General features: G+C 53.6%; 25 protein-coding genes, 1 long non-coding RNA gene and 4 other non-coding genes across 54 annotated transcripts; 15 read left to right on the top strand and 15 right to left on the bottom strand.

Annotated features, from left to right (window-relative positions):
- Positions 1 to 11,428: 11,428 nt before the first annotated feature.
- LOC117648640 (gamma-secretase subunit Aph-1) lies at positions 11,429 to 13,455 on the bottom strand. The gene is made up of 3 exons (XM_034391288.1): positions 13,278 to 13,455; positions 13,003 to 13,102; positions 11,429 to 12,915 (listed from the first exon to the last, which is right to left on the bottom strand). Exon 3 carries the CDS (start codon positions 12,796 to 12,798, stop codon positions 12,067 to 12,069), a length of 732 nt encoding a protein of 243 aa, XP_034247179.1. The 5' UTR covers positions 12,799 to 12,915; positions 13,003 to 13,102; positions 13,278 to 13,455; the 3' UTR covers positions 11,429 to 12,066.
- Positions 13,456 to 13,688: 233 nt separating this feature from the next.
- Positions 13,689 to 20,432, top strand: LOC117648627 (F-box/LRR-repeat protein 20). 4 transcript variants are annotated; one of them, XM_034391248.1, is made up of 11 exons: positions 13,689 to 14,071; positions 14,856 to 14,954; positions 15,555 to 15,622; positions 15,705 to 15,834; positions 15,929 to 16,092; positions 16,183 to 16,340; positions 16,422 to 16,561; positions 16,669 to 16,860; positions 16,940 to 17,041; positions 17,126 to 17,338; positions 17,412 to 20,432. In XM_034391248.1, exons 1-11 carry the CDS (start codon positions 14,021 to 14,023, stop codon positions 17,517 to 17,519), a joined length of 1,425 nt encoding a protein of 474 aa, XP_034247139.1. In that variant the 5' UTR covers positions 13,689 to 14,020; the 3' UTR covers positions 17,520 to 20,432. The 4 variants fall into 4 exon arrangements, with proteins under 4 accessions (XP_034247139.1, XP_034247148.1, XP_034247159.1 ...); XM_034391268.1 differs by lacking the exon at positions 13,689 to 14,071 and adding an exon at positions 14,172 to 14,287; XM_034391276.1 differs by lacking the exon at positions 13,689 to 14,071 and adding an exon at positions 14,310 to 14,433.
- A 97-nt stretch (positions 20,433 to 20,529) lies between these two features.
- Positions 20,530 to 23,188, bottom strand: LOC117648649. 2 transcript variants are annotated; one of them, XM_034391307.1, is made up of 5 exons: positions 22,694 to 23,188; positions 22,469 to 22,624; positions 21,266 to 21,448; positions 21,082 to 21,197; positions 20,530 to 20,976 (listed from the first exon to the last, which is right to left on the bottom strand). In XM_034391307.1, exons 2-5 carry the CDS (start codon positions 22,530 to 22,532, stop codon positions 20,704 to 20,706), a joined length of 636 nt encoding a protein of 211 aa, XP_034247198.1. In that variant the 5' UTR covers positions 22,533 to 22,624; positions 22,694 to 23,188; the 3' UTR covers positions 20,530 to 20,703. The 2 variants fall into 2 exon arrangements, with proteins under 2 accessions (XP_034247198.1, XP_034247191.1); XM_034391300.1 differs by having other exon boundaries at positions 22,469 to 22,569; positions 22,694 to 23,186.
- Positions 23,189 to 23,523: 335 nt separating this feature from the next.
- On the top strand, positions 23,524 to 23,596 carry Trnak-uuu. Its single transcript has one exon. It is a non-coding gene; the product is annotated as a tRNA-Lys (tRNA).
- A 1,866-nt stretch (positions 23,597 to 25,462) lies between these two features.
- LOC117649392 (helix-loop-helix protein 11) lies at positions 25,463 to 52,630 on the bottom strand. 2 transcript variants are annotated; one of them, XM_034392091.1, is made up of 8 exons: positions 52,231 to 52,630; positions 41,433 to 41,598; positions 28,712 to 28,862; positions 28,351 to 28,625; positions 28,168 to 28,263; positions 27,712 to 28,064; positions 27,334 to 27,622; positions 25,463 to 27,240 (listed from the first exon to the last, which is right to left on the bottom strand). In XM_034392091.1, the coding sequence occupies exons 1-8, from the start codon at positions 52,314 to 52,316 to the stop codon at positions 27,169 to 27,171; spliced, it is 1,488 nt and encodes a 495-aa protein (XP_034247982.1). In that variant the 5' UTR covers positions 52,317 to 52,630; the 3' UTR covers positions 25,463 to 27,168. The 2 variants fall into 2 exon arrangements, with proteins under 2 accessions (XP_034247982.1, XP_034247993.1); XM_034392102.1 differs by lacking the exon at positions 52,231 to 52,630 and adding an exon at positions 49,016 to 49,202.
- A 915-nt stretch (positions 52,631 to 53,545) lies between these two features.
- Positions 53,546 to 61,037, bottom strand: LOC117652046 (polycomb protein Sfmbt-like). Of its 3 annotated transcripts, none has more exons than XM_034396682.1 (13): positions 60,842 to 61,037; positions 60,011 to 60,153; positions 59,724 to 59,931; positions 58,751 to 59,628; positions 58,535 to 58,664; positions 58,322 to 58,456; positions 57,705 to 58,240; positions 57,377 to 57,610; positions 57,028 to 57,292; positions 56,624 to 56,785; positions 56,241 to 56,332; positions 56,008 to 56,163; positions 53,546 to 55,922 (listed from the first exon to the last, which is right to left on the bottom strand). In XM_034396682.1, the coding sequence occupies exons 1-13, from the start codon at positions 60,858 to 60,860 to the stop codon at positions 55,755 to 55,757; spliced, it is 3,126 nt and encodes a 1,041-aa protein (XP_034252573.1). In that variant the 5' UTR covers positions 60,861 to 61,037; the 3' UTR covers positions 53,546 to 55,754. The 3 variants fall into 3 exon arrangements, with proteins under 3 accessions (XP_034252573.1, XP_034252580.1, XP_034252586.1); XM_034396689.1 differs by lacking the exon at positions 60,842 to 61,037 and adding an exon at positions 60,405 to 60,784; XM_034396695.1 differs by lacking the exon at positions 56,624 to 56,785 and having other exon boundaries at positions 60,842 to 60,860.
- Positions 61,038 to 61,258: 221 nt separating this feature from the next.
- Positions 61,259 to 66,409, top strand: LOC117654182 (UDP-GalNAc:beta-1,3-N-acetylgalactosaminyltransferase 2-like). Its single transcript, XM_034400409.1, has 8 exons — positions 61,259 to 61,478; positions 61,630 to 61,839; positions 61,909 to 62,388; positions 62,493 to 62,667; positions 62,757 to 63,031; positions 63,116 to 63,345; positions 63,687 to 63,809; positions 66,154 to 66,409. Exons 1-6 carry the CDS (start codon positions 61,394 to 61,396, stop codon positions 63,328 to 63,330), a joined length of 1,440 nt encoding a protein of 479 aa, XP_034256300.1. The 5' UTR covers positions 61,259 to 61,393; the 3' UTR covers positions 63,331 to 63,345; positions 63,687 to 63,809; positions 66,154 to 66,409.
- On the bottom strand, positions 63,458 to 84,127 carry LOC117654180 (sodium-dependent neutral amino acid transporter B(0)AT3). 5 transcript variants are annotated; one of them, XR_004588289.1, is made up of 13 exons: positions 84,108 to 84,127; positions 83,398 to 83,683; positions 80,331 to 80,730; positions 70,780 to 71,012; positions 70,342 to 70,674; positions 70,025 to 70,266; positions 69,488 to 69,834; positions 69,167 to 69,326; positions 68,930 to 69,092; positions 68,646 to 68,846; positions 67,774 to 67,803; positions 66,929 to 67,034; positions 66,266 to 66,308 (listed from the first exon to the last, which is right to left on the bottom strand). XR_004588289.1 is itself a non-coding variant. In XM_034400406.1 (12 exons), exons 3-12 carry the CDS (start codon positions 80,650 to 80,652, stop codon positions 66,150 to 66,152), a joined length of 2,190 nt encoding a protein of 729 aa, XP_034256297.1. In that variant the 5' UTR covers positions 80,653 to 80,730; positions 83,398 to 83,683; positions 84,108 to 84,127; the 3' UTR covers positions 63,458 to 66,149. The 5 variants fall into 5 exon arrangements, 2 of the variants coding, with proteins under 2 accessions (XP_034256297.1, XP_034256298.1); XM_034400406.1 differs by lacking the exon at positions 66,929 to 67,034 and having other exon boundaries at positions 63,458 to 66,308; XR_004588290.1 differs by lacking the exon at positions 67,774 to 67,803 and having other exon boundaries at positions 66,170 to 66,308; positions 66,929 to 67,028.
- Positions 84,128 to 85,465: 1,338 nt separating this feature from the next.
- Positions 85,466 to 89,479, top strand: LOC117654179 (ATPase family protein 2 homolog). Its single transcript, XM_034400404.1, has 9 exons — positions 85,466 to 85,612; positions 85,791 to 85,978; positions 86,066 to 86,260; positions 86,358 to 87,543; positions 87,622 to 87,919; positions 88,004 to 88,213; positions 88,302 to 88,568; positions 88,665 to 88,829; positions 88,907 to 89,479. Exons 2-9 carry the CDS (start codon positions 85,792 to 85,794, stop codon positions 89,063 to 89,065), a joined length of 2,667 nt encoding a protein of 888 aa, XP_034256295.1. The 5' UTR covers positions 85,466 to 85,612; position 85,791; the 3' UTR covers positions 89,066 to 89,479.
- LOC117654181 (probable protein S-acyltransferase 23) lies at positions 89,236 to 92,205 on the bottom strand. Its single transcript, XM_034400408.1, has 10 exons — positions 92,051 to 92,205; positions 91,727 to 91,967; positions 91,481 to 91,646; positions 91,260 to 91,393; positions 91,039 to 91,184; positions 90,864 to 90,960; positions 90,466 to 90,618; positions 90,204 to 90,376; positions 89,956 to 90,121; positions 89,236 to 89,874 (listed from the first exon to the last, which is right to left on the bottom strand). Exons 1-10 carry the CDS (start codon positions 92,203 to 92,205, stop codon positions 89,677 to 89,679), a joined length of 1,629 nt encoding a protein of 542 aa, XP_034256299.1. The 3' UTR covers positions 89,236 to 89,676.
- A 269-nt stretch (positions 92,206 to 92,474) lies between these two features.
- Positions 92,475 to 93,929, top strand: LOC117654183 (WASH complex subunit 3). Its single transcript, XM_034400410.1, has 5 exons — positions 92,475 to 92,679; positions 93,072 to 93,236; positions 93,324 to 93,443; positions 93,523 to 93,689; positions 93,762 to 93,929. Exons 1-5 carry the CDS (start codon positions 92,629 to 92,631, stop codon positions 93,838 to 93,840), a joined length of 582 nt encoding a protein of 193 aa, XP_034256301.1. The 5' UTR covers positions 92,475 to 92,628; the 3' UTR covers positions 93,841 to 93,929.
- A 98-nt stretch (positions 93,930 to 94,027) lies between these two features.
- LOC117654185 (60S ribosomal protein L44) lies at positions 94,028 to 95,264 on the bottom strand. 2 transcript variants are annotated; one of them, XM_034400413.1, is made up of 4 exons: positions 95,129 to 95,264; positions 94,426 to 94,599; positions 94,225 to 94,341; positions 94,028 to 94,086 (listed from the first exon to the last, which is right to left on the bottom strand). In XM_034400413.1, the coding sequence occupies exons 1-4, from the start codon at positions 95,129 to 95,131 to the stop codon at positions 94,066 to 94,068; spliced, it is 315 nt and encodes a 104-aa protein (XP_034256304.1). In that variant the 5' UTR covers positions 95,132 to 95,264; the 3' UTR covers positions 94,028 to 94,065. The 2 variants fall into 2 exon arrangements, with proteins under 2 accessions (XP_034256304.1, XP_034256305.1); XM_034400414.1 differs by having other exon boundaries at positions 95,037 to 95,134.
- LOC117654186 lies at positions 95,171 to 96,321 on the top strand. 2 transcript variants are annotated; one of them, XM_034400416.1, is made up of 3 exons: positions 95,171 to 95,301; positions 95,965 to 96,075; positions 96,180 to 96,321. In XM_034400416.1, the coding sequence occupies exons 1-3, from the start codon at positions 95,226 to 95,228 to the stop codon at positions 96,263 to 96,265; spliced, it is 273 nt and encodes a 90-aa protein (XP_034256307.1). In that variant the 5' UTR covers positions 95,171 to 95,225; the 3' UTR covers positions 96,266 to 96,321. The 2 variants fall into 2 exon arrangements, with proteins under 2 accessions (XP_034256307.1, XP_034256306.1); XM_034400415.1 differs by having other exon boundaries at positions 95,965 to 96,082.
- LOC117654184 (acidic leucine-rich nuclear phosphoprotein 32 family member B-like) lies at positions 96,223 to 100,857 on the top strand. Its single transcript, XM_034400411.1, has 3 exons — positions 96,223 to 96,436; positions 99,460 to 99,607; positions 99,694 to 100,857. The coding sequence occupies exons 1-3, from the start codon at positions 96,323 to 96,325 to the stop codon at positions 99,756 to 99,758; spliced, it is 327 nt and encodes a 108-aa protein (XP_034256302.1). The 5' UTR covers positions 96,223 to 96,322; the 3' UTR covers positions 99,759 to 100,857.
- A 7,778-nt stretch (positions 100,858 to 108,635) lies between these two features.
- Positions 108,636 to 121,092, bottom strand: LOC117647666 (embryonic polarity protein dorsal-like). Of its 4 annotated transcripts, XM_034389573.1 has the most exons (13): positions 120,805 to 121,088; positions 119,951 to 120,020; positions 119,251 to 119,325; positions 118,912 to 119,132; positions 118,558 to 118,804; positions 118,304 to 118,447; positions 118,128 to 118,226; positions 117,909 to 118,042; positions 117,737 to 117,830; positions 114,540 to 114,611; positions 111,749 to 111,796; positions 111,300 to 111,622; positions 108,636 to 111,167 (listed from the first exon to the last, which is right to left on the bottom strand). In XM_034389573.1, the coding sequence occupies exons 2-13, from the start codon at positions 119,961 to 119,963 to the stop codon at positions 110,778 to 110,780; spliced, it is 1,860 nt and encodes a 619-aa protein (XP_034245464.1). In that variant the 5' UTR covers positions 119,964 to 120,020; positions 120,805 to 121,088; the 3' UTR covers positions 108,636 to 110,777. The 4 variants fall into 4 exon arrangements, with proteins under 4 accessions (XP_034245464.1, XP_034245441.1, XP_034245450.1 ...); XM_034389550.1 differs by lacking the exons at positions 108,636 to 111,167; positions 111,300 to 111,622 and having other exon boundaries at positions 114,540 to 117,830; positions 120,805 to 121,092; XM_034389559.1 differs by lacking the exons at positions 108,636 to 111,167; positions 111,300 to 111,622; positions 119,951 to 120,020 and having other exon boundaries at positions 114,540 to 117,830; positions 120,805 to 121,092.
- A 678-nt stretch (positions 121,093 to 121,770) lies between these two features.
- LOC117645657 lies at positions 121,771 to 134,788 on the top strand. The gene is made up of 5 exons (XM_034385944.1): positions 121,771 to 122,093; positions 122,159 to 122,381; positions 122,937 to 123,059; positions 123,370 to 123,561; positions 134,714 to 134,788. The coding sequence occupies exons 1-5, from the start codon at positions 121,771 to 121,773 to the stop codon at positions 134,786 to 134,788; spliced, it is 936 nt and encodes a 311-aa protein (XP_034241835.1).
- Positions 124,386 to 126,320, bottom strand: LOC117649383. 2 transcript variants are annotated; one of them, XR_004587977.1, is made up of 5 exons: positions 125,819 to 126,320; positions 125,275 to 125,425; positions 125,019 to 125,191; positions 124,755 to 124,933; positions 124,386 to 124,669 (listed from the first exon to the last, which is right to left on the bottom strand). It is a non-coding gene; the product is annotated as an uncharacterized LOC117649383 (long non-coding RNA). The 2 variants fall into 2 exon arrangements; XR_004587976.1 differs by having other exon boundaries at positions 125,019 to 125,196; positions 125,819 to 126,318.
- Positions 134,789 to 135,895: 1,107 nt separating the features above from the next.
- LOC117638923 (apoptosis-resistant E3 ubiquitin protein ligase 1) lies at positions 135,896 to 152,062 on the bottom strand. Its single transcript, XM_034374140.1, has 15 exons — positions 151,921 to 152,062; positions 142,314 to 142,479; positions 142,013 to 142,218; positions 141,729 to 141,928; positions 141,413 to 141,650; positions 141,156 to 141,325; positions 140,872 to 141,040; positions 140,575 to 140,786; positions 140,348 to 140,492; positions 140,114 to 140,235; positions 139,656 to 140,033; positions 139,435 to 139,560; positions 139,161 to 139,349; positions 138,809 to 139,071; positions 135,896 to 138,728 (listed from the first exon to the last, which is right to left on the bottom strand). The coding sequence occupies exons 1-15, from the start codon at positions 151,952 to 151,954 to the stop codon at positions 138,626 to 138,628; spliced, it is 2,721 nt and encodes a 906-aa protein (XP_034230031.1). The 5' UTR covers positions 151,955 to 152,062; the 3' UTR covers positions 135,896 to 138,625.
- On the bottom strand, positions 142,558 to 142,630 carry Trnaf-gaa. Its single transcript has one exon. It is a non-coding gene; the product is annotated as a tRNA-Phe (tRNA).
- Trnar-acg lies at positions 142,995 to 143,067 on the bottom strand. Its single transcript has one exon. It is a non-coding gene; the product is annotated as a tRNA-Arg (tRNA).
- Positions 143,296 to 143,368, top strand: Trnaa-agc. Its single transcript has one exon. It is a non-coding gene; the product is annotated as a tRNA-Ala (tRNA).
- A 3,597-nt stretch (positions 152,063 to 155,659) lies between the features above and the next one.
- On the bottom strand, positions 155,660 to 157,187 carry LOC117645649. The gene is made up of 3 exons (XM_034385931.1): positions 156,311 to 157,187; positions 156,001 to 156,142; positions 155,660 to 155,722 (listed from the first exon to the last, which is right to left on the bottom strand). Exons 1-3 carry the CDS (start codon positions 156,355 to 156,357, stop codon positions 155,660 to 155,662), a joined length of 252 nt encoding a protein of 83 aa, XP_034241822.1. The 5' UTR covers positions 156,358 to 157,187.
- Positions 157,188 to 157,234: 47 nt separating this feature from the next.
- Positions 157,235 to 163,350, top strand: LOC117638925 (proton-coupled amino acid transporter-like protein pathetic). 6 transcript variants are annotated; one of them, XM_034374146.1, is made up of 9 exons: positions 157,279 to 157,417; positions 157,976 to 158,033; positions 159,538 to 159,635; positions 159,711 to 159,884; positions 159,962 to 160,112; positions 160,194 to 160,315; positions 160,404 to 160,488; positions 160,569 to 160,841; positions 160,930 to 161,526. In XM_034374146.1, the coding sequence occupies exons 2-9, from the start codon at positions 158,001 to 158,003 to the stop codon at positions 161,524 to 161,526; spliced, it is 1,533 nt and encodes a 510-aa protein (XP_034230037.1). In that variant the 5' UTR covers positions 157,279 to 157,417; positions 157,976 to 158,000. The 6 variants fall into 6 exon arrangements, with proteins under 6 accessions (XP_034230033.1, XP_034230037.1, XP_034230036.1 ...); XM_034374145.1 differs by having other exon boundaries at positions 157,972 to 158,033; XM_034374143.1 differs by lacking the exons at positions 157,279 to 157,417; positions 157,976 to 158,033 and adding exons at positions 158,098 to 158,600; positions 158,702 to 158,760.
- On the bottom strand, positions 163,339 to 165,740 carry LOC117638926. Of its 2 annotated transcripts, XM_034374149.1 has the most exons (6): positions 164,643 to 164,846; positions 164,348 to 164,553; positions 164,029 to 164,177; positions 163,909 to 163,950; positions 163,748 to 163,804; positions 163,339 to 163,666 (listed from the first exon to the last, which is right to left on the bottom strand). In XM_034374149.1, the coding sequence occupies exons 1-6, from the start codon at positions 164,698 to 164,700 to the stop codon at positions 163,618 to 163,620; spliced, it is 561 nt and encodes a 186-aa protein (XP_034230040.1). In that variant the 5' UTR covers positions 164,701 to 164,846; the 3' UTR covers positions 163,339 to 163,617. The 2 variants fall into 2 exon arrangements, with proteins under 2 accessions (XP_034230040.1, XP_034230039.1); XM_034374148.1 differs by lacking the exons at positions 163,339 to 163,666; positions 163,748 to 163,804; positions 163,909 to 163,950; positions 164,029 to 164,177 and adding exons at positions 164,952 to 165,063; positions 165,190 to 165,425; positions 165,538 to 165,740 and having other exon boundaries at positions 164,542 to 164,553; positions 164,643 to 164,866.
- Positions 165,741 to 165,828: 88 nt separating this feature from the next.
- On the top strand, positions 165,829 to 169,145 carry LOC117638924. The gene is made up of 5 exons (XM_034374141.1): positions 165,829 to 166,197; positions 166,289 to 166,434; positions 166,515 to 166,664; positions 166,760 to 167,191; positions 167,298 to 169,145. The coding sequence occupies exons 1-5, from the start codon at positions 165,996 to 165,998 to the stop codon at positions 168,444 to 168,446; spliced, it is 2,079 nt and encodes a 692-aa protein (XP_034230032.1). The 5' UTR covers positions 165,829 to 165,995; the 3' UTR covers positions 168,447 to 169,145.
- Positions 169,146 to 170,134: 989 nt separating this feature from the next.
- LOC117652163 (vesicular glutamate transporter 1) lies at positions 170,135 to 213,988 on the top strand. Of its 2 annotated transcripts, XM_034396869.1 has the most exons (15): positions 170,135 to 170,345; positions 171,527 to 171,644; positions 199,023 to 199,264; positions 199,337 to 199,398; positions 203,505 to 203,594; positions 203,954 to 203,974; positions 204,128 to 204,249; positions 204,332 to 204,446; positions 205,206 to 205,380; positions 205,452 to 205,741; positions 205,817 to 206,060; positions 206,879 to 207,006; positions 209,386 to 209,595; positions 210,179 to 210,256; positions 210,363 to 213,988. In XM_034396869.1, the coding sequence occupies exons 2-15, from the start codon at positions 171,586 to 171,588 to the stop codon at positions 210,504 to 210,506; spliced, it is 1,980 nt and encodes a 659-aa protein (XP_034252760.1). In that variant the 5' UTR covers positions 170,135 to 170,345; positions 171,527 to 171,585; the 3' UTR covers positions 210,507 to 213,988. The 2 variants fall into 2 exon arrangements, with proteins under 2 accessions (XP_034252760.1, XP_034252770.1); XM_034396879.1 differs by lacking the exon at positions 203,954 to 203,974.
- LOC117645643 (lipase 3-like) lies at positions 213,431 to 221,175 on the top strand. Its single transcript, XM_034385918.1, has 10 exons — positions 213,431 to 213,468; positions 214,378 to 214,522; positions 215,677 to 215,878; positions 216,276 to 216,390; positions 216,537 to 216,786; positions 217,044 to 217,169; positions 217,248 to 217,332; positions 217,404 to 217,546; positions 217,947 to 218,088; positions 221,063 to 221,175. The coding sequence occupies exons 1-10, from the start codon at positions 213,431 to 213,433 to the stop codon at positions 221,173 to 221,175; spliced, it is 1,359 nt and encodes a 452-aa protein (XP_034241809.1).
- Positions 221,176 to 222,358: 1,183 nt separating this feature from the next.
- Positions 222,359 to 224,301, top strand: LOC117652428 (metaxin-2). Its single transcript, XM_034397329.1, has 7 exons — positions 222,359 to 222,520; positions 222,904 to 223,071; positions 223,167 to 223,243; positions 223,338 to 223,430; positions 223,544 to 223,708; positions 223,797 to 223,873; positions 223,946 to 224,301. Exons 1-7 carry the CDS (start codon positions 222,469 to 222,471, stop codon positions 224,106 to 224,108), a joined length of 795 nt encoding a protein of 264 aa, XP_034253220.1. The 5' UTR covers positions 222,359 to 222,468; the 3' UTR covers positions 224,109 to 224,301.
- A 39-nt stretch (positions 224,302 to 224,340) lies between these two features.
- On the bottom strand, positions 224,341 to 225,668 carry LOC117652435 (exosome complex component RRP41). Its single transcript, XM_034397342.1, has 5 exons — positions 225,508 to 225,668; positions 225,261 to 225,428; positions 224,977 to 225,186; positions 224,697 to 224,906; positions 224,341 to 224,613 (listed from the first exon to the last, which is right to left on the bottom strand). Exons 2-5 carry the CDS (start codon positions 225,420 to 225,422, stop codon positions 224,431 to 224,433), a joined length of 765 nt encoding a protein of 254 aa, XP_034253233.1. The 5' UTR covers positions 225,423 to 225,428; positions 225,508 to 225,668; the 3' UTR covers positions 224,341 to 224,430.
- A 45-nt stretch (positions 225,669 to 225,713) lies between these two features.
- On the top strand, positions 225,714 to 229,165 carry LOC117652420 (aspartate--tRNA ligase, cytoplasmic). Its single transcript, XM_034397320.1, has 13 exons — positions 225,714 to 225,845; positions 226,323 to 226,366; positions 226,439 to 226,526; positions 226,600 to 226,795; positions 226,884 to 226,986; positions 227,073 to 227,256; positions 227,328 to 227,471; positions 227,556 to 227,727; positions 227,807 to 227,954; positions 228,038 to 228,227; positions 228,317 to 228,397; positions 228,497 to 228,608; positions 228,697 to 229,165. Exons 2-13 carry the CDS (start codon positions 226,332 to 226,334, stop codon positions 228,858 to 228,860), a joined length of 1,617 nt encoding a protein of 538 aa, XP_034253211.1. The 5' UTR covers positions 225,714 to 225,845; positions 226,323 to 226,331; the 3' UTR covers positions 228,861 to 229,165.
- Positions 229,166 to 239,542: the final 10,377 nt, after the last annotated feature.

Genomic DNA, 239,542 nt, shown 5'->3' with positions numbered 1-239,542 from the left:
CGCCGCCCCGTTTGATCCAATGCCCCCCACGCGGCGTTCCGCACGCGCTTCCCCTTTCCTCTCTCTCTCTCTCCCTCAGAATTCACTCTGCGTGCGCCATTTCCGCGCTGCGAACGGGGTGATTGGCTCCACTTCCGGCATTCTCGCGGGAAGATGGAATGTACCGGAAGAAGAAGAAGAAAAGAAGAAGAGAGGAAGAGAGAGAAGAAAAAGTGTGGGTGGGTGTGGTGTGATGATGATGATGATGATGATGATGATGATGGGTGATGATGATGATGATGATGATGATGATGATGATGATGATGATGATGATGATGATGATGATGGTGTGATGTGGATGGATGATGATGACGATGATGGTGATGGAAGAAGAAGAAGAAGAGAAGAAGAAGAAGAAGAAGAAGAAGAAGAAGAAGAAGAAGAAGAAGAAGAAGAAGAAGAAGAAGAAGAATTCCTCTTGCCTCGATTATCCCAATCAATGCACTCGGAGCAAAACAACTGGCATTGCTGCGCGTCGCTGCGCGCTGCTGCGCCTATTGCATTATCCCCTTTAGCGCTTCATTACGCTCCCCCAGCCCCCTCCCCCTTTTCCTGTGGAGTGGAGAGGGACGCCCCCTGACACCGGCACACAGTGGGCCAGAAGACCGGTGGAGGCGGCCAAAACTCCAGACGCATTTTGAGCTCCAGAAGTCGCTAAATGGGACTCGAACCGAACGTGTGACCCCACCAATGGATTGCTCTCCGAACGAGGAATCTATTGGTGGGGTCACACGTTCAGTTCGTGTTCCATCTTGCGACTCTGGAGCTCAAAACGCGTCTAGAGTTTTGGCCGCCGGCGCCGGTCTTCTGGCCCACTGTGCGGCACCCTCTCGGCGCCCCGGCCGCGTGAGGCTGCGTGAGACACAGCGCCTTCTAAGCTTATTTCGGCTTATTTCTGCTGACACACTCACGCTGCGTCACTCCAGTTCAGCCCTCGTGCCCCCCTCCCCTCTCACGTCAGTCAGGCCGCGACGCGCCCTTTTTCGACGCCTCCTCTCTTTTTTAAAAGCGTAGGGGATTATCGAAGGCAAGGAATCTAGGCTATTCCCGTCGCTTTAGCTGCTTTGGCTGCTTTGCGCCGTCGCGCGTCTGAGGAGGCCGCCTCGTTAAATGGGGCAGCAGGGAGTGGGGCTCGCTAAATTATTCGCAAAGGGATTTAACTGGCAGTCCCGGCGGGACTATGAGGCTCGCGCGCCAACAACAGGGCGGCGCGGGCTGTGGCGCAGACTGGGCGCAGCATCGGGACGACGTCCAGGTGGAGCCGAGTCCACCAAGTCAGTCAACATTCGGTGAACGCGCAGTGAAGGCCCGAATCAACCAATCGAACCAACAAGTCGACAAGTGAACATCGAGACCAAAACCAACGAAGCAAGATGAAGTCCACCAGCATCGAGGCCAAGTCAACAATCGGACGAAGTCAACGCAAGGCGGCGCATGAGGCGAGCGAAACCCAGACGAGCAAGACGAAGTCCACCAGCACGAAGTCAACAAGACGAAGTCAACGCAAGCGCGCAAGCAGTGAAGCGGCAGACGAGCAAGACGAAGTCCACCAGCATCGAGGCCAAGTCAACAATCGGACGAAGTCAACGCAAGGCGGCGCATGAGGCGAGCGAGGAAGCGGCAGACGAGCAAGACGAACAAGACGGAGCGGGGCTTTGGCGTGAAACAGCGGGCGGCAGGAACAATCGGTCACCGAGGCCGGGCCGAGGGCCGGGCACTCCTAGAAGAGGGCAAGGATTTGGGAGGAGCGGAAGACAGGCCTTGTCGGGTCTCGTTTCGGAGTGCATGCGAGATTCGAGCAAGACGATCCTAAAGTGGGCCAGAATTCCGGCGCAGGCGGCCTAAACTCCAGACGCGTTTCGAGCTCCAGAGTCGCTAATCAGGTCTCGAAGAGCACGTGTGACCCCCACCAATGGATTGTTCTTTCAGAGAGCAATCCATCGGTGGGGTCACACGTTCGGTTCGAGTCGCATTCAGCGACTCTGGAGCTCAAAACGCGTCCGGGATGTTGACCGCCTCCGCCGGTCTTTCAGCCCACCGTACGACAATTGAAACTTTGGCGGGATGTCTCGTGAGTTGGCTGCTGGCGCGTGCGAGTGTTAATAATTGGGAGCTCTACGGTGAGTTGGTTGCGAGGATTTCGGATTTAAATCTGGGGCGCCAGGGGGTGGCCCCGCGTGCCCCACCGGGGCCCACCGGGGCCCGCCGGGCCGGCCCGCTGGCGATACGATGATCCGTGGCGGAGTGTAAACTTGGTGCTCGAGCCAGCCGCAGCACTAGTTCCCGGCGCTGGAGGCAACTCTCCGGGGGAGGGGGGACATACTTTTCGGCACACCGGCCAACATTCCAACCAGCATGGCGCTCGAGGCAGACACAGCGACATTATGCTGGCTGTCTGGCGCGCTGCTTGGCTTAAGCCCACGTCAGTGCTCGCAATTATCATTTTTCGGCCTTTTTTTGCATCCTTGCTTGCGAACAGCACGGAGCGTAATTTTCACCCTGCCAATTACCAACTGGCCGTCGGGGCGCGCGCTCAGCACGCGTGGTTCATATGACTAATGAGTATTTTTACCAGAGGGAGAGAGGGGTGGGGGCTGCCCAGGAAAACAAGGGAAAATGTACAAGGGAATTAGCAGGCGTGTGTCATTAAGCCCTCCAGCCTGGCAACAGTGGCACTGTGGGCCCGAGTCGAGGGGTTACCCACTCGGCACTTGGGCGTACACACGATTCCGGATTCCCGCGATTCCTGAACAAATCTTGCATAAAAGGAGAGGTTTTTGAAGATTTTTCTTACCTTTTGAGTGTCTTGTGTCTATTACATATCCCTCTCCATTGAAACTTTTAAGATTTTCGATAAAATTTTGTGCAAATTACGAACGATTCCCGGACTGAGAGTACACACGATTCCCGGAGTGGGTAACCCCTCGGCCCGAGTTCGACTCCCGGCGAGTGCGCGCCGTTTTCGGCCGGGTTCTCCGCCTCGCTGTTTACCGGTTTCGGTTTGATTACCCGGGTTAATCCGCACTGCCTCGTTCCTGCCGGGCCCCCCTGGTCCGCTTGGGCCCATTGCCCATTCGGCTATTCAGCCCCCGGCAGCACTGTGGGCCAAGACCAGGTGGCCAAAATTCTAGACGCGTTTTGAGCTGCTGAGTCGCTAAACAGGACTCAAACCGAACGTGTGACCCCACCAATGGATTGCTCTCCGAACTAGGAAGCCATTGGTGGGGTCACACGTTCGGTTCGAGTCCCATTTTGCGACTCTAAAACACGTTTGAAATTGTGGCCGCCTGCACCGGTCTTCTGGCCTGTCCCCTGTGGGCCACTGTAAGACTCCACTTGAACTCACCTGCCGAGCCCCGCACTAATCCCCCACACAACTTGCTGGCCCCCGCAGTAGTCGCTCGGAACATCCCCGATGACGGATCAGGGCCAAATAATCTCCTTGATGTGATTCAGTATCTCGCTGCCACAGTCCGTTCGCCTTAAGCTGCCGCCTGTTCCACGGCGTCCTCGTGACCAGTCCGAGGGGCAGTCCCCCCGGCTGCTGTCTCTGTCTCTCGCCACTGGCCAGTGGTCAACAGTTGGCCAGGAACAAAAAAATACCACGTATACTTTACTCCCCTTGGTGTAGTGATTTCAACAGCCCTCGGCACAGCGATCGCCCTGGCCCCTCCGGGAGGCGAAGCGGGCGGGCCAGCCAGCAGGAGGGCAGGGAGAGGGTTCAAACCGTTCAAACCGTGGTGGGTGCACGGGCAGCCCTTCCTTCTCTGGCCTCGGAGCGGGCGGTCCAGGGCGAGCAGACAGAGCGGGCTCCTTGATGACACGCCGTCTCTCGGGCCACGTGCCACGCTGCCGGGCTGTGTTGCCCCAGTTATCGCTTCCCTCCAGGAAGGGCCTTTACTGCCTTTCCACCGCTTTCCACCGTCCGGCAGCACCTCCGATCCCAGCGTTTGCACGATCATCGCCGTAACGACGACATCGCCCCGAAGGCTGATTAAATTCCCCGCCTCTACAACCTGCGCCGACACGCACAGTAGGCCAGGAGACCGCTGGAGGCGGCCAAAACTCTAGGCGCGTTTTGATCTCCAGAGTCGTTGAACAGGACTCGAACCGAACGTGTGACCCCACCAATGGATTGCTCTCCGAACGAGGAATCCATTGGTGGGGTCACACGCTCGATTCGAGTCCTGTTCAGCTTCTCCGAAACTCAAAACGGAACAAAAAATGGAAAAGAATGTTGGGAGTTGAACCCCGGACCCGGCGTTGATTTCGTCGTTGCTGGGCTGGCTCCTCGATTCACTAGCAGCGCGGCGGCATTCCAGCGAGCAGTACACAACAAAACTGCGAGGCATGCGCTGCGCTCCGACGCCACAGCGAGCGAGGGAGAGAGAGGGTGGGGGAGGGAGTGAGAGAGACGACAAAGCTTTTCCGGCTCTCGACACCGGTATGTCACGTTTCGAAATCCCCCACTGGAAAATGGAGCCGGGAGGAATCCGCTGCACTGCCTCGGTGGGACGTACCGGGGCATTCCGGCCGAGCCTGGCGAAGCCTGGCGAAGCCGAGACTCATCGCCAAGCGCCGCGACGCGCCGCGATCAATCCGCGGACTCTGTCTCTCTCGCACTTTGCTTCCCAACGGACAAGAGAGAGACAGAGTGATGGCGATTCCCCGCGGACGTCAACGGGGACGTCATGCAGCTGCGGCGCAGCGGCGCAGCGGCTCGTGTGACAACGTCGTGGTCGCCCCTGCCAGTCGTGTCCCCTCCCCCGCGGCCGCTGGACCCGGCCGCCTCCCCGTTGACGTCAAGTTTCCCCCGGGCTTGGCGGCGGCGTGGTGGCGACGTGGTGGCGGCCTTCGCAGTGCGCCGGCGTGCCCCGGCAGTGCCCTGGCAGTGCTTCGCAGCGCGCCCGGGTGGCTGGGGACCGCAGTGTGGGCCAGAAGACCGGTGGAGACGGCCAGACGCGTTTTGAGCTCCAGAGTCGCTGAATGGGACTCGAACCGAACGTGTGACCCCACCAATGGATTGCTCTCCGAACGAGGAATCCATTGGTGGGGTCACACGTTCGGTTCGAGTCCCATTTAGCGACTCTGGAGCTGGAAGCGTGTCTGGAGCTTTATGGCCGCCTTCGCCGGTCTTTTGGCCCACTGTGGACCGGCGGGTAGCGGTTCGGCCAGGAAGTCACCCGCGTCAAACCAGATTCCCGAATCCCTCCCACCAGTCACACTTTTCCGAAGCCCAAAGCAAAGTTTGCTTTTGTCGCTTGGAGCTTCTAGAGCGACAGCCGGGGAGGAGGGCCCCTCAAAGAGGCTCCGATTTCGCTCCCTCCTCTTCGTCACCAAGTGGCGCAAGTCCGAGGCGTTAGGAGGCCGTTTTCTGTTTCGCTCGCGTCGGATGATCGCCAGACACGCAATCAGGCTGGACGCGAAAGGCGAGACGCCAGGGTGCGGTGGAAGGGGGAGGGGGAGGGGGAGGGGGCGCGTGGGGGGCGTCTTCCAATCAGCCCCAATAATTGCAGATCATAATCAACTCTCTTTTTCTTTTTTCGCCGGCAGTGCTGAGGGAGGCACCCTGCGCTCTCGGCCGCGTCTACCTACGCGCCATTCCGACAGCGAGGTTCGGAGGTGGGCGGCCCCGGTCGCGAAAAAAGACCAGCAGAGCTTAAAAGCAATTTTAAAACGTGTTCTCGATGTCCTCGGTGCGCGGACTGAAACTGAAAAATGAAATCGGCTTCACAGGGTATCGAACCACGGACCCTCGTCGCGTCGCCATTAAGCACCATTTAGCGAGCTCGGCTACGACGCGCCGCTAAGCCCCTGCACTCCTGGCGCAGCGGGGCGCAGCAACAGCGCGCGCGAAAGTCTGTCCCGGTCCGCGTGCCTCGGAGGCACGGCACGGCGCGTCGCCTGGGACGGACGAAACCGGATACCAGTCTGTGCGGGAGAAAAATCGTCGCCCCCGCCGGGAGTCGAACCCGGTCCGCTTGCTTCGCTTCCGGCCGTCTAGACGCGTGCATCCTTTGCGTGTTACGTTTCCCCGAGCGAATCAGCCTGTCTCGCGGTGACCGGGGTCGGGACAAGCAAAGAAAAGGGGGGGGGCTCGAACCCGGGCCCGCGCGGTCGTTACGCTTCAGACGCATCCTTCCGATGGCGTGTTAAGTTTCCGTGTGTCACGCTGTGCCTGTGGATTAACCCCGCTAAGCGGGTGGCAGGGGAGGGAGGGGGCCACGGTGGCTGGGGCCGCCCGGAGCCTGGAGCAGCACGGCAGGGCGGCAGCCTGAAGAAGGGTCCCTGGAGCCATGCTGGAGCAGGGACTAGCCAATAAAAGCCAGCGACCCGCGACCGGGATCGGAACCCCTCCTCGTCATCCCCTTTTCTGCACCGCCTCGCCCCAATGTTCCCCGCCGGCCCGCCGGCCCGCCGCGTCGTTCTTTCGGCTACTCTCCCGTTTATGCTAACCAGTCCGCCACAACACGTTGGCCCGGCCCGGCCACCCGGCCCGGCCACCCGGCCGCAAACTCGCTTACGGTGCACTTTAAGGGAGAGCCGTCCTGGCGGGCCGCCTTGCCGCCCGTCAAGGACCAAGCTTAAAGTTTATATCACATTAGCGACTTATTCCAAAAGCCCTGGCACTGCTGGTCGCTGCGCCGCGACTTCCCCACGCGAAACGCGACTAGTTGCCATTAAATATTAGTGGTTTCGAGTGGTTCCCACTTCTTAAAGATCTCGCACTGAGTGCCGGGAGGGCCGAATCCGGCCGAGTCCCCGAGGCGATGCAGAGAGTGATCAAGCTTGTCCCTGTTTTCCCTCTCGCCAGGCCCTGATCAATCTTTGGTTGGCGTGCCTGCACTGCGGAAACACAGAAAAGCGGGACGGCGTCGAGGAGCGCCTGCGCGGTAGGCAGTCGACGGACGTCGCGACACGACAGTGTGGCGGCAGGCCTACCCGGCCGATGACAGGCGCTCCGGCGTGGAGGTTGGACTTGCGCGCAGCGCGCTCGGAGGACGGACGGACGGACGGATAGACGGACAGACGGACAAGGAGGCAGACAGACAGACAGACAGACAGACAGACAGACAGACAGACAGACAGACAGGCAGGCAGGCCTGGCGGGGCTTCCTCCGCTCATTTCCTCCAGCATGTCGCTGCCGCTCGCTGCCGCTCGCTGCATCGTCGATTCGGAAACGAACGGCAGGGAGCAGCCAGTGCTAGCCAGCGCCACCAAGTGCTGTTTCATTGGCGGAGCCCCCCCCTCCCCCTTTTCCCCCTGGCCGTCCACATCCACTGCCGTCTCTCTCGCACTCCCTCAGGACGGCCCTCGAGTGCGAGAGAGAGAGAGGCCGCGCTCGGGCTGCTTGGAGGGAGCACTCTGGCGTGAGCGCTGAGCGCGCTGAGCGCGGCGTCGGGCCTTACTACCGAAATCATTTTTGTCCTGCAAACTTTCCGCGGGACAAGAAACAGACAGAGACAGCGCCTTGGCTTCCTTTTTTTTCGGTGCGCCCTCCTGCGGCCCCTGCGGCCCGCGCCCTCGGCTCACCTTTTTGCCTTTTTGTTTCTGCGAATGAAAAATGCTGGAAGTTTGCGCGCTGGCGGGGAAATGAGTCAACAAACGAATTTCGCGCGGCCGGCGTGGCGCGGCGTGGCGCGGCGCGGCCTCGGGGAGACGGCAGCTAGCATCAGCATCGCCAGGGTCGCGTCTATTTAGTCACTGTCGACCCCGCGGACTGGCCGTACTGGCGGGGAAGACAAGGCTTCCGGCCGGCCGGGCCTCTGGCTCTCCCTCTGTCTCTCTCGCACTCAAAGGGGCGTCCCGAAGGGGTGCGAGAGAGAGAGAGAGACAGCCCGGTGGGACCTCCCCTCGGAAACAGTCCGCTAGAGGACCAGCAGCATCCTGCAAAAGGGATGGATGGACAGCAGGGCAGTCGCTCTGTCTCTCTGCCGCAGGCCCGGCCTAGAGTGCGAGAGAGAAAGCGCCCGCGCTGCACTTTTGGCCTGCTTCTGCCAGGGTTTTACTGGTTTTGCACGGTGGCTGCCCGAGCCCCCGCACAGTGGGCCACAAGACCGGCGGCGGCGGCCAAAACTCCAGACGCTTTTTGAGCTCCACAGTCGCTAAATGGGACTCGAACCGAACGTGTGACCCCAGCAATGGATTGCTCTTCGAACGAGGAATCCATTGGTGGGGTCACACGTTCGGTTCGAGTCCCGTTTAGCGACTCTGGAGCTAGAAACGCGCCTAGAGCTTTGGCCGCCACAGTGCGGCGCGGTCCCCAGGGCGGCATCGCTGCCGGGTACGTCCCGTCCGCTTGGACGCTTGGACGCTTCGTCCGACGTCCCGCCACGCAACACGGCCACTCTTGCGGGGAGAAGTTTCCCGCCGCCAAAGTTGCAGCCGCCACCCGGACCACCCAGTCTCCCTCAAGAATTCCCGCCCAGGGGAGCGGGAAATTTCCCTCCGAACATCCGCCTTCCCGCGATAGCGGGAAATTTCCCTCAGGGGAGCAGTATCTCACCAACACTTTGCTCGACTTTTGCAGTGCAGCCACTCTTCCGCCTCCAATCCATTCCGCTTCCCTGAGGTCGCCGCCGGCGATGAGGACACCCTGACGACTTCCGGCGAGGACTTCCCCGGAGTCTATCGCTGACGTCAGAGGGAGGGCTGGCAGTCAGACGGGGCACGATCGAGTGACCACGTGGCCGAATGCGCCCTGTCTCTCTCGCACCTCGAGCCCCACGAGCGCGAGAGAGACAAAGACACTTGCCCTCGCCCTGCCGCACGAGTGGGCCAGAAGACCGGTGAAGGCGGCCAAAACTCTTGACGCGTTTTGAGCCCCGGAGTCGCTAAACAGATCTCGAACCGAGCGTGTGACCCCACCAATGAATTCCTTGTTCGGAGACCAATCCAATGGTGGGGTCACACGTTCGGTTCGAGTCCCATTTAGCGACTCTGGAGCTCAAAACGCGTCATGAGTTTCGGCCGCCTCCGCCGGTCTTCTGGCCCACTGTGTACCGCGCGTGCAGCCCTGCAGCGCCACTTTTCGGAACAGTGCCGTCCTGGCGGCGGTCGTCTCCACGGCGCCGTGCCCGGCCGTGCCGCGGGGCTTCCGAGGAGGCGGTGCACTGGGAGAGGAAGCCCCACCGGGCGGCTGGAGGCACTGGAGGCAGGCTGGAGACACCTATCTGGGGAGTACCGCGCCACGGCGCCACGGCACCACGATAGCGGCCTGGACGGCTCCAGCGGCAACGGCGGCAGCCCTCGGGCAGCCCAGCAGCAGGGCGCAAGATGAAATAATATCGTGAGGCACACGGCAGAGCCGCGCGGGCCTGGCTTCTAATACCCGCGCCACGCTGCTTTTATTTTTATTGCTTTTTTTTGTCGTGAGTGACTTGCTGGCAAATTGCGCGTCGCACCCGCTTTCGAACGCCACCTGTTTCCTATCTGCAGCTGGCTTCGGTCCCCTTTTTTTTATTTTTCTCTGTCTGTCTCTCTCGCTCTCCGAAGAGCGTGCCGCGCGTCAATGTCGGACAACGAAGTTGGACGCAAGTCCTATCAACTAGTTTTCAGCTTGGGGCCGCGCTTCGCTCACGCACAGGGCGGTCCAGCCCGCGTCCTCTGCACCACGAAGACGCACCCTGCAGGAGTCGTCTCTGTCGCACTCATGGGGCTTGGGGTGCGAGAGAGACAGAGCGACAAAGCGATCTGCCGATTCGCTCAGCTGGTGGCAGGTCGGGTAGGGCACGCTGCCCGAGGCGCGGCCTCGCTGCCCCGCGTCGACAACGACGCCCACGACCTGCGCGAGGGGCGGCGCGGGGTGAGTCAGAGAGAGAGAGAGAGCGCACGATTCCTCGGGGAAGTCCCTCCCACCGGGACACCGGATACGCACTTCCGGGAGGCTCGACCATGGGGATTTCCGGATTTCCGGTCACCGCAAACACGTTTCTTTTCGGTTTTTTTCTAAATTTCTTAGGCTGTTTACCTCTAGGGCCCGGCTGGCATTCTCCTGCTTGCGCAGCGGCAGGCGTCGTCCGGGGGCGTCGGGGTCGTCAGCGTCCTGACGAGTTGTCGTCGGCGCGCGTGGCGGCGGCGCGGGCTGGGCGACGGTGGCGTGCGCCCCTGCTCGGCTCGGCTCGGCCCGACTCGGCCGGCCTCGGCCTGGCTCGGCTCGGCTCCTCTCGGCTGAGGGTTGCACCGCACCGCGTACCGCGTCGCTACGCCTGGCTACGCCTGCCTGGCTACGCGTCGCGAACGGACCGGCGCTGGGGCACGGTCTGGTCTGCGCCGTCTGCGGGGCCTGAGCTTGGCGCGGCGGCGCTGGGGGGCTGCCTGGGCCTGCCTGGCCTGCCCCGCGACGCGGCGACGCGGCCTGCCCGAGCACGCCGACGGGGCCCGGCGCCACGCCCCCCGCCCCCCACCACCGCGACCACGTGCGCACGCCGCACGCCCCGCCGCACGCCCCGCCGCACGCCAAGCACGCCCCGCACGCGCGTGCCGCGTGCTCCCTCGCCCACCCCGGGCCCGGCCCCGGTCGGCTGAATTGCACCGCGATTCAAGCTGGACGAGGCCAAGCCTTTGCGCCGCCTGCGCTTTGAGAGTGTAGCCGCTGATGGGGCAGTCATTCAGGAATGGCTGGTAGCCGCGTGCACAGAAGCACCGCTCTGCTGATGTTCGGACCCGGGTTCGATACCCCCACCACCCTCTACCTTCGTCTTCTCCCAGTGGTGCCGGATGGGTTGCCTGCCTCGCGGGCGTCTCCCAAAAGCCTCTTCTCCCGTAAAGTCGGCATCCCCCTCCCTCGCCATAAAAATCACCCGGTCGGCCCGCTGCCCGTAGCGCCCGCACTGGGCCACGATAACTAGGAACCGCGCCCGGACTAGGCCCACGGAGTTTGCCGAGGCCGCGATGGCAGTTGCGAATCGGGCCGCCTCACCGTTTTATAACTCTCAAGTGGTTTTACGGGGTAATTGTCTTTGGAATATCATTAGCGGCTGCCAGGGAATTCCTCAGCGAGGAGAGGGGGGGGGGTTGCGACTGCGCTGCCAAGTAGTCGGACTTTTCTACATCCAATGTTCAACCCCCCCGGAATGTAATACTGTGTTCTCGCAACTTTGGCTCCGCGTCGCCCCGCGTCTAGCAAAGACGCTGGAGGGCCCCGTGGCGGCACTGCCAGCTCTACACCGCGTCGTTGTGCCCGGAGGCGACGCATTTTTGTTTCATTTTGGCAAGTAAATGTGCGAGGCGCGCGTGGCAGCTACCGGCCCGCCCTGTCGACGGGGAGGTCTTGCAGCTCTAGGTCCACTGACCCCTGAGCTGCGGTGCTGCGGTCCCCTTCGCGCCACACTCAGGGTACCAGTAACGACAGATTCATTTGGGACTTGCAAAGGAACGACACAGGAGTGACGGTTCGTGAGCTTTTTATTTAACTACTAATTTACATTTAGTACGCAGGATGACAAACATAATTTATCTGTTTGATTTAATTTTTTTTGGCAAGGAGACCAAGTATGTTAGATTGAGAATTAAAAACGGCCCTGTTAAAACTGCATAAGTTATATATTACAAGTTATACTATATGTACAAAGGACACATTTGTAAAATAGTGATTCACAGATAAGAATGATCACGTCATAGAGGTAATATATTGCACTTCAATGTAAACATTTACACTGCAGGCTAGCAGGTCTATTCAACTTTAAATATCAAATGTTACAGATGTTATGAGTATAGGACACACTCCATTCTGATTCAGATAAAAAAATTATCACAATAATCAGTACTTCTTCCTTTTTAAGACAGTGAGAAGTAGAGGTTTACATGTTTCAATAACTGAATAATTATTTTGGTTATAGGAAGCAGTCAAATACAATAATTCTAATAAAATTAATCAAAATGGAATATCACAAGAGTACTCTGAGGGGAGGTAAAAACAACTTCCAAAAGCTTTCACTTCTAATGCCGCTGAAGTGAAAACACTCAGAGTATTGGATGTCTTCTTCCACTTCTTTCGAAACTGACAATATACTCTAAATGAGACGTTAACGACTGGCTATGACAGCTTTTAAACTATTCATGCTGCCTCCTGCTGCATGGAATGCAACACAAGCTGTTAAAAGTACAAGTATGTAATTTGGTATAATGGCTAGCATAGAGTGGCCACTTGAGTTTAACAGAGTCAAAGTTGATGCTAACAGATGTGTGACAAGAACCCAAGCAATTTGAACCATATTTCGCTGATCGAGAGCTGGGAAAATGATGATGCTCCAGAAAATATGCAGAAGGACAAAGCAAAGAGTGAAGCAGGCCGAGACCAGGATGAATTTGTCAGAACCTGTCCTCAAGCCCATGGTTGCAGGACCGACCGCATCAGCCAAAACATTAATCAGTGAAAATATACCACTCATGACTCCAAAACCAATACCTGCAGCATAGGCCATCAACTTTCTGTCAATTAGATGCGTGTGTGTCTCCAACATATTTTTCAGACCATTATCAAGCAGTGTTAGAGTTTTGTACAAGAGAAAACGGAATCCCTCCTGACAGAGGACAGACAAAATTACAGATAAAGCTATTTGAACTTCCTGTGACATACCAGTAAGGCCAAACAATAGCCAAATTATTGAAGAAAATAAAGCTGACAGAAGCCAAAAGAATGCACTGGCGAACACAGTTATGACTGCGATGGGATCTTGGGCAATCGTTAGGGTCAACATTGCAATAGCAGGACCAAATGCCAAGAAAGTACATCCAAAAAATTCACACAGGGTCATGGTGAGATGAGTGCCAGCAACTTTGCTGCCGAGATCTTAAGCAGACGGTTCTCCAGCAGATGGTAGAAGCTTTTGTAACACTCTGCGACACGGTTGTGTTCAGACACACAGTCTAGTCTGTAAAAATAACAAAGGCAAGCATATAAAATTAATAAAAACAAAAGGCCAACTTTGTTTGATTTCCCAAAGATAAAATAACTGTACCTTGTTTGAAAAGTTCCTTTAATCAGTTTGTAATGAGAGGGACGGATTTTGTATCTTGTTCTCTAGCAGATGTGTCAAACCAGTAAAATCGAGAAGCCACCTGCGAAAAAAAGAGAGAGGAATAAATACCAGAAAACAAAAGTGTTCACTGTTACTTAAATTCTGTAGGAATTAATAGGTTTGAAAGTGGTCCAATGACAGATACCGCATAGGTTAGGTTGTCAGACACAAGGCCTAAAGACAGCTTGTTAAGACAATTTGAGAATTCTAAATACCTAAGATTGGAGCACTATTAATGAGTATTCGACCACCGTGGATCAGTACCCATTCCGGGAGGGTTTAGTGGAGAAAATGCAGAATTTCTAGCATATTGTTATTGTGCCGACTTGTGTTTCTCTGTCTGTCTGTCTCTCTCTACTCTACTTTGTTTTGTAGGTGCAGTAAGGTAGGGTGGTAGCTCGGCAAACATATTTCACCAACATTCGAAAATTTAAAAAGTTGAAGCTCGAGTTTGAGCTAAAGAAACTCTAATGTCAAATGAATCTGGGGAGAAAGGGCTTAAGAAAGAAGCACTTGTTAAGTTTTTCAGTCACTCATCGGAAATAAAAACGAAAGTTAGCTAAAACTGTGACATTTGTTTGTTCCGTCCTGTTGTGATCCATGCTGCTGTGTACTTCCCCCTCTACCAGGCGCCGTCACCCACCAGTGAGAAGCCTGAGTATTGCTATTATTTACCATCAGTGATCCGAGCCTCGAGATAGCATTTTTCGCCGTTTTCAAGGATCCCAAGAGCCTGGGCAGCCCGAGGATGTGCCGAAGCTGATCCCAAGAGCCGCACCATGGTCGTCGGAGCGCCCGACAAGCCACTGCACTCCAGATAGTGTACTTGTCTTTGTTCGCTGCGAATGAGAGTGCCCTGTAGCCCTGCAGCAGAAAGGCAACACGGCTCTAACGGGAACGGGGTTTTGATCCCTGCTGGCGCCTGGCGCAGCCCGAAACCCCTGGATGGTTTCACTGCATGAGGAAAACACTGCTTAGCATGATCCAGTCCAACAGGAACAAGCTGGAGGTGAGTTCGGCGAGTGGCCGTGAGGTTATATCATTTCTCGACAGGTCCGCCATTCCCGAGGCTGAGGCTTTCAGACCCCAAACAGCTGATCGCCGCGCCCGGTGCACTGGCTCTAGCTGCGCTCCCGGGCTACCGACAGGCTATCTGTCGCCTGTCGGGGCGCGAGTTCGACTCCCGGGCCGCCCGGCCTTCCCCGGGGCTGGGAGAAAACCGCGGGTCTGTGACCTTTGGCGGGATGTGGACGGTTCCCTCGAGCCTCGAGCCCGCTGGCCGGGAAGCGGCGCCCGGCCCTCCCGACCCTACTGCGCATTAGAACCAACTGGCCATTCCTTTGTTCATTGGAGTTGCTTTCCCGGATTCGAGTTTGTGCCGCGGCCTCGCTCGGCCACACAAAATCCCAATCTACATAGCGTTGAGTGGCCCCTCCTGTCCCCAGTCACCTTGTCCCTTTGTTGAGGGCACTCCTGCCAAAGCCTTCCCTAGGGGGAACTCTACCTGCCCCACTATGGATGTGATCTAAAATGCCGTTTGTCTATTCTTGTGCTTTTGGAATAATATGCATCAATGCAGAGAAGTTATCATCTGTCCCACCTGCCTTCTGTTTTACTTTTAATTAATTTTTTTTTTTCAAAATTTTTATAATAGAAATTGTAGTTTTTACAAGAGTTCCTTGTCAATGATGAGGTTTTTCATGAAGACTAAAGCAAGAGTTTAGAAGTTGAAAGAGTGGTTACTGTTAGTGTTTCAATGCTTGAGCAAATTTTGAATACTTTTGTCGCCACAGGTTTTGAAACAACCGTGGTGGATCCCTCCAATCCTTCGCAAGAAACCTCAACATAGTTTTTCTGTTTGCACAGGCTCCATGAAACAAAGCTACGTGCAGGTACACGCCTAATCTGTTTTGCCAGTGAAACCCCTATATTTGTCTAAAAAAAAAAGACTTTTTCTACATGAAACCGAAAATCTCTTATTTAAAATAGCAAAAGTGTGCTGTTAATCACATTTTGAATAATTCTTTTGAATGCTTCTCCATTTCTCTGAGAAGCAGAAGTTGGGATTTCACTGAAATTTGCATAGCTTCTGGACTACAGTTTTTTAGCATAGAGCCAACCACTTTGGAGCTGTCAAAGCTGTTATCCCACTGGAAGTAGTTCTTTGCTTAAATTAATAGCTATTAGCTTCTTAACACCCATACCTATTCCTGTACCCCTGCTGAAATCTGGCAAAATGTCTTTTCTACTGAAATGGCCCGTATCTAAATTATTTCATATCCTTCTGTGACTCCATCTCAAAGTTTTAAGCATGTTGAGATATGCTTCAACCATTTATTATTTTTATTTTCTTTATTTTTTCAATTAGTCTTCAGTAAATCTGTGCTTTACCTTTAGTGAACATCCCAAGTAGAGCAAGAGAGCTCCCCTTAAGTTTTACTTCCACAGCTCATTAATTTTCTCTAAACAATTTTTGCCTCTCTTCCTTGCAGTTGAGGCGGGTGTTCATGGAGGAAGAAGCTTTAATCAACAAGAAACTCCCCAAGGAGTTGTTACTTAGGTAAAAGTCAAGAAACAAACGATACAATAAAAGGTTTGTGCAAAAAGCAGTGTTTGTATATTCACCTTACGTTATTTTACAGGATATTTTCCTGTTTGGATGTGGTGTCACTGTGCAGATGTGCACAAGTGTCAAAGGCATGGAATGTTTTAGCCTTGGATGGAAGCAACTGGCAGCGCATTGACTTGTTTGATTTCCAAAGAGATGTTGAGGTGAGTGTTTAGTGAAACTGTCATTAAGCAGGGCTCACAATTTTGTTTGTTAGTTAGTCACCCTAATGATTAATTGGCTTTTTAAAAATTTCAGGGTCCTGTTATAGAAAACATTTCTCGAAGATGCGGGGGCTTCTTGCGAAAGCTCAGCTTAAAAGGCTGTCAATCAATTGCTGATGGGTCAATGAAGTTATTTGCACAACTATGTCACAATGTAGAAGATTTAAATCTCAATTTATGTAAAAACATAGGTGACAGGTAATCTATTTTATGGTCTGGATTTCTCGTTGCTTTCTTTCTAAATCTTCATTTTTTTGTCTGACTAACTAAATTTAACTTTTTTCCCAGCACTTGTCAAGCTCTGAGCAAACATTGCCCTAAGCTACAGCGTATAGATTTGGGGTCATGTTGTGAGATAACTGACAACTCTTTGAAGGCATTGTCAGATGGCTGCCCAGCTCTTACACATTTAAACATAGCATGGTGTGATAGCATAACACATTTTGGTAACCATCATCTTTCAATCAATTTGATGCTGTAAAAATAAAAGTTTTATGTGACCTTATGAATTTTGAAATTTTTTCCAGGTGTTGAAGCATTGGCTCATGGGTGCCCCAAATTACGTTCTTTTATGTGTAGTGGGTGTGTCCAATTGAATGATGCTGCTATTCGTGTTTTAGCAGAACACTGTCCAAATCTTGAGGTTGTCAACTTATTTGGCTGTAATGTAAGTATTCTCTTCATTCTCTTCCCTTTTGTCCCGTCTACCACGTCTACCCGTCTGTCCCGTCTCACACGTGTGATTCTTGCTATAAATTTCTTTTCTTTTTGCAGTTGGTCACAGATGAAGCAGTCCATAAGCTAGCTGAAAACTGTCATGGTTTACATTATCTTTGCCTCTCAGGATGCACCCTGCTGACTGATGCATCTCTCATTATTTTGGCTCAGCAGTGTCACTTGCTTAGCACACTGGAGGTGGCAGGGTGCTCACAATTTACTGACACAGGATTTCAGGCCTTAGCCAGAGTAAGTCATAATTTTGGGAACTTAGCTATACATAATTACATATAAATGGGTATTCTCTTAATTTTTTATGTCATTTCAGAGCTGCCGCCTTCTTGAAAAGATGGATCTTGAAGAATGTATTTTAATAACAGATACTACCCTTATGCATTTGGGAATGGGTTGCCCTAGACTTGAAAAGCTTGTGAGTTTTAAGAACAAATAGCTTTGTTATAAGCATTTTTTCATTATTGCAATGTCTAATATTTTTGAAATCTTTCTCTTACAGAGTTTGTCACATTGTGAGCTCATTACAGACGAAGGCATTCGACATTTGGGGATGTCACCTTGTGCTGCAGAAAACTTAACAGTCCTTGAATTGGACAACTGCCCTCTAATAACTGATGCCTCATTGGACAATTTAGTTTCTTGTCACAATCTTCAGCGCATTGAGTTATATGACTGTCAGCTTATCACTCACACAGGAATTCGAAGATTAAGGGTAATTATTTCTTGCTACTTTTTTGCTGCATGTGATGATTTGTAAGTCTCATTCAATTTCCTTTCTATTTCAGAGCAACCTGCCGAATATATTGGTTCATGCATATTTTGCCCCAGCAACACCCCCTCCTGCTGTTGGAGGCACTCGCCAGCGCTACTGCCGTTGTTGTGTTATATTATGAGGAAATTATACTGTCTGACAAAAAATAGACTTGAGTTTGGTGCCTTTTCAGGTCGTATGAGGCTGAAGCTTTTTGTGAGGAAGTGCGAGTGGAAGAATCTTTACATCGAGTAAAAACAAACATACTTTATGATATTTAGTCATTTACATTCTTAGTCATTATCAAAACCATATTAGGACTAAGGAGGTAGATATGCTGTAGTAGCTTCCTTGTTGTCTTGCCCTTTTAAAAAAAATCACTATTTTAGTGCAGTACCAGTACTCTCCAATTAAGTTTTAAATTTAAAAGATAATTATTTCATTCTTATGAGTTTATGACCAATTTTTATAATAACCATACATACATTCAGTCTTTCAGACTCCTATCTTCAAACTCCAATCTTACAATTATATCCATTATATGTATGTCAGTAATCTTTTTATTTGAGGCCTTATAATTTTTGTTTTTGTTGCCAACTGACCAGATAAAGCTTTTTACTTCATTGTCCCATTGTGTGCCTGTGTACTAACTGTTAGTCTTCTGGTCATACTTTTAAAGTTGCTCGTGTTCCATCTCTCTTTCTTTCTTTTTTCAAATTTTGCTTTTGTTTGTTTTCCTTAGCCCTGGGTTCATCCATTTAATTACAAAACTCAAATGGGCATTGCTTGAAAGGGCTTTTACCACATCAATGAACCCCCCCACCCCTTTCCTTTCTTTTTAAAAAAAGAACAAGTGTCCAAGTGACCAGACGACTTGAGTACCATCGTTGTTTTATGCACCTGTTGCATAGTGCCTTCATGCTTTTGTTGTTAGCGTTTCTTTGGCTGTGGTTTCTTACTCAAACTTGCAGATCCTTTTACATTTACCAGCCTGAAATTTATAATTTTGTCTAAAGTTCATGTCTAGTTGGTGCGTGAAGAATTGATTATGTTGTGTGAGTTTCATAGTTTATAATATTTTGCTTTTGATTTAGAAACGCATTGTGATTTATGTGCAATATGTTGCTTGAGCATCCAGTATCTTTTGTTTTGTTTTTGTGTTCAATTATGTAGTTACTGCACCGTTTATTTTTGTTACAATTTGTTATCTCATAGCAGATCGGTGTAATATTATCACCCGCAATGAAATCCCTAATTTCAAATGCATTTGCTTGTCCCCTGACAGCAGTCAGACATAGACTGTCGCCATATGAGCATTGGGAGGCTCCTAAATTTCTTTGTCAGAAAGTACTCTTTACTGCGATAAATTATTGTTATTATAATATTACTATCATATTATTATCAAACGTCTTGTATAAAAAGCTGTGATTGTTATGTCAGATAAAGCTTGTAGTGTGTTAAAGTAAAAATATGTGAAGCTGCATATAAGCATGTGCCTTGGATGTGAGACAAAATGCCTCTAGTTGTCATTAAATGGTAAGATTTTTGCTTTGGTTTTCCTGCGACCATTTCTAGTATGCCTGAGAGCAGTGTGGAAAAGCTACAGTTGTCTGCCATTCTGCATTTATATTACTCAAACATTACTTTACCTAGATGGTCTTTGCTGGTTCTTTATACATTTTTCCCAACTGTTTTTTTTTTCTAAACTTTGATTGATTGTAATTTATTGAAGCAAATCAAATATGCTGGTATTTGCTAGTTTTGTAGAATCAGTGATATGAAAATCGAATCTGCTTAATTAAGAGGTTTGCAGCTGTACAATGAACATTTTCTGTGTACTGCTCTGTGGATAAAGTCTGTGGCTGTGAGATATTAGTGGAGAATCGAGGACTTGTGGCAGTGAATGATTAATTTCTACCTTGACTGAAAGAGAAGTAGATTGATCTGTTTTAATTGTGTTGCTTTTGTGAGGGTTTCACACAGATTTTTTTTCTCCATACCTTTTTGAGATATCAAGCGGCTTTGGTAATTCAAATGAGATCAACTCTGTGTTTTAGCCATATTGGTTTTCCATTGTAACTAATGTAAAACCTACAACACTTGCTCAGTAGATTAGACAATGAATCACTGAACCGGGTCAGGCGTCTGAAGAGCAAAGTTGCCCAGCAGTAGTAGTGCTGGCTGCTGTGCGTCTCAACTTGTCATCAAGTATTGATCACAAAATTTATCCTATTTTCTTTTTTTCTATCAAACACTGTATTGGACAGAGTAGGGAACAGAAATGTGAAGGAAAAGCTACTGAAGTCAGTATTTGTTGTTTTTAATAAAGAGTTGTGCTCGTTACTGCTTTGAAACTTTGGAGCACAGAACTAAAATGCTGCCAATTGCACAATTTTATGTAAAATTGTGTGACTTTTTTGGTGGCTGATGAAAAATAGACACTGGCATCTGGTACCTACATTTTCTTCCTTCCTTTCTGCATCAATTGCGTCGAATCTTGATTGTAACTGTGATAAAAAGAAGGTCAATTTTTTGAAAACTGATAATGAATGCTATCATAAAATTTCATTAATCATCATGTTATGAGACTAGTGGTCTCATGATCATCATGTCATATTACATTAGTCAAACTATGTATGCGATGCCTTATATCATCGTAGTGCTGTTCCCCGTTGGCACCTTTTACTTACTTTGATCTGACCTAGCAGACTCCCAAAAAATGTTGTTGAGTTATTGTGCTTTTTCTCTTGTCAAGTACATATTATCTTCTTTGTTTATTGTCCAATTAAAGTTGTCACTGAAACTAAATTGCAGCCATAGAAATGAATGAACAAAGAAGACCAGTGGCTGTTTTTCTGTGTCCACAACGACTGCTTTGTTAAGAGGATTTTATTTGTGAACAATGTACTACATAGGTAGCCTTAACAATTATTTCTAAGTTATTTATATTTAAAACTTTCCTACTGTATTTATCGTATCTGTTCGTGGTAAGTGTCCATTGTCTCATGGTGAGATAATAAGTAACTTATTAAATAAAGATTTTTTTTTATTTTTACCATTTTAAATTTGTCTTATATCTTATCTGTGTTTGGGGGTGGCATTTGTCCATTCGGAAACAGGGGCAGTGAAATGAAACCAAGTCAAAGACACAATTTAACACTTTGAAAACTCTATATTGCCTTGTCTTTGAGTGGAAGCGATAGTTCCTGACATCCTGACCAGCAGGACGGGGAATTTCTAGATCACAGACGAATGCTTGCATGAAGGGATGGATGCTCATTTGGAATGCAAAATGGACTGAGTCAAGAGAGAGCGGACTGCTCATCTCATCGCGTGTAGACGGCCACGTAGTCCCCCGTGCTGCCGATGGGCGTGGAGGCGTCCAGCTTCCAAGGGCTGGGGATGTCCTTGGAGAAGGGGTGCGGGTGGCAGTGCGCGGTGGGAGCGGAAGGGGCTGCGTGCCCGATGTGGCTGGCGTGGACGGGCCCCGCCACCACCAGCAGCCGTCCCCGGAACGCCCGTTGGTACTCCAGGAAGGCGGCCGTGTCGTTAAAGTAGCAGAACATGAGGCAGGAGTCACTGCGTCCTCGCAGCGCTTCCTGCGGCCATGCGCCCGGGACTCAATTAGATCACCTTGTCAAAATATCCTCCATTTCCGGTGCTCGAACCCGGGTGCAGATTACACCATGGTACACACTACACACCTCCACCGCCGACTGGTCACCGTCCTCGTCCGGGAACACGAGCGGGAGGAACGTCGGCGGCGAGTAGCGACTCTCCCACCAGCCGCGGTTCACCTCCAGGCCGAGGACGTCGAGGCCTGGAAAACGTAGAGGGTCTTGACCACGCGCCGGCGCCCGGACTCGAACCCGGGCCCGGCACTCTCACCTGTGGCGCTGGCGAGTAGCCACTCGAACAGGCCCGAGCCGCAGCCCACGCTGATGACGTCCCGGACGCCGTGGCGGCGCGCCGCGTCGCCGATGAACCTCAGGATGTCCATGGTGGGCTGCAGCCACAGCAGCAGCGGGTCGTGGCGCGCCGAGCACGCCGCCAGCGCCGCCTCCCAGTCGCCTGCAAGCACGCCGCCAAGCACGCCAAGTCGAAAGGGGAAGCGGATACGAAAATCGAGAGCGATGGGCCTTAAAATTCTGAAAGGCTGACGTCAGTGGACTGATTCCGAGAGTACTTTTCGTCGCTCTGTCTCTCTCGCACCGATGCGGAACGCCCCACGAGTGCGAGAGAGACAGGGCGATGAAAACGGCTTTCGGAATAAGTCTGCAGGGAACACGAAACACGTGCCAGGGTGTTGGCAGGCTCCCAAGAGGTCCAAGAGGGAAGGCAGTGGACCATGGGGTGCCTACCTTTCCGGCACTTGCTCAGATGATTCCAGTTTTTCGCTATAAAAAGACTGTTTAGGGCCGAAATGGCCCTTGAAATAGTGCCAGGAGTTATTGGAGAGTGCTCTAAGACAACATCCTAAAATTTGGGCCGTTTTAAATTTGTGGCCCAAAACGTCAAAAAACCAATTGCCTTAGCTTTTTTTCGACAAAAATGGTCGACCACCTCCGATTTGTCTGAAATTCATATGGAACGTTGCCATGGGTCTTAGAAACAGATATCCGGTGCCCAAGGGTCTTTGGCGCATTCTTTTTGGTGTGAAAATGGCATTCCCCATGATCTTAGTTGCACTCTGGTACGGTGTGGACGATGGGTTGCCTTCCTTTCAGGCGCATATGCTCAAAGCTTTCCAGTTTTTCGCCAGGAAAACACCGTTTATGGCCGGAATGGCCAGTGAAATAGTGTCAGAAGTCTAGAGGAAGAGCTCCAGCACTACACACCCTTGGGCCATTTTAAATTCTTTGCCCTAAACGTGAAAAAACCATCGACGAAAATGGTCGACCACCTCCGATTTATGTGAAATTCATATAGAACGTTGCCATGAGCCGAAGGAACAGATATCCGGTGCCCAAGGGTCTTTGCTACATTCTATTCGGTGTGAAAATGACTTCTCCCGTGACACTAACGGAGTACATCGGAGCACCCTGATCCGGGCCGCCTGATCCGGGCCGCCTGATCCGGGCCGGGACTCACCTTGCTGCCTGAGTCTCTGCAGCTCGCCCCACCTGGCGTCCCGCTCCACGTCCACCATCGTCATTTCGACCGCCGGCCGAGATGTTCAATTTATCTCTTTGCTAGAGACCAACAGAGAAACCAGAAGCAACGCGGTCTGTTTCATGCATAAAACGCCTCGAAAAGAAAAATTTGGAAATTAAAACTTTTGGAAGGAGCAGCTTCCCTCTTTTGAAAGTGACTTACTTGCTCTGTTTGACTCTTGAGAGCCCCAACTCTTCTCGACGCCGGACGGACGGCTTCTGACGTGGGCCTCGCCCTGGCCGCCCTGGCTCTGGCCATGATCCTGCAGCCATCCTCTGTCCCCTGGCAGTCATCCCTATCTTCTATCGCCTCGAACCTTCCCCTTAGCCTAGGCGTTATCCCTACCCCCACCCCACACGCTTGGCAGGTGCGTCCGCCGGCAAGGCTGCCAGCACCTTTACCTTCAATTCCTTACGGTGTAAACCAGCCGAAGAACAAGGGGGGAAAGAGTGCCAAATGCTGCAATTAACTCACACGTTAAAAAGTTTTCGCAAGGATTGGAAAGGACTGACGCGACAGGCATGTGCTGCGACCCCCGAAACTGAAGTTTGAAGTTAGCGCCGTGAAGGCAGGCAACCCTCCAGCTATCGCATGGGTTGCCTATCTCCAGGCGTTGCAGGTCAGAGGGTTCCGAGGGCAGCTATGAGACACCACGTGCTTAGGGCTGGGGCCCCAGGCCCCAGTTGGCGCCCGCCGGGGCCCGCTGGTCATCTGCTGGGTTGCGTCATGCCTTTGCCGGCCGCCAAATGTAGGCCCTCTCTCTCTCTCTCGCTCCCGCGCACCTCTTGGCTTGCAGAGGTTAGGCGGCGGCCGAAATTCCCCACCCATGTTTCCCTGGACGGGGCTGCGTCATCCGACATGATTCATAAATGTGTTACGGCGTGGGAGATGGAGGTGGGTCTCGTCACGTGTCGACTATCGACCCGCCAAAGACGTGCTGGCGGGCAGGCAGGCCACCATCTGATTGTTCTCGGCGGCCGCGCTCTCTACGAGCCCGGTTAGCTCAGTCGGTAGAGCGTGGGACTTTTAATCCTAAGGTCGTGGGTTCGACCCCCACACCGGGCGCCTCTTTTTCGTCATAACAGTGCGTGCAGCTTAATATTGTCGTTCTGTTCGTGTTCTATTTGGCTTAACTGTACAGCAACTTTTGCTCAGTGTTCGCAGAGGTGCTTCTTATTCATTGGTACTACGAAACAAGAATAACCTATGTTCAGCAGCAGATGTTAGCAGTCGTTAGGTGTCAACTCTGTGAAGGTGATGGGCTATCAGGGAATTTCAAATAAAGAGAAGTGAAGTTTTGTTTTATAGCTTTATGAACATTTCATGTAATTACAAAAAAAAATCTTTATTACAATGCCATACAGCAGTCTAATAGTAATTTAACTAAAATGAGATGTAGAAGATGTAAAACTTTCACACCAAACAAAAACAAAAAAAAATTGAAAATAATGGTAACACAGATATTCAGTCCACTTTAATTTTGTGTGGCAATGAGGAGTCAGTTAAGGAGGTATAAGAACAAAAAACAAAACATTGGAGATTGAGCAATGCAATGCCCTGCACTAAATAATGCAGATGGATTCCAAAACAAGAAACAGTGTGCTGCGTTCCCTGGCAATGAAGGGTCCACACCTTCACGCTCCATGTAGTACCAATGAGTATTTCTTTGAACTGAGTAGTTTGGCATACTGGGGAATCCATACTTTGCATTGCCTGCACCTCATTGGTCACATGCTTAATGTCTACAGTCATACAAATAGATTATTAAATACAAATTTGTTACAGTAATACAATAAAAAATGAGCTAAAAGAATTACAATTTAATGTGGACTGATTTCTCAAAATCCCATCACTCCTTTCTTAACCATCTTCCTCCAAGCCACAATTTTTGTATTAGGCTCCTCTGAACCACATGTGAAATTTTCCTTAACAATCAGTATTTCTTTAAATGCTGCATACAGCAAATATTATAAATATTATAAAGCATCAATTTACAGTACTTAAAGAGAAATTAGGAAAAATGTAACATGGAAATGAGTGGACACTCATGCAGATACCACTCTCTAAATATTCAAATACTGCTCTTTGTTCACATGAAAAGACACTTGTATACTTGTAAAACAAATGCGTCATGATGCAAATACTACTATTCAAATCAAACAGCAATGATTTGATTACAGAAAAACTTTAAGTATGATTAACTTTATTTAAGATCATTTTCAGGGCACACTAAGATAGTGAGAAGTAATGATACCACTAATCACTACGGAGAAGAATCAATCGTCACAGCACTTTTGATTAACTAACATTCAGATATTGTATGAGCAAAATAACATAAAGGGAAGGAAACATGTCATGCCAATTCAAGCCATTCACAACAACTTTGATTTAAAGACTCAAAGAAAAACAAAGGTTTACGCTTACAGCTTATTTGCTAAACAATTTAACAAAGGCCAACTGTGGGCACTGCCAAAAAACAATTTACTAACGACATGTTTCCTTTCCAAACGAGCCAGTGCAATATGACCACAGATTGCAATCAATATCATGCTTGGCAAGTGCTGCTTGAGTTTTCTAAAATAAGAACATTTATAAGATAAAGGATTATTATAATAATAATTATTTTAAGATTTGAAGCATTTTAAGAGAAAGCCCTGCTTCTCTCGTAATGCTTCAGAATTCAAGCATTACCAAGCACGATCTCAAAGAGCAAAAGTGCAGCCTGTGCTTGGGAATTAAATCAAACACACCACATGAAAGTGAATCATTACAAATGATGCCAAGACATACAAAAAGGAACTTTCTTTATCAATTATCAGACTGAAATAATGACTGGCTTACTGTGATCAGGCTTGGGTTTAATCTAGCACACTAGTGCAAAAGAGGGAAAATAAACCCACTACAAACTTGGTCACAGAAGTTGCTCAACACTTTTTTTTTTTTTTTTTTCAAAAGTTTGTAAAGCAGATACTTAATACATAATTATCAGTACTGTTCCCGGATAGAGGGATATTCCTTTCAAGTTAACATATTTGATAATTAAATAATCATATTGTGTAACATCATGTAACATAATTTAGCAAGCACTCATGACCTTTAATACACAAATTACAAGCAGAATCACACACGTCTATACTGTTGAAATGGAGGAGTAAGATGGCGCAATAAGTGTACCAGAAAGAAACAGCTGTGAGGCATAAACATGAAAATTCAAATTTCACTCAACCATCGTATACAAGAACTCTTAGGCTTCCTCATTCACACACAAGCAAGAGCGCAAATCTACATTTTAATTAGATTAAATGCACACTCCATAACACTTTCATTCTCTTCTCACACATTCATAAATACATACATACTGCATTGGCCCAAATGCAAGACAGCACCCTTAAAAATTAGAATATAACGCTTTACACACACGTCAACTTAATACAGAATAAAATAATAGAAACTCTAAAAGTTAACAGAAAAAAATCACACAACACAAGGGAAACAGCAACAAATTACATGATTGAAGAAAACTCAATCCATGACGGTTTCTCACAAAGTAAATCACAAATTAAACGAAAATGAAAGTGTGATGTTTCAAATAATCGGTAGATCATAAGTAACTTTCATAAGCTATGTCCGATATTTCCTCCATATACTTTATGCCAACTTCAGAAAGTTGGAGAACTCAGAATTTATGGCAGGTACGGTAATTTTCATGCCACTCAAAGAAACAATGGTAACAATAATCATGACAAAGGCAGACAAAGACCAAAATCATAAACCTTAAAATCATGTAAAATAACAAAAGATGTCAAATGGAAATGACATCAATCATTGTCCAAAATATTAAGATAGTTTTACCTCAGAAACATTGTCTTCGCACTTAGGCCAATCCTGTGTGTATCAACACACAATCATTCATGCATTCATTCATCCATTAAATACTCCAAACATTGAGTGTGTAACAGATCCACACATATTCGCAAACAAAGAGTTAGAAAGAGGAAAAGAAAACAACGAGGGTTGTCCTAAAACAAGGCCAGGAATTGGCTACATACAAAATGTAACAAAACTAACAACCTATTTACAATTACTTCTCTGAGGGGTATACAAAATAAATTTATGAGAAGAATGATGGAGAAAACAAGACACATAGGGAGAGAAACATAACAGAAAATAAGTAGCGAGAATACAGCATGAAGCATGACAAGTTTGTCTTAATCACAAGACGTAACACAACAGTACAGTTACATATGCACCACTCATTTCGCTGCTTGAAAAATATTCATCCTCACAATTTAAACTTAAAGGTCTTACATTAACAATTGAATTGAATTCTGAATATACAGTCACAGGTTTTACCAAATTTCCTAAAGCAAGAAAAAATGGGAAGAAGTGTAAATAAATAATAAAATTCAACCTAAATCATGTAGGTCCTAATTAAGAGCACACAGCAACAATAATAACAACAACAACAACATTAGATCAGCTGGCTTTTAAACAACTGCCAGAAAGTCAATGCGATTACTGTTTTAAAACAATTTCATCATCAACTAATAAAAGAAGTAAAACGAAGGGGAAGATGAGAAAGAAATTGAAAGATGAGACGAAAGACAGTGAATTTTGAAAGTTTAACAGGCAATCCCTTATGTGTGTTTCACGACAATTACTCCTGGTCGATGCTGTTGTTGCTGGTAGGTAAATGAGTCCATTTTCATCTAAAAAAGAAAAAAAACAAAAAACAGACCATTAGACAAGTGACAAAACACCGTTAACAGGAATAATGGGGTTGCTTAATATGTTTTACATACCTTCAGTATTCTCTGGTCTGCGCTCTGCTGAGGTAACACTCTTGAATTTGTGGTAAGAGCAAGGGGCATTTCTTGCGCCTCATTTTCAGGACATCCCTGCAATCTCTCTTGAAGATGGTCTTGGTGAGGGACAATAACTTCTGTTGTCACTGATGTGACGACCGATTGAGGTGGAAGAACTGGAAGTCGGTGAGGGGAAGGATCGTCACTGAATAAGTGATCACCCTCCAGGTGTCTTATCGCTTCTACGATGGTTTCCAGATTCTGCCTTGAAGTATTGATAAACAGCCTGAAAAACATATGGAAAGATGTTTATAATAACAATCGATCCCTAATAACAATTAAAAGATTCACTTTCCAGAATTTTCAGAACATTACCTTGCTTGATCATCAGAGATGGAAGGGGGAGATGGAAGTCTCTCAACTTCTACTTTGGGCTCTGCTTTGATTGCTGCTTCCAAGACGCTGGGTTGTGCAGGCTCCAAAACCGGAGAGACAGGTCCCAAGATGGTTGTTTGAATGGGTGAAGGGCATGGGGATGCAACAACAGGAATTGGCAGAGATGCCATTTGAGGGCCCTCAGTATCAGCAGCGAAAATGAGTGACGGAGAAGCGACAATTGCTGAGGACTGGATAGAAGTAACACCGTCAACTTCATCTTTAAATAGTCTGCTGCCACTGTGAGAGGAGCACTGTGACTCTCTTCGAGGGGGAATCTCTCTTTCAACAACCTGAAACATTGAAAAATTAAAATTAACACAAATAACATAAATATTACATTGGTATAAGCAACAACTGTTAAAGCAAGTCACAGTGGTTTCATCTGAAACTTACCGTCTGATGAATTATTGAATGGGAGAGCTCGGCATCTTGTTTCAAATCTGGGTATAAATCTTCCTCTAGTGGGGGATCCTCAGGCCATGCTGCAACCTGCACAAATGTATGGAAATTAGAACCACTTGCCATGGATGAAACAGATAATCAACAAAAAGGCAGCAGAGGAAGTCATGCACTTACCTCATGTTGGTATTGCAGAGGAGCTCGGTCAGGGAAAAGCTGGTTTTCTAGAGACTTGACTTGATCCTCCAGAACAAGCCTGATGCGTCTCTCCCGTTCCAGGTGGACACGCAAGTCCATCATCTCTCTGCGCAACATTTCGGTGGCATTCTCTTGCTCCGGTGTAGGGACAGTGGTTCCTCCAGAGGCACCCATGCTGACGGGCTCGGGAGACATGCTTCCAATGCCTTCGTCAGAGGACTCGCTCACAGGGGCAGGGACAACCGTGACAGGTCCTGCAAATCAAAAGGATCTCTTAAGAATCGCCACTCACTTCAATGCCCGAATATTGACCTGTGTGCACGTCGCAACAAACCCTTACCCGAGTCAGTCTTCCGCTTTTTGACTGTAGTGGAGGTCTCTCCTTCATGCTGATTGATAATTCTCTTCAGCTGGCAATTCTGTGAAAGAAGTCTGGTCTTCTCCTGCTCCAAGGTGTAGATGTACTCAGCGGTCTGTTGCAGTATCGCAGCCTGGAACACACAAATGAAGAGCCACAGTGAGTCAGTCTGCCGCGACAGCTTCCAAAATCCAGTCATGGGTACTGGCACGGGCCGCGACTTCCACGCCGGCCCGTCTCGTCTCGTCACCCTGCATCCTTTGTTCTACGGAGGGAAGTTCCAGGGCCACGGCCGCCTGGCCGTAGCCCAGCCCAGGGCCGGCGCACTGGAACGCAGGCGCTGCAAGGCCAGCCTAGGCCCGCCATTGCGCACGCCGAGGTGTCCTTGCGGGGCTGGACAGCCTGGACCTGGGCCGCCTCTCAATTGAAGCAAGGAGACGGAAACGCACTTCCCTGCACTGCCCTTCGGCTTCGGTTCGGCCTTCCCGATTCCTGTCGGGCCAAGTGACGCCCAACAAAGGCGTGGACTGCACCGGGGCAGGGCGGGGGAGGAGGGGGACGCAGAGCACGTCTTGTCTTTGTCTGAGGGGGCAGGCCAGCCAGGCCGCCAGGCCAAGAGGGCATGTACAGACAAGCATAAGCCAAGCCAGAACCAAGTCGAGCAGCTGTGGCAAGAGGCAAGTCCGGCGACATGGCGTGGCGGTCTTGAGCAGCCGGCCGGCCGGCATCTACCGCTTCCCTTCCCCTCCCCTCCCCGGCCCCGCCGCTCAAGGTCTCCCCCTCCCTTCTCCTGGAGACGAACAGGCGCGGCGCGGCGCGGCGCGCGGTGCGGTTGAATCCAGCCGGCAAGCACGCCAAGCAGGGCCCAGCGCTGCTCGCTCGGCGACGCGCCCCGGCTGCCCCGGCCCGCACGCCACGCCGACGCCGTGCTCGCGGTGCACGCGGTGCCCCCCGCGAGTTCGCACCGACCGCGTGCTCTGAAACCAGCACGCGGCCTCCGTCGGCGGTGCGCCAATTTTAGCGCGGGGGCGCATCGCTCCAACCTCGTCCAGCCCGAAGCTCACGGCGAAGCCCCACAAGGCCCCCGCCGAAGCGTCCCTCCCGACGGAGGACCAAGTGCGCAGATCCTAGAGCCGGCCAACCTAGCGCAGCCCATCGCAGCCCAGCGCAGCCGGGCCACAGCGCGGCGGGACACAACAGCTGGGATTCGCGGAGTGGCGGAGCGCGGCGCAGAGCGATGCCCGCGGCCCGCGCGCGGGGGCCGGGAGGGGCCACGGGGGCCCTGGCTCATTGAGCCCCCCGAGGCCCCTCCGAGGCCCCTCCGAGGCCCCTCTCTACCCGCGAAGGCCTCCGAGGAATGCACCCCCCCCCCTCTCCGCGCCGTGGTCGAAGGTTAGCGCGGCCAACCAACTAACCAGGCAGGCAGCGGTGGCGCGACGTAGCGGCCAAGCACAGCGTAGCACAGCCAGGCGGCACGGCATGGTCCAAGAGTTATTTATATCCAGGGACCCCCACTCCACGCCACTCCGCGGTTTGAGCCGCCGCAAGTCCTGCCGCGCCTCTCTCTCTCTCTAGTCGCGCCATGTGGGACGGACGACGGGTCGGGCTGGCCGTCAAACCGCGACAAGGGAAATGGGAAATGCACGCCGGCACTCTCACAACTGGTGTCGGCGACGCCGCAGTGCAGAGACCCCGCGGAACCTTGAGCCTTAGGGATCAGGTTCACACGGCTGGGGAACGCCCCACCCCGCCCCGCCCCGCCGCGCCCCGCGCGTCAAGCATGGCGGCCAGCTGCAGTCTATCCGCGACTCCTGGGGCAGGTCAGGGAACACGCGCGATGCTCGCAATGCTACGCTACTATGCGCCGCCAAGACATAGCCAAGCCGCGCCCATTCCGCGACCAGCCTCATTCCGTCCCGCTCGCACACATGGGGCGTTGCACAGCGCCCCGCGTGGGTGCGAGAGAGACAGAGATGCGACATGCGGCGGCACGGCCAGACGATCGCCACGTGCTTTCCATCGAAACCGCCAAAACCAGAGCAGGCAACCGGCGGAAGTGAAAAACAAAACCCATTCCACGGTTTCCGAAACTCGCTTCAAAGTCTCCCGCGCCGCCTTCGGGTCGGGACTCGCGGCCTCCTCTCGTGGCCCTTCGGCTGGCTCGGCTGGGCGGCCTTTTCGAGTTCAAAAGCGGACGGGACGGGCGGCGTTTCGTGGAATGGGCCGAGAAAGGCGAAGCAAAGCGAAGCGAAGCACGGCCGAGTCGAGCCGAGCCACGATGTGGTCGGGCAAAGCGCGGGATGGAGGATGGGCGGAGCCGAGGCGGCCGACGACGGCGGCGCGCCCAGCGCCTCGGCTGGACTCGGCCCTCGCTCGGCTCCGCTCGTCTCGGCGCGGCTCGCCACGGCCCGGCCGCTGCGCGCCAGGTGAAGGAACCAACGTCCTTCGACGTGTCCTCGCAGTGCGCGGGGCTGCGGGGCCGGTCCGTGCCGGGGACGGCGGTGGGGCGGGGCGCGGCGCGGTGGTGCATTCGGGGCCAGGCTCTTTGGCCCAAGCGCCGCCGTGTATGCACCATTTTCTCCATTTTCATTTTCCCCTTTAAGTCCGCGCTAATTGCCATTAAATGCGAGATGCCGGCGGGAGGCGCCACCTGCCGCCAATTAACGCGGCCCGCCACGCTTCGCCGCCCGCCGTCTCTCTCGCACTCGCGGGGCGCCGCGCGAGTCGCGCATGGGTGCGAGAGAGACAGAGCGACCGTCGGAAACAGCGAGCACAGCCCTCGCGGGGTCCTCGCCGCGGCCCCGCGGCCGAGCCCGGTCCGCCCTAGACGGCGTAGTCCAGGGGTCCAGGGGGGCCCCGCTGGGTTGCCGGTCCCGCCTTCCATCCGTCGGGGCGCGTGTCTGCCCGCATTGATCCGACGCCCAGCCCAAGCCGCGGGTCGGGCCCAGGGCCCAGGGCCCAGGGCGCCAAGGGTTGCGCCGAGGGCCGCGTCGTTACGCCCTTCGGGCCCTACACCGTCGGGCCGCCCAACAGGTACGCGCCGCAGCAGGCCGCCCTCTAATCCCACCGCCATCGCACACCATCGCGTGCCAATCGGGGAAAACAACATCGGCCCCGCGGGGACGCGAACCCGCGCCACCGCCGCGGCGGCAGCGCCACGGCAGCGCGGCAGCACACGCCACGCCGCATTCCTAGGCAGGCAGAGCACTGGCAGAGCGGGGCCGGGTGGCGCGCTGGAATGCAGTAGTCAGAATGCAGCAATGCAAAAAGGACGAGGCAGACGTGCGGGCCCCGACAAGCATCGCGTAGCACCGCGCAGCACCGCGCCGACGTGTACAGCAGTACAGCCCGCGCCAACGCGGCCAACGCCGACCGGGACGCCGGCACGGCCTGTGGCACGGCGGCACGGCGGCGTAGTGGTAGTAAACTTGTAGTAGAGTAGTGGTGGGGCCGTGGGGCCCAAACCCGAGGTGGGGCGGAACGCGGGACGAGACGAGCATGGCTGTAGCACGGCGGGGCCATCCCAACTACGCAGCAGCAGCAGCGTAGCCGAGCAACAGACAGGACCCACCAAAATCCGCTTTGCAGTGCCAGCAAACAGTTCGCACCACAGCCAAAAAATTCCAACGGCCGAATAATTTGAATAAGTCGTCGATGAACGGTCATCGAAAAGGGTAGACTTGAGTTTTAGTCAAGGCATGCCTTGAGCTACCAGAACCTTCACCCAAAGGGCTCATGCCGTGTCGAGGAGCCGGCCGCCGCCTTCGGCTAGAACGCCATGAACATGGTAGCCAGAACATGATGAACACGGTGGGCCAGACCAGAGCAGCAAACCACAGCAACGGCGTGGCTGGGCTCCCTGCGCGGCAAGGCAAGCAACGCGCTTCAAAAATGGGGACCGGGCGCGCCGCAGCGTGGCAAGCCTGGCAGCCCTCCGTCTTGTCCGTTCCGTCCTCCGAGTCCTCCGCTCCGGCAGGTTGGCAACACCGCCAGTGGCAGCCTGGCCGGCCTGGCCCGGCAGCCTGCGCGCCGCGCGGGAAGAGCGGCGACAGGAGGGAACTGCAGCGACTGCAGCGCGCCGCGGCGTTGCAAGCGGTGCGGCCGCGCAGGCAGCTCGAGGAGTGCAGCCTGCACGGCGTGCACCAGTGCACCAGCAGCAGCGCGCCGGGCAGACCGAGCAGCCGGGCAGGCATGCGGCAGCGCGGCACCAAGCTCACCCCAGGTCCACAGCTGTTCTCCTGGGCCGCCCCTGCGCACCCCGCCAACCCCGCCGCTGTAAGGCTGACCCTCCCACAGCTGTTCCCCTCTCCTCCCCGACGTCCCCGTCCACAACAACAAAGCTGCGAGCGAGGCTGCAGCAAGCAGTGCTTGAGCTGCAAGCGCTGCAAGCATCCCCGGGGCATCCAGGGCGACCAGCGACCACGTGCAAGTGGCTGGCTGGCTCGCCGAACACGCCGTGGCCACACCACGTGGCCCAGACAGCGTCGCCCAGCACCTCTCGCTCGTACGGGGCGTTGCCGTGAGCGCGAGAGAGGCAGAGCGACGGAAAGATGAAACCAGGCCGATTCTCAGCGCGACGCGAATCGGAAAACCACGGGAAAACCCGAGAAACCCAACCGACGCGCAAAACCTCGAGTCACTGAGTTCATTGAGGTCGTGGAAAAAGCTGACAGGTGAAGGGCAGCGTACGGATTTTACGAGCCATTAAATCATCGCACAAAACTTGCGGCGCGGCCGAGGCGGGGCTCCGCGGGGCTCGTCCCGTCTCTCTCACACCCCCCGCGGAACGCCCCGCGGAACGGGCCCCCGGGCCGCGAGAGAGAGAGACGGCGCGACGGGTACGTACTGTAGTTCCGATTGTGGGAACCCGAGGCGAGCTTCCCGCCAGATAAAGTAGAGCAGGCAGGCCGCGTCAGCCCGACCGTGTCAAATTAACCAAATTAATGTTTTCATTTCCTAATTAATTAACTGACTGACTGGCTGACTCCGCGGAGCCAACCCTTGGGCACACCGCGATGCGCCGCGAGCCGCGGGCAAACCCCGACCGGCCCTGTGACCGGCCCGTACACATAAAATAAAATACTCGCGCCGGTGGAGGGGGAACAGTCGTAAAGCAGCAAATCCAGCCGGACAGAAAAGGAATAAAACAAAAAGATGGCGCGAAACGAGAGGGAGAGAGAGAGACGGAGAGAAGGCGGCACGGCGGTCGCACACCTGTCACCCGCCTGACTACCCACAGCCCACAGCCGCACTGACCCCCCGACCTTGGACTCGGCCAATCAGACTCAAACGCGTCGGCAGAGAGACGGACAGACAGTCGGAGGCAGGTGCCACACGGTGCCACGGCACTTACAAATAATTCGGTGGTCCGATTATGGGAATTGCCCGTCGCGACTTTTGGCCGCGCGCTTTCTGGAACTTTCCGGAGACCGGCTCACACCAGTCACACCGCACCGCCACCAGTCGTCAGTCTCCAGCGACTCCAGTCCGGCGCGTGCTGGAGGAGGACAAGCAGAGCCACACGCCGGCCAGCCACATCGCCCTCACCGTCTCTCTCACACTCGTGGGGCGTCTGGTGGTCGTGCGAGAGAGAAAGAGCGAAGACGGGGCCCGAATTCTAGGCCGGGCGTATTGTTCCCCAGCAGGCTGATTCCGAAATGCGCTCTCTCTTTGATGCACTCGCGGAGCAAGCGGAGCACCCCGTGAGGGAGCGAGAGAGACAGAGCGACGGAATGACTCTCCGGCTGTGACGCAGCACCGCGCTTGAGGCTCCAGCAATACCCCAGCCCAGCGCCACTCCAGTGGAGAGACTCCAGGCGGGAGCAACAGCCTGAGCCAACGGAGCAGCAAACTCGGATCCAGCTGTACAGTACACTGTGTACCCGGCTCGCATAGTACTGCGTAGTACCGCGTAGTACACAAGAGCGCCAAACGCCCGAGTCACCTCGCCGCATCGCTTGCCGCCATCTCCACCCCATCCTCCAACAGGACTCGACCGACACACCGAGGGATTCATCGCTACGTTCGTCCCAAGATTATAGGCAACCCCATGGGCAACACACGCGGTGGTCTTCCCCAGTTGCGTCCCACAGTGGGCCAGAAGACCGGCGGAAGCGGCCGAAATTCTAGACGCGATTTGAGTTCCAGAGACGCTAAATGGGACTCGAACCGAACGTGTGACCCCACCAATGGATGGCACTCCGAACGAGGAATCCATTGATGGGGTCACACATTCGCTTGGAGTCCCGTTTAGCGAGCCTAGAGCTCAAAACGCGTCTTCTAGAATTTAGGCCGCCTTCACCGGTCCTCTGGCCCACCGTGCGTACCAAACAAGCTCACCCCTCCTCCTCGTGCCGCCCTGCGGCGTGCACCGTTGCACCGTCAGCTGACGGGACAAAGCCATCCCCAGAGCACCGTGGGGTCGTGGGATGGTCGCGGGGCACCCCGGGGGTGAGGAGGGGGAGCCACCTCCCTCCCCAGCCGTGCCACCTTCGTGCAGGTCCAAACAGGTAGGCCGCGCCAGCACGCTCCCGCTTTCGTCGCGCTGTCTCTCTCGCCGCCGCGGGCCGTGCCGCAGGGTGAGAGAGACAGACAGCGCGGCGCTGCTCGGAGGCAGCCGGTGGGACCCGCGAGCTATTGAGGCGGGAAGGAAGACGGTCGGCGAGGCAAGGGTTGTCGTCGACGAAGGCCGCGGTCGTCCCGAGACGTCCCGAGGGGGGAGCGACGCGCATCCGCCGCCTGCAGCGCCGCAGCGCCTTCAGTGTAGCCCCCCTTCCGGGTCGACCGAAACGTCACGTGCGAGCGGGGCGGGCGGGCCGACGGGCATCATGTGCAGCAAAAGGAGCGAGGGGGACGCCCGGTCCCGGACGCGGCGGGCGGGGGACCAAAACGCGCCGCGCTGCACGTTGCACGGAGTGCAGCAACTTGCGTCAGTTTTGTCTCTCTCGCACCTGTGCGGGACGCCCTGTGAGTGTGAAGGAGGAAATCGGAATCGAGCGCAAGGGCGTGTGGGACAGGGCGAAGGGCTCAGGCTTATGCAACGAGCCCATTGAGCGAGCGGCAATGGGCAAGGGCCCTGCAAGGGCCGAGGCAAGCAAGGGCCCAACGCGGCCGCGACTCGCCACGGCCCGGCGGCTCGGCCAGCCAATGGCGGAGCGCAGAGCGGCTGACGTCGTAGCGTAACGTGCAACGTACGGCGCAATGTCCGGTCCGGCGGTGCCTGGGCCGTGCCGGCGACGCGACGAGGACGACGACGCCCCTGGCGTGGCCCCGCCCCGAGCCGAGCGCGACCCGAAGACACCCGAAGCCGCGGCCGAAGCGACGCCGGCCGCGCCGCCGCACCACCACGTGGTGGCGGCGCTACCCACCCAGCAGCGTCGGCGTCGCGGCCGGCAGGGCCCCCGGCCCCGGCCCGCGGCCACACCTAGCTCGCGGTACGCCGCGCCATGACGTGGCCAGGCCCCAGGCCTCCACCACGTGGTCACACGTGGTCACTCAACCTCGTTTCGGAAAGAGAACACGCCGTGCCGGCACACCGGAGCACCGCGGCGAGGGCCTGCACTAGAAAGCCGGCGTGGGCGGCACCGCGTTCTAGTTGTCCGCCAGGAGGTCCGGGAGCGCGTGGGCGTGCAGACGGACTCCAGTCGGCCGGCGTCATTTCATCGCCCACCCTCGCGATCATTCGTGGTCCAGCCTATCGCGATCGAGCTCGCAGCATGCAAGCGCGGTGACGGAAATCAATGTTCGGCTCGGTGTCCGGGAGGTCCGGGACCACGCGGCCGGCGTGGCCGGCGTCCACGTGTCGACCAGGCGGCTTCCGGCGGACATGCCGCGCGGAGCCGCAGCCGCCGGAGCGCCAAAATGAGAGCCCACCACGTGGCCGACGAACGCTATGACCTGCGACGCGGTGCTGCCTCGCCGCCGCGCCACGCCGCCACGCCACCGACCGCGCCCACTCCCACCACCCACGGGGGCCGAGGCAGGCCGAGAGGACCGACCAACCACCTCCAACGGCGGCAAACGGCCTGCCCCCCTCCGGACCCCTCACCACCGCGCCAGCGACGCGCATGCGCCACGGCGGCGTCGCCAGGACACTACAAGTACACCAGCGTCGTGGGCAAAACGCGCAATCCGCGCGCGGCCGGCACGGCCCCGACAGGGCGGCAGGCAAATGCACTCACCGGCCGGCCCCGCCAACCACGCCCAGGCTGGCCCAGGCCCTCAACGCGGACAAAGTAACAAAATGTGGATCCGAAAACGGAGCCTCTCCCTCCCCTTTACCCATTGCGCCCACGTCGCGATTCACTCGAGGCTCCGCGACGAGCTGCAGGCTGATTCCCTCGTTCCGTCTCTGTCGCACTCATGGGGCCACATAGGAATGAGAGAGACGGAGAGAGGGTATGTCTCGCAGGAAACCGGCGCGCCATGCCATTCGCCGGCAAGGCGAAGCAGCGACACCCACACGCACGACGCGCCTCGCCGGCCATCGGCATCGCCGGCTCCGCCAGCCAGGGCACCGCCCGCCACTGGTGCTGCATCAGCTGGGAGTCTGGGAGCGCGGCGTGGTCGGCGTGGGCAGCCGCCAGGCCCCGCCAGGCCCATCCGGTCCACTTCCACGACAGCAAAACAGAAAACCCGCCCCGCTGGTACTCAAACCCAGGGCAGGGCGCCGCCACCGCCCTGTGCTGGCGGGCTGGTGGCTTGGCAGGACGTAGGGCGTGGCCGCGAGGGCGCTGTGCTCGCCGTGCTGCCAGGCCGGCGGCGCCGACGCCGGGTAGGCCGGGCTGAGCTGGCACAGCGACCTCGGGGAACGTCGCCGAGCGAGCCGGGGCTGGCGGGGTGGCGGTGGCGGGGGCGACCGGGTCGATGGCGGAGCGCGCTCAGCGCGCAGCCTCCACGCCCCAGCTGACTGGCTGGCGGGCTGGCAGGGCTGGCCAGCACCCCCATTCACCGCGCCACCCCGCGCGTTTCCCGCGTAAAGCCTCCGTCTCGCTCGCACCCGCCGCGGGGGCTGCAGGCTAGTGCGAGTGCGACGGAGAGGGGATGCGCTGCGACGCCCCTCGCCCCGGCTCTAGCTCTCCGGGCCGCCCTCCCACCCTCCACCCGCCCCGCAGCGCCTCCGCGCCGCGGCCCCGCGGTGGCGCCAACCCGCGCCAGCCCGCCAGCGCGGAGTCCGGGGAGTGGGGTGAGGCTAGACCAGGCCCGGGAGGGCCCGGGACCAGGATCGATGGTCACCATGGAGACCGTACGCTACTACGCCAACCCCCTGCAGCCAGCCCCTCGCGGAGCCCCGCAGCCCCGCAGCCCCGCGCCCAGCCCGCGCCAAGCTACCCGGGCCAGGCCGCCAGGCCGCCAACCCCGCGGGGCCCCAACAAACACACAGCTGTCGCCGCAGACAGGCCGGCCAGGCTGCCGGCCAGCTTGCCCTTCCCCGGGACCAGGACGGCGCCAGCGGCGCAGCAGCGCCACCAGCATCCCCGGCGAGCCCCACCACGCCACTGCCACTCCCGGTTGAACCGATCCGGAGGCGACGACCCCGTGCGCCCCAACGGCCCCAACCCCCAAAGCGCTGCCGCCTGGCGTCGCGAGCTGCAGGGCTGCGGGGGCTGCGGGGGTGCCACGCCCAAGCCAACCCCTACCTCCGCAACCCGCAGCGCGCCAGCAGCGCCCGCGCATTATAAGAAGAGCCTGCCCGTCTCTCACTCGACATGATTGAAACCGACGCGCAAGCCTCGCACTGTTCCGCTACATTATGCAGCCGGTGCAGGCAACGTGGGAGCCAAGACGGCGTCATCCGCCAAGACGCGCGTCCGTCAGTCCGTCTGTCGGCCCGTCCAGGCAGACAGGGGCAGCGAACGGGCCGACAGCGCTCGCAAATAACGCAGGACTGCCCGTCAAGGGCCCAACTGACGGGAAGGGGCAGCGTCGGCCGGATGCGACGGGAGGGCCGCGAGGGAGCGCGTAGACCACGCCACTCTCAAGCTGGATGAGACAGCGGGCCGTCCGCCCGCCTGTCTGTCCGGACGATTGGATAGCTCAACATCACTTAAGCAAATCCGCCATGAGCGCGGGCTGCGCGGGCTGCACAGGCTGCGCGGCGGCAGACAGGACGCGAGTCCAGGACCCCCTCCTGTTGGCTAATTCAACATAATTGAGTCCCCTCCCGGCCTCCAGGCCTGCCTCCAGGCTTCCAGGCCTCCCGGTCGGAAGGACGCCGCGCCGACGACCCCGTCACCCAATCCAACAAGAGCAAAAACCGAGCGCGGCGGCGGTACTCGAACCCGGGCCGGCCCAGTCTGCACATTGACCCCGGTGCGGGCGGGACGAGGCGGGGCAGGCCGGCCCCAAGGCCTGCATTGGACCGTGTGGGGAAAAGAGGGGGGTCTATTAAAGGGCCCGGGGCCCAACGGCGGGCGGAGGGGGCAGCGCGAGCGTCTGGGTGTCTGGCCGCCACGCCGCGCCACGCCGGGCCACGCCACGCCCAGCCCGGTTCGCGAGGCGGGGGAGGGTGGGCGAGGGCCGTCTGGCTGTGGGTGCGGGGGGCGCGGAGGGGCCGCGGGCCGCGGGAGGGGCCAGGAAGGGGGAGAGGGCGCCCAGCCCAGCCCTGGCTCAGCCTGCTCAGCCTGGCTCAGCCCCTCGCAGGCACTTGCCGCCGGCTTCACCGCAGCGAACAGACCGCCATTGCCAATTTCCCCTCTGGCGACCGCCAGCACCCGAAAAGAGGTTCTTCCGACGCGAAGGGCCCCAGACGGCCAGCCAGACGGCACGGCGTGGGCCGGACGGAAGTGGCGACAGTGCGCGGACAGGGTCTCCACGTCCACGACGAGGTCCAAGCAGAAGTCGCGCCGCCGCGCCGGCCGGCAGTTGCATGCCCCGCCACCGGCCCCGCCCCAGCCACTGACCGGCACAGCGCGGGGGCCGGGGCAGGGGCGGGGGGAGCAGACATAAAGCAAGGCCAGCACAGCCAAGAGGCCAGCCGGCCGGGCAGCCAGCCAGCCCAGCCAGGCCGGCGACATGGCTGCTTGCTATTCGCCGGCCGGCATCGCGGCGTGGCGGCGAGCGGCGGGCTGCGTCCGAACCGCCGGAACGAGCAGCGAGCGCCCCGCGGAACGCCCCACGGAACGCCCGGCGGAAGAACGCCCCCACCGCCGGCGACGCCGACGACGGCAAGGATACAGCCTTGGCTACATCGGCCCCCTCCCCAACCCTTCCCCCGGCTGGCCCTGACGGCGTGCACGGCCCGGGTCCCGTCCCGGGCTCTGCCGGCTCGGCGTGGTGCTTCCCCGAACCGTCGCCGCCGCGCGCCGCGCCGCCGCTCGCTTCCCAGGCCTGCCCCAAGCGGCCGCGGCGTGGCGGAGCGTGGCGTTGCAGCGCAGGCAGTAAAGTTTAGTATAGACGGGGAACCCACCAGCAACGGCGCTCGGCCAAGAGAAGAGGGAGGGCGTCGTGCAGTCGGCGACTTGCAGTGGTGCGCGCGCACACACATTCGCTCGCTACATTGTATGGAGCGGCGGCCTAGAAACGTCCTCCCGCGGCCTGCTTTAAATAATACTAATAAAAGGAAAGGGGCGCCGTCAATCACATCGAGTCCACACGGACGCGCGCACACACACTCCGACAGGAGCACGCCGATAGAAAGCCCCATGGCCCACGCAGTGCACGCTCACGGTCTCAAAGTGCAGCGAAACGTGCCCGGCCAATTCGCCCACCCCGTCCTGCAAGCCTGCAAGCAATCTATGTGGGCCAGACTCCGCCACCAACGCCTCGACGGCTGCCTCTGCCAATGTGAGTGTGTGCCGTGGCCAGGCAGCGCGGGGCGGCGGTCGCCCGGTCACCCCGTGACCATGTTCTGCCATCTTTGGCGCCGCCTCGCCGTGCCGGGTGGGGGCCCCGCTGGGCCCCGCTAGGCCCCGCGGAGGGTGCAGCCCATAGTGCATGGTGCCACGCTAGGGGGCGCCAGGGCCGGCCCGCCCGGCCCGCCCGACTGGGGGGACCGGGGGCCCGCCACTGTTACGGCACTGCGCCGCGCTGCGCGGCCCGGACCTCAGACAATCTGCGCCGCGCCCGGCCACGCGGCCACGCCCCAGCGCTAGCTAGCTAGACGCAGCGACTCAGCCAAGCTGACCTAGCCAACAAGGCGGCGGCGAGGCGAGGCGAGATGCAGGCGAACAACAACAACATGGAGGCGACGCTTGGAACGCAGCGGCGGTCTCGGTCTCGCATGGCATTATCCGAGCCCACCGCTGGTCCTCGCCGTCACACTGTCCGCGAACAGGGAACCAGGGAACCAGGCGCCGGCAGTGGGGCACAGCAAGTCTTCTCCACGCCAGGTCGCCGCGTTGGCAGACAATTTCCTCCCGCTTGACGCCACGGCCGGGCACACTCCGCACTTCCAAGAGCCATTTTAGTCGGAACATGCGCGGCGTGGCAGCGGGACGGCGCACAGTGGAATTGCCAGAAGACCGGTGGAGGCGGCCAAAACTCTAGACGCGTTTTGAGCTCCAGAGTCGCTAAACAGGACTCGAACCAAACGTGTGATCCCACCAATGGATTCCTCGTTCGGAGTGCAATCCATTGGTGGGGTCACACGTCCGGTTCGAGTCCCATTCAGCGACTCTGGAGCTCAAAAAGCGTCTTGAGTTTGGGCCGCCTCCACCGGTCTTCTGGCCCACTGTGCGGCGGGGTGCTGCAATCGGGTCCTCACCTTGCTCAGCTTCTCGCCCTCGTGGTGCGGCAGCAGCGTCCGCAGCGACTGGAAGCCCGCGTTGATGCTCTGCATTCGCCGCCGCTCGTTCGAGTTGGCGATCTCCCGCCGCATCCTCTTCTCGTGGTCCATGTGCATGGACGGCGACCCCGCCCGGTCGCTCAGCCTGCAAACAGCAACAACAAAAATGAGCAAAGCGAGTCTTGCGGCTGGCTGGCGGGGCTGGCGGGGTTCGAACCCACACAGCCTCCTCCGCGGCCAAAAGTCGTTTCCCTTTCAACGCCGCTAATCGTCCCCGAGTGGCCCCCGTCTGGCTGCGGTGCGGGGGCCGCGGGGCAGGGGAGGGGGAGAGCATTTTCTCATCGAATTACAGGACGAGGTTTCGTTGTTCGCTCCCAAGGCCAGCAGAGCCGCAGACTGACCCACGCGAGTGGATTCGCCAGGAAACCGACGCGACGCTTTTCCTGGCTGCGCCTATCACTTTCGCCGTCTCTCTCGCACTAGTGGCGCGTCCCCGTTCAGGTGCGAGAGAGAGACGCAGCCTTCGGCGGATCGACATGCCGGCGTTATCAACGCGTTATCTGCGACAGCTGGCACCTTCCTTGTCAAAGCACGCCGCCGGCGCCAGGAAGACTCGAACCCCCACGCCGTGGCCACACCCCGCCACACCAGCCGCCCGGCAGGTAGACAGTTCCGCATGCACCAGAGCCTTGCGGGATTGCCTTCCCGGCACGGGGCTCGTGAACCTTGACTTGAAAGGCTTGACCCGAGCTGTCTCTCTCGCACCCAGGCGGGACGCTTCGTCTCCATCGCAAGTCCCCAGTCTGCCAGCAGAGCGCTTCCCGTCGCTCAGCCCTCTAGCACTCATGGGGCGAGCGACGCAAACGCCTCAACCGACTAGCCTAGTCCGGTCCGAGCGAGCGCACAGCTGTTGGCCTAAACCTGCTCGGCCCAGAACAACGCCCTGCGCTGCCCCGCACCAGCTGCCGACCCACAGCGCCGGGCAGGTGTTCCCCTTAGCTGTCTCTCTCGCACCCCTGCGGGCGCCCCACGAGTGCGAGAGAGACAGAAAGCGCTGCTTCGGAACCGGCCTGCAGCTGACCGCTCCTTGATAACAGACCGCGAGTCAGCTGACGACCTAAACCTGCCGCAGGCCGCCCTGGCTAGGCCTGGCGCTGCACAGTGGCCCGGAGGCGGCCAAATTCCCGAACGCGTGTTGAGCTCCACAGTTGCTAAATGGGACTCGAACCGAGCGTGTGACCCCACCAATGGATTGCTCTCTGAACGGGGAACCCATTGGTGGGGTCACACGTTCGGTTCGAGTTCTGTTTCGCGACTCTGGAGCTCGAAACCCGTCTTGAGTGTTGGCCGCCTCCGCCGGTCTTTCTAGCCCACTGTGCGCAGCGCTGCGGCTGGTCAGCTGACGACGCCGACCGGGCCGCACCCGGCGCCTTGCCGCCGCCACGCCGTCCTAGAAATAGCCTCCGCCGGGCGGACGGCGGACTTTACCTGGGCCGCGGCACGTAAGCCACCGCGGCACGGCACGGCACGTCGCGTCGCCACCGCAGGGCGCAAGTGGAACAAGGTCGCCCCGCGTCGCACGCCATGACCCACCCCAACCCGGCAGGCCGACGGCAGGCGGAAGACGCACAGGAAAAAAACGGCCAAAGTTACCCGCCGTTCCAACAGGCCGTCCCGCTGGGAAAAAAGAGAGGCCTGCTGGGATAAATGGACCATTAGGCGACGCTCGTCAACAACAGGCGCCGATCCCCTAGACGTCTCTCTCGCACCTGGGGCAAACGAGGTCGGCGTTATCTTGGACTTACAGCAGCTCGCGCGCTTTCGGCCTCTCCAAGCGACCAAAACACTGTCTACTCACGTCTCCAGTGTACCCACGCCGCCACGCACGCTGCCAACATCGATTGGCGGGGGAGGGGTGGGCCGTGCGCGTCACGCGCGTGCCGAGGCCCGTCACGCAACCCTACAGTGGCGTGACTGGCGCGGCCGCGGGGCAGGCAGGGGCAGGCAGCGCCGGGTCGAGGTCAAGTGTGCCTAGGGCGCGCTGTGCGGCCTGGGGAGGCAAGCCTGGTGACAAGCGCCTCATTCGCAGTGCAGGCGTAACAGCGCCTTCACCTTCGAGACCGCCTTGGGGTCCGCCTTGGGGTCCACCTTGGGATCCACCTTGGGGTCGCTGGGGATCAGCATGCACTTCACTCCCGGCCGGGTCCCTGGGGGCCGCGCCGCGCCCTGCCGCGCCCTGCCACGCCCCAGCCGAACGGGAGTAGAGCACCGGGGCGTTCACCCGGCCGCCGTGGCGGGGGTGTGGCGGGGCGCGGCGGGCACCCCACCTGGCACGGCGCCCCGACGCCGGCCTGCATACCAGCCAGCACTGCACCCCGCGACGACGGCCGCGGAAAAACCCCGGCGACGCGATGTAAGCCGTGCGCGCCGCGGCCCCGGCCGCTGTCTGGTGCTCGCCGGGTACCCACTGGTGCATACCCGTTCCCCGCAAGGCCGCGCCGGGCCGCTGTGTCAACCAGGGTCGTTCCATAATCCTGCCCTGCTCTTTCTCTCTCCCTCTCGAAACCAGTCTTCCCCCGCGGCTCCTGCGTCGGCCGATCGGCGTCCGAGATCCGCGCACCTCGAAGGCATCCTATTTGACCTTGGCGGCGCGGAAACAGTTAAAGCAACATTGCAAGCGACTGCAGTGTGTACGTCGTAGACGTCGTGCGAGGCGGCTAAGAACCGCTCGGCGCTGTCGGCCTGTCGGAAGCGCCACCTGTCGGGAGAGGCGCGAAGCGCGAAGCGGCGCGTTATGTAAGCCTGTGACGCCCGCCTGCACGCACTCACACACTCACGCACACAGCGGTGAATGTCAATCACTAACGCCGGGGGGACAATTTCCAATCAGACTCGGGGGGAGTCCACTCGGCCTCTCCCTCGCACTCACGGGGCGTGACGTCCGCGTGCGAGAGAGAGAGAGAGAGGCAGGGCGGGACTCTGACCGGACCGGGCCGACAAACGCACAGGAAGCGACGCGGCGTCATGCGGCCGGCGACGCCGAGGCCCCCGAGGACGCGAGGCGCGGCCCGGCGCGGCCAGACGCACAAGGTCGCAACCTCCAGACGGCCGGCCAGTGCATCACCGAGGAGTGGAGGCAAACCGGTGGCATCGTTGGCGTTCGTTCGTTCATTCATACGATACGCGGCGGCGCGGCGGGGCGGGGCGCGGCGGGGCCGCGTGCCGCGGAGCTCATTCAAGCGAAAGGCTAGGCCACGCCGCCGCGCCACGCCACGCCGCCGGCCGCCACAGCGATAGCGAGGCATAGCAAAGCGCGGCAGTGAAGCGAGCGGTGCGCGCGGTGCGGCGATAGCTGTACCAGTGCACCAGGCGGCACGGCACAGCCTGCCAGCATGGCCTGCCCGGCGCCTTCTTGTCGCGGTGTGTCGCGGTGCGTCGCCATGCTGTTCAAGTTGTTGTTGAAGGGACTCTGAGTGACGTCATGCAAGACACGCTGCTTGGCTGGCCCATCGACCGGCCGTCGGCGTGGCCGCGCGGGCCGCGCCCCAGAAGTGCCCCAGCGCGTCGACCCAAATCGGGGCCAGCCAATCCGAGCGCGCCGTGTCCGACTTGGCGCCAAAAGCGCGGCCCCCGATTGGCCGCCTCGGTCCGACGCCACCTGTACAGTGTGGTGGCGGCCCGGCCCGGCCGGGCCAAGCGCGAGGCGCGACCAGATGGGACCAGATGGCGCCAGATGGCGATGGCGCCGCGGCGTCGACCCACCGTCCTCGTCAGCTGATGTGCATCGCGGCACACGTCAGCTGATTCGCGGGCCCGACACCACCACACTGGCAAGCTGGTCTCGACCTAAAAGCGAGCCGCGGCCCCGTCGGCGAACACATCACTCGCCGACTGCGTCGTACCGCCTTGCCGCCGTGCCGTGGGGCCCCCCCCCCGCACGCCAGCCCCATTTTCGAGGCACGCTACGAGCTACGCCGCCACGCCGCCGCGCCGCGCTGTACTCGCTTTGTTTACGTGACGAGCTGGCTGCGCCGCGCCGCCGGGGCGGGGGGCCAAGGCTGGCTCGCCTTCAACCTGCCAAGACAGGGCCTTGCCGCCCATTTCCGAAATAAGTTGATTATACGGCCCGGGGCTTGGAACATGGAACCCCACCGCCGCGCCGCCACGTCACCGACGGCCACGCCGCCACGCCCTCCGCTCCGCTTTGGCGCCAAAACCAGAGCGCGCCAAGCAAACGACCCGCCAAAACAAAAGGCCGACCAAAATAACGCGTAATGAGGCTGGCCGGGTCGCCGAGCGGGTCGCCCACCACGTCAACGTATCTGTAACGGAGAGCCCTTCGCCAGCACGTGGGCGTGGGTCGTGGGTCCGGCCCACTCACTCAATCCGGCGACAGGGGAAAGCCCGCTCGCCTCGCACTACGTGCGGCGCCTACATGCCCCCCGACACGGACGGCACTTGGGTCTCGGCGGCGCGAGCCTAGACGAGGCCCTGACCGACATGACGCACGAGTCCGCGCGCCTTCCAGGCCTTCCAGGACCCAGGGGGTGACTCACGGTCCGCCTCTCTCGCGCCCCTGCGCGGCCTGACGGAGCCTGACGCGGCGGCCTGCGGCCCGCGAGTGCGAGAGAGGCAGCGCGATGAAATGACTGTTCGGAAGCCGCCCCGGCTCTGAGTCACTGCGACGCGGCGTTACGCGGCGCCGCCCGCCTGGGTGCTGGCTGAGCTGGCTGTCCTATCGGACGACCCAACCCGAGCCAGGATGTCGGCCAGGAGCGCGGCTTGCGACACCCCGGTGTACGGAGAAATCCGCGGCGACGGATAAGCGAACCGACAAATAAACCCTTTCGATACATCGATCGAGAGAGTTCCAGTGCGTGCCGTGTGGCGTGCGCCTTCGCGGGGAGGACAAGTTGCAGTGCAGGACCGGCCGCCCGTTTTCTCCGCGTCGCGACTCCGCCGCTGGAGCTCTGCACCGTACATGGAAACGTGTCCCGTGCACTCTCTACCCTGCTGCTGGCGCTGCGGCGCTGCGCACCTGCGGACAGCTGACCGGCCCAGCTGCGCACCTGGTGGCGGAGTGGCCGAGGGCCTGGCGCCCACCTGTCACAGCGCGGCGCCCCGCTCTGGCCGCTCTGGCCGCCCGACCCTACTGCCAGTTTTAAAACCGATACAGCGGCCACGGCGGGCACTGGCACCGCGAGGCGCCCCACAGTGGGCCAGAAGGCCGGTGGAGGCGGCTTAAATTCTAGAAGCGTTTAGAGCGCCAGAGTCGCTATGCAGGACTCGAACCGGACGTGTGACCCCACCACTCTCCGAACGAGGAATCCATTGGTGGGGTCACAATTTCGGTTCGAGTCCCATTTAGCAACTCTGGAGCTCGGAGCTCAAAACGCGTCTAGAGTTTTGGACTTTTTCACCGGTCTTCTGGCCCACTGTGCGCCCATCTGGCGCCCCTTCCCCTTTCCCGCGGACTCGAATTGAACGTCAACATCCCTGCCATAATCCCCAGGCCGGCGAGCCCCCTCCCCCCAGCTGCGTCTGTTTATCTTCGCCGTCGCAGCTGAGCAGCTGCCAGCCACCAGTCCCCCCCCCCTTTTCCTCCGCCGGAAACGCCCCTGCCTGTGCGAATTTGGCGCACTAGCTCGCCACAGCCGCGTGGGCAAAGGCGTCCGCCCGACCGCGCGGTCCGCGCCCACGTCCAGGTTCACTGGCCGCGGGTTCGAGCCCCGGCCCCGCCGTCGCGTTTTCAGCGACCGAGTGACCTGTCAGCGGAGTCAGCTCGCTCTCGCTGATAAGGGCCCTAACCTACGACACCGCCGCCTGCTCCGCTGGCCCCGCTCTTCGTTATCGCAACAACAATACCGCCCCAATTCGCTGAGCACGCAATACATAATTTGTTTCGCGCCCGGGCAGAGCCTCCGCGCCAATCCGCGGCCGCCGCAGCGCCGATTTTCCTCCTGGCCAATGGCTTATCGGGGCCGCCGGGCCGCCACGGCCAGCAGCACAGCTGTTCCCAAGAAGTCGTGAGATCGCTGTCTCTCTCGCACCCCTACGGACGCCCCAGGCGTGCGACAGAGACAGAGCGGCGGCGGGCCGAGTATGAATCCTCGTCGCCTTCCTGTCCGAGTCACGTGACGCGGGAGCCGCGGGACGCGACGGCGCCAGTGTGTCGCCAGTGATGTGGGCCGAACGGCGTACAGCACGGCGAGCACGGCGACGTTCCCACCGCCGGGTTGGATTGCACAAGTTGCGCGGCTGGCCGTCGGCTGTCACAGCACTGCGGCCTAGGACGGCCTAGGGGAAGGGGGTGCGCGTAAACGACCTGCACATCAGCTGACTGGCGGTGCCGGCAGCGCGGTGGTTCCCCTGGTTCCCCGGCGTGGCGGCGAAGGGCGTCGCCTGCCCGGCCGAGGCAGGCCGAGGGCACACCGAGGGACTGGCCGCCACCTGTTTCTGTTACAGCCGAGTGCTTACGTCAAGCGGCCCCAAGGCCCGAAATAACAGCGCGGCACAGCGCGGCCGGCCGGCCTCTCTGGGGCGTACGGCGCAGGGCCCGCCGGCCCACTGGCCACCAGGCACCGCCCCGCCCCACCCCGCGTGGCGCCCCGCCCGGTCAGCTGAACAGGCCGCGCCATAGACCGACGCGCGAAGAGACGCCGCGAGGTGATGAAACCCGGCGGGCCTTTACATCAGGTGACGTGCCAACGGGGCCAGCCCGGGTGCCCGCCAAAGGCACAGCCTGGGCACAACGGGCGCAGCCCAACGAGAGCCTCAACACGCACAGAGTCGCGTTACGCACAAAGTTCGACGCCACGACGCCCCACCCCGCAGCGACGCCGCGACGCAGCGCACCTGAGTCCGCAAGGAATCCCTGCCGCGCCGTGGCTGGCCGTGGCCACGCCCCGACGGCGCCAGCGCGCCACCGCGGGGACCTGCCGGGCCGGCGAAGCGGCGAAGCCCGAGGGAATACGACTCGCCATTCAAAGCCGAGATATGCCGCGCCGCGCCATGCCTCGGCATTCGGATGAGTCACAGGGCCGGGCCGGGCCGCCAGGCATGCTCGGCCAGCTGATTCAGCAAGGGGAATACGCCCTGCTCGCCCTGCTCCCGGCAGTCCTGCTGCTGGACCTACATCAAGTCGGTGCAAAATTCATCCGGGTGGCCGCGCCGCGCCGCGCAAGGGCGGGGCACGGCGAGGCGAACGGGAGGGCTGCTCTTGACTCGCCGGCGAGCAGTGCCCCGCGCCGCCCGCCCCACCCCCGCCAGCGGCCAGCCATGGGCAGGCCATGGGCCAGCCCGCCACCGCGGCCCGCCAGGGTGAGCCAGCAGAAGCTGAGGCAGCAAGCAGCACCGGCGGCTTGGCCCGGCTTGGCCGGTGTGTGCCGGCCGACCGGCGAGGCCAGGCGAGGCGCGCTTGGGCTGGTTCGCCCTGGCTAGGGCCGCCGCCCCGCCGCCTTGCGCCGCCTCGTCTCCATGTGACTGGCAACAGCTGACGCCGCGCGGCGAGGCGGCGCGCTGGGCCGGGTTGTCACGGCGTCGCCGGCGTCCTGGATACCTACCCGTCGTACGACTCCATGGCCTCGTCCGGCATCATCACGTCCAGGTCGGCACTATGCACTGGCTGCACTCGATGCACACACACTGCTGCACTCGGCCACGCGCTGGCACCACACGCACGCACGCGACGTAGACGTACTCTCGGGGCCGGCTGCCGCACTACTGGCTGGCTGGGCTGGCTGGCTGCTGGCTTGGGTTGGGCGGCCGCGCCGCGCGCCGAGCCGCAGGCAGGCCGTAGCGTCAGCAGCGTCCCGCCCAACGGCACGGCGCGGCTCGCCACGGCCCGGTGGTGCGCGGCCATCGCGCCGTACGCCGCACCGCGTCCCGACCCGCGCGGCCCGGGCCCGGCAAGCAGGCGAGGACCCCGCGCCACATGGCTGCGCTCGCCACGGCCCGGCGTGCCGGCGGGGCGCGGTGGGCGCGGCAAGCGTCGCGTCTCTCGTCGCGGTCCCCACGCCGCACCGCGCCCCACGGTGCCGGTGGGACGGCGGGACGGGACGGGACGCCCTGGCTGAACGCGCGATGCGGCGCAGCGCGGCGGGAGCAGCACCATTCATCGGCAAGGCGGCCACGGCTGCGCCGTGCTGCGCCAGGCGGCAGGACGCACCGCGCTCCGCCGCGGCCCCCGTGCCCCGCGAGCCTCCCTTGGCGTTTGGCGGGGCGTTCAGCTGCCTTCCGCCCCTGCCTCCATTTCGCGCTGCTTCCGACCTGCTTGCTCTGCATGCAGGCACGGAGGGCTGGCCAGCGACCAATCCCCGCGCGGACCACATGGCCTAGCCGCGGCGTGCGCGGTGCAGCAGAACAACACCGTGATGCACACCAGCTAACAGCTGAGTCGACACCCGGCTGCAGCTGCCAAAGTGCGGTGGCCCGATGGCCGGACGGTGCCCACGGATCCCAATCGGTACTCGGTACCAGCGGGTACCCGTCGCGGTGCTGGTCGCGCCGTTCGGGGGACAACAACGCCACATGGGAACCGCAATGGCAACACAGACAGTGCTGGGGAATGGAGATGGCGATAGGGCCCACTTAGTCACGGGGTCAATGCAGCGCGCGAGGTCAATCCACGCCGCGCTCTGCCCGGACTCAAAATTTTAATTCACAAACTAAAAAGATAAAAAATGCGACGGCGTTTAGCGACGTTCGTCGGCCCGGCGAACAAGTAGTTTAAGTGCTGCTCGTGCTCTGCCCGAGTGTGTCGTGAATTTGGTATGAATCCCCCACCCTTGCAATGTCGTGTACGACGTGGACCTGTAGACCCCGACGTGAGTGAAGGAATGGGAAATATGATGCAGCCCATTTTGAAATAAATCCAACAAAAAAACAAAATATACGGAAACATTTTCTTGGACTGACTTCCTCAGTGTTAAAAAAGTTTTCACTGGGGAAAGCCTGACATGTTTTTAATTTTTTAAATATCCAGCATTATCAGCGAAGCATCAAAACATGGGAGTAAATGGGATTTTTAAGAAAACTGACAAAGGTTGGAGCTCAAAATGTAATGAGAAGCCTCAACCCCTACCTGACGGAACTGACGTGGACCTTCGTACTGGCCTAAATCATGTTTGTCTTGAAATAAACCAATTGGCCGTCGACAGTAGATAAGCTTGGCCATGACCTAATGGCATCCTACTCATGCAAAGAATGACATTCCGTCCTCAGTACACACACACACGACAGGACTCCCATTATCAGCAAGATATCAACGGGACCATTCAAGAAATTGTATCAATCTGCTGTATTTGTCTCTAGATGGATGATAGAAAGCGTGCTAAAAATAATACAAGTGGGTGAGTTAGCACAACTTTACAATCAACCAAATTTAGAAAGCTTCGGACCAACTGGTCTTCCCACTTTCCTAAGCAAAAACCAAGTAGTTCAAAAAAAAATTGTATCTACTTTCAATCAATTCAAAATCAATTTAAATTCCAGCTATCGGTTACTGTTAAACAGAGTCAAAATGAAATTGCCAGACAAGTTTTCAACAAAATTTCATTCCATTCCTCACTGCCAAGCTCGGAATTTCTCCGATGCGACAGAAGAACAACACAAACGGACCCTCAATCGAACTCAGGGCGATAGAACCTCTGTCCTTGAGACCATTTATCAGAGGTTCAACCAACCCGTCGAGATCAGCTGAGGCATTCAAAACAAAACCCAGTATAGGTTAGGAGCGGGGGCGCGGAGGGGACGCCATGCGGCCGAGGGGGCCGAGCGCCGAGCCAAGCGACGCCATCACCGAAAAGCCCCAACCAAGCCCCGCGCTCCAAAACCGAAACGACCAAGCAAATGTTTCGTTCCGGGCCAAGGAAAATATTCCGGAACAAAACTAATGCCATAAGAAATATTTGAAAACACTCAAAACGCGGAGGCGGCCGCTACTACACAGGTCCCGACACAAGTTCACATCAGCTGAGAGCATTATTCACTCCACTCCATGGCAACGGGCAAGGCCCTTCTGGAAACATCCACGACCGAAAAGAAAGACAAACGCCAACAAGCGGGCGTGGCGATCCGACAATGCAGGCTGTCTTTTATTTCAGAGCGAAGACGCTGAAATCGGAGCGGGGAGAAGCAGGGCAAAAACTGTCCGAACAGGCCGAAAACTGAAACTGAATAACACGACGCCTCGCCTCCGTGGCGTCCAAGTCCACCAGGCATCCGCCATCGCGCTGGGAGGGCGGGGGTACGCCACGGGGCACGCCGCGCAGGCAGGCCGTGGGGCTGGGGCGGCAGGGCGGCGCGGAGGCCGAGGGGCCCAACGGCCAACGACGCCCCCCGCGCACCCCGCGGCCGTTCGAACACTTCAACCCCAGCCCTGGCCGGCCTGGAAATGAGCGAACGGCGAGGACGCCTGCAGCTGCTTGCAGCTGCCTGCAGCATGGCCGCGACATCAGCTGACGGTGCCGGCCGCGCCGCGTAGCCGCGTCGCGTCGTCGCGTCGTGGGACGGGGCATCGCCGTCTCACTCGCACACCGCCCGGCTGCCCGGCAGTGCGAGAGAGACGGCGCTACTCCGCGGCGTGGCGCCGCCGTCGCGGGCAGCGCTTATCAGCTGACGGCTCCAGTCCGCCACGCGACACAAAATTTTGGAAAAAAAATTGAAATTTTGAAACAGAGACTGGCTACGCGTCGGCCCGCCACGGACCTGGTCGGGCCGGCCCAGCCCGCCCTACCAACCCACCCCGTCTCACTGCGTAGCGGCTAGCGTACCGTACCTGCCCACATCCTCCTGGTCGCCAGAATCGAAGTCGTCGCCGCTCATCTTCCTCTCCTCGCTGAGGCTGCGGTAGGCCGCGGCCATGGCTCCAAGTCTTCTCGCTGGACGAATCCGGCACGCGTCGGACACGCGGGGCGCCGAAAGGCGAAAAACGGCAGTCGGATTCGACGGAAAACGCTCCCGCGATCCAAAACAGCGCGCGCTCACTCGGCCCACGCCTAGCCCTCTCACCACGCTGTGTTTTGTAATGGCGAGCTTTGGCGGGAAACAGCTGAAGGGTTGCACAACGTGAGCCAATATTCGTGCGCGCCGTGGTCAATGAGAAGACCACGTGTGGCGCCGCGGCGGCCGCGTCTCACGCCCAAAGTGTCGGAAATTAAATTTCCCAGGCGGAAGCGGCGCGTTTTCCGGGAAACTGCGTTTCGTCTCGCGATTTCCGCCTCGGCGCGCGCGGACTACTTGACGCCGCGCTGCTGCGACGCCGCTAGACGCCGCCCGCGGAGGCCGCCGCCGTGGCTTGGGTCAGCGTCCCAGCTGGGCGGCCTGGGCGCGCGGAGGAGAATCTGGAGTCGATCCGCGCGCCACGCCGCCTGCGCCGCGCCTTGCCGAGCCACCGACGCACGACTTGCACTCCAACTTGTCGCTGTCGGCGAGCTGGGGCTCGGCGCGGTGTGCGTTGCGGGCAAACAGACTCCCCGGCGGGGATTTTGCCTTTCAGTGGCGCCGCATCGAGAGCTGCGTCGCAGAACGATGCCGCTACGCCCCGCCACTGCCTGGGCGGCCTGGGCCTGGCATCATTGAACCGGCGCCACCGCCTCATTTATTGACCCAAACACGGCAGCAGCGGCAGCGCGGCGGGCCTGGAAGGCCTGGAACCAGGGGCGGCCCAGAGGCTGCGACCACCAGACGGGGTGGCACGCACCACTCACCGCGGGCAAGGCTGGAGGGCTGCAAGGCTTGCGTCCATTCAATCGGCATGGCTTTTGCTAGGCCGACGCCGACGCGCAATGGCGGCGCCACCTGCCGGCGATGCACTCAACTTCGAAGTCGCCTTTGACTTCCAAGTTTTCCCCCGATCACCTCTTGAAAATCTTCAAGGAGATGGGAATATAGATACAGGTCAGCTTCAAACCACAAATCATACTTACCTGATCGCCGATGATTGATTTTCAAATTGACTGAAATTCAAATTAGACTTCATTTTCAGCATCCAAGAAAACCTCCGTTGCAGGACTTAAAAATAAACAGCTTTGTGGGATTGGTGCTTTAACAAGTCACACACTAATGCCAATGAGGTACAACAACACAAAAACTGACCACAGGGATTTCACTTTATTTAATTTTAAATAAGGGTATAATAGTTACTTGGTTCCTGACTGCAGTCTTAATTCTGTGTAGATTGTAAGATTTTGCTAACAGAGCAAAGAGAGATTGCTCCAGAAACAATGCTTAGAGCAGATACAGACCACACATGATTTTGAAGACCTCTGCACCTCATCAGCAATCTACCAGGTAAGTAGTTCTCCCAACAGTGTAGGGATACAATGACAACAATGAATAACAGCAAAGACAGTTCTTATGCCATCTTTGACAAAGCATCGCAATCAGCAACATTGCTCAGGGAACTAAGCTGGGAACTTGCACAAGGGCTGAAATTCATGATCACTCTGGGGATCAGAGACAAGAAATCTCAAAAAAAGTAGAAAAAAAATGGCCGCATGAAAATATTTTTTTAAAAAACTATACTGTAATCACACATAAAAACTACCATTCTTCTACGATTAACCATGATTTATGAGTTGAAACAAAAAAAGACCCTAGTGCAAGATCAAGTTGATTAATCTTAAGCACAATAGAAATAAAAAATAAATATTTACATAGGGTACAATAATCCTTGGAGACACTGTAAAAATACAGGTATACCAAACACTAAGGACCACACGTTTCCAAGATCATACAGAAAAACAAGTCAGTGCACCTGCAACCAGCGATTGCATCAGCAGTTGAAAAAAAATTACAAGGGAGGAGTTGATAAGGCTGGTGTACACTTATTCAGTAAAAACATATTTTTTTTTTAAATGATAGAGTGACTTGCAGGTATCCTAGTCTCATGTAATAAAACTATGCTGCAACACTAACAAAAAGAAAAAGTGTCAATTTGGCTTGGAATTTCATTTCCAAATAATTGAATGAAATTGGTAAAATACATTTTACAAAATTACAGTGTTGCTGAAAGGACAGCGAGTAAGAAAATAATCAAGTCATATTCACTTAATTCACAGCCAAGGAATGCCTACATTAGAGATTAGAGCTATGCATACATTTACAGGCATGCCAACAACTTCCCTCCACATATTTGGATTGAACCTACTTTATGCAACAACACAAAACAGAATGATATTTCTATTATAATTGCCCTGAAATTCCTCAACAAACGACATGTGGATGTCCTTAAATAACAATAAATATCAGTGACTGAATGTAAACAAAATCTAATAAGGCGATTAAAAAAGAAGTCTTATGGTGATTGCTTTCAGTTGCATGAATATGAAATTATGTACAGACGGTAATGAGTAATATACAAACATTAATAATGCATTATTATCAAAAAGGCGACAGATACCCCTGAGATGGTCATTAGCCTATAAAAAGATAAATAAATTCAACAGCTACTTCAAAGATGAACAGTCCTACGTGATTCAACAAAATAGGGAGTTGCTTTGGCAGATTCAACACAGACACTAACTTCACACTGCAAAACACAAATGATATGCCTCATCAACCAAACAAATGACAGCTCAGTTGGGATGGACTAAAGCTAACTTGGGTTTCAATGACAGGAAAAATAAAAACGGCATTTAATCCAACCACTAAACATACTTCCAAAATCATAGAAGGTGTACACGTAACCGTGATTGTGTTGCTTGACAACTTCCACTCATAAAACCTATAGAAAATAATTTTACAGTAGCTAAGAAGCCTTTGCTTTAGGAAAAGAGAGATGTAGCTTAGTAGGAGATTTACCTCACAGCACAATTTAAGGTAGCAGATAGCATATTATGACTTTAGAAGTACATGACTAAGTGCAACAACTAAACTTAGCATTCATAAGTTATCAAACTATAGAGTACTCAACAAATCGGTAGTAAAAATATACATTTTTCACTTTTTTTTCAACCAAAATAAGAGAAAAAAAATGCTGATTACACAATGACCACCAGGATTTAAAGAGTCAGAGACCAATTTAATTATCAGAGTATGGCCATGATAACTCCTCACATGTAAAACCATTTGAAATTCTGCTACACACTACATTCAAAAAGTTTAAAACACACTTTTTGAAACAGTACACCATGAAATGGTGAAGGCAAAGGGAAACCATGTCTCTTGACCAATTCACTTCAAAATTCTCAGAACTGTCATCAATAAATAAAAATGCCTGTTTAACAGGGCTGTATTATGCAAGAGCAGCTTGAGGACAGCCGGGGTAAGGATAGAACTTCTCACCCCGGCAAATTGATCCTAGAGAAGTTTCTTGTAGCCTGCTTTGGCTCGCTCCTGGGCAGGGTTAACCTTAATACGCAGCTGCTGGATTAGATCAGATATTTTCAGGGAAGGCCCCACTTTCATTCCAGACAAACCCATGACCTCTTCTTTGGTGAGATTGAGCAAAGCTTTACCATTTATATTCTGTATACGGAATAGGGAAAATTCAACATTAAGTTAAGTAAAATAAAGCAGACAAACAGTACTGATTCTCAAAAAATGAATGTACCTTTCTGGCGAAATTGTCACAATAGGCTGCACAATCGTTTACTTTCAAAAAGTGAGCAACATCATCAACATCCCAATCATTGGGATTAAGATCTCCAAGTGAAGCACTACTGTTATCCACAAGGCGAGGAATCACTTTGGAACCTGAGACAACTGCCTGTGAGAACAGAGAGATCATTGTTATTGTTTATGCAAAACTCTTACAATGACTACAAAAGCTTCATGAAGACTTACATTGGAGGAAAGTATTTGGTGTTTATCTTCCATTTCCACTGATAGGGGATCACAGAATCCCTCATGAGACATACCTTGATCACTGCCCGTGTCTGTAATACACAATGTGAAAAGTAAATATAATTTGCTAACATTTTCTATAATGCTAAAATGTTTGTAACCTCACTCTACAAGATGCAGAGTAGAAAACATGGGTTGTTAATGAAACGTTCAATGCATTCCTCAAATATAACCAAACCCAGGACCAATGGGGTATTTTTTCTTTACCAAAAGGAGCGTCTGATTGGCATTGGCATCCCACGTTACATAAGAGAAAGCAGAACTTTGATTGAGCTCTAGAGATACTACATGAAAAGGCAAGAAAATAGAAGAAAAACACAAACCTGAAAGGGAGTCAACTTGCATTAACATGGGAACTGCTGCATCACCCATGGCAGGGACCTGCACAGCTGTTAAAGTACCACCAGGACTCTTTTTCATACCCGGACGCCGCTTGGGCATGGCTCTACGACCTCGCCTTCCACGAACTCCACGCTGTGTCCGTCCTACATCACAGAACCAAGAGCCCATGCCAGTTAGATAACACCACACCATCTTCCAGAAACCATTTTCAAAAAGAAAAGAGGTAAGAGAACTCAATTTTGAAAAGGGAAGGTAAAGCAGATAGAAGGTTTAACTACTTTGAGTTTTTATACATGCCACTTTGCAGCTTCACCAAGATTTCCCGCTCCAGAGGGCAGTAAGAAAATACCAAAATTAAAAGAGAAAAACATAAAAGCTGACTCACCTGCATTGGGATTGACTTTAGGAGGTGATATTACTCTGGGTCCTTCCAGCTTGTGTGACACAAGTTGACACCAACCAACAGGATATAGATCTGGGCTACTGCAGTCCAACCATTGGTCATATTCAACCTCCCAACCATTAAAATGGACCCTAAGAAGACGCCCAACAACGCGAGATATTGTTGCCACACACACAAGTCTAGGGTCCATGATGTCTGTTGCTTCAAGGTGCATATCTTGGCAAAATCCATGATTAGGTACCTCCCACTGCAAATAATTTCAGTATTTATTGAAAAATATAATTAAGCATAAAAATACATGATTTAGACTAGGTGGTAGAATAAGAAATACCTGTTTGAACAAAAACGAAGGAGCAGCCAAAGACTGAGTTTCTTGAAGATAAGCATTCCAGTTGAAGGCTCCAATTTCAAACCCCTTGGGTGGAGTCAAAGTGATATTGTTTGCTTCACAGAAACCAGGTGCAAAAATGCATGCTGATGTTTGATGATAGCAAAACCAGTCAGAGCAATTTATATCAGCATCATAGGTTTCAATTCGAATCATCAGATAGCCTTCATTCAGTACCTAAGAAATGATAATGAAAAACAAAATCACTGTTGATAAAGTTCTACAGAAAATTCACATGCTTCAAACTTTACAGCCCTGCAACAGGTCTCACCTTCATGACGGTGGCCACACAGATTGATGACAAGTTTAAAGGGTCTATTGCTTCAACTTTCATTCCTTCAACAAAACCGGTCTGCTTATTTGTAGCTAGTTGTGAAACTATTTGGTTGAATTGTTGCTTCTGTCGCATTTGAAGGGGGAACAAGTTCTCAGTAGCATCATCTTCATCCCACACCCCAGATAAACACCTATCTAAATATTCTGGTGGAGCATCAATTTCATGGCCCACTCTGTGAGCCCAGCCAACAGGATGCATAAGGCTTGAATCTTCATGACACCAGAACCCATTGTCATCATCATCTGTTTCATAGTATCTGACATGTATTCTCTTTCCGATTATTTTCTCAATGGTTGCTACTTTGACTTGAGATATTCTGTTCTTGTCCACAACTTCAACATTAAGACCACACCTAAACCTTGACTTCAGGCTTTCATGTACTTTGTTATAAAATGTTGATGGAAGGGTGCGAGCACCTGTGAGACGCTTGACCAAGAAATCTTTCCAGTCAGTATATTTATGTTCAACAGCTGAAATTAAGAGAGAGCAACGATGAAAATTAGGTCAAGTTCAAGATACCAAGTGCACAGAGAAAAAATATCAAAGCTTACTTTTGGGTGGGATAAGAGGACGACCACGAATAGCGCACCATCCAACATGATGAACAATTGAAGAACACAAATTCACCCAGAAATCTTTACTGCTATTTTGGCCAAATCCTTCATAGCGTAATAAAGCTTTGTAACCTTGGGGGGAAAAAATGGAGCTGTGTTGAACTACGGTTAAATTTGAAGGGAAAATTAAAGGGATGCATTATTACAGACCTTGAATTTTCAGTACAGTGGCCACCCAAAAGGAGTCAGGGAAGTCCTCTGAGAAGTTGTCACAGTCTGTATTTTGTACCTCCACTTTCATTCCCACTGTTATGTTGTCCCAGTTATCAGCCATTGGTGCCTAATAATCAAATGTACAAAATAAAATTAATGAAGCTTAAACAGACAAGCCCAAGTGACATAGTAGGATGACTAAAATGAACATACATGCTGAAAGCAGGACACAGGTGCTGCTACGAATGCAGGATCATTAAGAGAAGAATCCCACTCAAAGGTTCCTGCCAAATCAGGACAGCTTTTTTTGTCAGGCGGGAAAATAGGCTCATCCAATTGCAATGGAGGCAAGGGAGAAAAGGCAGGGTAAGGTCTAGCTGGAGTACTTGATGACAACGAATCTTCACTTTTAGAGTCCGAACTATTCCAAGTCTTCTGCTCCATCTGACCATCATCCTCTTGCTGTCCCTGCATGGTCTCACACTGCATGGGTACCTGAGGAACAACCTCCATCTGTGCCTGCATCACCTGCATCTGTGCTGCCATTGGCATGTTCATCTGCAGGTGAGACATGTCCACCTGGGGCTGCATTTGCATCGAAAGCTGCAACTGTGGGTCCATTTGCGATATCCCGAGCGGCAATTGCTGCATTTGCTGCATTTGAGCCTGCATCGGCTGCATTTGCAAAGGAACTTGCGGCTGCAAACCATTGGCCAACATCTGGGGAGGTATGCCTTGAATCTGCTGAGGGATTTGGCCTGGCATTTGGCCTGGGATCTGGCCAGGCATTTGCATCTGAGGCATCAGCACTTGCATTTGCTGCTGAATTTGCATTTGTGGTTGCATTTGCGGTTGCATTTGCAATTGCTGTAGCTGGACCGGTTGAACTTGCTGAACCTGCTGAACTTGCTGAGGGATGGGAGACTGAACAACTTGCTGCACTTGGTTGCTCACTGGTTCCTGCTTTATCTCAACATTTTCTTTCAGTGGCGCTGCATTTTCTCCTCTAGAGCAAGCAAGGCTACAAAATCGCCTCTCTTTGGTGTAGAAGGCATGCTTCACTCCAATAGCACCACAGTTTTGACAGACAGCTAAAAAAGACACAACAACAAATATTGCAGCATGTTATGATTCTGAGATTCTTAAGTATCAAGCTAAAAAGAAGCTCATTTATATGGCAACATACCCATCCCATCTTTCTGAATAGGAATCACACTGGGATCAGTGTCACGTTGGTATGCTATAGGGGTTTTTAGCTTCAGGCCAGGGTGCTTTACCGGACGAATCTTCTTGGTGTTTCCTTGCTGCGAGGCCTGAGCTGGAGATGCCACCTTGGTCCCTTCTTCACCAGCAAACGATTCATACTCATCAAGACCAATGAAGTTTTCCATGCCCTGCAATTCAATGAAATCATTAAGGCAAGGGTAGATGTGAAAGAAAGTACAGAATAACTTCTATAATGAAAATACACACAAGTTGTGGTCTCATATCCTCCAAAGACTGCAAGGACTGTGAGGAATCATTGTAGTACGTCCCATCAGCTTGCTGTGTGAACATGTGCTCGGAGTCTGGTTGTAGTAACATGTCATTCGAACCCATCCACACTAGGCCCAGATCTGAAATCAAGAAGAATAATTGAGCGTTGGAGTTAACGGTAACCGACAATGAAGCAATTGTTGCATTATTAACATAGACACAAAAAATTAATAATCTACAAGTCAAAATGTAGTCTGTCTTGAATTATGAGGCTCAAAATGACAGATCATGAAACCAAGATAATAATTAAAACTTCACAAGGTCTTGGTGAACTCAAAGAATGTACAAAAAGAGTCAGAGTTGTAACACAGGGCACCGTTCAAAAGATTACCTAACGATTAACATCATTACAATGAGTGGAGACTCTTTTCACCTTGAACGCCTAAGGGTCAAAATTTGAGAACAATAGACAAGAGAAATGAGTGCCAAGATTCAGAACGCAAACTGAACAGAATTCGACAATAGAGTGACAACATCGAGTGCAAGAGGACCGAATTTGAATGAGCCAGGAATGGAGCCAGCCCCAACAACAAAGCCCAGGGTAGGTTATCGCGGTTAGGAGCGATCGTCGCACTCTAGTCTGCGGCGTAACATGAGTCGGCAATCACCGCGGCTGTCGGCCTAGGCCCGCCCGTGCCGAGAGATTAGCAAGCGAATCGGCACAAGCCAGGACAAATCTCGGAGGACAAATACGAGCTGAAAACAAAACAGAAGCCTAGGCTCGGCTAGACGAAGACGGTACAGCGATGCATTCAAACGTGTACTCACCATTGGTGGCCATGTCCATCGTTTCCAAATTATTTACAAAGCCGTCGCGGAATAAAAATCGTACAAAATAATATAAACACTTCAATTTCAAACCTAGATTAACAACGTATTAGGCATTTCCAGCACAAACACAACCTCTTCATGTCCCTTTCTTTAGTGAATCTGAATTTGCTTTTGAAGTTAACTGCCTTCAGCAATCGACTGATCGATCTCGAAAAAGAGTGCATGTCGCAAACTGTAAAAAGTCTAAATTTTCATATTTCTCTAGCTTTTTACGGCTAATCTGAAAACAAAAACTTAAAAACTAAGTACATACTACTTTTCAAATAATTTTATTGTATATTTTCATAATTCTGCTCAAATTTTGTTCAAATTTTTGTTTGACTTTATCTTTAAGAGGTGGCAGACTGGGATCCTGTCAACGATTTCAAGCGGCTACTTTGAAGGCCGGGAAGTTAAACGTCCGTCAGGCACAACGAGTATTGTCAGTGTCAGTGTCACTTGAAGTGTCAAGTGTCATTTTGATTTGACAGCTTGTCTTTTCTCATCATCATGCTAATATTTTTTCGAAAATGGGCCATCCTTGTGTGTATTTCGGTGTTTATTTCCCTTCGGATCCTAGAATCTGTGTTTTCAGGTTAGAGCCTTTTCTCAGTTTTGCTGTTTCTTGTAATTTTATCTCAATTGTCAATGGTTCAAAGTTTCCCTTTTTCAATAATTTTGTTTTTCAAGTTGAGTCAAGATGTATTGTTAAAAAATATCATGTCGAACTAACCAAGTCCCAACAGGTCCTGCAGGTGAAAAGAGTCTACTTGTTGTCGGAATTTTATCTGCTCAGAACAATTTTGCTGCAAGATCAAGCATTAGAAAAACATGGAAAACTCTGCTTAACAAGACAAATCACAAGTTTTACTTCATTGTTGGTAGTGAATTTTGTCCCATTCATCCCGTTGATCGCAAATCCGACTTAACATGTGAATCGCTTGAGCTGCCTTCAGGTAAGTGTATATGTTGCTATAATTTATTTATTTGTAGCTGTAATGTCTTATCTTGTCTGTCTATTTCAGATAAACAATATGCTGATTCTATATGGACGCCTGAGATCTCTGCCGAAAGCTCAAGAATCACAGGTGCCACTGTTACCTCTTTCACTTTCCATGTGAATTTCCCAGTTGTTGTGCAGCGATTTCGTGTTTGGATGGGACTACTTCAGACGTTTTCTTCACTTACAATTAACTTGAAGAATGCAAGGACTGGTACTTTGATCTCTTCCGCTTCATTTAAACAGCCAGCTTCCACTAATATGACGTGGGTTGAGGTAGAATCTAAACCATTTTTATTACCAAAATCATTTGATGCTGAATTGCAACTTGTTGCTGAAAATTCAACAGTTGCTGACCAAACAATTCCATCGTGCTATGGCCATTCTTCTTGGTTCAATTTTAGTGAAGCGATTGAATTTACTACACAGTATAGTGTAGAAAGAGGATGGTCTAACTTTAATGAAGAAACGTGCTCTCCAATATCGGTTCTTTTGAAAATCCATGGTAAGTTTTGACCATGTGCTGTTTGTTTTATCTTCTAATTATTTTTTCATATAGTCTAACTTCCTATTACCGGTAAATGCTTCATGGTAGTGAAATTTTTTCAGATTTGGAAACTGTTATGGCTAAGAAGCAAACTCGTAGTGAGGATTGGGATAAGCAGATCAAATTTCAGTCAAAGAGACTGAGTGATGAAGCATCCATCGAACAAGATATTTTATTTGTAGACGTTGTAGATGTCTATAGAAATATTCCAGACAAGCTTCTTAATTTTTATGTGTGGTAAGCTACAGTACTTTCAAAAATGTGTTTGTTTATTAAATTGTTATGTTTGGGCCCAGTCAATATCGCTTTCACAAATTGTCTTACAGGGTCCACAATAACTTACATTTCTCATTTTTGCTTAAAGCAGATGATGATACATTCTTAAATGTACCCTTAATTGAGAAATACTTGAAATTTATCGAAAAAGTTGAGGAGAAATCAGGTGCACTGTCTGAAATGTGGTGGTGGGGAAGATTACGTCATGGCCTGCCTGTTGAACGTCATGGTAAATGGCAGGAACTTCTATATGCTGCACCAGTGTACCCCCCATTCTTGTGTGGCGCTAGCTATGTACTGAATGAAAATGTTGTTAAATTTCTTTGTAAGTCTATTTTGGTGCCTTTTGACCGGATAAATTTCAAGGTTTTTGTTGATGTATAATCTCTTCTTTTCCATTCTATTCCAGCAACCAATTCAAGGTGGCTTCATCGATATCAAGGTGAAGATACTTCTCTTGGGATCTGGTTGTCCAGTGTTCATCCGAAAATTCCCAAAAACGCAACTTGCCACTGGGTGTGTGGAAGTGAGTGTGACAAGTCCACCTGTAACCGAGGACAAATCTCTGCAGATGATATGTTAAAAGTATGGCATCAATTCCAGAAAACACAGAGCTTGTGCTGAGAGGCGACAAGCCAGGTGAGCCACATCATTGCCATCATTAAGTTTCTCTGTTTCTTGCATTGTCCCCAGAGGCACAGTCTTATGTAGGAATGCAAATAAAGGTAGTTAAAATAAGTAAAAAACTCAGTTGAAAAAGATTTTTAATAATTTGTTTGTAATTATCAGCACTTTTCTAATACTGTTTTCATTGTCTCTAATTTCTGCAAGACACAAACATGCTACTAACTAGAGGTTTCAAGCATGAAGAATAATTGTTTTTGAAATGTACTGGATTTGAATCACAATTTAGAGAACAGTATCATTCCATGTGATTAACTGACTCTCCCTATGTGTACATTGTATCAATTGAATTACAGATATCAATTGAAGGGAGTCCAACCATGGGTTATTTAAATTTTATTGGAGGTTCCCAATAAGAAGAAGTTTTAATGGAACGTGAGCAACGCAATCCAAGCAATGAGTACAGAAGATATTTTGAGGTAAGATTTTTCTGTAATGACCTTAAGCATTTAAGATAGAACAAAGTCTTTCTCCTATTAACGAGCTAATCTGCTTGATGCATTGTGGTGAATTTGAATTATTAGTTTGTCAAATGCATTATCCTTGCTTCACACCCTCTGCTGGGAGGTTATTTTAGATGGGAACTTCAGAATATCCCTATTGTTTAATCACATTGAAGATTACAGTATGTTGTTCTTGTACCAATGTAAGTGACTGCATCTAACTAACTCCCTCACATCTGCAATAGTGATGTGTTACATATACTTATCAGTATCACAGTTTATTGTCGTATCTCTACATAATGAATGCCATTCAGATACTGAATCATTTACATTCTCGTGTTACTCCATCAGTTTAAAATATTCTCTTGAAAATATTGGCTCATATACTTACAAAATAAATGAGAGGAACTTAGCGTTTTACCAAGCACATTTTTCTTTGAAAGATTCTTGTGGCAAAAATACACACTACCTTTGATTCTCCATTCCTTCATACTCATCACATATCTTTCATGTAATTTCCAGCCCTAAGTATTTTACAAGTGCACATTCTTTCAAGTTACAGCCATTGAAATTGTTTACAGTCAGTTTTGGTGGAGTTGCGACATCAATTGATGTGGATTTATAGTTGCGTCTCTGGGCTCTCAACATGTTTTCTTCTATCAAAACTGAAGTTTTAGAAAAATGTTTCAATTTGTGGGATTCTTATTTTTAGTAATTTGATCAAATGTAAAGATGCTGCACCATCAAATGCCTTGAGCTAAGAGAGTTAAAGCAACCTCCATAGACTGCTGACAGACAAGCTAGAGAGACACTGAATTTTCTGAACCCTTCAAATCATGAAGTAATTCACTTTCTTGTGCTGCAAAAGTTGAAGCTTTGTGCAAATATTGTGTGCATCTCACGAACAATCAAATGGATCTGCCATTTTAGAGGTGGCACAACAGTTTAAGACAGTCTCATCACATTGATCCTCTACTTATTGACAAAGTTACTCCTAGCCTACATTTTGGTAGAACTTTTAGTTTAGATTTAATTGAAAGCTTGATGCTCTCATTACAGATACATGCTTTGGGAGATAATTGAGCACACAATGCGAACAGGTACTTCAGTACTCAGAAAATGTTTCCCTTGTCTCAGGAAACACTCAGTGACATCATACCAGATGCAGGGTGTAAGAATGAAGGAAAGATTGGTGGCGTCTATAGTCTACGCATCATAGGAAAATGAAGATGATATAATCTAGTCAGCAACCAGTCAGCTTGCCGTAGGACAAAAGTCTGCCAAATTTCTAAACACTTTAATTTGTAACATTAAAAAAAAACTGCCAAGAATATTTTTAAGATTTTCTAAATTAATTACTACATTTATCCAAATGTCAAAAGTGCTGTAATCAACACATCTGTGTTAATAGTACCCCTACTGGAGTGTATATTTTAATGATACCCTGACGTTAAAAATGGCGCAGTGGGATTCATAAGTCGGTGTTTTCAAGCCTACGAAATTAGCCCTGACTCTTATTTCAGTTTGTGCACAGGAAAGAAAGTCAAGTGCAAAGTGCATGACATTGAATGAGGTGCAACTGTTCTGTGGTATAAATTAAATCCATCATAATATGAAAAGTTTCACTGACGTTCCTATTCCCTGTATAGCATGGACAGTAGGATGCTGGAGGGTCCTATGTTTCCTTTACCTGTTTAATCCTCTCAATTTTGTATACTTAGTCATACCAATTATTTTCAACCAGCTCCCTGAGCACGCATCAGGATCACATTGTTGATCCAGAAGACTTATATAACACAGTCTTTCCAGCTTGTAGTGACAAATACAAAGATTTGTACTCTCACTACTTCTGTATTAATCTATATAATTTAGTGACAGACATTTTCAACTAACTATTAGCCACTTCCAAAGTCCAGTATTGCTGCCTTTCTATCAATTTAATCAATAACCTCTTTCCTCATAAATAAACTCACTGCTCATTTAAATTCTAAATTGAACATAGTAGTCGTTTTAAGTAGATCATGCCAGATAAAGCCACTTATGGACTTTACATTGAGGATGGACAGTATATTTTTGACTGAGGAAAGAGCTTTCTTTACCTTTTCTTCCTTTCACAAATTTGGCAACTTGGCTATTTATATAGCAACAAATGTAAACTAATTGCACAAAATCTTTGTGCATCATATAAAACTAATGCTACAACATTCAAAAAATATCTTACAGATTAACACAAACAAGAAGAAACATATTTGAACTTGTGAATTCACTCTTTGGCAAACATTGCAATTTTTTTCTTAATTTTCTCTTCTTTTTTTTTCAGAAGTCTATTACTTCCATTTTGAAAGCTTTCTTCTTGGGGCTGAAGGGAAGTGGCGCCAATCTTCTATTGTTGGTGGTGCTAGGTGGCATGTCATCGTCGTCTTCGTCATCATCATTGTCATCTGTGTCTGGGAAGTCGTCGTGGTACTCATCAACCTGCAACAGATGAGTTTTCAACATCAGTATCTGAACAATGTTGTTACACTGTTTCTGTAAACACAGTGTATACTACTGAGAAAAAATGGTAACTTTCTTTATGCTATGCTTATCAAAGCAGGAGCCATGCTTATTTCAGGTAATGTCTGGACTAGTGTTTAAGAGTTATAGTCCAGAGATATTTTGTGCTACTTTTTATTCACTCAATGGCTCCCAAATCATCCAGACAGGAATGTGATGACAATCTAGAAGTGCTGAATCAAAGAAGATAAGCATGCAAAAACGCTTTGTACATGTCAAACTGCAAACTAGTTGTATTTGAAACACTTCAATGATCTGTAGTTTAGATAACATTTTGCAAGTAGCTTTTCATTGCAACACTTTGTCAAAACTATAGAACTACAGGTGCCTGAGGTGTAGCGATATTACGTATTTAGCTATGTGCAGTTCACGCAGTAATTTTCTGTAGACAAATCTGCTTTGTACATAAAGTCTACATAGAGAAACATGAAAGTAAAAGCCTTGGTAAGTCATGAAAATGCCTATGATGTGGAAAGCAATTGCTTACTACACAGAAATGATCTCACTCATGCATTCTACAAATGGATGTACAAACTCACGGATTAGTTAGTCTTTTAAGCAGTGGTTAGTATTGTTAGGAAGAATCTAGCCACCAGCACCACCAACACCCCATCAGCGGCCATCTTGCTAGGGCCCAACCTATAACTGTACAACAAAATATTGTGAGCAACATTTTCTATAGTATGAATTAAAGCAAACAATTAGAATGGTACACTCAGATTTATTCTGCTAAAGTGTGAAAAGTAGCTCAGCGTCTGTAAACAAGTGTGTTTTGAAATCCCTTTCAAATTTTGAATTCTTTTTCCTGTTAAAAAACAGTTTTTAAGGACAAGAATTAACTTGAATATATCAGATGTCAGAGACATGGTCTTGGATCCTTAAAGTCTTAAATAGCGCTGAGTCTCAAGGGAAGAAAACACACTCCAATTGCTGAATATCCAAATAAAAATTTATCTCACTTTTAAGGCAGAATAAATAGAAAACATGCAAGGAAGGGATTTGAAATGCAGGAAAACACACAGAATGAATGCTTCAATATGCAAGAGACCAAGCAAGGACATGATGTTGTGTGTGCCGCTTTTTGATGCAATACATTGTGAACAGCTAAAGATGATGATGACTTTCAGGAAACACTGTAAATAAGCTGGTATTTTTCTCAAAATGGTGTGAATGTAGCAGGACTGTAAAAAGAAATATGATGAAGTAAAATCCATGAAATGATGCCATAGATGACTCGTGACTGTGCATTAGCTAGTTTTCTACTAAGTGGTTGAGGAGAAATGCTTGGTTTGGACGGTTTGAGTGAAGGAATGTTGAGGGAAGGGTAACTAGGGAAAGGAAACAGCAGTAAACATATTAAACCCAATCTACTATTCTTACTTACATAAAAATGTCTTTTAAACCCCTTGGGCACCTACAAAAAGGCATCATTGGATCAGACTTTTGTTCATGGTTCATGTTCATATATGTTCATTTCCTATCCTAGATCTGCTGTTTTCAATAGATATTTATTTATGCATAAGGCATGCATAGCGCTTTCAATCAGAACATTTTCGTTGTAACGTTTTGCAAGGTGCCAAGTTTGGTTATTGGTGCAAATTTGTTTCTGGTTTATTGACCATGAGGGTAGAGTGTGTGGCATGCATTGATACAGTGCAGCACAAGAGAGGCCTCACTCACCTGACTCCCAGTGTCTACATTTTAGTTACATTCACACACCATCAAAGTGTCAGTATCAGGAATCTAATCTAGAGAGAACTAAGTTTGATGCTATATGGGTATTCATTCCCTGCATATCTGAGAATTCCTGGCTTTAAAACACCCGATTGCTACATCTACAAGACTGGAAAATGAATTTTCAGACAAATAAATTTCTCCTACTGCCTAAAAAGTCTAAATATTACCAGCATTCACTGTTGTTAATCAGGGAATACACTGCTCTGAAAACAAGTGCCCCAATTAAATTTTTCATGAGGAATGTATTTGGTGTAGATATTTTACTGCTGTGCTTAAGAGCCTGATCCCCATTCACTGTAATAGCTTACTCTAACAAATCTGATATATAACACAGTGCAAAGCAAGACACACTGTGCTCAAAATATCACACGTTTTTAGTAGAGTTGATGCATCACACTTGTGTAAGAAGGCCAGAAACACAATGTATTGGGGAAAGCAATATTCACATCAGGAACATTAGTGAACAAACAACATTGAAAGTGTTTTTTCTTCCTTTAAAAAAAGATAAAAAATACTTACATCTTGATCTCCCATCATTTCCTTTGTGGAAACAGTTGTATCTATTCTACGAATAGCTCCTTGGCTGATGTTAATGTCAAATCTGAGACATTGGAATCGTCGCAAAAGGAAGACTGCTGGTATGGGTAAAATACCAACAACTATCATTGTTATTGCGATGACGAGCACCCATCCTGGGTAATCCATTTTCACCACCTCTCCCTGGGAGGACAGAAATGTTTCAGAATGCACCCTCTAAAGATCATAAATCGCTTCCAATGTTGACTGTTTGAAAGGGTATTTACTTTTACTGGATCCCACGCTGAATATTGCGGGGTATTAATGATCATGTACAGCACGGATGAAACTAAAATAGCTGTCATGATGAGGGGTGCTAGGAACCGCCATGTTATTTGCCAGTACCAGCCAGGCCTGTAGCCCGTCATGTCTTCGATGTCTTGCGTGAATCTGGAAACGAAACGCGCACATCACAGCCGAAGTCAAATGAAACGGAAAAGCGAGGTGACGTGGCCTTCCCGTACCTCTCGTGGCCATACACGTAGATGACGGCCACCATCTCGAGCAGGGCGATGATGACGAGGCCCACCGTCCCGGCGAAGGAGTCGAACAGCTGCAGCCAGTACTCGCCAGCGCCGGTGCAGAAGAGCAGCCCCACCAAGAAGCAGACGAGGCACACGCCGGCTGCGAGCAACAACAACAACCACTGAGCACTCTCAACAACAACTAAACGCAGGGCAGGGCCGGCTGGGGCGGTACCGCCAAGCCGCCAAGCGCGCCGCGCCGTGCGGTCCCGGGGAAGGCCCAACTCGAAACGAGGGCGGGGGAGCCGGCGGGAGCCTCACCCGTGATGTACTCCTTGCGGATCCGCTTGAGCAGGTCGATGTCGAAGATGGTGCACAGCATGCCCTCCAGGATGCCGATCTGCGAGCCGATGCCCAGCGCCAGCAGCATGAGGAAGAAGATGACGGACCAGAAGGGCGCGATGGGCAGCTCCACGATGGCCTGCGCGAACACGATGAAGGCCAGCCCCGTGCCCTCGGCCGCCTTGTCCAGCTCGTCCTTCATGGAGCACTGCTTGAGGCCCAGCGCGGTGTAGTTCTTGGTGGTCGTCTCCAGCATGGCGAAGTACGCCTCGTTGGTGGCGTTGGGCGTCGGCAGCAGCTGCACGCTGTACGCCAGGGGCTTGTTGCTGCAAGAGAGAGTACGTCGTCAGAACCGCAGCACTACTAAACTACTAAAAACACTTCTCTCTAAAAATTTAAACTATAAAGACTAAAAGTTTTAACTAAAAAGTCTAAAAATTGAAAAAATTGTAAAATAAAAAAGTTTTGAAAAATGAAACTATTTTCTTCCACTTTCGCCTGTGAATTGACACGTACACCTCGAGGCAGCGCTCCACGTTGAGGTGCGCCTTGAAGCCCAGGATGGCGAAGACGACGAGCGAGGCGTAGATGGCGGTGAAGGCGTTGCACACCGACACCAGGATCACGTCGCGGACCACGTTGTTCTTGGGCGGGTTGTAGGAGCCGAAGGCGATGAGGGAGCCGAACGCCAGGCCGAACGAGTAGAAGACCTGCGTGGCCGCCTCGCGCCACACGTCCGGGTTCAGTAGTTTCTCCAACTGCAAAACAGTGAACGTTGAGTTGTCGGAAATGAAGCGACGGGGATTTGAACCCGGGTCTCGTCCTCGTCTCACCTTGGGCGTGTACAGGTGGATGAGGCCGGCGCTCGCGCCCGGCAGCGTGAGGCCGCGGATGAGGAAGATGGTGAGCACGATGTAGGGGAACATGGACGTGAAGTACACCACCTTGCCGGACGACTGGATGCCCTTCATGGTGATGAAGAAGACGACGACCCAGGCCAGCAGCAGGCACAGCACCACCCACCACTTGAGGCCGCCGCTGTCCTCCATGGACGTGGACGCGTCCAGCGTGGTGCGGTACCAGAAGTAGGCCGTCTCGGACGACCCCAGGCACTCGGGCACCGCAGTGCCGTTCACTTGCGGACAGGTGGCCCACGGCAGCGGGCTCTGCGGGACAACCAGACCAACCTTCAACTTCCCCGCAGTCGCTCTGTCTCTATCGCACTCTTAGCCGTCCCGTAGGGCTGCGAGACAGACGGAGCGGCGACTTACCCTGAGCGAGTTGAAGAGGTAGAAGAAGACCCAGGTGATGATGACGTTGTAGTAGAGCGCGACGAAGAAGGTGACAACGCACGAGGCCAGGCCGATGCCGCCCAGCCAGGGGTGGATGGTGTTCCAGACGCCCATGGAGCCGAGCCGCATCTTCTGGCCGATGCCCAGCTCGATGAGGAACAGGGGGATGCCCTCCAGGACCAGCATGACGGCGAACGGCAGCAGGAACGCACCTGCAAAGAAAGCCGCAGAGACGATGCCCTACTTCAGTGTGTAACAGAGGCGGGTTCACTGATTGCATCGGCTGGGGGCGAGTTGAAAAGTGGGACAAAACTTGTGTGACAGCCCGCACACATGGCAGCAGTGGGGGTGCCTGCGCCCCTCCAAGTGATCGGAAAGGATTTTCTTGTTGCAGCCCGCTCTCTCGTCTCCGCGCTGCAGTGCACTTGGGTGGGGAAGCACCCAACCGGAACTAGGTGTTCGAAACGACGTCGATTCGAACATCTAATTCTGGCTGGGCAGGGACCGTTCCGTTGCTGCTGTCGGACCACGGGGGAGTGAGTTGCTCCGTTGCACAGTGGGCCAGAAGACCGGTCATCGTCATCGGCGCTGGAGGCGGACAAAACTCTAGAGACGCGTTTTGAGTTTTTTGAGTTTTGAGTCGCTAAATGGGACTCGAACCGAACGTGTGACCCCGCCAATGGATTCCTCGTTAGGAGCAATCCATTGGTGGGGTCGCACGTTCGGTTCGAGTCCCATCCCATTTAGCGACTCTGGAGCTCAAAACGCGTCTGGAGTTTTGGCCGCCTCCACCCCGTCTTCTGGCCCACTGTGCGCTGCCGAGCGTCTCCTCGTCTCCTCGGCTGAATCTAAACTTGCAGTGCCCCTCTCCCACGTCAAAGTCCTGCCTCACCGGGCCCAGCCCTTTCCGATGCCATCGCACACGTTTCGGCTGGCGCACCAGGGCGGCAGCGCGGCCCGCCGAAAATAGAGGGAGGGGATATCGTTTTGGCGCCATCAAAGGAAGGTCACCCGAATGCCCCTGCCGGCCTGCCGCCTGTCTCTCTCGCACTCGTGGGGCGGTCCGCAATGGTGTGAGAGAGACAGAACGGCGACGACTTTGCCGGAATGCTCGCGGCTGCCGAGGGAGATGGAAGGAAAGGAGCAGCAAGACTCTCAGTTTGAAACTCCCGCCAAAAAGTTCCGTGGCTTTGCCTGTCGGTTCCTCGCTGGTTGTAAATCACCCGCGGCTTCACCTGAGCGAGTGGCCCTGTGTGCTGCTGACACGCCACAGAACGCCACTGACATGTCAGACGTGTCGGCAGCATGGCGCCTCAGCGCGCCTCAGTCGGAGTTGACACGGCGAACATGATTGAATGGGCGGCATGCGCGCTTACGTCAGCCGCGTCAGCTGCGCGGCCAGCCCGGCCAGCCCCTCAAGATCAACACTCAGGAGGCTGTTTACCGGGCACGGCTCAGGTTTTTGGCTGGCCGGTCTGTCCCTTCGCCAGCGCGGCCCGGCCCTTCGGGCTGCCCTTGAGGGGACACGCTGCTGCCCGAAAACAAACTCACAGACACACACGAATTCGGTGGATTTTCTCGCGGCCCCCCACAAGGAAGCCGTTAGAATGGTCGGCAAGGCTCGCGTGTGTCGTTCGCCGCATTCCTTCCGTTTTTCCATAGGGCGTGCGTTTGTGAGATGCCGGTTGCATAGTTGCCGTAAGGACTCGGCCAACACGAACGGAGCTCCCGCTAGCGACGGCGAGGCGATCCTTTTTTTTCGCAGTGCTCCACTTCACCCATTCCTTCCGCTCAACCTCAGTCGATTTTACGGACTCATTTTGACGGTGGAAAGTTCGGGCCAGTCAGCCCGTACTCAATGGACGTATTGACGATATTCTCGCCCTCCGCCTCTCTCTGTCTCTCTCGCACTCATGGGCGTCTCTCAAGCGTGCGAGAGTAATTGGCCGAGGGAGGCCGACAGGCCCGCCTCGACACTGGAGTGGGGGCGGCTCGGGGCAGCTGCAGCTGGCTGGGCCAAACTCGGCAGGACAAGGACAAGGCAGCTGCTAATCCGCGACGGGATCAACTTTACGAGATCAACTCGGGATAATCTTTCTCCTACCGCCTGAGATTTGCGAGGGTAAAAGACAATCATTCTGGGGAGTGGGGGCGTAGGGTAGTCCTAGCCGGAGGGGGAGGGGGCTCTCCAAGTTCAATCCCAAGGCCAGCGGTGGAGGTGGAGGTAGGCCAGGGAGGCGTAACTACCGCCCCACCCCCAGACTGCCCCCACCCCAAACTTTCCCCGCCCCCAGCCGTCACCCGGAGCAGCAATTCACACGGCAACTTTGTGAGGTACCTTTCCTTTCCCGGGCACTCCTCCACAAGGACGAACATCGGTAACAGCCATTGGAGCAAAAACAAATCGCTGTCCCGCCCGACAGAGCAGGGACGCTACGACGACGACAGGCACGGGAGTCGAACCCGCGACCTTCCGGCTCGTGCTTCGTCCTCCAGCGCGCGCGGCTTACGCGTGGTCTGTGTGTTCGGCCAGGGCTCAGGCTTTGTCCGGCTGGTGGTTGCTGGTGCGGCCCTCTGCCCTGATTTCGACGCTGCCAGGAAGACAATGGCTGCCGGGGATTACACCCCAAGCTCAAAAACAACAACAAAGGCCTCAGTTATCATCATTCCGTCGTCGTCGGCCTTGGGCGGCATTCGGCCGTCATCACGTTTCCTAAGCGAACAACTCATTTAGGCGAGCGACTTCCCGCAGGCCTGCCCAGCCTGCCGCATGCAGAAACCGGACACCTCATCTGTGCACCGTGCAAGCTGCGGGCTGTCTCCGAGAGACGTCACTGCGTCCGTGTCGCAGGGGTGTGCGAGAGAGACAGAGCGACGAAGCGTGTTCCGTTCAGCCTGCGCGAGCCTGCGCGTCCACGCTGTGGTGGTCGTTGAGCTGCCGCTGCGTGGTGCAGCAGTGCAGCACGTGTGTGGCTTCTACCCCGTGATCCCCGTGCTAAGCCCCGTCCACCGCGGTCCACTCAGAGGGACTCGGTCTTCCCGCGACGTGTTCCCGAAGGTTGTATTTTCCGCCGGAGTCGTACTTCCAGGACGAGTCGGTCCCGCGAGCCAGGCCGCACGGTGGGCCAGAAGACCGGTAGAGGCGGCCAAAACTCTAGACGTGTTTTGAGCTCCAGAGTCGCTAAATGGGACTCGAACCGAACGTGTGATCCCACCAATGGATTCCTCGTTCGGAGAGCATTCCATTGGTGGGGTCACACGTTTGGTTCGAGTCGAGCGACTCTGGAGCTCAAAACGCGTCTAGACTCTTTGGCCGCTTCCACCGGTCTTCTGGCCCACTGTGGGCCGGTCGGGGATGTGCGGCCCCAGGCCCAGGCGGCCCCGCGCGAAGAGCACTCACAGTCCATATTTCATGAGTCGGAGCTGCAAGGCCGCACAGCCCCGATCCCAGCGGTTCCAGTGGTTTTCGTGGTTTCTCCAGTTTGTCCAGCGGTTGCCCAGAGTATCCGCGCGCTCCTCTCATGATTCTCTATGAAAAGGTTTTGCCAGCCGGTCCGGCCTCACTGCAGCGCTCTGTCAGCGCTTCCTGACCGTCCGTGAAAGGGCTTTCAGCGCCGGGCTTTCAGCGCGGCTTTCAGCGAGGCCCTGGGCTCGGCTTTCGCATTGATTCGGCCCCGTCCCGTGTACTGCTGGAGAAGACTGCTCCCCTCCAGTACGTCAGTACGTCATCGGCTCGGCCTGCTTGATTAGCAACGAGCAGGTAACTTCGGGTCACGTGACGTCACGACCTCGCCGCGGTGGCCGCGGGCACGTGACGCCCCTACACTGTACGACGACCGGACCGGGACGCCAGGCCGGCCAAGCCCCGTGTTTACCGCGTCAGTGATTCGTGAAAGTTGAGCCCCGATGCATAGAGAAACAGTATCGACTCGGTGGCGGCGCGGCTCTGGCTTCGAACCTCGTGGTATCGACCCCGGAACTGTTTCCGTCTCCTCGCGGAAACGGGGCGACACTAGCCGAGCGCGTAGAGGCGTCCATCCCTCAACCCCAAGGACCAAAGTTCAACTCCCCATAATTCTTTTCATTATTCTGTCCGTTTACCAAGTGCTGTCATAGGGAGGGGGTGATTTTAAGGCGACCCCGATCGACCAAATTGGGTCGAGGAGGGGCGGCGCGCCGCGGCGTGGCGAAGGAAGCGTCTATTTGGGGACGCGGCCGTCACTTCGCGCCGGCTGGACTTCCCCCCGTCACGCGGCGCGGTGCGGTCTCAGTCACGGACGTCCTCGAGGGGGGAAGGACGCGCCACTCGAAGCCACCCCCTGGACAAATGAATTGACAATGACTGAGAGAGACTTAATTCGGAGCGCTGCTCCTAAAAGCCCCACAACATTGTGTAGTCGGACACCCACGCGGCAGGGAGAGAGAGGGGGGAGGGGGAGGGGAAGGAGCCGCCCCCGCCGCGCCGCCCCCGCCGCGCCGCCCACACCAGCCACTCTCAACCCCCCGCCATGCATCTCTTCACCCCCGCCATCAGTGACGTCACGGACCCATCCCCTCACCCTGACCCTCCCCTCCCTTCGCCAGCTTTTCGCATCTCTCTGCAGCTTCCTCCCTCCGGAGCCCGCCACAACAACAGGACCAGCAGACTGATTCCGAGGGTCGTTTTCGTCGCTCTTCTCTCTCACACCCACACGGGACGCCCCATGAGTGCGAGAGAGACTCTCCGGCTCGGTCTGCCGCGGCGGCGGGGCCAGGCGGGGCTGACTGGAGCGGCTGGCGCGCCTGCGGCCTCAGAGATAGGCAACGCAAGCGCAGCGCTGCGCACGGGTTGCCTACCTGCACGGGGCCCTAGCTCCGGCCGGCTTCCCGGAAACCAAGTTCGGCCGGTCAATACACGTGTAGGTGCGCCGGGCCGTGGCGAGCCGCGCCCCCGCCTCGGGACAAAGTCAAGTTCGACGCTTTGACGGCCGAGGTGCCCTGAGGGGCCCTGAGGCGCAATGACAGCCCGACCGTGGGGCTGTCCTGCCTGGCCGGGGCTTGCCGGGGCTTGCCGACAACAAACAACGCCCCCGCGGTGCGGAGCTTGCGGAGCGCGCCCACGGCCAGCGCCAAGACGACCCTCCTCACTCTGTCTCTCTCACTCTCACTCGCTCGCCCCTTGCGCGGGTACCAGGGAGTACCAGGGAGGGAGGCGGGCCTGGCGGGCGAGGTCGCGGCGTGTGAATGGAGCGTGTCGCTGTCTTTGTCGCACTCATCCGTCTCACCGTCTATTTGTCCCAATGTTTTTCTGTCTGTCCGCCTTTCTCTCTCTCCCTGCTCCTTTCACCGAGGAGTCTGAGTCGCGTATTGATTTTAGCCCAGCCGGTCGGTGGCGGCTGAAAGACGCGATCAAACGGACGGGGCCACAGAGTCCTGGACGTCCTGGACACACAGACCGCAGCCACGTGCTCTCTCACGCCCATGAGGAGCGAGAGAGACAGAGCGACGAGGCATGAGCCCACCGGCTCAGCAGACTGATTCCGCACAGCGTTGGAGTGCAAGAGAGACAGAGAGAGAGGCGACAGTCAGCAGGACGCGTTCCGGGAACAGTGTTCGCTCTCTGGCCGCATCGCCACCGCAGCGCGTGCCTCGCCGCTCGTCCCGCTTGTCCCCAGTCATCATCGGCCTGTTCCCGAGGGAGCCGGGAGGGGTTTCGACATTTGCCCCCGACCCCCACGTCCCCGCCCCCACCCCCTCGGTGAGTCCCTGTCCCGCCATGTTTGGGGTTCTCTGGGAGTCTGTTGACCTTGGCTCCACGCGCATGGCCTGGCCGCGCCGGCCTCGCACACCGTTCCAGGTCGACTCCCCCTCCCCCTCAGCTCCGCCGCGCCGTGTCCGATTCCCTGTCGTACCCCCACCCCCTCCGCCTCCTGAATTCGCCATCCCCTCATGTACTCACCCCCACCCTTTGGACCTGCGCCTCACGCAAAAGCACTTTCCTCCCGATGAATGAATACATAACCCCCCTCCCCTCCCCCCTCTCGAGGGGGTAGAAGAGAAATCCCCGCGACGCCCGTTAGCAAAATTAACTCCTATTATTCAGCACGGTGTTTTGCGAGCGGGTCGCGGCGCGAATTGCGAATCTGAGATTAGTGTTTCGTCGCCGTCTTGTCCGGTCTTGTCGCCCCGTCGGAACGCCTTGATGAGTGCGGGAGAGACAGAGCGACGAAGAAAAGCACTGTTCGGGATTGGCCAGCAGGGCGGGGACCTGTTCTAGGAATGCTGGTGCTTCGCAAGTACCCGCGCAATTTTGCCTAGTTTGTTCGTCGTCGTCGTCGTTGTTTTTGTTGTTGACTGGCAGTGTCGGGCCGTCGGGGTCGACGCCCGGCTTCAGGTGCGTTTAAACACATAAAAACCTTAGCCACCAAAAAAAAAAAAATTAATTGCAAGATGATGACCATATTACTGACCTCGAAGGGTCAACTTTTTGCAGTGTACAGCAGCGTGGCTTCAGAACTCGCCTCGCCTTCCCCATTAAAAACGCTTTCCCCCGAAAGGGTCGCGGGCTGGGAGCTTGAAAGGGGTAGCGACGAGGAACGCGTGCGGCACACTGCCACGAAACACGTTTTGTTGGCGAAAACGAACCTGGCCCAGCTCGGCGCGAAGGTCTCTCTCGCACCCCTGCGGCGCTGTGCGGCGCGCCCCGTGAGCGCGAGAGGGACCATGGAGGGACGGAGCGACGCCCAGACAGTCATCGAGTTATATTCGCGGCGTGACGCGTCGGCGCGCGATTAGTGCGAAAAGGACAGAGAATATTGCGAGCCAAAAGTGTGTGTCCTCTGGCAGTGACGTCACCGGAAACAAAACAAGGGTGAATCGGCGGCCCATTTGACCGGCGCGCGTCGCGAGGTAACTTCCGGTCGGGTTAACTTGCGCGGGGTTCGTCCGGACGCGTCGAAAGCCGATCTCCAACCGCCTGGATTCTGGATCGCTTTCATCCAGCCATTATTCGTGCCATGAAATTGCAGGCGTAAGTTTGATTAAAAAAGTTCCACCTCTGCGCGTTCTCCTCGATCGGAACGGTGCAGGCGGCTTAGCCGTTGCCGCGCCGTAAAAATAGAAAAAGGCCGCGCCGAGGTGCGGCCAAACTAGTTTCAACGCGAGCTCCAATTACCCATTGACATCATCGTCGATGCTGCGAGGCTCGACCGAGCGCGCTGAGCGTGACACTCTGTCCTCTCACGGCATCTTTCCAAAACCTTTTTATTTCAGGAAGTCATTTTCTTTGGCACGGAAGCGCAAATCAACATTTTGTCGAAAAAAAGGAGGTTTTTGTTTGAAATGTCCCGATTTGTGTTTAAAATAAAATCGCGCAGGTTTTGGCATCACCTTTCGTGGGCGCCACGAGACTGGTGCTCCTCGCCTGCTCCGCGCTCCGCACCGGTATTTGGACCATTTGGACGCGTTCCAAAAGTCGCGGCCGGGGCTTGCGCGAGGCCAGGGTCAGGCGGCGTAACAAAGTGTTCATTCAGGCCGCCCCGCGCTTCGCCCTCGCTGCCCTCGCTGCCCTAGCCTCTAGCTCAGCCCGCCGTAAATTCACCGCCAAAGTGTTTGGCGTGACGCGAGAGGCGCGAGCTCTCGGTTTTGGCGGCAAATCGACCTAATCGAATCGACCCGCGGCGGTCTGCTCGGACAAGGCGGAACACGGCGGAGTCACCGCGACACCTGTACGGCCTCCCCGCCGCCGCCGGCGTCGCTTCGTCGCTCTGTCTCTCTCGCACCCCTGCGCCACGCCTGCCACGCCTGCCACGCCCCGTGAGTGCAACAGAGACGGGGCGACGACTCTTCGGAACAAGTAGAGTGCCGAAGCGATTGAATGCGCTTCGCGGCTTCCCGAACACAAGCTCCCGAATCGGCCGCTTGGACCAACTAACCGCCACTGCTCTGGTTCCACACCTGTTGTCTGTAGTTTCGCTATTTTCGCAGGGTGGCCACCGACCGGGAAAACCGGGAAAACCGGGAAAAACCCGGGAAAATGAAATCTCCTTGAAAAACCGGGAAAAAACCGGGAATTTCATATTGAAACCGGGAAAAAGGCGAAAAAGGCCTGCGCTGCCTGTAGGTCAATTTCTTCTGAAGGTTCAGTCGTAGTCGTCGGCGCCGCAGCAAGGGGTACTCAACTCAAGATAATCATTGCACGTCTAGCTGGTAATCAGTGAAACAATCAACATCATCCAATGAAATGACAATCATACTTTCGGGGATTCAATCACTTTTTGACCATTTTTGCGAGACCACTGCTCCCAAACTATCAGCGGTCAAAGCCTTCCCGAGGCGGGCCATGAAAGAGTAGGGTCTTTATAATAGTAAGGCGTCGAGGGAGGCCTTTGACCGCAACTAAATTGGATGCAGTGACCGCTCAAAGTCAGCAAAATCGGTGATTTTCTGAAATTCATTCACTGTTTGACCATTTTTGCAAGACCACTGCTCCCAAACTATCAGCGGTCAAAGCCTTCCCGAGGCGGGCCATGAAAGAGTAGGGTCTTTAGAATAGTAAGGCGTCGAGGGAGGCCTTTGACCGCAACTAAATTGGATGCAGTGACCGCTCAAAGTCAGCAAAATCGGTGATTTTCTGAAATTCATTCACTGTTTGACCATTTTTGCAAGACCACTGCTCCCAAACTATCAGCGGTCAAAGCCTTCCCGAGGCGGGCCATGAAAGAGTAGGGTCTTTAGAATAGTAAGGCGTCGAGGGAGGCCTTTGACCGCAACTAAATTGGATGCAGTGACCACTCAAAGTCAGCAAAAACGGTGATTTTCTGAAATTTATTCACTGTTTGACCATTTTTGCAAGACCACTACTCCCAAACTATCAGCGGTCAAAGCCTTCCCGAGGCGCTGCACTGAAAAACCAAACGTGGTCTAGACCGCACCAACTGGTGTGGTCAAATGGATGCCATTTTGACCACACCGGCTGGTGTGGTCTAGACCACGTTTGGTGCGTTTGGTGTGGTCTAGACCACACCAAACGTGGCCAAACGTGGTCTAGACCGCACCATACGTCGTCAAACGTGGTCTAGACCACACCAACTGATGTGGTCAAAATGGCATCCATCTGACCACACCAGTGGTGCGGTCTGGACCACGTTTGGTTTTTCAGTGTGCCGCGCCCTGAAAAAGCGCCTTTGAACCACTAAAATAACCTAGAAAAGCCTTAATTTTGACCGGGAAATACCGGGAAAAAAACGGGAATTTCATTTTTGGAATTGAGTGGCCACCCTGTTTTCGGTCTATTGTTGTTGTTGGCACGTGCTCATTCCGCGGATTGATAACGACCACACCCGACGTCACAATGGGCGTTCTGGCGTTCCCCGGATTGAACCGGGTGGTGCCTCGGTGGCGGCAGCCAGTCAGGCCGCTGGACACCCACACGCCGTCAAATGGGGCCGGACCGGCCGGGCCGGGCCCCTAGATACCTGGATTGCGTTATCGCGACCAATTTGGTCGACGGACGCATCCGTCCACAAACGACGTAACACCGCAACACTCACCGCCGCCGTGCTGCTGGCAGAGGTACGGGAACCGCCAGATGTTGCCCAGGCCCACGGAGTAGCCGATGATGGACAGGAAGAACTGCATCTTGTTGGACCAGGCGGCGCGCTCCGGCCCGGCGGACGCCCTGGAGATGATGGAGCCGCGGTGCACGGGCGGCGCGTGGGTCACCACGATGGTCACCCCCGAGGGGTCGGCCTGCGCCGCCGAGCCCACGCCCACCACGGGGCTCACGGGGCTCATGGGGCCGGCGATGCCGCCGCCGCGCGCGTTCAGCGGGGCCAGCTCGTGGCCGTTGCGGTTCTCGGCCTTGCTGACCATGGCGACGGACTGTCACGGACTCCGCAGGACTTGTCCTTCTAGGAAGGCGACGCTTGCAGTCTGCGGCAACCTGCAACCCTGAAACAGAACACGCGCCGCGTTAGCGTCGGCAGGCCGCGGCAGGAGGCCGTCTCTCTCGCACTCCCACGGGACGCCCGACGCCCGCCCCATGAGAGCGGAAAGAACGGTATTTCAATCACCCATCCCACTGTATGCCCCACAGCCCGTTCGATGATAAAAAGTCAAGTCCACATAGTGCACATCCCCTCCCCGGGTGGGGCTTAACGAAATGTCCGAACTATATTAATTTTGCGACCGGGAAAATCTAAGACTGGGATGATAAAGGCTTACTGGGACAATCTGGGCCTCCTTTGGGGCGGCGGGGCGCGCGGACGGGACGTGTCTCGGCGGACCGGAAAAGGGGGGGGAGGGCTGTTTACTTGCTTGCTTGCTTTCGCAGTGTGTCCCATGCCGACGGGCTTCCGTTTAGTCAGGACACACCGTCCACTTTCATTACAGAAAAACCAGCCCCGCACCATTCCGGCACCATCGCGTCATTATGCGGTTGTGCTGTGCTTTTGATTGGGAAATGTCCGGTTGGTTTGTTGTTGTTGTTGCTTGATATGACGCGTTCACTGTCGAGGAATTGTTGTTGTTTCTGTGTCCTGTGTTGGCGGAAGGTGCGGCAGGATGCGCCCAGCTGTTCGTTTGTTGCTGTTGTTGTTGTTTTCGTGTTGGCAGCGTGAAGGCGCCAGGCGGGCGCAGGTTGAGGTTTGGCGGCAGGTTGCCCACCGCCTTTTGTTGTTGTTGTTGTTGTTGTTGTTGCTGCTGCTCTTGTCCCGCACGCCCCACCACCCCTGCGGCAGACCGCGGTCGCCAGACGTCGCCAGACGGAAGGATAAAGGATGAGGGAAGGGGGAAGAGAGAGGGAGGGAGAGGGAGATGAGGAAGAAGGGGCGAGAGAGAGAGGGCGAAAGGGAGAGGGCGTGCGCCCTGACGTCTGAGCAATCGGGATAGGCTTGTGCGTGGTTGGCCAGGGTTGGCCCTTCATTCCATTCATGCCGTGCCGGGCCCCCCGCCCCCGCACGCGGCCCGTCCGTCCGTCCGTCTCCCTGCCGATCCCACAAACGGCACACAAGTGCGTGCTCTACGCGCGCCTCCATTCCGCGAAAAGGGCAGGAAGCGCGGGTAATTGAACCCGAGACTCGATGCTCGATGGCCCGGCGGCGCGGCCGTGGTCAAGAGCGTCCAGAGTCAAGGCCGGCGGGCAGGTCGCGGTGCGGGGCGGGGCGGGGCGGTGCGGGGCGCCACGCCACTGCCATTGGATCCGGGGCGTCCGGGCCTCCAACACCACCGCGCCGACCACGCCGACCACGCCGCTCGCTATCGCCGTACTGCCGTCACGAAGGGAGAGGAAGGGACGGGGTGGCCGAAGGCAGGGCGCGGCACGCCACGGCACGCCCACAGGGTGCAAACGGCATGAGGCGGTTCTCGCCGGTTAGGGCAGGGCCGGGCAGGGCCTGCGTGACAGCACACGCCCACGCCCGCACGTGTGTGTCCGTGTGACGATCTGTCGTTATGCGACACGCCCTCTCTCCCACACCCAATCACGCGCGGATGTACGCACACCCAATTCCGGAGCTAAGCCCACGCGATTTGATTCCAGCTGCAGTGCCATGGCAGTGCGGCGGTGGAGCCAGAGCTCTCCACTCCGGCCGGACCCACGGCCACCCACCGCACTGATTGCCTTGCCTGGCGGGTAGGCGATCCCGGTGCCAAAAATCGCCACCATGCTCCGGTGTCGAGAGGGTTGCCAACCTCAGCGTGCCTACGAGGCAACTCCTCGATAGCGAAACCTATTGCCTGAGGTTGCCAAACCCTGGGTGCATATTAGTGGGAAATTTGGCGGCCACACTGGCGGGTCTCCATGAAATCGGGGGTGTGGGGTTCGTGACCGTGAAAGCCATGAAAGCACGAAGGGCCCCGGAATGTCGTCGAAATGCCGAGTCCGGACTCGCGGGTCGCAGTACGCCAGGCTGCGCCAGTTTCGCCACGCAAGGCGGTACTCCGAGCGAGTCCTACACTGTCGCGCGTTCGCCGGTTGGCACAATGTTATCGGATGTGGTCCGCGTGGTCCGCATCGCGGCCGTGGCAGCGAAGGAAAGCGAAGGTGGGGAACGTAAAACGACGCGAGTTGAACCACCGACTAGGAGCTTCGACCGCCCCCGTGGACGCGAATGAGTCACGAGTCATCGCCTTGCTTCGCCTTCTTGGCGGCCGTCACCGCCTTGCCAAAAAAGTTTGCCCTTCCCCTGCGTTCGAATGCCCCGGCTTCCGGCCGACCGACCGGCCGGCCTGCACGGCCTGCATGCAGCCCGACTCCCCGAAGGTCCCGAAGGGGAGGGGGAGGGGAGGGGCGCCTTGTTCTATTTGGGAACGCGTGTACTTTCACTGCCTCGCAGGCACTCGCAGAGGAAGGAGACCGATTCCCAACAGAGCATCGTCACTCTGTCTCTCTCGCATTCCTGGGGAGGTCCCGTAAGGTGTGAGGGTGCGAGAGAGACAGAGCGACATGCCGGTTCAGCGTGGCTGTGAGTCACCCCCGCCCAATTTGAACGGAAACGGCGTTTATCCGGACACGCAGCAGGAAACGCAGATCTCTGTCCCTCGCGCGCTCATGGGCCGTCCCGTAGCGGTGCGAGAGAGACAGAGCGACGAAACGCTCCTCCGAATCGCTCGACTCACCTGTCACAGGGGGAATTCCTCGTTGGCGTCTTCCGGAACCGCTCGCACTATCACAACAACAACGCCGAGTCCTTCAACAACACCACACGTGTCCGCAGCACTGTTCACTGCTATCGCGGGGGTTGGCGGGAAAGTTCAAACACTGGAGCGCGACTGCGGAGACGTCCTGTATCTGATGACAGTCCTCTCGGCGGGTCGCGGCGGGGGGCCGCCGGCGTGCATCCTCAGCACGCCAAGGACGCCAAGGACGCTGTCGCTGTGGTCACGGGCAACGCGGAGCACAGTCCTGCGAGACACAAGAAATTGAATGAGAGTCGCTTCCGAATTGAGAGTCACGTCAGGGTGGTCATGTTAGAGCCCCGCCAGCAGCCCCACTGAAGAGTCACTTGGTCATCACTCTGTCGCTGTCGCACTGACGGGGCGTCCCGTAAAGGGTTGCGAGAAAGCCAGAGCGACGAAACGACTCCTCGTTCGCCGGATGCAGCACACGACACGCGGAAGGGAAGGACTTTGCTGCACTTGCGCCTGGCGTTAGAAGAGCAACAGTTTGCCAGCTCCGAAGTGAGCTGTCAAGACGCCGGCGTGGCACTGTGCTGTCCGAGCTCCACGGCGTGTTGAGCCGGGTCGGGGCGAGGGCACGGCCGGCACGGTCGGCACGGGGAGTCCACCTACTTATTGACACTTCATCACTCGCTGCTGGTGGTAATTACCCGGGGTCGACGGGGGGCTCCGGCGCCGGGGGCTCGGCGTCGAGGGCGCGGGGCGGCGCGCGGCCGGCAGGGGGCGCTCGAGACGCCGGGGGCGCGGCGGCGCGGCGAGGGGTGCACGCGGGCCAGCAGACGAGGACTCGCGGGCCGAGAGGCCGACGCCTGCACGCTGTGTACGGACTACGCGCGACTCCGAGAGAGAGGTGAGGGCGACTGCGGCGCGGCGTGGTGGTCGGGTCGGAGGCGCGGCGCGGGCCCCGCCAGCCCCGCCAGCCCCGCCAGCCCCGCCAGCCCCGCCAGCCCCGTCCAGGGGCAGCAGCGCCAGCCCCGCAGCACGCCCCGCCTCACCCCTCCCGCGGGACGACCAGGGACGCCGCCCCCGGAGCAGGCGCCGCCGCCGTCTCTCTCGCACTCTCGGGCGCGGCCGGGGCGTCGCGACGCCGGCAGAGAGGGGAGACGCGCCCCGCGGACGCGATGCGGAGCGGACTGGCGCTTTCCGTCTCTCTTCTCTGTCGCTCTCGCGGGGTGCTCCGTAGGGGTGCGACAGAGGCAGAGCGACGAAACGGCTTTTCGGAATCGCACGGCTGCGCTGCCCCGCGCCGTGCCCCGTGCCGCGCCCTCGCTGGTGCGTCGCGGAGGGCGGCAGGGCGGGGTGAGCGGGGCGGGGTGCAGCGCGGGGGCGGCGTGGGGAGGGTGGGGTGGGGTGCTGCAGGGGTGGACGGACAGGGAAGGGCGGGGCGGGGAGGGGCCACGCGGCCGCCACCGCCGCAACCGCGACGCGATCGAAGCATCGAGCGAAAGAGAGAGGGCGAGAGAGAAGGGGAGGCCGTGGGAAGAGGACGAGAGGACGAATTTGGAGGCGAGACGGGCAGGACGAGGAGGGAGAGGGAGAGAGAGCGACAGAGAGCAAAGGCGCGGCGAAGGATGGGGCCGGAAAGGGATTACCGCGGGAAGCGGAGGAAGGGGCGCCTTCGCCTTCCCTCCGTCCTCCCCTCCCCCCTCCCCCTTCCCTCCCTATCCCTTCCTACCCCTTCCATGCCTGTCATGGTAGAAGGATCGCGCCATCTCGAAATCCGATCTGAAATTAATTGCACGCGGTTACCAGCTCGAGGAATGTTGTTTGGTTCCAAAAGTCGGTATTTTAAGGCCGTTTTCCCAGTCGTTTTCCTTTGCTCCCGCCTCTTTTTTGGCAGTGTACGTTCCGTTTTAGCCAACCTGATTTTCCGCTGTCGAAGATAAAGACTTGTTTATGAATAAACTAATGATTTTGGAGAAGACAGACTGCTTGTTGGAGAATATTTACCAGACTGCTCACGGGTAGCTTAGCTATTTCGATTTGTTGAATCGTCGCGCGCTTATCATGACTTTTGTGCTGCGAAGGTTGCCGCCATTGCTCGCGATCGTCCTTTGTTCCCTACCGTAAACATTGCGAGGCCGCAGCATGCGTGGTCCTGAAGAGGTGTTTATTTTGGACTGTCTATTGTAGTGTTTTGACCTCACGCGTTACAGTAAGTGTATCTCTGTGTGCCTCAAATTTTTGAAAATCGACCCGTCCTATTCTTTTCGCATGACACTTGGTTTAAACACCAAATAGTTTCCTTCTGCTGATGCCCCTAACCTCTCGAGTCGCTTTGTTGTTGTGCTTCATTTTCCATTGCTTTTCAAAGTCCGCCATTCCGTCCGCAGGATGCCGCCCAAGACTCGTGCCAAATCGACTCCAGTGTGGCACCGATGTGAAAAATGCAGCGTTGTCCTGTCACACAAAGATCTTCCCCTGCACCAGGATGGGTCGTGCCCTCCATCGGAAGGAAACTGGTCCCATGGCTTTGTCAAAAAGAAAGTTTTGCACAGCTGGCTGGGTGAAGCTTCACCAGGTATGGCTCAGTTTTTAAAGGACATTTGGTTTCTCTTGCCTGTTAATCAATTTTGTTGTGAATCTCTTATCTCTGATCTCTGAACAGAAATGCTTCCCAGCCTCCCACCAGAGGAGCAGGACACTATTGTGTGCGTGTCGTCTCCATCTCTCCAGTTCTGTGGGTTCACTGTTGGCGAACATGTCCTAGTGGAGGCATTAGGAGAACCCCGCATCCGTTTGGTGAAAGCTGTGTGGCCCATATCTGATAAATCTGTCACCTCTGTTCTTATGTCAAAAGAGGGTGAGCTGATTGTATTACCCTTATAACTCTGTTATCTTTTCTCCTCAGTTATTTTACATCTTAAATTTTGTTGACATTTTTTTTTACCTTTTTCTAGGTTTAGAGTTGTCTACTGATACACAGAATGCACCTGTTACTGTTAGGAAGATTTCATCCCCTGTGCCTCCAGCTCAAATGATTGGAGTGCATTTACTGAATAGCGAATGCTTTGAGGGTCAAAAAATGAATGATATCCTTCTATTACTGAAAAAGAAGTACTGTGGGAAGTATGTGCAAGTTGGAGATAGGCTCCAAGTACCTTATTATGGACGCAAACTTAGATTTTCTGTAAAAGCCATTGTGCCATTTGTTTCAAGTGATTGTCCTAGTCCCTTAGAAGAAATCACTACAAACCTTCAAAATATGACATTCATTGATCTTCAAAGTGGAAACTCTGCATCTTGTTCAACCCCATTAAGAGAACAGTCTGGTCAGGTAACACCTGACTTCCGTACTGTTTCCTCCTCAGAGCAAACTCCGATGCGGAAACTGACGCGTAACATCCTTTTTACTGATTCGTCATCTGAAAGAACCCCTGTTAGGAAATCTTTTCGAAATATGCTAGAGGATTCTTATGTAGGGAGTTCTGCTGAAGAGAGTAGAGAAGAGCTTTCAACTACTGTTGACAGTATATTTGAGTCACCTCTTCCAGAGTCATGTTCCTCTCAGAACATTTTCCAAGGAGTTCATTCCACTAAATGGATTCTCAGGAATGAAAGCAAGGTATCAGGAAAAGTAGCTGCTTTGCAATATGATCAAATTTCATCCGTTGGAGGTTTACAGCATGTAATTGATGAAGTTAAAGAAATTATGTCCCTTGCTCTTAGGCCATCCAATTCTTGGAAACAGAAGCTTCGAGTTACCAAAGGTGTCTTACTGTTCGGCCCACCAGGCACAGGGAAATCTTTGTTGGCAAATGCTCTTGCCCAGGATTCTAAAGTTCCAGTCTACAGTTTAATGGGCTCTGAACTTTTCAGCAAAGTTCTTGGTGAGACTGATGCTAGGCTACGTTCCTTCTTCTCCAAAGCAACCTCTTCAGGGCCCTCTGTTATAATTTTAGACGAAATAGACTCATTGTGTTCAAAGAAAGCACACAGTTCTGGTGGTTCAGAGGTGGAGAGACGAGTCATTACTACCTTATGCACTCTCTTAGATGGGCTAAGCTCAGGAGACAAGTGTGTCTTCATCATAGCTACAACCAGCAGGCCTGATTCACTAGAGCCATCTTTAAGAAGACCTGGAAGGTAATTCATTTATGTAATTTTAATCGTGTACTGCATTTTCTTCTTGATTTTCTCTATTTTGCATCTTCTTTGTTTCAGGCTTGACCGTGAGATAGAAGTCCCAGTCCCCACTCCAGATGCTCGTCTAGAAATTTTGCGGAAACTCTTGAAGCCTGTTCCTCATTCATTGACAGAGCCCGAACTACTATCTGTGGCCCAGGCTGCTCATGGATTTGTTGGAGCTGACTTAGCATCCCTTGTGTCACAAGCAGGAACCAATGCACTTAAGAGCTCCTTTGAAGAAGAGAATGTTTGCATTACATTGGAGAATATGCAGTGGGCTCTGACAAGGATAAATCCCAGTGCCATGCGAGAAGTCCTGATAGATGTACCTAACGTAAGTTAAATTTTATTTAGATAATCTTAAAATTTTCGTTTTCTTTTAGAATTATTTTAACTTTTTTGCCACCTGTTGTTTCAGGTGTTCTGGTCAGATATTGGTGGCCAGGAAGAATTAAAACTTCAGCTGAAACAAGCAGTAGAGTGGCCACTGTCACATCCTGAAGCATTTGAGCGACTAGGAATCAAGCCTCCTCGGGGTGTTTTGATGTTTGGTCCACCGGGCTGCTCAAAAACGATGATTGCAAAGGCTCTTGCCACTGAGAGTAAACTGAACTTTTTGTCAATCAAGGTAAGAACTAAATTTGTTGTCTTTTTGTTAAAACCTTCTTTTTTTTCAAGTTCCAATTTGAATTGGCTACTGTTTGTAATTTTCCTAGGGTCCTGAGTTATTCAGCAAGTGGGTTGGTGAATCAGAGCGTGCAGTCAGGGAAGTTTTCCGTAGAGCTCGTCAAGTCGCTCCTGCCATTATTTTCTTTGATGAGTTGGATGCGCTTGGTGGAGAGAGGGGAAGTGCAGGAGGTGGGGGTGGAAGTAACGTGCAAGAGAGAGTGTTGGCACAGCTTCTGACAGAGATGGATGGTGTCACAGCTCTTGCAAACGTCATTATAGTTGCAGCCACCAACAGGCCTGACCGAATCGACAAGGTATGTTTAATAAATCATTCAAATAAAAGTTTGTAAAATTCACTCAATTTTTTTTTTTGAACAAGCTTTGATGACAAATGGATTTGTTGATTCCAGGCACTGTTGCGCCCTGGACGGCTGGACCGGATAGTTTATGTTCCATTACCAGAAACAGAGACTAGAAAACAAATCTTCGATCTACAACTAAAGAAAATGCCTATCTGCCCTACAATAGATGTGAATACCTTAGTGGAGAAAACTAAAGGCTATTCTGGTGCCGAGGTCAGACTGATTAGAATCTTTATGTGCCTTGTTGTCTCATTGACTATCCACTGACATTTACTTCTTGTGGTGTTTAGGTGCTGGCTGTTTGTCATGAAGCAGCTTTGAAAGCTCTTCAAGAAGATATTTCCGCCCAAGTTGTTACTAAAGAACACTTTGAAGAAGCACTGGCAATTGTGACCCCACGGACTCCCCCTTCACTTCTAAAATTGTATGAAGATTACCTCAACAGATGACCAAAGAAGTAGGAGATCCTAAGTGATTGTATTTGTTTTAGCTGTTTTTTTCATTCAATGAATTTGGTTTCATATCAGAATATTTAAGACTCAAACTGCAAACAGAGTAATATTACTTTGGTGTAAAAGTAAGAGAAAAATAGGAGCAAAAAGTAAGAAAGGAAAAAATGTGATTTTCAATGCTGTTTATTCAAGAAGCCTGAATGTAGGAAAAGTTAATATAATATCAAAGGTGTACGACAGGCTTGAGAACATTAGAAATGGCTTCATGTCTGGAAGAATAACACCCACCATAGAGAAAAAGTTATACAAAGGTGACATTCATTGCATGAAATAATGCAACAAATCTAAGCTTTATTCATCCTTGAGCAAATTGTTAAAGTGGTCTTAAAATATAATACCTTGTTTTCCCAATTATGGTCAATTTTTTTAGTATAAAAATGGTGAAAACATTTTTTTTTCCAAAGATGAGAGTAATACAAAGTCAAGAAGCAAGCAGCTATTGCCTGAGGCCCTTGTAATATTTCAACATTATAAAATTTGTGCTTTAAGAAAGCAGACTTTTAAAAATATCAACAGAGTAAGGCAGCAGGTGATTTTGATTATCAAAGCTAGGGTCCTGCTTCTTCTTCTAAGAGCTCATGGTCACCAGATCTGAGTTCTGGAGTACATACAAAGAATTCTAGAAGATTGTAAAAAGGCCCTCGGCTAAATGGATTTTGGAAACGCCCCTTTTTGTCCCGTAAGTATGGATATCGCTTGTAGTTAAACATTTCATTTGTTGTCAAATTGAAGCATGCATGCAAAACCTGTAAAAGAGCATCAAGCCAAAATCAATTTATTTATCTATCTTGATTACTTGAAAATAGAATATTATCATGGTTACTTACGGAGGTGCATGTAAGAATCCAGCCAAGTCCACAGAACAGTAGAGCTTCCAACAGACCCAATACATACAAGAGCTGGAAGCCTTCTATTGCAATGCAGTAACATGCAAAGTAAACTGTCAGGGAACAGTTTATAGCAATGCTCATAACAAACAAGAAGAACCACATCCTGAAAAAAAGAAAAAGTATTGTGATTGCTGTAACTTGTGGTTTGCTCTTTTTACTGAACTTTTAGTTTTGATATGTTATACCTGTTTCGCAAACCGACACAATTGTAGATGAATGGACAGTGATGGTCGAAGTACTGTACACATCTGTTGCAATATCTGCAGTGCTTTGCTCGAAGAGGTCTAATGCATCTGCAGGAGTGACATAGCCTTGAGAGGATGATGGGTCTCTTCTTGTATTTATCAAAATACGGTATCTAGAAAACAAATAACAAATATTCTCAAAACTATTTAGATCTTTAAATGATAAATTTTAGACATAGACCAAGCTGGCACCATGTCAGACCTGTTTTATAGCTCGTGTGTAACCTTCTGTGTCTTGGGGGACATATCCAGGGTCCCTTCGATTTGCTATCACCCAGCTAAGCCACATAAGCAGATTCCAGTAGATGAAACAGTAGTGAGATCCCCTCATTAAATTCCATGTGATTGGAACACACTGTAAATGTGAATAACATAATTAATTTTATCAGTGGAATTTAAAAAAAAAAAAAGAACTGAAATGAACAGCTTTAAAGGTCTAAAAACAAAATATCAATCTAATAACAGATCTATTTTTTAAAAAGCTGTGAAAGTGAAAATCAAAATACAAAAGTTTGCCAATTAAAGATCTAGTGAAAAAGAAAAGGAACCAATAAACTAGCAGGCACTAGAAAAAGAAGTCCAATGAGATCCAAAATTTACCCTAAATAGGTACATAGGATATTCCCACAGAAGGAATGATCCCAAGAAGAAGAGAAGAGGTCCTTTGGAGTGTCCAGCTCCTCCAAACATCAAACCCCTAAACATATACATGATAGTTTGTTATTTGAACTTGATGAAAGTTCAGAAAATACCTCTCCTTGAAAGAAGACCTCACCAAATTTCTGTGATGGGGGGCATCCAGCGAGATCGTCGGTTTCTTTCAGTGGTGAGAACTTGAACTATGTCATTGTGTTGGTGGCTCTTAGCTAGCATGAGCGGAGTCTTTCCATTTTTGTCACGAGGTTCCAATTCAATTTTACTCTGGTGGAAAGGTTGAGTCAAGGTTTCATTAAGATATTTTTTCTAAGGAAAAATTCTCTTTGGAATTGCAAGTACCTTTTCACACAAAATCTTGACACAGCTCACATTTCCTGATAGGCATGCAAGATGGAGTGGAGTTGATCCAAAATTGTCTGCTTTTTGCAAATCAACTCCAGCATATATTAAGAGACGAATCAAATCAGGATGACCTGCAAATGTAAAAGACTTAAAATGAAAAACAGGAAGGAAAAAAGCTTTCAGAAGAAAAATAATCTAATGTCTTGTCTAGGGCTTACCTTTATAAGCAGACCAATGAAGAGCAGAATCTCCATTTATGTCTGTGAGGTGATGGTAGGCACCCATTCCTAAAAGGTAAGCAGCCGTTGCTCCCCGCCCAAACACACAAGCAGTCATAAGAGGTGTTAGGCCTTTGAAATCAGCTGCGTTCACTGCCACGCCAGCCTGTGGAAATTCAGAGTTAAGATTGGGTCTTTTTGACCAACCTTACAGATATTGTAGCGAATAAAAGATTGAAACATCACCTTCAGAAGAACTTGCACAATGGCAGCGTGGCCTTTTCGGCATGCCCAGTGAATTGGTCTCTGTCCCTGAGTTCCCAAGCAGGATAGGTCAACTGGAGCGCCTCGTTCAACCAGATATCTCATGACTGGAAGGTTCCCGTCAAGAGCAGCCCAATGCGCTGGAGTGTATCCCCATTCATCTCTGGCGCTTAAAATTTCAGAACCGTGCTGTTCCACCAGGACTTCAAGATCGCAGACTTCCCTGTGAAGTTGGACATGAGTTGAAGCTTTACAGACACATAGCTGAATGCGGAATGAAACATGTGTCACAACAGAAGGACCTACCCTGTCCTGACAATGTCGAAGACGGACTTGCAGTTGTGTGTCATGTGCACCTCGGCCGCCTCTGCCGCGTCGGAGCAGCATAGTATGTTGCTGTCCTTGTCTTTGTCTTTGCCCTCGGCCTCCGCCACCGTCGTGGAGGAGTGGTCCGCGACCATGTTGGTGGCACTCTGCAAGCGCCAGACACTGCGCGCAGTGCCTGGGCCTGGGAACACCTTGCCGTTCGTAATTTTTGCTGACTTGTCGGACAAATGGTGAAGAAGGGAAGGGAATCCCTCGGCGTCGCGGTGCTGCTCGCTGCTTGTGCTTTTGACAGGTAGTCAAATGTCGTCTGCTTCATTGATTTTTATCCTTGGCGCGCATGCGCGAGGCGGGCGGCCCGCGCCTCCGCGCCAACTTTCGAGTGTGTCGGCCGCCTTTCTAGAAGGCCCATCCCGACAAGTGAAGGGCGTTTCTGTCTGCCTTTGTTGTGTTTTGGTTCCCGTCCCCCTGCAAGTGTCAAGTCTAGGGAAAAGTCCATCGGTTTCTGTGGTTTCTATTCTGTGTGTTCAAATCGAAGACTTAAACGAAGGTGTTGCGCCATGGATCCGGATGGACTTCCCGTGATCGGGGCAGGAGTGGATTACACCCAAGTATTGTGTCTTTCCTCTCTATTCATGCTTGTTTCTGCTATGGCTCGTAGGTTACATAAACTTACATTGAAAGAGATTAAAGTAAAAATTTGCCCAAGTTCGATTATAGTCCAGTCCCACTACGACATGCAAAGTCAAAAATATTTTATTTCCACTTGGAGCTATTTGTCATGGCAGCAACTTTTCTGTTGAATCATTCACTGGCAGTGACGTTAGCATGATGTCGAGCTAAATAATGTGTTGCATTGTGGAAGTCCCTTTTAATCACCCCTTTCATTCCATAATCCTTAAGTTAACCTGTTTAAGCTAAAATCAATCCAAGCTTCTCTCAGGCCTGCTTTGGGTACATGGGGGATCGCAGTGACTCATCTCACTTTCATTTGGTTTTGTAGGTGGGAGCTATTCATCAGAAGCGGACTCTCGCTTTTATTAACTACTTTGTTACTAGTACAGTGTCATTCCTCAACAACTTTTCAAGATCATGTGAAGTGAGACTTCAAAAGTGTGAATCTAGAATACAGAAACTTGAAGCATCACTTGGAATACTAGAGGCCAAAGTAAGATATGCCCACTGTTCTAGTCAGTGAAATATTAATAACATTGCCAGTTGTTAATTTTTTCTTGCTCTCATGGTTTTATTTCAGTTGTCTTCAATTCCCAGCTTAACTGGAGTTACTGCAGAAGTTGTCAGCAGCCAAGATCCATCTTTAGAACAAAATTCTACCCCTAACATTCCACCTGAGGTTCCTGTCATCAGTAATGAGGTATTCAATTGCTTTAATATCATATTTCTGTCAAGTGCTGTCTAACAAGCCATGTTGTTTTATTTGGTGTTTTTTTTAGGTTGAGGTGGTGGTCCCACCTGGCCCACCAGAAGTGCCCAGTGGTATGATAGCAGCCAAAGACCACCCTACATACAAGAGATTCCTACGAATGGTGCAAGTTGGTGTTCCTGAACCAGCTGTTCGAAATAAAATGCAGGCGGAAGGCTTAGACCCTGACATTTTGAGGTATGAAGAACTGGCTGATGGTTATGCATACTCATGGTGCATTGAGGTGTTATTAGAGTTCTCGATTTACAGCAATCCAAATCAACTTGTGTCAGCACCAGAACCTGCTGCCACTGAGGATAATAGTGAGTCAGAAAGTGGCACTGACTGATCATCACTGAAGATCAAGATTCATAATCATTTGCTTTGAACAGTAAGAATTTATACTTTTATAATTAATAGATTATCTATGAAGTGTTTATCTTTTTAAACCAATTATTTGAAAACTATATCCTGAACATTTAAATGCCAGCTTTAAAACAACTATATGAATTGAAGGGTCAATGACAACACAGAGATGGGTTTAACTTATTTAATAAAGGAAAAGATGACAAAATTAGAACTGGATCATCTGGCCCTGTAACAAAAGATTGAGATGTATTAGGATAACACAGCCACAGTTATTAGCATAAGTTAAAACTCACTTCAAACAGGAAAATTTACTATATAAGTACATCAAATATGCTGGTGCATGAAGTACAAAATGACAACTTACCTTCCTCTTCCTGTCACCACCAAGTTCGAAGTGCTTGCAGCGCTTAAGGGGAATCTGCTTACGGTACTTGCAGTCAGCGCATTCCATCCTCAACACAATCTTCTTTGTGGTCTTCGCCTACAAACGAAAGAAAAACGAGGTTCAACACTCCTATCACTAAATATCATGAAAAATAAGGAGAGACTGCCAAAGTGTACGTACCTTCTTCCTGAAGATGGGCTTGGTCTGACCACCATAACCCTGCTGCTTACGGTCATAACGTCTTCTGCCCTGGGCGGCGGTCCTTTCCTTTGATTTCTTGTACTGGGTAACCTTGTGAAGCTTATGCTTCTTGCATTTTTTGCAGAAGGTCTTCCGCTGCTTCGGAACGTTAACCTGCAAGCACAGCCGAACACTCAAGTTAAAATAGTTTAATAGGCAGCGCACTATAAACTGGGGGACCACATGAAAAGCTATTTGAGATAGGTTGAACGAGAAATAGTCAGTTATTCGGACAAAATAGGACCTTCGGTCGCGCCGATCAAGTGCCACAACCGCACGTAAACAAGCTGTAAGCGCATAACCTTAACCGGTACCGAACAAAAACACCAATATAAAAACTGCGCGGATTTCTGATTTCGGGGGACATAGCAACAATAGAATAAGATGGTCCACTACAGCAGTGACTCAAAGGCGATTCGTTTATAAAATTGTTCAATGAGGACGTTAAAAACACAGTCGGTACACGTTGGATAAATAACCCTAGAAACTATAGGCACAACTATGACAGGGACACGAATCAATCAAAATACAAATTTAAAAGGACTCTTCACCATATCTAAGCTTCTAATTCAACGTTTCAAACATAGACGGGCCTAAATATATTTCGATGATTTCAGATTACTGAGATATTTCCATAACCTACCATTTTGGAGTCTTATTCTTCAAAGGAAGTGGGAAACGCCAGGAAATGGATCATGGAAGACTTTCCACCGCCTCCTCGCAGCACATCTCGTTCCTAAATGGATGAGAGAGCTTGCGGGCAGTGGCCAGAGAATCATGCAAAAGGGATCTTTTTCCCATGTAAAGTGATAAAAAGTAAGTTAAAAGAGAATCACAACTCATAAATTTAATTTTGATGTCAGTTATATCGGGATTTGTGCCTTTTCTCAAAGTTTACTATCACTATCCGTGTAGCGTTCTGTGACTGTACAGTTCGTCAACCCAGTGTTGGGGTCGGGTACCTAGAGGGAAGCACAACTTCCAACGAGTAATTAATTGAGTTCGAATGAGTGTTGTGCCAGTTGCGAGTCGGGCGCATCTTTTACTGCAGAATGTGTGATGAGGTTGTTTGTTTTTTATGGTTTCTGGCATCCTTCTGACGATGTTCGTTTGAGGGGAGCCCAACTTTGGAAATGTTACGTTGAATTCCTCAGGATTCCTTAATTCAATGTTATGTTCAAACTAGAGACTATAGTTTTCCATTCATTTTATTCATTCCTGTTCACATTTCGGAAGAAGAAACTAAACGTTTGAGAGTGATTAGCGCAAGAGTGACACGACGTGTGCGTCGGGTTGCCTTGACCAGACGACGTCCCGAAAAGTCTACAATAAACTTAGTTGAATTAGGCTGCGAGCCTTTGCTTGGTCCTCGGGGACTCTTCAAGTATCAGTCTGTTCTTTTCCACACCCAAATCGGAATGACATCCTGTTTTTACCCATTTAAACTCGTTTTTCTTTCCCTGCGGCCGCAACTCGCAGAAGGAATTGGCTGCTGGCAGGGAAAGTCCACGCGGCCAGCGTCGCATCGTCGCGGTTTAGCCTCCAACCCAAAGGCGATTCCGGCCCGGATACTCTCCAACCCCTCGTCAGGTTTACTGTAAATCAACTTTTCTCTTTCGAGCGCCCGATTTGGGTCTTAATTGTAATTTTGTTAAGTTCATATGAGCTAAAACTTTTATTTTTTCTCTTTGTAGGAAGCCCACTGAGGAGCTTGGTGAAATCACGCATTCCACCAATCAGTGGTCCATCGAGCTCCAAGCCCGCGCCATCTTCGTTTTGAACAAAGGCAGAACAGTTGTGCTGTAGTGCAAGTTCTCTCGCAGTTTCCTCAGAAAACATGAGTACCAAGGAAAATAACTCCGAAGTCGCCGTTGACAAAGTCACGGAAAACAATGACAAGCCCGCGGGTGACGCCAAGGCCGAAGTAAAGGGAACCAAGAGGCCAGCAGAAGTAAGTAAATAATTTGGAGAGGGACATGATGGACTCATGCTTGATGTCTTCCGCGCCCGATGTCGTGTTCGGCATCTTGTCTGCTATGTCCAAGTCCGCACCTCCACTCATTCGAATTAACTTTGTGGTGATTCCCGTGGCGCCTGCCGGCACCCAGTGCCGACAGGCTGTTGAATCGGTCATGAAATAATTGTGTGGCTTTTGGCGGCTGCCATGTGAGAAGCCGGCAAAGCCAAGCCGGCAAAGCCAAGCCGGCCGGCGCCGGCGTTCTCGGCCGCGCGTCGGCGTCGCGGCCCTTGGGTCCCTGCGAGTCCTCCACGGGGTTTTGCCTACTTTTCCGCGGTGCCTGGACAAGCAGTCGGCCGCTCGGCGGCGATGTTGGGCGAAAGTGGGGTTATTGTGGTCGTAGAGTCATGGCGGTGGGAAGGGGTTTCTCTAGATGACGCTTGCGGCGACGGCCCAAGGGGGCGTCCTTGGCTTTGGGCCGTGGGGGCCTTCCTGGCCGCCTCGGTGGTGCTTTGGTTGCGTGCCGCCGTCCCGGCCGCCCCGCCGTGCTTGTTTTGCCACTTCTTGGTGGCGATGACGCCCTGCGGCCGAGGCTTGTTTTGCCGGGCCGACGGCGTCCCGCCAGAACGCGAGGCCGGGGTGCTGCGCCGCTGCGCCCCGCGCTGGGGCCGACGCCGCGGACTTGACGCCGCTGGGGCCCGATGGACATGTTTTTGGTCCCCGTGGACGACGGGGAGACTTAAGCCCCGCGGGGCGGTCCTCAGGTCCGAGGGGAGGAAGGTTAGGTGTCGCGGATGACCTTGCTAGTTGTCAAACTCGACTTGACGCTGTGCTTGCGCTAGGCCTACATGTCGTTCCTGCGAGGGGGCGAGCGAGATAGCGGCCGTGTTTGAGGTTATAACTTTCTGTGGATTGGGATTTTCATGCCGTGGGTCTGGTTTAATTTGGGGTATGGATTATTTTTTGGCGGAGTGGTTGGATGCAGGACTGGTCTCTTAGGAGTCAATATTTTGAACTGTCAGTGCTTGCCTTTTCATTTAAACCATTTATAAATGCATATCACGGAGTTTTATTTCATTTGAATTTATTAGTCTCTAAACAATTGTTACTGTCATTGCATAATTTTCAAAATTTCTGAGACTTGTCAGCCAGCTACAACTTTCTTGTTATTTTCTCCTCCTTGATTTATTTACACTGACTCATTGCTTCAATTTTTCTTCAATTTTTTTTCTGTTTGAACGTTTTTGTTTCGAAAGTTTGCAAATTGGGCGTTTTTCTCCTTGGCTGGAGCTGCTAGTTGTCACCCCCACCAACCCTGGGGCTCCACACCCCTTTCCCCTCCCCCTCGGTTCTGTCTTCCTCTCTCTCTCTCTCTCCCCGTTCGTTCCCCTCCCACCCTTGTTCGCCTGCCTGTCCACCCCAGGCTTGCGCTGCCTCCACAGCTGCCGCGGCACGGCCGGCACTGCCGCCCCCCTCTCCTTCTCCGCGTCCGCGTTGCGGCGGTGGTCGTCCGGGCCGCAGATACAGGGCAGGGCGGCAGGGCACGGCGACGACGCTGTGGCGGTGGAGGCGGCGGCGGTAGCAGCTTGCCTTTGCGCTGGCTGGGCCGTGCCATGCCGGGGCCGTGGCCATGCCGTGCCGTGCCGGCCCCAGCTTGGGAGGCATCCTGCTCGTTGAGCGTAGCGCTTCGCGCGTGCCTCGGACGCCATGGGCTGCGTCCGCGATCGTGGCGTCTTGCTCGCTCCCATTGAATCCCGTGGGAGAGACGGACGCCGTGGAGAGCGCTTCTCCGCCGAGCGCCGCTCCGACGCAGATTTTGCACCCTCTATGGCGGGCAGGGGTGGCCGGCGTGGCGGCGGGTAGTACTCGTGGTTGTGCCGGTCAGGGTGTCCTTGGCAGGGGTGGGGGAATGAATGGAGCGAGACGCGGCGTGGACGCGGCCCCACACTGGCGGGGGGGCGGCGCGGTGCCGATTGTCCAGTGCGGTGACGCAATGGGTTTAGGCCGTTGGGGCGGCTAGGCCGTCCGCTAGGCCCTCGGCTACCTGCTCGAGTCAAGCACCGCGGTGGGCCGTCGGGCTGCTCCACGGGTTGCCGGCTTGGCGTGCCCGTCTCGCTACGCTGGCGACGCTGGCGCTTGGCTTGGTGCACTTGGTGTGCTGCCGCGGCCACCGCGCGGTAATGATGGTCGGGGCGGAGGGCGTCCGGAATGTTTGGCGGAGATTCGCGGAGCTTGGTCTTCGCGGGGGTGCATGGCGTCCTGGCGGCACAGCCGCGGGCCGCGCCCGGCCGGCCGGTCAATTGCAAGCGTGGCGGGATGGTGGCGTCGCCTGGGCCGCGTCGCCGTGCCGCCGGGCGCTTGGCTGCCGCTCGTCGCGCCGTGTGACGCATGCCGCGCCCGCTGCACGATGCGGCCAAGCAGGCGAAGCGCGATGCGTCGTCGGGACGCGATGCGGCGCGATGCGGCGCGATGCGGCGCGAGAGAGAGGGACGCCGCACTGTGCAGCGCGGTGAAGGGGCCTGGCGGCGAGGCTAGCTGCCGGCACGGCGCATGGTGTACCGGTCTCGAGACGCGGGCCGCGCGGGGAAGGGGAAGGAGGGGCGGTCGAGGACCTAGCCTCGGTGAAGGGCCCCGCGGTGGGTTTCGCTGAGCCAAGCGCGAAGCGGCAAGCGCGGAGGGCTGTCCTGACTGCATCCGTCCTGATGGTTGCAAGCCGGCCCGCCGGGCTGCGGGGCGTCAAGCCCTCGCCGGCCTGGCAAGCCGGGCAGGGCGGCAGTGACCGCGGTGGCATGGCTTCTAATGTCGGGTCGATAGTCTGTCGATAACCCAGTGGCCGCCCCGCGGACGCCCCGCGGAAGTTTCGAATGTGTTGGGCGTCATGACTTCCCTGCCACTACCCCTCCCACGCTCTGCTGGGCTAAGTAATTTAGGGGCAGGGGCGGGGGAATAAATGCAACAAGTTGTTTGCCTGTTGTGAATTTCTAAATGCTAACCGTCGATTACTTTGTTTGTTGCAGGATAAGACAGAAGACCCTAAGAAACATAAGAAGGAAGAAAACGGAGATGACGAGGAGGAAATTGAAGAGGATGAAGACGTAGAAGGAGAAGAGGAGGATGAGGAAGATGAGCTACAAGGAGAGGAAGACGACCTAGACGAGGCAGAAGGTAAGGTGTCAATGTCAGTGAAAATTCATTGAAATTTTATTTATCTGAGTTGCTAATTTTTTTTCTTTTCCTTTTTTGTGCTGTAGAAGAGGAAGAGGAGGAAGATGATGGTGAAGGTGAAGGAGAGGGTGAAGACGATGAAGGAGCGTAATGTGTGATCAAAAAGAGACACTGACTTTTCAGACTGGAAAAGTGACATGCTACTTACCTTCCCCAGAGCAAGCCTGAAGCTACGGAGTGGCTGCAGACACCGCTGTTCTTCCCATTTTATTACTCAGTTGTGATGTTGGAGTGTGGAGTGAAAGAGTGAATGCGTGAGATTATGTGTGAGTGAGTGTCGCGCTACACATCTTCAGCCAATCCACTTCCTATCTTCAGGTTTTATGGTGCCCAATCGTGGAAGGGAAGGGGAGGTATTTTAAAATAATTTAAATTGACAAATGAATTATTTTATTTAAACCACTTGTAGAAACTGATTATGTGGACTTCATTTTGGTTTCCTTATTTTAATTGTGAATTCCCATCCCTGGAATGAATCCTCAAATAAGTTATAAGATCTACAATGCAGCAGTTTACCATTCTAGATAGCTCACGTGAATTAACTGTCTGTCATGTACGTGGTGAGGAATAATTTGTTATTTTTTTATTTTTGTACAAGTTCAGTTGCGGTCATCTGCAGTGCATTTTTAGGTTGTATTTATCTATTTGTATCATATTGTAAGACAAGCATAACTTGTTTGAATTGAAACTATTTGTACAAATACTTGGAAAGGACAACCTTTAATGAAATGAATTTGAATCAAGTCAGTCATTGTACAAGTTTTAATGCATGTCGAACTTAAAGGGGCAATAATTTATGTCCACATTTTAATGGAAATCCTCTTTTATCTTCACTCTCCTTTGGAGGTGGTGAGATTCAAATCTGTTACGACTGTAGACACGTGTGTTCATACCTGTGTGACCAACTTTTATTTCCTTTTTTTTAATTTGGTGTTTTATCTTTTTTTTCTTATCTTCACATGTTAGCACTGGCTGGCGTTTTCATTTTATACAATAAATATGTGACGCTCTGCTCATTCCAAGATTTCAGCCAATTGTTAATGCATTTCCTGAGTCCACAAGTATATTGTTGTATTCAAATTTTTGGCACTTTTTGATTGCTTGTGGACCATGTCTAAACCAAATGAATGAGAAATTGTAGCTCGTACTGTAATTCCTGGAGTGACTAAAGTGGCTAGATTTAGTTAATATTGATTGTTTTTATTGTCAACACCTCATTCTTGTCAGTGTCTCACACTGCTCGTCCTAAAACTGTTTGCTCCTCCAGTCACAGAGGCCTTACTCAAATCCAAAGGAAGCATAATTGTAGTGCTGCTGCTCTGCTCAGTAGTGTCAGTGTGTGGCTGGATGAGTTGCTATGTACTTACAGAGCAGTTTAGATTTCATTGTTATTATTACTTCTACTTGCATCAGCATATGCACCCTGATAACTGCAATTGTCAGTCCTTGTTGATCATTGGGATTCTTAGATTAATTGCCACATTACCCCCTTTGATCAGCTTAAAAATGCGATCTGGTATGGACTCTGCTGAACCTTGACTGACGCAAGGTTGAAGTACTTTGCTAAGACTGACTGTGAGCCGTTATGATCCTGAGGATCTCGTTAATTGAAGATTTGAGGTGCTAAGTGGAAAATAAACCAAATGGTTTACCTTCCGTGATTGTTACTTTATGAGAGGTGTTGCCATTCTCACCGAGGGTCTTTGGCCCCGAGCTGTCTTCCTTGCCGAAGTAGGTCTGGATTTGCAACTCATCCCTCACATGCTACTTGCCAAAAGGGGTTTCGACACAGCACAGGGGTCGTGGGATTGCCGCGGCTACACTGTTAGGCCGCGAGGGGTCGGGTGCCGGTGTTCCCCGTTGCCCCGGTCGGGCCGGCTCCACGGCCAGGACGGCCACCCCGAACGTGAACGTCGCGCGCGCGCTCGCAATCGGCGCGATAAGGCCCTGAAAAACAGGCGCCTGGCCTGATAACCGGGCTGGGCCTTCACGCCAAACCCGAACTCAATCCAATTCGTTGACAGGGTACTCGTGCGCGGGGTATGTCCGCCGGGCTGTGTCCCAAGGCGCGCTGGCGAGGCCGGGCGAGGCCCGAGGCAGGTGTGTCCGTCCGGCGACTCGGACGCGGCCCGGCGTTCGGCGCTGCCGTCGTCGATACACCACGCCAGCGGAGACACTGGCGGCGCTCATCACCGTCACGCGTCACACACTCGCGGTGCGGGTACGGGTACTACACGTGGGGGAGGGGCGGGCTCGTTTTAAAATTTAAGGCGGATAAATAAGTGGACACGTCACGGCGGCCTGGTCTGCAGGCGGGCGAATTACTCGCAGCTAAATGCAATACATTCCAATTCGGTTGTCGGCGAGCGTTCTGGGAGACGGTCCGAGTCCTCGGCGTGGCCGTGCTCGCCGTCGGCCAGTACCGTCCGGGGCTTTATAGCGCGCCCCGGCTTGCCCTCGGGATGTCGGCGCCCACAGTGTGGGCCCCACGCCCACACGCGGGTCAAGCGGCGCCGAAGTGCGGGACGGCACTGCACTGCAAGTGAATTGCAGTGGAGTGGCGGGGTACCCCCAGGTACCGCGTACCGGTGGCGGCGGCGTGCACAACCAACCATGTCGGCGCGGTGCTCGCGGTGCAGCTGCAGGTGCGACGTGGTGGGGCTCTAGGGCATGCCGGTGGAGAGGGGACGCCCCAGGCCCGGCAGCCACCGGCAGCACGTCCCCGGTGAACACGAGGCCGCTGGCCTCAGCGTCGGGCCGGTTACACAACGCGGACTGTAACGCATCAAAAATGCCGCAGCGCGCGTTTTTCGTGTTTTACGAAATCCGTATCCGGCCGGGGCGTGTCGTGAACCCTAGGCAACCCCTGCTCGCGCGAGAGGCCAGAGAAGGTCCCCGGTGCCTGCAGACTGGTTTCGAGAGTCTCCGAGAGTCTCCCTCGCACACTGGGCATCCCCTACAGGTGCGAGAGAGACTGAGCGACGAAAACGACTCGCGAAATAAGTTCGCTCAGCAGGGAGCCCCCGTAGGTCAAGGGGCCACCCGGGCCACCCTAGGATGCGCTGGCTGTCTTCGCGTCCGGCGAAAATAACTCTGAAAAGCGTCGCGGCAGCAGCGGGTGCTTTGCCGCCTTTTTCGGCCCCGGCTGCCCAAGGCGGCAAGGCGCTCGGCTCGGCTCGGCTCGGGTGATAACAGCCAATAATTGTTTTCAATGTCGGAGTGTCGCGGCTGCCCCTTCGGCACTCTGCACATGCAGACGGCGGACGTCGGGCAGGCCGGCCCGGCGATGACGGCGACGGTTCCGCGTTTGATAACCGACCTCCTGCCCGCCTTATGCCGTGCTATCAATGTCAATGGCGGCGACGGTTTCAGCTTCAGTTTCGGGTGTGGGCAGCCCTGCCCTGGCAGCCCGCCCGGAGCACCGACCGCAGCACGGCAGCGCGCGGGAACCGGGAATCCCAGAGCTGGCCGAGGCCGTCGCCTTCCAGGTGGAGCCGTTGCGTTTCTCGGTGTGCTCGGTACGGTACGGCGCGGTGCGCGAAGGGGGGCGCGGTCTTCGCCCTCGCCCTGCTTGCCCTGCTCCGAGACTCCGAGGCGGTGCATTGTCTCCTCGTCGGCGGGGTGGGTGCTCCGGACACCGTCTCGCTCTGCATTACCTGCTGCAACCCATGCAACCCCGTGTCACGCCTACGTACTCTGTCAAAGTTATTTCCCGCCCGTCTCTCTCTCACACACACACACACCCTGCGCGACCCAGATTTCGGGGTCCGGCTCGGCATGGCCCAGCATGGCCACGCGCGGCCTGGACGCAGCTCAGATGCGTATTCCAAATACTTGACCGCCAATTTCTCCGCCAGTGGCGGTGCAGGCGATGCGCCGCGCGCTGCCGCCGGCCGGGGCGTGGGCGTGGGCCGCGGGCACGGCTGCGGCGGCTGGGCGGGTTTCCCAGTGCAGGGGTAGGGGCTGTAGGGGCCTGTAGGGGGTGACGGGGGCCTTGCCAAGGCTGTGCCAAGGCCCAGGCCGGGGGGCTGCTGTTCTGGGACGGAGGCAACCCCTGTCACAGAGGGCCGTACGCAGCTACGCCGCTACGCAGCCGGTGGGGAAGGGGAGGGGGGGATGACCCAGGACTACCCCCAGGACGCGGGGGTGCTGGGCTAACCCTCGTGTGTGCCACCTGGGCTTCAGCGAGCGGGCGGGGCGGGGCGGTGGGGATCATCAAGGGGCGTGCGAGTGCGCGGAGACTAAATTTTACGTTGGTGGCAATTTCGCGCCGCGGGGTACTTGAAGTTTTGGGCGGGAGGTGTTGACTTCCCCGACTCCCCCTCCCTTCCTGGAACTTGCGCCATCGGCCATCCCTCGCGAGGCCTTCTGCCCCTCCCGGCCCTCGGAGCTGATGCTGGGATTGCCCTTCCCGCACCCCACGCCCCGCCCCCATCTCCCCTCTCCCCCCCCCCCTCCTCTCTCTCTCTCTCTCTCTCTCTCTCTCTCTCTCCCCTCAGGCGGGGCCGGGTGGGAGGGGAGGGGAGGGCGCCCTTCTCCCTCGCCCACCCTCGCCCCTCGCATCGCCAAAAGTGCTCCCAGGCAAAGGGAGGGAGGAGGAAGAGGAGACGGGTGAACGGCTGGAGAGGTGAAGAGGACGGTGCGAGGAAGCGTAGATCGAAGAGAGGTGGCCGATAGGAAGGCAGAGAGAGAGAAAGATAGAGAGAGAGAGCCGCACGCACCGTGTCATGGCGGCTCCGCCAAAGGACGAGGCGTGGAGCCCACAATGGGGTGGAATTTCGTAGGTAGGATAGAGAGGGATGGAGAAGGGGTGGAGGAAGCTGGAAAAGAGAGAGAGGGAGGGGAGGAGTGGCCGCGAGGTCAATAGCTAGCAGTGCTGTAGGGTACACATACTCTCGGTATAGCTTAGCCAACTTAGCTGATGAGGCAAAAGGGAGGAGGGCACATTCTCCACAGTTTTCCTCATTTTCTTTGCCTGCGGCCGGTTCGCTTCCGGGAAGGCGGGGTCGCTTTTCCGGTCGCCGCCCACGACGCGCCGGCGCCGCCAGCGAGCCGCCGGCCGTTTCGTCGCTCTCACTCTCTCTCTCTGTCGCACCAACGGGGCGTCCCGCAGCGGTGCGAGAGAGACAAAGAAACGATCCTTCGGACTCGCTGGGGCAGAGCAGGCAGAGCGCAGGACGGCCCCGTCCAGTCTGCGCCTTTTTCCGATTTCCCTGTCCGCTACACTGGAATAAAGACAGCCGATGCCCTGCCTGCATTGCCCTGCATTGCCCTGCAGTGCCGTGCAGCCGGCTTGGAGGTTAGGACCGCCGCGATAAGGCACGGACACATCCCCGGTGGCGCCACGCCTTTAGGCAAACAGGACGCGGTCCGGGACCACGGCGTCGACGACGTCGCCACGTCGCCCAGCGCACCTCTTGGTTGACACTGTGCCGCGGTTCATGTTTCGCGTCATGCTGCATTCATGACCCGGCGTCGATCTGGCCCTGGCCCTCCAGCCCGCGCGTTTGAGAGCGCCGCGCGCCGCGCCCAATCGATATGGCGGGCTCGTTCGAACGGCCCGAGCACGCTGCGAGGCTAGCGGCCCCGCGGCGGTACGCGGCGGTCAGGTCGTCTCCGTCGCACTCCTTCGCGACGCCGTGCCTCTCCATCGCGCCGGCCGCGGCTTTCCGCGGGGCCGAAGCGGCCGAAGAGGGGCCCGCGCCCTGCCGCGAGGCTAGCGAGCCGCGGACCAATGGCAGGCCGTGACGTCACCGCGCTCTGCCCGCTCTGCGCACGCGCGGCCACAGCGGCGCGGCCGCGGCGCGGTGCCGCGGAGCGCGGCCACGCCGGCCGGCGAGGCGCGCGAGGCGAGGGTCCCTGCACCGCGCGCCGCGGCCATGCCGACGCCATGCCGACGCCATGCCGCCCTCCGCCATGACGTGCCGAGTCACGGCGATCGTTTCATCATGCCATGGCCCATGGCGTCCATGGCACCCATGGCGTTGATGGCACCGGTAGGTTCGAATCGATGTTGATCCATCGCGAGGATCGGTCGCTCGGTGTCCACCTCGCCCTCGCCGGCCAATGCGAAAGCAGGAGCGCTACGAGGAAGTCGAGGGGTGAGGGGTCACGGGGTGCACGTCTCGTCTCGGGGCCCCAGAGGCACCCAGGGGCCCGTTGCGCCCGTGCTCCCCGTGCCCTGCGAGCACGCGGCGTGGGCGGCGGGGAAGGGGAAGTCGGGGAGCGCGGACAGCTTGGAGCGGACAGCGCGGAGGGAGGGGAGGGCACGAGGGAAGTCGTCGACGCCCTAACCTCAACACTCACACGCCACATTTTTACAGTTTTCATGTTTCGACCCGCGTGGCTCAAAGGGGGTTCGTTTCTCGCTCTTGCTTTCGCTGTCGGCGGACCCACGCGCCTTGCGCGCCCGATGGGGATTCGACATGGGGATTCGACACCCAAACCCCCCATTACTACTCTGGCGCCGCTGCCCGTTTCAGTCCCGCGACCGTCGGGAGACGTCGTGAGGGTCACGTGGCTGGCGCCGACGTCCTCCCCCCGTCCTCGCGGACCTGGCCGCGGAGGCCGTGACAGAAGTCAAGGTGGACGGGCTGGCCGGGGCTGGGCGACCACGACGCCGGCCAGTGCCGCAGCGCCGCGGCCAGGAATGAATCGCTTTCCTGGCTTTTTCTCGAAGCCGTGATGATGATACGCGACAAGCGACAGCGCCTCCTGGGCCTCGCCGCCACGCCGAGATGGCCGGCTGCACACGCCCGCCCCACGCGGGGGGGCACGGCCTGCACGGCCTGCACGGCGGGCACCGTGTCCACAGTCCGCGGCCACTCCACTTCTCCAGTGTGGTGTAGCAGGCTGCACGCCGTGCACGCCGTGCTGCACCGGCACGCGGCTACACGGCACGCCACCTCAAGTTCCGGCCTGGGCTCTCACGCCCTTCTTCGCGTTCGCCCCGCCCCGCCCCGCCGCTGCAGTGGCCATCGCGGTCCTCACACGCCTCATGGCGCTCCCTGGCGGGGCGGGGCGGGGCGGGGCGGCCCTCGCCCTCAGGACTGACTTGCGTCCAACCTCCAACCGAACGTGCTACTCGGCGTGGCCGCCGTTCCCAAGGCGGTTCGGGGGCGTCTGTAAACACCGAGACCGGTGCACGTCACTCAGCAGGCTGGTCCTCGTCGCGGTGTCTCTCTCGCACCCCTACGCGACGTCGCGCCAGAGCGAGAGAGACCGCGTCGGAAGCGGTGCGCGTGATCAGCTTGCCGGGCCTGGACGCTTTGTGACGGCCCCCTAAGGTCGCGGGCAGCCCTCGACCCTCGGCCCCTTGGGGAGGGAGGAGGACCTGGCTTGTTTGCGGACGGCCCCCGGCCCTACCCGTTCACCTGCCGCACCGCGTCGCCCGTTCCTCCCGCCCCTCCCTCCACCCGCCCCACCGCGCTGCTCTGCCGCCCGCCGCGTCGCGCCGCGCCGCCGCGCTGCGTCCGCCGCGCCGCGCCGCAGCAGGCTTGCCGCCCGCCTCTTGCCGCGCCGCGTCCCTCGGGCAGATAGACAGACAGCAGACAGACGGACGGGCGGCGCGGTGCGGCGGGAGCGGCGCGACGCGGCGCGGCAGATGCAGCGCTTCGCCAGGCTTCGCTTGCCCCGCTGCAAGATAGAATAGGAGGAAAAGAGGAAATGAAGGGAAGGCGAAAGGGATACAGGGATAAAGGGACGGGCGCGGCTAGCGCGGCTGGCCGACTAGATTACGACCTGCTGCTGCTACGTGTGGCGTGGCGGCACGGCGCGGTGGAGTCAGGAAAGGGCGCCGTCCACTCCACGCCGGCACGGCGGGCACCCACCGCTCCCACTCAAAATCAAATTTGCATGCCTCTGGCTCTGGCCCTGGCTCTGCCTCCACCACGACATGGCCGTCCGCCTTGTTCACTTGGCGGCGCGGCGGCAGATGCACGCGCGTGTTGCGCTGCACGCTGCACTGCGCTGAACGGCTGAACTCACGCAACGTGCACGCCGGCGCACTCGAGTTGGGGCGCCGCGGTGCAGCGGGCTGCGTCCGCGTCGTCGCGAAGGAGGCAGCCGCGGCCTCGGAGGGTGGGGAGCAGAGGGAGCGGAGCAGAGCAGCGTCGCCGGGACGAGACCGACGAGACCCAGACCTCCCTTCCCGCTTCATCCCTCGCCCCCTCACCCCCAGCAGACTGATTCCGAGAGCCTTTTTCTTCGCCCAATGAGTGCGAGAGAGACAGAGCGACGAAAATGACTCTCGGCATCAGTCTGCTGCCTGCTCGCGCTGTTCGGCACCCAACGGTCTCCCCGTCCTTGTCGCTCGCGCTGGGCGCGAGAGAGACGGCATGAAAAAGGGAAGCTTCTGCAACTCCTGCAACTGCAAGCGACGGCTGCAGCTGGCTGGCGTGCTGGCGCTGCCAAGAGACGCTTGCCGCTCCCCGAGTCGTCAGTTGTTGCTCTAGCCAGCCCCTCTAGCCCCTCTAGCCTCCAGCTTCGGGTTGCAAGTGATGACTGTGAGTTTGGATTTGGATCGGATGCCCGATGCCGCTGCCCCACGTGATTCTGCAAACTAGGCCCCGGCCGCCCCGGCCCACTTGGTCAGGCCCAGGCCCAGGGCAGCCCTGGGCATCGCATCGCGTGGACGCGGTTCCCCGCCTCCGCGGCGCGGCGCGGCGAGCCCCGATGCAGGTCTTCCCTTTTCCCGCTGCGCTGCCCTCGCAAAGCAGGGAATCAGCATGCCTCAGCCTCGAGGCGAGTGGACTCGGACTCTCGACGCACTCCTGGGGAGAGACTGAGTCTTTCCGACACACCCTGCACAACCTTTTCAAGCCACCCTCTCAGCGCCCGAGGATACAGGCAACCCACTGGACACCCTCCGAAACTTGGACAGAGGGGTCAACATCAGACGTCAGATGCTTCCACTTGCAAAACGCCACTTTTCGGGCTGAAAAGGTAGAAAACGAAAGGAAAATTTCACAACTTTTTAGCATTATTTTTATTTAAGCTACAAGTCTTTAAAAAGTAACAATTTTGTGTAAAAACAAAGGTCATATATGTTCATAAAAAAAACACGTCTGTAAAAAGATCATAGATTCCATATCACAAAGACTGGGGATAAAATACCACCATTTTACATTGAGTTCTATATCACTTGCAACAGAGCATAGTACTTGGTAAAACTGAAATAAAGTAATAAAATTTACAAAAAGAGTTTTAACCAAACAACAAAAGAATGAGGGGTCTTCTAAGAACCAGGGTTAAATTGTACCAATCTCATACACGTAACAAGTTTAAGATATATACATACATTATAGCATAATGATGACAGTTTGTCATTCGTATTTATTGATCACATGGAAGGATTCCTGGTGCCTGCCAACCTCAGATTGAAAAAGTCATAACAAAAAGCAGTGCAACATAAGCTTAAGAGAGGTGTGACAATTTTTTCCAAGCAAGGAGGGAATGACATCAATGTCATTGAAAATGAGAAACCACGCTCATTGTTGAAACTAAATGCTTCGAAATTCATGCTCTGACTACCTTAACACAAATAACAGTAAAATATAAAATAGAACATCAACAGATACATCAACTTCACAGCTCTTCCTTGTTGGAAATACAATAAAATATTTATCAAAATCAAACAACAGACTTCATGTAGAATTAACTCACAAAAGGCACACTTTCAAATAAGTAGAACATTGAAGAAGCAAAATCAATGTTGAATGTAATACTGATTTTTAATCTAGCAAATTAAAAACCCAGTCATAACATCGTAAGTAAGATGTCCCATGGTCAAATCGGACTGAAATTGGCTTGATGACGACAATGTTTACTACACAAATACAAAGATCTTAAAAGATATAACAGGTTTACTTTGTGAGTGAAAATTAACAATACTAAATGTACTTAGAAATAAACTTACAAAAAAGAAAATTAACAAAATAATTTTTCAGGTACAGCAGGATTTATACATGGCAAGCAAACAGTGTGCTTCCAAGACAGCAAAAACAAGACAGTAACTTTCAACTTAACATAACATTCAAATTTCAATGAAGAGTTTGTTAACATTTTGTTCATAATATCATATGCTACAAATGAAGTGAAGCCATGACTGTCTGAAGAAATAGCGAACCACTGATTAGAATAATGCAACGGCCAGTCAAAATAAAAATTATAAAAGACTTCTGTAATAAGCAAATACTGAACCAGCAGATATGGAATATGAGATTCTTTTCTATTTAAAGGCCATGATGACTGATGGATGATATACAAGATCTATAAATTACATTTACAGTGAAAAGTCCAAAAAAGGTGATCTCACCTTAAAATTGATTCATGTTACAAACTTATTAATATCCGCGGGCTAAGTAGAAAGTACATTTATGAAAATATATATTTGAGTTTGTTGGAGAATCTTTAGCCTCCAACCACTAGGTAACATTAAAACTGTCGTCAAAAGCAGAGATCTGTACAAGATTCTAGCAGGAATTACCAATCCTTCATACAATTTTCATCACAATTAAACTACTGCAATTGCTTGACACCACAACATATCTTTTCATTCCTCGAACAGCCAAGTCAACAGCTTGGCGACTGACAAAATAGCAACACTTAAGTCCTTGATTTGAAAAATAAAAAATTACAAAAATTATGTACTGGGTAAATTTTAAGAACAGATAAAAAAAGATAAATCAATTCACAAAACACATTTGAGCAACACAATTCTTAAGTACATATTTTGAAGGGAGCATCAAATTAAGGAAATTTCATTTCCACCCTTAGCAAGGGAGTCAAAGATGTCCTGAAAACAGTTCATTGAATGTGATAGCATGCCTACTGCTCCATTAAAATGTAACACATGACTCAACAAAATTAACAAATATAAACACTGCAGCAAAATTTGTCATGGATGAGATGCATACTTCTTGAGCAAAATAAACACACCCAAAACAGTCTTATAGAATGAAAAAGCGGCACCATGACAAGAAAGAAACAGATATTGGGTTGCCTGTATTATCTAATGTGATGCAAAATACCCTGCTAATGTTAGCACAAAATCCTTACAGTAAAAGTGGGTGACACACACTTTGTCTTGGTGTTTTTTGTTCACTTAACTTCAGCTAGGTCCTGTCTCCGACATTGTCAAGTTGATATTAGATATATTATCGGAAAGATTCCCAATATTTCCATCCCAATTACTTATAGGTCGGACAAGATCACTCGAGTTCACTTCTTGCTCAAATGACACTGTTCCTTGAGGGAAATGTTGAGAGAAAGGTTCATTTTGATATGGCTGAATTCCTCCTCCATTCATGGCATTCGTCAACGTAGTATAGGTCTGACCCTGTTGTTCATAGGCAAGAGGTGATGGGTTTCCATGCATGTAATCTGGTTGTGGCATTCCACCCATTGCATGGCCCATGTTGACTGTGTCCACCATTCCAGGGAAACCTTGTTGTAAGCCGCCTCCCACTCCAGGCTGCATTCCACTAGGCCCCCCATGTAACTGAAGGAGAAACAAACCAATTTTAAAATCAGAACCAACTCAAAGACTTTGCAACTTACTTTCCCCTCACTTAGCGTAACAAAACTACAGGACAACAAACAAATTTCCACCAAGATCAGAACATGGGCTTACCGGGTCAGGTGAAAAGCTGGCACCAGGGATGCATGTTCCTCCGGCCAGCAGGACATTTCGCTGGAGAGTGATGGATGGCGAAGGCCCAGGCCCAGGCGAGGGCTGGCTGGACGGATGGCCCACGAGGCCAGTCGGCTGCGAAGACGGAGCACCGTACGCGTGCCCAGTGAACATGTACGGAGAGTTTGGCTTGAATTCGGCAGGGGAAGGAGTGCGCCGCACTTGCATCTGTGGACTGTTGATGGGCGTTGGCTGGGGGGACTGCCCCTGCCCCATGTACAGGGGTGACAAGTTGGACGGGTAGAACATCTGGGGGCTGCGGTCTGAAATCGGAAGAGAAAACCATTTCATTTGGGTTCAGGTTACACCTCTTGACTTTAGAAGGCAGAGCACAGGTGAAACCACCCAATGTAAGGATTCAAGTTCCAAATTCATGTTGAGCTTCTTACCAGCAGGCTCCTGTTTGATCCTGAGCTCATTCAAGGCAGCATGCGGTCCTAAAGACAAAGAAGAGCATGTAATTTAACAGTGGGATGTAACCAACTAACACTAGAAAGTATGGTAGTGTGACACAAAAGTCATGGAAATGATGGACAAAATGGTTTTAGCTCCTCTGAAACACAAACATTATCCAGCTACCAGGCAATAGAAATGAATGAGGTGAAACAACATTTTAGAACTAGACGACGCACTTGACTAGACTCACGTGCAAACCCAAAGCCATAAGTGAACATGTAAGTGAAAGCATGGGTGGAAGCAAGAAAGCAGAAAACTCAGAAGCAACTAAGACTTCACAACTATCTACAAAGAAAGACAAATGAGAAAGCGACAGTAGAATGCCACAGATAACACTCACATGTTCGACCATACCTTTTCCATATGTTGAAACCTACAACCACCACCAAATGTTTAAAAATCCAAGAGCTTGTAGGTCTAGATGAGCCAACTATTTACTTGAATTGAAAAGATTGTGAATGCAAATTAGTTTTCTTTCTTCGGTGTGTTTTTTCAGAAAAAAAAGATAAAATTTGAAGTAAGTACTAATGGGAGATACAGAAAGAAGAGAAGAAACAAATTTTTAAAAAGTCACATTTAATGATCCAAGCAGCATAAATAATCTAACACACTGGCATTTTCCACAAATAAAACAGAGATATGAGGATAACGGAAGTTGTAGGGCATCAGGTGCTCTTCAAGAATTAAGACACAAAACAAACTGTATGATAATTCCAGAAAACAATAAAGCAGAAACCAAATCCAAGATATATGGGACTTTGTGAAGGCAAGTTACAAGAATTGAAAGAAATATGTATTGCAGAAATTGAGGACAGTGAAGGAAATGGCTGTGAATTCATTGATCATAAGCTGTATGATTGTACAACAGCATCAACAAATGGGATGACAGTTACAGAAGTCTCCCTTCACTAGTTGAATGCTCCCAAACAATACGAATGAAGAAAACTCCACTCGTTTCCAGTTAAACAATTTAATACAGCTTAAAATAGAATAAATGAACGCAATAACACATTTTTTAAAAATCTGAAGAACTTATACTCTCCCATCTACTCCTAAAATTTCCACAGATCAAACTGTAATACTGGTTGACATGCACAACAGAACTTCAAACAGAATAAGCATAAATTTTTCGTCAGCAATGAATGTGTGAAACAGACTCTTCCAGCGAGATCAGGCCCACACCCAAGACACCAAAAGCAGAGAGACATACAGAAAGATGGACTTCAGTGAAAGCCAACAGCAGTTAAACAAGAATTTAAATTAAAAGACAAATGCCCGATGCAGACTATTTTTTTTCCTTTTTTCTTTTGCCAAATTATATACAAATTGAAAGTAAGAAAACCAAATCCCAGAATGTTTATGAGGCAATGTCCTATCATTTTATATTAGACCACCTTGTGCATCAATATAAAATTGCAAATCGCTACACAATTGCTGAAATTTTTTAAAATCTACAAACCAATTGTACTACAGGACATCCCTTAAATGATGTATGTAGCAGAATGCATAACTGTTTCTCAGTAAAAATGTGGTGAGAAAGATATATTTCCTATAAATAACATCTTGAATCTTAATTTAGAACAAAGGTTTAAAACAATTTGCAAGGCACGAAGTGGAAAGTGATTAATTTTTAGGGTGGGGGTGGGTGGGTGGGAGAGGGGGACTATAGAACTGAAATAGTTAACTATTGATGATCTCAAATCCTAAATTTGTGCTCAACTTTCAACATAAGAAAATACTGCAAGTTACAAGCAGATTCCGATAAAAAAGAATCACGAACCTATCCCTATATTGAAATGTGTAGCTATTGAGCATAATTGCAACAGAAGTGAGGCATGAAGCAAGGCCACCAAGGTAGCACATCCATCTTTATGCAAAATGAAATCATGAACAATCCCAGTACACCATGCAAAACTATCACAATAGTCACAAACTGTTTACCCTGATCGTAATGGCTTGTGTAAAGCCACCAAGTCAGACTTGTCGTCTGAAGACCATACCAACTACCGTACTGAACCCATGTCCATTCACGACACGAAATTTTAGAAAAACATCACAAATTAAGCTTTTGTGCTTTGTATCAAAGGGGCATTATTGCTATAAATATTGCTGTAGAACAGCTAATAGAAGAAGTGATGGCTCTAAATTCATCCTATATCAATAATCAAGTGAAACACAAGTGCCACATAGTTTTAAATATGTTATTTGGTATTCTCTAAAACTATTCTTATCATAGAGAAATATACAAATGTGTATGTTCAATTCAGTACATTTTAACAATGCCCCAGCCGGAATTTTCTCCGGAATCTTGATTGAGTATTTACCCAAGAAGATCGGCCAAATATGTGAAAATAGGAGTGAAGGACCAGCCTGTTACTTAAGACAATTGAATTTCACTAAATACCTAAATTACGATTATCAAAAGCAGTTCAAGTTTCAGGAACTTTTTTTTACAAAATACGATTCTACTTTCTGCTTACTTTATTGATTATGTGTGCAAGACCTACAATTGTGTCAGCACCAAAAGTTCATTGTTCACTGAACTTAATTTTGTGTGATTCTACAGACAAGACCAAAAATAAAGAGAATATTTAAAGAATATTAGACAAAATCAAGAGGCAACTTGTGTTTCCACAGAATCCAAATACCACCACCACTAGACCCAACACCATGAGAGGCAGATACCCATGAGCACCCGAAAACCAAAGATATGACGGTACTCACTATCATTCCTCAATGGTGAATCATCGTCCCCCCAATGCCTCTTATTACTATTATCAATCCTCTGCCGCTTTCCTATGGACAAAAATAAGAAAAAAGGTTGAAAATCATAACATTAAAATAGAAGTAACAAAGTAATTGTTACAGCAAGGAAGTAAGCAATACAAATGAAAACAAAGGTCAACAAAAACAAGTTAGTAAGAACACAGTAACAAAGATCAACATGGACAATAAATCTAAAATGACTAGAAAAGGTAACAATTAACAGCACAAAAGGACTAGAATAATTCAATAACCAGCCACTGCAAGTTACAAGCCAACAATCATCAAAATTATTAGGCACTTAAAATTCCTTACCAATAATGATCACAAGTATAAAAAATACCATGCTATGGTAACTAAGTGTGAGTACAAATACACGAACCGGGCGGATATCAGACTTGTTCAAAATTTGGTTTCACAGAGTGATTGAGGTATCAAATGGTTCTACCAACACATTGCACAGTGTAAGTGGAAGGTAAATGAACCTTACTTGTGTTCGTTCTACAAATAGGTCAGAAGCATTTCTACTGAAGTTTGTGTTAACTTTTACACTGACGTAAAATATGAAGGCATTGCTTAGCATTTAACCTTCAGCATATAGTCATACTCTCACAAACTCTGGTCCTAAAGTTCATAATCAAAATTCACCATGAAAAAGAATACAAAATAAAAGCAAGGTCCTGCTTACAAAAATGGGGTAAAATGTGCAAAAATGGTTCCACACTCAACTTCATAGACAAGGTTAGAGGAACAGAAAATACGAATAAAATGCACTGGGAAGCAGCATTAGAACTAATGCTCAACTTAAGAGAACTTTTAGCTTCACAAATCAGTTCAATCAAACCTGTGTAAAGCAGGTTTATGGAGCACGCAGGACTCATTCTAATCGAACAATAAAAATTGAACCAAAACAAAAGCTTAACATTGATCAAGCATCCTTGGTTTCAAACAAACTTTCAATATAAAACAATAAATTAAGACAAGTCTTCAGGTTTCAAGCAACTGAACAACCATAGAACAATAAACTAACAAAAACGGTTTTTAAATGAGCCATGCATAAGTGCATCCTCATTGACAGATTCACTACACAATCAAACATGGAGAGAACCACAAGCTCTCATTAAATCAACAACAAAAACAGAGCACAGCTCTTCCTTTCAAATGCAACATCAAAATTGGATGTGCCTGGTTGGGAAGTTTCACTCCCAACCTCTCACAACAAATCCTCACATGGAAGATTTGATTTATAGCCTTTAACTATTTCAATCAATCAATAAGAACACCAATACCACTCTGCATTCTGAATACTCTCCTTCTCTATTATTTTAAACTCAAATCTATTGAAATTGTTGCAAAAACTCCAGCTAATAAAATATTTTCTTCAAAACAGATAACAATAAGATCCATTTCAATGAACTATAAAACATTTGCAAAGTATCTAAAAAGTATCGCAGAAAAAAAAAAAAAAAAATATTACAGAGGAATACACAACTAGTCAGCAAACCAACAAAATCAGGAAGGGGAGGTACTCAGAATGTAGAAGTGACAAGGCGGTTCAGCATGTGCATTCAATCTGACCAATACTTAGCAACACTCCTATCAAGGAGATATTTCTCAAACTAAGGGAAAGCACAATTTCCCAATCAATATATCAGAAAATGCACACATCAAATACCAATCAATTCAATCAAACAGCAATCAATCAACATTGGACCTGAATCCAAGACAAAGACTTTAATTCAGAAATAATTTTCTGAATATAAAGTAAGAATCAAATTTAAACCCAAAGGCGAAGCCCAGCCAAGTTCAAACACCTTGGGTATTAAGAGCCATCTTTCCTCGCTCAGGCATCAGTATTCTGCCACCTTCAACAGGGCTGTAGTATGAAGACATTTCATCAAACTCAGACACTGTGGCACGAGGAGCCATATCAGTATACAGATCAAGCTGTTCAGCATCTGTAAGCCCACTAAGAACATCGTTCACATCATTCAAAAGAATGTTGTTATTTTCTTGGTCGGAAACAGTCATGGTGGGGCGAACAGTGGGGGTTTCATCCCGATCAATGCTGCCCCTCAGACTGATAAAAATGGTGTCTTCCCCATCAGGGAAACGAGACAGATTGCCCATGCTGGCACCCATATTACTCCTAGGAACAGTTGGAGTGCGAGATGGACTACGCATGCTGCTACCTCGGGACAGACCAACAACTTTTGCATTCTTTTTCTTTTCGGGACTTGGCTTTTTAGCAAAGAGTTTGGAAAAGAAGGTGGTTTTAGGAGATTTGGGAGATTTGATCTCAGGAGGAGGGGAGGGGAGGGACTTAAATGGGGCTGGAGGCAAAGGTGGAGGCAGGAGCTCCTGAGGAGACTTCTTTGCTCGCTTGGGGGGCAGCGGTGGAGCCTTCTCAGGAGATTCCCTTTTGGACGGGGTGCTGCATGGAGTGCGCAAAAGGACAGGTGTGGATGGAGGGAGTGTTGAGAGGGCCTGCTCATAACTGTCCATCAATTCAATTGGATTTTTCATAGCCATTTGCAAGCTCGAGTATGAAGTATCATCATACATATCTTGAAAGTCATCAATATCTGGCAAGTCTTGTAAATCCATTTTTATGGGACAGAGATCAGCTTCAGCAAGAGCTCTGGTCTTGGAATCAGCATAAAATTCATCCAATTCAGCTCCAACCTGCTTTATGAGCTCGTTGAGGGCAAGGGACTCCTCCTCCCCTTCACCAGTCATCATACCAGGAAGGACTGACATGTTGGCATCAACTTGAGGAGTGCTGGGTTCAATCTTGTGCCACTTGTGCACTTCAGCATAGTCTGCTTCCTCAATATTCTGACGCATGTTCACAACAGCATCAGAGTTCTGAAGGGCTGGTGCAATTAACAGCTCTGATGTGACAACCATCTGAGGCATTGGTGGCTTGCTGTCTTCTGTTGGCATGTCTGGTGAGGCCACAGGAACTGCCACCTGCTCAATAGCACTCAAGTCAACAATTTCTGGTGATGGTTGAGCGGGAAGCGTTGTTGGAGGAGTCAATCCGGAGAGAATGTTGCTGGTCATCATGGCAGGATCCGCAGCGAGGATTTGGCTGAATGTGTTGTAGTTCCCTTTCTTCACCAGAGGCTTACGGAAATTAAAATATGACGCCCTACCTGTCACAGGTATCATTTCGAAGATGTGAGGTTCACTGGTCGCTCCATCAGATGGCCTCTTCAGCTGGATGTAGACGGTGACAGGCTCTGAAAACTAAATGGAGAAAGGAGAACAGGTATGTTATATCTACTTTAAACGAGAAAAAGCTAGGATATAGAAACTCCAAATTACCTCTATCCTTTCGTAACGAGGCGTCTCAAAGGTTATGGCAACTTGTTTGTGAACTTGGGATGGCTGGAAGTTGGCATAGGCTTCCCACTTCACTTCATTGTCCCGTTCTTCAAAAAACCTGACTTGAATGTCTTCTGCAAATTTGAGATGCAAGCCTTGAAAATAACTGTCCCAACCAATAACCATAAATAATAGGTAATCTTAAATCAAACAACATACCTTTGGCTACTTTCTCACAGAGAAGTATCATTTCTGTTCCACCAATTGCAGGAGCACTGGCATGACTCAATTTGCAAATCACCAAATCCGACATTGCCTCTAATCAACAAATAGCAAATAAGGCATTAGTTACCTGAAAGCCTAGATTAGGATTCTTTAACAAAATAAATACTCACTCTTGTCATAAATTGGGTCCGACACAACTGGTGCTAGAGCTCTTGTGTAAGTATTTGGTTCTGGCCCTTCTAAAAATACTTGGAAGCAGAGTCTTACAGCATTCAAATCAATACCAGTAGGCTGACTTCTGTGGGCAAAACCCTCTGAAAAAATAAAATTAAAAATGTTAAGAAAATATAGCTCTCAATAGAAGATTAGCTACCAAACTATGTGCTATGTCCTATAGAATAAAAACAATCATTAGGAGACTTACTTCCGAAAGGATCAACTCGGATCTCCTCTCGAACTCGCAGAGCTTCCTCAATGTCCCTCTTCTTGACACATTGAATGCCAAGGTTGGAGAAAGAGACAATCATGTTGTTGTTGGAGTGAACTTGTTGCGAAAAAACACCCTTCTTGCACCCTTCTTTTCCCACTAAATTATGGGGATGTGCTCGATAGGGAGGATCTTTGGTTACGCAGGACACTATTACTGCTGCACGTCCTTTGTAGCCCACAACCTGACACAGAGCAAAAAACAATTTTTAAAAAATGTTCAAAACAAAAAATTAAGGCATTTTTCAGAACAGAAAAAAATCCAATATGAGTTAAAATGTAAGCAAGTTACCTGAATGGTGGGAAATGTTTTATTTTCTGGTGTGCTATTGACTCCTGGAATGGACCCAGCTGAACGTCCTTCGCATTCATAGCGAAATCTCATCGCCTTCGATGCAGGCTGCTCCAAAATCACAATGTGGGCCGTTTCCGATGACAGACGATGCCTTCCCGCAACCGACATGGTGTTTGAGTTGGTTACAGCAAGATCAGGATCATTTCCAATCACATCCACTGCAAATTCATAAACGAACAAACTTACACATAAATCATATTTGCTCCCCAGTACCCAATACAGTACAGAAGAAATGGCAACATCACCATCCCCCATAAAATTTAATGACACACTTACAGACATCACTCAGACCATTTGCTGAGAGTTGAGGCTCACCATCCATGCCTCCTACATTCCCCAGTTGCTCATCTCCTACAGAAAAACCAAATGCTCATGTTAGCAAACACACAGATGCCATCAGATAATTGCCAGACATGGAAATGAAAGTCAGTTGTTCTTTGGATGAATCTGACAAGCCCACTTTCTTCCTGCACAGTCACAGCCTGGATGACTCACAGTAACGCAATGATAAAATGCTGTATGAAGGGAAGCAAGAAGGCAACTGATGAGGCAGTCAATCAACTTTGCAGCAAATAAATGGCAGGAAAAAAAAGGAATTCAAGCTTGCTGAGATTATTATGGAAATGGTGTGAGTAACAAAAAGTGCCTTTACCCTTCTATTCTAAAAAATAATGAAACTCTAACACAGGATACCAAAAGCAATACCATATACCCCAAGCTAAGGAACACAAAGGTGTATATAAAAAAAAAAGAAAAAGAAAAAAAGAAAACAGAAATACTAAATATAATCAAACAACAAATATTTTTTCACACTCAATCTGAGGACAACTATTGCACTAATTCACTAAACCAATGGTAGACTATTTAAGAGCCTTTACTTAGGGATGGAATAAGTTGAGCACTCAGCAAAACAATGTTTAGAATAACATGCAAACTAATCAACTAAACAGTATGTCTACAGGATGTGTGTACCAACCTAGGGGATCCATTTGGATAGGTGGCTGCACCACGATTTAATCACCAAAGAGTCAAAATCTCTAAAAGGACTGGAATTAAAAAGAAGAAAACAGGAGGTTACTTAAGGGAGAAAGGCATGTGCCCAGTTAACACTAATCACTGTGACAAATAAATATTACAAACTCAACGGGGGACTTCAATAGAAACTTTGTTGAGTTAGTGACGGAAACACAACATGAAAAGTTAGTTCCCCTACCATGCAACACATAAAACCCACCCCCTAAACACACAACATTGAAATAGACAAAAAGAGCCCACACAAAACATGAGGATACACGATTTACGTTCAACAGTTTACAATCGTAGTTATGCAACCCACAGTCTAAGAACTAAGACGGGTCATTTACAATTCATCTGCACAGTACGCAACTCAGCCCACCGTGGCACCCCACATGAAAACCCAAACTGCGGGCAGCCCAACAACGGTCCCAGAAGAGGAGGAACTAAGACCCCAACTGATCTGATGAACCTGCTGCCAGACTGAGACAGGTGTCTCTGTCTCGGTGACCGGGCCGAGGCGCCGAGGCAGGCCCGCTGCCCTGCCCCTGCGCGTGCGATGACACTTACGCACTCGGGATCCGTACGAGGGATCATAAGCGTACTAAAAATACAGCCTGTTCACGTTCACGCACATACACACCCAAAAAACAAACTCAACCTGCAGCGCACTTGTCTCGCTCCCTGCGAGTGGCGACACCCCGCTGGGGACCAAACACCGAGAAACCGCGGAAAACCCTGCGGAAACCCAACCCGTTCCCACCACACCGAAACACACAACGAGTGATTGGAGCGTCGGGATGAAAGAAGGCCTACCTCAAGAACAGACATGTCCGAAGCGCCACGGAATAACCTAGTCGCCTGGACGGTGCACTCAAGGACCTTTCGTGCTGCACTCTTGCGCCGGACTGAAGGCGCACAGACCACACACAAACTCACACACGGACACGACAACTTGCGAATCGCGGGATGTTGGAACAAGAAAACATTTCCAACGACGTACGACGAACGAAACTTGAGCCGTCCTTCGCAGCAGCTCCGGCCGTCTGCTCTGGTCGGAGTCTCAGCGAGCAGTGAAGGCAAGAGTATTTTTGGAAAACATGACAATATTTCCCAGAATTGAGGCGGATCTGAGCTCTGATTGGCTGGGCGAGTCACGTGGGACGTGGTACGCATCGCCGCCGCCAGTCGTCGGCAGCGCTGCAGTCGCCAGCGCGGAGCCAAAGTTTCGCCGCTGGAAGGGGTTCTGGGGTGTAACACGGCGAGAAACAGATTACAGAACGTCGGGAGGGACTCGATTTAACCACACGCACCCGTTAAAGTACCCATGGAGCGGCTGTTGGAGCTGTCAAACGTCGTCAGCGAGGCAGACTGTGACGTCAAAACACCAGCAGCCGACACCAAGGGGAGCGGTGGCGCGCAAGGCGGTGGAAGGCGCCAAATTCAAGCGCATGCGCTGCACGGGCAACGGGCACGGCCGGAAGGCCCGCGTCTACCCGCGTCCCCTCTCTCTCTCCCTCCCTCCCTCCGGGCCACCCCTCGCCCTTCTCTCTGCGAGAGCGAGCGAGACAGCGCACGAAAGCTGTTTCGTTTCCAAATCACACGATCACACGGCGGAAGCCTAAAAGCGCTTCCCATTTTCGGGCCTTCCCTGATTGTCATTTGTCACCCCTTTCTTTTTTTCGGCAACAACAATGGATCCAAATCGGCGGAGCGTCGGCTGTGTGCGCCGTGTCCGCGGCAGCCAGGAGTCGCGGTCTCGAAAAGCAACGCGTCGGGACGATGCTGGCGGCGCGCGTGAAGAGCTACTACGCGGCGGCGGGAGGCGACGGCGCGGGCAAGAAGGTGAAGGAGGTCGTGCCCCCCAGCGCCAGGACCTCCAGGACCTCTCGGACGGCATGCGGACGCCTGGCGCTGTCGTCGTCCTGCGCGCCGCTCCTCGCCAGCCTCAAGAAGACCCACAGCTGCGGCGCCAGCCTGCACGTGCCGCTGCCCACGCACGCCGTGCTGGCCGTGGAGGGCCCCGCGGCGCTCAGCAAACGGCCCAAGAAGTCGCGTTCCGTCGGCGACCTCGCCAACTACGCTAAGCACTTCACGAAGTGCAGGTAGGACACGGTGCGAGTCCAGGTTCGACGGTTCGAACCCCGCCAACGCGGTCTTTTTTCAGAAGAGCCGGCGTGCCGGCGCCTATGGACCGCGGCGGCGAGGGCGGTGTCCGGGACTCCACGCCGGGGCCGTGGGCGGTGCAGCCCGCCGCGCTCGCGCACGGGACCGCGTCGACGGGGACGTGCGGGGCCCTCCGGGCGTGCCAGCTCCTCATGCTCAACGCCTGGAGGATGCGTAGGGAGGAGACCCGGGTGCTGCGGACGCGCGTCGACCAGATGCGCCTCCAGGTTCGCCCCCAACGCAGCGTCACGTCGCGAATCAGCCGCGATGTAGAATAAATACAAAGGCCAAAATGACATCGTCGACTCGTGCCTGGGCTTCGCTCTCGAAAAGCGATGGACCGTGGATGGACCGCAGGGCGCCCATTGGTGCCAATCGGGGACCAAGGAAAAACCCCGAGGAGGCGGACAGGCGATTACACGCGACGACACCAAAACACCTGAGGGTCGAGCATAATCCCCTTTTCCTCCTCGGGGTTTTTACCGGATTCCTTCGCCCTTGTTCGTCGCCACTGGGCAGGCTGAGTACCCGGAAAGGATTAGCTAGCCCGAGGCCCGGCCTCTTGGCGCCCCTCCGCGCGCTAGCACGGACCGCACAAATCTGGAAGAGGACAGTTTCCAGTTTCGCAGATAAATTTTTTCACGGCTATCTGGAGGTGCGCCTTTTCGCACTCCGCCTCCAGCACGGCCTCTGGCACGGCCTCCAGCACGGCCTCTAGCACGACGGCACGGCCTCTGGCGGCCAGACTCTGGCAACACTGACTGTAGCTCCCCGGCCCCCAGATCACGACGCTGCGCTCCCTCAACAAGCAGGAGGGCGAGCGGGCGGTGCGGGCGCACCAGGACTCGGGGCGAGCCCGCCTGCAGTGCGACGGGCTGCGCCAGCAGCTGGAGGCCCTGCGGACGGTGGGTAGCCGACGGGTCGCAAAACGCTTCGCCTTTTCAACCTCCATACAGTGGGCCAGACGACCGGTGGAGGCAGCCAAAAGTCATGAGACTAGGGGTCTAGTCTCATGCTCTTTGAGCTGCAGAGTCTCTAAATGGGACTCGAACCGAACGTGTGACCCCACCAATGGATTCCTCGTTCGGAGAGCAATCCATTGGTGGGGTCACACGTTCGGTTCGAGTCCAATTTAGCGACTCTGCAGCTCAAATCGCGTCCGGATTTTGGCCGCCAGCGCCAGGCCCACTTTGCGACGACCCCTCCCCGTTGCAGGAGAGCGAGAGTCTGGCCGCCGCCAACGCGGCCCTGGAGGGGCGCATCGCGGAGCAGATGACGACGGCCGAGAACCTGCGCAACGAGCTGCAGGCCGCCAAGCAGGACGCCGCGGCCCTCGACGCGCAGCTCGCCAAGGAGCGCGCCAAGCTGGCCGCCGCGCGGCAGCAGTGTGGTGACCTCAACGAGCAGGTGCACATGGACGCCGACTTGCACGGCGTCTCGAGAAGTCGAGGGCCCTCTGGAATGCGCCTGCCTCCCCCCGCAGCCCCCTCCCCCTCCAGGTCCAGGCTGACTAGTCGCAGTTCTCGGAAGCGGTGACGTCACCCTGGCCAGACATGCCCGTATAAGGCTAGCCAGGGTGCCAGGGTGGTGTCGCGCTATGCAGCCCCCGCCGCCCTTTCTGGGGGTCACGGGCCGACGGCCGGGAGGGGAGGGGGTACGCGCCGAGTCCACACAGTCCTGGCGGCGCCGGGCGGCTGGCGGGTGGCATCATCGGCGTCTGGGGAGAGAAATGGCCGGGGACCAGGATGCCGCCGGTCGGGGGAGGATTTAAAGACCTGTTTACACTCCTCGTTCGAGTGTCCGCGATTCGAGCTGGGAACGTGCCCACAGTCCGATGTTTCTGTCCCCTACGGCACTCCCAACGAGTGCGAGAGAGACAGTCCGCCGGTCCGGCCGAGGTGCACTGTTCGGGCCGACCCTACATAAATGTCCGAACCCCATTCTAGCCCAGATGGCACACCATCGTCCAGGTCAAGTGGACGATGGTGTGCCATCTGAGTAGCATGGATCAGGAGTCTGTTCCTCGATGTCCCGACCGCGGCAGGCCCCCCCACCACTCTCAGCCGGCGCGGACCGCCCCCCACTCCCGCTCCCTGTCCGGGACATCCCTGCCTGGACTGTACTTGTCAGAAGTATGATGTGCGTTCGTCTCGGTTGCACGTACCGTTCCTCTCCGATGTACAAGAAATGTTCCTTTCGGTTGCGCAGAAAAAAGGGAAATGGTTTAAACGTTTGATTTTTTTAAAAATGCTTTTATTTAAATATGAGGTGATGTGACATACACTCATTATTACCTAACAGCTGTGACACAAATTCTTGGATTTTAGCTTCATTTTAAATTTGAGTTTTACAAATACAACAAATTAATCACTGATTCAAGCTAAAATAGAAAAGCATACTCAACAGTATTTTAAGTTAAATATCACACACAATGTTCAGTAGGTGCCAAAATCAACTCAGAACTGAACCAAAATCAAACGTAGTCCAAGTTTCTTCCCACATCTTAATCGCTTGTCTGGAACAAAAAAAAATAAATAAGAATTAACAACAAATACACAAGCTAAGTAGGTTATGATAATATGAGAGTAAAGTGTACTTACATCATGTTAAAATGGCCCACAAAAGAAGATGTACTAAAGTTGTTGTCTCTTGGACTCTGTCTGAGCACAAAACAAAACAAATCTAGTGTGCAGTAGTTGGGACGAGCAACTAAAAAGTCATATTGTGGGTTCGAAACCTCTATCGTAGTCCAAATTTCATCCCACATCATAATTGCTGTCTGGAACAAGAAAAATAAAAATAAAATTAACAACAAATACACAAGCTAACTCAGTTATGGTAAAATAAGAGTAGAGTTAACTTACATGTCAACGTGGCCCACAAAAGAAGATGTACTCAAGTTTCAGACTTTTGGACACTATCAGAGTACAAAACGAAACAAATATAGTGTGAGGTAGCTGTGACGAGCAACTAAAAAGTCAAATCTGGAGTTCAGAATCTCAATCGTAGCCCAAAGTTTCATCCCACATCTTGATTGCTTCTCTGGAACAAACAAAATAAAATAAAACTAACAACAAATATAGAAACCAACCAAGTAGCTATGACATGATGTTTACCAACATTAAATTGAGTTGCAGACTTTGAGAACAACTAAGAGACTAGAAGAATCATATTATTAAGTTCTGTTTCTGATGCCGATTCATTTTGAAAAGATGTTGGGCTCGGAATCATCATGAAGGCAAAGTTTCTCTGCCGTCTCTTCATGGTCCCTCTGAAACATGTGAAATAAAAGATAAACAACTGATGAAATGGACAATGAATACAAATTTTGGATGGATAGCATTGGTGTCTTCTCGCGTGCAATGAACGGTTCAAAGAAAGAAAAAGGGACTTTGTAGGCTGTATGTACATTTGAGTCCATAACCTCAGAACTGGTAGCAAAGTATTACAGAACTTCCAATTATCATCAGCGAAACTTGCGGGCTATGTAGATAACCCTTGTTATGCGAGTGCCGAACACGAAAAGGGCCGGGAAACACCGTGAGTTTACAACTACAGAATTTCGGCAATAATGTTGGGTTTTAGGTGCCGACCTTGTTAGGTTACGGGCCGCGGCACCCGGGCACCGTTGAAATATGTATTACCAAGTACAAACAAAACTTACCTATTTATTCCCAGTTGAAGAGAGCACCCGTGCTTCAAATTTGTTTCTCTTCCATCCATTGTTCTTGTCAGCACAAGGAAACAACATAGTTCAAGCGAAGTATAACACAGAAACAAAGACAGAAACGCTCAGAGCGCGCGCAAAGACAAGGACAAGACACAAGACAGTCGGAAAGAGGAGCCAACTTAATAACACCAAAATGCTGCCAACCTAACCGGGGCGGTTTATTTGAACGGTCGTCCGCGCCAGCTCACGCTAGCCCCTCATTGGCCGGCGCTGATGGCGGGGCGCGGGGAGGACGGGGGACGTACCCCCACTCCGGCCTCTGCTGGCCCTCACCACGCCGCGCGCGATCCCTGTCCGCTGCAGGGATGAATGATCATTACATGGCATGCCCCTGGAACGAAGGGTGTACTAGGGGGTCACTTGTATGGGACGTGCATCTCGCAAGGACGAACAGCGTACTTCCTACTCTGTACATCAGGCGGAGATGTAATGTCGGCCCGAACAGTGTGCCCCTCGGAGTGGCCGCCAGCTGGACTTCCCTGCCGTGTCGCTGCCGCACCGGGAGAGGCGGCGAGGCGACCTTGAAGCCTTCGGACTGTTCGCGAAAGCCGTCCGGGGTGGCGGGGGCGGGGAGACGGCCGTCGGCGTGGTGCAAGGCCAAGGGCGGCAGACAGCGGCGTGACGGCCTGGCGGCTTGGCGGCCTGGCGGTGTGAGGGTGAAAAACGGCCGGCGCGGCGGGGACTCGAACCCGCGTCCGCGGCGGGGCATCCACGGGGCGTCGCGCGATCACGCGAGGCGAGCGAGCCGGCGGAGAGGAGACGCTCACGCTTTCAGCGGCTCGGACTTGGCCGCCTGCTCCCACTTTCTTTCTCCTAGGTTGGGACTTAGTGCGGTGCGGTTGGGCTAGGTTAAATTGGGACTTAGTGCGGTGCGGTTGGGCTAGGCTAGGTTGGGACTTGGCGCGGTGCGGTTGGGCTAGGTTAGGTTGGGACTTAGTGCGGTGCGGTTGGGCTAGGTTAGGTTGGGACTTAGTGCGGTGCGGTTGGGCTAGGCTAGGTTGGGACTTGGCGCGGTGCGGTTGGGCTAGGTTAGGTTGGGACTTAGTGCGGTGCGGTTAGGCTAGGTTAGGTTGGGACTTAGTGCGGTGCGGTTGGGCTAGGTTAGGTTGGGACTTGGCGCAACGGCGCGGTTAGTTTTTCATCCCATCAGGCAATGCAGAGCGCGAATGTGGCACGTAGAAGCGGGACGGGCAGGTAATTGAGGGAGAGTGGGGAGGGGGGACGACAGACAGCACTGCATGCTAGAAGCGGGGCCATGCACCGATCAATGCGCTGGAAGGGGGAGGGGGCTCCTTAGGGGTAGGGTACCGGGCCGAGAGTGAGGTACTGGAGACCCGCGGGGCGCGGCGTGGATTCGCTCTGTCTCTCTCCCACTGACAGGGTACTGCGTGAGGGTGCGAGAGAGACGAACCGCTCTTCTGAATCATAACCACGGTGACGAACAAGTGCTCTTTCGTCGCTCTCGGTCTCTCGCACAACCGTGGGGGAAAGGGGCGGGGGGCGAGAGAGGGAGAGCAGTGCTCGGGAATCAGTTTGGCGTTCAAGAGTGAGGGAGAGTGACTCATTGATTCAACGAGGAGAGTTCCGTCGGGGGAGGTAACGGCCCAAACAGCAGCGCACGTGCAGTCAGTGCAGCGGTGCAGCGGCCCAGCGCAAGGCGCATAAAGGCGTTATCGCAACAGCCCCCCTCCCCCTCCCCCGGCCGCGGCACGGCCACGGCCCGCCGTCCGGCTCCAGCCGATGATGACTCGGACTTTCCGAATCGCGCACAAATTACACAAATGAGACTGGAGCGGGCGTCGTGCGGTGCGCGGCCGGTGGCGGGGAGAGTGGGTGGGGGTGGGGGTGGGGGGCCAGGGGGATGGGGTTAGTGAAAGTGGCGGCGACCTTGCTTTCGGAGCGCGGAGTGGCGGCGTGGCGGCGTGGCGGAGTGCGCGCTTTGTCCAGCAGGGCCTCGCGGCTTCGCGGCCTCGCGGGTCGATGTAATTATCGCCAGCCGCGCCTTCCAGTGCGTCCTCCAGGCACTCCAGGCACTCCGGGGGCTCCTGGACGACACTGGACCCCACACACAGTGGGTCAGAAGACCGGTGGAGGCGGCCAAAAATTATAGGCGCGTTTTGAGCTTCAGAGCCGATAAACAGGACTCGAACCGAACGTGTGACCCCACCAATGGATTCCTCGTTCGAAGAGCAATCCAGTGGTGGGGCCACACGTTCGGTTCGAGTCCCATGTAGCGACTCTGGAGCTCAAAACGCGTCCCACGCGGGTGCAGGACTCTAGGGCAGGGAGCCGCCCGGCGCGGTAGGCAACAACGTCCTGGCCTCGGACGCCGGCGTGGCGCGGGGTGCCTACCCGGCCGACTGCAGGGGCTTCTCGAACTTGGTGTCCGCGGCGGCTTTGGCGGGCGTGCATGCCGGTTGGGTTGCCTATACGGCAGGCGCTCGTCAGACTCATTCCGCACGGCGTTCCGCCCCTCTGTCTCTCTCGCACCAGCACGGAACCCGAAGTGGCCCCTCGGGGAAGTCCATGCTGGGTCCGCGCTCCGGACCTGCGGACACCTGACTTTGACAGAGACGCTACAGGGGTTTGGGAGGACGCCACAGCACGACAGCAGGGCACAGGGTCACCTCAGGGCCAAGCCACCACACTAGTTAGAATTTAAAAAAAAATCGAAAAAATTGAGAGAAGATGGAAAAAATATCAGATGAGTGTGGTATTGAACCCGCGACTGGCGCTCAAATATTGGTTCATTAGTGCGCACGGCCACCGTTGCCGGGGCGACTTCTGGCCGCGTTGACGAGCTTTGCCACGAGTGGTGTGTGGTGTGTACCGCGAGGGGCGATCAGGCCACCTTTCACCTTTCCTTTCACCGCTTTCGCTCTCGAGCCTTGGCCACCCCGGCCGGCATGCGGCGGCATGCGGCGGCGTGACGAACGCACCCCTCAAGCAGAGCCCCTCCGGTGCCTGGCCACGGGTTTCCCCGCCAAGCAGTGCTTGTTGTTGTTGTTGTTGTTGTTGTTATTGCTGTTGTTCGAATGTTGCGTTTTAAAGACACCGGCCTGGTCACTACTGCACGCCGCATGCATCACTGGACTGTCCATTCTACTTTTCGTGACCTTTTGCCGCCGGCTCCTTTACGACCCGGGAGGTGACTGGAGACCGATTTCACCACCCCTTCCTTGCCTAACCTAACCTGACCCCGCTCCACCACCACCTCTTGGTTATAAGTCAGCGGGTCCCAAGGAGTGCGTCGGCGACAAGATTGCACAACCTCCTGTCAATGTCGCAACAAAACAATACGTTTCAAATATGAAAAACAAGAAGCTTACTAATGCAATTTTGGTTGATTTTGCTGCACCACTTGCTGCACCGCCCGGCTGCAAGGCTTCGCCAGGCTTCGCACAAGGCTCGCTATCGCCAACTTAAACGCGGTTTATTTTCAACTCGCGTAATAACTTTCTGGCGGAGCTCCTCCCTCCTTTTCTTGAGCACGCTGCAGGGAGGGAAGGGGGCGAGGGAGGCCAGGGCTTGGGCCAGGGCTTGGGCCAGGGCTTGGGCCAGGGTGTCCAGGCTGCGCGCGGCGTTTGACGTCAGAGCCACGCGGCCACGGCGGCCACGGCCCGAGGGGCGGATAACGCGAAGGACGGGGCGAAGTCAAAGCGATTAATGCTCAGGCTGGACGCCCCTAACCACTACAAACACTAATCGGAATTAAAACAACAACACTTTTTTTTCAAAATGCAATCGATGAGTGCATGCTCGGCCAGCCTGCCAGGCTTCCACCAGAATGAGGTCGCTTTTGGTTTTAGTTAATTCATGCCCCGACGCGAATTGGGTTCCGAGTCTACGCCCTGCAGTATGCATCGGCCCACACACACACACTCTCACTCACTCACACACACACACACACACACACACACACAACACTCAACCCCACACCACACTCACACACACTCATCACACACACAACACTCACACACAACCTCACAACACCACACAAACACACACAAAAAACACACACACACAAACACTCACACACACAAACACTCACACACACAAACACTCACACACACAAACACACACTCCTTTGAAACGGCCTCCTCGAATCGAACACTCGAGAGGCCGTTGGAATCCTCATTCCAACGGGCTACTTTCTGGCGCCCTCACGTGTTTAATTCGAGTCATACATTTTATCGAGGATGCGGCGAGGCATCATAGAGCCAGTGTTACGGTGCAGGAGCTCTGCCGCCGCCGATTCGATATATACGTGTCGGAGGGGGGTGGGGGGGCCTGGAGGGGCCCTTTGGGCGGCCTTGCTTTTGGCGAGGTGCGCCCTGCCTGGCCCTGCCCGGCCCTGGCCAGGGTCAGGAGCAAGGTAAGGCCCCGTCGCGGGGGTAGGGGCGTCGGGGTGCCGGGGGTTGGGGTGGGCGCCGTGGGCGCCGTGGGCCCCCACCACGGCCGTTATGAATGGGCGCGACGCCCTTCACAGCGCCCCCTCCCCCTCCTCTACTCTTCCATTCCACACCGCGTTCGCTTCGCCGCCTCTTCCTACCCGCCATCCTCTCCCTTTCTCCCTCGCTGCTACTCGCCCCCCACCTCTTTCCCCGTACTGCCCACTTTCCACGCTTATTCCCATTCATGGCAGCACGCGAACCGAGTGAGGCGCCATTCGTCGGTACTGCCAAAACGACAAACTGAAAGACAGTTTTTTTGTTTTCGGCGCGGGACTGTTGGCTTAACAAGCTTGTTGCCGAGCCGCGTCCGCTTCCGGGTCCTCGAATCCCACTCATTCGATTTATCGAGACGCCTGGCTGCTGAAGAGTCGCGTTGTCGCCCCGTCTCTCTCGCACCCCTACAAGACCCTGCGGGACCCTACGGCACGCCCCGTGAGTGCGACAGAGGCAGAGACAGCGCGACTAGGGCACTACACTACAAAGCGCGCCGGCATCGACCCGCGTCGGAGTCCCTCCATGGAGTCCCTCCAGAGCCGTCACAGTGCTCGCGCACAGTGCCGCCAACAGCGCAATGCACTCTCAACTGCAGCTAGTCCGATTCCCAACGCGGCTTTCGTCGCTCTGTCTCTGTCGCACCCCGACCACCACTCCGCGAGTGCGAGAGAGACAGAGAGAGCTCGCTGACGCCATGCCAGGCCATGCGGAGGAGGAGCGGTGCGTCCTAAGTGACGTGGAAGGGGACGCCGTCAAACGTATGTGGGTCACGGGGGGATGCACTGTCGGACACACACACACACACACACACACACCACAACACACACCACGCATCACAACACGGTGAGGGCGAGGGGGTAGGATGTTTGGGAATGCTTCTCCGTCTGCATTTCGACCGGCTTGGCGGCGCCATGGTTAGTTACCTAACGGCAGTTTAAAATTCCGCTTCCAGTGCGACTATGAAAGACACCCGGCATGGGCAACCTAAGGTTTACTTATGTCCTATATTTCCTATACGTGTGAAAGTGTACTCTGGGTCTGGCCGGACAGCGGCGATTGGCGAAGCAGAGAGGGCGGTGCCGGGGCGGTGCCGGGGCGGCGCCGGTCCCGGCCGCGGACCCCCTCCGTCCGGCGTGGACATGTCACTTTCGCGCGGACGAGTGACCTTCACGCAGCCCCATCGCCGCGGGTCCGCGTTTCTTGGAAAAGAGAGAGAGAAAATAAAAAAGCATGCCGACATTGTCAGTGCGCGATAGAGATCTCCAGGCCCGCGCGCCGCGGTATTTACAAACCAATCGATCCGGCTTTCCTCCCGGTTTCCTTCCCTCATTCTTTCCCGCGCGTTTACTGTATACTCTTTTACAGTTTTGTTTTCCTTTTTTTGCTCGTCCGACTCAATTTTCCCATAGGACTGGCATTGGCCTTTTTACTCCTTTCTTTTCTCTTTCGGCGCGAGTCCTCTGTTCCACTCTCTCTCGCACCGCGGATTGACGAATGAGTCCTTCTCTCTCTCTCCCTCTCTCTCTCTCTCTCTCTCTCTCTCTCTCTCTCTCTCTCTCTCTCACTCTCACACCTAGCGTGATGGCGAGGAGCAAAGCGATAATACGGGGGTGATGGAGGGGATCTGTCGCGAGGGGGACACCTCTCTCTGTCTCGCTCGCTCCGCCGCCACTCTGTAGGCCATTGCTTCCCGACAGGGGGGCAAGCCGGGCAAGTCGACCGTGTTGTTACTAGCCGCGTTTCGCAAGCGGGGCGGATTGATCGGAGAATACAGTGGGGGGGCTGCCATGGGGCGGTACGTGCCGGGGTTGGCTCGCGGTGCCGCGGTGCCCATAGGCCGCTGGCAGGTGTCATGGCAGTCATGGCGTTCCAGGGACTGTCACGGGCCAACGCCAGGCAACGCGCGGCCACTGCGATGCGACGTGGAGGCCGTGCGGCGCCGTGCGGACATGTCCGATCGGCCACATGTGCCTGGCCATGTACACCGCCCGATTCCAAACATGTCGCTCGCTCTGTCTCTCTCGCACCGCTGTGCGACGCGCCGCGAGAGCGAGAGAGACAGAGACGGAAGAGTTGCCCCAACCCGACAGCCGCCGGGAATGCCCACGTGCCTCGGGCCAGTGCGGGCCTTGCACCCCTATGCACGTGCTGTCTCTCTGTCTCTCTCACCTCCCCACGGCCCCACGGGACGGCTCGCGAGTGCGAGAGAGACAGCTGCACACGCTCGCAGCATGCGCAGCTGGAGCCGCGGCTGGAATTCCTGGAATTTGTGGAACGGCCGTTATCAGACAGCGCGGCGCCACTTAACCGTTCCCTGGAAGCGGGCTGGAAACCTGGAACGCGGGAGAGAGATAGAGGGAGCGAGGGAACAAGATGTCTGTTTAATGTGTGCGAGAGAGAAAGGGGCCAGCAGCAGCGCGCCATGGACCAGCCATGGACCAGCCCGCGTGCCGGTTCCTGGAAGCGCCCCCACCCCACCCCTGCATCGAACGGGCCCCCTCCGGCCGCGATTCCAGGAATCCGGCTCGTGTTTACGGTGGAGGGGAAAAGGGGGGGGGACTTTGGGAGCATCCACACCAGAACCAGGACCAGCTGTTCCTGGAAGCCGGGAGAAAAAGGGGGGGGGGATGCGAGAGGACTCGCCGCGCGGTCTGACAACGTTCACCTGGGGCAGTCGACCTCGCGGGCAGCTCTCCACGCCCAGCTCGCCTGTCAGGCTTTCCCACACTGCAAACAGGAAAAACACGGAGGAAGATCGACAGCGTGGGCGGCAGAGTCAAGTGACTGGCTGTCCAATCAACCATTTGTCATTTTTTTAAAAAAAAATTGAGGCAGTTTATTGACGAATAGTAAACTGTTTCGGGCGACGCTCTTCCCGGGATGATATAAGATTTGTAAGTAAATTCCAACTCATTTCCAGTCGTACTCGATTTGTATCCCTTGTCAACTAGCATTTTACCCGTAGTTCGACCCAAGGTTTGACCACCAAAGCAGGATTTTTTTCCCCTTTCTTTTTGTACATTTTAGATCGTCTCCGGACTCGGATCCCCTTTTCCATTATTCGCAGCACACTTGACTGGCTCGGGATGAGGCCCAGGTGTGCGGGCAGCTCCCCGCTCACGGACTTATGGAGCCTCGCTGCCTCGCTGCCTCGCTCATGTCCGCCTGCGAAAAGCCATTAAAGATTCCCGACCGCTGGCACAGCCGCGCAGAGGCGAACTCGCAACTTGACAACCCTCTCCCTCCCCCCACCCCCTTTCCCTCTCGGCCGGTTCGTGGAACTGAGCGCCGCTTCGCCGCTTCCCTGGCAACCGCCAAGTGAGCGGCGTGCCCTGAAAATGTGGCGCTGTCGTTGTCAACGAGGGGACCTTGTTAAGCCGAGCTGCAGCCCCCGCTCCACAGTGGGCCAGAAGACCGGCGGAGGCGGCCAACTCTGGACGCGTTTTTAGCTCCAGAGTCGCCAAATGGGACTGGAACCGAACGTGTGACCCCACCAATGGATTGCTCTCCGAACAAGGTTTCCATTGGTGGGGTCACACGTTCGGTTCGAGTCCCACTTGGTGACTCTGGAGCTCACAACGCATCTAGAGTTTTGGCCGCCTCACCGGCCTTCTGGCCCACTGTGTGCTGTGCTGCTCGGACAGCGTCAGACTGGAGGCTTTGCTCTGGAGAAGCAGCGAATGGGCAAGCTGAGGCTGGCAGGAGACCATCGTGGGTGATTGCCTACTTATGTTGGCAACACTGAGGCCTGCGGCCTGGCGGCCAAGCGGCCTAGGCGGCACTGGGTGGCGGGGTTTCCCAGGTTCCCCCGAGCTGCTCTCCGCTCCTCCCTGTCGGCCTTCATTGAGGAGCGTAGCGCAGCGCGAGGAAGCGCAAGTGAGCAGTGCCGTCGGTGCCCGCATGGCGCCTCCCCCGCCGCGCACCGCACCGCCGCGCCGCCAGAAACCCAGAAATAGCGACCGGAGTTCCAAACATAACCCCGCGCCGCCTCCGGCCGCCTCCGCACACGAACGCCGAACGGAGTCTGGCTGGAAATAGCGGCCGCCGGCACGACAAATGCATTCGCCGCTGTTACACTGTATCGCGGGGGCTGAAAATAGAAAATGGGCGCGCAAAGACCCGGTCGCCTGTCAGCGCGGCACTGCGTGGGTGCGGTTTCGGTAGCGGGAACCCCGGCGCACGGCGCACGGCGCGCACGCGGGTACACGGTAGGCAGCCCCCACTGGCCTGGGTATATTTAGCGACGAATGCAAATAATTGGGAGGGAACCCCGCCCTACGCCACCTCTCGCAACGTGGCAACGTCACCCCTGAAACTAGAAACAAAGTATCAAACAGTCGGTATTTGAACCCGGGACCGCGTCTTGTCTTCTGCCCGCCAGGTGGCGGGGACGGAGGCGCTGCTGAAGGAGGCTGGAGTGCAGCTGGAGGCGGCGCGGTGCGACTGCGAGCGGTAAGAGCCAAGGAACGCGAACACGCACAGTGGGCCAGAAGACCGTTAGAGGCTCCCCGAACGGTGGGGTCACACTTGGTTCAAGTCCCATTTAGCGACTCTGGAGCTCAAAACGTGTCAAGAGTTTTGGTCGCCTCCACAGTTCTGGCCCACTGTGGAACGTGAACACGGCCCAGCGGGAGCCCCTGCAACGGGGCGGGTAGGCCACCCGTAGCGCAGGCGTGCGGGCGGTTAGCCTGCCAACACGGCGCTTGGTCTAGTCTCTCTCACACCCACGGTGCGAGAGGGACAGGGCCCTCAAGGAGCGTGCGGGCGGTTAGCCTGCCAACACGGCGCTTGGTCTAGTCTCTCTCACACCCACGGTGCGAGAGGGACAGGGCCCTCAAGGAGCGTGCGGGCGGTTAGCCTGCCAACACGGGCTTGGCTGTCTCTCCGACCCACGGTGCGAGAGGGACAGGGCCCCAAGGAGCGTGCGGGCGGTTACCTGCCAACACGGCTTGGTCTAGTCTCTCTCACACCCGGGCGAACCGGGTACGGGCCTCAACACGGCGCCAGGGTGAGCCGCGCGGCGGAGCAGGCCGAGGAGGAGCTGCGGAGGGTCACGGCGCGCTCCGTGCTGAGAGGCCCTGGAGGCCGAGCAGGAGCCAGCGTGCGCCCGGGACGCCTGCGAGCCCCGGGCCGAGTAGCAGTGGCGGTTTGCCCGCGAACCTGTACGACGCCTTCAACAGGGAGGAGCTGGAGCGCACCCGCACCCTGCTGGAGCTGGAGCGGACACCGCGGCGCTCCGTGTGCCGCCTGCTGCAGGTGCTGAGCGTCCCCCTAGGGCTGCTGCACGCCGTGTACGTGGCCGTCTGCCCCAGCTCGTACCCCCCAGCCAGGACCGCCAGAGCGCCGTGAGCACGCTTCGCGCCAAATCCCAGTGTCCGTTCACGCTTCGTTTTGTTTCTTGCTTCGTTACCGGTTCCTCATTGCGGACGACATCACTGTATGTGGGTGTCGACTGATATGACTGCCTCAAGAATGAGTGTCGCTTGCCAATCGAGGAAAGTAACATGACGATGTGCTGCTGTAGGGAGCCACAACTGTGAGCAAAGTTAGATGAGAGCCAGAAAACAGAGCCAAATCGTGTTTATTTTTTTATGCAGTAGCTCCATACAATCAGAGTCCTGAGATCATAGATAACATTTGTTACATGTAAGTTTCCTTCTTAACCAAGCTACATAGTTTACAATCATTGTTTAAAATTTTCTTAGTTGTCAAGACTGTTTGTACTTTTATATTACCAGTGTAGATAATGATTATTTGGTAATACTGTATGAATAGAAGGGTGCGTCAGGGACAGAAAAGCAGGTGATTACTATTTTGAGTGAAACATGCTTATCTGGCAGCACAGATAATATTACTCAAATGCCATGTTTCAACAGCAGTTTTCTCCCCGAGCAAAAAATAAAATAATGAAACTTTGTCTCTATATATACCCTCCACAAATATTCACTCCAAACTGCATGCTGTTCTTTAAAAGCGAGACTTTACAATTTTGAAGTGGACGGAGCATAGCCAAATGCACAAGAATAATGCAAAATAGCAAAATCAGAATCACAAACATTTCATGATCTTACAATAAGTCTGGGGACAATAAGTTACTTTCCCTTGCTGAGGGCTTCATGATGGAATAATAAATTACATTAGGTCATAAATAAATTTGTCACATATGGACGTGAGGGATTAAATTGATGACAATATGAGCATGGTTCCGCTACCTAACAGGTACTTTTGGAACTTACTTAGAAATATTAACAAGTATACACAAAGTGGAGCAGCTCATATTCCACTCCCCAACATGTGAGCATAGCTGGTCAAAGATAGAACCCCGTTCTTAAAAACCACAATATGGTATCAAGTTGGGCCACATGGCATGTATTGTCAATGTTATAATGTTTCTGATATGCCTAAATTTCTCCCCAATGACCTCAAAAAAAGGAGGCATCAACCACAAGCAAAATCTGAGCAAAAGTGGCAGAAACTCTAGTCAAAAACTACAGTCCTTTCCGGCAGACATTTGTGTTCTTTTATAATGAGTAAATGTATGAACAAAACAAAATTAAAAAATTAGAGCTGGAACCTTTGCATTCTGAACCAGCCATGGAATATCACATCTAGCACCAAAACATTTCTAGTGAAATCTAACAAATCATTATAAGCTCAGTTTAAGTTACCTTCTACTGCTTCTATGCAGCTAAGATTTTACAAACAAAGTCACTTCCTTCATTGATTCCAGGTCCAATAAATTGCAGCAGTTGACAGGCTAAAAATAGAACCCTTCCATTTCTGCAGCTAAGGTACTACAGACAAAAGTTAGCTTCTGCATCATTTACTACAATCTCAGCAAACATGACAAGAAAAAAAAACTCCAGAAAAACAAATGACTTTTTAAAAGAAATTAACATTAGAACAATCTTGAAGTTAGAGAATGTGAGAGGATCTTATGAAATACATAATTATTGAGGCACAACCATTGATCATATATCATAATATTTATGAGGGGAGCCCCATCATTCTTATCATTAAATGGTAATTGGTTAACAATAGAACAGCAAATCTATCACAGTTGTTTATTATCTATTCGGCTATCCCTAATCTTCCAACGATCCAGCCTTTGACAGCCAAATTTACAGATTAGGGGGCATAGCAGCCCGACCTTGCTCTCTAATCTAAAATACTCTAGAAAGGAAAATTGAGAGATCCAGGTTCCAATTAACTTTGGAATATTTGACTGATCCCATAAAAGAATTGGCATCCTCATCTGGAACCAGAATCTTTTTTCAACAACAATAAACTTGGTTCATAAAGTTAAGAAAATTGACAATCCAAGCTCTACTGAAAAGAAAAAATTGCAGCTTTGTGGTGAACAAACAACAAAAAATGCAATAGACTAAATTTTTCTGCCAAAGTAAATAGCATGAGTAATAATGTTAAACAGCTAGTGGTCAAAAATGTTAAAAACAAACAAACAAGTAAACACACTACAGTTGTTAAAAATGATAATTTTTAATTACAGGAACTAACTGTATATTCCTTGTGCAAAATGTGCAACATGATTTGATGATCCAGTATGGGATTGAATTTATGAAAATGGTCCCTTTAAATGGATGCTAATCGATTTGGAAACTTTTGAATCACAAATCTAGAAAATGGAATGTTGCAGTTAACTACTCTTTTATAACATGGCAACTCATGACAGCAAGTTGTCTTTTTAGGAAAAAGGAATTCTCAAGTAAAGTAGACGGCATCTTGCAAAATACTTGCAACACATAAATCACTTGCAAAATATAGCTAAAATCAGACATATCAGATGGTAACAACAGGAATGTTCACAAAACGATTCATTGAGCTAAACTCAAAGTCTAAAATGAGTAAAACAAAGACATCACAGCCCCTAAAAAACATTTGAAGACATAAAAAAATCTCAATGTTTTAATAAATAGCAAAAGTAACAAAACAAATCTAACTTTGACATTGAGTCCATTCAAAAGTGGAGTGCCACAAAAGATAGAAACTTTTTCAGGACACCACCTGGTCCTTTATGTCATTTACTGAGTACATTATATAAGGTATTGGTCATTTTTGTGTGACCACACTTCTAGAGACAACACAATATTTAAACAAAAAAAGCCATCTACCTATCTACATGTTTCATCTCTTTGACACACCTTACTCGCATTATGCCTACACATCATACTTTGACATGAACTTCTCAATAACACAGAAGTGTCACAACTATAGCAATAATCTTCATAGATAAATGAAAGGAATGATTTGGGATGATGGATGCAATCACTTGTTAAAACAAGCCAAACCCTTCGGCGCCTTCATTGATTGCAATTCGTAGGGCCTTCTCAAACTGCTCGTAGCTTTCATATTCAGGTAAACACAATTGGTTGAAACTGAAAATGACAAAAAAAGCAACAATTAGGAAAGTTTCAAACACATTGTGGTGCCAAAATGTTTTTCCTTCATGACTAACCAGGTATGTGCTGTAGGTAAAGATCCAAAAGTAGGAGCAGCAGTAATCTGAAACCGAGGGCTGAGCTCACGGAAGCCTCCAGGAGGCAACTGAGAACAACCAGTTGTAAACTGAAGAAGCCGAGCCATTTCCTCTTTTGTGAAGTTAGAAACAGCTGTCCAGAACCATTCAAGAGACCGACGGAAATCAGCTGAGCCACCATTGATGACATGATTTGCCTTGAAGTCTGATACATTGTATTCCTCAGTTCCACAGAGTAACAGCTGTTTAAACAATACAAGATATGATAAAAAACATTTTATTTAAAATGTGACAAATTAGATAAAAATTTCAATACATGTGTTGGTTTTACCTCAAGTTCATTTTCATCAAAGATGCTAAGCAGGTTGTCTGGGACAAGATCAGTGAGCCCTTTAAGAAATGCCTCTACTTCATCTCTAACACTGGTCGCCAGACGGTACTGAGCTAAAGCATCTAGATATTGTTGTTTGGTTGATTCTTGGACACGAATTTTGGATCCACTTGGAATCAACTCAACAACCTGAAAAAAAATAAAAAATTGAAATGAGCATTTTTTAGAAATTGAAGAGAAGAAAAAATTAAATATTTGATAACAGTCCACATACTTGGACAAGTTGGCCAGCCCTGTCATACTCTTCTTCCACAAAATACAGGTCCATGTCTTCAACATTATTTTCCAGAATATACTTAATTTTGCTCAAATACAGCTCAGGATCATCCTGCTCAAAATACTTTACAAGATGGAGAGGAAAGAAAAAGTAAATCAATGACAGGATTATTTCCAGCAAAACTTTCACGTGGTAAGAGGCAAGTTTGAAATACCTACTTTGTAATGAACTCTGAGGCCAATAATTTGGGCAAGAAATGATCTAGTGAACCTGGCCCGGACCATTTGTCTGTATCCACCCCCAAGAGATGATTCATACAGACATTTGCCAACAATGCGACCAGCGAACTCCAAGTGTTTCAGTTTGAGATGTGGAGGCCGTTTGTGGGCTGGTGAAGGGTGGACAAGTGCCTGCTGATTGCCTCCTTCGCTGAACGCGCTGAAGAGCATGTTCCTTGAATCGAAAAGCGATGCACACACCAATTCAAACCACTCTCGACGCACTCCTCCCCAATCAATTCCTTGCTCTCCTATAAAAGCAACTTCAAAGTTTCGGCACCAGTCACCAACTGAGAAATTCTTTGTGACTTTCATGGACTGAAAAGTAAAATCGGTCGTTGAGGGAAAACATGTTTATATCAATCCAAGAAGCAATCCAAGAGCGAAATTCCACTTACAGACTCTAGTAGTTTCTCCCGCAGTACCCGCAGATTCAACTTTTCATGGAAATGTTTCTGGTGCATTTTTCTGACTTCATGGTAGAAAAAGTCTCGTTTGTCTTTGAATGTTTCAGATCCTCCTAAAAATAAAAATAGACCATTAAATAAACAAAAACAGAGAAATGACTGATTTTTTCAATCTATAACAGATGGTTTGTCAAATAATGGGATAAGGACCATCTTGTAATTTACCTATATTTTTCAGAAGGAAGTGAGTAAAAGTTGCAGCTAAAACATTTCTATCTCGAGCCACTAATTCTATTTTTGGTTGTGAGCCGTCATCTATAATGAATCCAGGTAGACCAGAGTGTTGGTTGTTGTTACCAAGGTAGATAAACTGAAATCATAAATAAATAATAGATTTTGATTTTATAAAGAAGAATGCAATCAAACTTTATGAATATTTTAAAGAAGAATACCTTAGTTGAGGGGCAAAGACGAAAAGTGTACAGCCTTTTAGGAAAGAATTTCAGAACGTAATCTTTGATGGTGACCTGCTTAGGGGAAACATAACAAGCCACACGCCGCGGCTTTACCAGTCTTTCTCCATTCAGGCTTACAAGACGCGCTTCATAACAAATATTGTGGTTCTTTGACGCAACATTCTTATACACCAAATTTGCATCATTGGCTGAGGGGAGGAGGAAAGAACAGTGAGCAGTGCAAAATCAAAGTAAGAAGAAAGACACTAAAAAATAACTGGTTGGGGGTCTTACAGGAAAGGACAATGATGTCAAATTCTCCATTGTTAAGTGGGACTCCATTATAGCTCACACAGGCATGGTAACAACCCTCAGGGATGATACATATAATGAGCTCAATTCGAAATGTGAAAAGATCATACTCCATATTCACTGTGCAATCAGCTGGGTCCGTGCTGCCAACCTGCCACAGAGATAGATAGATGCACTCATAAATAATTTCTTAATTAACTACAGCCCAAGTCATTAGAAAAAATAAGTTATTTTCAATTTAAATTTAATGGTCATTCAGAACTTACTCCAGTTATGTTCACTGCATATCCTTGCAGAGGATCCTCGTCTTCTTCAAAAGAGCACAGATTATTGAATTCATCCCTTGGCTCTATGTACAATGGATAAGGTGTTTTGGCAGTACACACAACAGTAGAGCTGTGACGGACAAAAACTGTGTTCCTTGGATTTGGTGGTCCTAATGTAACATAAAAATTGCATTAATATTTCAAAGACCCAACAATAGCAGCACACAAGAACAAATCCAACAGGAAAGAAGATTTACCGGGGAGGAACTTCTTGTGGAAAGGACTTCCTTGAACGTGGCAACTACCCACTAATACAACAATACGGTACACGCCAGCATGACGTACAGTGAATTTGACTTTTGCGATGTTTGCTTTAGATGGCTCAGTACCACCTAGTTCTGACAAGGTAGCTATGCGGCGCAGCCCTTCAGTGACCTCTACTACAAGACTATCTGTGTCACATATTGGGTATGGCTGTCCATTGCGTTGGTAAAACTGTAAGACAAGAAAAAAATATCAGTTGGGGTTCTCCCCTTTCGATTATTAAGAGAACATTTTTAAAAAAATACTTACACGGACTGTGAATGTTACAGTTTCACCAACAACAGCTGGTTCATCCCACTCAAAAATGACAGTGCAATTAGAGGGCAAAAGATATTTGCCCGTAACATATTGTAGAAGAGACGTCTTAGCTTCAGGAGCGAGAGAAGGCTGGGTCATGGCAGCCAGCGTAACCAGGCCCGCCACAGACACCGACACAACCAGCATGCCGCCTAGAACACACAGGCAATATATTGAATTCAGTAATTAAAGGGTATTACAAATTCTTACATGATTAAACTGTCTTTCATCCTCACCCCATGTCCATGCATCCTCATGTTGACTCTCTTTTACGACACCGGACCACAGTTCGGTTTTCAGCCACTCTAGTTGCTCCTTAGATGAAGGAAGAGTCTGTCGAGCGGCAGACCAAAGAGCAAAGTCTTTGCCCACCAACTGTTGGGCTCGACTATCTTCTAGCCAGTACACATCCTCCAGAGCTGTTACATCTGCATGTATCAATCTAGAAAAACAATTTTTTTAAATAATTAAAAAAATGATGTGACAGCCATCAATTTTTTTTAGTGAAAACAAAGCAAAATATGATGAGGTAAATACCTGTGGTAGTGCTGACCAAGGCCTAGCTGGTTGAGCCACCTCCTGAGGATCAGCCTCTGTCGCAGGGAATGTGCCGCCCTCTGCAACCTGGCTTCATCGTACTCGGGTAGTTCCGGAAAGTCGGGTAGTTCTGTCAATGTAGCGCAGCTAACAAGGCTCGAAATACCTGCAACATATTAAAGTTCACTGGTTAACTTCTAAGAAAAAAATTTTTTCTTTTGAATTTTTTTTTATAAAGAGAAGGTGCCGAAACCCGGGATTGAACCGGGGACATTTAGATCTTCAGTCTAACGCTCTCCCAACTGAGCTATTTCGGCTGCCGGTATTGAGACACCTCAGATATCCCGAGACACTGGCCGCGTGAAGGCCGCCGTCCCAAGATTACAAAACGGCATCGCATCGCTAATGAAGCACCGCGACACTGCGACACAGCCAGGCTACTTTTATCACCCACTCGCAGTGCCAGCCGGGATATAAACTTCGCACAGACCTTTACTTTTTCAGTGGGCTTTTTTCTCGAGTATTTTACAGGGGACATACTTAAAAGGCATCAAGCAAACAAAGATAATAGAAGTTCCACAAAAAAATTCTTTTTAATTTTTAAAATTATTTTTCTTTGAGCTAAAGATAGTGCACCCGATCCTGCCAAATTGTTTTTCTTTGAGCTAAAAATAGTGCACCCGATCCTGCCAGGATTCGAACCTGGAATCTTCTGATCCGTAGTCAGACGCGTTATCCGTTGCGCCACAGGACCGCACATTCCCCTGAGCCGCACGGGCGTCGACATCAACGTGTCCCGAGCAGCTGTTCTCCCCCCACGTGTACTTCGGTTCGGCTTCGGCCGGTTCGGCGCGACGACGAGCGCGCGCGAGGCGAAGGGCCCGCCGCGCCGCCTGAACTTCCCGAACTCGAATCGCGCGCGCGCACTGACCACCGACAAGCGGGCCACGAGGAAGGCGCGCGAGGCGCCTCTCCCCACCAAGGGGGTGTAGCTCAGATGGTAGAGCGCTCGCTTAGCATGCGAGAAGTACGGGGATCGATACCCCGCACCTCCACTTTTTTTGTGGCACCGCGGCTGCGACGGCAGTTTAGCGGGCTCGAACCGGCATAAGATCAGTTGTGGTCTAGCCTTTCAAGTCAAGTCAAGCAGTGCGCGCCGGGAGCGCAATGGGTTGCCTGCGGTCCGGGCGCGCCTGCCCCGGTGCGTGCGTCGCGTGCGTTGGGTTGCCTATCCCAAAGGCGTCGGGCTGGGTCGCGGTGTGCGTTGGGTTGCCTCGGAAATCAGCCCGCAGATCAGAGATCGATGGGTCGCAAGGGGCCACTGTGGGCGGTCGGTCGTTGAGACGCGACACATGGTTGCCGCGGCGACGGGACGCCGACATGGGCCGACGGGGTGCCACAAATTGATTCACAACGGGCGCTCCGGCGGCCGCCCCCACCGCCCCACTTCCCCAGCGTGGCCGCCCGCATGGGGGCGTAACCACGACACCCATTTGTCAAGCCACCGTTAAAAACACGTCGTGAAAAATAACAAGCGGTCCTGGCGGTCCACGAGAAAGCCCTGCCGCTGGCCCTGCCCCCTGCCACAGCGGGCGCGCCTCGGCGGGGTGGGACATTGCTGCGTACGCTTGAGCCTCCACCACGCGTGGAGTCGTCATGTCTCCAAGGCAGCAGCCGTCCACGAGTGCGAGAGAAACAGAGCGACGACATCACAGTGCGTGGCGCGCGTGATAAAGAAAAACACTGTTCGCGTGCAAGGAATGCGAGCTCAGCGAATCGCGATTGCGCGTTCAAAGTGTCGTAATGCCGCCTGTGGACATTACGCCATCGGGCTGTTGGCAACTAGGCGGCCACTAGGCGGCCACTAGGCGGCCACTAGCCGGGCCTTGATCCGTCAAGGGCTCGCTGCACTGCTCGCAGGGCGACACAAGGGCAAGGGCGGCACACGGAGCGGCACACGGTGGCACACGATCAACACAGCGCGTGGCGTTTACCTAGGGCACCCAGGGTGATCCACCACGTCACTCGCCGTGCTGCGTGCTGGCTGCCCCAGGGCTGCCCCAGGGCTGCCCCTTCCCCCGAGGGGCCATCGACCTGAGGCCCGGGGGTCCGAGCCCGAGCGGTCCGAGCTAGCCGCCGGCCGTCCGCGGGGAAGACGGGAGATGGAAGATCCGATCCACCGATCGGAAAAATAACAGGAAAAGTAGCGATATACATCGGCAACTTTGGCCCGTCCCGTACATTAAGAAACGTACGAATTTCTCCTATGTTTGACCCTGACGGGAATTAAATCTGAGTCTGGGGTTAAAATAAATGTCGTTTTCGTCATCAGCACCCTCAAAAACATCAGAAACAATGCAAAAACTCGAAAAAAAAGAATGTTCCAAAAATACCCCGCTGGGATTTGAACCCGGGTCCGAACTTCTCCGATTTGCTCGAAACTGGCACCATTGGTTTTCTCTCGTCGCCCCGATTCCAAAAATACCCCTACATGCCCTCCTAGCTGCATCCGTTGCCGAGATCCTCCTCGACCCCATGTAGACCATGATGCACCTGCAGCAGCGCCCCCGGGGCTCGGATCGGATTTGCTGCCACCGGGCGGTTCTTAGGGTCACCCAAGGAGGCTGCATACCAAATTTGGTCAAGATCGGACCACGGGAAGTCCTCGGACGAACGAACGAACGAACGAACGGACGAACGAACGAACGAACGGACGCACAGCATGCATCATACTATATGCCCGTCCCTCCGTCATTTTTTTACAAAAAATAAACGGGACGGGCCAAAAAAGATCGACCGCGCCCTGGAATTGTACCAGCAGTCACGGCCTCCTGGACGAGCTCGCCGGCACCGCCACTGTTTGGCCGGCGCGCTTTTTACGAGATGACACGTAACAAAATGACGAAACAGTGGACAAAACGCGCGGGGCAATGACCTGCGGTCGCATCAGCCGCACGAGCCGCCGTGGCCTGCGTAGGGTGGTCCAAAAAAAAATGAAGTTGCTCGGATCGTCCAACGCCGCCCGGATTTGGATTCTACATGGAAAAAAATGAAATACGTGTTTTTTCCTTTTTTGAAAAAATGATTTTTAGGACCTCCTCAAAGCCCTCAAAGTTTTTAACAGTGCTCTTAATAGGAAAAAATCGTAACTTGGTCATTTTTTGACCGATTTTCAAAAACGAAACGGGGATTTGTTCGTTTTTGAATGCTCATTACGAAAATAAATATGCCCAACCCTCATTTTGGTTTGCCTAACTTTCAGGGGCAAAAAATGACTATATTTCGGCCCAAATTGGCAAGAGTTTCAGTTTGTAGGCCGCTACAGCCACTCCAAGACCTTCCTGTCAGCATGGCGGGGTGCCCCCACCACTAGGCAAGCCCCATGAACAGAAATGAGATGCCGAGTGCAATTTGCCTACCTCACAGGGGCATCAAATTGTGGATTATTTCGAAAATCTATCACTAGTGGTGTCTCTTGGGGCCTCTGGGCACTCAGATGGGCACGCTTTCACCCGGTTCGGTACCCGCACTACGTGATAAGAACAAACAATGAGAATTGACTGTTGAGCACCTCATGCCTTCCTCTCAGGACCAGAAAAACGTGAAAATTTAGAAAATTCCTTTATTTTGATGGCTTTCCTTGTGGCCTTGCGTGGTTGCGTTTCCTCGCGTCAGCAACGTCCATTCCTTTTGTTTGTTCATATCACGTAGTGCGGGTACCGAAAGCGTGCCCATCTGAGTGCCCAGAGGCCCCAAGAGACACCACTTTTGACAGATTTTCGAAAAAATCCACAATTTGATGCCCCTGTGAGGTAGGCAAATTGCACTCGGCATCTCATTTCTGTTCATGGGGCTTGCCTAGTGGTGGGGGCACCCCGCCATGCTGACAGGAAGGTCTTGGAGTGACTGTAGCGGCCTACAAACTGAAACTCTTGCCAATTTGGGCCGAAATTTAGTCATTTTTTGCCCCTGAAAGTTAGGCAAACCAAAATGAGGGTTGGGCATATTTATTTTCGCAATAAGCATTCAAAGACGAACAAATCCCCGTTTCGTTTTTGAAAATCGGTCAAAAAATGACCAAGTTACGATTTTTTCCTATTAAGAGCACTGTTAAAAACTTTGAGGGCTTTGAGGAGGTCCTAAAAATCATTTTTTCGAAAAAGGAAAAAACACGTATTTCATTTTTTTCGATGTAGAATCCAAATCCGGGCGGCGTTGGACGATCCGAACAACTTCATTTTTTTTTGGACCACCCTAGGCCTGCGCCGTGCCGCCGTCGGTCGCCGTGCACTGGACGATAGGAGGAAGTGGCGGACGTCCCGGACCTGGCGGAGCAGTGCCTGGAGGACGACGTCGACGTTCTGGTGCACTTCGAGGGACTCAGGCACGGGGGGCTTCCCCACAGCACGACCAACTGTGCTACTATTTTTTTCAATAAGGTCTTTAAAAATTCTGTAATTGAATTTTGTAAACGAAGCTCCACTCCACTCCGTAAAAATGGGGGGAACTGTCTGACCGGCGCTCCGTGGGACCAGGACCAGCATCACGATGGGCAGGGATGCACTCGGCGTGGCCGCGGGCGTGGCGGTGACACTTTGGCCCGCATTGCCTCCCCGTCCCCCCCCTCCTCCTCCCCGAGGAGTGATTCAATCGGAAGGCCGCGCCCAGACGCACTTTGGGACCCACTGTCCGACTTACTGCGGGCTGGTTCCGAACAGCGCTCTGTCTCTCTCGCACCCGTGGGGCGCTCCATAGAGGTGCGAGAGAGGCAATCAGCGACGTCTGCCGGCAAGCGACAACTCGGTTGCCATGCACCAAGCAGGGCGCTGAGGCTGAGACAATCGGATTAGCATTAGCGACTCCTTCGCATGCAAAACGCGGCGCGACCTTCGCTGCGGCTCTGCTGGCCAGGGCTGCCGGGGGCGCCGCCACCGCCACCCCCTTACAGAAAAATACAGTACGCTTTTAGTCCCCAAACAGAACGCTTTTGGTACGCGTGGACTAGGTCGCTTTTAGTCCCCTCCGACGAGGGGACTAGTCCGCTTCCTGGCCCAAATGTACCAAAAACCGCCCTCAAAGCGTCCTAGTCCGCGCCGGACCGGTACGCTTTTAGTTCGCTTTCGGTGACGGGGGGACTAGTACGCTTTTAGTCCCCGTCCGATTCCGAGAGTCAAAAGAGAGGGCCGACACTGGGGGAGGGGCTGGCATTTTCTTTTGAGGGCGTCGGTGCTGATGGTAGTCAAACCCCCTGGCCTTCGGTGATGTGGACTCCTCTGGATCCTCGGTGTCGACGTCGCTGCCCACTGCGCTAACCTGAAACACGAGGACTGGGCCCGCAGGCGAGCCTCTTCACTGGCTCAGCGCGGCTCGGCGCCCAGCGCTCCGCTCGCACTCAGTCTTCGCTCTCTGGAGGGCGCCAGAATAAAGATAGAGAGATGCGGTTTTCGACGCGGATATCATGATTAGATACTTCGTCACAAGCGCACAGGAGTGCTACGGGAAAATTGTTTTAATTTGACCCCGAGGTAAAGGTTTGACCCGAAGAAAACTACACGAGCTGAAAATTGCATATCGGCACTGTTTCATTGTTTTGTTACCAAAGCTGAATCTATTTAGTGACTAGATTGGCGACGTGGCATTAGTATCTTACTGGCAGATTGTTATCAGGCAGCATTTAAAACTGTCGGATTACTTTTACCATGATTTAAACTACGGTAGAGACATAGGCTACGTAGTTCAAAGGGGGCCCCCAATATGCCCCTTGGCAAACTCTTCGCACAGGGTACCGGAGGGCAAGAAGAATGTGCGGCCTCTAAGACGACGGCAGTGCGTGTGGCCCATCGGAGGCGCACACTGGTAAAACTAAAGCGTAACTCTATGCTTGAGTCAAGCATAAAGTTACGCTTGAAGACGTTACGCTTGAAATCAAGCATAGTCGGAAATTCCCCTTGCATTTAGATAGGGGAAATCTTGGCGAATGAGCCTGTTACGCTTGATTTCAAGCGTAAACTAATTACGCTTGAAAACAGTGGGTAATACTACGCTTTAGTTTTACCAGTGCACTGGGTCGCTAAAGGTTCGCGTTCGTGAGGACTGGGTCGCTTTTGGTCACCGGCAGAGCGCACCAGTACGCTAATAGTACCCGTCCAGGGCGGACTGGGGCGTGATGAGGCCGCGTTTCGCGTACTCCGAGCGAACTAGTCCGCTCTGCCGGTGACCAAAAGCGACCTAGTCCCTTCGCACGCGAACCTTTAGCGACCTAGTACGCCTCCGACGGGCCAACGACGCGTCCTATTCACGCCCCAGTCCCGGCAAAGCGCACCCTTCGCGAACCAGTCCTCCTTGTTTCGATGACCAAAAGCGTACTAGTCTCACTGCGCGCGCACCAAAAGCGACCTAGTCGACAGGGGAGCGACCTAAAAGCGTCCCGAAAACGACCCAAAAGCGTACTGAATTTTTCTGTACGGGCCCCACTGGAAGGCCCCCCCCCCCAGCCCCAGGGGGGTCGTGGCGGCCACCAAGCCCCCTGTAATCCGCCTCTGGGGACGCCAGATTAGGCGGCGCTCGCCACAAATGGCTGAACCGTCGCTACACTGTCATAACACTCACCGTCAAAATAAAACTTTTTTATTTTTCTAAATTTTTTTGTTTGGGGTATACGCAGGTGCTGGTCGCGAACAGAGAAGGGAGCGCCGTCACCTCAAGCGGTGAGAAAAATCAAGAAAATGAAAATGGCGGGCTAGCTCTCTAGGACTCTAGAGCGGAGCGGAGCGGAGCGCCCCTGCAGGACGGCGCGTAGGCCGGCCCGCCAAACGCACCTGCGCAGCGGCAGGCTACCTGTCTGACTGCAGGCGCCGGCTGGCTCCGAGCCGCGAGTCTGATGTCCATCCGTCCGTCTATCTGTTCGCCCCGCGAGTGCAAAGTGTCGCCAATCTAGACCGCGCATTTCCAAGTTGCCACTGACCCTAAGAGCCAGACGGGGCAACGCGGGGCAGCCTGGCCCGAGGCCTGGCCGCCGCGACGCCGCGACGCATGGACACGCCCCTCGACCCCACAGCTGTCGGATGATTTAATGTACTTATTGCCACACTCACTCGCGTACACGTACACACACAGGCAGAGAAACGCGCATTAGAGAAAGGCATGCCAATGACGAAGCCTGTTTCCTTGTGAAGTCTGATAAGGGCGCGTCTTGGTGCACCCAGACGGACGGACAGACAGACAGACGGACTACGGGAATGAGGAAACGGAAAAGAAAGGCAGACACTTGCACGGCGGACTCAAGGGCGCGGCCTCTCTCTTGAGGCGGACAGACAGACAGGCAGGCAGACAGACAGACAGAGACCGGGGGGTGGAAAAGGAATGCGTTATCACACTGCAAACACGTGCAATGCACGTTTCGGCGACCTCACGTGACGCGAGTGTAGCGTTCCTAACCCTTTAGGTCGAACCGCCAAAAAACAAGAAGAAACAAATAAACTGCCAATTAAAACTGAGACCCAAGATATCAGCGCCTCAAAAAACAGAAGAAGCTTTTATCGAGTTTTTTTTTATTAACTTTATTTAGACTAGTAGAACATGTCGTGGCGCTAGTAGCCTACATAGCTGATTGTTTTCCCAAGTCAAAAAGTAAACAAAGCTGTTTTCCCCGTGAAAATGTTGTTGACAGTTCACCACCATCCCCCGGCGCGTGGAAAATTTGTCCGAGTGTCGGAGAAGGGTAGAAGGCGGGGCGTGGTCGAATGGGGCACGCCGGTGGTCGGTGGCCGCCCTCCCTTGCCCAGCAAGGCCGCTCCCACAACGGCGCGAAAAAACTTTCCTATTCACAGTTCCCTCGGGCTTTACCCCAACAGTGTTGTTGTAGTCCCTGTTTGCGGAGACTACCCCCGCCCCTCTCCCTCTCTCTCGGAGCGTGCCGCGTCGCCGCGCGCCGCCGCCGCCTTGCGTCGCACGACAACAAACAGAGCCGCGTTTGCCAAAACTGCGCAGTGGACACCTGGACCGCCCGGGCGAGGGGGAGGCCAGCTTCAAAATGCATTGAAGGGAAATGGCAAGAGAGAGAGGGGATGGTTACTCTCACGCACTAGGCTGGTTCGAAACTTTCCACTCTACCTGGGCTGCGGACATGATTGTAGTATGGGGCATCTTTAGTACTAACTACTCATCATTATCTCTCAGTGCCTTGCAATTTCACCGGATTTTTTTGGCAAGGTCTCCATGTTCTTAAAGCAGGTGGTTGTGACTTGATCCAACACCGACTATGACAAACGACTGCCGGACGCTTTGCCGCGCACTCGCGCGTCCCCGAATCCTAAGGTCAAAAGCTTCCGCGAGGCCCAGTGATCCTAAGCCGATCTGGGACACGTCGTGGACGTCGTGGTGGAATCTGCCGCGCTGTGCGGACCGTGAGGGACGGTGCGGGACGTCCAGAGGTTTGACGGCAGCGACGAACGGAGGGAAAAGAGAGAGGCCGAGAGGACCATGCAGTGGCGCGCTCAGCGGCGCACAGCGGAGCTTTCCGCCCCGATGTAAACAGTAATTGACCCAAAAAGGAAGGGTCTGAATCCGCGGCGCGGTGCCATCGGGTTCCAACAGGACTCCCACGCACGTGTGGGGAGAGGTTGGGCGCGGGATGAGCGAGCTTACACAAAGTGAGGTAATGCGCGGTTGGGAAGGGTTAGGTGAGGTTAGGTGGGGTTAGGTGAGGCGAGGCTAGGCCAGACGGCCTGTCTGTTTGCTGGCCTGGATAGGCGCGATGTCGCGGGCAGACGAGATCGTTTTGCCGCCAACAGATTATCTAATCGGCTGTCCAGCGATACGGCATAACGGATTCCCATTGATTCTCTTTTTTTTTTCTATTTCATCCATCTGCCGCCAGCCGGCCGCGGCCACCGGCAGAAGGGGTACGCGTGCAAGGGGCACTGAAACGCATCCGTTGAAAAACAAGTCCATCCCGGCATTCCATCTCAACATTTCACAAATAAATTGTAGCAAAACGCCCGATAATTATAAATGTTTTCCCCCACGATTCTTACTTCTTTCTTTTTGGCGTGTGTAATGCGGCCCTCTCCGTCTGCCGCCCCTACTACTTTCGGCCTGTCGCTATCTCTCTCGTACTTCCGCGCGGCGCGCTGGGCGCGCTTGGGCGTGCTGCAGATTCGAACACACCCGGTGGTGGCGGGCCCGGCAAGGTCGTCGCGTTCTCGATAACGCCGTACACGGCGGTAACGGGGTACTCGGTGGCGGGCGGCGCCAAGGCGGCGCGACCCCAACGACCCGCGGACTCGCGCCAATGTCGCGGCGCGTGTCGCCAAGGGAGTGCTCCCGGTGAGGGGCTCCTCGCGAAAGAATCCCAGAGAGAGGCTCCCAGTGTGAGACCCACACTGCGCACGTGTCGGGGCTGCGTCGCTGACTGATAGCGAGACATGTGTGGTTTTGTTCGTCACACGAGTGCGTGCATCGCCCCCCAGAGGCCAGCACGGAGTAGCACGGACGACCTAGTCCTGCACCTCGAGTACCTCCAGAGCCCTGAGGACGGCCTGGGACTTTGGCAGGAAAACGGAGCGAACGGCGGGGATTCGAACCCGCTCCCCGCGGCGGGCCTTACCGGACGAGGCGCTGCTGGACGGGTGCAAGGACATGCCGATGGAGCGGATCTCGCACGACTCGGCCGCCAGGATGGAGGACGACGACGACAAGCAGAAGACGCCCTCGTCCGGCGAGGACAGCGGCGACGTCGGCGACGTCCCCGGAGTGGTCCCGGGCGTGCTGCCGATGCTGGCCAGGCCCTGCAGCACGAGCCCGGACAGGTCGTCGGGCGGCGTCGGCGTCGGCCGGGCGGGGGCTCCGGGCCGCTGGGGCCCCTCTGCCGCGTCCGGGGGGTCCGGGGGCCCCATGCCGTCAACGGTCAAACTTCACTTGGTCGAAAAATGGCGCCAAAAGGGGCGGAGGGACGAGAGAGGACGGCGAGGAGGGTGTTGGCGGCGGCGCCGGCCAGGACGGCGTCGTGGAGGTTGTCGTGGAGGTTGTCGTAGAGGTGGGCCCGGCATTTGGAGGGAATGTAGGGACGGTTTGGACCCTGTAGACCTGCAGCGGCTTCATCTGGAACGCCACGCTCCGTCACAATCTCACTCTGGCGGCAAAGGTGGGCGATTCCACTGCGGTGGTTCTGGAGTTCGAATGGCCGGTTTCGGGGCAAGTGCTCATGTCAAACAGACTCTATCCAGCGTGAACGCGGCGGTAGTTAGCAGTGTGCCGAATCGGGTCGGGGAAACGAGAGAGTGTTGATCAGCGGCGGAATTCCTTTTGGCTGCAGCGAGGGCGTATCTGCGAGGCCTTGCAGGCAGGCGCTCTCTCTCTCTCTCTCTCTCTCTCGCAGGGCGCCCCACGAGTGCGAGAGAGACAGAGTGTGAGCTGCACGCGCCCCGCACCACGCCTGCAGCGCGTGCCGGCGAGCCATGGGCGGGCTGGCGGGCTATCGGTCGTGGGCCCCGAGGCACTCAACCTTCCCCGTTTCATTAAACACGGTTAGGACTGGTCGGGGAGGCAAGGGGACCGCCGCTAAATTCGGCACCAATGGATTGCTCCGGACGAGGAAACCATTGGTGGGGTCACACGTTCGGTTCGAGAGAGTTTTGTCCGCCTCCACCGGCCTTTTAACCCGCACTGTGCCGCGGTGCGTTTCAAAACCGTCTATTGATCCCGATTTAGTGGTTTATGCGCGCTCCCTTCGACCCCTTGCGTGCCGCCGGCCTGCGGCTGGCTCGGCTAGCTCGGCTTGCGTGCGAGCCGCCACTAGTGTATGGCCCACTCTAACAAAGCCTCATTTCATTTTCCTCGCTTTCCCACCCCTTCTTTCCCTCCGAGGGAAATCGGATCTCGGAAAACATAAACAAAGCAGAAGGGAAGGTTTCCACCACGATTGACGATCGCCCTCGCAAGATAATCCTGCGTGACACTAACCACCGTGAGGGTTTCCAGAGGGGAAATTCCGGGCTTTCCCAAAACGCGGTCGCTGGAAGATTTTACGGATGCTGTCCGGGACTACAGAGCCAGCGAGCCAAAGCGCTTGGCAACATTCAATTTTGTTGACACGCCATCGTTCGGAATCCTTGCGCAACACTGCACAGTGGGTCAGAAGACCGGTGGAGGCGACCCAAACTCCAGACGCGTTTTGAGCTCCAGAGTCGCTAAATGGGACTCGAACCGAACGTGTGACCCCACCAATGGATTGCTCTCCGAACGAGGAGTCCATTGGTGGCGTTACACGTTCGGTTCGAGTCCTGTTTAAGTGACTCTGCAGGTCAAAACGCGGCAAGAATTTTGGCCGCCTCCACCGGTCTTCTGACCCACTGTGCCCCTGGATAGAGTCAGCCTGACATGCCGCACTGGAAACTGGAGCACAGTGTCCCAGCCCTTAGGTAGAGTCCATTCGCGGGGGGAGTTCCACGCCAGCGAGCTATGAGCACCTGCCCCGACCCGGTTATTCAAACTCCAAAACACACGCAGACACAATCAGACTCACACCTCGTCGCCCAGCGCGCGGTACCCGCCGTGCGCGCCCCGATGGCTCCCGGCCTCCGGACCGGTCCACCGACGCCAGGCTGCGCCAGGCGAGAGTGACGGGCAGGGTGAGCGTGGCCGGAGCGTGGCCGGAGCGTGGCCGGAGCGTGGCGGCCTGGCCACGCGGCCCGTGCGGCCCCAGCGAGCCGCGAGCAGCCCTGGCGCCTGCACACCAAGCGACTGGAGGCGAGGCGAGGCGAGGGGCCCGCGGGGGGCGCCGAACAAGCCGAACCCCCAGTCGCCGCAGCCCCCCCAACCTTGGGGTGGGGGCGGCCGGGGGCGGTCGGGGGCGGCGCGGGGGCGGCCGGGAGGGGGCGCGTGTAAATAAGTGTGCCAACGAGGTCGAGGTGAAGGGACCGGGCCGCAACGGCGTGACAACCGCGTGACACCCCTTGCGACATCTTTCTGACGCTTCCCTGACACACTGTAAAGGCCGGACGCTGTCACGCGTGACAACGTGACAGCGTGTCACGCGCGGTAACACTCCATGGAAAGCACTACCACCGCAAACGAGCCGAGTCATTGACACGTACAGGACGCACCATAGCCGCCGCTCGCGCCAAGATGACGTGTCCTTCTGTACGTGACTCATGACCTATTCACGAACAACCACTCCGCTCACGCAAAGGGAAGTCCAAGTCGGCAAGCGCCCTCCTACGTCGTTGGAAACGGAGTTGATCATGGCATAAAACGGCCTTGCCGCTGAAAATGGGTTGTAAGTGCACGGCTGGGACGTTGGGCCGTCCCGTCCGATCGGGGCCACGCCGTGAAGGGCCATCAGTTACTGTCCAATCCCCTATGGGGTGCATGGCAGCCTCGACGGCAGCTCCAGAAAAGGGGCAAGCTGCAAAACTGCTCTCTCCTTTTTTCTCATCTCCACTTCTTCTTCCTCCTTCTTCTTTTTCTTCTCTCGCTGCGGGATGTTCGTCCAATGAAGCAGGAGGGGCGGGGAGGCCTCACAGAAAGAGGTAGCGAGATGCAGAACGTCCTCCCCAGGTGCGGGGCGCGGCGGCGAGGGGGGGGGGGGCTGCGCTGGTCCAGATCAATAGCCAGCCTCCCGCAGCGAGTCCCTCCCTCTCTCTCGCTCTCTCCGCGGCGAGTGCGCGCCGGCCGACAGAGGGAGGGAGAGAGAGCCCGCAGATGATCCTCGACCTTGCGGACGCCCCCTCCCCTTGTTGTCAGCTGTTCGCACTACATGGAGCAACCCCCTCCGAGCCCCCCGGGGGGCCGCGGGGGCCGCATGCAGGGCCTCCACGAGGATGAGGCCGAGGCAAGCCCCGCAAGCCCCCCGCAAGCCCCCGGCAAGCCCTGGCCGACAAGCCCCAAGGTCGGACGGGGCCCCTCAGCCCAAAGCCCCGGCGCCCCGGCCTTCGGGCTGAACAGAGCTTCGTCGCTGCGCCTCGCCTCAACGAGTGCGAGAGAGACAGCGACGTGCTGGGGCCCCGGCGGCCCTGGCTGAACCCCTTGGCCCCCCACGTGCCGCGGTGCATCCGCAGAACCAGACATCGATTGTATCGAGTCGATTGCGCGCAGCGCACCGAGCAGCGCGCCCTGGAGGGCCATCGAGACGGGGCCGAGACAGACGCACACCCTGCCCGACACGAGGCCCGACACGAGGCCCGACACGGCGCGGCCCCGCGGCGCGCCTGCCAAGCACGGTCCAGCTGGATCGAGGACGTCGAGGAGGCCAAGAGGATGGAGTGTGCAGTACACTGTCTGTCCCTCCAGCACGCCCAGCAGGTCGTCGTCGGCTCCCCCAACTTTCCGCTGGGCCCTCCGCCCTGTCATGCTGCCCTGCGTGCTGGAGCGCTTATCTCCCAGAGCCACTCGCCGATGATCCGAAGGCACTATGGAGGAACGGAGACAGCATTTGGCGCCAAAACCGCGACTCACCCAGTCGCTGCAGCAGCTCGCGGTGGTGGCCCAGGTCGTTCTCCACCAGCCAGCGGTCCGCGTCCGTCGCGGCGCCGTCGTCCTGCCCGGAGGGGGCGTCCACGACGTCCGCGGCGTCCTGGCCGGGGGCGTCCTCGGCGACGGGCGCCTCCACGATGGCGTCGTAGTTGACGTCCTCGGCGGCCGGGTGCGGTGGCGGCGGCCCCGGGCTGGGCGGCGCGGTGGCCCCGGCGGCGGAGGCGGCGGGCGAGCCCCACGCCACCAGGGCCAGCTTGGCCAGGGACAGGGCCACGGCGAGGTAGAACAGCCCGTCCAGCCACACCGAGGCCGACGGCGACGTCCAGTTGGCCATGGCGGCGGTGCGGCTGCCAACCCTGTCAACAGCAGGCACACTCTGTACTGCGGCCTCCAGAGCCGAGCAGCCGAGCGGGTGGCCCCGGGTTCGAACCCAGCCGACCGCGAGCCCCACAGAGGCCCAGGGCCAATGTGCGACGAACTCAACGCGCTGCTGGGGGCGGGAAAATTACCGCACTGTTACTAACACAGTGCAAGTAAAACAAAACGACTGGCAGTGTGGATCTGGCAGCATGTTGGCCCATTTGAAACTCCCCTAACCAGGCCCCAACACACAGACACCAACACACACACCACAAAGCAATGTGACAATGCACACTTGCCAATCTGTTGATTGGGCACCAGCACAACACAAACAAGAGTCTTCAACAGTTCACAGCGGAGAAAACTTGAGCAGACTGAACATGCCCCTTAGAAGGACAGATAACAAATCCTTAGGGGAAAAGAAATGCGTAGCAATCTAAGAGTACTGAACAAGATAAAGAATCCTTTGTGACAAAAGATAAAGAAGATAAGGAAAGAAACAAGGTAATCGGAGGGCATTTGGAAACAAAACTGTAGTCTGGGGGTGTGTCCACACCAAATCTAAGAATTCATATCTGTTCAAAAATGTTAGGCTGCCAAACTAAGATGCAGACAATAGATGAGAAGAACTTGCATGTACTGCGAGGTTAAGTACAAAAAGACGGGACGGAGGCCAACCTCGAAGCTGGCGGGGCTGGGAGTGTCACTGCGTCACTGCGAAATAAGCACATCCTGTCAGAATTTACTCGTTTCGTTACAAAGAAACTCGTGCGTTTACACCCACTCTCGCACGACGCTAAAATGTCGTCTGCTGCAGTCTGTCTTTTCTGTTTTTCTCGCTGCTGATAACTCACCGTTCCACTGACCTCAGGGTGGCATGCTCGCGACGGGGTTCATGTTCCGTAAAATTAAACGCTTCGCCCCGACTGGTCGCAGTTTCTTCGAGTTTTCTCGTCCAAGAATTAAATAAATTGCGCCTGGCTTTCAGCACTCCAAATCATTACACACTCCCCCCACTTCTCTTTCCACTCCCCCTCCCCCGCCCCCACACTCACCGCCTTCGCGCGCGCGATGCGCTTCGACACGCTTCGACAAGGCGGTGCATGTTACAAAACCAAATCAAGGCCAGACGGCCAAAACGTCAGGACGGCAGATCTTGGGAAAGTTTAACACTGTTCGGAGGCCCAATCGTGGGAAGGGTCGCGCTTCTAGTCAAATTGGGTGCGCGCGGTCGGATTTGCCGTCCTCTCCGAGCCACGTTCTTTCACCAAGTGAGTTTGGGGCTTCCATTTTGGACGGGCTGGCCCTGCACCGTCTGCTTGCTGGGCCAGCAGGTGTTAGGCTGGGGTGCACATTTGTTTACATGAAATTGGTCTCGCTGCTCCGTTTCGGCCCTTCTGACAGGCTGTCGCGGACTTGTCGTGATTTCCAGTGGCGGTGCAGGTTCCTCGGTGCGATTGGTGTCCGCTGGCCCCCCGACCTGAGGGGCGTTATCGTTCCTTGTTCCTTTGTGACTTGTTTATGTTGTGGCTGAGCACTGAGCACGGAGGAGAGAGTTTGGCGTTGGGCCCCGCATCCAAGTTGACACTTGGCAGTGATTCCCAGCACCGGAACCCTTTTTAGTACCCCGTAGTAGCTACAGTTTGTATGGTGTTGGGGAATGTATGTTTGGTGTGGGTGCAGGTGTCAATGAATCATTCATGTCAGAAGTAGAGCGGGTCCCCTTTGTCCATGCTAGAACCCTAATGTGTTGTATGATTTAGAGTATCCCTGTATGTAATCTGTGACCCAAAGCTAATCTACTTCTTGTGTTTTGTTTGTGAAGCAAGATCACAATAGACTTAATACGCTAAAATGGCGGATCTCACAGCTTTGAATCCAATACGAGTAAGTGAGATAAGATGACTTACATTATTTTATCTGCACCTAATATTTTTAATGCACCTGCTTTAATTTTTTTGTTTCAAAACTATTTTTGTGTTGTTTATTTGTACAGTATCATGCTAACATTTTCACTGCAGTACTTTTAGCTTTACTTGCATGTTCATTTCTTAGCTGTTTGTAATCACAATCTATGTCAAGGGCATGCCTCAATTTAAGAGCAAAAGAAACTGGCCTCCCTTACCTCCCAGTCTGGCTTTACATAATCAGAGTGTGACGGAGTTCAAAGAGGAGTGGCCAGCCTTATCAGAAGAGGTGGGGACGGCAGAGTGAGCGATGGATGATTATCTGAGGGAAGGAAGGGAGGATTGGTCGGTAGCTTTTTCTTGTGAACATTTATGTGTGTGGACATTAAGCAGTAATCATTCATTGACTCTGGTCTTCTCGGGCCAGGGACAATTTTTGGCTTACGTTATTTTCTTTTCACATGTGTGTGAGTGTATCCCATTAGGGAAAATATAAGTGGTCTTTTCAATTTTGTGCTTCTTATTTTGGGAATGGATACCACTAATGGTATGTTTTTGGCATCTGTAATATTTGGATGTTATGTATCATTGCAGCCTACCTAACTTCAGTATTTTCTGCAAACTCTCTCTCTCTGCTTCTTGTTGTAGCATCCTCACCACTCAGAGATTATGGGACAGTTAACAAACCTTTTGCTTTGAAAGAAAGTGTAAGTTGTCTGAAAGCAGCTCTGTGGCATTACTTTAATTTTGGATAACTCTAGTGCGGCAAATGGCGAAGGAAGGTTCCTTACCTTTTGGCTACTTTACTGAAGACTGGGGTGGAAATTTACCGGTATGGCTCTCCCTCCCCTCCCCTCCTCTCTTCCGAGGACCGAGTACTCCCTTCCCTTCCCTTCACCTGGAGGGAAAATTTCCATCCTGGCGAAGGGAAGAGCCACGGGGCAGTAGGGGTGGGGAGTGGGGGGATGTGGTAGTTGCACTGGACGGAAGGGAGGGGGTGTCTGTCTGTCTGCACCGGACACTCACTCCTCCCCTCCGCTAAGGCCGTAGATAAACGGCGTGAAAACAGACGGACAAACAGAAAGACGGACGGAGTGACCAGAGGAGGGCTGGATTGTTTTGGGCGCCAGTTGAGTTGTCAGTCAGTGCCTGGAAGCGAGGTGGTGTACACGCAGTGCAGGAGTCAAAGTGTCGTTAGGTCGGTCCGGTTGTCGAGTCGAGGGAAGTGTCCAGTGTGCGGACGAACATGACTTCAGGACTGTTTTACGGGTCGTGCAATGTGGAGAACACGGTGAGGATTACGGTGTAGGAGTAGGAAGCGAGCTGGGGCAACCGGCACTGGGTCTGGTCGCCGGCAGTGTAGGCGTCAATAGTTTTTGGGGGGGAAGTCCTAGTTGCATGTATCTCATAGCACTCTCTTGTAGTGGCAACTGTCAAGTTCTGGATTAAGAAAATTTAAGTATTAATGTATTGTTGTCTTGCAGCTCAGCAGCGTTGTCCAAGGGAAGATGGGAAAGAAAAAAGAAGAAAGACAGCCCCTTCTGGTGTCATCAAATGAACCTTTGAACGATACTTATGACAGGTAATAGCCATGCTCCTCATGAAAGACTGACTTTCTTTGCTCTTTGTGCTGTTTCACCAACGCCTATTCTTACAGGTCAGCTATTCCTCGTCCTGATCTGAGGAATTCCCCTGACAATGTTGTTGTCCATTTGGCTGGGGGGCCCATGGAAGGGGCAAGTACACCAGACGGAGGCGTCCCTCCTCCACCTAAGCCACCAAAGCCAGACTTTGATCCAGTACTTAACAGAAATTTGGAACATCCCACATCGTAAGTTTCTGCACTGTTTGTGGTTTGAGGGCTCCACTACTCTAAGTAAACCTATCATAAATATCACATGGTTTCAGGAACTTGGACACTATGATACATTTGTTGAAAGGAAACATTGGCTCTGGCATTTTGGCGATGCCTGATGCCTTCAGTAATGCAGGCCTTGTGGTCGGAACTGTGGGCACCCTAATAATGGGAGTGATTTGCACTCATTGTATGCACATGCTGGTAAGTTTCATTTGTGTCATTAGTCCTGTTGTGCAAGTAGTGGCATTTAACCGAATCACTTAACTCTATTTTGTGCTTCAGGTGAAATGTGCTCATGAGCTCTGTCGCCGATCCCAAATGCCAGCTCTTGGATTTTCTGAGGTAGTGGAGACAGCGTTTGCTACAGGGCCATCAGTACTGCGACCTTTCTCGCATGCTGCCAAGTAAGTTTAATACAATTTTTAGAGGAACTTTTGGCATCTGTGGGTGACAATGGAATAATTTTCTGTTTTTTTTTTTGTTGTTTGACAGGATTATGGTCAATGTTTTCCTCTGCATTACTCAGTTGGGCTTCTGCTGTGTATACTTCGTATTTGTTGCAGCCAACCTCAGAGATGTAAGAAGCTTGTTACATTGGTTACTTTGTTGGAACTCACAAATATTGAAACATAATCTAATTCCTGTATTTTCTTGTAGGTTGTTGCACATTTCTGGATTGATCTGGACGTCCAGGTTTACCTGGGCTTGCTGTTGATACCTATGATTGTCCTCAACTGGGTGAAGAATCTCAAGTACTTGGCTCCAGTCTCCTTGTTTGCCTCCATCCTGACCATTACGGGCTTGGGCATCACCTTTTTCTACATGCTTCAAGGACTGCCAAGGACCTCATCAGTACATGCATTTGCGCCCTGGCACAAGTTGCCTCTGTTTTTCGGCACTGCTATTTATGCTTTTGAGGGAATTGGTGTGGTAAGTTGATGCTTCTGCATGAAACGTTTCTTCTAAAGTGGTTTCCAGTACCCCACCATATATTCCATTACCTTGTTTTGCCCCCCAGGTTCTTCCTTTGGAAAATAATATGGAGACTCCTCAAGATTTTAGTGGACTAACTGGAGTACTTAACACTGGTATGGTGATTGTCGCAGCCCTGTACACGTCAGTTGGCTTCTTTGGATACCTGAAGTATGGTGACCATGTGAAGGGTAGTATTACGCTAAATCTACCTCCCAATGATTTGTTGGCTCAGTCGGTACGTCTTATGATGGGATTGGCTATCTTTCTGTCGTATGGTCTCCAGTTCTATGTTCCTATGAACATTATCTGGCCTCTGATCAAAGATAAATTGCATACTGAAAAGGCTCAAATGTATGGAGAATATATTGTGCGCACCATCATTGTTATTTTCACTTTTGTATTGGCTGCTCTAATTCCAGACCTTGGTGCAGTGATTTCACTGGTTGGCGCTGTTAGTAGTTCAGCCCTTGCTCTAATTTTCCCTCCACTGATTGAAATAATAACTTTCTGGAAAGTTGGATTGGGTCGCTATAACTGGATTTTGTGGAAGGATATTGCCATTGTCATATTTGGTCTCCTTGGCTTTGGCTTTGGATCTTACTCTAGCATTGAGAATATTCTCAATGCTGATAAGAGTTAAAGGAAACATAAGCATAGCTTTAATCATCATTATTACCAAAACTGATGACAATAATTTTTTGGTACATTTTTTTGAGGATATATGCAACAATGACAATAATGAATTGGGCTTTATATTTCAATGTGATTTTTACCTGTGCCTATGTTTTAAGTTTTGTTTTTAGTAAGAATTTGCAAGATTTTAACAGAACAGTATTCTATTATGTGTGTAATGTATACTTGTATCTAAGATTGAAGTCATACACTACTATTAAAAGTGTGACATTTACCATTTATTATTGTATAGTTCGATCAATTTATGTATTTATCTAAATGGTTTTGTTATGTGGGATATTTATGTGCGTAAGCCCTTTTTAATTAAGTTTTTAAAATTTTCATGGTTTTATTCTCTATGAGGAATGATCTATTTTCTGTGTTTCTCTCTTCTTTCACCCCCCTGTGATATCTGTAGGATTATTTTGTAGATTGACCTTTTTTTTAAGTTGAATGTTTGCCAATTTTAGTTAATTTATGAGATGCAGTCTTAAGTAAATCTGTTTTGTACAAGGATTTTTTCCTCCCTAGTTCATTTTTATCTCAAGTTTACTTAAGGGATATTCCTCAAACTGCTGTACATTCCAATCACTACTGGGTGGTCCGAGCTTTATTGCTGACATTTAGCTTTGTCCTAAACTGAAATTTTTCATTATTTGTCAATTATGGGAAGGGAGGAAAACAATTATAGTAGTGATTTACTGCTTTCTGCATTCTCAAGCTCTAACATTTGATCTAAATTGCTGTTCTAAATATTTTCATATGAAATAAGGTTTTGCCACTCCAGGGATGTGCATTGAGCACACTGGCATTAATCATATCAGTTTCTTTTATCAGCTTAACTTACATCAATCCATTCAATTTCCTTCACAGAAGTATCTTGGAGATATTGTTTTTAAGTGCTACTCACACTTCTACTGTAACAAGCCAAATATTAAAAGCAAGATGTACCTGTCACTTACGAAATGCTACTTTGCGTGGGTAACATTTTCTGTTGTCGGTGTCATTTCTCTTAATCACTCTTTTTATATTAAAAAGTGTGATCTTGATGTTTTTGTGAAGTCCTTTATTTATTCTTAATTTTATTGTGAAGTCAATGATATGGTTATAACTTCCTTGAATTGAGAATTATAGCAACTGGCATATTTTTTTGCCCACTGTAATTTTTGTGGCATATCTCATTTGTGAACTTTATTTATTTTTTGACTTGAAATTGTGTACAACTGTGTTGTTGATAAGGCTCATAGAAGGAAGAGGGCTACAGTCTTTACAAATTTACCATAAATTTGATTGGCTAAAGCATTTCATTTAACTAGGGTTTGAAGTACTATGTAGTTTCACTCCATCAAAAATAAATATTTTAGATGTGAGACTAAGTGTATTCCAGCTTCTAGATCTCTAACCTCTAGTGCATGATGAACTTTTAAGTGTGATGCTTCTTCTCTAGTTTGTAGTGTCTCCTGTGCCATGTTATTTGTATCAGTTCCTGTTCTTTCCCACTTGGTGTGATATGAACTTCCTTTAAGATTCTAAGATGACTGCAGGCAGTCTTAGTTAAATCAAGTGTCATGTTTGGACTTGGTTGCTGTATACTTCATGCATTTATAGATTGTCTGTTTTATTGTTGTTCCTGCAGAACACGAATTGTGTCTATGTGCTGTATGAATTTGAACTTTGCAAGTGGCTGGACACAGCTCACTCATTAAGCCAAACTGTTTTATGACAATAATATTGCCTTCCTGGTTTGAATAGTTGTTTCGTTTGAATAAATATATCAATCTGTGTAGAAGTACAAATTTTATTTCTTGTTTCTAGACAAACAACTCAACTGGGAACCCCAGTTTTACATTATAGGTACGCTTTTCGTTACATGAGTATTAAAATGAGATTCAACAAACAATTAAATCCTAAAAAAATAATACAAAAGGAGATTCTACTTTATACTTACAACTTAACTTATTAATCTCTTAGATTTTTATTAAAAAAAAATTTTCTAGTCAATAGCACCAATAGGCAATATCCAAATAAATTGCGGACCAACTTAAGTTCTGTTGTCTTTCTAGCGTAAGTTTGATTCAAACTCTTTTATTACACTATCATCACCTTTCCTGAGGATGTAAAGCACAGAAAAGGATAAAATTACCATAATGACAGGAAAAAAATAAATGAGAACAGAAAATCTTACTCACAAGTCAAAAAGTTGTAGAAGATCTCTCAGCTTTGTTGGTAGAGCATAAACAGTAGAGCTATAACAAATGTAAAAAAAATTGGAACTTCCATAAAAAATTCTTTAAAAATGATTGATGAAAGGAGTAAGATGTAGAAGTGACAGGAAAGTTATCACACTTACAAGGAACAAAAGTTTAAATCCAAGCAAGGTTCTTTTTCAAAACTGCAAATTGAGAACATTTTCATGAGCCACATTGAACTTTAAATTTTTGGCACAGTACATACATGGTAAAAAAGTTACCTGATAAATATAATTTTGTCTTTGGAGTGAGGATCTAGCAAGTATTTTGTGAAGAAGTGATACACAAACCTGCTATAAAAATCGTGAGCAATGTTTTCTGCATTACATTGCAGTAAAGATGATACTTCTGGAGAGAGAAGCACCATCGCCTGTAAACCCATAATGTACAGGAACAATAGAAATAAGCAAGCTATTTACATTGAACTTGCCCCGCTAGAATTAGGTGTTCCAAACAACATTGGTTCAATGTAGAATCAATGAACTTTTCATCAATGTCATTTCAAACACCCACTTCTGGCTGGGTAGTATTATAAACTACCTTATCAAACGTATTGCCCGTGTAAAGCCAATGTATATCTCGCTCAAGTAAGCTTCCAATCTTCGTGTAGTCAGATACAGTGCAGTCTTTGAGAGTAGATTCAAAACCCTTTATCAGTTTACCAATCAATTTTCTTGTAGTTTCCTTACAGTTTGCATAAATTATTACAATATGTTTGTTTTTCTCTGCTTTTGATGAAGGTGTGCCTAGGAACAAACACAAGACAGAAATCACATTTCTCTGTACAATTTTGTTAAGCTTTTTGAATGAGTCATAAAAAATAACAAAAACAAACCTGCTGATGGGCTGTTGCTTAGTTCTATGTCCTGCTGTGGCATGGGCACAATGGACATGGAGGAGTTCTTTTTCCAAAAATAATGCAACACCACAAAAAGTAGAACAACAATGACAACAAGTCCCCAATAATACTTGTTCTTATCATTTTCCTTGCGGCAGGTTCCTTGCGGTCGGGCTTAACTGCATTATTTAGATCAGGTCTTTTTCCAAAATAATCATTGCCTGTGCTCAAATAAAAGAGTGTTACAACCAAAATTGATTAGAGAAATTTTACTTTCATAGTTACAAAGTCCATGCTGGTCCTCACCAGGAAAGAGAATACAACAAGAGCTTATGTTGTGTGTTGAGGATAAATATTGATAGCAACCACCATCCATCTGATGTTCTAATGATTCTGCATGAATCACGCCACTCTCTGACTGGAAAAAATAAACAAAAGGGGGTGAAGTGATCAGAGGCTGAATGGCATCCAAAAGGTTCCAAAAAAGGCCATTTACTTATAGATGAGGGAAACATTACCAAATTTAGACGTTGTTCCATCTTACCGATTTGACTGGAAACCTGAACACACCTAACTGACTTCTATTGCAGTTGCAATGGCAACTGCAGTCGCAGGCATCATCAAATTTTACTCTGAACATCTCCACTGAAACATTTTCTGGTAATGAGACGTTCATCAAAACATTATAGGGACATGAAGAGCCAAAGCAGGTGAAACCTGCTATTATTACGCTGTTGCACTCATCCTCTGGCCATGTCATATTTTTGCCTTGAAAACATCCTAAAAAAAATGGGGAAAAACGGCGAAGAAAAAACCAAGAACAACTAAAGAAGTCCTTAAATCCTTAATTATAACGTAATCACAATTTGAAGTTGATTAGCAGAAAACTTACGATTATCAGTAAGTTCAGCCGCCTCTAAACCAACAAATAGACCAGTCAAAGTTAGAAGAGCAACAGGGCCCATTGTGGCGAAACGTTAACAGGAAAATTTCTCGATGATAGGCATAAGGCATAGATTCCATGCCAACATCCATTTCCCTCCAACCACCTGTTGCTGTTGTTTGGTGAGCAGGGAACAAGGTGCCGGAGTTTTGTTATTGTTTTTGTGTCTTCCTTGTTGTTGTGTCTGTTGCCAACCTCAACAGACTAGCCTGGACAAGACTTTCGCGTGATGCTGTCACGTCTCTTCGTGTAAGGATGATGTATGATGTCAATTAAAACTCGAATAGAGAAAATGGAAACAAGAGGAGCAAAAGCATTGATTCCAAGACCAATGAAGGTCGGGGAGTATGCAAGAGAGAGATTAGGTCGCGACTTTGGTTACCCTGGTAGACATATACCAAACAAACATGGCTGTCCTGTCATCTGAGCAGGAGTGTTCTCTGGACGATTTAATTAAAGAAAGACTGAAGTCATGTCGCGTGACGCCGAAGGGCATGATCACGGGCTACTTGGAGTCGAAGAAGGCTTACGACGAACTGTTTCGCGACCTCAAGGTGTTGGGGTGCCGATATTCGGTGCGGTCCTGTTACGCAGGGAAAGCAGACTCAGGTTAGAAATCCTCACATTTGTGGATTTGTACCGTTTGTTCCGCATCAGCAGTGTGAGCAGTGTTCATGGTGTGCGTTTTAATATTTTCCAGGAAATCTACAGTATAAGATTCTGTCCCCAGACCTTCAGATCCCATTCACAGGTTCTCCCTTTCATGTTGAAGGCACTACATATTTCTTGTGCACACATGGATTTCGTTATTTTAAAAGCAAAGTTCCTCCAACCGCAGATGAGAATGTAAGCAAGTTTGGTTTGAAATCTTCTTGACTTGTAAAACTATTACCGTAGTTTCACGTGTGTTCTACTTTTTTTGTCAGAGTGAGTCAGATAACTCAACCACTAAAAAGAAACGTCGAAAAACCAACGAATCCATCAAACTCGGCTGTCCTGCAAAGATGACAGTGAAATGTATACGGGTATACCCTGATTACAAAACTCCTGCTGATTCTTGGCGACGTAAATCAGATGTTAGTCGAAAATATCTTCAAACTTATTTTAATTTATTTTTAAACCCTGTTTCTTTGATTTTATTGATTGTTTAATTTTGTTATTGTTTGTACAGTTGCTGAAGAAGCTGAAAGCTGATATGAAATCAACTCCACCACCCCGACAGGAGCTCAACTATTGGATTTCAGTGTCACCAGAAAGTGCCCACACCCACAAACGGACTACAACTCAAAGAATTCAGCCTTTACATCCAGATCTAATTTCAGAAATCCACAACCTTGTTCGAAGAGGAGTAACTTCAGTTCCTACTGTTAAGTCACAACTTTCCAAAATTGTTAGTGATATGTTTCTTAAGTCTAGCATACGCCCTGATCATCAAAATAGTGCATTTTATCCAAGTGATAAATGTATTTACAATCACATTTATGATGCAAGAGTGGCCGTTTCCAAACTTCAAGACGAAGGAAAAATGTTAGATCCCAACTTAATTTCTTTACCAGCATCCACTGAGGACTCTTTTACTCATCAGGATCATCAAATCCCTGCTGTAAGTTTTCTTTTCAAATGCATTTGAATTGCACCTTGTGCCATTGCCATTACCTCCTAGAACTAACTGATTGACTAATCTACAATATCTGCATTTTTCCGTTCAGAAATGTGACCCTGACTCGACTGTTGTTCCTGTTCTGGATACTTTCACACATGAATGGCAAGATCACACTGTATTACCATCCAACTTCGTCCAGGTTCTCAATAGTAATGGCACTCTTATGCTTATGGTTACCCAGCCCATAAGTGAGGAAGTTGTTGGACATGAAAATTCTACTGAAGTGGATGCTGCAAACCTTGTTAGTGTAAATTTGGATGATAATATCTACCATGTCATCACTGGTCCTTCAGAAGAACGTATCCTTCCACTCAATGATGATGAGAACATCTTGATGACACAGACCTGCTCTGATCATGATCAAATTAATGAAGTGTTAGCCATGCAAGAGTCGGAAGAGACTGTTATTTTGGATTCGGACAAAAATGGGATAGATTTTGACGGTGTCATGAGCATGGAAGGTACTTCCATACTGGGTATTCAGAACTCTCCTCACATTGTTGAAGATAGGGATGATACTTCATGTCATGATGATCGCAGCCAATTCTTATTTGTGGAGGAAGATTCTCAAACAGAGCTACTAAAAGAGGTAAAGTGTCAAAACAGGGATTTTTCCGAATTGTGTACATTGCCCCCTGTACCTTCACTCTCACCCAAAGATCATGAAGCCAGTTTATTTCCCTCTGCTCTTGGTACTGAAGATTCAGAGAAGACTATGGATGAAGTGTGTGGGCTTGATACTGAAGGAGAGACAGATAAACAGACAAAAACCAAAAGGCTGAAGAGAAAGCATTCTGAAACTGACACTGATAGCAGTACTCTAATTTCATCCCGTAGAGCCCTGAGAGAATGTGCTCAAGACATAATCAATATGAGTTATTGGTCAACAGATACAATACTCTTGCAGGAAATGCTACGAGTATTTGAAAAATACAGAACCTGTGTGCGTGAAGAGTTGGAGGCTAAAAAAAAGCTGGGGAAAGATGAGTTTGCCCTTTTGCAAACGTCGCCAGGAAAATCAAGATGGAAATCCTCATCAAAAAGTCATGGGTTAACAGCCAAAACTCTTTTTCAGTCAGCAAGTCAGAAGGAGTCAAGGCAAAGTTCAAAGAAATTGAGGAATATTGCTGGAACATTATTCTCTTCATCAGAGAGCTCTGTTGGTGACTACGAAGATTTAGTCATAAATGATTAACTGTGTAGCATTTTAAATTATTTATTTATTTTTTTGTGTGTACTTTTCATACTTATGAAGTCTCCTTACTTTATCTGTCACTGAAGAAACTTTTAGTGTCTTGTTTTTTTTTTTGTGTTTTTTCCCCTGTTACTTTCATTGATCTGATTGATAATGAATGTACTGTACTGCAATTTATTAATTCTTAAGTATGGACTGAATATGTCTGTAACTCTCCTCAATTATCTGGAGGATTGTCCATGTTAATCCGTAATGATAAAACGAATTTGCTCAAGCTACTATTCCGTAATGTTTTGAATCTTTTGCTTGCAAGATTCAAATGTAATGTAGGTACTGTATTCCGTTTAATGCACACTTTGTGCTTCCTCAACATTGTTTTAATGTCGATTAGTCATCTACTATCGACCTATCACCTGTGATACACATTATTAGAAAGAGAAAAAAAGGAGGAGGGGGAGTAGTCTGTATATAAGTCAAGTATTTTTTTGTTTTTGTTTTTATAGAGATTGGTGTAAAAATATTTATTTTCTCTCTTGAGATTGTCTTCTAGGTGAAAATGTGTTCAACTGACGTTTGCAATAATTATCTAAGTCATGTATGTAAGCTCAGTAGTTCTAGATTCTCTCTTGTTTTTTTTTTTTGAAAATAGTTTTTTCCTTTTCTCAGCTGTGATAGTTGATGTTTTTAATCTTTTAGTAAATGAACAAATGAAAAAATTAAAGGCAATCTGTTATTTTGTTTCCTGTCACAATCAAAATGTGACATTTTTACAGTGGCCGCAAGGGTTAACTCACAACAGTGCTAAGACAACAACAACAACAACAGCAACAACAACAGAAAGAAAACTCAGATCGTGTTTGGCTCCGTGCCTTGTCGTCACAGGAGAGATCTGTGCTTGTGCCGGCGATACCCCGAGCCGACCAGGGGTATTGCGCGTGGGGTGTCGCCATCGCCAGCCAGGACTGGCACTAACACTTATACAAGCGGACTGCTGGTTTACGCACGAACCCCGGCTGGAATGCTTGTCTCAGCAACTCAAGACGAGCAGGGCGCGCGCAGGGCTGGGCTGGCGTCTCACTCGCACCCCCGCACCTGCATACGGCGCCGACGAGGACAGATGCAGAGTCAACTTAATAAAACCCGTCGGGAATGGCCGGGGCCTGGCAGGCCTAGCGGGGCGTAGGCCGCCCTGCTGGCAAGGCAGGCCAAGGCAGGCAGGGCTGACGGCCTGGCGGGGGCGGGCACGTAGCGACAACGGAACACTCCCTCGCCCGCAGGTGGCTCCACGATTGGCTGGCGCGCGCGGCGTGGCGGGGTGCAGCGTGGCGGGGCGGGGCGCGGCGGGGCGGGACGGGGCGAGAGGGAAGGGTGCAGGGAAGTCACGGCTCGCGGGGCTCGCGCCAATCGGGCCGCTCCCCGGCTGGGCCTGGCTGGCCTGGCTGGGCCGCGCTGGGCCCCGGACCGGTGCTGCCGCCCTCGCTCCCGGCGGCCGGCTGCGCAACTAGGCTGGCGGGCTGGTGGCGCGGGCTGGGTGCGCGCGGCGCGCTTGGCCTGGCCTCGCTTCGCCAGCTTCGCCTGCAGGGCCGAGGGTAGGCAGCCCGCTGAGTCCGCGGAGAGGCGACTGGCCGCAAGGCGCAAGCGGCGCAAGGCTCCACCACGGCGGCCACCCTCGCCCTCGCGCCTCGCGCCCCCCAGTGCCGTGCCCGCGTCGTGACGATGCCCCCGGCCGCCGTGGACGCGCCCAGGGCCCGCGGACGCAGTGACACCAGCGAACCCCTCGTCGCCGTGCTCAGCGTCCTCGACGTCCTCGACGTCCTCGGCATGGAGGTCACGTTCCCCGTGTGAGGGCCTCGGCATCCATCAGCTGCACCTCGGCCTGCCGCACCAGGAGCACCCGAGGTAAGCCAACAGGGGCTGCGGGGGGCGTGGGGGAGCACGTGCCCGCGACCCCCGAGGACAACCCCGAGGATCGACAACCCCCGTCAGCCTCCGCGCTGCGATCCGCCGCAATTTTCGGGCCGCTTTGTGTCTGGTTCGGGCCCTGGGGTCATCCACGTCATCCCGCGCGGAGACCGCCTCCACTCGCACCGCCAGCTCCACCTGCATGCAGTGCCCCGCGGTGCCTCCAGACAGGGGCAGCCTCTGCCTCCGGGCGGAAGCGGCAGCGAAAGTGAAATCGCTTCCAACACGTGCCATCCGCCATCCACGTCGATGTAGCACCATCGATCGCTGGCCTTTCCAACGCTCCAACGCGGATCGCGCCCAAATCAGCAATCACTGCCACTCACTCGCGCTCATTCGCAATCGGAAAGCTCCACATGAACAGTTTTCCCGCTTTTTTGGGCCGTGATGCGGCCAGAACATCCAAAAGCCCCCGCGAAGGTCTTGCATGACCTACTTTGGACTGGGCCGCCCAACGGACACGGGACGGGCCCCACCCCCCGCGCCTTGGAAACAAAATGGCGTCCGCCTCCGCGCCTCAGCGTGCTCGCCGCCGCCGCGCGCATCGCCTGCAAATTGATTTTCGCGCCAAAAGTAGCGATTCTAGCGCGGCCGGCCGACGAGTACCTCTACCTCCCCGTCCGGCGACCCGTTCCAGTGTTCCAGGGAAGAGCACTCCCCGAGGAAGTGATTCAGAGTGGCTTGGCAGTGGCGGGCCTGGCCGCGGGCCTGGCCGCGGGCCTGGCCGTTAGGGGATCACTCTTCATCGTCATTGGCGGCCTGGCCAGGCCTGGCAGCGGGGCGGCGAGGTGGCGCGCTTTGCAGCCAATTGAAAGACGACGCGCGCTGCTGATTAAACTTTACGGCCCGCATCATTTTGGCGGGAACGAAATGAGTCGAGGTTGTCTAGAAAGGGATTGGATGCTGCCTCACGCCGGAGCTTCGAAAATTTTTTGGACCCATCGATCGCTCTACATTATAAAGTCAACTCAAACAATAAAGTGTGTTCACAAAGGAGAAAAAATAAAATAGAAACGGAAAAAATGTGGGGAGTTGAACCAAGGTCCTGAGGTTGAAATTCGGCCTCTAAACCCACGCGACCGAGCCAGACTAACCAGAATGTTCTCTGATTGCTACAGAATGCTAGGCGCCTAGAAGCGCCCGTCTTCCTGACCGACCGATCCACCGCGCCGCCACCATGCCTGGATTCGGGGCCTTCGCCGGCCTCAAGGAGAAGGCCATGACGGCCCTGGCCAGGTAAGAGAGAGACAGAAGACGCATCGGACGGCGACGCTACTCTTCACCATTTTTGGGCGCTGCCTTAACGAGGCGTCGCCGCGGGGCGTTTGCCCGCCGTTTCTCCGAACATCCTGCCACCGCCCTTCCCTCTCCACTCCGGAGGGGAAAGGGGGGGGGGCTGCTTCCGGCGCCACCGAGGCGCAATGTGGAAGAAAGCGACTTCCGCTGTCTTTGTCATGCAATGGGAGTCCCCTGCTACCCCCACCCCTCGCCAGCCTCGCGAGCCTCGCAAGCCGCAGCGCTCCCCTGCGGTCCCCGAGCGAGCGAACGCGATAGTTTGCGGTCTTTAGCTGCTTTCGCGACAACCCCCTTGGGAGGGCTTTTTCGGTGCGAGGCCGCAGTGTCATGTGTCGGCGCAGCGCACAGCTCGCGAGCTTTTACCCCTTGAGCACACAAACACACACACACGCGCGCGCGCGCACGCACACGTCCAGACTGCGTGTGCGCTGGCCGGGGGCGAGCCTCGACCCTCGACGTGGGCGTGCTGCTGCAGCCGGTCAGCTGCCCGCGAGGCTGCCCGGGTGAAAGCCGAGAGCCGAGCCGAGAGCCGAGAGCCGCGAGCCGACACAGGGGAGCCGAAAGCAATAAACTCGGGCTTAGCAGTCAGTCGATCGGCGGTGCTCGGGTTGTTTGCTCTTGGTCTCGACCCGCCCCCGCCGCCCCCGCCGCCCCCGCCGCCCCCGCCGCCCCCGGCCAGACCAACAGCCCCGGGCTGCGATTAAATAGGCTCACATTTAAAGGTGAATCGATGGCCCCGAAACCTGGACACACTGTTAAAAAGTGGAAAAGTTGAACGTCTCCGTTTGTTGCGAAAGAGAGCTCGCCGGAGCGCCTTGCTGGTTGCGGTAGGCCGTCCGCAGGCACGGCTGCGCTGCGGGTTGGTATCTCGGAGGGCTGCGGGCGGAGAGGCGGCAGGCGGCCGGGTGGGGGAGGCCGGGGGGAAGCTAGGGGAGGCTAGGTCAGAGGAGCAGACGAAATTGGCTGTCTCACAGGTCTGTTATTTGAAGAGCGCCAGAAGTGTGAGGGCTCGAAAGCGGTCGGCCGACCCCCGAGACACGCCCCGCTCCGCCCCGCCCCGCCACCGGCTGTGGCGGTGGCGCTGACGTGGAGGGGAGGCTCTGATTCCTTCCGCGCCCTTGCTGCTGGTACTCAACAAGTTCACCTGCCTTTTCTGCCCGCGCTGCCTGCCTGCTGTGTCTGTCTGGCTGGCTGCTGGCTGTCTGTCTGGCTGGCTGGCTGCTGGCTGGCTGCTCGGGCTGGCGGCCCCGGCGGCGCGCCGCTCCATCACGAAGCGCTGATTGCACATCCCGATCTCAAGTGGTCATTGTGCATCCCGGGCCGGTGATGACAGGGTGGGCGTCGTGTAACACCGGCAGGGTCTACGGGGTGGCGAGGGGGAGTGGGAAGCGGGAAGGGGAAAGTGAGAAGTCGGGAGTGGAAAGTCGGAAAGTGGAAAGTCGAAGCGGGAAGTCGGATTGTGGAAAGTCGAAAAGTAGGAAGTCGGAAGGTGGACAGTCGGAAAGTGGGAAGTCGGAAGTGGGAAGTCGGAAAGTCGGAAGTCTATGTACTGTTCTATGGACAGCATGGTTGGAAGCTTGGACGGGCTGCCTGGGGGTGGGGGATGTAAAAATGCCGCTCGTCCGCTATTAGCCGATGCCCCCTCCCTCCCCCTCCCACTTGAACCCCCTCCCCTCCCCTCCCCTCCCGCAATCTCATACCGCCGCGCAGCCTGGCGCAGCCCTCCTTGGCCGTGTTTGTACTCGTCGCTCTTGGCGGCGATCGCATCGCTAAAAGCCCCGATCCCGTGCCGACCTCGCCCCACCCCACCCCACTCCCCGACCCAACCCCAGCCTGCCCCAGCCTGCCCCAGCCGCGGAGCCGCGGGTCGTGATGGAACATTTTAAGGCATTTGGAGCAGTCAATCTAGAGGTCCCGGCTGCTTCACCAAAGCAAATTTTTCTCTCTGTCGGTGCTCGATTTGAATTTTCGAGCTCACCATCCGTGCGGGTTCGATGCTGGATAAAGTTCTTCTTTCTCCTCCTCCTTCTTCTTCTCTTTTTCATAAAAAGGGCCCTTCTTTCACGCGGCTGGCGGGGCTCAAGTGTGTCGGGTGCGCTTTAAAAAGGCGCGCGACACACAGCCTGCCACTCAGCGACCTTAAAAAAAGAAAAAGAAAAAAAAGGGGAAAATGGCCACGACCCCTGTGTATACTGCCATTCATAACAATGCGGCAAATGGCACACACTCGCTCTCTCTCTCTCTCTCTCTCTCACACACACACGCTCTCACACACACACACGCGCAGGGCTACCACGCGCGACCGCTACCACTGTTGCCACCCCGACAGCCTTGGTCCACGGAGGGTGATATCGAACGCACGCTAAGTATATTATCTTTCCACTCCAGTCGGCTCGGTGCGACCGAGGGATGCCGCCCCCACCCTTCCTCCCTGCTTCCCCCTCCCCCACCCCTGTCCGGCACTTGGCGCGCTGATCGGGCCTGATCGGATGCCATCGGCTGGACGGGCAGTCGCTGCCACCGACGTCACCGGACATTCCCCACCCCCCCGGAACAATGCGTTGTTTCATTCATTTCCTCAAAGGATGTCAAGCTTCACCTTCTATTTTGATCAGGCTCTTGATCGTCTCGAAACAATCGAAGGCAAGATTTCTGAAAAAAAAAAAAAACCGACGAAAAAAGGGGTAGATTTGACTTTTGGTTCCACCCGGAGAGCAGCTCCAGCAGCGCACTATGCCATACGATGTGAGCACGGATTTTGCGGGCCCCCTCCTGAGATGTCCTCTTTGTGTTTCTTTCTATGTAAACGTCTGTGTGTGTGTGTGTGTGTGTGTGTGTGTGCGCGCGCGCGTGAGTGTGTTGCGGCGTGGGGCAATCCCGTTCTACACCGAGACGCCGATTCGATTCCATTTGTGAGATGGAGCAGCGGGCGACCCCAATGCACAGTGTGTGCGTGCTGCTTCGCTGCTCTCCGGCAGTGCAACACAGACAAAAAAAGAAGCTCTCACCAAATGAGTTGTGTCAGAATCTAAAATTTCTGCTCAAACACCTTTTTGAATTTTAAAACTTAACTTTCAGTGTAAGAATTTCAGAGAAAACAGAGTGGCGGACAGGGAGATTCGAACGCACGACTTACGGGTGAGGGACCAGTGTGCTTACGCGCTCGGCCACCAGTTCTGTCGAGGCTGCCATTTGGCGGGCGGCGTGCGCCACTTGGCCACGCCGGAGATACCATCGACGCGATGTACCGGTGCACGGCCTGCACGGCGCGGACGGGGTAGCAGAGGACGGCAAAGGGGTGGGGGTGGAGGCCCAAGCCCGGGCCGCCGAGATGGCCAGCGGAAAGCTCTACTTAGCAGCTCCAAGCGGCTGAATTAAGCCGACTTAATGACCTTAGCGTGGGGAAGCAGGGCAGGCCAGGGCTGTGTTTGATGATAACGTTACGGGGCAGTCGCTAACATCTCAATTTAGCTGGTGCAGGCCGTGCAGGCAGGCAGGCAGCCAGCCGACGCACCCCTCTGGACTGCCGACTGCCACCGTCGGATTGAATATTGTTAACAGGTTGTTCCCGCAGGAGCGAGTGCGGAGCGGGGAGCAGAGATAAGCGAACGCACTCACCATTATTTTAATTTTCCCTCTGTTAAAAATACATGTATGAATTCCTTTTTACGCTGTTTGCGATATTTACAAGACTCTGCGGCGAAAATGGAACGACTGGAATCTTGGATTTATCCGATCAAAACAAATGAGCCTGCTGAAAAAAAAATCAAAACAAAAAACATAAAAATAAAAATGAAGCAAGAGGGAAACGCTGCAATCTTCCAGGGGCTGGTCCAGGCTGTCCAGGCCTGGTGGAGCCTGCTGAGACGTGCCTGGACCGCATCAATCCTTCGCAAAGACCCGCCAGCGGGCCGACTGGACCACTCCGAAGCGTCGCTCTGTCTCTGTCGCGCTCTTGGGGCGTCCCTTGTGGGTGCGAGAGAGACAGGCGGAGTGACTGGGAGGCGCCAGAGGGCGCTACAATCGATATGAAAGATTCATCCTCCACATTTTCCCCCGGATGATGGGGACCGGGATGGTCTCGGTCCATTGACAGCGTGGCGTGGCTTGGCGTGGCGTGGCGTCGGGGCGTTGATACCGAACGTGACCACCAGCGGGTCGCTCCCGGCACCGACCGACCCGGCTCGTGGTGTCCCACCCCGCCCCACCCCGCCCACCCCGCCCCACCCCGCCCCCCTACCCCGCCCTCCCCGCCCCACCCGCCCTACCCCGCCCTACCCCGCCCCCCCCCCCACCCCGCCCACCCCGACCCCCACCCCGCCCACCCCCCCCCCCCCCCCCCCCGCCCCACCCCCCCCCCCCACCCGCCCACCCCGCCCCCCCCCCCCGCCCCACCCGCCCCACCCCCGGCAGCCAGATCCAGACGGCTATGCTGATTTCCGAATCCCGGCCACAGGGGGGCCCCTAAATTCCATCGCCATCCACTGCTCAACTTTACGCACGCCAGCCCAGCCCCGGCGCCCCACCACCGCCCCCCACCACCGCGGCCGCAGCCGCACCCTCCCCGCCGAGTTTGCCGCTCTCCGCGTTTCCAGTACATAAACCCCGGCGAGCACCGCCTGCAGTAACTGCCACGGCTTGCCACGGCTTGCCGCCGGAATGACTTCACAGCCTTCTATGGAAATGACTCAATCTGTGCAGTGGAGCCGACGGGCTGGGCTATCTCTGTGTCGCCGCCTAGCCGGCCGCCTAGCCGCCTCGATGTCTCGCCCCGCTTTTAATTATCTTTGACCGGCCCGTGGGGACCGGGGCGGGGTGGAGCGCGGCCGGGGTGGCAACAGGGGAAGCCTTGCATGTATTTAGAGTGCTTTGTATTTACACGGCACGGGGGATTGAAATGGATACATTGTTCCGTTTACGGCTTGGCAGTACACCGCCCCAAAACGAAGCGAGTTCATTTTATTTTTGGAAGGGCGCTCCGGATTAGATTCCCCCTCTCTCTTTCTCTGTTGCTGTTGCTCCTCCTGCACTGCAAGTGCTGCAAGCATGGCTGCAAGCCGAGCCGAACGGCCCGAACCGAGCAGCGGCCCTTCACTGCATTTCTGCTGAGCGAAGCGCGACCGTGCGCGACGACCGCTCTCAGCAGCCACCACCAAGTACCGCACTCCTCCTCCTCCTCATCTCCTTCTCCTGCTTCTCTTCCTCCTCCTCTCCTCCTCCTCCTCCTCCTCCTCCTCGCTCCTCGTCCTCGTCCTCATCCTCGTCCTCCTCGTCCTCCTCGTCCTCCTCGTCCTCCTCGTCCTCCTCGTCCCTCGTCCTCCTCGTCCTCCTCGTCCTCCTCGTCCTCCTCGTCCTCCTCGTCCTCCTCGTCCTCGTCCTCCTCGTCCTCCTCCGCCTCCTCCTCGCTCCCCCTCCTCCTTCTGTCTATGCTAATGGTCCGCTAATGCACCCCGGCGGTGCCGGCCGTGGTGGGGGTGACACATTATGTCTCGACACGCGCCCAGTAACGGGTTGCGTGCCGCCGTGCTTTCCGCTTCGACACCACCCTGCGCAGTCCGACGCTGTCTCTCTCGCACCCACACGGGACGCCCTGTGCGTGCGAGAGGGACAGAGCGACGACTCGGCTGGCGGCGCCGCGTCGTGTCGTCACCGTCGCGTCACGGGCGTGACGATGCCGTCACGCGGCGGGTCACGCGAGCAGGCACGTCACGTGACGACCGGCCGTGTGTCTGGTCGTCGTTGTTTTTCGTCGATCAAATAAACGCTTCCCCTCCGCGCCCCGCCCGGCCGGTGTTTGACTCGATCGGAATGGCCGACCCGAACCGGCCGTGTTAACGAGAGGCGAGCGCCTCGCCGTCCCAGTCGGGGCTCGCCTGGAATCCCGGAATGCTGCGCCGTCCTCGCCGTCCTCGCCGTCCCAGTCGGGGCTGTCCCCTGTCCCCGGTTCCCTGCTCCGCAGCCAGGCCTCAGGTGCCGCACCACCGGCTGCAGGGGTGGGGAGAGAATTCGGGGACTAATTTTCAAATGGCTCTCATTAACGTGGTCTCTGCGTGGGTTTAGCAAGAGTCGTGTGAGACTGCAGCGCGCCCTCAATGTGACTGTCCCATCTGACTGTCCTCTGTGAGACTGCCCCGTCTGACTGCTGTCCTCTGTAGACTGCCCCACCTGACTGTCCTCTGAGAGACTGTCCCATCTGACTGTCCTCTTTGCCCCATCTGACTGTCCTCTGTGAGACTGCCCCTTCTGACTGCTGTCCTCTGTAGACTGCCCCATCTGACTGTCCACTGTGTGACGTCACCACTCCAGCGGCCAGCACGCCCTCCAGCCTCCAGCGCCTCCAGCGTGACTGTGTGTCTTGGCATATCCGTGGCTGCAGCCCCTTGATGAGTCTCAGATGACAAAGCACCCGGGGCGGCGAGTGGCGGGGTTTAGCGCTGACCACACGAGGGGGGCAGACAATGCCGTGGCCGGCTCGCCCCCACCCCCACTCCACCCCCACCCCCGGACCGGTTGGGAATGGAACCGAGCGACCTACTCGCCCCTGCGGACTGCGGGGTAGGCACCACGACGACGTGGCCGTGGCCGCGCTGCCTACCTCGCAGGCGGCCTCGTCGGCCTCGTCGAGCTGGAGGAGGAAGAGGAGGAGGGGAAGGGAGCGGTAGGGAGGGGAGATCGCCCTTTGGCGCGCGTGACGTACTTAGAGGGCAGATTACGAGGCTTCAACGGCACAAGCTGAGAGAAAGAGACGGCCACACACACACATATACACACAGACACGCGCGTGACGTTTGACGCGTTATCGCCGCGCCGCGTAGCAAAAACGTACACTTACACGCGTGCCTTTATGAACCTTCCTAGAAATGGAGGTCCGAAAGGGCCGGGGCCATACATCACTCGGCGAAGATATTCTGCTGAAGCATCCATGTGGAATATCAGCTCTTATTTCTTGGGAACGCGTGGGGGAGGGGGGAGCAGCCAAGTCACCCGGACGGCCGGGCCGAGCCGAGCCGAGGCTGGCTGGCTGCCTGCCTGCCTGCCTGCCTGGTGTGCGGACTGGAAATGATCATCATTCGTGGACAATTACACCGGGTTTTGGGCCACGCGGGTGGTCGGCTGCCCTGGGGCTGTCCTGGGGCTTGCTCGCCCGGGACGCCCTGCCCAGTGGCGTGGCTACGGCGGGGAGGGAGGGGAGCGGAGCACAGCCCAGCGGGAGGTCCTTGTGCTGCCGCCACGGGAGACGCGTCGCGGTGTGATTTCATGACGTGTCTGTCTGTCTGTCTGTCTGTCTGTCTGTCTGTCTGTCTGTCTGTCTGTCTGTCTGTCTGTCTGTCTGTCTGTCTGTCTGTATTTTTCACAACCTTTCCTAGTGTTCCATCCCTACGCTTGAGGTATAAGGTTTCCCACCCCCCTTGTGCGAAAACAAAGCTGCAAAAACTTCTGCGACTATTATTTTCTCCACCCAATCGCTCTTTTTTGTCCCTCTTTTCCCTCCCTTTCCGGTTGTTTTCTTCGATTGGGGAAAGGGGAATGTAAATAAAGATAGTCGGACGTGCCGCCTCGCTGTGCGTCTTGGCTTTGTCTCTCGGAATACAAAAAGAAAAATGAATAAACAGATCCTTTTTTGTATCGGCGCGACTTTCATTCTGATTGGAGACGCTTGCCGGAAATGCAAATGGCGATGGGACACGATGGGAATCCGAGAAAAAAAGGGAAAATTGGAAGTTCTTCCTAGTATCGAACCCGCGACCTGTTGCCCGCGGTCCGGAGACTTAGCGCGCTCGGCCACGCGTCGCGGGAGCTGGTGTGCGTCAGGCAGTCAGGCAACCCGTTGGCGGCGACCTGTTGACGGCGGCGGCGCCTGCAGCGAGACAGGTCGTCTGTCTCTCTCGCACTCACAGGGCGTCCCGTATGGGTGCGAGAGAGACAGAACGACGAAAGCTGCTCCCTGAATCAGTCCGCTGGAGGCAGGAGGCCGGGAAGTGATTCGATTCGCACCGGGATCCAATTGGTGCGATCGAATCGCTGTTTCAATGCGGTGGCATCGCCGGCGTGTTGGAGGACGCTGCCGAGGACGCCGCCGAGGACGAGGACAGCTTACGCGGAGGCGTCGCACACCCTCGATATAAACGACATTTCCAAATTTGACATCGCGTGTCTGGTGCGAGAGAGAGGCCCCTGCGCGCGGCGCGCCGGAGCGAGGCGGAGCGAGACAGAGGGTGATAGGGGGAATGACGCACGCCGTCCGCCCCCAGCCCGCCTCCAGCGCCGCCCCCACAGAGTGAAGAACTTGCGGCACTCAACTTGAATACTGAGCGATGCGGCGCTGGAGCGGCGAGGCGGCGACGCTGCGGAGCGGGACTTAACTGCGTCTCGGCGGTCTCCGGCTTCTCCAGATTTCCACCCCTCCCCTCATTCCAGGCCCTGCAGGCCCTGCAGGCTAGGTTAGGGTGCAGCCTGCAGCCCGGCGGGCCCGGCGGACTGCTCCAGGATTCCTCGCAGCAACTGGGTCACGAGCCTGCCTTGCTTCGCGGCGCCGGAGTCGCGCCGGACGGGCCGAGCTGGCGACCAGGCGGGGCTGGCGGGGCTGGCGGGGCTGGCGGCGGGGCGAGCCCTGAAAGCCCCTTAGAGAGCAAACAAAATATAACTGCTCGTGTGATATGAGCCGCCGGCGCCCAAAGGGGGAGAGGAGGCTGGGGGAAAGAAGGGGGAGGGTGCCTCGCAACAAACTCGCAGATTTGTAGACGGGACGCGAGTCTCTGATGTATGTGATGGAGTGCGCGGACGACGCCGGTCTCTCTGTCTCTCTCTGTGTCCCTCTCTCGCATCACTGGGAAACAGCTTCTCAGAAAGAGCGGCTAGTTCATCAAAAAATAAGGAAGTCAGTGACGTATTGAACGGAATTTAGTTTTTCGAAAAAAAAAACAAATGTGGATTTTTTTTTATTTTCTCTGGCTCTTCTTTTGAAATAAAAAATAAAAATGGAAACAAAAAGTCAGCGGGATTTGAACCTCTGTTTCTGGGAGTGTCCGGCTTGCGGGTTTCATTTTCCCGCGCGCCACTTTGTAGCCTCGCGCCGGGCCCGCTCCCTCCCCCCAGCCTCCCCAGCCTCCCCAGCCTTTGATATACGGCGGTCAAGAAGTAAGTGTCGTCTGGTCGGCCGGCCAGTGGATTAGACTACATGACGGCATGGTGCGAACGGGGTGGTGGTGGTCCGCAGCAGCGGGCCCAGGTGGACACTCCGTCGGACACTCCGCGGGGCGTCGCACTCCTCCTCCCTCCCTCCCCTCCCTCCCCTCCCCAACCCCGGCCACCCTCTCCGCCCGCAAACAAATAACAGTGGAAACTCATTTTGGCTGGCATACATTAGGGCCGCAATATGTACGTAGCCGCGGGGGGCTTTGATCACCCTGCGAATAGCTTGCGCAGCTAGCGCTCTGCGAACAGCCTTCTTCTCTGCAAATAAAGGCGGGAGGGGAGCGCCTCACGTGCCAATAACCGATGTCGGCCACCGCTGCGGCGGCCACGGCCAGGCCATGGCCTTGCAAGGCTGCCGCGCTGTCTCCGTCGCACTCGCAGGGCGCGCAGGGCTCCTCGTCGGGGTGCGAGAGAGACAGAGCCACCGAACTGTCGCCCGGGGCGGTCACGGCAGCGCGCCGGCGTCTCTGCAAACATGACGGTTGCCCTTCTATCGAGGTCGCTTGCCGGGGGAACGATTTGCGGGGCGAACGAGAAATACCATCAAGGGGAAAAGCTAGTCCGACCGAAGCACTGTTTTGCTGAGGTGAGCGTTTTTTTGACAGACAGGTGGCTGGCCTGTTCGGCAGGCGTTTTGTCTTGGTGAGCAGCATCCAGATCCTGGCGCTCCCCTTGCTGGGCAAGCTGGGCGTGCTGCCCTGGCCCTGCCGGGCTGACTCGGGGCCGTCGGGGACTTCAAGGGGATTAACCCGAATTCGTTCAACCAGTCCGGGAATGGGCCGGGGGACTTTTGGGGATTACGGCATAATGAATGCCCTTCGCGATCAGGGCCCGCTCCGCTGTGGAGCCGCCCAGGCCCGCCCACGCCTGCCCAGGCCGCCGCCGGGACTCGAACCACCGACCCTCAAGTCGAACAGAGGTACCCTCGTGTGCTCCACTCGAGTCCTGCTCGGCTGAACCGGCCTCGTGCCCACTGCGGTACCGGGATCGGCTTAGTGCTCTCGTCGCTCTGTCTCTCTCGCACTCGCATGGCTCGCGGTGCGAGGGAGTGAGAGACAGAGCGACGCAGGGAGTGGGAGGTTACGGCCCTGGCGCTACGGCCGGGGTCGTCGCCGGCGTCCTCGCATAGCCAGACTGGCGCCAGGGCTTCTGGGCTGGCGTCGGGGGAGGGGGAGGGGGACGGAGTCTGCGTCCGGGCGAGGCGGGCGAGGCGGGCGAGGGGCTGGCGGCGTCTTCCTGGCTCGAGCTTCGCTCCACTTGAAGCATGCCGACACAAAGGGGCGGGGATTGGAGGTGGGCGTCGGCCGGGCCTGAACTCAAGCCCGGGTTTGCAGCAGGCCGACTTCCGCGTCGAGGTTTGCTTCGGCCGGAGGTGCCGGCGCCGAGGGTCGGCGTCGCGCGATGACAGCGTCCCGAGTCCGGCTCTTGTTGTTGTTGATGGCGGCAATGTTGTTGTTGTCGTCAGTCGGAACGGCTCGCGGAGGCGCCCGGGCGTCGGGCGCCAGCGACGCCGGCGACGCTGCCCCACTGTTAAACTTGCAAGACGCCGCCGAGGGCCTCATGCTGGTCGATAGCATTGCGTAAATCAAAAACCGGTAGAAACCGAAAGGGAAAGAAGGATACTCGATGGAGAGCGAGAGAGAGAGAAAGGTTGAGAGGTGCGTCACGCCGAACGAGAGGCTGCCACATATGTCTTCCCCGGTGGCGCCAGCGCCCCGCCAGCGCCCCGCCAGCGCCCCGCCAGCGAGCCGGGTCGCCGCCGGGGTGGCGGACGCCGGGGCGGCGGGCTGCCGGGGCGGGGGACGCCGGGAGGGGCGCCGCTGGACCGTATCCAGGCTATCCAGCGAGGGCGGCCGCGCCGCGATCGCAGCGGATCGCACGCCCTTCGGAAACCACGGTGACTGTGCCCGGCGACCGCCACCGCCTACACCGTAAAACGCGACGACATTTTAAATCAAGCCGAGTTACAGAGCCGCCACGTTAACTAACAGCGGAGCCTCGTGACAATTAAGAATAAAATCAAATTTTAGCGAAAAAAAAATGAACGCGGGGGTGGGTATTTGAACCCGGAACCCCCGGCTGCGAAGTTATCACTATAACCCCGCGGCCACCGAGACGCGTTGTTTTCGGCGGTGTGCGGTGGGCGTCGGTATCGTTCGCCAGACACCGCAAGCTTTTCGGTTTCGCCGCGCGCCTAATTAAAACCCGGGGGGAGACGCGCGGGCCTTCCAGCCTTCCATTGAGCGCAGCGGCGCGGCGGCGGCTCCGGTGACAAAGATTTAGCACTAATTGGTGTCCAGGGCAGCGGCTGCTGACGTGCAAAGCCCCCCCCCCCTCTACCGGCCCGGGGACATTACTGCGTTGTAATTGCCGTCTTTTCCAGTTACGTGATCCGACTTGAGTGCCGCGGACTTCTTCCCTGCTTATTGCTCCAGCGCGCCAACTTTGACAATGACAGCAGAGGAAAAACGGGCCTGGGTTCAAATACCGCCCGGGTGTTTTTTTTTTTTTGGAGGTTTTGTGGTATTGGTATGGAGTTGGCGCTGCTTTTGCTTTGGGATGCCGCAGCACTGCAAAAGCGTGTCGATTCATCGCGGGATCCGTCGCGGGTAGCGGGGGAAAAAAAAGTTCCGTTTTGTTTATGCAGAGTAGCGCTCACCACGCCACGGCCTGCCACGGCTTGCCAGCGCTGCGCGTATCGCCAGCGCCAGAGCATGAGACAATGGCTTTGGTTGGGCGGCCCCTGTCGTCGCCCTGTCTCTCTCGCGCTCGCGGGGCGCGCGGCGGCGGTGCGAGCGAGACAGGGCGACGACGCAGGCCACGCAGCCACTCCTCACTCCGCGCTAGCAGCGCTAGCTCCGCGTAATCCCATCACGTGCGATGGGCCCCTCTTTTAGAGCCTCTTGCCTCCCCTAACCACCCCCTAACCACGGCTAACGCTCTCTCTCTCCCTCTCTCTCTCCCTCTCTCTCCCTCTCTCTCTCCCTCCATTACGATCCGATAGATGTTCCCCTGAGTGTGTTGTCTTCATTTCGGCCAAACAATGTCCTCCCTCTTCGACGCCCGGTCCGGGCTCCAGGGTCCAGGGTAGCCCTTGGCAGCCTAGTCACGCAGTTGCCTACCTTTGGCAGAGAAAACTGTAACCAGGCAGACGAAACCGCTCATCATTCAGTTTCCCGTTCGTTGGGTGTCTAGGCTCTACAGTTGGGTGAGGTTAGGTCTCAGGAAATGCAAATCTGCAAAAGCCTGACTGGTTCTTCTACTCACGATTAAGTTGGCAGGTGCCGGCCGTCCAGGCGCTCGGTGCGGTCGGCCTCCCCCTTCCCCTCCCCTCGCGCCCCCTCCCCTCCCCCCTCCCCTGCCAGCATCGCCGCGCGTGCCTGGGCGCCTCGTCGCCTCGCCGTCGCGGAGTCCATATTTCATTCTAACCCTCCAATCGGCCTTGAAGCCTGGGAGCCTTGAATGCCACGGCGAGGGTGCTGGCTGGCTGGGTGGCTGGCCGGGTGGCTGGGTGCGGTGCGGCCGTGCCGCCCGCTCCCAACGACACTTCCCCTTTAAATTCAAAGCTCCGGGAGATAGGACGAGGAAATAGTCAATTTTAAGATCGCCCCCAAAAAATAACGACGAGTTTTTATTTTCGAGTTACCCCTTGGACGGACAACTCTCGCTCCGCGCTCAGAGCTCAGCCTCTCAAGCGCCAATCTGACTGCCATTGTGCGGAGCCGGGGAGGCGAGATCGGTAAATCTGAGTCGAGAGTTTTAGAAGCTCTAATGAAGAAGGATGAGGGAGGAGAGGCATTGTCACGGAGTGTGTGAGGACAGACGGACGTACAGGCGGACAGACCGACAGGCGGGCGGACGGACGGACGGACAAGGAAGTGGGGTGAGAGTTTAGGTGCTGACAGTTGACAGTCTGTCCGTCCTCATATCATCCCCCGGTTCGTTCCCGGTTGCCGGCGGCTGCCTCGGGCCATGGGGATTACCAGGACATCTCTCTCGCTCTCTCTCACTCTGCCACGGAAGGGAATATCGCCAAATTAAGGCCAACATCCTAGCCGAAACATTAGTTGAACGCTGCATGCCCCACGTAGACGCTCTGCTGAAAATGAGGGTGAAAGTGTTTCAGTTCAGATGAACGAATGGGAACGGGTTGATCTCTCTCTGTCTCTCTCTGTGGGCGTGACTGCGATGCTCTGTCGTCTGCTCCCGGCTGCTTCGGACACGGCGGCGCGGCGCCGCGGCCCGCGGGGGAAAGGGTTTGTGTCGTGGCGTCTGGGGACTCCAGTGGAGAGGCGTGAGGCGAAGAGACAAGTGAAGCTTCTTCAGCCATTATCACCACCCTTCGCATCAGAGTAATGACTGAGGCGGCGCGTCGCCACACACAGCGAGAGAGAGGGAGAGAGAGTGTAAGTGTGTGAGTGCGTGCACGGTTTCGCACGGTGACTAGGAACCAAAGGCGGGAAGTAATCTCAGCTCGGTGGTGGATGTGGATCCCCACGGTGGCTGGGGTTTTATGTACTGGCACGGGCAGACACAGCACAACAAACACCACACACACACACACACACACTCTCACTCCCTCTCACACATGCAGACCAGTGCGTCAGTGCGCAGACGCTCGGCGGCAGCTCGCTGGATGCCGGAGAACTCCTCGCACGGTTCGAAAATAAAAAAAATAAGAAAATGCTCTCGGAATTGAGACGCTTTCGCCAAACACTGGCCTAGGCCGGCCCGGCAAATGTACCGTGTTTGATCTCTGATGGAAGGGGCAGCGGCATATGAAACCGCCCCACCTCACTTCACCGCAAACGCTTACAGCCCCTGGCACCCTCCTCCCCTCCCCCCTCCCTCTCTGCCTGGCACGCTCACCGGGTAGAACATAGCTTCGCGGTCCGATGCGCTCCCTCAACGAGGCGGCAGCCACCCCTTCATGCGCCCTCCCCTCCCCTCCCCCTCCCCTCCCCCCTCCCCTCCCCTCCTCCCTCCCCTGATAATCCGCTTCGGTCAGCGCTCTCCGCCGCGGCGTCACGCGGCGTAGGCCGGCGAAACCGCCGAAAAGTGAAGTCGTAAAAACGGAATTACGCTTTCCCAGTTTCAGACAATTTTCCGGCCTTCTCATCGCATCACGACCCAGAGAGTAATTGATGGCAAAAGCGACTCTGGGTCGATTCCCACCTGGTTTGTACACTGTTTTCGCCCCGAAAGTGAGTCTGAATTCGAACATCGTTTGTCGTCGCTCTGTCTCTATCACACTCGTGCAGGAGCGAGAGAGGCAGAGCGGCGTGGCGCTGGCCGGTCGTGGCTCGGCTTATTGATAACGGAGCGATGGTATCGACTCCGGCCGGTAAATGGATCGTTCCGGGCGATGGCAGCCGATGGCAGCCGATGGCAGCGATCCCAGCGATCGACCGTCAAATCAGATCAAACCGCCGCGACCCCCTGGCGAGTCCGAGTCCCTGGCGGCGAGGGTGGCGGGCAGTCCCGCTGGGGCGGCGACGAGGACGTGCCGCACCTCCACCTGTCACGCCACTTCGGCCCAAATTTCCTCCCTCCGCCCGAATTCGGTCCCGACAGCCGAGCCCCGGGTTCAACTCCCGATTCGAGACGCGCGTTTTCAGCGTCAGAGACAATCGCCTGCAAAGTGGCCAATGAGGGAAGAATTTCGGCGACGTCGTTCCATTCATTATGCATGAACTGGTGCCCCTCCCCCTTTTGCCAGGCCGCGCCAGGCATCCGGACAATGGGCCTAAACCACTGCCGTGCCAACGGTTGTGCGATTGAGCTAGGTTCGTGTATGAGACGTCAGCCGCGTGGTTTGGACCACTCGTTTTGCGAGTGGTAGGTCCCGGGTTCAACTCCCAGACAATTATTTTTTGTAATTTTTTTTATTGCGTGCGGTCCTTAAGCAGTGTTGGTGGGAACGACAGAGCACGCTGCCCCACGGCGGCTCGGCGGCGGGCCCGGTGGGTGGCTCAGGGCGTTGACGGCGGCGGCCTGGTCCCGGTGGTCCCGGTGGCCCTGGTGGTCCCGGCCGGTCGGCCTGTCGCGCCACATCACAACAGGCGGCGGCTCGACGCCCTCATCGAATTGTTTCAGAAGTCAGCCGGCGGAGCACTTAGTCTGATGAGGCGATGTGGGGTGGGGGCTTCATGGAGGCCTTCATGGGGGCCTCCGTGAAATGAGGGAGACGCACCATTGTCTGGCCGAGGCCTGCCCAGGCCTGCCCAGGCTGGCTGGCTGTGCGCCCCCGAGGGACGGCCCCGTATGCGAGGCGCTGTCTCTCTCGCACTCGTGCCGCGTCTCGTAAGCGTGCGAGGCAGAGTACACAGTGGGCCAGAAGGCCGGTGGAGGCGGCCAAAACTCTCGACGCGTTTTGAGCTCCAGCGTCGCTAAATGGGACTCGAATGGAACGTGTGACCCCACCAATGGATTGCTCTCCGGATGAAGAATCCATTGGTGGGGTCACACCGGTCACATGTTCGGTTCGAGTCCTGCTTAGCGACTCTGGAGCTCAAAACTCGTCTAGAGTTTTGCCCGCCTCCAGCGGTCTTCTGGCCCACTGTGGAGCGACCAGCAGGCCTGCCCGGCGCGCCTGCGAACTCCAGGGTAGGCAACCCGGCCGCACGGCTGCGTGGCGGTACCGCCTACCTCGCAGGCGCTCGCTCCTCCTCAGCGGGCGAGGAAAAAATCTGACATTGAAACAAAAATCGCTGTTCGAAAACGGTTTTCTGTTCAAATATAGTGTGCTTCGCGTCCCTTCGAGCCAAGGTAAAAATATTGAAATCTCGAAATTCAGGCCACTGCAAAGTTTCCCCGCCACTGTAACGCAAGCGTCGAACTTTCATCTTCATGGGGCGATCAGGGGGCGCGCGGGCCGCGCTCTGGGATTGCGGTGTAAACGTGAGTGAAACGGCGATGACGGCAGTCGGGAGGGCGGCCAGAAGGTGGGGAAGGCCTCCGCCAGGCCTCCGCCAGGCCACAGCGAGGTCTAGTCTCCCGGGGCTCATGAAAAGCAACAAGTGAGGTAAACGCATCGCCCCGGGCACCTCGACCGCCTCGGCCGCCTCGGCGCAGCGGGACCGGTAGCAGGGGCGAGCGGACGGACAGATAGGCAGACAGACGCAGGCAGACAGACAGGCAGACAGACAGACAGACGGACGCGCAAGGAGCACGCCATCGGGATTCTCTCTCTTTCTTTTTTTCGGGTCGTGTTTGCTCTGCAGAGCCCCTGCTCTGTTTCCAATTCGGCCCCTTCCCCGGCGATCTGTTTCCACACAGGGGTGCCGGGTGTGCCGACGGGCCCGCCCGCCTACTTTGGTGAGACCGTTTGCTGGAGTCCGCTGGAGTCTGACCTGGAGTCTGGTGGGTAGCCGGTGATCGTGCTCCCTGTAAGGGGTTGGCGGCCAACCGGCGTGCCTACAGGCCGAGCACTGCCGGAAACATTGATTCGCGGAAACTGCTTAAAAAGTCGTGTTTTGGTCCGACTTTAAGCAGCCACTGCGTCCGATCCGAGGCGGGCCTTCGTACTTTCTCAACAGGCATTTCGTCTTTGGACCTTTCTTTAGCATGCCTTTGTTACGGAGTGCGATTATGCGCCTTAGTTTGGGAGCAGTATTGGCTCAAAGTTGATCAAAACGGTCAAAAAATGCCTTAAAAATCGTGTTTTGCGGCTGACTTTAAGCAGCCACTGCGCCTGATCCGAGGCGGGCCTTCGTACTTTCTCAACGGTCATTTTGCCTTTGGACCTTCCTGTAATATGTCTTTTTTACGGAGTGGGATTATGCGCCTTAGTTTGGGTGCAGTATTGGCTCAAAGTTGATCAAAACCGACTTAAAAGGCATTTTTGACCGTTTTGATCAACTTTACGGTTATACTGCTCCCAAACTAAGGCAGATAATCGCACTCCGTAACAAAGGCATGCTAAAGGAAGGTCCAAAGACCAATTGCCCGTTCAGGGAGGACGAAATACCGCCTCGGATCAGACGCAGTGGCTGCTTAAAGTCGGCCTAAAACACGATTTTTCAAAGACATTTGTGACCGTTTTGATCAACTTTGCGGCAATACTGCTCCCAAACCAAGACAGATAATCGCACTCCGTAACAAAGGCATGCTAAAGGAAGGTCCAAAGACCATTTGCCCATTGAGGGAGGAGGAAATACCGCCACGGATCAGACGCAGTGGTTGCTTAAAGTCGGCCCAAAACACGATTTTTCAAAGACATTTGTGACCGTTTTGATCAACTTTGAGCCAATACGGCTCCCAAACTAACGCATATAATTGCACTCCGTAACAAAAGCATGCTAAAGGAGGGGTCCCGTGGGGTTGCGAAATTTTTCCTGCGGGGGTCGCGGAAATATTTGGCTACAAATTTGGGGTCGCGACCCGAAAAAGGTTGAGAACCGCTGGGTTGGCCAACTTCGCGGCGCCACCGCTCTCCAGCGAGTGCTGCAAATCTCCTACCCGAGTCAGGGCATCCAAGAGGAAGGTCTGAAGACCGCCCTTACGCTGAGGAAGGGCCGATTGCAACGAGCGTTGGGACAGAGCCTTCGCCTGAAGTCAGTCCGAAACGCAGCATCTGTCCAAAAAGTAATCCCCCACCCCCAGCCCCCCAAAAAAGTTTTTGGTGGACAGCGAAAAATGGAAATGGGACTGGCGACGTTCGCCGTGAACACCACCGTGAATACCACCCTGATCCGCGCTTCCTCTCCGCAGCGCCTGGCGTCTCCCCTTGCTTTCAGCGGAGATCACCGCGCCGTGCTGCCGTGCTGCCGGGCTGCCAGAGCCCGCCCTCTTGAAAAGCAGTGAAGCGTGCTGCCTCTCGCTTGTTGTGGGCTGTCCGCACATCTTTTCACCACCGCGGCGGCGCCGCGGACGCAGTGCGGCGGAGGAGGCACCGTTTTGCCGGCTTTCAGCGTTTCCGATAAGATTACCCACTCTTCCCCGCCAAATGTCACCCTCCCCCCCTCCCCCTCCCGCGCCCCAGGTGGCGATTTTTGGGGGTACCGCGGTGCCGGGGTCAGTGGGCTTCGCTCGGCTTCGCGTCCGTCCTTGTCTCGTCCATTGCACTTGGCCGGGCCGCGCGGCGAGGCGCAGCGAGTGGGAGCGAGACAGAGCGAAGAGCGATTCCTGCGGGAAATCAGCGCTAAGCCGCTTGCCGCTTGCTTCGGGCCCTTCCGGCGTGACGGCCTGGGGAGACTCACATGTGTCTGTCTCTCTCACTCTCTCGCACGGACGTGTGGGGCCAGGACTCCCCCGACCTGGACATCCGTCAGACCAGAAGCCCACGCCACACACACGGATCACTGCATGCCATACAACGCGCTAGAAAAAGAGAAACCAGAAAAAAAAATCCCTGCTCGAAATTTTTCAGAACTCTTTTCCCCATTTTTAACTCATTTTTATTTTCTTAAATTCAAGTTTGCTTGTGTAGTGAACCTGTGATTTGCAGAAAATTATTCTTCTTTCAACTTATTTTATTATCAGAGCGGACGTTGTAAGCGCGGAAACTTGAACGCCCGTTTACGGCCCACTTACATTTTTTTTTGTGGTGTGCCTCTCCATAACGCGGTGTACTACAAGGTGTTCATATCACGCGCCGCGCCGCAGGGGGAGGGGAGGCGGATTCCACCTTCGCCCTCTCTCTCGCACTCCCCGCGGGACGGCCCGGGGGTGCGAGCGAGACAGAGCGAGACTCTTCTGAATCAGTCTGCTGGCCCGGTCGCCTCCGCATTCATTTCTGTGTTCTGAATGGCGATATTCCCCAGGGCAATATGCTGTCACCCCTTGGCCGCCCGCCCCGCCCCGCCCCGCCCCGCCACCAGCTCTTCAATGGTCTATTACGGCGTCCCTCCTAATGACGCCGTGCTGCTCTCTCTCGCTCTCGCTGCCTTTCTCTCTCGGCCCCACTGACCGCAATATGAGACGCCTCGCCTCAAAGCGAGGGTCATTCGGCGAGGCGATGAAAAATATGAAAAATTCAGAGGACGCAGGGAGGCGGTCTGGGGCGCTCCCGCTCCGGCTTTTAGCGGCCGCTCCATTGTCCCCCGCTGTACGGCGGCGGGCTGTTTTGGCGCGTTTTTTTATCAATTTTCGAATGGGAGGACGGACAGGGGTTGGAATTGATTAAACAACCTGGCGGCTTACGGCCGGCCCCTCGAGTGGAGCGGGCACCGCGGGGACGCCATGACTAATACGAAGGCATGGAGATACCATCTCCGTGATCCGGCCCACCGCCTTTTGATCAGGCCGGCCGGCTGCCAGCTTGCCTGCCGGCCAGCCTGCCAGCCCCGGCTGCGCTGCCTTCGTTAGGGCGGACGGTCGCCAAAATAATCACGCGACCGCACAGTGAGCGCCGGACAGCCCAGGGCGCTCACAGTGGGCCAGAAGACCGGCGCCGGCGGCAGAAACTCTGGACGCGTTTCGAGCTCCAGAGTCGCTAAATGGGACTCGAACCGAGCTTGTGACCCCGCCAGTGATTCCTCGTTCGGAGAGCAATCAATTGGTGGGGGGTTACGCGTTCGGTTCGCATCCCATTTAGCGACTCTGGAACTCAAAACGCGTTCGGGATGTTGACCACCTCCGCACCAATCTTCTGGTCCACTGCGCGTCCGCCGACCTTGGGCCCCCATTCGACTCCCCTGGACTTCTTTACGTCTTCTGGTTGACATCACACCCACCGCGAAAATTCCCACCCGAGCCCTACACCTCGAGACATTCATAAATTCATAACCCGCCGAGAGTGAAAATGGAATTTCGCGTCACCCCGCTGGACCGGCCGCTTTGGCCGAGTCTTCCGCCAGCTCGTTAGACGGGGCTTCCAGGGTCCCTCCAGGGCCCCTCCAGGGGCCGCGCGATAAACGCGATCATTGACATCGAAATAGTGGCGACAAGTCCGGGTGGTGCGCGCGGTGCGGTGGCGAGGCCCGGCCGGGCCCCGGGGGCGAAGGCAGGCGGAGGCAGGCGAAGGCGCAAACAGCAGACAGCACCGTAAGCTGACACTAACAAGGCCCTCGGGCAGTATACGGCGCGTGCAGAGACGGACGGACGGACGGACAGACAGACAGACAGTCGACAGGCAACAGTAGACCCGTCACGGAGAGATGTGGGGAGCGGCCACCGCGAGCTGTGCATTGAAATCCAGTGACGTCGACGGACAGATAGGCAGACAGACATGCAGACAGACAGGCAGACAGACAGGCAGGCAGACAGACAGACAGACAGGCAGACAGGCGGACAGACAGACAGACAGACAGACAGACAGGCGGGAGGACACGCAGTGGAGAGCCGATGGGGAGAGCGAAGGGATGAGAGAGAGAGAGAGAGAGAGAGAGAGAGAGAGAGAGAGAGAGAGAGAGAGAGAGAGAGAGAGAGAGAGAGAGAGAGAGAGAGAGAGACGGGGCTGGGGCGTCGCCGAGGTGCGGAGAGAGATAAGATCATTAATTTCATTGCAATCAAAGTCGAAAGCGGAGCGGCCCCGCTAGACTTGCGCCATAATTCAGGGGCGGAAAAAAACCAAGGGGTACTGGCCGGATCTTCCTTCCTCTTCTTTCTCTTCCTCTTCCTCTCCCCGCCAATATCGCCCGGCCCTTTTTAATCTGATGGTAGACAAAAGATTGGCCGCCCCGCCCCGCCCGGTTCGCCTCCGACCCACCTTTGTGAGCCACTGTCCCCGAATGACTGTCTAAGGTTCCTCGGGAAGGTGACGGCGCTTTAGCCACTGGAGGGTGCAATTTCATATCCAGATTGGCACCATCTCAACCTCTTTATTTCTTTACAAGTTCTTTAATATATATGTAGTTGAATATTGTTGACGATGGGCCTTGGTTTCCGCCATAAATGACGTTTAAATTCCTACCAGGAGTTTCCCCTCCAAAGTGATGCTACCCACCTTCAAAAGTCACCCCGGAAATACACTTCGGACTGGCAAAATCTGAAACAAATGGAGGGTGGCGGTGGCGGAGCGTGGCGTGGGGTGTTGTGTGTCGGGGGCAGCGGAGTGAACTCGCCCGGACTCGATGGCTGTGACTGCTGACGAGACGCGTGCCGCTCGTGCCGTGGGAAGCTCCTCTCGGAAAAAAAGAGAAAGAAACCGTTTCTCTCCATTTAGCAGTGCACTGTCGAGATTTGCTGACGATATTCTGTCATTGAGAACAGGTAAAGTTAGGTTATCTTTAGTTAAGGTTGAGTTGGGTTCCAATTATTTGTTTCCTAACCTTACGGGATGCGGTGGTTTCGGGTTTGATAAGGAAGGTAAGGTTTTTCTTTCTGCATTGGTCTCACCGATACTCACCAGCAGCTTCCTGCTCCATTTTCATTAGGTTAGGTCAGGTTAGGCTGGCTTTTCCTGATGGCTCGCAGCGACTTCCTGCCCTACTTCTGGCGCGGTTGTCTGGCGGCTCCCGCGGGCCGTGAGCTGAAACAAGCGCGCCAAATCCGAACTCGAATCCCGAGTAAGCCGACCGGCAAGCCGAGCGGCTCAGCGGACAGGGCGCGCTTTGTAACTGACGGCGATAAAGGGAGGGCGGTGAAAAGTGCACTGTTACTGCGGGGAGTAAGAGCGAGATAAAAAAGGAAAAGGGAGAGAGAGACGCAGTTCCTTAGTGAAAATAAAGTGATAACACGGCCGGTCCTCTGGCCGGCCCTCGGCTTGGCCCTCGGCTTGGCCCTCGGCCTGCTCTCGCAGATAAATCAGCCACTATATTTCTCTCCGTCTCCCTCGCACTCGTCAATACCGCCGAGTGACGTCATCTCCACCCCGCCAGAAATAAAATGAAAACGGGAACGAAACGACACGCTGGGCGACGCGGGGCGACGGGTGTGCAAACTGGCACATTCGTTTTACTAAGCCGCCCATAATTGTGCCCCTTTCGCGGAGCCACGGCGGAGCCCCTCTGCAAGTGCCTTCTTATGTCGGAGCCTGGCTTCCCGACGAGGAGCCGCCGAGAGGGAGAGGGAGGGAGGGGGAATTGATATGCATTGATAGACCGTCTCAGTTACGCAAGCTTTGTCGGGGACCGCCCTCCCCCTCCCCTGCCCTCGGCTCCTTTTCGGAGACCGGCGCAAATTTGTTTGGGGCGGCAGGGGCGGCTGAGGAATTCCAAGCGGCAGAGTGGTAGGGTTTCACATGGTTCCACAGGGTTTCACCGGTTGCCGCGTGAGGAGCGCGGCGGCAAAATTTAAAACAGCCCAGCGGTGCACCCCGTCAGCATAAAAGTGGGACTCCGGCCCCGCTTCTCCAGCGGGGGGTTGCGCTCCAGCGGGTGCGGGCAGCTTCCCAACGCACTGCAGCGGCTGTCCCGCTCCAGCGCTCCAGGACTTTCCAGGAGCTAACAATAGTCGGGGCTCTAGAGGCTTTCGAAGAATCCCGACAGACTTCAGAGCAGCTCCGAGATTCTCGCGCAGGCTGCTTCACCACAGCTCACAGGTTGTCATCAGCAGGATTTCGCTAGTCGTTCCCTGGAGCCTGTTGAGGCCAGAACTTCAGTCCTCGGGAGATGAACTTCAGAGGGGCACCGCAGAGAGTGTTGAGTAGTCTTCGGGGAACCTCCAGTTCTCCGGGTCGTGTCGGGCAGCGGGCTGCGGCGAGACGGAGCAGGGGGAGAGCAGAGGGCGGAGGGCTAGGAGGGCTCATAGGGCACTGCACACAATACCCCAAATGGATCTTTGAATCGGGAAAGGATTTTGGCCGCTTTTGTGTGTGTGGCCCCTCTGGCTAACCCACGGCCACCCCGCTGCGCTACGCCGCGACAGTCGGAGGGACGAGGCGGCAGCAGTAGTGGAGGTGGTTGAAGTGGCCGAGGCAATGATCTATCAGACACCAGGCCTAATCCATTTAATGAAAGTGACATACTATCACCAATATAAATTCCCCTCACACAGAGACACACGGACACAGGTGGCGGCCACCGAGCGCATTGCTTCCACCTGCTTGGCTGACAGGCGCGCTGCTGCCCCATTCAGAGGGGGATTGCGTCGCGGTTGGTTTACTCCCAGGTATTCGCTACTGGGGGTGGCGCTGTAACGAGCTTCGAGGAGAAGAAGAACAAGAAGAAGAGGAGGAGGCAGGGCAAGGAGAAAGGGATGAAACTCGAGCAACACGTATGCATGTCCCAGCTTTGTGAAATCCACCCCGCCCCGGAGAGCCCTGCCTCTTTTGTTTTTGAAGACGTCGCTGCTGTTGTTGTGGAAGTAGTGCGTGTCCTCGTGCCTGTGTGAGTGAAAAATACGCGTGGGGGAGCACGGCACGGCGCTCGGTTTAACTCGTCCCAGCTCGGGCCAACCCTAACCGTGTCGGCTCTCCCCCACCGCGTGCCCCCGGCCGGAGCATCTGCATATTTGCAAGTGAATGAGGCCCCGGCCGTGCCGGCCCGGCCCCAGGTCCGTGCCGAGAGTGGGCATATCCGGGCAGAGAATGGAATTCACTCGAATGCAATTGTCTCTGGAGTTTGGGGTGCTGATTAGCGTGTCAGCGTTCCGTCCGGGAGGAAACTTGTTTATCTCAGCCGTATTGCCCTGTTGCGCGTTCTTTACGTTCACCGTCTAGCTGAATAAGGCCAGGTCACGTTTCCCGTTGAGTTAGGATCAACATCGCCCTTTTTGTCGCGCCCAGAATCATTTTTCGGCAGATTCTCAACTTGGAGACCCGCAGTAGTATGGACACCTTATTGTTACTCCCATCAGGTGAGGGTTGCCCCAGGTGACTTCAATGCCAGGTGGAAACTCTAACCCTTCGACTTGCTGTCAGTATCGTTTGGTAGAAAACAAAGGATATTTTTCCAGAGTCGCTGCCCGGACGTCTTGTAGCGAAACTGCAGCAATCGGATTCACCACGGTCGGCAGCCTCTCTGTCTCGCTCTCCGTTTTCTCCCCCGCTTTGATGACGAGGGCGATGCGGCTTCCTTTCCCAATTTGCTTATCGTAAGTGAGTTACGTTATTGATATCTCCCTTTGCCCCAAATGAATTACTTTGTCTCGATTGTGCTGTTTGAGCGGGCGGGGGGTTCTTCCGGCCGCGACAGTGGACCGGAAGTTTCGATTACGAGGACGGGAGGACGACACTAACTGCGAGTTCGGTTGGGTAGTCTGTGGCATCCAGACCATCCAAACAGGCCTCACCAATCTGTTCCTCTTTGAAAGAGAAAACGATTGATACCGTCGCGTGTTTGATTCCAGACTTCGGTGCGGTCTAGGCGCACTATAAAAAGCGTCCCGATTGGTTGGCTGTCGCTGACTTTGTTATTGTTTAGTTGTAGCATTTTTGTGTCGCTGCTCGTCCCCGACTGGGGTGGCGGCCGTAGCCGGGCCGTGGCGGCGCCATGCTGACAGCCCATAAATTCAGCGCTACCAACCCCGGCTCCCCTCGCCCCGCCAGGCCGCCAACAAATGCCCTGACATAATTCCCAAAAAGTTTGCAGCGATCTGCGCGACGCGCGGTGATACCGGTCGGGGGAAGTTGGACATTATTAGGCAAAGTGGGGTTTTGTGGCGGTGCCGAATGAAAACGGCAACAACTTGATAACCGTCGTCGCGGTGCTCTCGTGGGTCCGCCGTGCGCTCTCGCTCCCCTCACGACCAGGGAGATGACGGCTATGAATATCGTCCCCGGGACGGCACCCTCGCGACGACGGCCCCGGGACGGACCCTCAACGACACCCATAACCGGGACGGGCCCGGCCTCTGTGTGCTGGTGGCGCGTGCTCGGCCCGGCCTCCTCGAAGCAGGCCGTCGTCTTGCCGTCGTCTTGCCGTCCCGTCGAGTCGCCTGTGATGCGCGATGGCCGCGATGCCACGGCGACGCCACGGCGATGCCGCGTTCGGCTCCAATTTGCGTCGCAGCTAGGACGCATTCCGCGCCGCCCTCCTGTCCCTCGCTATCCCTGCCTCGCACTCAATAAGGCTGCCGGGCCGCAGGGATTTTGATGAAAACAACAACAAAAGTAAGAGCATGTAACCTTGCCGAAGGCACCTGGAGAAAGATGCTGCTTTCTCATATTTTTGTTCGTTTTGGCTTTTTGGTTCTGGATTTGATGTGGAAATTCTCCGCTGTAGGATTTTTTGTCCGCGAAGTCGTCGACGCCCTCTGCCCTCCCCGCCGAACAGAAATAATAACGAAACCGGAAACAAGTCCCAGGGCGGCGGGCGGAAGCGGGCGGAAGCCCCTTTTGGAAAAATACTGGGATTGCAGCCCTTGTCCAGCGGCGGGGTCAGGCCGGGAAGAAGACCCTGCGCGACAGTCGCGGCCCCTTTATGACTTCCTTTTGGGGCAATAGGGGTCGTATCTCGTCTATCGCTTCTCAATTCCTCCTCCCTCGCCGCCCCTCCCATCCTCCCCCATCCTGTTTTGGTACACATGCGCGCGTGCCGCCGCCCGACCTGGTTCGAATCCCGCCGCCCCCGTCCGTTTTTGCTTTTTCAAGTTATGGCCGACTTTGGCAAAGTTGTCATCCCTCGAAGGCAAAAAATAAATAAAAGAAAGCAGAAACAACAGGCTGTTGTCGCTTCATTGAGGATTCGCAATCTACGTGATGGCGGCAGGGAAAGGCAGCCCACGCCGGCCGGGGCGCCAAAGGCAGCGGAAAGAGGATAATGATGAAACTTTGCCTTGGTGACGTGGAGCCGCGCGGAGTGAGAGCCGCCATGGCGCACCGCCACCTCCATCACGAGGCCATCAAGTTAGCCTCGGGCTTAGGCTGGCTCATCCCACGGCGCTCAGGCCGTTCGATCTGTCGCCGACGATTTTGGGTATCTCGTCATCTCGAAGGGCACGAGCGAGCTCCACTAGACAAAATCGATTCCCAATTTTTAGAAACGTTGAAAAATTTCCGCCGCTTGTGTCATTTTGCTCGTTTTCGAATGACACCACAGGCTATTGCGAAAAAATGACAATGGATAACTGGCGGGTCTGATTGCGGGCTGACTTCTCTTCGGGTACTTTGCATATTTTTCGCTTTACGGCACCAATGGAGGCTCAACTTGGTTAGGGGTGGCCGCCACTTCCCACTTAAAGATGATTACATCGTCAGCAAATTATCAAATCACTGAGGGGGAGCGCCGCCGCGGCCTGGCCGCCGCTGCGTTCTCGGCGGCCACCTCCCGGCCACCGCCTTGCCACCGCCTTGCCACCGCCTTGCCGCACTCGTCACCGCCTGGCTCTTTTGGCGCCGTCCACTCCCGTTTCGGGACGATGATGAATTTTAGCACGCATCATTTAGCGGAATCTCTTCCGCTGGGTTGACGAGCAGACAGACAGACGACAGACAGACAGGTGGACAGACAGGAAACAGGGAGCAGACGAGCCGCGCCCGTCGGCCTTTGTTACGAGGCTGCGAAGCGAATGCTTTTTGTTTCGCCCATTTTCCGGAGGGGGAAACTCTGTGTCATCCTGCAAGCACAGCCCTTTGCTTCGGCCCCCTTCCCTTTCTCTCCCTCCCCCCTTCTCTCCCTCTGTCTCCCTCCCTCCCTCTCTCTCTCTCTCTCTCTCTCTCTCTCTCTCTCTCTCTCTCTCTCTCTCTGTTTCTTTCTCTGTCTCTTTCTCTCTCTGGCTCCCTTGACGCGGACGTGATGGGTCCAGATCAACTCAAGATACATATCCGTGCCGGGGGATTCATCCCGTGAACTCGCCGGCATATATTTAATTTCCGCTCTGGCTTGTCAAACATAATTTGCATGCAATAAACGAACGAGGCTGTATAGAGAGACCCTCCTCTGGGTGAGTGTGTGTGTGTGTGCGTGTGCGTGCCGCTGCGGGGGTGCTCGCCGCGGGAGTGGCAGCGGGGTGGTGGTGGACGGCGGCGAGAAACCACTGAATCGAAGGCTGGAGTGCGCGGCGCTTCGCTTGGCGCTTCGCGCGGCCTGGTAGGGCGGCACTGGAGAGAGGCAGGCGGTGTCACCAAGCTCGCCGCGCTCGGCCCGCTGCTTTCGGCTCCATATCGAGACCCGCGGGCGGAATGGGAATGGGGGTGTGTTCTCCCTGGAGAGGAGAATGGAAAGGCCTTGAAGCCCTTTGGTTCGCGCCACTGGAGAAACAATGCCAAGGCAGTCGGGCGGGGGTGACTCGAACACCAGTTGTCGATTTGGAGGTTAGGTTGGACCTGGAGGGTTCTTACGGTGTCGTTCCCTGTTGCAGCACCACCGGTGCGGGCGGCACGCGCCAGCAGGGCTACGAGGAGCTGGAGCTGCCCCAGAAGGGGGGCCTGGGCGGCGGCGAGTGGGCCGAGACGTCCCTGCAGGAGAAGAGCTTCGGCGGCGGCACCCCCGAGTCGCTGCCCGAGATCGAGCGGCCCAAGCTGCGGCACATCGACAAGTACGTCCGCGCCGAGTTCCCCTGCCTCTCCAAGCGCTACACCGTGGCCGTGCTCACCTGCGTCGGTCAGTAGTATGTGACGGTACATGTAGTACGTGTCGGTGAGTAGCGTGTTTCAGCAATGTTCTGGGTTTCAGGTTTCATGATTTCGTTCGGGATGAGGTGCAACATGGCGATGGCCAAGCTCCAGTTTGCCAAGGTGAGTGTCTCTCCCCAGACAGACGGGGACTAACCACCGTTCTCAATAAAGCAGCGCCCGCCGCTACGCTGTGGTAAAATATGATGTTCGCGACGGCGCGGCTACTCGGCGGCAAGCAGCCCTTGCATCCAGCGGCAGGTCCTCCATCACCTCCTCCAACTCCTCCCCCGCCTCGGCACGCGCCCACACTAATTGCCTGTATAGCGCCCCGCCCCGCCACCCCCAGTCGGCTCTATTAGTGTATTAACCGTGGACGACGGCGGCACGGCGCCACCAGCGCGCCGGCCCGCCAGGCCGCCAGGAGAATCAATGACGACAGGTAAAATGTGAGCAGTGAGGCGGAAACAGAATGGACTATATAATGCGAACGCGCGCGACGCGAGCGACTCCCCCGCCAGAGATTGCATCGCCCGCCCATGGCCCGCACCGCGCGCGTGGGAGTGTGTGTGTGAATACGTGGGCGCCCTCGCTCGTGTGCGTGTGTGTTTCTATTTGTGTTTTTTGTCGAACCTGGATGTGCCGCTAATAGTGCAATAAACACGACCGGGGGCAGCCAGGTGGAAGCCACCGCCGAGGCGTGGGACCACGCCGCGTACACTGCCAACAAATAGGGTTCTAAAAACTAAATAAACAGTCCGAATTTTTTTTAAAAACAATTTTTTCTAAAGTATGACTTAACATTTTTCGCCGAAGCACGCCTCAGACTCAGGTCACGGAAATATAATTTTTTTCAGAGCGGCTCACACCAGAACATTGTCCACTATTGTGGTAGCTTCAAAAACTTCGCGCTCTTTGTGTTTTATTTTTGCTGTCGTCTTTTTTGTTGGGAGCTTTGCAGTGTAGCTCGCGGCGCCGCGATGCGTGCGTGACTGCTAATCTGGTCGATTCGTGTTCCGTGCCTCCGCCGTGCCTCCGCCGTGCCTCCGCCGTGCGTCGGCCGCAGACTTGTTGATCTCCCGGCCGCGGTATCGCACTGTAAAAAGTGAAAAGGCCGTCGTCAACAACAACAAAAACAACTCGGAGAGTGTCATTTTGGCGCATAATATCGCGAGCGCAGCGCTGTGCCTTTGACGTTGCCGAGTCGGCCGGGCTCGGCTTCCCAGCGTTGTATCGCAGTGTACGGCAGTGTATCATAGCGGTCCGGTGCGGTCGTAATTAGCCGCCAGAGAGACAGAGACAGGGCGAGAAGCCGTGCATCAGCCACTGGAGAGGGAGAGAGAGGGAGAGAGGGGGTGAGCGAAGCGGTGGCGGGGCCGGCCGGTGGCAGAGCATGGCAAAGCATGCCAAAGCCCTAGTAAGAGGACTTTCCGTGGTTTCAGCCCCGCCGAGCGTCAGCCGCGCCAGTCGCGCCGTCGCTCCGTCTCGCTCGCTCTCGTGGGTCGTTCCGCAGGGGTGCGAGAGAGAGCCATTGGGAATGATGAGTCTCCAGCCAAGCCCCGTGGAAGCAGAGCGAGCAAGCCGTCAGTACTCATCTCATGGCCAGGGCCGGGAGGGCCGGGCCTTGCAGGGCTGTGGCGCCACCAGAGGGTAGTACCCACCCACCCCTCCGAGAGAAGGGCTGTGCCGATACCCCACGCACAAGGCCGGACAAGGTCGGACAAGGCCGGACAAGGTCGGACAAGGTCGGGCAAGGTCGGACAAGGTCGGACTAGGTCGCACAAGGTCGCACAAGGTCACCCGGGGTATTGTCAAAGGGGTTATTTTGCGATGCTGCGGTCTGCTTGGCGGGGGCTATCGCCACGAAAACGCGGGCCCCTTCAAACCGCGGCCCCCTTCAGACCGCCGCCCCCTTCCCACCGCAGGCCACATCCTCCTTTTTGCTCGGCGCATCCTCAGACCGAGGTTTCCCTGACGGGTCCTTCTCGCCGCCCCATGATGGGGTGGCGACGACGGCATCAGTCTCTCTCTCACCCCTCCGGCCCGCCCCGCGAGTGCAAGAGGGACAAGAGAGTGCCGTTCAGCGGAGGCGGCCGCGGCGACGTCTCGCAAGAACAAGAAGAAGTGCGAGATGCTGATGCCAGAACCACACCACCACAAGTGGCGCGGTTAAATTAATAGAGTCTGAATAGGACAATGAGTCTGCGCCGCCGAGGCCGACGCGGCCGACGAGCCCATTGGAAGAGCCAGATTGGCTCGCCGTGCCAGGCGCACGCCTTCGCGTCTGCAAGCATTGATTCGCTCGTGAGCGGAAAAGAGGGGAGGGGTAATTTCCAGTTTCCCAAAAACATTTGAAAAATTGCAAAAAAAAGGAAAAACTTGTAAAAAGCCTCAACTTTACTCCCTTTTTCAGTTTGCCAATGTTGCGTTTTATTCCTCAATTGTTGTCATAACCCTTTGAAAAATAATTTTAACAAATTTTATTGTGACAGTGTCGCCGCGGTGCCGCGATACCGCGTTGACACGTGTTGGACGCCCTTCGCAGTGCTTTGCAGTGCTTCCGAGGCAGTGGTGCGTGTCAGAGGGACAGAGAGAGCGAGAGGGAGGGAGGGAGGGGGGGAGGGGAGGAGGGGGGAGGGGCAGGGTGTGACGCGGTGGTCGTGACTTTATACATTCACATCTTTGTTTCCGCGCTCGCACATCGCGCGCCTCTCCGCGTAGCCAGAGCGGCGGCAAGCGCACAGTGTAGCGGCATCGCGAAAGCAGTGCGACGAAGACAAGCAGCAAACTAAGAAAAAGCATGAGGCAGCGCGGCAGCGAAGCTAGGGGAGGCGAAAGCACGAGATATCCCTTGAGGTCATGCCACTCCGCTTATCAGCGAATGACCTCGGGCATGGCCACTGCCTCGGCCACTGCCTCGGCCACAGGACCTCCACCAGGACCTCCACCAGAACGTCCAGCAGGGCGACGGCGACGGCCTTATCCCATCCATTGTCATTTCCCCCTTTCCCCTCACAGTTTCGCCAAAGCACTGCTTTTCCGCTTCACTCTTAGTTTTTTTTTCTTCCTCCCGTCGTCGTCCTTTGCGCTCTGAGTCCGGCTAGGGTTGGCCTGGCCGCCCTGGCCGCCTCCGTTTTTCATGTGGGAATGCAGTGACCGGCAGCACTGCCAACGCACACACGCACACACACACCAGAAAAAAAATCTCTGCGAAAAAAACGGGACGACGTTGGCGGGAGTCGAACCCGCGCCGTCACCGCCGCAGCCTCATTTAGCGGGACGCGCTCCCTCGCCGCCGCCGCCGCCTTCACTGTCCATTCTGAGGCGAATCCATCATCGGCCGGGGATGTCACGAGTCGGATCTGCACTTTCTGCTTGATTGTGCCGAGGGGTGGGGGAAGCGCCGTGTCGCGCGACTTCGGGAGGAGTACTCACCCTTGGCGTGTGTGAGTGTGTTTGTGTGTGTGAGAGTGTTTGTGTGAATGTGTGTGTGTGTGTGCGTGACATGTAGCGGTGTGAACGTCATAAATCATAGAGCTGCACCTTTAACAGTTCGAGCCATTAGCTACTGCACTGTGGGTGGTGACTACTGTCGCGTGGCCCGCGACTCTGTGCTCTGCGGGCGCGGCCGACTGGAAGTCCGGAGTTTCTCTCTCTCTCTCTCTATCCCTCCATCTCTCCCTCGATGTGCTTCTCTGCCAAGTTCCGACGACAAACATTTAAACGGCGACCCCGGCGAGGGTATCGTCCCCGCAGCCCGCGGGGGTGAGTTTGTTTCAGGCCGCGTTTCAGTTGCTGTCTCTCGCGGACTCCTGGTGGGGCCACCCGACGCACGGGTGCGAGAGAGACAGAGGCCCGCTTCAGCCAGCCGGCTTCACAGCCTGGTTCGTGTTGGCCCACGTGACACGGTGGGCACGTTGCGCGCAGAGGTACCTCACCCCTTTGTGCCCCCCCCCCCCCCCCCCCGCCACCCCCGCCCCCCACCCGCCCCGCCACCCCGGCCCGCCCCGCCCCACGCCGCACCCTCTTATTGTTACAAAACAACTCCGGGCCGGGCCGGGGACACCCTCGCCTAGATCGGTAATGGAAGCAGACATAAATGAAATGGAATAAAACGGCCAAAAAGGTTTTGTCGATAATCCAGTTTCGGGTAAACTGAGAGAGCAAGGGAGGCGCGTCGTCGGCCGCGGGAGGGAAATTTCTCGGAGTAACGTTTGGTTTGCTTGCAGGTGTTCGCGAACGACTCGGCGGAGCCTATGGACCACGGCCTGGGCGTGCTCAACAACGCCACGCCCAGCGCGCACCTACCCACGGGACATGTAACGTACCCCGCCATTTCGTTGTTGTTTTACATTTCATTCTCCTAGGCCACCCTTCGATTTTTTTTTGGCAAGCACCGCCAGACACATTTCATTTCCCTCCTTATCGTGGAGGCGCAGCAATAAAATTGATGCGATTTCTGTAGCATGTCGAGTGAAACCAATAAGATAAGGAGAGAAAGGAAAGAATGTCGTCGCCGCCATTTTGTTTCGTTTGCCCATCTCGCTTCCTTCTTCTTCTCACATGTGCTCCTTGTCTGACTTCTGTTCCTCCTTTCCTCCTCTTCCTCCACCACCTTCTTCTCCTCCTTCTTCTCTTCTCCTTCTTCTCCTCGACCTCCTCGGCTTGGTTAATGAAGCACTCGCGTTTAGCTGAACTGGTAAGGACCCGCCGCCGGCTCGGCTGGCTGGAATTCGCGTTGAGACTCGCCGCGCTCTTTGTCCGACGAACCGACTCAATTTCATTCAATTTGATTTAATTTGGCTTAATTGCCGTCGCGTCTGCCTCACCCCGCGGCGTGCGCGTTTTGCAGGACCTCCCGCACCGGCAGTGGTCCGTGGCCACAGAGAGCATGGTGGACTCGTCCTTCTTCTGGGGCTACCTGGTCACGCAGGTGCCGGGCGGCTTCCTGGCGTCCAAGTACCCCGCCACCAGGTAAGGCCCGGCTAGACGGCCCACTATGCGGCCGCCGCGTTTTAGACTCGTCAGCACTTGACGCAATGTTTCCGGTGCGCAGGATCTTCGGGCTGGCCATCGTCACGTCCTCTGTGCTCAACCTCCTGGTGCCCGGCGCCACCGAGATCCACCCCAGCGCCGTCATCCTGGTGCGAATCTGCCAGGGTCTCGTCGAGGTAAGGTCGGAGGGGTCCCCGGGGTGTCCACAAGCGAAAACACAATTTATTGTGTACGTTTTGGTCTGGAAACATACGTCCAAGTCGACCGACAAGCCGCCACGCCGTCCTCTCCAAGTTCCTTCCCGTGCCTAAGCTGCGTAAACCGCTTGGGCCGATCCGGGAATCGAACCCGCGCCCCGCGCCCCGCAGGTTGGCATCCGTGACCACTCGGCCACGCGTCCGTCTCGCTGCGCTCGCCCCGCTAAGCCGCGCCTGATCCCACTTGAAACCGGCGCCCGTTTAGGAGCGGCTCGCAAATCCCTCTCGATGGCCGGCGGGCTGTTTAGGGGTGGACGGGGCGGGGCGGGGCGGGCTCCATTTTCGTGGACTGCGCGGATTTGTGCGATAGGGCGTCGCGCGCTAATACACACGGAATCCACTCCACTCTGCAGCGGCGCAGCGCGTGGCGCCGCATTTATGCCGCCAACTTGCGATCATAACCGCGGGCAGTCATGTGCATGTGCGAAAGAGGAAACGAGTTTCTGCTGATTGTTACTGTTTGTTGTTGTTTCTGTTGCGTCGCGTTTTCTTTGCGCTGCCGCCTGAAATACACTTCTGCGGTCAGTAGTATGGGCACCCCACTGTTACCCGCGCCACAAATACACTTCCGTGGTCAGTAGTTAGGCAATCACTGTTGCCCACCGCCTACACTGTGACTGGCACGTGGCTCGCAGTGTGCCACCCGGTCGTGCTCTGGCAGCTCTGCTCTGCCTGCAGGGCTTCACCTACCCGGCGTGCCACGGCATCTGGCGCTACTGGGCGCCGCCGCTGGAGCGCTCGCGCCTCGCCACGCTGGCCTTCTGCGGCTCGTACGCGGGCATCGTCATCGGCATGCCCCTGTGCGGGCTGCTCACCAGCGTCATCTCCTGGCGGGCCTCCTTCTACACTTACGGTACGTCCCCCACCCTCACTCCTAGAAGGAGCACTGTTTGGCCTCGAGTGTGACGGCCGTGCGGCTCGCAGGCTTCCTCGGCATGATCTGGTTCGCCACCTGGATGTGGATGGCGTTCGAGCGGCCGTCCAAGCACCCGTTCATCTCGCTGACGGAGCTCAAGTACATCGAGGAGTCGCTGGGCAAGCAGACGCAGGTGGCCATGCCGACGATCGCCACGACGCCGTGGAGCTCGTTCCTCACGTCCATGCCCGTGTACGCCATCATCGTGGCCAACTTCTGCCGCTCCTGGAACTTCTACATGCTGGTGCTGTTCCAGGCGTCCTTCCTCATGGAGCGTTTCCACCTCGAGATCGCGGAGGTGGGTTCGAGTCCCGATCGCGCCACGATTTTTTTTTCGCGCGCGGATGGTTTCAACTTGCGGTTTTGGTTGCAGACGGGCTTCCTGGGCTCACTGCCGCACTTGGTCATGACCATCATCGTGCCCTCCGGCGGCCACCTGGCGGACACACTGCGGAAGCGCAAGATCCTGTCCACCACCATGGTGCGCAAGCTGTTCAACTGCGGCGGCTTCGGCATGGAGGCCCTGTTCTTCCTCGTGGTGGCCTACACCACCACGGCCAAGGGAGCCACCTGGGCGCTCACCTTCGGCGTGGCCTTCAGCGGCTTCGCCATCTCTGGTCAGTGCACTGTGAGGATCTATTTGCACGTTTGTGCCGACTGCTGGCCCGCCATGCTGGAGCCAAGCAGGGCAACGAGTGGATGGACTCAGCCCTGGGGCTCAACCCTCTTACCTCAGGCAGCGTGTGTGCGCGCCCGGATCATGTCTGCGCCGCGCTCTTATGCCAATTCTGTGTGTGCGTTCGGAGCCCGTCCACACATGTGTGTGTGCGCAGTGTATGATGCCCGTGTGTGAGGATCCACATTGATGGGCCTGCGGATAAGAGAGAGACGGAGAACCCTTTGAGGATTGGTGTGCCCGCCCCAGCAGCTCAAGCAGTGCCTGCCCGTGGAGGGGTGGGGGTGGCTCTCCTGGCGCCTCCAGGCTTCCAGGGGCTGCTCGCGGCCGCGCGCTGCCGCCAGTCGGTCCGCGGACGCCGTCGGTGCCGGTCGCACCCTCGGAGTCCCTGGCCTCGGAGCGTCGGAGGGCGGGGTGGCGCGGCCCGCTCGCCCCGCCCTCCGGACCGCCCGCCCCGCCCGTCCCGCCCGTCCCGCGCACGCGCCCGATTCAAAGTTCCCGCGCGAGTGGCGCGCGCAGCGCTCCGCCCCGAGTTCGAGTACCGGCTACCGCAGTGTCGTGAAAAATTATTTATTTTTTTTGGATACCTGTTATCTCTGTGAGTTGTGATAGCGTCATCAGTTCTTCCTTTTCGGTGCACCCTATTTGACTGTCGTGCGTTCTGCCCGCGTGGTGCTGCAGCGCGATGAACGCCACGCGAACCTCCATCGCCGGATGGGTTCGGGTTCGATGCCTGACGACTGCTTCCTTTTTCGGCAGGCTTCAACGTGAACCACCTGGACATCGCGCCACGCTACGCGTCCATCCTCATGGGCATGTCCAACGGCATCGGCACCATCGCCGGCCTGCTGGTCCCCATCGTCATCGACAACATCACCAGCGACAGGGTGAGTCCGGACATTTTGTTTGCGAGTTACCGATCTGCCGAGATGAAACACCCCCACTGCAAAGCCAGTGGTAAGTTTGCTTGCCACAAATTTGGCAAGCCGTTTTGAATGCCAAAATTTGGTAAGCTTTTTTCGGAAATCTTCATAAGCTTGCCAAATTTTGGCAAGCTAGGCGGTATTTCCGGGCCAAGCTAACCAATTTTTGGCACTCAAAACGGCTTGCCAAATTTGTGGCAAGCAAACTTACCACCGGCTTTGCAGTGCCTCTACGTTGGGACGGTCCGTCGGGCCTGACAGGCCTACGATCATTTTCGGTCTAGCCAACTAGCAATGGCAACGACCCACAGTGGGTCAGAAGACCGGTGGAGGTGGCCAAAACTGTAGACACGTTTTGAGCTCCAGAGTCGTTAAATGGGACTCGAAGCGAACGTATCACCCCACCAATGGATTGCTCTCTGAACGAGGCCGGTGGAGTCACACGCTCCCGTCACGAGTCCCATTTAGCTCAAAACGCGTCTAGAGTTTCGGGCGCCTCCACCAGTCTCCTGGCCCAGTGTGCGTCCGAGCCCGCGCGCCTGCGAGGTCCAGGGTAGGCAACCCGCCGCACTGCCCTGCGACGCAGCGCGGGAGCTGGCCTACCCTGCCATTGCCATTACCATTAAGGGCTAGACCACACATGATCGTATGCCATTTCGGGCCCGGCCTGCGAATCCCGTCTTTTGAACTCGAACTTAAGCAAAGCATGAACCATTTATTCGGAATTTTAATTTTACTCAAAGCCCAGAAAAAAAATAGGTCTCTATCTATTTTTATGCGAATGTTCTGAAGTCAACAGTTTGAATGTATCGAGGGAGGTAGTTAAAATGTTATTATGAAATTACAGGGAAGCCAGTTGTTTGAAACTCGGGATGATCGGTTCCTTATCGATAAAAGTGCACTGTCATGTTCATCTGCCTGATTTATTAATTTAAAAAAAATACGATTTCAAGAAATCCTAGGAGTCACGAAGTCAATTTGGGTAGGAGTGTGGGGAAAGCAAAAAAGTTATGTAAAAGGTAGGGGGTGGCTCAAGTGTGGCTACGAATGACAGTGGTACCAATGTGGTCGATGTGCCACCCGTCAAAATTTAACCTTGGCAATAAAGAGAAATCAAAATGCCGGGAAATTCGAAAAATTCCAATGCTAATGTATTCCACAGTGATCCGACAAAGGAACATCTTTGAAGTCCATCATTATGAAAATTTTGGTTGCAGAAAGAAGGCAGTAAATTAATTTTCGCGGGCTGGCAACAATTTTGTCGGCGTCTGCGCCCTTGCGAAAATCGCGAAGCTGAAAACACGAGTATAGTCGCGCATTAAAACCGCCCCTCCATTGTTGCTGACGTTGAATTGTTTGGCTTGTTTCAAAAGGCTACGGTTCTCTAGTCATGTTTTCTTCAATTCTGTGTAATAGTTCTCACTCACAACGTAGCAACACCACGACGGTTGGCTTGACAAACTTTATAAACTCGAGAGGGATGGTCTCGAAACGCGGGTGAGTCTTGTTCAAAGAACATGAGCTCTGAAAGTAGCGAGGTGGAGCGAAGTGATCATGGTGCTAACTGAATCAGAAGTACCATCGAACCTGGCTAAAAGGAGCAGCTATATGACCAGCTTATTCCAAAAGAGACTAAAAGTCTTAAAGCGACTCTTAAACTACATTAAGGAAAGATAATTCACAGATGCATGTGCACAGGTACGCAGTTAAATGGCTCAATTCACTCCGATTTGAAGAGTAACAAAAATTTTCAACAAAACAACAGCAAAAACAACAACGCAGCGCTGCGGGATTGGTGCGGGACACTCTCATAAAAAGTCACTGGCCGGCCGGCCGATCCAAATGGCCACGTTCGAAACGACACCAATTCTATTGTTGCATCTTGTCTACCTGCAGTCAAAGAAATTTTTCATTTCGAACGTGCTATTTCAGCTTTTGGAGTAAGCTGTACAGACCCAAAAAGAAGCTCCGCTATTGGTCCGGCTCGGCTCGGCTCCCCCTACTCCCTTTTTTTTCCTTTGACGAGTCGAGTTTTGCCATGGAAACGGCGATTTTGACAGCAAATTTCTCAAAATTGGCCGTTGACTTTTTTACCAGATTTCGGCATCAGAATCAGCGTTCAAAGTTCTACAAGTCTGCAAAATCTCATTAAAATCGTATAGAAAATTTCCGAAATGCATAAAGGGCCACACAAATCGAATCTCGGGCCGGCTGAATCCTGGGTATACTATAAGGCTACTTCGTGCCTAAAAAATTCCTTTGAAAAGATAATTTGTTTCCACCAAAAACATCTTGGCTTCGGCACTGCTCCTCACGGTCCCCCTCCTCCTTGCCCTGCCGCAGAAACCGGAGAGCTGGACCCCGGTGTTCATCTCGGCGGCCTGCGTGCACTTCTTCGGCGTCATCTTCTACGGCCTGTTCGCCAGCGGGGAGCTGCAGTCATGGGCCGAGCCGCCCCCGGAGGAAGGCATGGCCGCCGGCGGCAAGCCCTGGGACCCCATGGAGGGCGCGGCGCCGCCCCCGCGGCCCGCCCTGCCGCCGCCCAGCTACTCGGTGAGCCCCCAACTTGTCTCATTAAAAACAAAGTCTGCGAGTCAGCCCTGCGGCCTGGCGGCCTGGGGATGCCTGCCTTGCGTGGTGCCTATTTGCATGGGCTGGCGGCGAGCCTGGCCCGCGTGGCCCGCGTGGCCCGCCTGGCGCGGTCCGGGGCGCGGGGCTCGCCCGACCAATGGGCGCGAGGGAGACGGAGACGGCGCGCGGCGCGGGAACCCCGGCCAGCGAGGCAATCGATATAGGGCCGAGCGGGAGGCGGGGCCCAACCTGGCGGGCGGGGCTTAGGGGCGGGGCGGGCCGAGCAGCAATCCCGGCGCAGCAATGGTGGCCACCGCCCCCGCCGCCCCCGCCTGCCCGGCGAGCCAGGTGGAAGGGGGCCGTAATGCGGATATTCTATTTCCGGACTCTTTTTTCCATCAGACAGCGATATGCAAACCGCCTCGGGGTCTTCCTTCACGGGAAATTAAATTTGGCGCGAAAAAGACTACTGGATTTTGGAGTCAATTTTGTTGTTTGCGTAACCTAAACCGAAAGAAAAACTTTTGTTTTCCAAATGTTATTGAATTTGTTTTGTTCCCTGCAGCAGGCGATGGCGCCAGCGGACTCCTCGCAGCCCCTGTCGCAGTCCACCAACCCGTTCGCGTACGGCGCCGTGAACCAGGTCGGTACCGGTCGGTGCGAGTGTCGCTCTGTCTCTCTCGCACTCGGCGTTCCGTGGGGGTGCGACAGAGACAGAGACACTAACACCCGTGCCTCTGTTGACGCAGGCCGCGGTCACGAACCCGTTCAACGCAGCCTGGGACGCCGCGCCCGAGGAGGGCTACACGAACATGGTGGGCGCCCCGCAGGGCGTGCAGCCGCAGCCCACCGACTCCTACATGCACGGCTCTGTCCAGGACAGGGCGTACTGAACGCACTCGTCTCCTCATTGTCGCTGGGGGACGTCGCCGTCCTCCCCCGGCGGCCCGCACTGGCCTCAGGGCCCTTACGGCCAGCTCGGGGGTCGTGGCACCTCTCCCCCAGGACCCGCTGCGGTATCAGATTAGTAAGGTCGCTGTAAACCGTGATATCGGTAGGAAAAAAAGTAGCTATCTGTTGTAAAATTTGAGTAATTACTGTCTTTGCTAGTCGTTTCCCGGATATGATAATACTAGATAATATTTGTCGAATTGATGAAGAGTATGGCGTTTATTTTTGTTGCTTTTTTCGGCAGAGATCTGCACCGTTCGAACGCAAAAAAATATCAGTAGTCGTGGTATAATTATACACTGTAAAACGTATCTTAACTGAAATAACTTTTCCGAGTATATGAATACTATTCTTGACTTCAATTCTGACGTAAACCTAGTTTTTTGAAATTTGTTGGAAGTTATTTTTGTGTCAGAGTGCGTAGTTTGGTCGGACTGGTCGCGGAATTAGGATGTCTTTACGACTCCTAGATGCAATTGGCTCCTCGCCCTGTTCGGAGGCCTGGCAAGGCTGTGGCAAGGCTTGCCCTGCCAACGACTCCTTGTTGACAGGCGCGGTGACCAGGGCTTGCAATCCGGTGTGCGGTCATCCGGATATCCGGATCGTTCTTGTTAAATCACGTGGGTTAGGAGAAAAGTGTTCTATATGCTTAAAGAAACTTTAAGAGTGATTATTAAGTGTTTATAAATCTAGATTTCTTGTTAAGACGCGCGGGCGCGCTCCTGCTCGTCTTCAATATTGTTCTTCTATGACAATACGTCAATTTGTTGTATGTATGGGTGGGTTTTCCAGTAGTGTTTTCCGTTTTTGACCAGAGAAGAATTCGTTTCCTCTGAACTTTCTCGTTTATGTGTCTCTTCTCTTCCATGGAACTATGAATTTCGCTACAAGTCAATTCCGTGACCCTTCAAACGCGTCAGCCCGGCACGGTCTCCCGGTAAGGAATACAATTACGAGGTTGCTGGTTCGATACCCCACGGAAGCGATTTTTCTAACCGGGTGGCTTGTGCTGCTACGCGTTCAACACTTCCTGTTTGACCCAATGACTTTGTCTAGACGTAGTAGGTTATTTATGGCTAAATATTTTTATTTTGTTATCGTGTGAAATGGCTTTATCAAAGCCTTTCTAATGTTCGGATCCTGCCTGGCTAGGCGCAGGACCGGCTGGAAATGGTGAGGGCGTCTTATGTTGAAAGCAATTTTTGATGGAGACACACCAGTCTCCATTTGGCTGTGGTGACAATAACTAATTTTAGGCTTTAGCTTGTAAGGAAATAATGCGTGAAAGAGCGAGAATGTGTGAAACGCTTGCGGGGGGAGTGTGACTTGCGAGAGTCCCTTCGAACTTGCCACTGGCGCGGGCACTGCAAGCCTTTCAGGCAGTCCCTGCTCGCTGCCGTGGCATTGGCCCGCAGCGTTATTAGTGCTATTTTCGGCGTATGAAAGTCAAGAGTAGTTCTAGCGTAGTGCGGTGTAACCAGGAGAGAAGTCCCTACGTGTGAGTGCCTTTCTGGTTTCTCCAGTATCTCAATATTTTAAAATTAAGGATTGGTTGAGGGAGTGAGCGCGGGAGTGTGGGCTTTAGCCGTACGTCGCGAACACAATTTTTTTGTGCATTCAGTAGCCTTGCACATTTTTGTAAGGAACGCGCCATGTTCCATTGAGTTTTGGTATTTAGCGAAAAATGGCAATTTTTACGGACTTTTGTTCTCTTGGCCATTCCGCCGCATCTTTAAACACTCGCTCTATCAGCACGCTTGTGATTTTTTGCACAAAATGTGACTCGTCCAATTGCACGCACTTTGCACGCATAGCACCCCACCAGCACGCAAGCACGCATGGCACGCACGCACCTCGCACGCACTTCGCACGCACACACACAAACACACACGCGCGTGACTAAAACCAAGTAGCATCGAGCACCAATTCGCACAAATCGTTTTGCACTTTGCACCACGTAGTTCGTTAATTATTTCGCACATTTGCACCAGCACTTTTTGAAGGTAGGTTTTTCAGAGTATTTTTTGTGCTAGGCACTGCACTTTATGCACGCTACGAGCAGTCGGAATCACTTTTTTAATAGAGCTAGCTATTTTTGTCAACACATTTTCTCGTAGTTTCTACGACGTTTTCGGTAGTTTTTCTTTCGTTTACACCATATCCACCATTATCCACCCCTCACTCCCTATCCCAATCCATTCTTTGAATTAAATCGCTCGCACTTGGAGGTCGGACTCTCCGGCAAGTCTCAAATGTGAGCATTTAAATGGAATTTGCGAGAAAGCAGAAGGTTCTCATGATAAATTTTTGAAGTTGTATAATATATTTGCTTTTCCAGAGATGTTTTCTCCGTTACTGTATGTGTAAATCATAACCATTCCATTGTTTGAACGTTAGTTGGTAGGCAATTTGAGGAGGGTCCGAACTGCGACGTGATAGAGGAAGGAATGCTTGGGACAGATAGGAAATCCAGAGATGCTGAGAGATGCATTGATGGGATTTCTTACTGCTCGTTGTAATCATTTGTATTCGTACCTTCGGCGTTGTTCGAAATGAAGACATGAAACTTAACAGAATCAATTTTGAATGTGTTATAAAAGTAGATGTCTTTTTTTTTGTCTTTTGTGTTTTTTTTGCGATTGGTGGTTTTCAGGTTGGTGCCTCCTAGTTTTTCTGAAAGTGCGTCTTATTTCATCAACTCTCTGACAAAACATAGCTTCAGAAAGTTTTCTTGTAACTCTGTATATCAAAGCATCTTGTCGATTCGCCATTTTGACTGGCCAAGTTGTATTTATAGTTTGATAGTTTATTTGTTCTAGTCCAGAAAGTCGCCCGTTAGAATATGTTTCGCGACTTTTGATTGAGTATGACACCATCTGCCAAGGCTGACAAGGTGGACTTATTGTTCAATTGTTGAAGAAAATGGGCTCGTTTTCGTAACTTAACCAGGTGTGGTTAATGTAAGAGCCGGAGCTGTTTTAAGTTTTTGTTATTTTTTTCCAGATATTTAAAGCATTGTTTTAAAATATGAAAGTGGTTTGCGATGTAGCTGTTACTTTTCTTCTCTAAAAAAATGGTTGCATATTAATATTTTTTGTTGCACATCACTGCTCCTTTTAATGTGTATTAAATCTTATATAATTCTGGATCTAAACGATATATATATCTTTAAACTGCCACGTTGCGAAATAGCCATACATGGTGGGTGCCAAGAGAGCAATAATGTTTTAATTGTAATATTGTATCACTGGTTCACTGTAAACGGCCATGACGCCCAGTAAGCGGCTACATGCAGCACTGCGGTGGGGCCCGCCTCGGGGCCCGCCTCGGGGCCCGCGGCCATCTCCGGTTCTATGTGTAAAATGTTATTAATCCAGCGACTTAATCCTCAATAAAGGTTAATATTCTTTCCGGTTGATTCCAATCCGTGTGTTTCATTCTCCTTGTCCCTTGTTTCTTTTCCTTTCAAAATCTACGAATGGGAGCAGCACATGAAACGGCGTGGGTAAAAACACGTAGCCACTGGCACTTGCGGAAACTTTATCCGTTTCTCCAGCGACGCGTGCGACGCGAGCGATGCGCTGGGAATCATTTGGCGCGGAGTTCGTTATCAGTGATTGGAGGGGGGCGGTCGCGACGCGGACTAAAGTCGAGTCGTCTAGTCGGTGGCGGCAGACAGACCGCGGCAGACAGACCGCGGCAGACGCTCCGCCTCGCCATGACGGCACGGCTCGGGCTCCTGGTCCTCACCGCCGTCGTCCTCGTCGTCCTCGCCGTCCCCGCGCCCACCGCGGCGCAGTGGGGCGGCACGCGGGGGCGGGGGCGGACCCAGCGCGGCGGCGATGCCCCCTTCGGCTTCAGCGGCCTCAGCGGCGACCTGGACCTCAGCCACATCGCCAGGATCGCGTCGAAGAAGCCCCCGCCGGGACCGGTGCCGCCGGAGACGCACCTCACGGGGGTAAGTCTAGTGTGCCACCTCGTAGGGACAACCCGTCAGTGACATCGTGTCCGTGACACCCCAACAGCAAAACGAGTTACATCCCGACAGTTTTGTGATGCCCTAGGCTGCGCTAGTTGTCAGAAGCAAAAAAAGATTCTCGTTTTAGTTCAAAAATTTTAATTTAAATTAGAAACTGAAGCCCTCTTGTGCGTAACGTGTCAAACGCCAAAGACACAATATGAACGTTAGGTGGGTACTTAAAAAGAAGAACTTGTTGGATGTTAGAGGGCCCCGTGAGTTCTGCGGCAGGTCCTGTAGGTACAGTAGCGGTGCGATGGCGCAAGCCCAGAGCAGGCGGCTGAGACTGTTGATCAGAGGGTCGGTCAATATCACGAGAATCGCTTCAATTGTAATGCATTCACGACCCAAAAGTGGGCAGAAAAGTGGATTTTAAAAATACAGTTCTCTTTTTTTCTCTGTTCGCTGCCGGCTCAACTGTTGGACACAAACAAAAAACAGCAAACAAAAAACAGGGTAACAATATGAGGACCAGAGATGCCCCCCGTGAGACACGACGGGTTTTCGCTAACAAAGAAATTCCGCTCAGGCGGTGATGACCAGAACATTTGGGTTGTAAAGCAGGCTTCACGCGCTGTTCACATAACTGGTGTGGGTGACCTTGATCTTGAGCGGGTCCAGGTCGGAGCCCCCGCCGCACCAGGAACGGTCACTCGGACGTTTTTCCAGGCGAAAGTGAATACCCGATCGACCGATCGACTTTTCGTTTCGATATCTCGTGGAAACTTCCTGCTCAGCTGTAGGTGCACATTGGCCGGCGGCGGGGCGGAGCGCGGGGCGGATTCGGCGGTCTTGCTTAGCATAATAAGGCTGCCGCTGCCGCCTGCTCGCGGCTCTACACTGATAGGGCACCGCGACGCGACGCCGCCGCGGACCGGTCCCTGATCCAGCTCGCCGCCGGCCGGCCCGGCCCGCGCGGCCCCGCCACGGCCCCGCCCCTCCCGCCTAGACAGGTTCATTCCCACGCGCGGCGTCATGGTCAGGGACGTCGCGCACATGCCTCCAAAAATATATCTCACTCGAAATTTAAAAAAACTAAACTACCATTTTATAAAAACATTAAATTTATTGTTATGTATTGTTCATTTCCTCAGCCTAACCTGATCCTGCACTTCGGCTACCCGGCGGAGACCCACAAGGTCCTGACGGAGGACGGCTACTACGTGACCATCTTCCGCATCCCCTGGAGCCCCAAGCTGGGCCCCGCCAACGAGTCGCGGCCCGTGGTCTTCCTGCAGCACGGCGTGCTGCAGACGGCCGACCAGTGGCTGTTCCGCGGCCCGGGCAGGGACCTCCGTGAGTGACACTGTAAACACCCCACGCACAGACACAGTGGGCCAGAAGACCGGTGGAGGCGGCCTAAACTCCAGACACGCTTTGAGCTGCAGAGTCGCTGAATGGGACTAGAACCGAACGTGTGACCCCGCTAATGGATTTCTCTCCGAACGAGGAATCCATTGATGGCGTCACACGTTCGGTTCAAGCCCTGTTCAGTGACTCTGGAGCTCGAAACGCGTTTAGAGTTTCAGCCACCTCCACCGGTCTTCTGGCCCACTGTGCGTCGTTCGGTCTCGCACAGAGTACCGCCGCACCGCCGTCCGTACGACTGCCGCGCTGCTGCCGAGGCCACTCCTCGGTTCATGACTTGACCGGTGCGCTCCGCGCTCCGCCTTGCTTCGCTTCCTCCTCGCAGCGTTCCTGCTGTCCGACCTGGGCTTCGACGTGTGGATGGGCAACTACCGGGGCTCCACGTACAGTCGCAAGCACGCCTACTTGTCGCCGAAGAAGCTCCGCTTCTGGGACTTCACGTAAGAACCCTGTCTTCCAAGTCCCAGGTTCAAATCTTAAAAAAAAATCACAATTTTTTATCAACTTTTTTCAGTTTTCATTCAAAAATCTTCTTTTTTTTTGTAAAAAAAAAATTCTGGTGGTAATTTTAATTTCTTTTCTCCAGCTGGAACGAGAACGGGTTGTTCGACCTGCCCGCCATGCTGGACTACGTGGGCGCGGTGACGGGGCAGCCCAGCATGTTCTACATCGGCCACTCCATGGGCACCACGACGCTGCTGGCGCTGCTGGCCGAGCGGCCCGAGTACAACCGCCGCATCCGGGGCGCCTTCCTGCTGGCGCCCGTCGCCTACTTCCAGCACACCTGGGGGCCCCTGGCGCAGGCCCGCTCCATCGCCCCGCTGCTCACGAGCCAGGTAAGCCGGGCGCACCCCGAGCGCAAGACGCGTTTTGAGCGCCAGAGTCGCTTAACAGGACTCGAACCGAACGTATGACCCCACCAAGGGATTCCTCGTTCGGAGAGCAATCCATTGGTGGGGTCACACGTTCGCTTTGAGCCCCATTTAGCGACTCTGGAGCTCAAAGCGCGTCCGGGATTGTGACCGCCTGGCCCACTGAGTGCCTCCAGGCCTCGGCGCGGTGCGGCGCGGTGTCTTACTTGCTGTTTGTTTAGCCGAACAACCGGCTGATCGGGGAGGCGCTGCCCCGCGGCGCCGGCAACATGTGCGTGGGGGCGGTGCCGCTGTGCGCGCTGGTGCACAACCTCGGCTCCGGCTCCAGCCCCGGGGAGTACAACGCGGTGAGCCCCTGTCTGCCTGTCTGTCAGTCCGCCCTGTAAAGACAGTATAGCACTAAGACACACACCTTCTCCACGCAGACCGTGTTCAAAATCCTGTTCGGCCACTACCCGTCGGGGGCGTCGTTCGGGCAGCTGCTCCACTACGTCCAGATCCTCGTCTCCGGTGAGTGTCGCCCACACTGCAAACTAGCCGTGCTCGATGGAAAGTCTCAGTGTGCGTGTGTGTGCGTGCAGGCGAGTTCAAGATGTTCGACTACGGCCCGCGCGAGAACCTCGCCCGGTACGGCCAGACGACGCCGCCGTTCTACGCGCTCTCCAACGTGCGTGCCCCGATCTACCTCAACTACGCGGAGGGCGACCCCCTCTCGCCGCCCAAGGTGAGGCGCACCGCGAAGCAGAGCGAAGCGGCGCCACCATTTTTCACCATTTCCGCGTAAAGTGTCCCGGGCCGAGCACGGAGTGGTACCTCCTCGCCGAGCTCGGCGCCACCAAGGCGGTGATTTGGTCATGATTCCGAGTTGATTGAAAGCCTGGCGTCGCGCCTCCGCGCCTCACAGTGCGGAAAGGAGCACGTGGGCAATCCCAGGCGAAGGACACGTGCCGCGTCAATTTCCACATTTTCCTGTTTTCTCACTTTTTATTGTCTAGTTTTTTTTTTTTTTTTTGCTCCTCCGGTTTGACGGTGTGATGAACCGCATTTTTCTGGTTCAACAGATTTTTACTCACTTGTTTTCTTTTTTGTAAGAACGTGATTTCGAGTTTTGTTTGGTTTTACAGGACGTCCTGAGACTAGCCAAAGAAGTGCCCGGAGTAAGGAAGCTGATGAAGGTGCCGCTCAAGGACTTCGGCCACGTCGACCACCTGTACGCGACGCACTCCTACGAATTAGAGTACAAAGGAATCATAGATATAATGTTAGGTAGGAATATATGAATTTATTATTTACCTCGTCGTTTCATTTTGCCCTCTTCTTCTGCTCTCTAGACACGAGCACACATCAATTCAAGTTTTATTGTGGTTTTTTTACGTTCCTCTACCTTCTCTAAAGAAAAAAAAATAGTCAAAAAAAGTACGGCCTGTCTGTAACCGGTTTTGAGTGGTCAGTTTGCGTAGAACCCACGGTGAACTTATTCAGAATTGTTCAATTTCCTGCTTGAATTGCCGCACTCTGTTCAAAGTCTCGTTCAGGTGAGTGGGGGGGGGACAATCGAAGTGCAACGGCCACGGCACTGTCGGCCGAAACGTTGACCTATAATGATGGTCTTGTTTGAGTCATTGCTGTCAGTGTACCCGTACGGCGGGTCCGAGCCGCAGGCTTCTTTTATATCTTTGCTACTTCCCCGTGGTGTCTGACCAGATGCGAACACACACAAAAAAAACACGTACTATGGCCCGGGGCGCACAGTTCCGGCTAGTTAGTTTCATGCGCGCACCGACACGAGCAAGGACGCACATTAGTTTGAAACAAACGCGCGGGAACTGCGATTTTGGGAGTGTGGCCCAGTCAGGCCACGGGGACCAGACCCACCGCGCCGGCCGGCCAGGTAAGAATTAATTTTCATTACACCGACCGTTCGCTCATGCAAATCAACTTGCAGATTTTATCGTCGCGCTCCCAACACTTCGCATCATCCTAGTATGTTTTCCTTGTTGGCGCTCCTCCCCGCCAGAGCGCGCCACGCGCGGCGCGCAACCACGCGGCGATAGAACCGAGGCGGGCAAAAAGAAGACACGAGCACCAGGATGACCATTGCGAACCGCGGCTCCGTCGCTCTGTCTCTCAAACGCCGACGCCACGCCCCGTGAGTGCGACAGAGACAGAGCGATGACAGTTCGGAAGCAGCCTCCTGCTCGCACATCCACGGACACCAGTGGCGAGGCTAATGGGTGGCTGTCCCGGTAGTCTGCTAAATAATCGCACGGCCCGTCCGCCCCGCACCGCCTCGAGGCAGAGCGTTTGTGACACCAGTCGTGTCGTTCACTCAGCCAAGTCTGCTCTCGCATGCTCTCGCGGCACGGAGCGATAATGCGAACCGTCACCATGACGACCACGTGGAGGGAGAAGTGGCGGGTAAAGGCCCGGCGCTACCCTGTGGAACGCCCGGGGACACCCTGGGAACGCCCTGGGAACACCCCGGGAAGCCGGGAACGCCCCGGGAACGCCCTGGGTACGCCCTGGGAACGCCCTGGGAACGCCCTGGGTACGGCAGGAACATGACCTGAGCTAGCGATGGTTCTCATGGAAGACCAGGACCTGCCGGGGCCCGAGGGGCCGGGCACCTCGGTTCGCCGAAGGACCTTCCCACATCGACAAGGTGCCAACTGTACCAAAAAAACAAAAAAACTGCAGTGTGTATAAACGTCTAGTCGCAAACGAGCTCGCGAGTGCACACGACTGCGTCGAGACTGCGTCCGACAGTCTCACCGTGACTCTGATGGTCAGGGCGACGGCAGCGACCGAGCGAAGGCTTTCCGCAGTTCGCCAACCCGGATGACGTCATCGGCAGTAAGTTGCACGCGGAGTACTGCTCAGTGCACCTCGTGGGTAACGCGGTGAAACTGGAGCCGTTTTTCTGTTGGGACCGTCGGCGTTTCGGCTGTGTCTTCGGACTTCGGGGACGACACGTCTGCAGACACGCCACTCGTCCGCTTGGAGTTGTCCTCCAGGACGTCGCTCGCGGTGCGCCACTAGACCACGGACCGTTCTGCAAGGTGTCTGCGCCTCGCTGCACCCCCCTGACCTCACGACGCGCAGGGCCACTTGGACTCGGACACCGCCTCGCTGTGGACGGGGGTCGACGCCGAGGACCTGCCGCGCCTCAACGCCCTGCTAGACAAGATACAGCACTGCCAGCGCGGCGCCGTGGACCAGGGTAGACCGGGGTATCCTCTGCGCGCAGTGGATCTGCCTGAAGACTGGCGCCGGCGGCCAAAGCTCCAGAGTCGCTAAATGGGACTTGAACCGAACAAGTGACCCCACCAATGGACTCCTCGTTCGGAAAGCAATCCATTGGTGGGATCCACCTCCGCCTCCACCGGTCTTCTGGCCCACTGTGCTGCGCCTCGTTTTCGTTGGCCCCGAGGTCCAGCCGCGTTGTGCTGTCGCCAGTGGCGGCGGACGAACGGGGCGAACGGGACGACTCGGGCGTGGACGTGGGCATCGACGTCCCGAAGGCCAAGACGGACGACGTCGCCGACCTGCTGCAGGAACTGCAGGCCGCGCAGGGCGGCCTTGGCGGCGGCCTCGGCCTTGGCGTCGGCGGGGGCAGCACTGGCAGCCGCCGGTCGGAGTCCGCGGAGTCCTTACTGGGGTGGACGCCGGGCCAGAGCCTGGAGTATGTCCAGTGGAGCGCGCGCAGCAGGTGCGGCGATACCCCGCGCAGAGGGCCGTGACGCGCGGGGTATTCACGGCGGCTGCAGTCCGAAAGGTTGTATCCCTGGCAGGCGCCTGCCAAGAACGGGGTAGGCAGTCCCGTCGAGCTCGGCAGCAGCGGGGTTGCCTACCCGACCCTTCGCAGGCGCCTGCGAGGAATAGGGTAGGCAGTCCCGTCGAGCTCGGAAGCAGCGGGGTTGCCTACCCTGCGCAGGCGCCTGCGAGGAATAGGGTAGGCAGTCCCGCCGAGCTCGGCAGCAGCGGGGTTGCCTACCCGACCCTTCGCAGGCGCCTGCGAGGAATAGGGTAGGCAGTCCCGTCGAGCTCGGCAGCAGCGGGGTTGCCTACCCGACCCTTCGCAGGCGCCCGTCCACGCCTCGTCTTTCCACAGTGGCTGGCGCCGGCCTGTCCACCGGGACTCCGGGCCGGGCGAGGACACCTGTGCAGGTGGCTGTCTCTGAGACTCTGGCCGGCTGGCGTCTCATTGGGCATGCACTGTGAAAATGCTCTGGTTTCGCAGTGATGCCGCCGGCGGCCGACCTCACGAGCGGCGACGGCAACGCGGTCTCGGGACCGGGATGCGAGCCAGAGGGTGAACTGCAGGCCTCGGAAGTGAAAAGGTGGGTCGGTTGAAGTGCTGCGCCTTCGGGTTGGTCGCTCGGTCGCTCGGTCGCCCGGTGTCTGAGGCCGGTGTGTTCAGCAAGGCGGCGCTGCGGCGGCAACTGCTGGGCACGGCGAGCGCGCGCTGGCTGGAGTACTGGGACATGGGCCAGCTGGAGTGGTGCGCCCACAGCGGCGAGGCCGAGGCGGTGGACGTCATTTCCAGCCGCGTCTATCTCCAGCAGAAGGTCATTCCCGGCCCCTGGTAAAAAGCAGACTAACCCCACTGTCGACGAGTGAGTGATCGTGTTTGACGATGGCCAGGAGGAAGCAGGCCAGCGCGTCCAGAGGGCCCGGATGGAGGAGCGCCTGGCCAGACACGTGGTGGAGGTGCTGTGCACGTCTTCGTCGAGGCCGGACACTGATCAGGCCAGTGGCCACTACTTCAAATAATCCATAAAAAGTTGTTTTAAAAGCAAATACGAAGAACAATGTGATTTCCCCTCCGCAGGTGCAGTGGATGGGCGCGTGGGCGGAGGGCCTTCAGGGCCTAGGCCACGGCCTGGGCCACCACACCTCGTCCTTCGAGCTGGCCTGGGAGGCCACGGAGGAAGAACGCCTCCTGACCCGCATGCACGAGGCCTCGACGCAGGCCGGCCTGGCGTGCGTCCGGACGCCCTCCGACGTGGAGCGGCTCGCGTTCGGCCCCTTCGGCACCTTGGGCACCTTCGGCAGGCCCGGTGACCTCCACTCACTCCACTGGGTTCGTGTCCTTCGACTTCGTGCTCTTCGTGTCCGCCAGACTGTTTTCGCCTTCACGATGCCTCCGTTGTTCATTCCGCTCACCACTTTATTCCATTATTATTTTTTTGCAGCGGGAGTGTTTTTCCGAGGCTTTCCCAGTCCCACGGAAGCACGATGGTATTATTCAAATTTTTGGACCGCGTTTGAAGTGGTTTGAATGGTGGGAGTGATTCTGATCGGAACCGGAAATAGCTTTCAGCGTGCTGTCAAACCTTCCCTTCGTAAATGTTTACAGACGCGATTTTTTTTCACAGTGGCAGGAAGTATTTTTATTCATGCAGAAATTTTCATTGCCTACGACTTGTCAATTTAATGTTTGTTAATATTTCATTCACAAACTTAGAATCGGAAACTGAAGAAAAAGCCACTTTATGTGTCACATTTAAATGTTGTCAGCACTAGAGGGGAGGGGATGCTCCTTTGTTTCTCACGTTCGTTCGTCGTCTGCTCTAGCTGACCACTAGCAGTTGTTTCGTATTTTTCTAAACTTGTCGTATATACGTCATTTGTTTTAATTAGAAAATGCCCACACCTCGGGTGATTCTATCCGAAGCAATGGCGCTAGAAGTAGGAGGTATGATTTCATCGTAAAATTTTTATTAAGTAATGAATTAAGTTGCCCCCACGTTTTGAGGTTATATTGAAGGCAAAAAATGTTTGCCATTGAATTGATTGCCAAAGTTTGTAAATCAGTGCCAATTTACAGGGAGGTCAAATTCTGTAATCGTTTCCTCGTACTTAGCACCTCAGCTGTAGTCATCAAGTTTCAAGTGACATGTGTTGTTTGCTTCATCTTCATAACATGCAAAATAGCTGCTTGTTTAAAAAATTATGACCTTGTCCGTTATCGGAGCATAAAAATTAGAAGTGTTGTGTTATTTTCTTGAAGATGATCAAAGGTAAAATACCCCCCACATTCTGTGTACCAATTGTTTATGGTTTATTTATTGCTTACAGGCAAAGAGCCATGGCCCAACGATGTCAAACTTTTCCAGCCGTACGAAGTGGAGCAAATCCTCCTGCCAGACAATGCCAGTTGTCTAGCCACTCAAGCATTTTTGAAGATGGCCAAGCTGAAGTACACAGTCGAACCCCGCAGCAATGCAGAATACATGTCTCCATCAGGTCAGTCTCAGTGCATACTGTACCAGTTGATTCAAAATTTAGAATGTTGAATTAGGTCTGTATATCCTATTAATCCCTTCATTTTTTGTTACCAGGGAAGGTACCATTTATTCAATGTGGAGCATTTGTGGTCTCTGAGCTGGAACCTATTGTATCATTTGTTGCAAGCAAGGTATAAAAATAGAATTATTTTTTTCATTTTTCTGTTGAAACCTTTATAAATTTAACTGCTTTAATCTGTCACTAATTTATTGCTTGAATTTCAGGGAGTCAGCCTTACAAATGATTTAGATAGTGGTGAGAAGGCCGACATGCGTGCTTACATGTCCCTGATAAGCAATGTCCTTGTAAATGCTGAGGTCAGTATTTTGAGCAACTCCATTTTTTTTTAAAAATGCAGCTCGGATACCTACATCCTGTTGCTAATTTTTACAGTGTTGTGAAATTATTCATTTTCTAATTTACTTGACAGCTCTTCCTCACATGGTGTGACCCACAAACATACAAACAGGTTTCCAAACCAAGGTATGGATCAGTATTCCCATGGCCTCTAAACCATTTGATGTGTTGGCAGAAACAAAGTGCTGTTGTTAAAAGATTACACGTGTTAGGGTGGGCCTCAAAATCACTGGATGATGTAAGTAACATTTTGTGATCGCTGGTTGTCATTATGTATTAACACTTTTTCTGAAAGATAAGTATCTTTTCTTTTTGTTCAATTCTAGGTGTTTCATGAAGTTGATCAGTGTTGCCAAGCCTTAACTGAACGATTAGCCAACAAGAATTACTTTTTTGGGGACAAGTAAGTTATTTCTTCCAGCACTTGTATGCTGCTAAATTTGTAAACAAAACTTAATTGGTGAAAATTTTTTAGGCCTACTGAGCTGGACGCCCTTGTCTTCGGCCATCTCTTCACTGTCCTCACCACACCTCTGCCCAACAACCAACTGGCAGCAACAATAAGAGGCTATGGCACTCTGGTTGATTTATGCAAGAGAATTGAGCACCAATATTTTGAGCTACAAAGCAGCTCATGACCACCACTGTAATGCCACTAGATTTATAGACAATAAGTAGATAGATCACTTATGGCTCATCTCATCAGGCAATACTGATTTTTTATTAATGAAGTACCTCAAAGAGGAAAAAGGATTGATCTTGCATGTGTTACCAGTTGTTAAGCTTTCATGATTGTTATGTGAACTATAATAAATTCTAATTTGAAACTGACTGAGTTGTTTCATGGATGCACAAAGGAAAAAATCAAGATGATAGTCAAATAGTCCCTATAATTTTTTTTTCATTTTTTAGATTAACTGACAACTTAAAGAAAGTGAATTTTTAAAAAAGGGAATGTACCTAAAGTGCTATACCAGCTCTGTCAACTTGTCCCCATCCACTTGCTCGTCCAGTTTCTTCCACATGTTTACGGACAGCACCATCCAAAATTTGATGAATATCCTTGCAGCCTTCGATTGCTCTTTCCAGCACTTTAGGTAAGTGGTCAGAGTGGAAACGTTGTGACATTTCCATAAGAGCAACCTGCACAGAATAAAACTAATTAATTAAATGCATCCAAGGTAAGATATTAGTATTAAAGAGTTGGTAAGGGCAAAGGACATTACCTGGCCAGAAACAGGAAGAGTGGCTACTGTAAGGTTGGAGCCACCTGATGATTCCTCTAAATGGCTAACATCCACAAGTGCAACTTCGCCATTTGCTAAACTTGCAGAGCAAGCAACTGCATACTCTCTCATACCGACACCAGCATCCACTAATGCCAAAGTAGCAGCATTGACACAAGCACAGTAATTGCCTCCATCAGCTTGTAAAACCTGCCGAATCACAAAGAGTAGGAACTCTACTTTCAACAGAATCTGTATAGGCATTTAGTCAGTTTTATACCTCCACAAATATGTCCAACTGACTGCGAGGATACAATTCAGTTCTGATTGCAGCTACAAGAGCCTGGCGCAAATGGATAGACATTTCTTGACTTTTACGGTCTCCTCGAGGCCGTCTCTTTCTTTCACCGGTGCTGAACACTGCCATGCTATACTGACAGTTTACAAAGACTTGGTCATGAGGTGCTTTATTTCTTGACTGACCTCTTGGCTGAAATGGAAAAAGTGACATTACAAGATGAGAGAGTACAAGCAGACTGGAATGAAAATGGTTGAAACACCCACTTGATGAGGTCCGTATACTGTGGCCAGGACTTTGGTGTTGCCCTGTTCTAGGTAGGCACTCCCATCAGCTTGGCTGAACACTCCAAGCTTGCATCTGATGTTCCTCAGTTCCTCAGGACGTCTTCCGTCCAGCCGGAGCCCTTGGTCCGAGAGTAACTCCATAGTTATCTGAAAAAAATAGTGAAGTTCATAAAAACCACAAGGCTGGAAGGTTAGGCAGTGTATTTACAAGTGTTTGAATACTAACAGAAAGTCAGACAACTAGAAGGGTTTGAGTACTTTGAAGAAGCTGGGCGCACTGCTGAATTTGATCCACTCTCGCAAAATCTCTAATCACGACAAGGCGGAAGATGTATAGGTAAATAAACAAATGGAACTGTCTGCTGGCGCCGCACGCTGTTCTCTGCAAATACGTGATCCGATTATTCACACAACCCGTCCTTACTTCGAATACAGCCTCTCTGCCAATAGTGATGCGTGCTGCTGTTGCCGTGCTGTCTGCTTTGAACGACCGACTGATCGGATAACGACCCAGACGTTTGCAGACGTAAGCCTAAGCCTTTGGTACGTGGAAGCAATCCCCCGGTAAGTGCGATGATATTCTCCTTACGCGTCATCCAATAAATATCCGAAGGTGTCACTGCTCCACTGCAGTCGGGTGAACGACCGGACAGGTTCAATGTCATAACCTAACATCCTTGCGGCCGGCTTTGTCTATTTCTGGACAATCCCTCGGTGTCATCCTGAAAAACTTTGGCTGTAGATTTTGCATCAGCCTGAAAAACGATTTAATTTTGCTCTAGTGGATGTTGCTGTGCCAATACCATTTTTCTGCACTATTTCACAAGCAGTCAGTTAATTGCAGTGTTTAATTTTATTTGTTTACTCCATGGAGGTAAAAAAAAATTTCTGCTATGTCTTGACCATCTGTGCCAGTCGTAATTAATATTTTGGCTGTCAATGTTGTTTGAGGGATTTACGTTTGACCTTCCTCAACGCCAACGACAGTGCTGTGAAAACTGTCACTTGCCATTGCATCATCCTTGTTTCGCCTTTGTCCAGGTCTGAAAAATGGTGGTTGCAGAGAACAAACCTGATGCTGAGACGTAAGTTTTCGTGTCCAGCCAATTTGAACCTCAAAAGAAAATGTAGTCGTTAATATTTTAATTTATTTTTAGTGTTGAGGGGAAGTCCAAGAAACAGCTGAAGAAGGAGCAAAAGGATGCCGAAAAGGCTGCCAAGAAAGATGCACACAAGGCAGCTAGAGTGAGTATACTGAGGAAACCAAAGTTCTGTATAGGTAATTTTGTGTTCCTAAATCATGTTTGGTTTTGTATAGGGTGCTGCTACTGAGGAGGCTGAAGAGAGTGGACCTGATGTATCTGCTGGAAAGTATGGTTCTCTTGGTATGATTCAGAGCAGTAGCGACCCTGAACTCCTTGCTAGAGAATTTGTTCACGTGCGTGATCTTGATGAGAAAAAGGCCGACCAATCAATTTGGGTACGAGGTCGCTTGCACACCAGCAGGGCAAAAGGTTTGATTTTAATATTTTTTTCAGTGTTCTTCCAGCACTATATTGTAATAAAAAATAAACATATTTTTAATCTTTTTTTTCTGTTCAGGAAAGCAGTGTTTCATTGTTGTGAGACAACAGGAGTTTACTGTCCAGGGTCTTCTTGCTGTGAATGACACTATTAGCAAACAGTTTGTCAAGTTTGCTTCCAAGTAAGATGTTCTCTTCATTGTTGTATCATGTTTATGTTGTTTCCAAATAATCATAATGCAAACAATCAATTTTTTTTTTTTTTTAGTGTATCTAAAGAAAGCATCATTGATGTGCAAGCAAAGGTGTCCAAGGTCCCAAAGAAAATTGAGTCATGTACCCAGAAGGATGTTGAGCTTCATATTCAACAGATTTGGGTTGTAAGTGCCGCAAAGAACCAGTTGCCACTTCTCATTGAAGACGCTTCCCGCCCCGAGAAGAAAGAGGAAGAGGTGAGGTTCCTTTAATGTTTCAAACTGATTTTTTATTAAGTGCACTGTTTTTGACAAGGAAATTATTGCAGGAGACTGAAGGCCTCAGCATTCGTGTGAACCAGGACACTCGTCTGGATAACAGAGTTCTTGATCTGCGGACACCTGCTAATCAAGCAATTTTCAGAATAGAAGCTGGTGTTTGCCAACTGTTCCGTGACATCCTCACAAAGAAGGTTAATATTTACAACCTGCCACTGTTCCTCTTCAAAATAGATCTGAATTTTCTTTACAAATCTTCCCCTTTATCTGTTTTGCAGGGCTTTGTCGAGATCCACACACCTAAAATTATTTCTGCTGCTAGTGAAGGTGGTGCCAACGTATTCACTGTTTCCTACTTCAAAGGATCTGCTTATTTGGCGCAGAGTCCCCAGTTGTATAAACAAATGGCTATTGCTGCTGACTTTGACAAGGTTTTCACTGTTGGAGCTGGTGAGGAGAAATGCATTTTAGATTATAGTTTCTTACTGTGATACTAATATACTCAGCTGATGATATTTTTGGAACTCAGTTTTCAGAGCTGAAGACAGTAACACACATCGTCACTTGACTGAGTTCGTTGGACTTGATCTTGAAATGGCAATCAAGTACCATTATCATGAAGTCCTAGACACTATTGGCAGCACTTTTACTGAGATGTTCCGCGGTTTGCGTGACAAGTAAGAATTTACTATTTACTATTTGATTCATCGTGTGTCTGTTTCAAATTGTTGGCTTTAATTTCTAATCTTTCTGTTTCTAGCTTTGCCACTGAAATTGCCACTGTCAATCAGCAGTTTGCAGTGGAGCCGTTCCAATTCTTGGATCCTCCACTAAAGCTTGAGTTCCCCCAGGCTATTGCCATGCTGCGTGAAGCTGGTGTCACAGTTGGTGATGAAGATGATCTCAGCACTCCTGACGAGAAACTTTTGGGACGACTTGTCAAGGCTAAGGTAAAACCCTGATAATTGCTTTATTGCCTGAGGTTTTCTTCTGCATTTTGTTTATTGTTTGTCTCTTTATAATTTTTTGTTTTTCTTAGTACAACACTGACTTCTACATGTTGGACAAATATCCTCTGGCTGTAAGACCATTCTACACCATGCCTGATCCTAACAACAAGGTAAGAATTATAAAATGAAAAATAAATAGGTTTGGTCAAACACAAACAAAAATTACACAACATTTCTACACCTTTTTATTCTCTGTGTGCTCCTTGTAGAAAGCATCAAACTCTTATGACATGTTCATGAGAGGAGAAGAAATTTTATCTGGTGCTCAGCGTATTCATGATCCTGACTTCCTTACTGAGCGTGCAAAGCATCATGGTGTTGGTAAGTTCATTCTCTTCTCCCCCTTTTTATTTGTTTCTAGATGGGATGTTTACAAATGTCATTACTTATGTCCATTTTTGTTTTTCAGACATTGACAAAATTAAGTCTTACATTGATGCATTCAGATTTGGATGCCCACCTCACGCTGGTGGTGGCATTGGTATGGAGCGTGTTGTTATGCTCTATCTTGGCCTGGACAATATCAGGAAAACATCCATGTTCCCTCGTGACCCAAAGAGAATCACCCCTTAAATATTGTGTCATTGACTGACAGATGTGTGCCTTGATCAAAGACTGACCCAGTATATTTTACTTAACCAACCTGTATCTTGAATGAATATTGGTGCTTGCTTGTCAAATGAAATTACAGTACCTTCAACAAATTTTAAAAATACTGCATAAAAATATTTAAATTGCTTCTATGTTACATATACTGTAAAATGCTTTTCTAGGAGTATAGTACGCTTACTTGTGCATTATATTGTATAGCACTTATGTGAACAATGTCACCCTGATATCTTGTGTATAAATTCTGAAATAGATAGGCATTACTAGTATTCATGCGATCGGTTCTTTTCCTTGATGCCCCCTTCCCACAGGTCTGCGCCGCGGGAGCGCCTAACCGTCGGGCGCTCCCAGCCATGGGTACCATCGGGAATCGCTGCCGGAGCGGACGGTCCACGGGACGGTCCCTCACCCTCCTCCCCTTCACCAGGCCGCCACCGCGCAGCGCGTAGCCTCGACGGAGTCATGACGGAGTCGGGGCGCTACCTGGGCTAACTTTGTTGTGAAGTTAATCTGGGCGGGCCCGCCCCGGCCACCCCCCTGAGCATCGACCACGCCAGTTTTCCGGTACCGCGCGCCAGCCTTCCCATTTGACGAGTGGAGGCGAGGTGACCTTGAGACGGCCTTGGGGTGTCCTGGCCAGGTTCACGGGCACGGCGGCATGCCGCGGCACAGCCGGCACAGCCCCCAGGCCTTGACGGCTCGGCACGGCCGCCTCCTCGAGTTGACTCGGCCTGACCTTAGCGGCTGGGGCTTGAGCTCGGCTTGAGGTACCGGGCAGGCGGGGCCTAGGCCTCTGGAGCTGGGCCTGGGGTCTGGGGTGGGTGGATGGCGGATGGTACAGGGCGGTACGGCCCACTGCCACGGCGCCCACGGCGGCCACGCCACAGCCCGCGGAAGGGACCGAGACCGGGGGTACTCGGCACGGAATCAATGAGCAACATGGCGTCGAGATACGGCCTAGTCTAGTCTTAGTCCCACGCCCGCCTCACGCTCCAGCCCTTTTGGGCCGCGCCCTTGCGCTGGCACTTGCTCCGCTCAGACCCCTACCGCCCTTTCCAAAACAATGTCGTCCCAGACTTTATTCAACCGTTTTACCTGAATCTTTCCTGTTACTCTGTTTCTGTACACACTTTCTTACCGATCTTCGTCTATATTCGGCCCTTCTCTCCCCTTCCCAATTAAATCAATCCTTTCCTGCAAATTTTTTTGGGAGGCCGGTTTTTCAATTCTTTTCCTGATTGTCCCCTCTGGACTTTTTTGAGCCTGTTCTGCCCTTTCTGGAACCCACCCCGTGACGTCACCGCTCCGTCGGCGCGGGGGCGGACTGGGAATGGGCATGGCGAATGGTGGATGCGGTGCGTCGCCGCGTCGCCACTGCCAAAGCCGCTCAAAGCGTCGGGCGGCTGTTGCCGCGGGGAGGCGGCGGGGCAGGGTGGATGTAGCGGCGACGACGACGACGCTTCGACGGGGTGAGCCCAGACCGAATTTGTCCCGAGGCCGGAGGCGGGAGACCCGGAGGTGGGGGGAAAGTTGGTTGAAGGGCAAGTAGGGCATGAGCGAGAGGGGCAGAGGGGTGGGGGTCATTGCGCAACCCCCAGCTCCATGGACCGCGGGTCGCGGCATGTCGGGGGGCACAGGTGCCGCCGTCACGAGCGTCATGACGTCTGCCAGCACGTGGCGGTGTGGCGGTGCCCGAGGGGCTGGAGGCGGGGCCATTAGAGCGGCATCTCCGGTGGACGCGGCGGGAATGAGGAATGTCGACGAGGAGGGCGAGGACGAGGACGCCGCGGGGTCAGAAGTCGTGGCGTCCACCGTTCATCGCGCCAGCCGGCCCGCATTATGGATTGTCGCTGTTGTTTCATTCAACAGGTCCGAGCACGGCGGAGCACGGCGGCCAAGCGTCGGTCGGCGGGCAAGGCCTGGCCAAGGCCTGGGCGAGGCTCGACGCCCTCGGTCAGGCATCGGCGTCAGCGGCCTCGGCTTAACGAAGGGCACCGGATTCAGTGTGGGATTGGATTCAACGCCCCGTGCCGCCCTGGGCCGTGCTCCGCCACGCTGGGCCACGCTGGGCCTCGCTGGGCCATGCTCCCCCGGGGCGTGCGGCGCGCCCAGCCCAGGATGGCCTTGGCGGGGAATTCAACGGCACGTGTTAGGCCGGAACGGCGCAGCCTTCGCAGGCTCGGGGGTGGTGCCGAGTCTCCCGAATTCAACAAGGGTAATTTGGTGGCGGCTCTAATTTGGGGAGGAAGCACGCCAAGCGCGCGGCGTCCCACGCACGCACACATCCACTGACTCACACCCACACACACCGCGTCCACCCCCACCCCCGGCCCTGGCGGTGAGAAAGGCGTCTCGCTTTGTTTCTCTCTCCAGCGCCTCGGCGCCTCGGCACTGCTCGGCACTCATTGCCCCCGTTGTTGTTGCTGGTTGCTGTCGGTCTTGTTGTTGTTGTTTGCCGAGAGTGTTTGGCGCGCAGTTTGCGGCGGGTGGAAAGCAAGGGCTGCTGTCGTTCCGTGTTGCTGCCGCCCCCGCCGCTGCCGCCACTTGCCGCCCCCGCCAGGCTACGCCAGGCCTGCGCAATACCCTTCGCCGGCCCCTCGTCGGCCCGCCCCCGCCCCACCGCCCCCCTCCTCCAGTGCAGCTCGATAGCCCCCGCGACGCCTCTAGGGGGTGGCTGGCTGGCTGGCCGGCCGCCATGTTGGCTCTCGGCGTTGCCAACCCTCGCGCCGCACCCCGCTGCTGAAAATCGGACCTGGGTTGGTGTTCGAACCCCGGTCGGGGCGACCGTTTCGAACAATGTGACCACGGTGAACTGGCAGGGACCGGCGGTGGGGATCGAACCCGCGCACGGCGAGCTGGAGGTGGCGTCGCGGTCGCGGTGAGGTGGCCGTCCTGGGGCGTGGCTGCGAACGCGGTGGGGCGGCGTGGGGGCGGGCGGGGCCCGGAGGCTCGGAGAGGGTTGATGTACCCTGTAGGGACGCTAGCCCCCAGCCCCCGTCGGGGCACGCTACGCTCTCGCTCTAGCCAGGCCCTACCAGGCCCTTCCACTGGTATACCAGGCAGTCGCGAGCGTCCTTCGCCCGCAGCTGGCTGACCCGAGAGCGCCCTGCGGTGCCGCGCCCTGCCCTGACCCCGCACTCTGTGACTGAGGGACTCTGGGACGGTGGTCCCCGCGCTGCGCAGTGCTGCGTCCTCGGCTGCGTCCGCCCTTCGCCCTCCACACGCCCGCCGTGCGGGCACCCTCCCCTCCTCGCACGCGTTAGATGGCCGTGGCTGACCCGCGGGCTGTCCGCCCCCAGCCGCCTCCGCGTCGCAGCCGCCGCCCCCGGCCCTGGGCGAGTGTGTCTTGCAGCCCGTCGGTGCCATGACCGAGGCCATGACGGCCATGACGCTCGCAGCCGCAGCTGGCTGCCACAGCTGGCTAGCCGAGCGCGCCGAGCGAAGTCCCAGCCGAGCCAACCCAGCCAGCCACCTGCCCAGCTAGTCCAGCGACGAGCCCTTCGGCCGCCGCCGTCCGCGCCGCGTGCCCGCGCCCCGCTGCAGGCCGCCAGGTAAATAAACAGCGTCCCTCTCTCTCCCTCGCACGCAACAGAGCGGCGCGCGGCCCAGCAGCAGCCCGCTGCACGCCCTGCCTCTCTCGCACCCCTACGCCCCATGAGTGCGACAGAGACGGAGCGTCGGAGCGATCCTTCGAGATCGCTCGGCCGGGGGACTCCGCTCCAGCCCGATTCGTTCGGCTCGCTGGAGGGTGAAGATGGAGGGTAGCGCCAGCGCACGCCAGCGCGCCCTGTGGGTAGGCAACGTGGTGCCCTACCCGGCTCACGATCAAAGGGGCGGGTTCGAACCCCGCCAGCGGCCACGCTTTTTTCTTTTCCAAGCGCGATCGCCTCGTCGAGCCGCCTTGGTTTCACCACCCCTCTGGGCCCTCTGGTACTGGTCAGTTTATGAAGCGGCGGACGTGAAGCTGGCAAGCTTTCAAACTGAAAGAGTGAGGTCTGCGCTCCGGACGCGAAGCTTCCAAAGTCAAACACATTTATCGGTTTACTGCCGAGAAAGTTTTCATTGAGTTACGCGGCCGGCGGGGAGCAGCGGCGCGGTATAGTTTTTTTCCCATCCCCACCGGCTCTGCTGAAGGGAGGCCGCCGACGACGCCACCAACACCACACCGCACTGCTTCGCACTGCTTACAGGTCAGGACGCGTGAAGGCTGTCGGCGGCTACCGGGCGGATAGCGTGTATCCGTAAACAAGAGCCCGGCCGCCACAACGCACACACACGCACGGACACACACACGCACACACGCACAATCGCACACACATGGCAGGGCTCGATCGCCACGTCACGGAAGTGACGTCACATTGACGTCACGAAGCGCCCCCCGTAGTGTAAGGCCATATGACCTTACCGTAGTGAGCCCCGTCGCTCTGTCTCTCTCGCACCGACACAGAACACCCCATGAGGGCGACGGAGACAGTAGCGACGAGAAAGCACTGTTCGGAATGACCCCTCGGTGGCCAGAGCGGTGGCCAGGCTGTCAATTATGCAGCCTGCCAACACCTAATGTCTGTACTATGCCATAGCTTTAGCCGTTGTACCTACAGAACTATGTACTTTGACAATTAGTAACAATTTCCATATTGTGCTAGTATGACAGTACTAATTATGTAAAAAGTACTGTTCTGATGTACAAACGGCCATGGGTGGACATAAAGTCCGATGCCCAACATTTAGTGTGAACCCCCTTGTTAAGGCAGTGGTCACGTACGCAGCACCCCGGGTACGATTTGAGCACCGCAGAGCCTGAATAGGTCTCGAGTCAAACGCTTGAGGGTACCAATGGATTGCCCTTCGCGCGAAGGTCCCACAAAGACCTCGAAAAGTGTCTCGAGGTTACAAGCAGTCCGCTCGACGCGTGAGGGAAGCCCCTTGCCGCGTCACCCGGCCGCGTGACACCCTCTCTGTCTCTCTCACGTGGCGGGGAAGTCCTTTTCCTGCGTGCCGCAAATGTGGTGTCATCATTCGGCCACCGGAAACGGAACCGCAATGTGGTGACTATTTTCTGATCCACGCACGAAACACGATGCGGGACAACAACAAGAACGACACTACACCGCCAACGGCAAAAACAAAAACAACACGGATCCGTGGCGTGACGTCATCGTATTGACTCGTTGCCCGGCGGTAAATCAGAAGGACGGTCTGGCGACTTTGTGGCCGACTGGCTGGCTGCTTTACGGTGGCGGGCTTGAATAAAATGACAGGGAAAAGTGCAGTCTGTCTGTCTGTCTGTCTGTCTGTCTGTCTGTCTGTCTGTCTGTCTGTCTTTCCGCCTGTCTGTCTGTCTGCCTGCCTTCCTGAACGCCACCAAGTGGGCCGTGGCGTTGAATAAACAGGCCGGCACAATGCAGTGCAGCGAGTCTTGGTGACGTCATCGCGAGCTTCTTTCGGTCCTGAATCCGGTTCGAAGGCGCGGCGATGACCAAGGAGGCGACGACCCTCTGACCAGCGCGACCGCCCAGTGCGAAATAACTGCCCTTGAGTGACCTTGACGGCGTCGAACGCAGTGGAACGCACCCCGCCGCGGTTCGTTCACCGAACGGGGCTGCGTCTCGGCGGCGGGCCGCGCCTCGAGAGCGACAGAGACAGAGAGAACCCCAAGAGCGTCGCGTACGCGGTCCACGATCGTCGTAAACCCGTAAAACCGTTCGCTATCTTGATGTTTTGACGCGCGTGACTTGGGGGTGCGTTCCAAACGGCCGCTGTCTGCTCTTCCAGCCGGCCGCCAGAGAGCACCCCGAAGCGAGCGCGCGATCGGCCTGCCAGCGGCCTGCAGTTGGCGCCGAAAATAGCGCGGGAAACGGGAAGGCACCACACTGGATGTGCAGGCCTTGCCACGGCCTTGCCTTGCCGCGGCTCGAGGCGTCGAAGCGAGAGGGATTTGCGCGGGAACGAACCAACGCGCCGTAAAAACACTTTACCGGGTGGAAAATAGAACATGTGAGCGTTTTCCCGGGGTAAAGCTATAGTCGCTTTTCGGCGAGGGTCGACTCCATTGAAGACGCGTGCCGTGCTGTTTACACGTCCACACGTTGGCCCTGTAGGCCAGTGCCTTGCCAGTGTGGTGCATCGCGGGGCCAGGCCATATTGGCTGCGACTCAACTCATTAAGCGCGCCAATACGTCTCTCTCTCTCTCTCGGCCGCGCCGCCGCGCCGCCGCGCCCACAGTGTATTGTTCGCCCCCGCACCCCTTTTGACCGCCAATTTGGGCGCCCGATGCTGCCACGGGTAGTTTAGTACGGCCTCCCTGATGGCCGGCCGGCGCCGTCCTCTGTGTGTCGGCCTGTCTGGCCTGTCTGCGGTGTATTTCCATTTTTCGCGGTGGCAAGCGCTCCAGGAAGTCGGACTAAAACGAGAGACCGCGCGTCAGCGCTTCGCCCCGCCTCGCCTCGCTTCGCCCTGTCGCACTCCGTGACCGGGCGACCGGCGCCGCTTCGACGCAGTCCTCGCCGAGAGGGACTCGGGGGACTCGGACTAGAGGGGCTTGGTGCGCATCGATTGTCGGTGTGCGCACCGCGGGGACGGACGGACGGACGGACCTCGGACAACGTGACGTGTCGCTGACGTGTGCGTTGTCCCCTCCGCCGGCTGCCATTGGCTGCCATGCATGTTGAATGGCAAGGGGTGTCGGGGCGGAGATCCGGAGTTCAGTGGACCCGCCCGCACACAGGCAGGTACACAGACAGACAGACAGACAGACAGACAGACAGACAGACAGACAGACAGACAGACAGACAGACAGACAGACAGACAGAAAAGTGACAAGATGATCTTCCGTCCTCAGGGTCGGCCGCGTGCGTGCGAGCAGGGCAGGAATAGTCGCTACCGATCGAAAACGGGAACGAAAAGCGATTTCCTGGGCTTCACCTCGCCGCGTCCTTGTCCCGGCCGAAGGACGCCTCGCTCTGTCACGCTCTGTCACTCTGCTTCCTCGGTCGCGCCTTTTTCAAGTACTCTTTTGCCACGGCTGCGGTGTTTCTCGCCTTTCTTCCTCTCTCTGTCACACCACTCACGGCACACCCCCTTAGGACGCCTCGCGCGGGTAGGTCAGGACTCTAGAACAAGTGGAGAGCGGGAGGGAGAGAGAGGGAAAGAGAGAGGGACAACGCCGCGACCCGAGGCTTGCCAGCGGCCGCCTGCTGCCGAGCCCCCAAGCTGGCGGCCTGCCCGGCCTGAGGCCCGGCCTGCCACCCTCCTTGTTCCTTTTCTGCCCTCACTGTTAAAAATAAAATGAAAAATCCCGGAAAGTGCGATCCGTACGGGTGCTCCGTTTTTCAAAAACAGAAAAAAAATGGGTTTCTGCTCGGTATCTCTCGGAAACTTACACAAAACTGGAGCGATTGGAGGTGACGGGATTTTTCGAAGATCGGATACAACTTTTTCATCAACAAGTTGTCCGGGGGAATACCAATTTTCTTTCAGCAGCGCATCTGTTCTTTGTCGCGAGCACTCACCCCCTCCTCCCCCCTCCTTCCCCGCACCACTCTGCCGCACCTGTCCGACCCCGCCCAGACTGTCTGCGTTCTAAATTTCTAAGAACCCATTTTCACGTTTTTACGTCTTGAAATTCGCAACAATGTCCTCTATGTCCGTAACCGCTCACCACAGTTTTCGCTCGTAAATTCGGGTGAGAAGGACATATTTTTATTCTAACGTTGTCTTTGACAGGACGCGAGAAGGTAGTCGCTCTCGTTGTTCGTCTAAAAAATCGATATCTTCTGCCAAATGCTTTTTTCTTCATCCCTCGTTTCTTCTCTTCCAGGTGAGGACATGATTTTGCGCTCCGCCGAGTCTCTCAGAAAGTCTGCCGAGCACCGAGTTGACACGTAAGTATGGCCATAGGTTGGCATAGGTTGCCTTAGGGCCACTAGGTTGCCATAGGGCTGCCATAGGTTGCCATAGGACTGCCATAGGTTGCCATAGGACTGCCATAGGAATGCCATAGGACAGCCATAGGTAGGCAGAGGACTGCCATTCGTTGCCATAGGACTGCCAGGACTGCCATTCGTTGCCATAGGACTGCCATAGGTTGCCATAGGCGGCAGTTCTCCGCATCGCCGCTTCTCCTTCGCAGTGCTTCTCAGTCTGGCCACGCCAAGCTAGCCAAACTAGAGCGGTCATCACGCAATCTAGTGTCCTCCATCCTTGTCTCGCCAAGGTCACGCTTGCTTTCGAGGGCAAACCGCCGCGGGCCAGATAGATAGGTAGATAGAGCGGCTAGGAAACCTAGGAGAAGCACTCTGTAGTGGTAAGGTTGCTGTTAACGCTGCAAGCTTGACAGTGTGGAGCGGAGAAAAATGTCAAACGGTTGTTGTTGTGTCTGATAAAAATTAGTGTACACGTCACAACACCGTCGTCACGTTGGCTTCGTGACGCTGGCATCCCTGCGTGGTGCCAGCCAGCGGGGCGGCAGGGCGCGTAGAACAAATTTGTTGTCGCGATGCATAACGACAATTGTGGCCTTTAAACGCCGTCCTCGCGGCAACGCTTTGGCGTTAGACCAGTTTGACGGTTCTAGTGCGGCGCCGGGGTAGCGGGTCGATGCTAGCGCGCTGAGCCGTGGCTTATTGCGCCGTTCAAAGGGTTCAAGGCTGTTCAACTTGAGTGGGCAGCACTGTGGCGGGATTAGAACCGGGAACCGGGCCGGGATTAGTGATTAAGCAGGATTACCCCCCAGCGGCCCCGACGCACAGTCGGCCAGAAGACCGATGGAGGTGGTCAAAATTCTAGACGCGTTTTGAGCTCCAGAGTCGCTAAGCAGGACTCGAATCGAGCTTGTGACTCCACCAATGATTCCTCGTTCGGAGAGCAATCCATTGGTGGGTACACATGTTAGGTTCGAGTCCCATTTAGCGGCTCTGAAAGCTCAAAACGGGTCCGGGATTTTGACCGCCTCCCACCGGCCTTCTGGCCCACTGTTGCACTTAGTGGCCAGATTACTGGTAACGCCGAAATGGGAGCAAGGGTGTGCTGCTGCAGCACGCCGCGCGACGTTCGTCCGCCTCGACATGCACGCCGTCAGGGTGGTCGGCCTCCGCGGCCTGCCGCGTGGTGGTCGCGCCAAGACGTGCGTCCGCGCGCCAGATGTTTGTTTGTATTGTCTCATTGCCCCGGCCGTCTCCACCCCCTGAGCGAAGCTTCTTTTGGCAGTCGCGGCTCATTTTGCGCGTCGCGGTGTGAATGTGGGCGCAAAGGGGGAGGGGCAACCTCGAGAATAAAACGGAACGCACCCCCGGTGTACAGTCAGCGCCGTAGCGTTTGACCGTAAACGACCACGGTCCTGGGGAGCATGCGGCAGCGGCGGCAGCGGCGGCAGCGGCGGCAGCACACGTCCGCGTCTTTCACGCGGCGGACTACTTAGCGTCGCCTCGCGTCGCCTGTCCGCGGTACACTGCCTGCAAAAGGCGGCCGCCCTCCCTCACGCTCCACTTCGGCGGATGCGCGTCAAATCGGCGAATCAATGAGAAAGGTTCTCGCTGCCGACGCCGGGAAGTGGGCGTGGCCGGCGTGGCCGGCGTGCCGGTTGGCAACCTCTGCGCCGGGCTGCGCCGGGCTGCCGGGACGGATATAGGGTTGCCAACCGCCGCCACCGCCGCGATGCACCAATTTCGGCGAGTGAAACAAAACGGCGTCTCATTCACGTCGCCAATCAATAACGATCTGCGAGACCGTCGGTGACGTCATCGGCCGCAAAGCGGGTGGGCCGGGCGGGGCTGGTGAAGCCCGGCAAGGGCCGTAGTGGCGCAGGGCGCGCAGAGCTTACAGTGGCGCCGCCCTGGAGGTCAATGAGTCACTCCGCGTCATACCGGCTTGCTGTTGCTCTGCAGCGTTGCCCCGTCTCTCTCGCTCGCCTACGGCGTGCCGCGTGGGTGCGAGCGAGACAGAGCGGCGTCAACCGCTCCGACCGGGTTCGCTATGAAAAATTTACGCGAAGCCGGGGGAAAATTCAGACGCTGACGCCAGCTAACGCGCCGGCCTGGCGAGGCGGCGGAGATGCTGTGCGAGGGGCTTTAGCAGCGCAGCAGCAAAGAAAGGCGTGGTGGGAGAGAGAGGAGGGGGAGGGGGAAGGGCCCGCGGAGGGCGGGGGTCAAGCTGGTCGGGGCAACGTCCCAACTCGAGCCCTCTCCCCACTCCTCCCCGCCGACGGCCCCGATCTGCCCGTCTGTCGCGAAATATTCCACCCCTCCTCCCCCACCCTCTTCCTCTCCACCTGTCACCCTGCCGTGCCGTGCCCTGCCCTGCCCTGCCCGGCGTCCTTAAAACGGAAATAATTCACCATCCTCCCGGAAGATGACGCGACGCGACACACCCCCGCCTCGTCGTCATCGTGGTGCCGGTGGCAACCACGTCGGTCCGCCTCGCTTTCGCTATCTCACTGCGCCTCGTGGTGTAGCGACGCGTTCGCTCGTGAGCGGTCACGTCTCCCTGTGACGCCAGCAGCACGGCGAAAATTACCAAATGAACCGCACAAGGGCGCTCCGGCCCACTATTTGAATGTGCGCCGGCCGGTGCTGCGACAGCGTGCCGCCGCGTTCTGCTTGGCAGTGTCGTCGAGGGCAACCCCGAGCCGCAGCCTCGCAGCCTGCAC

Source organism: Thrips palmi, unplaced genomic scaffold (genome assembly GCF_012932325.1).
Source record: "Thrips palmi isolate BJ-2018 unplaced genomic scaffold, TpBJ-2018v1 HiC_scaffold_10, whole genome shotgun sequence".
NCBI classification, from domain to species: domain Eukaryota; kingdom Metazoa; phylum Arthropoda; class Insecta; order Thysanoptera; family Thripidae; genus Thrips; species Thrips palmi.
This window is presented reverse-complemented; position numbering and strand designations above follow the sequence as displayed.

Coding starts and splice junctions, on each gene's coding strand:
- LOC117648640 (XM_034391288.1), bottom strand. CDS start 12,798: ATGACCCTGTGTGAATTTTTTGGATGTACTTTCTTGGCATTTGGTCCT.
- LOC117648627 (XM_034391248.1), top strand. CDS start 14,021: ATGAGGAAAACACTGCTTAGCATGATCCAGTCCAACAGGAACAAGCTG. Junction 16,341..16,421: donor TGATAGCATAACACATTTTG/GTAACCATCATC, acceptor AATTTTTTCCAG/GTGTTGAAGCATTGGCTCAT. Junction 17,339..17,411: donor CAGGAATTCGAAGATTAAGG/GTAATTATTTCT, acceptor TTTCTATTTCAG/AGCAACCTGCCGAATATATT.
- LOC117648649 (XM_034391307.1), bottom strand. CDS start 22,532: ATGACGATGGTGGACGTGGAGCGGGACGCCAGGTGGGGCGAGCTGCAG. Junction 21,198..21,265: donor GCTACTCGCCAGCGCCACAG/GTGAGAGTGCCG, acceptor TACGTTTTCCAG/GCCTCGACGTCCTCGGCCTG. Junction 20,977..21,081: donor GTGACCAGTCGGCGGTGGAG/GTGTGTAGTGTG, acceptor GCATGGCCGCAG/GAAGCGCTGCGAGGACGCAG.
- LOC117649392 (XM_034392091.1), bottom strand. CDS start 52,316: ATGGCCGCGGCCTACCGCAGCCTCAGCGAGGAGAGGAAGATGAGCGGC. Junction 28,065..28,167: donor ATTCAATAATTCATCAGACG/GTAAGTTTCAGA, acceptor TCAATGTTTCAG/GTTGTTGAAAGAGAGATTCC. Junction 27,241..27,333: donor CAGACCAGAGAATACTGAAG/GTATGTAAAACA, acceptor TTTCTTTTTTAG/ATGAAAATGGACTCATTTAC.
- LOC117652046 (XM_034396682.1), bottom strand. Junction 56,333..56,623: donor GCAAGTTGACTCCCTTTCAG/GTTTGTGTTTTT, acceptor TGTGTATTACAG/ACACGGGCAGTGATCAAGGT. Junction 56,164..56,240: donor ACCAAATACTTTCCTCCAAT/GTAAGTCTTCAT, acceptor CTGTTCTCACAG/GCAGTTGTCTCAGGTTCCAA.
- LOC117654182 (XM_034400409.1), top strand. CDS start 61,394: ATGCTAATATTTTTTCGAAAATGGGCCATCCTTGTGTGTATTTCGGTG. Junction 61,479..61,629: donor CCTAGAATCTGTGTTTTCAG/GTTAGAGCCTTT, acceptor AAGTCCCAACAG/GTCCTGCAGGTGAAAAGAGT. Junction 61,840..61,908: donor ATCGCTTGAGCTGCCTTCAG/GTAAGTGTATAT, acceptor TGTCTATTTCAG/ATAAACAATATGCTGATTCT.
- LOC117654180 (XM_034400406.1), bottom strand. CDS start 80,652: ATGGTCAGCAAGGCCGAGAACCGCAACGGCCACGAGCTGGCCCCGCTG. Junction 71,013..80,330: donor CTGCCAGCAGCACGGCGGCG/GTGAGTGTTGCG, acceptor CTTTCTTTGCAG/GTGCGTTCCTGCTGCCGTTC. Junction 66,309..67,773: donor GGTTTAAAAGACATTTTTAT/GTAAGTAAGAAT, acceptor CATCTGTTGCAG/GTTGATGAGTACCACGACGA.
- LOC117654179 (XM_034400404.1), top strand. CDS start 85,792: ATGCCGCCCAAGACTCGTGCCAAATCGACTCCAGTGTGGCACCGATGT. Junction 87,544..87,621: donor TCTTTAAGAAGACCTGGAAG/GTAATTCATTTA, acceptor TCTTTGTTTCAG/GCTTGACCGTGAGATAGAAG. Junction 88,214..88,301: donor TGAACTTTTTGTCAATCAAG/GTAAGAACTAAA, acceptor TAATTTTCCTAG/GGTCCTGAGTTATTCAGCAA.
- LOC117654181 (XM_034400408.1), bottom strand. CDS start 92,205: ATGGTCGCGGACCACTCCTCCACGACGGTGGCGGAGGCCGAGGGCAAA. Junction 90,619..90,863: donor ATCCTATGTACCTATTTAGG/GTAAATTTTGGA, acceptor TCACATTTACAG/TGTGTTCCAATCACATGGAA. Junction 90,122..90,203: donor TGTGTCGGTTTGCGAAACAG/GTATAACATATC, acceptor TCTTTTTTTCAG/GATGTGGTTCTTCTTGTTTG.
- LOC117654183 (XM_034400410.1), top strand. CDS start 92,629: ATGGATCCGGATGGACTTCCCGTGATCGGGGCAGGAGTGGATTACACC. Junction 92,680..93,071: donor CAGGAGTGGATTACACCCAA/GTATTGTGTCTT, acceptor TTGGTTTTGTAG/GTGGGAGCTATTCATCAGAA. Junction 93,237..93,323: donor TTGGAATACTAGAGGCCAAA/GTAAGATATGCC, acceptor GTTTTATTTCAG/TTGTCTTCAATTCCCAGCTT.
- LOC117654185 (XM_034400413.1), bottom strand. Junction 94,342..94,425: donor AGCCCATCTTCAGGAAGAAG/GTACGTACACTT, acceptor TTTCGTTTGTAG/GCGAAGACCACAAAGAAGAT. Junction 94,087..94,224: donor GTGGTGACAGGAAGAGGAAG/GTAAGTTGTCAT, acceptor CTTTTGTTACAG/GGCCAGATGATCCAGTTCTA.
- LOC117654186 (XM_034400415.1), top strand. CDS start 95,226: ATGGATGAGAGAGCTTGCGGGCAGTGGCCAGAGAATCATGCAAAAGGG. Junction 95,302..95,964: donor CCCATGTAAAGTGATAAAAA/GTAAGTTAAAAG, acceptor CGCAACTCGCAG/AAGGAATTGGCTGCTGGCAG. Junction 96,083..96,179: donor AACCCCTCGTCAGGTTTACT/GTAAATCAACTT, acceptor TTCTCTTTGTAG/GAAGCCCACTGAGGAGCTTG.
- LOC117654184 (XM_034400411.1), top strand. CDS start 96,323: ATGAGTACCAAGGAAAATAACTCCGAAGTCGCCGTTGACAAAGTCACG. Junction 96,437..99,459: donor GAACCAAGAGGCCAGCAGAA/GTAAGTAAATAA, acceptor TGTTTGTTGCAG/GATAAGACAGAAGACCCTAA. Junction 99,608..99,693: donor CGACCTAGACGAGGCAGAAG/GTAAGGTGTCAA, acceptor TTTGTGCTGTAG/AAGAGGAAGAGGAGGAAGAT.
- LOC117647666 (XM_034389550.1), bottom strand. Junction 118,805..118,911: donor AAACATTTCCCACCATTCAG/GTAACTTGCTTA, acceptor GCTCTGTGTCAG/GTTGTGGGCTACAAAGGACG. Junction 118,448..118,557: donor CCGAGTTGATCCTTTCGGAA/GTAAGTCTCCTA, acceptor TTATTTTTTCAG/AGGGTTTTGCCCACAGAAGT.
- LOC117645657 (XM_034385944.1), top strand. CDS start 121,771: ATGCTGGCGGCGCGCGTGAAGAGCTACTACGCGGCGGCGGGAGGCGAC. Junction 122,094..122,158: donor AAGCACTTCACGAAGTGCAG/GTAGGACACGGT, acceptor TTTTTTCAGAAG/AGCCGGCGTGCCGGCGCCTA. Junction 123,562..134,713: donor GTGGTGACCTCAACGAGCAG/GTGCACATGGAC, acceptor TCTGCCCGCCAG/GTGGCGGGGACGGAGGCGCT.
- LOC117638923 (XM_034374140.1), bottom strand. CDS start 151,954: ATGTCCTTGCACCCGTCCAGCAGCGCCTCGTCCG. Junction 140,787..140,871: donor TGACATCATTGTCCTTTCCT/GTAAGACCCCCA, acceptor TCCTCCCCTCAG/CCAATGATGCAAATTTGGTG. Junction 140,236..140,347: donor CTTCCTTCTGAAAAATATAG/GTAAATTACAAG, acceptor TTTTATTTTTAG/GAGGATCTGAAACATTCAAA.
- LOC117645649 (XM_034385931.1), bottom strand. CDS start 156,357: ATGCTGCCAGATCCACACTGCCAGTCGTTTTGTTTTACTTGCACTGT. Junction 156,143..156,310: donor TTTTGTTTTACTTGCACTGT/GTTAGTAACAGT, acceptor TGCTGTTGACAG/GGTTGGCAGCCGCACCGCCG. Junction 155,723..156,000: donor GCTCGCCCGCCGCCTCCGCC/GCCGGGGCCACC, acceptor GTTCCTCCATAG/TGCCTTCGGATCATCGGCGA.
- LOC117638925 (XM_034374142.1), top strand. CDS start 157,250: ATGTTACAAAACCAAATCAAGGCCAGACGGCCAAAACGTCAGGACGGC. Junction 157,418..159,537: donor GAGCCACGTTCTTTCACCAA/GTGAGTTTGGGG, acceptor GTTGTCTTGCAG/CTCAGCAGCGTTGTCCAAGG. Junction 159,636..159,710: donor TTGAACGATACTTATGACAG/GTAATAGCCATG, acceptor CTATTCTTACAG/GTCAGCTATTCCTCGTCCTG.
- LOC117638926 (XM_034374148.1), bottom strand. CDS start 165,610: ATGGGCCCTGTTGCTCTTCTAACTTTGACTGGTCTATTTGTTGGTTTA. Junction 165,426..165,537: donor GGCTGAACTTACTGATAATC/GTAAGTTTTCTG, acceptor CATTTTTTTTAG/GATGTTTTCAAGGCAAAAAT. Junction 165,064..165,189: donor TCAGGTTTCCAGTCAAATCG/GTAAGATGGAAC, acceptor TATTTTTTCCAG/TCAGAGAGTGGCGTGATTCA.
- LOC117638924 (XM_034374141.1), top strand. CDS start 165,996: ATGGCTGTCCTGTCATCTGAGCAGGAGTGTTCTCTGGACGATTTAATT. Junction 166,665..166,759: donor CTTGGCGACGTAAATCAGAT/GTTAGTCGAAAA, acceptor TTGTTTGTACAG/TTGCTGAAGAAGCTGAAAGC. Junction 167,192..167,297: donor AGGATCATCAAATCCCTGCT/GTAAGTTTTCTT, acceptor TTTTCCGTTCAG/AAATGTGACCCTGACTCGAC.
- LOC117652163 (XM_034396869.1), top strand. CDS start 171,586: ATGCCTGGATTCGGGGCCTTCGCCGGCCTCAAGGAGAAGGCCATGACG. Junction 205,742..205,816: donor TCCACCTCGAGATCGCGGAG/GTGGGTTCGAGT, acceptor TTTTGGTTGCAG/ACGGGCTTCCTGGGCTCACT. Junction 210,257..210,362: donor CGTACGGCGCCGTGAACCAG/GTCGGTACCGGT, acceptor CTGTTGACGCAG/GCCGCGGTCACGAACCCGTT.
- LOC117645643 (XM_034385918.1), top strand. CDS start 213,431: ATGACACCATCTGCCAAGGCTGACAAGGTGGACTTATT. Junction 215,879..216,275: donor CGGCCCGGGCAGGGACCTCC/GTGAGTGACACT, acceptor TCCTCCTCGCAG/CGTTCCTGCTGTCCGACCTG. Junction 217,333..217,403: donor CGTCCAGATCCTCGTCTCCG/GTGAGTGTCGCC, acceptor GTGTGCGTGCAG/GCGAGTTCAAGATGTTCGAC.
- LOC117652428 (XM_034397329.1), top strand. CDS start 222,469: ATGCCCACACCTCGGGTGATTCTATCCGAAGCAATGGCGCTAGAAGTA. Junction 223,072..223,166: donor AGAATACATGTCTCCATCAG/GTCAGTCTCAGT, acceptor TTTTGTTACCAG/GGAAGGTACCATTTATTCAA. Junction 223,709..223,796: donor CCTCAAAATCACTGGATGAT/GTAAGTAACATT, acceptor GTTCAATTCTAG/GTGTTTCATGAAGTTGATCA.
- LOC117652435 (XM_034397342.1), bottom strand. CDS start 225,422: ATGGAGTTACTCTCGGACCAAGGGCTCCGGCTGGACGGAAGACGTCCT. Junction 225,187..225,260: donor CAGTATACGGACCTCATCAA/GTGGGTGTTTCA, acceptor TTTCCATTTCAG/CCAAGAGGTCAGTCAAGAAA. Junction 224,907..224,976: donor AGTTGGACATATTTGTGGAG/GTATAAAACTGA, acceptor GTGATTCGGCAG/GTTTTACAAGCTGATGGAGG.
- LOC117652420 (XM_034397320.1), top strand. CDS start 226,332: ATGGTGGTTGCAGAGAACAAACCTGATGCTGAGAC. Junction 227,257..227,327: donor CCGAGAAGAAAGAGGAAGAG/GTGAGGTTCCTT, acceptor AAATTATTGCAG/GAGACTGAAGGCCTCAGCAT. Junction 227,955..228,037: donor TTCCGCGGTTTGCGTGACAA/GTAAGAATTTAC, acceptor TTCTGTTTCTAG/CTTTGCCACTGAAATTGCCA.